The sequence below is a fragment of the Pelecanus crispus genome, chromosome 4, assembly GCF_030463565.1.
Source record: "Pelecanus crispus isolate bPelCri1 chromosome 4, bPelCri1.pri, whole genome shotgun sequence".
NCBI classification, from domain to species: Eukaryota; Metazoa; Chordata; class Aves; order Pelecaniformes; family Pelecanidae; genus Pelecanus; species Pelecanus crispus.
The window spans coordinates 13896985-14140777 of record NC_134646.1 but is presented as its reverse complement, the minus strand read 5'-3'; the positions used below and the strand labels follow the sequence as shown (position 1 = coordinate 14140777).

The window sequence follows — 243793 nt, the reverse complement described above, 5'->3', positions numbered from 1 at the left end:
TGTGTATCCACACGACAGATACTTTGTAACTGAACTCCTGCAGCAAAGAAGGCACTCACTTTGTAAGCTGTAAGTTTATGTTCTGCTCTGTTTTATACGATGAGCCTATAAAAAAAAAACATTTGAGCACTTATCTATATTATTAACACAGTAGACTTGCAGACTGAAGCTTGACTTGGAAAATAAAATTCAACGTAACATTGGTGGAACTCAAAAAGCCAAGTAGTAAAGCATTCTGTGTTATAGGACTTCCCAGACATTCAGTATTTACATATAATGCATTTGCACTTTATACTCAACAACCACCCATCAGCAGTGACATTATTAGCATAACTGGACAGCACAGTAAGCCAACCCTGAGCTGCACTCTAGTGAACCCATTCATTTTCAAAGTACAACAGAGATTGGTTTAAATATTCACACAATTGTTTTTCAAAACATTTTATTGCATTATATTTGGTACCTTATGTTTGACAAAGGAAATTACATCTGTAACTGCAGGAATAAGAAGCTGGTCTGTTATTGAAAAAAAATCTTGGGCCCCTTAAAAGTTACAAAGACTTGGGCTTGCCTGAAACAACTGAGCAAGAAATATATTCTTAGAAATGTAGGGCTTCAAGTATTACAAACCTGTGACACTGTGGAAAAGTTCCAGAGGTATCTAAACTGCAGCACTTTTTTTTTTTTTTTTTTTCTGCATAACGTGAACAAGGCCTGCTGAGGTTTTAAACTATTAGTCTCTTGATCAGTCAAAATGGTAGTCAGGAGTTCTCCTCTTTGCAACTTCAAGCCATAGTATGTTCTCATTTTGTTTTCACTCTATGTGAAAAATGCATGCTATCTTTCTAATTAGTTGGTGCCACATCACAGTGCATAATTTTATTTGGTTCTTGCATTACAGTTTTAGAAAGTTTGGCCAACCTATGCTGATAGGTTCATCTCAAGAACAGCAATGTTGATTCTCCCCACCCCAACCCCCAAGTTTAATTCAAAGAGAGAGATAGTTTTAACTGGTTCCTTCGGTTAAAAACTGTGGTGCAAGAACACCAAACTGATCGTGTACAGTGAATTTCAGAGACACAACAAGCTTATTGAACACACTATGTTTCTTAACTCTGCTTGATATCTGTATGTCCCAGCATCCACAACATAACACGTATGTTGCGGGTTTCTCTGTATATTCTGATTCACATTGCATACTTCCTATGGACAGAATCATCCCCGTATCAAAATCAGTCAGATGCTAAAGCCCCAACAACTCTTTGTGCTCAGTGAAAGAATCCAGTGCTAAAACAGCATTTTTGCTGTCTGAGATAACAGTAATCTCACAAGACAAATTTAAAGTAATATTTCTGCCACACACCTGCTCCGAGGGCTATACGCCTCCAGATCTCATATAAATTAGTTTAAAAACATGGGTGGGTAGGTAGGTAAGGAGAAGGGTTTTTTTTTTCTTCAATTTTAGCAGCTTTTAATTTTTAAGAAACCGAACAACCTATATCCAGTAATATGTTAGATATTTTATATATATACTTTGTCAGCAGGATAAAAAAAAAATAAAACTATTTGAAGGCAACATTTTTTTTTCCTTCTGTTCTCTGCGTAAGTTAGAACAATTCAGCAGGTGCGTGACAAAAATATTATACACCAGATATGGTCCAATGTAATTTTTTTCCAATAAAGTTGTTCATATTTCATTGGCCAGTTCTTCAGGTTCTGCAGAACTATCTCCATTAACTGTGATCTTCATATCCTCTTCATATCCAGGGGGCATGAAAGCCAAAGCATAAGGGAAAAGCTTATGACAATTTGCTCTGTAAGTTTCAGATGCTTCTTTACAGTCTCCAAGGCTACCGTCACATAAAGCTTCTAATACCTCCATACAAGTCTAATTAAAGAGAAAAAGAAAGAAGTGTTATGGTTTCTTGAACATTCATCTGAGCACTCACAAACCAGAAATACAATACTACAAAGAAAACAAACTCCAAGTATTGTTTTCAGGTTTCTATCAATATCAAATGGCATTTTTAAAATCAGACACAGCATGAAATACCAGTGCAGTCTGATTCAAAATAATGCAGTTTAAAAAGAGATTTAAAAAACAGCTAGAAATCTTGACTGAAAATGAACACACTCATTTGTCACCTGTTCCCTATTTTCCTAAAAACCACTATTGATTCTTACTAGTTGGGAACCAAGAACCAGGCTTACTTGCAACTGAATGTGTTTTTTGGGTTTGTAGTGCCCCGCCGCCCCCAAAACCTTGGGATACGCTGGACATTTCAGCAATACATAACATGCATTTGAATTAGTGTTCACAAATAAAAACAGTAAATCCAGAATATATACTATAATTTCCTAATAATTACTTTTGTGAGCATGCTTTCAGATGCATTGGAAGAATTGTGTAATATAATTAAAATGTAAAAATAGCATCAGCTGAATAACCATAGTTAGATGTGAAAACATTTCTCGTAGGGAAAAAAAACCCCAAACATTTTTACATTTAAGGATATGTGACTTACTGAAGTGTTCCTGTAAATAGTGAATCAAATCAAATTACTCAGCTATTATCACATCCTTCAGATATATCTGCAGTTTCATATCTGTTTTTGTTCATGATTTAGAAGAGAAAAAGATTTCTTGGTTTTTTCAACTTGCATTCCAAACATGAGAAACCGACCTACTGAGCTTCACTAAAGCCCAGCAGCGTTTAACATCTGTCCATGTTGCGTATGCTAGTCTTTTTCCACTCCTCTGACATTTACTATCACTTTTATTTGTTCTGTGTATTGAGATTAACTGCTCTGTCCTCCTGCTGTGGGGTTATGAAGTTCTCTTCAACAACCCCTTTTCCTCACATTTGTTCTTTGAGACACTGGCATCCTCAGAAGGTCAAATATATCTAGATTTATGCCTGCAATGTGCCTTGGGACAGCTGGTCTTTACTAAAATGAAATGTAATAAATTTAATCTCTTTGCACACGAGAATGCCTTTCAACGAATGCCTAGACTCCTTCAGATTCTCTTTTTTTTTAAGGCACTTTCAATTTCCCACCTAAAAGTTCAGTAGAACTCCAACTCTTACTCTATGTTGGCACCAAGAATGCTTAAATTGAACTTTTTCAGTTTTATCACAATACTGCGTATATCATCTTTATACACTGCTGAGTCAGTAAATACTTCTTGTAGTCCTACCAAGATAACACCTCGAAAACAACCAAGAGTTTTTGGTTACATTTGAATCTTTCCCCAGTCCAATTCCCAGAATCCCACTCTCGGGCAAAAAAGACAGCTACAAGGCAAAAAGAATGCTGTTGAAGGCAATTTAACTTTTGTTTTCTAAACCTATTCTAATCTATCTTAAGCTCTTTGAGACTGCTCAAACAGTAACACACACACAAAAAAAAAACCAACCAAGAAAACAGTTTATGACAACTGCTACATATGTACTTAGGATATTAAAAGACTTAAGTTTGTGTCCCATAACCAGATCAGCTAGAGAAAGGATCTGAATCTAACATCCTAAACAAGTTTATAAATCATGGCAAATTGTCTTCTCTTGTCTCTTTTTTTCCCCTCTGTTTTGTCCAAAAATTCTATTTTGAACTTAAAGTCCTTCCCAATTAAAGTTCTGTTGAATCCAGTATATTTCCAAATGGATGTTTTTTAGAAAATGCTGATTTTTGCCCACAAAAGAATAATTTTACTAGAAACTTCACCAATTTTACTTGAAATAGATCTAAAAAATTCTTGAGTCCCCAGACATAAAGAGCACAATAAAGAAATAAAGTGCCAGGGGAGCCGAGAGAAACTAAATGTCCTAAAGTTTGCACAGCTTGCCAAGGAATCTCTCTAATACTTAATTAAATGTGCTGGACACTCTTGCAGTGATGCCAAAGGAAACTGTTTGACCGGGATACAGAAATAGTTTAGAAAAGACTAGAAAAAAAGAAAGGACATTTTATTCCTTCTCTGCTTTGTCAGGGAAGGTTCTGCCAGTGTGTGGAGATCGGAAGAAAAAAACCCCATGCTTATTAATTCTTCATAAGAAACATTTGAAGATACTAAAAAAAAAAAGCCAACCTTCTCTTGAATACTTTAAATTGCAAATCAGAACTGGTAGCCTTCCTCCAGATGAAGGTGGGGGAGCGGGGAGAGGGGCATGGTGGGGGTGGCACAGGGAGATTATTCCATGACCACCAGAATGGAGCAGAATTTCAAAACTTGGTAAGCTTTTTAATTAACTACATACTAAGGCCAAAATGTGCATATGCACCTTTTATTAAAGCTAAGATGATTCACACAGCTTGCAGTGGAATGAATATGGAAAGCTTTCACAGAGTCTGAGCCACTCCTAAGTCAATTTTTTTCTTGTGAACAGTCACCTGTGTGACAGCTAAAGCTCGGACAGACTGCAATCTTTTCTTATTGGGGAGCTTTAGCATCTTTTGCCACATGAATTCTCTTGTGTTTAATAAGGTTACCCATTACCTGCGGCAATAACATGGTTTCTGCTGCTAGCTAGCTATTTTCATAGTATGACAAAACTAAATTAATTTAAATGTGCAAAAAGGACATTAAACATTTCAGTTCAGATGAGCCTGATACCCCTTTCTCTCACATGACAACCCAACCTCCTTACCATAAGGTACAGCAATCGTTTCAGCTTCCTCTTACCTCTGTAATTTGCATAAAGCTTCCACATATATACCAGAAGTTGTTTACAATTTATAAATATCTGTTACCTGAAGATTTCTGTTAACGAGGGATTCATCCAGGGTCATTGCCAGCTCCACTGCCCTTTTCTGACTGGAAGGATCTAAATAGTACATCATTTTGGCAGCTACAGGAGGAAAAATAAGCTTCATCACCCAGTGGATGACCAGAAACATCTTATATACAAACATTAAAATAGAGACAACATGACTAAGAGGAGATACTGAACTCTACAGTAGTAGTTCAAAATGGAACCACGGAGCATTAAAGCTTGACACCTGAGCAAGTAGAAGGGTAGCTTTAAGTCTACTATTCAATGCTACACAAAGTATTAAAACAAACAGGCATTGTCTATACGGCACGGTAGGAGCATTTTGCAGCGTACCGTGGAATCCCAGGCAGTGAAGATAACAAATCAGACCTGCTGCAACACACCACAGTTCCCTCCAGCACCGCTGCTCACATCTCCTTCACACAGAAAGCGGGGCACAGAAGAGATGTGCACACAGAGCTCTTGCTATAATATGGTGTCAAGACACAACCAGGACACCGTTCTGAGTCCCACGGCACAGATGAAGTTGAAGGGACTTGATGCCAGAAGAGACACAAGAGTAAACTCACTCCTTTTCGTGGCCCAGTCTGAGCCCAGACTGAGCCACAACAGTAATGCCACTCCCCTGGATGGTTTACATCCCACTTCCCATGCGGTACCCGCTGTAGTATGTGGTCACTATTGACAGACAGCCTTCTGTAACAGGTAACCAGCACCATCTAAACTCCTCCTGTTAGGCACACTAATAGCTCTGGGCGTTACCTGGCTTGCCTGAGCACTCAGCACATTTCTCTTGGCAGTTAACCTCTTCAAATGCATGTATCAAAAAACCCCTTTGCAACTCAGAAATACTACTTCACGTACCATAGCTCATATGAACTATTTCACAGATACATTAAATACAGTTACAGTCTTACGATACATTCAACATGCATCAGAAATGAAAACAGGGCAGAGAGGTCCAAAAATTTGTATTTTAGCAGCATACAGAAAAAATTAAAGAAAACCACAGGCAAGTCACATTGTGGTCACACTGTCACAAAAACACAAACCGAGAAGAAAAGCATTCATCATGGAAAGAGTGATTTTTACATCACTGGTGCTGATACTGAGATGCCACTGCTAGATAAGCACAGAAAATACAGAAGCAAGGCAAAATACCTGATAACCTATGTGGTAGTGAGTCATAGTTCTTTTTAAGAAAAGCTTCATTGAAGTTCTTTGGATTAGTTGCTCCAAAAAGCCGATTCATTTCTTGTTTTAACACCGTTCTAACTGCATCAGGCAGATCCTTACTTTCAGATACTATTGAATTCGAAAAAAAGACATTAATAGAGGTGAGCACAGGTAATCACAGTAAAATCTACTTTACGCATTTGTTTTAATATTTGTCATGTTTACACTACTAATATAATTGAAAAAAAAATCTCAAAGGAAGACGCATGAAATTCAAAAAGATAAAGTAACTGGATCTGGTTGGAAAAAGCTTAACTGTGGTAAGGTTTCCGATGCTTAGAAAAAGCCAAAGCCTTTTTACTCCAATACACTCTCCCCCTTACTGATTAAAATCTATCAGGCTCAAAGATTGAGGTCATACAAATCTGTTCTTAAACACATCTAGTCTGTAGCCATCAACAGGAAGGGTTGCCCCTTTGGGGCAAGGGAAGGGAGAGAATCCTTCCAACCTTCTAACAAAAAGGACATAGTTCTAAGCCTTGTCTTTGCACACTGACACAGGCTGCAAGCAGAAAAGCCAGATTCCTCTGCAGTTTCTGTTTCTTCACTCTCTCTTTCAGGGGTTCACCATGCTACTCAGTCTTAAAAAGACTTACTAGTAGTTGTTGGAATAACTACTAAATCCAGCTGCAGTCATAACAAACATACTTTAGTATGAATCAGTTGTTTAAAAATTAAAATATATTAAATATTTTGAATTAATTGTGCTAACTTTTTAGTCTGTAAACTAAAAATCAACAACTGTACGTGGGTTAGGCATCCCCTAGAAGCATGTGCAGATGAAGTCATATCAAAGAGATACATACCACTGCTGAAGAGATGAATCATACACTCATGAAGCCAAGGGTGACTAGAATCAATAGCAAAGGCTCTCTTCACAGACTGAAGCATCAGAAGGAACTTCTCTGGAAAAGAAAGTGTTGGCATATGTTCAAAAACCTGTGACTGGAACTCACTCCATTATGTTGCAGGGGTTTAGCGTTTGCAATTAGAATGATCAGAAGAAATTAAAGCTGAGTGTACTGAAACAGCCATTTTTTCTAACGTGCTTATTCAATCAGTGAATTAAGCCTGTTAAACTGGTAAGTAAATTCAAACATAATTTTTTAAAGCATAATATTTAAGTGATATAAGAATTCAAAAGTCAAGTGTTTCAAAAGACCAGTTCTCGTTAGCAGCTGCTCACCACTTCTTTACAGTGTGTAGTTCTGTGAACTATAGACATAAACAAATAACTAGGGCAAATGCAAGCCGGGAGAATTAACTGCAGTCTCATTGCTTATAGATTTAAACACAGCAAAGAAAGTGGATAATCACCAAATGTTCAAACTTTGGTTTTTCACAGACTGCTCAGGGCTGGGGTGTTGGTCCAGCGAAAAGCTGTGTGTCTCGACAGGGACTGACTCCTCATCTCTCATCAGTAATTTTTGCTTACATTCTAACATACATCTTTATGAACTGCAAATTGCTTGCTTTCATTAGTTTTCTCACCTACCTTTTCGAAAATAAATCTCAAAGGCAAAAAGATGTGTTTCTATTTTGTTCTTCACTAAGTTCTTCAGGGGTGTTAAAAATTTAACGGCTTCTTCCAAAGGTGCTTCAACCTACAGATTCAAGGAAGTGACGCACAACTAAGTCACACAGTTTAAACCTAGTAACTCTACAACAGAATTAGCTATTTCTGAATCACATCAGAGTGTTACTCTCATAAGGCAACGCATAAGATGCCTAGAATCTCTTCTGTTACAAATTTTGCATCTTTCACTCAATCTTAGTGTCTAAACAGACTGTCAAGTCTAAAAAATTGCTTTGTAAGGCTTAAAAATCTCATTTTCTGATAGGGATACAAGTCTTTGCCTGCTATCACACACCAGTAGTAAACACAGCTGCAGCTGAGCCTGCACTGTAATGGGCAGTATGGCTCCCCATGCCAATCTACACTCATGGGCCTGAGATGTTGGTAAACGACTACTTTATGCCCATGACAGAGTCTGTTCTTGTGAGCTTCAGACAGGTTCCTGAAAGCTGCCAGGTCACGGCAACATTCCCAGCCAAGATACTAACAGCAAGCTTGAAGTAACTAGATATTGATCATGGTCTCCTGGTCTTCACTAGGGTAATCCAGTAAATGGACAGCTTTAATACAAATTAATTCTGTGCAAGGATTCTTTACAGACAGATCTCTTGCATCTAGGGGTAATTCAAACAAGAACTGTCTGTTGTCCTTCATGTTTATGTTTTTATGAACATAAGCTACTCTCTAAGAATCAGATACAAAATTTAATTGTCTGTCAATAACAGATTAGCAACATTGAAGGAATACACGTCATTGCAAATAACTGAAGACAATGGTGGACACCTTATGGAGTTCCTGCTAACCATATACTATAGCAGTTTTCATTAAAAAATTGCATCATTTATATGTGCTGTTATGAGATTGCATACATCAGCCACTACTGTGCACTTAAACTATTTGGAACCTATAATAAAACAGATTACAAAGCAATGCCTTTAATGCCAAAGCTACATATCCAAAGAAGTCTAGGGGCAACTGTTTCAGGAAAACTCTTTGCAAGTGACCAACTATGTCAGAAATGGTCTTCTGCCACTAGGAAGCAACTGAATTTGGAATTGTCTGTATCATGATTCTGACATTAAATGTGGAATAAAATTAGGGAAGATTTGCCAAAGGAATGCATTATACAGCTACAACTATTCCCTATAATCTTATGGGCTGCCTAGATTTTCCTGGAATACCCCATGACATTCCTCTACTCCAGAGCTCAATTCCAATACATGCCATAGCAACCATTCAATCTTAACTAGCGCTGCAATTAGAGTGCTGTTTCTTGCAACCAGTGAGCCAAACAACGGGAATACCGACAATATTCTTAAATGACTAGCCAAGTTTTTTAAGTCACTTGCTTCCTGGCTACAAAGCAAAGTTCAGTGTCTCAGCTTTCAAATATCATCCCCTCAAGAGCCAATAATATTCATGATACATGTAATGCAAAAATACCAAACACTGTATCTATCAGTACTTGGATACTGTTTTACCACAAATTACTATATTACTATAAATTAATTTTTCCAATCTATATGTATTTTTTCATTATCTTTCCCCACATTTTTCAAGTGTTTTCCTGCTCCTTGCAGGTACAACTTTTAGCACAAAAATAGTCTTCTGGGTCACCTCCCCTTTATATCTCTCTACAGTTCTTAATCCAGATCTCAAAATCCATCTCAGTCTAGTCTACTAGTATTTCCAAACAGCTTCTTTATCCTTGCCACCCCCCCCGCCCCTTTTCAAAAAAAATGCAAACAAATGCTGTTACAGCATTCAGTGTTTCAATGTCTCCTCTTTCACAGGTTGTCTATGCTTAATAAATAAAAAAATATTATGGGACATAAAGAGTGAATGATAATCACCTTACATACAGAATACAAAGACTTCCATCCGATCAACTAGAAATAGGGTATAATCAACAAGTTAGTGCAAAACACACATGAAAATAATTCTACCGGTAGCGAACATCTGACTTCAATTGCTGCCTTTTACAACTAGGCATAAAAGCTGTGGTTTCATCACATTACTGACAGTATATCCAACAAACTATTCCTAAAAAAGAATTATTTTTACAATGCCGCCTGTGAAGAGAAGCCATACAAAAAATAAACAAGTTATCTGAATGGCTTTCAAATTGCATGTGTGCTCACTGTAACTTTCCTAGAAATGTCTATTACTTTATTATTACATTAGTAAGCACCTTTGCCAATTTCTCAGGGATAAGTTCTTCTTTCGGTCCTCCGATTTCTTCATCATCATCATCTTTCTTCTTTTTCTGATTCCGCTGTTGCTTCTCTTTCTCAGCATTCTTCTTCTCCTCCTCCAGCTGTGCTTTCTTTTGCGCTCTTCTCTGCTTATTTCGTAGCTTCTTTAGCTCCTTGTCAGACATATTTGCTGTATACACGCAAAGGGCAAAACCAGACAATGTTGATGTCTAATATTAACAGTCTCAATCAGTTGTCAGATACCATCATCTTTTTTAAAACATATCTACTAACTAGTAATGCTGCCATTACATTTGTAAAAGCTTATTTACTATCAACAGATCATTTTTACAGTCTATGCTGCTGCTTCATAATTCACACATTCCTTTTTTGTGAAATCAGGGCAACAGGAATTAGAACAATGGTATAACATGCTGAAGGCAGGACAAAGCAATTACTGTATGACTCCACAAATCCAGTGTCAGGAATAAAAGTGCACACCAATACACACTGATTTATTCCTTAGACATTACAATACATGTTACATTTAATGCAGTAATTAAATGGTCTAATAAGGTGGAATAGTCGCACTTTGACATAGACAGTTCCAGCTTTGCTTTTAATGCCCTACAGACATCTTACATTTGATTCATATTCAGATCCTCTCCACCCTCCAATTAAAGCATGGAGAATTAATTTAAAACACATCAGAAAGTGGCTACAAGAAATTCTATTACACTTCTACTTATCTTAATTTGAACCTGAAGCCACACAAATGAACTGAGATGAGAAATATTAAAACTTGACAAATTCCCCTTGAAGGATTCAATAGCCTCTATTCATACCATTTGAGGTGCCCCAAGCCATAATCACTTAAGTTGCTCTCCAATCAGAGATGAGAGGAAAAAAAAAAAAAAAAAAAAAAGAAGACATCGACGGATAGAAACATTATTTTTATGTCAGAAGCAAGAGATGATAAAATTTAAGTTGCAACCTAGTCAAATTTTTGCATACTGATAAAATGCTTAGAAAGAGCTACCACCAAGCACACCTGCTTCAATCTGTTACTTCATGGACCAGCAACCATGAGAACTCCATGTTTTCTCAGCCACTTCATAACACAAACATGTTTTTACTTAAGAATTACAATTGTCACCACAAAACCCATCAGTGTTTTATAATAACCAAAATAAAACATGCATTAGTTTAACTTGCAGTAGAACATCTACTTTTACATGTAGGCCAAGTTACAATTTGCCTACTTTGAGTTGTGACAAAACTCTTTGGTTATTACATTTGACAACTACAAGAATGCTGGATCTTCATAAAATATCCCATAATTAGTGAAACTGCATATTTAATAAATCCTGAGGGTTGAATACCTGTATCAGCCTCATGTTCTTTATTTTCATCTGTTAAGGGATTATCATGAAGTTTCAAATATATCTCTATGGCAATTCGTGCTGCTTTGAAGTAGAATGGGTGTTGTCGAAGTACATCTTCTAGTTTTAACAAGTCCACATAAGACCTAAGGGTAATCTTCCTCATACAGTAAGTGTGAAAGTCAAACTGGTCATCCGTGATTTCTACAAAATGCTAACACAACAAAGCATAACATTATTTAGCAAGTATTAACGATCAGATACTGACCTTGACTTTTTAATACACTCTCCCTGAAGGAATAATTTAGTAAAAGCCTGCTGTTTGACAAATACACCCTAACTTTTAGAAATGGGAGTTAACAAAACCCTCCAAAAATAAAGTCATGGTGAAAAGAAGAGAAGGCATCTTAGGTCAGAAACAAAATTCACCCATTTCACAACCTCTTAACAGTAACTACCCTCTGACAATTTGTAGTTTGAGGGACAAAGGTTCTACATTCATTGTATTTAAACAACACTTGAAGAATTTTTCTTCTATCAACTCCTCTTTTTCAGTCAGAAGTATAATTTTGACTTCCATTAAATACTGTGGCAATGAATTCCACACTTAAATCACACATGGTTTGAGAAAGTACTTCCTTTTGTTCAGGATGTGCTTTCCTCTGTCACTTGATGTCCCCTTGGTTCTTGTTTGAGAAGCAGTGAAAAGTCATTCCCCTCTTCAACTTCTCCATGTACTTACGAACTCATACAACTTAATCCTAAACTCAGTTGTTGCTTGTCAAAGCTGAGGATAAAATAATGACAAGCTAATTGCAATCTCTTCATGCCGAAGTTACTCCATGGCACGTATCTTACTAGCACATTTTTAAGGAGGTGCGATATTAAGATGTAAACAGTACAACAGATTTATATAATGGAAGAAAAGTCCTACTTCTCTAGTCACTTAATTCCCAATGCTGTCCTTTTGACTGCTGCTCCACACCAACACAGAAGTTTTTTGCAGCACTGTCTATAATGGTTCCAGGATTTCTTTCCTGAGCGGCAATAATTCATGCAAGACCTTTTACTAGTTATGCATAGGCAAAGAATTCTTCTTGTCCCTCCATCACTGACTACACTGTTGAACATTACATTTCATGTGCCATTTTATCATTTAGTATTGAGACACTGCAAGTGCTGTCCTTGCACTATTCACTCCCTTTCTGTGATCATTTATTGGTATATCAAACAATGGAGACCCTAGAGAGATGCCTTAGTAATCTCCATGGTAAATTCCTTTTCTTGTAAAAGCTGATTATTTGCTCCTACTCTGTCTTTATATTTCTAATAGCTTCTTTTAAACTGTACCTTAATATTATTCTTTTTTTTTAAAGGAGAAGATATTAAATATTTTTGATAGGTTTTTTACATTTTACAGTGGCTTAACAACAACCAAGGTGACATCTTTCCCTTACTTTAAGGCTGGGCTTGTCAGCTCAGCCATGTTCTTTTTGGTCTTAAAGTACATATACTCTTCGTTTGTACCCAAATACCTATTTTTATGTACCCTGCCAAAAATAAGATTATTTCGGAGAGTCTTCTGTTCTTTCCTGGATCTTCAAATTACTTAACAGAATCACTTTATAGTACACAGTTTACAATGTCATTTTTAGGACGACAGGTAGTTTAATCAACTCGCCAGTAGCCAACATAAAATGAAATCTCTCCTGAAGCTACCTGAAGTATACTCTTACTGCTCAGAAAGGAAACATACTAGCACAGTAAACTCAAGCTAGTGTTTTCCAACTTAGCAGTTTAACTAGATACGTACTCTCTCGATTTCATGGCATTTCTTAAGTGCTTCTCCAAATTTGTTCATTGCTTTGTAAGCTTGAGCACATTCTGTCTGAAACCACATGCACTGCATTTCATTCAAGTTTTCTACTGCCGAGGTTCCTTCCTAAAAGCAAAAACAGGATTATAAAAAAAAAAAAAGTTTCATTCAATTTGTTAACTGCCATTCCTTTTATCTTGTTCTAATTAAAAGCACAAATAAAGAGGCTACCAAAAGAAAGCTAAATTTCCAAACTGGACTCCTGGAAGTCAAGATGGACTCGCTTTGTTCATTAATTTAAAAAAAATCCTCTAGGTCCTTCCACTTATGGGAATAGTCAGAAATACACAATGAATAGCCAGGTAGTGACCATTTAACTGTGACAGTTCCTCATCTTTAAGATAGGAGAGACATTCATGCAGTGTTTTTAATATTGTGCACACAAATAACATATTGCGGCATGAAGAAAGATGGCAGAAAAGTTCTAGCATGTGGCATGACACTGACACCTGCAGGATTTTTCATTTTTTTTTTTAAACTCAAACTGCCATCTGTGTCTTCCAGAGACCTGCCGATTGAGCTAAGCATAGTAACTGACAGTAGTAATATGTTATTTCTTATGTGATCAGTACTAGAGAGCAGTGGCAAAGCAAGAGGAATACTGGTAGCTTTGACACCTCCTGATTCAGAAAAGGAGATTACAGTCGTCTTTCAGATCTGGTATTTATATATACCTGCACAGATTGGTAGAACTTATCATATGCCTTTCAAGATTAATGTCCAAATCAGCTACTTGGGGTGGATGCAGCCATTCTGACTTTACCCTTATCTTGCTAAAACCAGGCTATTCAAGAATCAGCCAAGAGCCAAAGCTGGGAAAATGACAGATAATATTCAAATGGAAAGGTAAGGAGAACACTCCAAATGAGAGAGAAAGGCAGGCATCAAACAAGACTTAAGCAGCTAAGAATCAGAAAAATGGTTAGTTCCATTTTCATTACGCTTAGTTTAGGTGGTCTTTAATTATTGTTTTTTAAATAAGAAAATTGTATTTGAGCACTAGACAACATCAAAACGAGATGAAAAAGATTACACAGACCAATATCATCACTTCATATTTTTAAAGTTCACTTTTGGGCAACTGGTATGCTTGCTTTTTTGACATCATTTAAAAGCTGCTTAAGGCACTGACAGAGGTCAATTAACCTAGATTCATAGCACTTTTGCATTAAAAACTCCACATAAAGCTACTGAGCTTATATAAAACAGAACTTCCCCCTCCTCCGTGTTTGCCTGCACACAGCCTCCATTTCACAGAAATCCTTCAGCTTTCCCCCTATAAATACTCCCCTGTTCAACCTACCTTACTCCAGGTTTTTCCTGCTCTTCAAGAGAGAAGAGAAAAATGGGACAATAAACAAAAAAGGATTACTTCTGCAGGTAGGTCCCAATAGCTTGTTGCCTGCCTCCCACTGACAACAAATAAATGATGTTGCCAGTATTCTACAACTATCATTTGCCAAATATTCTGGAGAGACTACATTGAGCTGTTTTGACTTTTGGTTATGAAAGAATAACAGCAAGAGAAGTAAATTCAAAAAGTAACTAACCTGTGAGATCATCAAACCTATCAGAATGGGTTACTGCAGGGACAGAAAGCGCTGCATGAATTCAAGCAATCTGCATAATGCAAACTTTTTATGCCAGGTAATTGATCACGGGTAAGCAGCTGCAAAACCAAAAAAATCTAATATGCAGCTTTCCTTCATTAATGTTAAACATGGCCTTAGGGAAGAAAGCTTGTTCACAAAAGGAAGACATCTCAGAAAGACTCTCACCTAGTAGCCACACAGAAATTTTATTACAAGAGAAGTCTGAATTCTCTAACTTACTACCATGGTGGGGGGGCAGGGGAAGGGGAGAGACATAGGCAACTTTATCAGGTCTTTGAAGGATCCTACAGAATCAACATTAAACTCAAAGACTTCTCATAAAGTTATTTTTTTTCAAAGTAGTTATCTCTAAAACGGGCATGCTGTATTTTTCCTGCCTGGCAAAGATGATCAAATCCAAGCTTTAGAGTTTTTACTTAATACTATGGAATGATGCTTATCCAAGATTAATTCAAACCCTGATACTGACTGCCAGTAATGAAGCAAGCAATCATTGTTGCTCTGAAAGAGAACTTAAAGATTATAGTAAAGGTGAGTGGAAAGTTAACACAAAAAGTTATTCCACAAGGGATTAGGCCCACATTAGTCAAAAGAGCTGCAGTTAAATGCAACAAACCCTCGTAAACTTAGAACACATTTCTTCTGCTTCTTTAATGGAGTTTGCTTTCAACATATATTTTGCACATTTGGAGTTGATAAATCTGTCTGCTGTGTCCAAAGCCTGAGCCTCATCCATCCACCTTGCAGCTTCTTTAATATTTCCAGCATGCTTAAAGAGATAGAAATTCAAGTTAGATTCAGTAATTATAAACCATGCATGTTTTACCCACTCACTGTTTAATATAATTAGGGTTTTTTTTTTTTTTTAGATATTTTTTAATAAACAGCTTTCTTCAGGAAAGCAACAGACCTTTAAAGAAAAAAGCAGAAAAATTACTTTCCCTCATTACAGAATTACAGGTCTTTTAGCCCTAGACATTTTTCCTGGAAATGCTTAAAGAACACTTTAGATAATCTCATTCTGACACAATATCACAGTTTAGTTGAGAAATTGTTTTAGAGTCGGGGGCAGGATAAGCACAGATGGAAAACATTTAAAACATCAATGAAATTTATTAGTGTGATTTTTAATATGAAAAATAATTGTAAACTGAGAATTCACATTTTGCGGTATACTTGTCCTTTATTGACTTAAAAATCTTCATAGGGGCTTATTCATATGCACTACAAAACCCAAGTAGCCAAACAATACCCTTATCTAGACACTCACTAAAATTCACCAAGTAATTTTCCATAGATTATCCATGTGTTTTGCTTAACACTTCAATGTTTACATCAAAACCATTACAGGAAAGTACAAGCATATGTAAAAGTCTTCCATCATAACAAACAAATAACCTCTGGTCACTAAGAACAAGCCAAACTTACCTTATAGATTTTTGCCTTCACAAGGAAGAGCTCTATCAAAGTGGGAGTACTTTCTATAGCAGCATTTATATATTCTAGAGCCAGGGATGGCTGTCCAATTTTATCATAATGTTGAGCCAAATAATACTGGACCCAGAGTAAAGTGGTTGGAGGTTCTTCTTTACCATCATCTGGAGGGAGAAAAATGGAGGGAGTTGTTTTGTTCAGTTTATTAAAACAACATGCCAGAAGCAGACTGCTATAAATACAGCCACTGAAGTTGATTCTGACTCTGTATCAGGCTGTCACCAGTCCTGGGAGTGTTTTCAAACACCTGTATCCAAGTAAGTCCATTAACTTTCAAGTCTATGTTTTGACAAGACCTGAACACATACTGTTCCCTTCTCATACTGTGGTTTTAAGGGAACGGAAAAGTGAGCTAGTGGGTCAGAAGGGTGTTGCATTTTGTTCCAACTAGTCCTTTAATGCAGCTTAGTGCATGATGTAGAGTTCTTATTTAAAACTGTTGCAGATGAAGGGTATAGCAAAGAGTCCTGCTAAACACAAGTGTTGCACAGTAACAATGCAAAGGATTTCAGTACCTTCTGCATTTACATGTTTTCAACCCATAGACTTGAATATTTTCAAAGAAAAAAGGCTGGCTGTACCAAGCCCTAGCTTTAAAAAGATTTTCTGTTTCTACCTTTGACACATTTACTATCACTGTTCGCCTAAACATATCCTAAAAAACATTCCTATACATAAGTCCGTTTTGAAAGTTAAGAGAGCTCTGTTTGAAATCCAAAATACTACTGAAGTCTTAAAAGCTCATTTCACTACTTAATTTTGACTATGAAGCACAGCACCTTGCAGGGGGGGGAAAAAAGGGGTGTGGGGGCTCTAGTCCTGCCGAAAGGTTCTGGGTCTTCAGTTTATGGTATAACTTAACCATGCAATTATATGCATTCATTCATTTTAAGGTAGCACAGAATTGTTTATTTGAATGAAATTTAGTATCAAAGCAAATATTGAACTGAAATAACAGTAAGACATTTCCTTAAACCAGAAAAGCACAAACGTGTTTGAAAGGCTTGGAGAAATTCAAACAGGTCTTGAGTGGTTATACTGTAGTCTATAGCATTAAATTCAAGGGAAAAGTATAACAGGCAACTTGGATGAGAATTTCATAACAAAGTATTGCATTAATGTTTCTGCAAAGCAGGGAAATAACTGGTTATAACTTCAGTAAAAACGTCTTCAATAATTAGGACTATCCTGTAAAGTTCTAACTTACATTGTCATTCATGCTATCTTGATTATTACACCATTATAATCCATCTACCAAAATTTCAAGACTATCCTCTGTTGCTATTCTATGCAGAGAAGTTTTTTCTTGGAGATTTTCCGTTACGAAGCAGTTGGGCAAATGACTAAAAAACCATCATACAGCTACCAGAGAGGAAACTATGAAGGCTGGATTCAATACATGTAGAACCATACCTCGCAACAGAACATTTGCCAGTCAAAGTTTTTTAACTCTCAAACAAAACCGCCAAGAAGACAAACCCCAGCCCCCACCGAAAGCTCCAAAATCCCTTCCCCTGAAAATTGTGCTATCAGCACCTATACCTTTCTGTTTGATATTTCTGCAATTAAAGATTTAACATAGCTCTCAAATTTCAGTTTCCTGGACAATGATAAATTCAAGCTTTGGAAATAGAATACTTGAATTCAAAACCGCAAAAAGGTGACCAAATCTGTGGATCCAGCAAAACTTCCAGAATAAGCGACTAGATTTTGAGTAGAGACTTTATATTTGACAGCTTAAATCCGTTCTAAGAATGACTATGGTTCAGTTGTGTGTTGGGGGGTGGGAACCCCATCACCTCAATTTCTTCACTCCCCACTGATTCTCTGCCTCTGAATGGTCACATAATGCTTACACCAGGCACTACTCCCATGAAGCATGCCAGTCTTAGCACTCACCATTTGGGTTAAATAACCTGCAGCTTCTTAGAGAGGTTTCATAACCTATCACGAGCTCTTCTATGATTGCCACCTACACATGCAAGACAAGACAAAAAAAAAAAAAGTCTGTGGGCAAGATGGTATTTTATTTCAACCTGAACTACTTGGTGTTACCCAAACTAGTTATTTTCAGTAAGAGAACTCTGCAATATCGTGAATTACAATACATATGGGAATGCACTCGATCTCACCTCTTTTTAACAAATTAAGACCAAGCCTCCCTTGGTTAACACTTATGCAGCTTATAATTAAGTAAATCTTAGTTTTCTACATTTACCAACTTGGCACAAGGCTATGTATGCTTGTACTTGATTTCTTCTAGATATACTAGGCCATAATATACAACAGTGCTGATGGAGTGAGCACTGAAGAAAAAAGTTTCTTCATCTCTTCAATGCATCACAGCTATGATCATGGAAAAAGGTGGGGCGGGGGACGGACACAACAACATACCTTCTCCTTGTCTTTATACAACGACCTCAAAGTATTGAAGACTGGTGGGCAACCTTTGCTGAAATTCATCCTTAGAAACTTGTCCAGACATTCCTTAAACTTTTCACCTTGAGAGGAAAAAGACCTGTTGATTTTGTTTTACCACACATTACTTGCCAATTGCAGACTGTTTATGCTGTTAAAACATTAGTATTTAAGAAACATGAGTGTTGATCACTACCTGCTCAGCAAAAATGCGCTTACCCGACAAAAAGTTTAATGGTAACCTTCTTGGAACTAGTCCCCTTGGGTATTTAGTCCAGGCCTCTTCATAGATCTTTAGCCTCTCCATCATATTAGCTGGAACAGAATTTTACAGTTTACTTTTTCCTTCCTTTTTGGCAAGAAAGGGAGAGGGGGCGGGGAGCAATTTATATCTGGTTAAAAAAAAGAATCAGAATATACAGCAACTAATAACTATGTACTTCCTAAAGAACACTGATTTCCATTTTACTCTTTTTAAAACTGCTGTACTAAATGATTTCAGGTATTCAGTATCTGTAAATTCCTCTTCCTGCAGTGGAAGACTAACTGCTTATCTCACGTCTTAAAAAGAATTCCTGCTAAAATGCTGAACAAAGAAAACCGTTCAAGAAAATCATGCCTGTTTTTCCAAAACCTGTATTACCTACAACATAAGGTAACAGAGACAGTAAAAGAAAAATTCTAAATCAAAACTGTCTTCTAAGAAACAATTCTCTTCTCTCAACCACACACAAAGACTACTGCATTTTTTTGTTGTTTTGGTTTTAAATAAGACACGGTAACAATAAAAGAAATACTTCCAGAGTTTCTTTAAAAAAAAAAGTATGAAAATATGTACACACTACTTAAATGGGGAGGTTTTTAAGTAATAGTTTCATTATTTAAAGCAAAACAAGTTTTCAATAAAAATATAAATTCCAAATGTGCAGGAACAACTTATTTACTACAACATATCAAATCATTACCTGGTTTAAGTGCCTTTTCTAGGCCTTTGTAGTAGGCCCAGTTTTCAGGATTTCTTTCTTGCAGTCCTTTGTAGACCTCAACTGCTTCTTCAAGTCTGCCAAGCTGAAGCAGGAGTTCTCCTGTGTGAAATCCAAGAAGTTTTAAATTAAGGTAACAAGATACTGAAGCAGTGTAATATTAATCTCTCTACAGTAAAAGATTAGATAATCCTTAACTCCACTCAGATTCTAAATTCTTAGAAAAAAAATGATCACAGTGGCATCACAAACCAGCTGACAGAGATGCTTTTACTTTGACAACAGGTGCAATTACAATAAGATGCTACAACTCAATCAGTAACTCTTGAAACTTACTTGAAAATTTAATGTTTAAGGCAAGGTGCGCATTTTTTTTTTCCTCACTTACTGAAGCGACTGGTTACTTTAAGCGCAGTTTTTACTACAGAAGGCAATTAAAAGCAGTACACGGTATTTCATGTATATAGCATCTTGAATACCAAATTGAAATTGCAGAGCTGCAAATAAAAGAATGGTTCTTCAGTCTGGTATTTCATAAAACTAACTTCAATGTTTTAAATCAAGCCCTTGATCCGATTTAATGAATTATCAAGGTTCTGCAAGCAAGTTTCCTTTTAATAACACTTCATTACAAGATACAACTGTTAAAAGTAAAGTCTAGATCTAACAACTGTATAGGGCATCTTTGCTGGTGCTGGAGTTGGAACAAAAGTCAATTTCCCACTTCACAATGGGAAACCATATTTTACAAAGCTTTGCTATTGGCAAATGTTAGGCACTAAAAGATTACACACCAGAGGTGATAATGTGTCATTCGAGCTTAAGGTAAGATTTTTCTCATCCGGTTCCAAGAGGAAAATGCGAGTCAGCATTACCTCTCGTCTTCCCTATGTCACACAACTGACACATAATTTTGTCAAGAGATGTTGCTTCCCACAGATAGGATAACTTGCGGACTACATGCAATATCTAATGCCAGGGAAAACATCAATAGTTCACTGGCTGAGAATGACAGAATCTGGAAAATAAACCTGAATTCTTTCCCCGAGGGGAAAGTTGTAATTTTTATCTAATGGTGGCAAATGCCAGTACTATTTTCACTGCTTCTCAGCTGTACTTCATCCACAACTGCTTTTGCACATACACTTAAAATTTGTAGACAACACTCATTTATTGGCAGGCTTTTCTGTAGTATGTACAGTAGCTAAGCTAGACCTAACAACACAACAGCAGCTGTGCCCCAAAAAATTAATCAGTTGTACCCTGTTGAAAGCACACAGACTGCAAAGAGTATTTCCATCCTTTTCTTCTGATAACTGTCTAGAAGGTTTTGTGTTTTATTTTAGGGTTCGGGATTTTTTTTTTTTTTTTTTGTGAAGTCCTATCTGAAAATCCTACTTCAGTACCAGCCTCAGACCGTCCACAAAAAAAATACATAGTATGTCAAAAGATCTTTCAGATAAGAGATGTCATAAACCCCCACCCCCACCCCCAAACCCAAAACTCCCGCTACCGTGTCTGAAAAAATGGTCCGTAATAATGTAATCCCTACATCCATTTCCATGTATATGCAAACCAAGTAATGTATTAAGCAACAGTGTAGAGTCTCTTGCAATCATTTTCCTTGAGGAAATTATCACACAACCTCCATAATACTGTCACTACTCAATTCCTAGGTTCTTTTTACAAGACAGTGAGATCACCATTAGCAGGAATAGGGAGCTAGCTACAACTTCTACATGAAAAATAGAGTAAAAATATTTCTTCTCTTTGCTTCAGGCAATCATCCAAACAGATTCCAGTGTGGGCCATGAACAAACAGTACCTTCAATAGATTGGAAGTTTCACAGAAGGACTGTACAAGCATCAAGCAGAAGAGGAACAAAGCATGCTTTGAAAAAGTGCACCTGTTAATAGAGCCGTAAGAATGAAGTACTATCGCTCTGCAATTCCAGCTATGGAATACAAGATACAGTATTATATCGCTCTGTTATAGTATTATACACTAGGATTATAATAATACAGTAACAGAAGCCTGTGCTGGGTTGCTCAGCTAAAGGGCCTGCTTCCACACACTGCAGGAGTGACTGAGTATAATTAAAAGCCGCCTACTTTGCCACAGACGATTCTGCCCTTTCAGCAAGTGGTCTCCCTGTCAGGGCCATTATCAAAGCTATAATAGCATGGGTCTGGGTACACTACCCAAACAGAATTTCAGGACATCAATTCAGGATCACCGGTCTGAAATGCCCGTCTGCTCAAAAGTTTCAGAACAGTATGTCCGTACTCTACTGATGTCTTATCAACCCGGGAGAAGAGTGTGATAGGCACCGAACAGCTGCAAGACAAGCAGTCCTTTACCACAGCAGAATTAAATAAATTAATCTAAAACCAAATCAAAGATGAAGTTCCAAAAGATGGGCAAAGCTGACAGTACAGGCATTCCATTATATACTATGCATTTAAATGTACCTTCAAAAAGTAATTACCTTTTGTTTCTTCAACAGCCAGTTTATCACAGATCTGCTTTTCGTAGGTACAAAGATGCTCCAAGGCTTCTTTATATAGTCCTGCCTCCCGGAGGACTTGATTTTGATACAGCAGCAGTTCGCTGTACTCATAGTCTACTTTGTCAGGTGATGTCTACACAGGAAAGCAAGACACATGAGAAAGTTCAGCCTTTTAGAAAGCATTTGGGATTTAATTCATTTGACTAAAGAAACTGCCTAAAGTTTTCACATCATGAAAGGAAGCAGTGTTTTATTTTTTTGGCTTAAGCAGCAATTCATATAGGAATTTTATATTTTCCTCTTACCTGCTGCGTCTTCCTAAATTCCTCTAAAATTTTTGCTGCCATTTCATAGTCTTCCAGCAGATGGTAAGCAATAGCATAACCAATCCATGATGCTCGCTGCGCAGGTCGGAGCTGAAGCAACTGGTATCTTGTTTCCTGCAAAAAAGTAGCTACTAATTTTCCTGACTTTATTCTGATGCTCTGTAGAATCCATTAGGCAATACACTCTCTTCAGTATTCTAATATTTAAGAAATATCACTAAAAATTAGTTTTCTGTATGCAAATGGGTTTTTTTTGAACCAAAAGAAAGAACAAACTTTAAAACACTACAATGGTCTTGACTGAATGAAAAAAAAAAAAAAACCCACAAAATAACACATCATGTCTAACTGAATACTGATGAGTCAGGCTAACTTTGTTAATGTACGACAGACATGCTTTTCCTGTCTTACCACTTATGAACAGAATACAATTAAGGATACTTTGGTTTGAGATGCAGGAACATTCACTATATACTGGTGTTTCAAATTCACCTTGGAAGTACATATGTATTAAATCATTACAAGTGTTGTTAGGCAAAATAGGTCATGCAAGCGCATCCCTATTCTTTAGTGAGAAGATAATTACAGTTGGAAGATGCAATAGATTTGCTTGGTATTGTGCTGTTTCATTCTGAGGGAAAAGTTATTACTTGTTTTATTACAGACTCCTGAAAGGCATCTTCAAGTAATTTAAAATAAAGGAATAAAGTTACTACCTACTAAAAAAGCCCAAACAGTCAGAAGTAGGGGTTAACAAAGAACTAGAACTAGTTACAGCAGTTTGATTAGAATGAAGGTCACTCGAAATACTATATAGTAGGACAGGGTGGAAGTCAAAGCGAAGGGAAAAAACCACCCCACAACCTTATTCCCGGTTTTGAGAGTAAATTCACATTCTTCAGAAACTAGCATATGATCGGTCATGAATTACTGGCTTCTAAGCACATCAACATTTAATCCTTAATACATTCTATAACCACGTATTCCTTGTATGTTTAGCAATTATGCATTTGTATTCACATTTATCCAGAGGCCAAGAGAACATATATTTGCAAATGAATTTTCACACCCATGCTAAGTTTTGACTATCTTGTCTCAGCCACAGAGGAGTCAAATTTCTAAATTACTAATATGAAAAAACCCCAGCGATTAAGGAATGTCCTAACTCGGAAATAAGTTCACTGAGGACCTATTTTAGCTGATAGTTCCACACGGCTCTGAGAACAAAACTTGTTCTTAGCATACTAACATTACCCTAATTTGAAAAGGAAACAATCTATGAATAGACCAACTAATGTGTTTTAATAACCACAACTTTAAAGGTGCAAAGAAATCCTGAAAAGATAAAAACCTGACATAAAATATTATCCAAAGTCTCTCACGTAAAAATCTCAAAGATTTTTTTTTTTTTCCCCCAGAGAAAAGGAATACCTTATTACACCAGTCTACATCAGCTGAAAACCAGACAAGTTTCGAGGCACAAAAATGTAATTTAGGAGGAACTAAGGGGTTGGGTCTTTTTTTAAATAAATTAATGTTTGAATTACAAATACTTAGGGTGACCATTGTCATCTTTCCCTGGATGGCACAGTAAGAAAGAAACAGATCTTCTATAGTCATTGTTCTGTCTAATCCTAAGTGAGCCACACATTGATCACGGGCAGCAACTATGACTTAGCCTGAATCACAAACATCTCTGCAATATGCACACTAAACAGAAGCTGCTACTTTTTAAAGAAATGAAGGTATTAGCAAGCTAGACATCAGCTCACAATTCAAGACAGGAAAAAAAAAAATCTAACTATATTAGGAATAGCATTTGTAGAGAAGACAATAAAAAGTTTGTATTCCTCTTTACTGAAGTATCACAGCTGAGACACCACCACCTCGTAATGGTTGGTTAGCATGAAACAACATCTCACATGGCAAATACAGGCAACTGATGCAAGGCAGCAAATAACTGGGAGCTGCAGTAACAGGCAGAAAGACAGTTCTAATTTAAGTTACCAAACTGCGTTCAGCTCTACTACAAAATAAACAGAAGAAAACAAGATAGTAATCTAAACATTTTGAGTATTAAATCAAGAAAAAAGAAGAATATTCAAGAGTTCTGATCCACAGTCTTACAGCTCACAGGAAATGTAAGGAAATATTTGGACCCAAAGGAGCTGTCACAAATGCCCAGGTTGGCTGGGAAGCAAAATGTGATGTTTCATGCAGCATACTGCTTGCTTTGTATTGCTACCCACCGCCAAGAGAAAACTGGTGGCCACTGATTTAAAGGAGGAGGGATATATGGTAAAAAGTTGTTAAAAAATAAAAACTCCTTTGCCTGAGTAACAGTTATCTTCTGAACGCATTGCTTTTTACCTACAGGAATCCTTCCAAGAAAGTAATAAAAAGGCCGGGGATTGTCTACAAGCTGGATTATACAGCATTAAAAAAAAAAACCTTAAGAGAAAACAATTCTGCACTGAGCTGAAAAAGAATCATTTAATATGCCATTAAATCTGTATACTTTATAGAATCATAGAATCATTTAGGTTGGAAAAGACCTTTAAGATCATCCAGTCCAACCATTAACCTAACATTACCAAGTCCACCACTAAACCAATTAAGGGTAGAGTAGCAATTTTGTGTTTCCTGGCTTGGTGGCTGGGTTATTTATAATGAAAGTAAAAACTAGGAATCGTTAAGATTGGAAAGGGCCTCGAAGATCATCAGTCCAACCATCAACCCAACACCACCATGCCCACTAAACCATGTCCCAGAGTGCCATGACTACCTGTTTTTTGAACACTTCCAGGGATGGTGACTCCACCACCTCTCTGGGCAGCCTGTTCCAATGCTTGACTACCCTTTCTGTGAAGAAATTTTTCCTAATATCCAATCTAAATCTCCCCTGGCACAGCTTGAGCCCATTTCCTCTCGTCCTATCGCTAACTACTTGGGAGAAGAGACCAACACCCACCTCACTACAACTTCCTTTCAGGTAGTTGTAGAGAGCGATAAGGTCTCCCCTCAGCCTCCTCTTCTCCAGGCTAAACAACCCCAGTTCCCTCAGCCGCTCCTCATAAGGCCTGTGCTCCAGACCCTTCACCAGCTTCGTTGCCCTTCTCTGAACACGCTCCAGCACCTCAATGTCTTTCTTGTATTGAGGGGCCCAAACCTGGACACAGTATTCCAGGTGCGGCCTCACCAGCGCCAAGTACAGGGGTTCAATCACCTCCCTGCTCCTGCTGGCCACACTATTCCTGATACAAGCCAGGATGCTGTTGGCCTTCTTGGCCACCTGGGCACACTGCTGGCTCATGTTCAGCCGGCTGTCAACCAGCACCCCCAGGTCCTTTTCGGCCAGGCAGCTTTCCAGCCACTCCTCCCCAAGCCTGTAGCGTTGCATGGGGTTGTTGTGACCCAAGTGCAGGACCCGGCACTTGGCCTTGTTAAACCTCATACAGTTGGTCTTGGCCCATAGGTCCAGCCTGTCCAGGTCCCTCTGCAGGGCCATCCTACCCTCCAGCAGATCGATACTCCCACCCAGTTTGGTGTCATCTGCAAACTTACTGAGGGTGCACTCAATCCCCTCATCCAGATCATTGATAAAGATATTAAACAAGGCTGGCCCCAAAAGAGAGCCCTGGGGAACACCACTCGTGACCGGCCGCCAACTGGACTTAACTCCATTCACCACTACTCTCTGGGCTCGGCCACCCAACCAGTTTTTTACCCAGCGAAGACTACACCCGTCCAAGCCATGAGCTGCCAACTTCCCAAGGAGAATGCTATGGGAGATGGTGTCAAAGGCTTTGCTGAAGTCCAGGTAAATGACGTCCACAGCCTTTCTTTCATCCACCAGGCGGGTCACCAGGTCACAGGAGACCAGGGTGGTCAAGCAGGACCTGCCTTTCATGAACCCATGTTGGCTGGGCCTGATCCCCTGGTTGACCTGCACATGCCTGTTGAGCGCACTCAATATGAATTGCTCCATAATCTTTCCCGGCACCGAAGTCAGGCTGACAGGCCTGTAGTTCCCCAGGTCCTCCTTCCGGCCCTTCTTGTAGATGGGCGTCACAATTGATGCAACAGAAATTGCTCCATAGTACATATGCTTTTACTTTCATAAAGTATTGAGTAGCACATAGTTTTAACCCTCTGAATCTACCTCTGTATAATTTTTTTTGAAGTGTCATAAAACAATTTGCCACCTTTGCTGTAGTTCCCTAGAAGCTGATAATAAATGCAGAATGTATACTTACCCTGTAACCTTCAAGATCCCTCATTTGAATCTGTAGCAGAGAAAGATCTCTCAAGATTTGAAGATTGTCTTTGTCCCATTTCAGTGCATTTCTATAGCATTTGATAGCTTCGTCATACTTCTTGTCTGACCTCTGAAGAAGGCCATAGACATGCCAACCTGGAAAACTCTGTTAAGGATTCTACTGAATTTGAGCAGGGAGAAAACAGATCCAACATGTCAGTGACAGAACACTTGGTAAAAAGCTCTTAAGCTGTTTCATAAAGGGACAGTAACATTATTAGAATCATTACAATTCCTTTCCTCAGCTGTACAAAGAAACTGCTTGCAAACTGAAGACAGAGAACGGGTTGCCAGTTATATGTATAGGGTCCATATAATATCCTGTAAGCTGTACTTTTGCTTACTGGGGGAGGAAATCAAGTAATAGGATCTCCGAAAAGACTATCAGGCTTACTCAAACACATTTTTGAGTAAGGGCTTATATTAGACACCTGAAGTGCTTGCACTTCCTGCATTCGAAGTATATGACAAGTCCTTATCAATGTAATGGCAACTACTAATGTTTTTAAAGCAAACCATGTGCTTAAATGCCTAGTTCAGCCCACCACATGTTTAGAGTTGCAGCTTAATGATAAAAAAAAAAAAAATATACACTGCAAGCCAGAATAATATTTGAGCTAACTGTGACTGCAAGCATAGCTGCAAAGCATCTGCCCTTTGGACAGCTTAGACAAAATATTCTTATGTCTTGGAAACAAAATTTAAAATTCTGAACTTCCAGTTTGCAGCCTAATGGTACTAGCTTTTGTTGCAATTCTATAAATCAAGTAGTTGTAGAAATAAACCTTTTCCATTCATAAGTGAAAGCCCTACTTCAAAAAGGATACAGACATGACTCTTCAAGTCATTCCTCAGGCCTCTACGCACAAGTTCATAAGCTTCCTCTTTCTTCCCTAGACAGTTTAATGTTAGTCCTTTCATTGCCAAGGTTTCTAAAAGAAAAAAAAAAAAAAAAAATAAGTAGCAGTTATTCATTTTCATAAGTTTTTAAGCTTAATATAGCAATTGCAAATATAGTATAAAGGCAAATTTAGACTGTTATCAGCATCAAGATTTTTGCATTCTTTTTTCACATGGAAAACTATACTGGCAGATTATTCACTTAAGTATATCATACACAACTTTATGCATCATAAAGTTTATGTATTACTTCAAAAAGTGAAGCAGCATTTTATTTTAAAGGCACTAAAAACTGTCTGCTCCACAAATTCTTTGATGAGAGGTATTTTCTTACTGTAAAGGAGCATTATAACTACTCAAGTATTTATTCACAACACAGACTCCCACACATCCACCCATGTCAAACTAGTTAGCAAAGAAAAGAAAAAAAAATTTCTGGACAGTGGGAAGAAACTCTCAACTCAGTAGTAAGAACCAACTGAAAGTACAGCAAGGGACTACTTCTTTTACAATAAGACTATTCCTTCAGAAAAAGTAGCAGACCACAGAGCTGACAGACATACAGTGCTGAACAATATTCAATCTCTTCCTTTCGTCTTGCACTTCTATGTGAGTGAGTAACAATTTCCCCCGAAAGTGATTTAAGCAATGCATAGTTGTATTAGAAAACTTGCACCATACTACAATGAATATTAGACTTGCAGCATAAAGAATGGCAAGCTATGACTACTAACTACTGGTAAGACCAGTCTTTAAAATTACAAATCTTACCAACAATAAGTGCTTAACATGGTGCAGGTTTCTGGATGCTCTTACTACTTTATGGGCAAAAGGTTAACAATAAAGTGCTATAAATACTTATAAGACTTAAAAATTGTTACTCTATCCTAAAGTACGGGGAAAAAAAAGAGAGCACATGCCATTTGAAAACTTACCTCCATGTTCTGCAAACTTTGGATTAGAAAGGATCTGTTTACAGAACTTCAGCCCATTTCTATACTGCTTATGCTCGTAACACCTCTGTTGAAGAAGAACAGAGTACATTTATTTAAAAAAATTAGAGTGAAAGTATTTCTGCACCCCCAAAATTAAGCATCAGTGCTGCTAGAGCTTTTAGAAAATGTACTAATATTTTAATGAACTGTGTTTAGTGAGCTTCCTGTGATTGAAAATTCTTTCCATCACCAGAAAGAATAGTAGTATATGTTAGTAAGAACATGAATTTAAATGTATAACTGAAGACACATTATCATACAGCAATTCCTCAGATCAGATACCACAGGAAGCGTAAGTGCCTACAGAGATTCAACTTTCCTTTAACATAAAAGCAAACCTTATGTCATAACTTATCTTGGTAAGCATTAAACTCAGTTTGGCTCAGTTATCTTTCACAGAAACACCACGAGACAACCTCCAACAACCATACAGGCAGGAAAGAAAATGAAATAATTGGAACTTGGCTTAAACTATCTCTGAAAGCAACCTCTTATAATCAATTTGAATACTGCATGTATCTCATATACATACAAACCTTCAGAACGGGTATACACTATCTTGCCATACTGCAAATTAAAACATTCCTTTGCCGTTTTATTAAATCCAACTAACAATTTCCTTGTGTATGAGTCTCAATTAATTATGCAAGGTGACTGCAATGCAAAATGGCACACAGCATGAACTTCTAAAACCAGTTTCAGTATTTTACTTCTGTCAATCCACTCCCTGTGCTAATCATTAAATAGAAGCCAAAGAAGGAAGAAGTAAATGTTGTAAACACCAACTCACACACTTTAAGTCACTTAAGCAAATGCTAAGAATTTCTTAGGTTTCATTTTACTATAATACCAATGCCCCAACTTGAGTATAAGAGTAAAGAAACACATGTTGCTTGAGCACACACCCAAATCCTATGGTAACTAGCAAGTAATTCATAACAGGATCTCATTGACTCTAGTTGACCAGTTCTGGTGGCCGGATGGCTGACAGGAGTGTAACAGAGGGAAACGCCACCAACAAACTTCAAAGGTATAAAAAACCTGGTATACCACTAAGTGGATGTATTATTTTCTAGGTACTAATGTCATACAACTGAAATATCAAGACTACAGACCAAGAGGCATCACAAACCAAGGATCTTACTCCCTCTATCTTCTTGCCACCCTTTGGAGAAAGCGAATCATGGGAAAGGAAAGAGAAAGAGGTGGAGAAGATGCTCAGATAGAGCATCCAAAGCAAGATGGACTTAAAGAGGAATGTATCAACAAAACAATGATAGAATGGTTTGGATTGGAATGGATCTTCGAAGATCATCTAGTACAATGCCCCTGCCATTGGCAGGGACATCTTTCACTACATCAGGATGCTCAAAGCCCTGTCCAACCTTGACTTTGAACACTCCCAAAAGACAACTCCCTCTATCATTAAGGACAGGAAAAGTTAGCAGGGCAACCACCTAGCAAAGGAAGATTAATGGTTAGGCAAGGGGAAATCTGTATAGGCGTCTTTTTTTTTTAAAAAAAAAAAACTGACTGGTTATTATTTACACCTTTTAGTCATTACCTGCTTTCAAGCAGCTGGCTGAGTCACTTTAATCAGCCACCGGTCAGAGCTGACAGAGAACTTACAGGTGACAACACAACAGAATCAAGCCCCCTTTTTTTTTTTTAAATTGAAATAATCAGTCATAAAAGTTACCGCCCAGGCCTCCTCCCTGAAAGCAGAACTGCCATTTGCTCCCACCTAGGTAGGTGTGAAAGCAGCAAAACCTGTCACAAAAGTGGTGCAGCCACAGGAACTTAAGGCGGCGGCTCCAGTGTAACTAAGGCACTGTCACAAGCAGAAGGGGTACTTTGGGGTTTCACAATTTGCCTTTAAGTACAACTGCTCAGATGCTGGCTATGAACATGAACTCTTATCTCTAAACAGTTCCATTTTACATATTCTAACAACCAGTCTTTCACCTTGAAGTTTAAGGAAAGTCAGCCAAGATGGTATATATGCTAGAGACAGGAAATATTTGCACATAGATTTTTCTCAGAGTAATACAGAGCTTACGGTGCAAGGTACTTTATAACAGAGTAAACTCAAGGAGAATTGTAACAAATTCTCCCTTTAGGCTGCAGGGAGGAAAAATTTACAAGTTTATATCCACTTACGTCTACTGAAAGGTTCCCATCAACCCAGAGAACACTGGGTAGGACCAATAAATTATCAGGAACTGATCATGTGCATGTATCACCTGAAGTACCAAATGAAGAACTAGCCATAGCTGCGTATATCCCCCAGCGAAGTATCATAGGTCTCCGTTTTCAGGTGCTTCTAGATCAAGACAAGTTTGAGTGATTTCCTGTACACAATTTCTCCAACCTTTCAGGTTACTACTTTGAGCCTATTTCATTCTGTTAATGGAAGCATGTCAAACTGTGTCATTTTATGAGTTTCCTTATTCTATGCAGGTATTGTATGTACACGTATGTTTTCAGCACTGGAAGGAAGGGAAAAAATTAAATTGAGCTCATGTTTCATCCTTCTTCAGAAAAGAAGAGGAGATTGTTTCATCAAAGTGGGTCCAACAGCATCACTGAGATTCCACTACTTGAAGCCATCCAAAGGGGTTACGGACTAACAAGCTTAAACAAAGTTATTAATGAGAGAGAAGAAAGTCAGGAATGCAGCAGATGCCACCATGGCTGGTACAAACCTCAGTGAATCTGAAACAGAAACATGAAAGAAAAATCTTTTAAGAAAAAGGAGACAGTAAATATTGAAAAGGGGAAAGGAAGAACAAAAAGAGTAACACAAGGGAAGATGAGCATGAGTAATACACAGCCTGGGAGAGAAAATCCTTAAGGGAGTCAGTAGTTTCTGAGTAAGAGGAGAAAAAAGAACTAGTAATAAAGAAATAATTAAAAAAAAAAAAATCACAGAAGCAGGAATGGTGACATCTCAAGTATTCTTGGGACATAAAGATACAGGCTTGTTGGAAGCAGAAATGGTCTTCATCTGGGTAGTTTGTTTCCTCCCAGATGAACAGCTTGTCGCAGTCACTTCCAGGCCTCCGACCCTTACTTTGGGACAGCTGTTCTGCAAAAGTAACGTATTTCTCTGTTCCAGAGACCGCTAAAAGAGCACATTTACCTCCTCTAAGCTAAGCTCCTGCACATATACACTTCCAAAGCCAGCAGTCAGAACCTGCTTGTGATGCTTGACAGACAAGTGCTCCAGCTATGGTGTGTAACATCATGCAATGAGAAAATATAAAAGCTAAACTTCTAAAAAAGTACAGTTAAGGCTAATGCTTTAGAAGAAAATAATCTGACTCTCCATCAGCCCTGAATCTCTATTACACATTTGCTGCCCTTCAAAGCTTTTCCTTTAATAAGTTACCAGATGTTTTTAAGATATCTAACAAGCTCTTCTATACATGTTGTGGTCAGAATTACAGCCTACTCCAAACACACCAAAATTCTTTTTACACTCTTTAACTCATTTTCTATATTCATAGCAACGAAACAGCACCTGCTTTAATACAATTCTACAAAGAATTAATAAGATGAGGCAGACAGAGCATGACATCTTCAAAATCATGCAAGACCACAGCAGGTAGGAGAGAATTTGCATTTGCACTGCTCCCCCACCACTAAGTACTTATTCAGTGGATTTAATGCGTGGCAATTACTAGACAGACACTGGCAGTGAAATGGTAAGGAACAGAGCTAGCCCATATTCTCTAGAATCCCAAGTCTGAGGTGGAAGGAGTGGCTCATGTCCTGGTGTTCTGATCCCTAAACTGTATTAGGGCACCTGGGCAGAATCAGTGTTTGGCCAGCAGGTGTCTTACACATACACACGCTCAGCATGCCAAGCGTGAATGAATTCCTCTGCACTTCTTCCTTGATTGCTGCCATAAAGAAAGGTGGAAAGACTTCACTATTTACAGCTTACCTACATCTAGACAGCTGACTGCCAGATGGAGTTTGTTTCCACCTCGCCCCAGTTGTCCAGTTTTGAATCTTCCCTCCCCAGTGCATCTACTTTCTAAACCTTGTTATCAACCCTACAGTTAACGAGTAAGACTGACTTGGATTCCTAAGGAACTACTCCAGTTAGTTACCCACAAGGCTATATACAAGGGCCATGCTACTGATTATAGTTGCACTCCTAAGGATTGCTGACAATAGCACAGAGAAGATTTTTATCCAAAACTTAATTCAGCATTGTTTTCTTTATATATTGCATAAACAAATACATTTTCACAACTGCATTTGAGAAATTTTACAGCTCTAGGTTAGAAATGTATAGAAGCAGGCTCTCTAAGTGTTTGATACCCATAAGCAGGCAGCACACTCTGACATATTCCTTCCCTCTCAGACATTTTAATAGTCAAGTACATATGTTTCCAACTAAAAAGCAATGATAATAGTCAAGTGCAGCATTCTGACATGCAGGTATGTATCTCAGCACCAAATACACAGGACATGGCAGACCAGATTCTGCCATTACACATATTCACTTCCAGAAGTGCAAATCCTCTTTATCACAAAGCAGTCTTCATGTCCTACAACCATTTAATAACAAAAGTAAATAATGCAATAGCCATCCCACCTTAACCTTGCTATTTGTAAGACATTTATAATCACTGCACCACAGATTAAACTGTCCCATATGTACAGTAACATCAATAATTAACAAAAGCTCTAACTCAGTATAATGCCAGGAGTTACCACAGGTCTTACTAGAAGCTTCATAGCACAATGAATCTACACTACCACCAGGTATGACTCAACTCAACCTAAGCAAAGAATCACCTAGATCAAAACACAAAAAGCAGAAAACCACCTTTCTAGCAGGGGCACTTGATAAGGTGCTTACGTCCAATCTAGCTGATTCAAGAGCATTTTAAAACCACTTTGCAGTAGCAAAAAAAAAAAAAAAAAAAAAAAGTTTCGTGAGAATCCATCCAAGCTGGATTTTGCAGCTGATTTAACAGATGAGCAGCAGACCCAAAAGTGTCTCCTGAGCAAGCTGAAGATAGTCACAGGAGAACAATGTAAAGGAGAAGCTGCCTTTTGTCTTCTTACCTGGAAGCATGCAAAACTAGAGGTTTTTCCTTAAGAATAAGTACCAAAGCAAAAAAGGTACTGTCTGCTCCCCAAGCTCACAAATGGGAACACTGGGGTGCTATTGACTGCTTTCTTTTTATTCTTACTTGGACCAGCACAGCTGGTTATATGTAAGAGTGGGGTGAGAGTAAAAAGGATATAGCAGACCCAAGCGTGTAGGATGGGTTCACATTCCTAATAGTTATGCCCTTTGAACTGGAACAGTTACCAAAAAAAAAGAGTGTACAATTTCTATTAAAAAGACAGAATTTTGAAAAAAACAGCATGAAGAACTTTTAGCTGTTTTCTCTTCTAAGATCACGTGCTTTCCCAGGTCACGCTTTTAACTCCAACTTAATGCAAATTTTTTAAACTCCAATATCTGCAAATTAATTGAATTAAAACAAATGTAAACTCAAGAAATTTAAAAACAAACAAACAAAACCCAAAACAAAATACACCACCAAAAGCCCCACAGGAAATCACTTCTCACTGATGGTAACTCCATTAAAGCAACTATCCTGATTTAGTCAATGTTATGATGGACTAGCCAAAGGACATGATTTTTGGCACCGAGTACCAAAATTGGATTCAGCCCCAAGAGGCAGTGGAGATGCAAGCTTAACTTCTCATCGCTAGCCCACTGTACTCAGCCTTCTCTTCCTCAGCAGGTGACATAGCCTGTGTCATCATAAGAGGCAATATATTGCAGACTATTCCCCATCATATACAAGAGTTACCAGATAGGACAACTGATCTGCACATGGGCACAGGTAAATTTTTTACTTCTGCATCTGAAAGTCCCCAGGAGAAAGTACGATGGAGAATCATGCTGCTCTGCCAGAACAATACAGGGATTCGACACTCTGCTATCCGCTTCCCTGAGGGTTTGTGAGGCTTGAGCAGAACCAAGGTGGACAAAACCTTTCAATTACAGCAATGTGCTCCTTAGGGGACGCCGCAGTTTCTCCCAGTAGCAGCCACGAACACGTACACTTGCAGCATCACATAGCAATGCTGGCAACTACAATGCCGTTAAGACCTTTGGCAGCAGAAAGTGTTAGCATACTTGGCCTTAGCATTAGCTAAGGTGTGCACTTACAATGCATGATATGCATGTCTGCCACTCAGATGCTATCTATTTCTTCCAGCACAGTTCAGATGCAGCAACTTAAAAGACAGTGAGTCCAGGCACTGCACAGCTCAAGGCTATTTTCCAGCACAGTTACTCTGTCTACAGCTAGACTAGATCAGGTCAAGTCACTAAGGTGCACTAATTCAAGCTAAATGTAGTAAAGAAGATTCTGAAAGCTGGAAGCATTAGGAGCAACTACTCACCACGAATTAGTGGGTCTTTTGAGCACTAACCATATCAAACAGCTCAACAGCTCTAGGCAAAAGCTTCTACCACACTGACTCAGCTGCATGACAAATACAAGATGTATAAACCCAACAACTGAAAAAAACCACACAAACCTTACAGACATGTTAATGCTGAAAAACTCTGGGGCAAACCTGCATAATTTTTTGCTGTCAAATTGAAACCAATCATCCTCTTCCATTGCTCTGTGGTGTTAATAAACAGAACTGTTCTGTATAAGAAACAGGTTCAGCAGTTGCCTCATTTAAGGGGACTAAGAAATCCTCCTCCTGCACAGCTTGCCTTACTTTTTGGAAGTGGCCCATACCTTCATAACTAGCATTGCTTGGTAGAATATAACCAGAAGAACAGAACAAGTTCAAAGTGAAATTAGTTAGGAAGAAGGTAAGAAATAGGTGTACCTTTTCATTTAATACTGAGGCAGGAAAAACAATCTATGCTATGTCTATGCTTTTGAATTGGCCTCATTCCTGTATTTGACAAAAATCTGTCTGGAAACAGCTGCTGACAAATAGTTAACAGCTCTTCTAGAAGTAAAACTAGAAATCGTCACTCACTGGAGCAAGACTCTTGCTGAAAAATCCGTTATTCAACATCAGTTCTGTTGGCCACTACTTCTTTCTTTAATCTCTCCTTCTTGGGGAGAATTACCATGAATTTGGCCATGTCAACTAAGATCAGCTGACTTCTGGCCATTACCCTGGAACCCCTATGTTCAGGCTTCACCTCTGAATTTAGCATGAAACTGACTGTACCTCCCAAAAGATACACAGTATGGATAAAACATATGTGGTTTTTAATGATCATCTGAAACAACTAAGTAAATCAATTAAAATTCCAAGGTATGGCATGAAAAGGACTAAAGGAGCCCACACAATAGGTTGTTCTGGATTTAAATGGACATTTCAACTCAGCTGTATCTCACAATGTAGCCCAAGACACATGATGAGGCTACTGACGTTTTCTACCCATGTCCAAAGTACTCTTCACCCTTAGCTCTGAGGTATGTGAGACGTTGTCTTGTAGCATTGAGCCATTGCGAAATAGTCAAATGTGGTTAGTGAGATAAGAAAGGTTGCTCTTCAACATTACAAGGTTTGCTAACTTGATTGTGTAGTATCACAGAAGCAAACAGAAATCCTTGTAACAATCCTCACTGACCTCAGTTTTAAGGGTGGCGACGAATAATTGTTCGTTTTCTCTAAATCCCCCATCCGCAAAATCAGACAAAACTCCTTATCATCACTCTTGTTGCATTGACACAGTACTGCTGTGGACAGGAGATTTTAACTTGAGATGCCCAGAAAGTGCGATCAGCAAAAATTCATTAAGAATACCTTTGAAAAACAGGAATAAACACAACCTGATCAAATTCTAACCCAAATAAAGGGCAGTACCATATAAGCTGGATCAAGTCCATTGCCCCAAATGAGATTAGTTTCAGATCCGTTACAAAAACCACTGGGGGTTCAGCTAAGAGTATCAGTAGTCACAACAACATAAGACCAACTATGATCTTACAATTGCGAGGAAATTAGAATGCTTTTCTATTAATAAAGTCTTCTATTTTCATAACTGAAACAGGTAAGGAACAAAATTATGCTGCTCCTCAGAAATTTACAGCAGGAATCCTGTTTCTACAATTTCCGACAGCCTCAATGACAATGAATGGCCTAATCTGGTGAACAGGCTTTAGTAACAGTAGCATTACTCAAGTGATTCCTTAATGGTATAATGGTATCCTTGAGTTTCAAACAGTAGTGAATTGCTTTAGCAAGTTTGAGAAATATTTCTGAAAAACAATAACAGCCACTCTGCTTAAAGCGGCAGGTCTGTTCTTTACTTCCATTCCAATGTTTCAACCAAAACATATTTTTTCCTACTACTTCTGGAAAAGCCAAGCAGGGTATTCCTTTTGGCAAAGGAAAAACAAGTGATTGACATCTCAACAGCCAAGATATTGGAAAAGCCTGGTTAGCAATTCCATGTTTCCGATGAGATAGTATGTGGTGACACTCCAGTGGTGAGCATACTTGATTACTGTACAGTCATGCAAATGCAACGATGATTGTGTACAAAATGTGCTAATTTATTTGGTTACTGATAAAAGTGAAATTCTGGAAATCGGTCTTCAATCTTGAATCAAGATCACTTAAGCGGAGATTTCCAAGTCTGCCACCTCAGCAACCTTAAAGTCAGCACCTGAACTTCTATGAGACAGAACATTATTTTTAAAGGACTGTTGCTGGTACAAGTATTAGTGAAGAAGCAGCACAGGTCCGTCTAGTTTGAAAGTGGAGGGACAGGGAGCAGATTCTGGAATGAAGAAACAGGAAGATGGCCCAGCAGGAGGGACTTGGCATATTTACAGCAGAGCCATTGAGGAGACGCTGTTCAACAGGCTTTTTTATCATTAGGAAGTTCCTATATCTTTCAGTAGAACACTTGTCAAAGCCAGCATGGAAAGGAAGAAGACCAGCTCAAAGATAAATACCCTCAAGAACAGCAGCGTTACTGTAGAAATGACCAACTAAAGGTGAAATTCAAACCCTGCTCTCTTGCAGCAGACACCTTGGTTATTGCAATGTCCCACTGGAGGACACAGGTTCTGGCCATGCCTCATCAAGCCTACCTAGCACATAAGGTAACTGATACAGAGACGAAAGATGTATGGCTCTCCAGGCATCATAAAGACCACAGATAATCAACAGTCCCAAACAAACTGAGAAACTCTGGTCCGCATGCAATGTAATAGGCACAAACCCAGATCAGCAGGGCATCTTGCTTCTTCAGTGTGCTACTTCCACAGTATGCACTAGAGTTACAAATCAGTAAAACTATTTAAACAAGGCCTGAACACACTTAGTTCCTCACTTGAATTGTTTGTTTGCATCACAAAATACAACGATGTTTCACTCCTTAAATACTTGGACTTTTTTCTCCCTGCTCAAACCGTATTCAACTAGAAGCTAAGACCACTAGCTGTGGCTGGTGAGAAGTATTTGCACCACCTTACTCTGCCAGAACATCATGACTCCAAGAACTTTATCCTCTGCTGCTTAAAGGAACTGAAAAGCTCTTCCACATAATATATGGCACCTCTAATAGCTTTGTATTTAATATTTCTTCAACACATTTTCAATACATTTAACTTCTACATGCAAACAAAAGTTAATTGAATATTGTCTTCGGGATTTGTGAAATAAAACCAAACATATTTGATGAATTGTACCTGACCAGATACAGTGGCTGAATAATTTGGCAAAATGCCAGGAACATTCATTAGCTATATTTAACAGAAAAATCAGTCAATCCTACTTCCTACAAGTACTAGTTTTATACTTGCTAGTAAGAGGGGGAAAAAAATGGAGTAAACTGCTTTTTCCATTACTTCAGAGTGCATCCAGCCTTCTGGGTACTAAAAAGCCAACTTCTCCATTCCTTTGACTCCTGTGTTTGCTATTCTACCCTTTCCTCTGCCTCCACCTGAATTCTTCTTGAGCAGCTCTGGGCTGCTCAGAGATTATGTGTGTCCACAAGACTGATACGGACTCAATTTATTTTAAATGTTCGAATAAGTCAAAACAAAAAGAGAAAAATGTGGAGATCCACCTTTCCTCAGAACCTTTGAGCTGAAGAACAGGAGTATCTACCTAACAGGGTTAATGGCAAACAGTTAAAACTGTAAGAACAATATAAGCTAGAAACTTTCTTTCTAATGGAAGTGCAAATTTAAGCAGAATGGTGATCGATAATCCTGTGGGTGTTTTTTTTATTCAATCATGCAGATTCCTTTCCCTTTGTACTACAGACACACTAAACTGTAAAATGCCTTTCAAATGGAAAAATGTTTCTATTAGAACCTCCACATACCTGTAAAGTGACTAGAAGATGTTAGTCTAGTTAGTGTGTTGCAACATGCAAAGGCAAAGTGCACACGCTTCTGAACTCAGAATTTGTCAGTTAAGTGGAAATGCCGGCTTGCGAGCAAATCCATAGCAAAGGAAATCTACTGATCATGTAAGATGTTCGCTACAAAACAAACAAACAAAAAACAAACTCTGAAAGCTAATTATTGCCTTTTGCTATGGAAAGCTGGGCAGCTTGGTGTAGTTTTCGCAAGACCTTAACATCTAATGTTTGTGTTACAGGCATACTTCTTAAAAGCGGTGAAGAAATGAGGCCTCAGGAATGTAAAACACACACAAAATCCGTTCGCTTTTTTTCATTTTATGCTTCACTTACAAAAATACAAGGCTGTCACATACTTAACTCCTGTGTTTACCACCTCCATGAAAATCAGAACGTGAATGATTTTATATTTCTGTAAACAGCCTGTGTACCAGTAATTATCTATTTGAAGGGTAATGCATCCCTTCAATACCACTTGGGCTGGTTCCCAAAGCATCTGCCGGAAAAAAGTCTCATCCAGGCGTGCTCAACAGAACAACTCCCAGGCCAGGAGACAGCATGTGCCGACCCAGGGCCAGACAATCAGACCACCCTGTTAGCTGTCCGGGGGCTCAGATGTCCCGTCGGAGAGCCAGCTGCCCAGACAGACTGAAGCTCCTCTTAGAACCACTGAATATCTCAAGTTGGGAGGGACCGATAAGGATCTTCCGAGTCCAACTCCCTGTTCCTTGCAGGACTACCTAAACTAAACCATATGATTAAGAGCATCGTCCAGACGCTCCTTGAACTCTGACAGGCTTGGTGCCATGACCATTTCCCTGGGAAGCCTGTTCCAGTGACCTGCTGTTGAGCCACCCATGGACCAAAGGAAGAGGCAGCAGAGGATACGGCATAATGAAGGGTTACAGTCTCCTGAAAAGAAGGTGTAGACAGGAGAGGCTGCAGGAACAGAGAGGTGGAGTGAAGGCACAGCAATAGGGAAGTAATGCTTCTTTGGACTTGCATTGATAAATGAGACTTTCTAAAAGATATTTCACTAATTCAAGTCAAACACGTAATCAAAACTTCATAAAGCAGGGTCATTATCCATAACAAGGAAGAGAAGCAGCTCATTAGCCAAATTTTCAGTGTGATAAAAACCGACTTCAAGCCTTTTCTATTCACCATGCATTACAAAAACAACTAATCACGGGGCAGTCTTAATACTAGACTACATGTTACAGGCTCATCCCTGCAAGACAAAGGAAGACACCAAAATGCCAGAATAACTTTTAGCCTAGCCAGTACCCGAAACTCTTGTATTTTTATGAAAGATTTTCAGTTATAAAAAGGACAAAATTAAAATTGCTTCAGTCTACAGAAATCTGCTTGGACTGGAGCACACACCTTTCTCTTTTCTGACCTGAATCAAATTGCAAAGCTTTATGCAACTCACATGTGCTGAGCCAGCATTTTCTCCAAAGAAACTCTTATTCTTCCCTTGTTCCTGCCCTCCACACAAATACTCAGACAGCCATGCACTAAGCCCAGGAAAAAAGAAAAAAATAACAAACGAACAACAACAACAACAAAAAAAAAAAAACCCAAACCAAAAACCAAAAGTCAGTTTTAAACACAGACAGGCTCCTTGATTCAGTTTGTCTTGTAACCACACAAGCCATCCTCAATGCAAAGGAAGATGTGAGTGAGCAACAAGGCTACTACTTTCCCAGCTCATAACACATCAAAAATTACACACTGAGAACAAGGCCATCCCAACTCCCAAGCAGGACTGAATCTTTCAAAGTAGAAATAAGCTTTACAGTTCATTGTATCTACTTTCTAACCCTAACTGAAGCCGCATGTCTCATGATGAGATGCCAGTACATAAGCATTTCTAGTTCTACGGATTTATTTCATTTTCACAAAATATTCCGAAAAAAGAAGTGACAGAAGATTACACACATTCCTCCCCCCTCAAGTTTACAGAGCCGTGAGAGTGCTGTTACTGCAAGAGGACTACAGTACTCATCTTACTTGATCTCTGGAAGGATCCAAAATAGTAGTCTAGGCCTCTCTGAAAGAAGACATAAGATTTTTAGACAAAACTGTCTTTTTTGAGAGAAAATAATATAGTGCTTGAACCAGATAACAGAATCTTCTAAATAAATCCCCTGAAGTTGCTCATTAGCGCAATTCTGTCATTTCCAATTCACCCCAAGTCCTTAGAAACACCAGGTTCCTGCAACACCGCATCAAAACTGAAACAAGTTCCTCAAGATGTAACTGAAGTGTGCGCACATCGGTGGTATTTGGATTCTACGCTATCTTAATCTCAATTCTAAAAAACAGGTTTATTGCTTAAATTCCACTGCAGCTTCTTTCACCCATATGCCGGTTGCCGCCCAGCAAAACCGACTGTCGAGCTTTAACAAGAGTTAGCTGTAAGTTAAACTTTGGAAAGACTTCAAAACCTTCATCCTTCTCCACTTCCTCCTTTGAAAGCCATCTTCCCACCGACCAAGCAATCTGGTTACTCTCTACGGCAAAAAACTGAGTTGTTTAAAAAAAATAAAAAAAGGAAAGAAAGGCAAGGGAGAACGGTTCAGCAGAGCGGCTGCGGAGAGCAAGCCCGTGAATGAAGCGGCCACGGTTTTGGCGGAGCCGGCGGAGCGCCTGGCCGCGGCCAGCGCTGGGCCACGGGGCAGCCCCTCGGGCCCGGCCGCGGGCTCGGGTGGGCGAGCGGGGAGGCACGGCTGCCCCCGCCGCTCCTCCGGCCCCGCCGGCGGGACGGGGCGCGGCTGACAGGCGCCCCTCGGCCCGGCCTGCCCCGGCAGGAAGGAGCCGGCGGCCGCGGCACCGCGAGGGCCGGGGCGGTGGCGCCGGGGCTCCGCTCCCCGCCAGCCCGGGGAAGGAGCTGGGGCAGGGGCCGCCGCCACCCCCCCCCCCCGCCGAGGCCCAGCCCGGGCCTCCCGCCCCGCCACTCACCAGGATGCGCTTGAAGAGCGCGTTCTCCTTGGGCGGCAGGCTCACCGACGGCATCCTCCCCGCCGCTCCCGCTCCCGCCGCTGGCTCCGGCGCCGCCGAGGGGCTCCGGGGAGGGGGGTGGGCGGGCGGGCTGCGTCCCGTCCCCGCTGCTCGGTCGCCGCTGCCGGGAGCCTCCTCGCCGGAGCCTAGCTGCTACCGCCGCCGCCGCCTCCCCGCCCCCCCCCCCCCCCGCCCTCAAACCACCGCGCTCTCGCCGGCCGCGGGCCCGGCCCTTCCCGGCCGCCCCTCTGCGCGCCGGGCTGCCCCGCGCCGCGCCGAGCCCCGGGCGGCGGCTCACGTGGTAACTGAGCAGGCCGGAGAGAGGCGCCGCCAAAATGGCCACCGCCGAGGGCTTCCCCAGCCGGGTCACGGCGCCCCGCGCGCATGCGCCGCGACCCCGCGCCGCCGTCGGCCCCGCCCCTCGCCCCCGCCCGCTGCGCCGGGCCCCGCCGGGCCGCGCTGGGAGGGGCGCCCCGGCCCGCCCGCTGAGTCGGGGCCCGGCCTCCCCCGGCGGAGGAGGAGGCCCTGCCCGCCCCTCCCCGCCGCCGGGTGCTTGTACGTCGGGCTGTCGCCGGCGCAGCGCCGCCACCGAGTAGCCCGCAGGGGCGCGGCGCCCTCTTGGCCCGCGTGGGCCGAAGGACGAAGGGGCGGGCGGCGCCTAGCCCGGCCTCGCGGAGCCGGTTCCGGGCGCGGAGGGGACGGGCAGCCCCGCTGCCGCTGCCGGCGGGGCGGGTGGCGCCGCTCCGTACCGTCAGCAAACGCGGGGGGAGGCGGGGGCTGCGCGGCGGGGGCCCGGCCCGCCGGGCCTCGTGCCGGGGAGCGCGTCCGCGCGCGGCGCCCCGGTGGGGGGGGGGGGGGGGGGGAGGCGGGGGGGGGGAGGCGGGGCGGGGCCGCGCGCCCCGCCCCTGTGGGCGGAGCCGCGCCGGGAGGACAAGATGGCGGCGGCGCTGAGGGCGGCCCAGCGCCTGCGGCTGTTGGCGGCGCCGCCGAGCCTCGGTGAGCAGCGGAGCGGGGCCCGGCTCGCCGTGGCTCGGGGTAGCGGCGAGCCCGGTGTGGTTTAGGCGAGCGGGAGTCCTGTGTCCTCTGCCCCCGGAGCGCTGCGCGTTGGCGGGCCGCGGCCGTGCCCCGGGCCTGTCCGCTGGCCCGAGCGCCGTGGGAGCTCGGCGGCGTCACGGTTAGCCGGAGCGCTCCGCGAGTTAAAGCAAGCTGCGGTGGCAGCTTCCCTCTTTTTGTAAATCCAAACCGATCAGCCATATACTATTTTTTTTTTATATATTAAGTTGGTGCAGTTTGCAGGCCGGGGCGAGGGCCCGCTGCTGCTGGCAAGGCCGCGCCGGGGGTGCCCTCGGTGGGGCGGGTGGGGAAGGGCAGGGCAGGGCAGGGAGCGGAGCTCTGCGGGGGACAGCAAGAGGCGGCGCAAGCAGCGGTGCGGTGGGGGTGGGTTTTGTGGCCGGAGGAAAGGGCGGAAAGGCTCTGCTTTGAACTCTTGGCAGTGCCCCGTCCCCCCTCCTTCGGATCGGGGGGGGGGGTGCACGCTGCGGTATGTCTGCAATGGGTGAGCTGCAGCAGTGTTATGGGGACCACTTACGCATGATAATTGCGTTTGTTTGAGGTTTTTTTCCCCACGATTGCATGAGTGTCAGTAATTCTCTTGGTAGTCTAAACCTGAGAAACGTTAACACGTTTGTAATCTTCTGCCTTTTTAGCTTTTACTCGTTCTGCATTTGTTGCAAAAAGACGTAACTATGACCAGCCAAACTGGTTCGGAGTTGGTTTGGCTTTTAGCACCAGTGCTGCCTTGTGGGCTCTTGTAAGTGTTTTAATTTGGTTTTGTTGAACTTAACTATTCTCAAACTGTGACTACAACGTGCTTAGTTGATTGGGGTAATGCATGGTCATAGCAGGTGTCAAGACTGAAGCATGGTATGTTGATCAGTTACGTTTTCCCAAATCTATGCTGCGCTTTTCTTTATAAAAATGAAACAACTTATTAAGCTTCTTTCTATTGCAAACTTAAATCAGCCACAACAGAAGAATTAATTCTTCAGGCCTCTTGGGTTAAGGCTTTAACATTTTCCCCAATGGATCTTAAAAAAAAAAAAAAAACACCCCAAAAAACTGGGAATATGCCTAAATAATGTTGCATTTATCAGACTACTAATGCATTCTCATTTTTCAGCTGTAGGGAATTGATTCAGACCCCCTTTTCCTGAGCAAAATGCAGATGTAAGACATTCCTTGTTTTGGAAAACTCACAGGCTCGATGTTGATATAGCAGGCAGGGTCTAGAAGCTCTCACGAAGAAATGTGCAGGATAAGCACTCTCATGATGACAACACTTTTCAGGGTGGTGTGGATTCCCTTTGGGCTTTTCCCATTTTTGGGGTGATGGTGGATTGATTGACAGTAGGAACCTCGCCCCTTCAATCAGCCAGCAGAAAATGTTTGAGAAAGGTGTGGGAAAAAATGCCTCGCTGGACAATTGATAATTTACTCTGTATTGTCCCAGTTACGTATCGGTTTGCATTCTGATGATAGGAATTTCATATGCTGTAGAAATCTCTTTGTTCTCTGGCTCCAGCTGTGCATTGTATAGCCATTTATCATATACTGCTATTTTATAGCTTGTCAAGCAGCATAATGAAGATGTAATGGAATATGAAAGAAGAAAAGAAGAGAGACAACATAAGTGTACAGGATGTTCATAGTAAGTATGTACATACAGATGTTTTTTAGCTGAACACAAATTCTGCAGATCTTTGACTTCTGTTAGCAGTCAAGATACTGGACTGACTTACCTTCTTCCCTTATTATTTTCCTTAATACTTTACATCTTGGCTTTTGCTATTCTTCTAACTTGTTCCCAGTTTTAAAGCGATAAGGTGAGTGATGTATATTTTCATGTATTCATTTGTGTGCATATTTGCTGCCAGCTTTCCGTCTTGGACATGCAAACTTTTGGAAAATAACACATCTCTTGGAGTGTCTATAACAAATTTGGGTCGCAAAGAGCATGCCTTACAAGTGCTTTAGTGGCAGGGAGTTCAAGGTCACTAAAAATAGCTTATATTTGACTCTTTTTTTTTTTATTATTTTAACAGGTCTACAGTGGGAAACTTTTTTTTCTCAGTTTCACTTGTATTTTACACATAAGAATGGCATAAAGTCAATGCCCATAGATTTGCATTATAGTGCAAGTTGGATGTGGTTGTTGTCCTCTTCAGTGTAAAAAATGATAATTGTGTTTCTGCCAGCTAAAAATTCTGTTGGGGATTATGGCCTCAGAGCAATTAGTATGCCACTTGAAAGAATTACTTAAACTAGGTGTAGAAAAACTTGTAGTGCTGTGGTTATTTTTCCCATAAATATTCTTCTCCAGCTAAAAATACAGTATGTTGTGAGATGTTTCTAATAGTATTCACTGTACCTATTTTCCTTGTTGCTGAGACTTCTTTTTTCCCCTCTTTTTGTAGGTTGATGGTATACTCTGTAATAATTAACATGATGACCAGTTGACCTACAAATAAACGAGCACAGCAGAAGGACAAAGTATCTAAATACTTACATATTCATACATTTCATGTGCAGAATTACAAAATAAATTATAAAGTCTGGAAGAAACCTATGAAGACTTTTCTTGCTGTTTATATTGCATTCTACTGGTCTTGAAATTGTTTTATGTGGCATTTGTGTTTCATAGGTTTATCAATGCTATTTTCAAAACTGTCTTTATTGTTTTGGAAGGTGTATTACAAAATTGGACATCAGTTCAGAGAAAGTTCAGCAAATATTCCAGAAGTTAAGTGTGCCCTTGCCCTGCCATCATTTTCATTGCTAAACTTATAAGTGATAAGCAAACATAAGAATGGGATTTATGGGAAACCTAATAAAACTAATCTGTACAAATGCCGAAATGTGCATCTGCTACTTCACACATCAAAGAAGCAGCTTTCGACTCAGTCTTGACTGGGTAGACTTTCAAGCTTGCACTAGTGACTTAGAGATGCCATAATTAAAGTTACACATCTGTTTGCCAGCTTGATCTAGTTCCTTGAGCGCTGTAGTTCTTCAGTCCTTTGTGGTCTGGATTGATTCCCACCTCCCCAGCAGAAATGAAGCTTTGTCAGAGACAACAACAGTCAGAGGTGGCCAATCTTTAAATCCTGTGTGGGTCTCTGTTGTTTTTCCTTGCCAGGAAGTTTGCTTTGCTTTTGCCACTGCATGCAAAGTTGAAATGTATTCTGTGTTTTCAGAAAGGGAGGATGAAAGGTTATAGTCTTGAATAGTGGAAACTGTTTAACTGACCTGCAGCTCGTTAGTCTGTCCCTTCCTCAGTGGCTATTACAGAGGTTCTCTGGGGCACAGCTGCTGTGCTGTCTGGCAGCCCTCTGAGGCTTGCCGTGGATGGAGCCATACCCTGCTATTCCCCAAGGATCTGTTCCTTGGCAGCGCAGTAGTTGGCAGCTGAGGGGACAGTGCCGGTTCTGCGTTGTTAGGGCAGCAGAGGGGGAGCGTGTGCGGTGCCTTACCCGGGGCTCGTGTGGCTGTCACGGAGGAGACGCTGGCCTTCCCCCGTCTGCATTTTTGGAATTGCTCGCTGCCTGAAAGGTGCCCGCAACCTCAGCGCGGAGGCTGCACGGCCCATGTCGGTCTCGAAGGTGAGCGCTGCCTTCCCGACGCTTGTGCCTTCACCTCCTCTTTGGGCATCAAGGTCAGTCAAGGACAAAGGGCGGAAAACGTCAAAGCTATGTATAGAGAAGGGACGAGTAACTTGACGCTTTGACGTTCCCTCGACGAGTATTTGATGCCATATTCTGCCGATCGTCAGGAGCTGTGATGAGGAAAACTGCCTAACGATGTGGGGAGGGGAAGGACAGCTGCACAGCTCTGAGCCTGAGGCGCCCATGACTTCAGCAGCTGGCATGGTCCCTGTCCTGGTTTCGGCTGGGATAGAGTTAATTTTCTTCCTAGTAGCAGGCGTAGTGCTGTGGTTTGGATTTAGTAGGAGAAGAATGTTGGTAACACGCTGATGTTTTTAGTTGTTGCTGAGTACTGCTTATGCTAGTCAAGGACTTTTTCAGCTTCCCATGCTCTGCCAGGCGCACAAGAAACTGGGAGGGGGCACAGCCAGAATAGTTGATCCAAACTGACCAGAGGGCTATTCACCATCTCATTTATGGGTTCTTCCTCCTCTGGTTCTCGTGATGGCCCTGGTTCATCTTCATCCCTTACTAAACGAACTGATTTCCTCGTGTATTTTTTCAGTATTTTCAGTATATAAACTGGGGGGGGGGGTGGCCAGGGAGCAGCGATAGCTGCTTGGGAACTGGCTGGGTATCGGTTGGCAGGTGGTGAGCAATTGCATTGTGCATCACTTGCTTTGTATATCATTATTATTATTATTATCATTATTATACTGTTACTATTAGCATTACTATTTTACTTTATTTCAATTATTAAACTGTTCTTGTCTCAACCCAGGAGTGTTTCTCACTCTTACTCCTCCGATTCTCTCCCCCATCCCATCGGGGCAGGGGGAGTGAGCAAGCGGCTGCGTGGTGCTGAGCTGCTGGCTGGGGCTAACCCACGACAGTCCCAAAGCCGTGATTTACCTCCTCCGGCGCCGTACGACCGCGCTCGAGCTCCTTCCTCCGAGCGCGTAACCTGCGCGCCCCGTGCCGTGCATTGAGTTGATTTCTCCAGGTCTCTTGCCAGGAATCGCTGGCGAAGGAACGCTCTCGGAGACCTTTAGCAAAGCAGCAGTGCGTGCCTCGCCACCTTGCCTTTTCCCGCTCCCGGGCAGGTGCGATCGCGGTCCCAGCAGCCCCCGCTGCCGCCCAGGTGCGCCGGCACGTGGCCGGGGGCGGGGCTGGCGCCGGCCCCGCCCCCCCCGGTGGCCCCGCCCCCCCCGGTGGCCCCGCCCCGCCGCGCAGGGGGCGGGAGGATCGCTGCTGGCTGTCTGTCTGTCTGCCGCCGCCGCAGCCCCGCGCTGTCAGGCAGCCCGCGGTGCCCGCTCCGCTCCGCTCCCCGGCTCCCGCCGCCATGTATCTCTGCAGGGCCGCCTCGCAGGCGCTGGCCTCTCGCCTGAGCAGGGCTCCCTCTGCCGCGGGCCGCCTCAAGCAGCGTGGTACGCGGGGGCCAGCCCCGGAGCAAGACCCGGGGCCGGGTAGAGGTCAAGGGGACAAGCGGGGCGGGGGGGTCGGGGGGGCGGCGCGCCGCTGCCGCCGCCGCCTGTCCGCGCCGGGGGGGGGGGGGGAACGCGCCAAGGTCGCGAGCCGGGGGCTGCGGCGGGGGGCGCGCGGCGCGGCCGTTGGCGGGGTCCGTTGGAGCCGTTGCCCGCGGCTGCCCGCGGTGTGAGGGGGCGGGCGGGAGCCGCGCAGGCTGCTCGGTCATCCCCGCCGCCGCGGCCGGCTGCCGCGACACCCCCGGCGGGGAGCCCCCGCCTCCGCGGAGCGGGAGGGCGATCGCCCCTGGGAGAAGCGGCTGCGGTGGGGCCGTGCCCCCCCCCCCCCCCCCGCCGCCGCTCCGTGGAAACCGGCTCGGTGGCGGGCAGGTGTAAACCCCCCCCCCCCCCGCCCCCGCAGCGAGCGGGCCGCCGCTGTCTTCGGTTCCACCTCGCAACAACAAAAATAAAGGGGTAAAAAAAATTGTCAAAGCGGTGGTTTCCTCCGTGGTCTCTCAGCACCGGGAGGGAGCGTGAATCAGCCTGGTGTGTTGCAGCCATGGCTTTTGGTGCATCAGGAATTGTGTAACCAGTGGCAAAAAAAATCTTCCGGCTGCATCGGATGATTGCAGGCTCACGGAGCGCCTACCTATAATGTGCAGCTTTTAAGAAGAAGGTGCTCAGGAGAAACCACTACAGAACGTATGCGTAAATGTAAGAAGATCCATTAGGGTGCCTGGTGCTTGAAGAGGAGTCCGAAAAGCCTGTCATGAGACAGATGATGCTAAACATAATCTGGCACACGATGGCAATATTTTGAGATTGAGACTATTTTTGCAGCTCCCGATTGCAGCGCTCAGAGCCATTTTATGTTTAATGAGCACCCTTTCAATGAGGCGTTTCTCGTCTCTGCCACTCGTCTGGGATGAAGTCACAAAATTCAGCTGAAAGCTTTGTTGACGAACAGAATGATGTGTGGGTTTTTGTGGGTCTCCTTCTGAGATGTACCAAAGAATCCAAGGCTGTAGCAAGCATCAGAACTACAGAAACAGTGAGCAAAAATAAACGGCTAACACTGCCATCATAGTGAATACATACTCGATCAGGGATAAAATTGTGTAATCCTGCCTGTCTGCCCTGTTGGCCAATAATTGAAGTTACAAGTTATGATGAAAGAATGTCGATTCCAAGGAAAAGGCTTTTTGTTGAAGTGCTCTGTTATTAAACTGAAGAGGATTTGTTACCTTTGCTGATCATGACTGCAAGGCTAAGGACAGATTCTTTTACGTACCTCAGGCAGGAACTGTTTTATGTTCGTGTCTTGTTTTGTTTTGTTTTGTTTTTTTTTTAAATGTTCCTTGGGTAGTTCCTCAGTCTATGTAGACTGCATCCAGTACTTGGAAGCTGATAGGCAGACAGCATAGTTCGTAGAAAATCTTACGCTCTTAGGAAGAGCTGAGCCATGTAGCTAGTTTAGTTAGGCACCATGCCCTGTGTTACTCAGTCGCGAAGCTGTACCTCTCTGCTTCGTTACATCTTCTTAAATGATCCTTTCCCATAGAAAGTTCAGATTCCGTCATTCTATTTTGTGATCGTATTTTAGCAGCACTTTACATCAATTTCAATAATGGTTTTTATAGCACCTCTTCGCCAGATGTCATCTGGGAGTGTTCCTGGCTCTTCTGGAGAGAGCATGATTTACTATCTCCTTGCTGGTGTTGCTGCTTTTGGTGGTTTATTTTATGTAAGTGTTTGGGAATGGAGCTGCTTGTGCTTTCTGGGTTGGCATGGCGTAAGGTGTGTTCTGGGTTAAATAATATGGTCAAGACGCAAACCGTCAATAGAATGTGGATGTTGTAGCATAGAATTAAATATAGCCTAACTTAAAAATCAGTTCAAGAGAACTGGTGAAACTGAATGCCTGTTGCTTGCCTGTTTCACTGTTACTTTGATATCTAGTGCTGTTGTCATTCTTAGTGGCAAACATGTTTAAAACTGTGGAATCAATGTGTCCAAAGATGGAGTAAGGCATCTGCCTCTAACCCCTTGCCCCTTCTTGTCAAACAAACATTAAGACTATATCAAAGCAGGCAAGACAGATGTGAAGCAAGCTGTCTGAAGCCACACGGGGAAGATTATGAACCTTGTTAATTGGGGCACAATGAAAGATAAGAATATTAATTACTTAGAAAAAGCACATTAAAGTTTTGTAAACATCTGCTTTTGTCAAGCTTTTTGGTAATCGTTCTCTTCCCTGCATCTAAATATATCGGACTGTGTGCTTCACGTCCCTAAAGCCCCCATTTCATAGCTTCCTTTCATCCCCCAAGACTTGAGATAGTGTCTAGCCCATCCCAGAGAGGTGCATGTTTCCCGCTCCCACAAAATAATCCTCTTGAATGGTAAGTAGCTTCTACTTGTTCAAAATATCAAACCTGTGTGACTGCATATCTGGAGGAATAATAAATTCTCTTGCTGTCACCTTTTTACTGTAGTTTTTTTTCTTAAAATAATCTGACTGCAATTGTCTTTTAAAATACTGTGTTCAATTCCTGAAACACCGCAGCACTTTGAAAGCGGTATGGTATATTGTCTTTGCTTTCTAACAATGGAGAAATATGAAATGTATAAAAATGTTAGTATAGCAAGGTAGTTTTTTTTTTTTTAACCTTGCTTAGCATAATTTGATATGTCTTTTAAGATGAGCAGTAGCAGTTGCTTGAAAACCCTTCTCTCCCTCTCCCCTCTTTTTGTTTGGTAACTTTGTAGGGATGTAGCAATAAGTTTGGGTATAATTTCCTTTCAGGCCTACAGAACAGTCAGTTCATCTCGTAGCAACTATATTGAACACATGAATATTCTTCATGAGAGAGCTGAGGCACGGAAAAATAAACCTTGGCCAAGCAAGGGTGAGTTGCGCTCTTCTCTCTTGTTCCCCGGGTACATGAGGATCTGGAACAGATTTCTAGAGTGTCTAATTGGGCCTTAAACCTGTCCAAGTCCTTGCCTGAGCTCTGTGACTGGGAGTAAAGACAAAGGTGGTTGTGCAGTGTTCTGTTACAGAGCTACTTCGGCACAAATTTTGGGAATGGACTTAATGTTTACGCAGTGAATCTGGGCTGTGATCAACCTGCAGGAGTCTCTTTGCATGGAAGGAGTTGATGTGCCAACCATTAATTGTATATTGGGTATTTGCATTTGATTTGCTGGAAGCTTAATGAAACTTGACTAAATGCATAATGCTGTCAAAATCAGTTTTGTTCTTTTGTTTGTTGGGAGGGAAGGAGATAATATCTTTTTCTCAGTCGACAGTTTGGCTCCAGGCCACATGCCATCAGGGAACACAGTTCAATAGGAAAAAAACCCTACATTTTTAAAAAATATTGTAACTGGGACCCATTTCTTGTCCCACAACTTTGATTTTGTTCTTTTTAATTTAGGATTAAATGAAAATCAGACACCACCTAAATGTATGGCAAATCCTTCCTTAGCTCTTCATGCTTAAATAATTAGACCATGTTAGTTCAGATACTTGTAATGGAATGTTGTCTCCGTCTACATCAATTAGTGTTACGGTGGCATTAATATAAAAGATAGAACTTTGGCAAGCATGGCCTTGCTAGGAAGAGCAACTGGAAAAAATGACTTCTTAAGGATCTTTTATATTTTTATTTAGTTGTTATTTAAAAATTAAATAAATTAATGAAGCCATAGCTCTTGAAGCTGTGCCTTATTTTTTCTGATGCTGACATCTAGAGAATTGATTTATTCATATGCACGCAAAGAATAGATTTGAATAAAGTATGCTGAGTTTAAATTTTGCCTTCGCTGTGAGAACATGCTTTGAATTGTCTGCCTCTAAAATTGTTTCTTTTGAAGTTGTTAGTCTTGAGGTTCCACAACACATCCTTTAGTTTTAGAACTTTAAAATTACAGATTTTAAGATTGAAAATGGCAAACCACCTTAATTTCCTTTCTCTTAAGCAGCTGGAAGCAATACAGTTTTTAAACTGAATTCTTTAAATGCTGAGAATTCGGCCACAATTTTAATGCAATCCTTCCTTGTCCCTAAAATAAAAAAAATCTAACCTGGACCAAAGTAGACATTTTCTCCTAGTGACCTAGTCATCTGCTGTTTGGGGAAGAAAGGAGGGTTACACTCGTTACGTTCTGACTAACGTAGTCAGAAGAACATGGTAGGTGTGAAAGCATGAAGCAAACCTTCCAGGGCACTCAAAATGATGTCAGCGTATTCCCTCTTTTTCTCTTAAGGTTCACTTCTGCAAGGTACTGAGTTTTAACCCTAGTCTACCAAAATGTTTGAATGGGATACCTGCCGAGTCAGTGGTGCTGTTGACCCACTGAAGGCTCTGTAACTTACTTAATTCTGAGTTCGGGTGCTCTCCAGACTTCCCATAATCTGATGCTTTGGGGCTGCTTAGTAATTTACAGAAATGTCACAGCCAATGGCAGATGATTGCTGCCTTCCTTATTATCAACAGTAAGAAGTCCAAAACATTGCTGAGGCCATACAGCGAACACAGTTGAAACTTGTTTCTTATATTATTTTCAACATTTGACTTCTGAATAAATGCTCAACCCAGAGTTTTGAATTGGACTTCTGAGTAGCTAATTCCAATTCACGATACAAAACTACTGTTGAATCAGCTCTTTTTAAAATCCTTCTTCATTCCCAACTGTATCCTCCCAAAAGAGGTTTCTGTTCTTACTTTTCCTATGGAATCCTCTGTGTGCTTTCTCAAAAGGATTGATGTTTCTCTTCCCCGCCGCTTTTCCCCTGTTCTCTGCAGTTGTATTTTTGCGTGTATCTTGTCACAGATGTTACCGTAGTATTGCTTTTCCCAGAAGCGCCACTGCAGCTTCTTTCCCCACACATTCTTTAGATTCAGTTAGTCCTTACACTTTTTCACAGTAAGCATTGCTGATAAGAGCAATTAAAAATTCTGTTCTCAAAGTAATCTAATATTTTTTAGGGTTACATAAAATCAAGCTTAAAGTAAGCTATAAAACAGTGCTGGTAGCAATATGAAGCGGTGGATAGAAAAGCAGCATGCCAAACAGCACATTCATGGCATATTTGCTACATGTCCTATGGTAAGAGGAGAACTTTCTAGCTGGAAGAACTTAATACCAGGGAGCAGATGATCAGAGAGAGACTCTCCTGACACAAATTATTTTTGTGGTTTCTCATCCCAAGGAAAATTCTCCCCTTGTGCCCAAACCCCAAATGTCTATTATAAAGCACTGCATGTGCTTTACACATTTGCTTTGACAGCAAACAAGGCTGTCAAAACAAGAGAAACAATCACATGCTATTCTAGGCTTGTTTGTTTCTTAGAGGGTTGAAGTGATATTTAATGGTATTTTAATGATATCAGACATTTAAAAAAAGATCTAATAGAAAATTTTCTGTAGCTCTTCTTAACTGACAGCTACTCTCAAATTTAGGGAGGGAGGGATTTAAAAAAGCCCCTGGCAGAAGCCTGACTCGAAGTAGCAGTAGGAAGTCTGGGGCATCATTTGAACTGTAAAATGATGTTTGCCTTCCAGAACATTCTACTTGCTTATTTAGCAAATACTGAGTTTTGTCTTCCATTTGCATGTGTCTCCTTTAAACTTGTTCCTGATTTCCTTCTTCTTTAGCAATGACTTTTCTTTTTAACTTGATGCAAGCTGATTCAATCTTTCTAATCTATACTCTGCTTTTACACTTTCCAGACTAAAATACAAGGGAAATCTGTTTCCAAACCTGAGGAAGTTAAATACAAAGAAAGGACAGTCGTTCACCATTGCGTACCTTGCAGCCTACCTTGGGATGACTTTATACCTTCTATTGTAAAACTCCATACTTGTGGGACTTGAAAAGAACTACCTATGTTTGCAAGGCCAAACCATATTGAGCTTATTACTGAATCTGCGTTGTAGAAGGCAGTTCTGAGATTGAGAAGCTGGCTGTTCTGAATGAATGCACTCTATATTTGACTGTCCAATAAAATGTACTGAATGCTGAGCTTGGCTGTTAGTCTTTTCTTTGTGTAATCAACTTAGTTTTGTTTTTTTTTTTTAAATCTAGCATTCTCTTAAAGGGACATGATCAGGTTGCATAATACAAAGCTTTGACTTTTACTAAGGAGTGAATAGCCTTGTGTTTAAAGTTGGACACAAAAACATGAGCTTGCGCTAGCATAAGAAAACCAAGAATTAAAATTGATCTGTTTAGCTTTTAAACAGATATAGAAGAATGAAATAAATTCTGACTATGTCTCTTTAAGCTCTTTCCTTTCTATTCTCACTTAGTTTACACTGTGTTACAAACTTGATTTCCAGTTCTATTTTTCACATGGTGAGTTGGTTCTAGTGGTAAACTTGCAATGAACACTTGGTATATAACTTTCTTTTGTTAACTTGATCTTAGCGCATGTTTGCATGGTGATTGTGCATCCTTGTCGCTTTGTGCTGTTAGTTTTTAATGACTTGTCTCAGCTGAGTTTGAAGTAATGCATGATTGGGAAACACTGAGTTTTTCAGATTCTAAAGAGTCCGACCCACAGCAGTGTAGACAAGTATTTAAAAGACAACTGGGGCTTGTAGGAAGAAAATGGTCAGTCATAAGTGGTCATATCTCCAGTAAAATGAGTCTGACCACTTAAAATTACCAAGTTATTTTCTTACTTATATACACATAGTTTCAGTAAGGGTCCCCTGTTTTATTCCGCCCTGCAGACCTTCCCTTTCTTACTTGCGTGCCGTGGCTCTTGCAGTGGTCGCAGTGCATTCAATATGGCTTTGAGGAAGGCAGGGTGAATAGGGATAGCAGAGTACCGGTGGCAGTGTAGAGCTAAGAGGTGGCACAAAACCCATCTGAAAACTAATCACTTGTTGGGCTCGGCGTTATTGGAGCTATTGCCAGCCAAGTTAGCCACCTGGAAAACAGCCCTGTGCAAACTGAAGCCACACCTTGGGTTGCAGTGCTAAGCTGTGAGCCTGATGGATAATAAACTCCGCAAGAGCTTCCAAGTAAGGTAGCAAATGCCTAATTCCCAGTGCGGTAACTCCGCTGCTGGTGCGAACTGGACAAGAATCCGGCTCCCTGTGACGCCCACGAGTGCACTATCACTGGCCCTTTCAGCAGAGTGGGTTTGAAGCAAGGCTTGGTGTGGCCCTTTCTTATCCTTCCCTGCACTCTCACCTCTTGTAGTCACTTGCTGTAAGCCACAGTTTCTTTCTGTATTACACTGAAGCAGTTACGAACCTCAGTAATTAAGAATATGGTTTCTTCATCTTGTAAACGGCTTTTCTGGTGCCACATTAGACAGTACGGGGGCATTAATTATCAATTTCTTGACTTTATAAATTCTGATCCCAAAGCTTAGCTTCCCATTTTAAATTTAAATGAGGATGGTGGTGAAAAGTAGTTGGTGAATTTGTGTTGCATGCATGCGCTTTACTCTCTTTATTGTATTAAATAAATCCTTAAAAGGTGATGAAGACGAGACGGCTGAAGTCACTGAAGCAAAGACAGCCACGGAAGAGGCTGATGCAGTAGCTGCTGCTGGACCTGCAGCACAGGATGAGAGTGCTGGGGTGTCCCCAGAAACTGGAGGGGAGAATGACTTACCGGCTCCAGAGGCACCCCCTGCTGCGGAGGAAGCACAGCAGGAAGCTGCTGCTAATTTGGAAGTTGCTGCTAATTCAGAAGCTGCTGCCGTGCAAGGTTAACTTATGAATGCGGTTCTTGCGTGTGTGTGTGTGGTGTGGGTTCTAAAACTCTGCCTCTTACTACAGAGCATTGCGAACAAACGTCAGTATTCCTAACAGAGTTTGTCCTGCAGTGAAAACTAATTCAGGTGTTACCTTGACATATCATGAACATAAGGTAATGAAGTTTATTAAATCAGTGTCTCTAAAAGCATGCTGCCTGTGGCACCAGAGTTACTGTCCAAAACTAGTAGAATGAAAAGTTTATTTTACTACACCATTCTGTTTCTCTTCTTTAAGGTCATATATTGAGGTGAGCATGTATCTTGGCCTGTTGAACAGTTGTTTCGGTGACCTGGTTCTTAAAGGTTTGTTAAGGAATCTAAACATTTTATTTCACTGGCCATTCCTGAGATACTCACCGAAAGTAATTATAGCTGTTCTGTCAATGTAACTTGAACAGAACTTTGCATAGCAACCAAAATGTTGTCATGATCTCAGTGTTAAGGATATACTAGGCTAAAATTTCAAAATTCAATAAAACATCAAATTGGTATTAGACGCTTAAATCAGTTAGTGGCTACACACTCAGTATGTTGAACGGTCAGGTTGTTTGAAATATTTTGGTTTACTGTAATTTTAAAAAATCACAATAATACAAATGCAAACCTATCCATAAGTTGTACAAAATACAGGATTATAATTGAACTTGATTTTTTTAGCAAACTTTTTTTTTTACTGCTAACCTGTAAGGATAGAGCAATGGCTTATCCTCGTACCTCTTGATGTGTTCAGCTAAAGTCAGAAGGGACACACATAAAGCAATTGCAATTTCTCAGTCAATAGGAAAGCAGCAAATGTTTGTATCTGGTGTCTTCACTTAAAAACCAAACAAACCACCACCACCAACAAAAAAAACTTGCTAGCCTATCATGAAAGAGAAACTTCATTCTAATTCTTGCTTTGGAAGAGAAGGCTTCAGTGTGGCTGTAGCAAATATGAAAACCACTGAAGCAGTTTTCAGCTTCAGTTAAACACGGAATCTTTACTGCACACCTATGTTTGACTGACTTTGAGAAACCAACCTCTACTTGAGAAGATATATCTAAAATGCAGGTCAAACTGAGATTAAAAGTATTTTGACTGCTAGTCCATGGGAGGTTATCATAGTACCTTGAAAGGTATTAGCAGATTCAGAAATTGTTTTCACCTTTTTCCTTGGTGACTCCAGTGAGGAATGGATGCCTCTTAATTGCCTTTTTAACAAATGAACTTGAGAAATGGTGCAGCACTTCAAATGGCTGACTTTTGTGAAGGGTCTAGGTATGAATGGGATTTTAATTCATGTGTGAATAGCTCCTGTGCTTGTCTGCAAACCAGTCCGTTACAAATAACATTTTAAAAGAATACTTGGTCCGATCTGCTAAAAGTAATAGAGCTAATAAAAAGTACAAGTGAGTATATTTGTAGTAACTATTACTGTTTACATAGGAAAAAATATAAGGTAGTAGTTAAAATATCTAAAGCCTTAAAAATTTCCATTTCTATGACAAATTTGGTGGCCTTCTACGAGGGGTTTACAGCATTGGTGGGTAAGGGAAAAGCAACTGACATCACCTACCTGGACTTGTGCAAAGCATTTGACACTGTCCCACACGACATCCTTGTCTCTAAAGTGGAGAGACACGGATTTGACGGATGGACCACTCGCTGGATAAGGAATTGGCTGGATGGTTGCACTCAGAGTTGTGGTCAACGGTTCGATGTCCAAGTGGAGACCAGTGACTAGTGGCTTTCCTCAGGGGCTGGTATTGGGACTGGCACTGTTTAACATCTTTGTCGGCGCTGTGGACAGTGGGACTGAGTGCATCTCAGCAAGTTTGCCGATGACACCAAGCTGAGTGGTGCAGTCGACGCACTGGAGGGAAGGGATGCCGTCAGAGGGGCCTTGGCAGGCTTGAAAGGTGTGCCTGTGCGAACCTCGTGATGTTCAACAACACCAAGTGCCAGGTCCTGCACATGGGTCGGGGCAATCCCAAGCACAAATACAGCCTGCACAGAGAGTGGATTGAGACTGGCTCTGAGGAGAAGGACTTGGGGGTGCTGATGGATGAGCATGACCCGGCAACGTGCGCTTGCAGCCCAGAAAGCCAACCGTGTCCTGGGCTGCATCAAAAGAAGCGTGGCCAGCAGGTTGAGGGAGGTGACTTGCCCCCTCTATTCTGCTCTCGTGAGACCCCACCTGGAGCACTGTGTCCAGCTCCGGGGCCCCGAGCACAAGAAGGACATGGACCTGTTGGAGTGAGTCCAGAGGAGGGCCATGAAGATGATCTGAGGGCTGGAGCACCTCTCCTGTGAAGACAGGCTGAGAGAGTTGGGGTTGCTCAGCCTGGAGAAGAGAAGGCTGCAGGGAGACCTTATTGCAGCCTTTCAGTACCTGAAGGGGGCCTACAAGAAAGCTGGAGGGGGACTTTTTACAAGGGCAGGTAGTGATAGGACAAGGGGTAGCGGCTCTAAACTGAAAGAGGGTAGATAAAGTCTTCACTCTGAGGGTGGTGAGGCACTGGAACCGGTTGCCCAGAGAAGCTGTGGGTGCCCCATCCCTGGAAGCGCTGAAGGCCAGGTTGGACGGGGCTTTGAGCAGCCTGGTCTAGTGGACAGTGTCACTGCCCGTGGCCGGGGGGTTGGAGCTAGACGATCTTTAAGGTCCCTTCCAACCCAACCCATTCTATGATTCTATGAATATTTAGACCATTTAATTTAGCAAGGAAGTAGTCTGGTATATGTTAAAGTTAGTGTATTAGAGCTGTTGAGATATGTTTTAAAATGTCTTGCAGTGTTTACCTCTGTTGCTCTACAGAGCAATTGCAAAATTTCACTTTAAGGAGTGGGCACTTGCTTGTATCTGCAAGTGGTTGAATACTCCTTTCACAATGCTAACCTAGGAATATTTGTTAATTGTTGGATAGCATAAGATCTTCCGTATGGTAAATACTCCTGCCACTCTCTTGAAGAGGAAGCAGCTAGGATCTTCCCGGAGAAATGTTGTGCATAAGTGGATTAAGTCTGAGGATCTAATTTTAGACACAGTGACTTCATGTAGTTAGTGGTCACCATTTTATAAGAGGAAATAAGTCTTGTAACTGTTAGTTGCTGTGCTGCTGGTGTTGACTGGAAGTGGATGTGCCATTTAGAAATTACTGATTTCTTGCATCTATTTTCTCTGGCAACATACTAAAGAAAACAGCACTAGAGCAACGCTTCTGTTACCTTATAAATAATTAAAATTCTGAGGGTTGTTTCAGGTGTCCTCTGTCAAATCTTGCTGCAGTGGCTATTCTTTGCTGTGTGGTGAAGCTGGCGGAAATGAACCTGTGGGAATATAAAATCGTTGAGAAACTTTTGCATGTTGTTTCAGCCATCTTCCTTCCAACCTCTAATCAGGATATCACATATTAGCTAAAGCATTTCATATGAAGCAGCAGAAGCTGTACTTCCCCTCAGTAATTACTAGTTTCTAAAGCAAGGGAGTGTTCTCCCCGGTGTAGCGTTGCCTGATCTTTGCCGTTTCTGGGATGTTAAAACTTGCTTCTGAGAACAGTTCCCTCACGCCACTGGTCACCGGTGAAGGCTATTGTAAATAACTGTGACGGGTGTGCCTACGTCAAGGGTGAACCCTGTGGATCTCACAAGCCGTTCACGTGAGGTTCCCCCACTGGGGCTAAGTCCCGCTGTGACTGCCGTGTGTCCCGAGTCCTGCCCTGGGAGGCTGCAGAGGCTCCTGCCGCCGGGCCGCCCTAGCGTTCCGCTGCTCCTCTCCTCCGGGCCCCGTCTGCAGGGGAGCAGCACGGCGGCTGAAGCGTTCTTCCCTCGGATCTCCGAGGCATTGACGGGGGCCTCTGGCTTTTGACCGTGTGAAGGGTTTAACAAGCAGCGCGTGGTCTTGCATGCACAGGGTTAAACCAGTATCCCTTCCCTTTAAGGTATGTAAAAGCTAGTTGCCATTGGCATAATACTTAAAATATACGAAGATGGTATTTTGATTCAAAAGTTCTCTGCTCTTTATGTAGTACTTCATTTGGCCTGCAGTCAACAGCTATTTGTGTTTTTAAAAAAATAATTTTATAATTAAAATCCTTCTGGAGATACCCTTCAGTTTTGTATTTAACCATCTTCATCATTTGCGTTGTCTCCATTCAGAGGAAGAAAGTGTATCTAAATTTCTAGTGAGGTAGAGAATTATTTTTCTTTCAGAACTGCCAAGGGAAATGCAGGCTTACTTTGAAAAAGAATACTTATTTAAATAACTTTTATTGGTAGCTTGATGTTACTTCTGCAGATGAGGGTGCAAGTGTTTTTATTGTTACCAGTAAACCTCTGCTTTTTCAAACGCAATTGTTTCTTTTAATGTATAAGACTTTCTGTAATCTGTTTGGAAGTGCAAGGTGCCGATGGACATTTGTCCCCAGCTCCAGTATACATACCTATGTATGTATACAGATAACATGAATGTGTGATTATACACAGATGTGCAAAAAAACCCAAACCCAAACCAAACAAAAAAACCCCAGGTTGGAGGTAGGTACGTAATACTTAATCAGGGTAATTTCAATTTTAGAAAGTTAATTACAATTGTACCTGGCTGGAATTTTCTCCTTGCCTCAATTTAAGCAATTTACAACCCACTACTGGTATCTGGAATTCTGTGAAATAGCATTGCCAAAAAAAGTACTGTGCCATGTAACTCTGTTCCCAAGGTTTTAGCTTCCTCTAAATTCTAGTTTTCTGTTCCTTTTTATTACTTGAGCTGTTGCGCTGTCACTCATGTTTACTGCTTGATGCTGGTAAGCTTCCTGCTGTTCTCCTAGTGTACCCTGTGTCTGGGGGCCATAAATTGAGATCAATTTTTCTTCAGATAGAACAAATGCTGTAAAATGCACAGATTGTCAAGCTGCTATTTGGATTAGGCAGTGTTGTTGCATCTGTGACTTTTAGTTCTTGGATTGCCGCTATAAACTTCTTTCCAACTTCAGTATTGAGGCTTGAGGTTTTGGCATTATCAAGTGGAATATCAAAAGCAATTAGTCCAAACCCATGCTTTCTTGGACTCCTGACTTCTGTAGCATAGGTTCTTTTCTAATTTTGTAAGTGTTGGAGGATGTGGTCTCATCTCTATTATTTCAAACACCATTTGAGTGAGTAACTAGGTTTGGGGAGGATTAGTGTCTGAATGTGCCAGTGTTTTCCATGTTGAGCTTTGAATGGCATTACAGTGCCGGTTGTCTGCAGCCTAGAGAAACAAATATAGGGTGCCCTGGACAGGAGTTACTGTTTTCTGGACAGGACTTTTGCTAACCTGATCGCACAGTGATGCCAAGCAGACAAAAACACCCGACATAATCAGTGTGCATTGTTTTTGCTTGGTAAGTTACCAAACTCTGGATGCGTATTCGAATGCTCTGACACTGGGAGTATTTTGAAGAGTGCTGACAAGTCCTCAAAGTAATTTGCAATTGCTCATACTTTTTAAGAGGCTTTCAGAATGACGTTGCTCAGTAGAGCAAACACATCCTTCTAGGCATTTGTGTGAGACGGAGGGTGGAGGAAAAGCTGTGCAACCTGCAGCTCTTTACAGGCTTAGGCGTTGAGGTAAGATGCAGCGTGCATAGGGATGAACAAACCTTATCCCTTATGATTATACCACTTGTTCGCAGTTGGACCTCGTGGAAATAACGACACTTTTTTTTTTTCACTTCTCAACCTTGCTTGTATAGATCAGAAGCATCTCATAACAGGCCTATTATCTGTCGTTTTCATACGTATAACGTCATGGCATGAAATGAGTCTCTAGGCGTAGATTGGTGTAACAGAAGACAGAATCAGGGAAAGTATTCATATCGTTTGACAAAATCTGTGCTTAATTACCAACTGTAATAAAGGTTTTCTATTCTGAATCTCCTTTTAGAGGATTTTTTTCTCTTCATTGATTACGGTGGACTAAGCTAGCTAAATTAGGCTCTAGAAAGTTGAATTAGGTGAATATTATCCTACTGGGGAAGTACCCATATCTGTGGAACCTCTGTTGAGTATTTCTGCTTCACATTTATCACTTTCTTTGTCTGTCCCTTGGCCTGCTGCATTTATCTTGCATCTCTCGGATTGCCAAACACTGGCCACTAGTCTCTTCTCCCTTCCTCCTGTTTTTCCTTCATGAAACTGAGCTTGTAGATGAGTCGTCATAGCATAACTGGAAGATCTCTGTAGGAAGAATGTGAACAATATTTAGAAAAGACTTCTGTGAAAGTTGTGAGCATCTGAAGACACAAGTTGGTAAATGGAGAGACTGTTTGGTTTTGAACACCGTAGCCGAAGAGAGAATTTTACAGCAAGCAGTGTGCTGGGGAGGAAGATTCCAGTAAAATGGAAAAAACCCTAGAACTTCCCAGCTAAAAGTGCAAAAGAGTAAGAGGGGGACAACTATGTAAAGTAACTGTCTTCCCATTTGTCTATTGTAGAACAAGGGGACAAGTAGCTTCTTAAAAAATGATTAAAGCTGGTAAAAGGACATGAAGTGAATAATACCTAAATGACTGGCACTGTAAAGGAGAAAATGGATTTACTGCTTTTTACTAATAAAATATCTATAGCTCATTGTCAAGACTTTAAAAAAAAATTCTAAAATAGCTTTATTTCTTTAACTTGGAAAGCAAAACCAAACTTCGGTCAACAAAAACTGTTAGCATTTACTTTACCTTAAGTAGTATTACCTGTGAAAATTTTCTGTAAATACAGCATGCAGAAGAACATTATTAGTGTCCTACTTTAGAGAAAATGGCAACAGGACTCCTTCCTGTTCTCCTGCGGTGGCAGTTCAAACCAGAATGGTAATGATGGGGGTTTTTATATTAAGTTTTGGGCAGCGTTTCACATTGCAGAGAGAAACATCCTTTTCAAGAAACAACATGTCAAACTTTGGTTGCTCCTTTGAAAACAATGTAAGTGGGTAAAACTTGGTGCATCGCTTTGTATGAAGATTGTTAAAGAAAATGCCTAACTTTTTAATTAAAAGGTTTTTTAGAGCTTCTGAAAGATTTCACACATCAAATTATTAGTGCATTTTCATATATGCCGTTTATGTTAACTTGCACTAGTTTTCTTCGTGATCCATTCCAGTCAGTGGCTAGATGTTTAAAACAACCAATGAAACACAATGTGAATTGCTTCTCATTGCTACAAATCCTTGTTACAGAATATAAAACTATATACCTGAAATTATGTGAGGTGTTATAAACTATTCTGGATTAATGTGGTATGCGCTGTTATGCTTTTATACTGACCATTACAGGCATCTCTGAATCTTTTTTTAATCATCTATTGTAGAATAATCTCCCATTGAAGCGAGTCTTCTGGTCATTAGTATGAACTAATGAGGCTTTTCTTAGGAACTAGTGACCTACATTAGGCACAACCAACCTGTGAAATGTTTGGTTGAATGAAGTTGTTTCTTTTCTTGCTGTATGGAGTGAAGAAAAAAATTTTTTTTTGTAAAAATGTGCTTCGTAACGCCATGGTTTAGGCTTTCAGCTGGACCTCAGGGATTTTTATTTGGATTAATTATAGATGGCTTGCAAAACGAAAAAGCTGTCATATTTTTATAGTGGCAGGATTATTAGAAATCCCAGCCTTTCTTTGTTCATCAGTTTCTCAAAGACCTTGGGCTCTAAGCCTCTGGTTTGGGTTTAACTTACAGAATAGCTGAAATGCCAAGAGAAAACTCCTGACGCCCGTGGGCTCTAGTGGGGTATTACAGGTAGGGAAGGCTGAGGCCACCTTCGTGGGTGGTCGGGACAGGGCAGTTCCGCAAACAATTTCTTGAGAGCAACGTGGGCTTCAGCAGTCGCCAGCCACTACCAGTTCCTGTCCTGTGCATTCAAGGAACTGATCGGACTGAAAAATAATCAGTGCTTTTCTAAACAATTGTTAGTTCCCTGATTCGGTTTAGCTCATAGAGCTGAGAGGTTTATTTTTTCCTGTCTGAAGCTCAAGTGCTGAATTCAAGTGTCAGAGAGAGGCATTGGTATGTGGTTAACCATCCAGTAGATTTTTTTTTTTTTCCATTTTAAGCCAAACGTTTGTTAAGTGTTTTTTCCTTTCGGAAGAGATGGATAACATACTCTAGCTGATTATAATGTTACATGGTCACTGAATACAAGGCCACTGAGCAGAGAGAGAGCATTTCAAGTAGTCCTGAGTGACGTTCCTGGTGCTTGGGATGTTCCCGGTGTGTATTGGCAAGCCTTGCGTGCCGAGCTCCCTGTGTCTTCCTGGCCAATGAAACCTGAAGCACCTGCTCACTTTACCCGGACATATGCATGGTTTTGCCTGTTTTGTCCCAAACTGACTCGGTGATGATTATTTCCCCCTCTTCCTCTTGCTGAGGTGGCTGAGGGTGGTTTGAGCCCCTGTAAGCAGAGGGAGGAGGTGCTGAACCCAAGTCAGCGGTACCTGGGGTGGCAGGGGGCTTCTGATGAAAGGAAGGAAGGGGACCTTAGCTGTCACCACCACCTCAGGATTTAGAACAAAAGCCATTGTTGAAGGAACTTCTTTTCCATTTTCCTTAAAGTTGGTGATGGAATGAAAGTATGTTAAGTTGGTCTTAAAGGGAATGTACTGCTACTGCTGTGTTCTCCCCTGGATTAGATCCGAGGGAGCCAGGTACCCCCACCTCTTGCGCTCTATTTTGCACTCTCTAATACGTTCTTGAATTACTTTTCAAACATGGTAGGATTTGACTTTTTAAAAGTTAATTCTACTCCACTGTTAGTGTTTCATTAGTGGGTCTTTAAACTATGAAAAGGAATGGGGAATTTTTTGCTCTGCCTATCCTAACATTTCAGGGGACATCCCCAGCCCCTCAGTAGACCTCACTGAGGAGAAGCTTTATGTAAGCAAAAGCATCACATGCTAGTATGAGCAGTTCTCTAAAAGACTGTAAATTAAATACCGTTTCTGTTTTCACAATTAAATTTGACTTTTTTTTTTCTCCCCTTTGGAATTAGTGTGTGACATTGGTGATGTTATAGGCAGCTTGAAATATCAAAGCCCTTTTTTGTACTCCAGCTTTGGTTCATGCGCTCCAGGCAGATTCCATTCGTATTATGCTAGCTAACTTGTATTATTTTAGCTTTATAAAGCCAAATTCTTCTGCAAAGAATATTTTTAAAAGTAATCGAACCTGACATTCTGCATTACAGATACCAGCCTCATCTTGACTGCTTAAAAAAAAAAAAAGTCATGATATGAAAAAAGTGTATTTTGAAATATCTTTAAAAATTGCAGGAAACAAGTGCTGTTCATTTTTTGTTGTTGTTGCTTCTAACTGGAAATACCACTTCTAAAATGAATCAAAGGATTAGGATTAGAATCAAAATATGATAGTTTTAAATATATTAGTAGGGAAATGCTAAACTGGGGGAAAAAATATAGGCTGTACTCCCGAGAAGGCTGTTGTTGTCTTGTATGAGCTTATTATGAAACTTCCATCCTGGGGGATGTAGGGGAGGGGGAAGACCCCACCTCTTCCTGAGCAAGGAAAAAAATTGAATGTAGCTTTCATTTTAAAATCTGGAACAGCTGTCTTCTCCATATATATTGTAAATAAGGAAAACATACTTACAAAGCCACTTAAAAATACAAGGTACAAGCTTGAAGTCCAGTGAGATTTAAAAATACAATCTACAAGTTAGTTTAATTATGCCTATGGGCTATTTGTATTCGTAATCTATAAATTGGTATCAACAGATACTAAAAATAATAAAAGTTTCAACACAAAAGCACTCTGAACAAGGAGCATTTGCAGCGGTGCTGAGTTGACTGGCCAAAGGTGGTAGAACTTTTGCTGTAGGAGTGAAATTCTGAATTGCAAGAGTGCCCCCACGCTTTGTTAAAAATTTGGACTTTTCCTTCTTTTAATGCTGCTCTGTGAGAGACAGCTTCTTCTATTCTTACATGTTAAGAGAAAAATTTATTTCTTTCACAACGTAAAGTACTTCACCCACAGGAGGAAGGAGGAAAGCAGTTCTTTCCTTTTTAGAATAGTTTCTTTCTATATGTAAAATAAGTTTTGTTTGTTTGTTTTCTTAACAATTAGTTGCTAACCAGCTGCTACTTCAGTGGAAGTGTGAAGACCTAACCCTCACACTAACATGGCTGAGTTTTTTGAAGGGCTGCTCTAAGCTTTAAAGCAGTAGTTTAAATTTGCACTAAAGAAGCCTCAGTGTTGTACCGAAGGAGGGTGTACCTTGCTCCCAGAATAGTCCAAGCTTGCTTAGGCGGAGGAGCAGAACTTCTCACTCCTGACTTGCCTGCTTACTCCTCTTGGCAATGCTGACACGACTGTAGACGTGTAGAATAAGTCAGGTCAACTATTTGTTTCTTCTCCTGGTTCTCGTATATCCCATTTCTTTCTTCAGGAATTGTGGTCAATGAAACCTGGCATGAAATAATATGTACGTATTGGACAGTTAGTAGTTTGCTTCGTTAGCTTTCACACGTGGCATGTGGTATGAAACACAGCTTGGAAAATCCAGCTTTATGAACACTGAGCGCTAAAGCCTGACAATATATGCCCTGTAGAAATGCTATCAGAAACAGTACCTTCCACAAAAATTCTTGCAAGAACCAAGTTCTTGGCAGATTTCAGATTCCGCTTATCATGATCCGTGCCAACTCAATTTGCTCCATACCAGCCTGTCACCTGCCTCCTTCAAAATCATCCTACAGCGCATTGTTTCCCAGGTGGTAGGACACGACTGCCAGTGTGAGCCCGTTTAATTTCAGACTAGAGTTTTGCATCCCAGACAAAAATCCAGGCTGATCCTGCATAAAAACTCCCTCGGGAAAGTCGGAAAGCTTGTTTTCAATGCTTGAAAGCTTTGGGGGTAGAGGCCATGCAAGCAGTGGGATCTGGGTTCTGAAAGTCAATCCCTGTGCGTGGGGTTTTGTGTTGGTTTTGTGTCAGGTTTTTTTGTTATTAGCAGGAGGAAGTCAATCTGTGTGCGGTGTTTTTTATTTTTTATTATTAGCTGGAGCAAAGATGAGTCAGTCACACTGGGCATGCAAGTCCCTGCTTATCTTGCTTCTCTGTTCTCCTGGGAGAATGCTGAGCTTGCTAATATTCAGGCAATTCAATTGATGATCATGAGGATGCAGAAACGCCCTGGATTTGTTTTCTGTTCTACTGTGAATGCACAGAAATGTGGAGTCCTGTGCTCTCAGTGCTGCAACTTTAGTACTTGTAAGAGTAAAAATTCTGCCTTTGAAGACTGCAGGAATAATTACTTTATACAGGAAGCAGCTTTTTTTTTTTTTTCACTGAAATGATAGGGATCGTTTCCTAAAAATTGTATTTCTAGGTGGAACTAGATGTTGGATATCGTGCTAGTGAGTTACTGGAGCTTCCTAATGCTGCTGCCTTATTAAAAAAACAAAAAGCAAAAAAACAAACAAAAAAACCCCAAAACCCAACTAATTTCCTTTTGTCCGTAAAATCAATTTCCTTTTCTGTATTTACTCAACTCAAACCAGATGTGTTTTCCTAATATAAATGGTTTGGTATTGTGTTTGGTGCATATGTAATGTGCTGCTGGTGCTTGCCCAGTCATGTTCTGTTCCTGCATGTGCAGTTTGGAAGGATGTATTTCTGCTCCAAATGGTTATCTCGTAAAGCAGAGGAGCTAAAGACCACTTGAGAGTGCATATATAGCTATCCTGGGCAGAAGGAGGTGATATCTGTGTTAGGGTCAGCGTTGCACGTAAGCAATGGATAGTACAGGGATGTTGACTTATGTACTGATGGTTGCGTAGTGGAAATATGTCGGGGGTCTAACTAGCCTGAGGACGTTTGTCCTCAAAATCCTCGGTATGTTAAAATCCCTTTGAATGCTTTCAGAACAGCTGTTGATGCAATATGCGGAGCCTAACCACTTGCCTACAGTTAGTAAACGTGATTAGTTTGATTTCTCTGAGGCTTGGACTTCTTTAATATTACCTTTTGTTGAAATCACAAGGAAGTTAAGCTCTTAGTTCAGATCTGTAAATGCAATAGTATGTAGAAATGCCTAGCAAAATTGAAGGAAACTGTAGCCACTGATACTGGGACTTAGCTACTTAGCTACAGGGGAAAACTTAAAATTGACAAATGCCTGGTGGAGAAGCATAAGAAAAATAAATATCATTTTTTTTAAAAAAATAGCTAATATAATACACAAAGGCTGAGATTTTGCTACCAGTGTAATACCTTGTATGAAACTGTAAGGTGTGTAACTTCTGTAGAATAATATATCCTACTAAGATGGGGGGGGGGGGGGGGGGGCACCACACACCAATAACTCAATGAAACAGTAAAATTATGAAACCATTTAACTCCAGTGGTATTGATGAATGATGTGGGTTTTTTTCCCAAACCAACCAACCCCACTTCTGTGAATATAAGAAGAAACTAAAAAAATTGAGAACAGTCAATTGGCAGATTTTAAATTGTATGGGTCAGGGTAAATCATCATATGGCTGAGACCTATTTGACTGGAACGCTGCAAGTGGGTGTTTTGTTAAAGATGTTAAGGAGCTGACGTAGTATTGTATAATATCGATAATAAAGCAGCTGGGCATTCAGTGGAGAACATAATACGAACAGCACTTAAATACCATGTGTCTTCATTGCAGGGAAGCAGTTGCACAATGCAGATGATTTTGTTCAGTTAAAGCCTGTAGAAATTGTAAGAAAGCTGGCATAAATAGACAAAATGGGTTGTAGTCATCGCTGCACAAGGAAATATGGGGACCTCAAAATTTCAAACTGATCATCATTCAGAAAACAACACAGAACCAGTTAAGATTCTGTATCTCCTCTACAACTCTTTTTGGAAAAAGTAAAGCAGCTTAAATTTTTTAGTATTTGAACTAACAAAAGTTAGAAGTTATTTCAATTACATCTATTAATTGCTGTAGAGTTTCACGACAGGCTTATTAACAACTTTGCAATAATTGAACAGACAGAAAAGTAAAATCCTCCTTCCAAGGATTGTGGAAAATGAGTCATCGTTGTACCAGACATAGATTAAAATCTCTTTTATGAAATAGGGTGTTACTGCAGGATTTTACATGGAACAACTGCGAGAGATTAAGCTGGACTGAAAAAATATGAAATGCAAGCAGATTTAAATAAAAAAGGCGGGGGAGGGGGGCAAATAGCACTGAGATTAAATTTAGCATCCAGGGAAACACAAAAAAGAAGTTCCTAAACTTTGTAATGCTTTGTGCTACCAGCTGGCCAGTAGGAGAGGATGGGAGGGACTCGGGCAGTATGCCTGATGTTCCCCACGGAGAAGGGGCCATGTGGTGGTCCCGATTCTGAAAGAGGCACAGGACTCATTCTCAGCTTGCCAGGTCATCATTCATCTGGTGTTGCCCTGGGATCACAGCAATTCCCTAGGACAGGGAAAAACATGTTGCCCTTGTGAGCGGGATACAGAGTGTTTTTTTTCCAAGACCAAGCTGTGTACAAATGACCAAAAAATACACCGAGATTTGTTTCCGTGTGTCAGATTAATGCTCAAAATAGCCTTCATGGTTACAGACTGGTTCTTATTTTCATGGTGCTCAAAGCACCAAAAGACACTTAGATAGCTTGCAGTAGATGCAATAGGCCAAAGGAATGATACCAAAAAGATCTTCGTGGGCCAGCGTGGATCTTTGCTGGAGATAATGCCTCAAGGCATGGATAATGACCCAGTGCAAGCTGCCACGTCTGATGCTGCTGTGAGCAAGGGCACTCGGACCGCCAGCTCTGCCAGCTTTCTCCTCGAAAAGAGCACTTCGCCTGTGGCACCAGGAAGGTGGCTGCTACGAAACTCTAGCCGCGTGTGCTCAAGGAACGGATGTGAAAGCCACTTGAATAAAAGTACCAGCTGGAGTCTTCTGCAGTAAGCAAGGACAATTACTCATATGTACAGACATAGGTTTTAAAAAATGCGGTGCCTGTCGCAATGAGGCCGTTTGTATTTCAGGGAGTGACAGCTACCCTGCAGAGACCTGGATGGACACATTCGGAGGAATCCATATTTTGTTGCAGTAGATTGCCTTTCTGATAGCCATAAAGAATACTTCAGACCAGACACAAATCATTCAGTACAAGTGGTGTAAGTGTTAACATTTGTTTTCAAGGCAGGTATTCCTGTAGGTGACAAATAAACACAATTCCCATTCAAAGGAAATGGGGTTTTATTAAAAAGCAGGAAAGTCCATGTTGCTCCCTCTACTTGTTTACTGATCTACTCTTCTTAGTGCAAAGAAATTAAAACACTAAAACATCACAAGAAATAAACAAAAATTAGCAAGATGAAATACTACAAGCCAGACAGTGAGTTTTTTGTCATATAAACTGAATGTTTGATGTTACAAAGTCAAAACCAGCAGCTCGTTACCATAGCAAATATATTGCATTACGTAAGTGATGCTAGCTATAAAATAGCTCATGTTCTGAATTTCGAATGTACTATTTTTTATTGCATAGCTGTTCCCTATAAAGACAAAGATGGCAATTCCTGATTTTTTTTTTTCTGTTGCTTCTTCAAAATTCAGCCAGTGTTCTGCAAAATAAGTGAAATAATTGATGTTCAGAATATGCTGTATTTAAATAGCTGCAAGCCTGTATTTGGAAAAAGGCATGGGATGCTAGCTCTGCGAAACTCCTCTTTACTGCATTTATTGAACTTCTAATGAGGGTGTTTAGTTAGCTGTATTTAATATACATGTAGCTTAGTAGAGGACACAATTTGTAACAACAAAAAGTCCTTGCAAACCTTATCCTGCCGAGCAGTTAAGGTGTGTGATGTTGAAGGCCTCCAACAGGAAGAAGAACATGGTAAGAGAGAATTTATTCAAGTAAAATATAACATGTAACTGCTGGATGATGTGTTCAGTATCCCTGCAGAGTGTATCTGTATATAGACATATTACCTATTACAAACTTTTTGTACAGATAGATTGCTTTATCCTTAAGCAGTATTGAAAAATGGCTAGTTGGCAATCATGCTACACTGGAATCACAGCCTGAATCTTCAGCCTGATGTTAGGATATTTCTACATTAAAACTACCTGTGACGTCTTTGCAAGGTTATGTGGAGTGTATGTGTAATCCTATGGTGTTGATCAGACGAGGATTATTTCCATGGAAACTTTACCATTATTATCTTGCACATCATTAGTTTGGCAGAAATTGGAAGATAAAACAAGGGTATCTGCAAGAGAATATGCATGTTAGAGAATACTTACCTTCATCTGAAGACATGAAAATAGCTCATGTCTATAGTTTTCTGCCCCAGGGTTGGGAAGAGTCAGACTTTCCCTGGAATTCCACTTGCAAACTTTTATTTGCATGATAAAATTTAATCATCTGATAGATCCTGTTGTCTTCAGTTACTTCAAACATCTTTGTCAGGCAGGTACCTCATGCCTTGTGAGCCTTGACTGCTCGCCCTCATTTGTGCCGGTGAATGGAAAGACAAGACAATTATCTCTCTAATTTGATTCATAGAAACTGTGAGTGAAGTCTTGGATGTTGCAGCTTCTTCTGCCCATGAGGAAAACTTAGACAGTGTCAAGGAAGGAGCAGCCTCAGCAGCTCAAGAGATTTCTGAGACATCCCCAAGGAGCCAGGACGTTGGTGCTGAGGAGTCGGGGCAAACTTCAGAAGGTGCAAGAGTACAGCTGGGTCTGAAATGTTTTGTCTCTGAAAAGCGCTAATGGCTGTTTGCACTGAACTAGCTGCAAGAGCATGCAGAACTCAAGTGACGCAGTGTGGCTGCTAGCGATGACTGTGTTTGGCATCACAGTGTTAGCAGAAAATTTAATTTTGAAATTATATCCCATGCAGTAGAAATAGGTATTGCTAAGTTGGATCGCGGGGGTGTTTTGAGCTCAGTGCCCTGCTCAGTCTAGATGTAAAGTTCATGAAGAACAAGAAATTCTCCCTCGTGCTGCGTATGATGTAACACACTTTTTTAACATCTGACTTAATTTGAAAGATAGAATTTTCTTAAATTACATTGCTGTAAAGAAAAATATAGGCCATGTGATATTTATAAACCTTACAGTGTTTCAGTGAAGCTATAAGCGATCTTATATTGCTATTGAAGTTGAACGATATAATTAAATGCAAAGAAAAATGTGTGTTAAAATCATCACTGCAGAGATTTTCAAAGGAGTTTAGAAGTTTGGCCTCTAAACTCTTTTTACAATTAGAATTCAAAAGCTAAAGGGAAAAATGTCTGTATAGCTGATATGACTTGGTAAATTGTATCCCTTTAGTCCAAAGGATCCTTTGGAATAAAGGAAACAACTTACTCAACTATTTGTCATCGAATAAGTTGTTTCCAAGGTGTCTCATTTGTGCTTTGTCTCCATTTTCAGTTTCCGAGGAGGAGAAGACACCTGAAGAAGTTGCTAAGGAAGAAGTTGCTAAGGAACCCTAAAGGTACACAGCACAATTGCAGCGCATGGTTTCCCGCTCTTCACCTTTCTTTTTTTCTCGGTTAGTGGCAATTGCAGCATGTGGTAAGTTTGGACATGCGCTCTGATGGTGAATTTGTATTTCTGCTCCCAACAAGTACACCACAAAAAAGAACTTAACTGAAGTATTTCTTATTGTTTGGGAACCATTGCTGGCATCTTTTAGAGGCTCGGGAGCAAAACATTTCTATATCAATTGTCATGCTGGGTATTTATTTATGGCTTTAACTTAGCCCCATGCAAATTGGATAAAGACCCAAGAGTTGTAGCTTTCTTCCAGGCAAAAAGTGTTCTTTGGACAGTGGTTTAATATCTGTAGATACCGGACTTCTGGATTATTGCCCTATACGGGTGAATTCTCTTGTTATCTTCAGTGTAAACATGGTGAAGTTGTAACCTTCTGGACTGTTTCTTTTTTTAAAGACATTTTTTCACGATTAGTCTCTCTGCACTTTTAGTTTGTGCTAATGAAAAATACTGAATATAATATTCTTACAGTTTTGCTAGTATCGCATTCAGTTGGCTTTATTATTTTATAGAATAAAAAACTTTGTCCACAATATTTTTACTATGTTGCTATTCCTGTGACTCCCCTTTCCAAAATGGATGGTAGGATGGTGATAGAAAGCTAAGGGAATAAGTTTGGTTGAAATATGAACTAAATCTTGGTAGAAGAGATATTAACTAGAACAGAAACAACTGGAGTTAAGCAGATAAACTTCCCAGGTCAGGAATTCTCAAAATTATTTGCTGCTAGCTAACAATTCATACACTCATTCTTGGAGCAGCTGTGCAAGAGGAGAAGGAAACAGAGCGGAGAAAGTTATTTTTCATTGTATCCTCAAAAGGTATGTTCTAAATACACATATACAACCTTATCATTATGTCCGGAGTCCTTTGCAAATGCATGTTTGCTTATTCCATCATCCAATGCAATATAAAATAACATAATGCCTCTTATCTTCTTGTCATAAAAGGTAAATATTGTTCTTAAACTGCATGGTCTTTTTCCATGTTGTTTTAGCATTTGAAACTAAGAAAAAAAATTAAAGCAAAGCCAATCCCACAATTATACATTATAAATCTATTTTTCTCTGTAAACATCTGGCAACCCTAAAAATTGTTGCATTGTTATTCCAGATTTTGATTTAGACAACTATTTTATTGCATAGCTGTTCCCTATAAAGACAAAGATGGCAACCCAACATATCCAATTCAATTAATGAAGGCAGAGACGGTAACTGAAATGGGTGGGAGTGGGAGGGAAGGACCTTTGAAGGAACAAACTGAAAATAGGTGAAAAATAGATGAATCTGCTACCAGAATACACATCCACTGAATTCTGCTTAAACTGCTTGGGGTCTTTTTGACAAAAAAAGTCTTTTTATGAATATAGCACCACAAGGTTACAAAAATTGTCTCTTACTACATTCCGATTCAATCTTGTTGAGGAAAAAAAAAAAAAATGTTTATCAAACATTTTACTACTTAGGGCTGGAAGGTTGCTGCTGGATTGAAAGCCATGCTCACTTTTTCCAATTTGCAAGTCAAGAGCCACAATGCATTCCCAGTTAGGAAAGAACTAATATATATATTTTTTTTTTTTTTTAGTGTATGCTTTGATTGCAAAGGTACAGACCTTAACTTTCAGTTTGCATTAAAACAAATCATACTTTTGGGGGAATTCAAAGCAAAAAAAAAATCAAAAGAATGTTGATGTAAGAATCAAATTAGTATCCAGTTCACTTTTAAAAAAAATACTAATTATTTGGTGAAGGGATAGAAGTAGTAGTAATGGATGAAATCCTCAGATGAAGCCTTGAATTGATGCTGAGAGCATGCCTGAGTGAGAATATACTATTATTCCCCCTTCTTTTCAGAGCACAGCAATTCTTCTGTGTGTTGCAGTTGGCCCCAAATTCACACTACTACGAAGCTACTTGTATCAGTAATCTCAACAAACACAACTGGTTTGCCTCGTGCTTAAAGTTAAGCAAGTAACTATTTGTAGAAGTAAGGCTTAGTGGAATGCGTCCAGCGTGCAGGGGAGTTCATTTATACCTGACCAACACAACTGAAGTTGAGGGATTCCTTGAAATTGGGCTTTGGTGGTGGTAGCAGAGCAAGTTTTCACACGCCATCAGATAAGCGTGATTTATGCAGCAGTAGTGTTTATATGCTGTAATTCACTTAACTGATAACTTGTAGTCAACTTTACAGTGTGCTTTGAATATTTGCAAAGAAAAAGACCTGATGAATCAAGTCTGTTGCTAAACATAGTGTCTTGTTGCTTCCTCTAAACCAGATTCTTTTTTCTTTTTCCCAGTTAGCAGTGCTGAAGCCTTTGGAAAGTTTAATGGAAATATTTGCGGCAATCAACCAGCTGATTCCTGTGTGAAACCTCATACTCTTCCTTGGAGACATAAAAGAAATTGTGCAGTTTGTCATACCACACACTGCTCATTAGGACCACTATTCATTGCTGCAACAGACAACCTAATTAGGATTTAAGTTGGTTAGAGAGATGCTTCTGTGATTAACATCTCTGCTTTAGTAAGTAGCATCCAGTAGTAACTGTCAAAGCACCACCCAGCATGTAATAAATACACGTGCTAAGAGAAGCAGTAGACTTAACTGAAACCGTGTAAGGTGAGCTCATTCTAGGTCTTTGCTGTCTCGTTATATACATTGATTTCCTACTTTTGGTCCAACCTGTGGCGCATAATAATACCATTGAAACATTCCATGCTAAAATGTAAGTAAAAGGTTTTAACTAAGTTAAAATCTTACAAAAATTACCTGTCGGTATTTTTAGATTGGCTCACGGGGAAAATAACAACCTTATTTGCTCCCAAGTTTGGATTTGCAATTGTAAGCATAGGATATTTGGCTGTACAAGAGCTAATTTTCCCCCTGCGTAAACATTTTAGATGCTACCCTTCCTTGCACAATAACATCCAGGAGTAAACATTTTTAAGGCTCCCGCTTTGAGAACAAAACCTGTTTGCAAATAGTAGCAATAGGTACTTTATAGCATGAAAATCAAAATAACACTGGTTGAAGTTACCATCATCAATTGAAGTGGTGGCTCCTCCCTTGGGGGTGCGGGGCCCCATTTCTATCAAACCTTATTCAGCTCGCTGTAGGCTTTCTGTGTTGTTCTGTCTTAGCAATGACGTGCAGCAGTGGTATAACAACACGGAGGTTTGAGAGAACGCTCTTGTACAAATCACAAGCAATTTGGGCTATGGTAAAGCCCCTCTCCAAGCACTTGCAGGTGGCCAGCAAAATTCGCATGGAAGGCTGTGCCACAGGTGTTCAAATGGACAAGGATTCTTAGGGACTAATAAAGAACAGAATAGCTAAATAATCTTGTCATGTTAGTATTATCTTAATAATAAAAAAAATCTATAATGAATAATGGGTTTGCATGACAGCGTTCTCCTAACCCTCCATTGTGCTACGTGCATGTGCATGAGTGTGCATCTACTACAATTTTTTTACTAGGACCCCCACCAGCTAAAAAGCATTACAGCCATCACAGAATGGCAGTAATTCTAAACCAGGGCCAGATAAGGTATATTATACACAATTTTTATAGAAAGTGTGAATTATAAGGTGTATCTGACTGCTTTCTTTGGAAAAATGTTGAAAGGGAAATTACAGCATTATGACATTCCTACCCATGGCACAAAGCACCACGTGCTCCGTTCCCCATCGTAAAGCAAATCACAATAGCATTCCAATAAAAATACAGCCTATTGCCCCTGTACCTGCTTAGGGATAACTGGAGTAATGCAGAGGCAAAATCAGGCTCCTGAGCTTCAAGAAGCCATACCACAGTCTTCTGCTTAAAGGATAAAGCCACTGTGATTTAAAGCAATTTTTGTAGACAAAGCTACTGGAATAAAAGTCTTAGACTGATATTTTGTTGGATGAGAGTCTATCTTTATTTATCTGGTAGATTAAACATCCTATGATGGTTGCATACTCTGAAATGTTCCATTTCCTCATTTTTACTAATTCCCAGTGAAAGAAACTGTTTCTAATTTCTGCAGCTGGCAGTAGGATTTCTGAAATTGCTGGCTTTGCAGAATGTCCCTTTATCTCTGGAACTGCTCTGGTACATGGCAAAATGTATTAGTCCTTGGGAACAGACGCCTGAAGGATCGAAGCACAACCGATGGTGTGCTTTCCAAAGCTTTAAATCCTTCTGATTTCAAAAAACTTATATAAGAGTCCCAGGATAGCCTGTACATATGCTTCATGTCAGAGAGCCTCTTTTTTTTTTTTTTTTTTTTTAAAAAAAAAAGAAACTACTCTCGAAAGCCAAAGGAACTAGGAATATATTATAAACTCTAGCTGTGATGACATGTAGCACAGTATGGTCTGCTGCAGCACTTGATTATCCTATATTAGCAACAGAGATATTGTGCAATTCACAGAAGGCTGCTCTTCAAAATAAATAGCCAATAACCGCATGCAGAATGCCTTGTTGCTTAATCAGAAATTCTTTGTCTTGCTGATTTAGGGGATCCCTAGCCATCATTGATCACTTTTATCGGTCACGCTAGTATATGGAGTCTGATTACCCCATAGATGAATATTTTTCTGTCCTTCACCTCCAGAAAAGTGAATTTTTGAGTTGCTACACAAAGGCTGTGATGAACCACAGAACACGGTGAAAGAGTATTGGCTCATTAAGGAGAACAAGATCACAGCAGAGAGCAGACATAATGCAAGACTAAAGGAGACGGGGGAAAAGGTTTGTTCTTGACAATACACCTCAAATCTCAGAGTAAAACTTCAGATTCCTGAATTTGTCCAAATTGCAAATTGCTCCTCTGCAGTCTGCAAGTACCTGTGAAACCCGCTTGGCAAAGCGTTTCACCTCCCTCTAGCACAAGTTCATGTGAAGGATGACAGCCTGTTGCTGCTAGCAGCAATCCACTTAGCTGAAATGCTGGAGACAGATGAAGTCCATCTAACAGTTTCAGTTTTACTCTTTGCCCGTGTTGATGTCAATACAGAATTTCAATTTTATTTCCATTTGCTTCTTAAAAACATAAGACAATTACTTAAAAAGATCATTGAAAATGCAGGTTGGTACTCAAAATTTGGAAAATCTGAGAGTGAAATACTTTAACCAAGACTTCCTGTGCCTGTGCAGCAAGTTTTGATGATGTAATAAAGTACTATTTTTTATCTGTTTTTCTGGAAGAAAAACAACCCACAAAAACCCAACAAACCCGAACCAAGCCAAGAACTGAGGCTGTGCTTTTTTTTCCACCTGTTGGCCTCTCTCCTTGCCTCTCCCTCATAAATCTTGAGCTAACTAGCCAACCCCAATTTCTGTTTTACCAGAGAGGTGGGAAGGACACAAAGTTCCTACCAGCTGAGTGATGACTGAGGAGATCAGTAGCTTATTTTGTTGTGTTTGCCAGCAGATGAGCAAATGCCCATATATGATGCAGCTGAGTAGCACTTTGGTGGCCATAATTGGCTACTGCAGATGCTGTTTCCTCTCTGCTGGTGGTTAGGGGGTGAAAGGCTGAGCCAGCAGTGTGGCAGGAGGAGAGCTTGGAGAGCACAGGCATGCATGGGGTGGGGGGAGACAGGCAGGGACGGAAGGCATTTTGTGTGAAAGGACAGAGGAGCTAGTGTTGCTTGGTCTGCTGCCCACAGATTAGCTCATTTCCACAGAGTGGTGCCCCCATTGCCATGCAGATGATTTTGCTCTTAGGAAAGGTATTTCTTGGTTGTATGCTTTGCTCTTGCCCTGCTCACCTGCTGCAGAAGATGGAAGGTGTGGTGTGCAGGGTGATGGGAATAAAGTCTATCCCAGAGTGACAGGCATCAAATGTCATTGTGGGAAACTGGATTCTCTTGTGTTATGGTCTTTACTCCTCTGTTTGGGATGCTGCAGGAGATGTTGCCTCCTCCAGCTTTATTGGGATGGGAAGAAGGGCTAAAACTGGAGGTTTCTGTGTTGGAGTTGTTACTGCTGTTTGCTTGAACTACAGGTAATTAAATAGGTTGTTGAAATGGCATGATTTGCTTAGTGGTTTAGCTATTGCAAATGTCCTCCAGTTCTTCTTGACATGTTACCAGACTCAAATGACGGCTTTAGCAAGCTCTGAAAGGCTGTTTGTGATTGATGTTCACCAGCTCCTGTATAACAAACAAATGGGAAGCTTCCGTGGAACAGAAGACTCTTCTTCATGTGGTCTGTTAATTATTTGTATCGGCTTCATGTGCAGATTCAGGGTCTCTTAATTACCTAAAAATCTTGCTTGTTTAGTGATAAATGGTTTTCCTTATTTTAAACCTTCATGACTTAATGATCTTTCAAAAGATATATATGTGAGCTCTGCTTGTGCCCTAGGAAAAGTGTTATACATTGCTATAGTTTCTGTGCTTCACTTTGGGAAGTTTGGCTGCCTGTACTTTGTCCTCTCAGTTCAGCATTGACTGCAGTATGCAAGCAAATAAAATTAAAGGGGAAAACATATAGAATAAGTGGAAGAGGAGAGACAGTAATATGTATCAAGATCATATTTCCCCTTTCTTTTTTCCTCTCTATAATTAAATTACTGAGGTCTGTGGAGATTCATTGATCACCTTCCCATAATGTGATTTTTTTTTTTTTTTTTCCTGGCTTCTTTCTTCCCACACAAGGCTATTTTCTTTCTCAGTAGTTATTGGGAAATGTTATTCTCCAGTGAGGGCTAATTGAGAATAATTAACCATTGGGCAACATGCAGTCACATTATCAAGCAGAAGAGGGCACTAAATCAAAAGCAGTATGATTACTAAAACCTAGAACAGAGAAAGAATCCCCCATCCCCAAAACCTGGAGCAGAACAATACAGGACAAAATGAATAATGTATGCTTTTTTTCACTGGAGAAAATTGGCTTCATTTTTTTTGAAGTTTAATTGTGGTTTGGAGAAAATCCAAATCATACAGTTCCTTTTCATTCCACTGTTATAGTAAGTGACTAATTTCCAATGCAAAGTATTTGGTGCTGAGGCTGTTATAATATGAGAGGAGCCAAACCTGGAGTAACTGTTCAAGGCTTGACAGTTCTTGCCAATGGAAGCACAATGAGGCTGGATGTGAATGTCTTTGTTTCCATTTAAACGATTAATGAAGTTCTATAAAATCAAAATCACTGCCGTCTTGCCCCTTTTCACTTATTAGTATCAGCAGTAGAAGGGGCTTACACAAAGTACTCAGTCCTGGTTTATAAACAAAGAGAGAAAGACTTTGAAGTGTCTGAATTTGTTACTTTATGAAAAAAAACCTTAATGGCTTGATTTCTATGCCCTGCCTGTTTGCTTTCAGCATGTCTTTTGCAGAATCTTGTCTTCTATAGCAGTTCTGAGATCCTCACTCAGTGCTGTCCACATGAAGACATTTACTAATTGCAGAGCTTGGATGTTTTCATGTTTTCAGTTTCTGATGCTGAAATAATAGGCTATGAAAGATAAATTTGTCTTTGAGGACAATTGTTTTTTTCATTTTTCTTTAAAGCAAAACAGTTGAAAACAAATTAGATAGTCTCTGTAAGAAATTTGTTCTTGGAAAACCACCAGTTTCCAAAGGGTTTTCCTGTATCAGAAGGGTCTGTGTGAGCATTCTGTTTTCTGCTCTAAATTAAGAAAATCAACATGCCGTGTACATCCCATGTATTTTTTGAGTGAAAATGAGGTAAAGTCCTCTTTCATGCTTATTCTTACATTTTTTTCCACTAAAATATTGCAACTGCTATATTCTAAAATATATCTAACATAAGCCACCAACTGCTACAGACTTCCCTCCTTTATATCTGTGTAATTCCTTCTTTCTTGAAAGCAACACAAATTTATTCAAGGGTAAAATCCTGCCCCTGACAGGCTTGTTTCAGCATTGCATTGCTCCCCTGCTCTAATCGCATAACTCCCACGTAATTAGCGGCATTACAACCCCTGCAATGCTGAGGATCAGAAGCTTCTTGTGTTTACCTACTTTACAAGCAAAGTAGCATTGTAGCTTTAAGGAAAGGAGGGTGTGTATTTGGTTTTTTTTTTGGTTTGAGGTTTTGTTTTATTTTATTCTAACTTGTATGCCATTAAGGGGAAATTGTAAAGGAGATAGAATGAATTCAGAAAAGATTAGTATTAGACAAGCAATTTAAAGGACTTTACTGTAAAATACAAGCTGCTTTGGTAGCCTACAGCATGAATAAAATGAAGGGGTAGATAGAAAGCTTAAGTAAGTTTGAGTTAAGCTGACAGTAGCCATGTGTCTTCATAGCACAGAAAGCTTGCATTTGGGGGCAACAAGAAGTCTGAAACTTTGCCTCAAAGCTGTCAGATCTGGAATTCTTCACAGACAGAACCTTTATTTATCTGGTATTTATGCTTGGCAATAGAAATATGTGAATTATCAGATCTATAGACCTCAAATTAGATTCCATATCCCTGCAAAAATAACTCCAAAAGCAGGTGAGTCTTGCTTGTGTGTGCCAAGCTAACCCGATCCCTGGTCTGGGGTCAGGAAGGTGTATTCCCCCCCGCCCTGCAGGCAGGAGCAGCTGAGGGAGATGGGGTGCCTGTGAAGTGTGAATACCAATTTGCTTTCTGACTGGTTGTTGGACCAGCACCTTGCAGTGGCAGGAATTTAAAGCACTGGTGCCATCCTCTGCTACTTGTCTGTCATCTTTTTGTACCTTTTGTACAAAATATTACAGGATTAGGGGAAATACTTGTCTTTTTGTCATATACGAAATAGATATTCAGTGGCCCTTTATGGACTCAGCATTTGAGGTGTTGCTACCTGCAGTTGGCTGGGACTGGTACTAAAGATCTGTTCCAGTTATCAGTAGCGTGTCAAAATAGCCTTCTCCAGTTTGGATGCGTCCAACTTGGTCCACTGCATAAAACTCCATTGGCAGGATAGATGAGGAACTGGTCTCCTGACTTCTGTGTCTGTTCTGCACTGGGGTACAGCGACTCAAGCATATCATGCTGGCCAGACTACTGCTGCCTCTCACCATTCTGAGGGATATTTTCCCACCAGCAATAACCTTTGAGCTCTCAGCTCAGCGTAATACTTTTTTTTTCCTATGAGGTCTTAGTAGGGTCTTAGATGTCACTTTATATAAAAGCAAGACCATTCAAATGTTTCGGAGTTGTGCTAGTGAAGTGATCATTTTTGGGACAAATACATATAACAAAATACCCATCCCAAACAGCCCATTGGGAATTTCCTTCCTGCTGGCAGAGGCAGCTTCAGTAATGTGTAAGGCAGCAGCCAGTAACGTCCCCTGTAGCAGGCTGACAGTGAACACCCTAGAATCCAGCTGTTAGTTTTAGCAAGCATAGGGTTTGGATTTTGGGTTTGATTTCTACAGGCTATCTTTATTTTGGATAATTTTATGCTTAGAGCTTCCTTGAAAATGCTGAGTTTATAGGTTTACAATTAAATGGTAACATGGTGTGTATCCAAGACAAAGCAGGGCTTCCATTAGGATGCCTTTTAAGTGCTTTTAACACATGTCCCACAGCTTCACGTTTCCCATAGCTGTATACAAAGTCAGCTCTACTGTAATGCTTGGTGTACCACAGATTTGTGGTCTATATGGCAGTTCCCTTGTCATCTTTATCTCTGTAATCCCAGCTGTATCCTCTGTGGTCCGTGTGATCCTTTTGCTGCTGTCCCATCAGACCTTCCTCATGTCTTCTAATCCCGCAGTGCCACCAGTTTTCCACTACATCTCCACATACCTCAGATGCCTTCTTTTATAGTGGGGGAGAAAGCAAGTCAGCTAAGAAGTAGCATTGCTGTAGCTGGTACACAGCTGTATGCATATCAATGCATCAACTGGCTGCTGTGGGTCAGCATAAAAAATAGCTCCTTTCTGGTGGGGACACACAGTGGTGTCAGTCTCCTCTGCTCTGATACTTGCATTCTTGAAATTCATAGGAACTTATCTTTGAGATCTCTACCCTTTTATAAAATTGAGCTGAAATTAGCAAATAATGTCAAAGGAAATGGAATGACAGAGAGATGGATGGACACACACATAGCTAGGTCTCAATAAAGCTAATTTCCTTAGGCTAAAATGTAGCTTAGTTTAGTGATGTTGGAATACTGCACAGCAAAAATGGGATACTTTTTCTATGACTCAATAAGCACAATATGGAGTCTATTAAAAGTTCATGTAGAAATAATAATAAAAAAAAAAACACCCACCCACCCCCCAAAATGCTGTCATTTTTATTTTAGAAATTATCAGTAGTTTTTACCATTGCTCTGCCTCTCGATTTTTCACAAAATAGTCTGTATGTTCTGCAAGTCTATCCTAGGAAGGAAAAAAACCTAATTACACCTGTAGAGTTATTGCTACTTCATTAATAATGATTTACAGAATGGACTGACTGACAGAAGGGTCATGGGACCTTCACTCCCTTATTTCTTCTGGGTCATTTCTTGGTCATTTCTCCTGGGTCATACTTCTGGGTCTGCATCAGTGCAACTTCCCCCTTTCATCTGAACAACCGAAGGCAGTAAGCTCAGCATATAGAATTAGCTAGGCTACAGTCTTTTGAGGACTGGCATTTAAAAAGTAATGTGGACTGCAGCTTTCTATATGCAAAAGAGGCAGAGAAGCATCTGTTGAACTGCTGACCCCACATTATCGCACAGCAGTGTCCCAGCAATAACACTTTTGAATTGACTGCAGGTCTACCTTGTGAGTGCATGAAAAGGGCCACTACTACTTTTTCTTTTTTTTTTTTTGATAGCTGCATCACTCATATAACTTCAAAAAATCATCCAGCTGACCTGATCCAAATCCCTTGGTGGCCCTGCTTTTTTTCATTTTGAAGTTTCATATTTTTCAGCATGGTTTTCCAACTAGCTTAAGGTAAACCAAAGAGAGATGTCCCTAAGAGAAATACAATATTCCATATTCTAGTTTCATTAAAAAAAAAAAAAAACAAAAACAAACCATCAAAAAACCCCAACCAAAACAAACAAAAAGAAGCAGCACCAGAGAAAGAACTGAAGATTCCATTGTGATTATCTCAAACCAGTGCTGTTTTTCTCTGCAGAGAAGCACAGGTCTCTATGCTCAGAGAGCACTTGCCATGACGCCCTCTCTCCCAGAGAGGTGCTGCTGAACTTCCACAGCTCAGCTCGTTAGAAGAAAAAGTGAGAAGTGGGAGTCATGTAAATAGATTAAGGGATGCAGAAACATTTGTCCTGTGGCATCCAAACAGAGAGGGGAGAAAAACTGAATAAACAGAGGACTGCATAGGCCAGGTGGCAGGAAAATGAACATCGGCATTACAGAAGGGACCACTTAAAGTCTACATTTAGAGCACCCTGAAGTGGCGGCCGTGTCAACTCATGCCCAGTGTCTCCATGAAGGAGCTACTGAGCTGTACAAAGCAGCTTTGGTGTATACGGCTTTTGCTCAGCTGACAGTGGGCCTATGTTTTGAAAAAAAGCTGTCCGCTCTTCTTATCTGTGAAAAGGATCATGGCAAGAGGTTTTCTTCTTTTTCTGAAATTTAACTTGGACCCATGGAAAGAAGAAGAAGAAGAAAAAAAAAAAGTGAACATGTCAAGTCAGGACTAATTAAGCACTAAAGATAAAGCTGACAGCTCTTGGGTCTGCCAGGCTGCAAAAGAACTAGAATGGAGGGCTAAAACTCCTACCCAGCTAGACTTATTTCCAGTCTATAACAAGGCAATTTTTGCCAGGAACCCTTTAATCTTTTCCTCCCAATATCCTACTGTTGTGGTTTAACCCCAGTTGGCAACCAAGCACCATACAGCTGCTTGCTCACCCTCCCCCTGCCCCGGTGGGAAGGGGGAGAGAATCAGGGGGGGAAAAAAAAAAAAAGTAAAAACTGTGGGTTGAGATAAAGACAGTTTAATAGGACAGCAGAGAAAAATAGTAATAATAATGATAAAAGAATACACAAAGCAAGTGATGCACAATGCAATTGCTTGCCACCCACTGACCAATGCTCAGCCCATCCCCGAGCAGCGATAGCTGCCCCCTGGCCAACTCCCCCCAGTTCCTATACTGAGCATGACATCATATGGTACGGAATAGCCCTCTGGCCAGTTTGGGTCAGCTGTCCCCTCCCAGCTCCTTGTGTGCCTGGCAGAGAGTGGGAAGCTGAAAAGTCCTTGACTAGTGTAAGCACTACTTAGCAACAACTAAACCATCAGTGTGTTATCAACATTATTCTCACGCTAAATCCAAACCGCAGCACTATGCCAGCTACCAGGAAGAAAATTAACTGTCCCAGCTGAAACCAGGATGCCTACCCTTTTCTTGACTTGCTCTTTTCTTTGTTATATGTAGTCTTCATTTATTTTCTGTTGCCAACTGCTATCTCTAATCTAAGCCCAAGGCCTATAAAATGTGAACTTCCATCATCCACTGGCTGTGAGATTTGAACTTTACATCTTTTGATACAATTTGCATGCTTGTATGTTAGAACATTAAAATAATTAGATTTTCTGATATGCAAACACTGAACACTATTCTGTAATTTCCAGCAGCAACATGGATGTCAGCTGTATTGTTAATAAATGATAATTTTTTCCCTGTGTAGTTTGATACTCTCTTTTAAAGATAAACAAAAGATCTAAAAGTGATATCTCCCATCTTTTAAAGAGCAGACAGACAACCGAAATTTCACTTTGCTAAATGTAAACTAGTAGCAAATTCTGTAATTAATGACAGCCACGTGCCATTATTAAATTAAATGTCTGGTAAGCTTAGCGTGTGGCAAGGCCTCAATTTTGCTATGATGTGTGCTTTATTACAAAGCGATGGCTAAGTTTAAGTTTACACCTCAGTAGTGGTGACTTACATAAGAGGCTGCGGGTAGTACCATCTATTATTAATATTGCCTGACACGGTTTTGGAAGGAAAGAATCTCCAATGTTTCCATGCTCCAGGGCACAGGCCTGATACTGTTAGGGCTACCTTTATTGTCAGGGAGGTGTTTGCGCCATCCCTGGGGAAAGTAACTGCCCATGTTACGTATCCTGGAAAACTGCGATTTGTACGTAACCTATAAAAAGCCAGTCAGATTTGAGGGCCCTGAAAGATCTTATTTCCTTAGGAAAGCAAGCTGATGCCCTGAAGATGCAGAGGAAAGAAATATCCAGTTCAAATGTGTAAGGAACAGGAGCCAGACCTGTAGAGCAGCGGGTGGCAACATGCCTAAGGCAGAAACTGAGGCTGGGAAATCAGACTTGGCGGAGAAGGAGATGAACAGGAGTGCCAAGGGAGGAGCAGACACGGATGGTCAGATGGAAACTGAGAGGTAGCAGAGAAGTGCTTTTGCACACTGATAAAGGTGAGGAGCGTGTGCGCATGATTGTGTACCGCTGCTCCGAGGGCTCCTGTTAAAAAGGAGCGTGTCAGACTTTTACAACGTACAGGCACAAGGGGGCCCAAAGCAGTTGGAACCGAAAACCTTCAGCCCCGAGTTCCTTTTGAGCCAGTGTTTGCAGTGTTGAAAGTCTCCTTGGCAATGTGGTGGTTTTTTCCCTGTAATGAAAAATGTAATGCCTCCAATTCAGCTAAAGCTCTTCGGTTTATTACCGTGAAATGCAAAGAAGGGTATAATGGTTAAAGCCCAGTATTTGTGAAGGAGAAGACCAATTCTGTCCTAAACCTCTCAGACCAGGCTAGATGAAGACAGTCTCGATACGTACTTGGTTTGTGAGCAGACTCTGACAACGCTCTATCTCACATTGACAAGGGACTAGCAAATGCTGCATTACGAATCTGGCTGATTTCAAAAACTATGGGCTCTAAAAGAGATGGGTGTGATTGAAGAAAACTTGACACCAGCATTTCAGCGCTGCCCCCGCAAGTCACTGCCCGAAATCAGTTCTGCACGCCCGAGGCTCCACAGCTGCTCAGACACATGGGCAGGTGATTCTCTTAGGTACCAAAATCAGCTGCAGAAAACGATTACGCCTCTGGGGCTGTACGCAAACGCTGGGAGGGATTTTTGAAAGCAGGCAGCTCTTCACCCCTTTCGGACGCAGGGCCGCGGGTCACCGAGACCCCGTTTTCCCCTCAGACTCGCTCTCCGCGCCCTGTACCTTGGCTCCCTCCAGCTCTGAACGGGAAGACCCGAGGCAGCCCCCCGGCGCAGGGTTTGGCAGCCAGCGGCCCGGCCCGGCCCGGCCCGCACCCCCCCGGCCCCGCCGACGGCCGCTGCCTGAGGGGAGCCTCGCGCCCGGCCCCGGCCAACGGCCGCGGCCAACGGCCCCGCCGCGCCCCCTGCGCAGGCGCGGGGCGGCCGCGCATGCCCGCAGCGCCCCCGCGCGCCGGGCAGCGCGAGCATGTGCAGAGGCGGCGGCGCGGCGGCAGCGGCGGCGGGGGGGGGCCCGGGCCGGGGCCGGGCAGGTTGCGCCGCTGCGCCCGCCCCTCCCGCCGCGGGGCGGCCCTGGCCCTGGCTCTGGCTCTGGCTCTGGCTCTGCCCGGGCGGCGCCCACCGCCTCCCGCTCCCGGCCCAGGCGGGCGACGGACGCGGCCTCCGGGGCGCACGGTAAGGGCGCGGCGCCGGCTCCTGCCGCCGCGGCGGGCGGGACGGGCGCTGACAGGCGGCGCTGGGAGGGAGAGAGGGGGCGGGCGGGCGCCCTGCGAAGGGGCCGCGGGGCCGGCCCGCCCCGGGGGCGGCCGCCGAGGTGCGCCGGGCGGCCCCGGGGTGGCGGGGCCGGGGGCTCGCTCGGGCGGCAGCCTCCCACCCCCCTCCGCGGCCGCGCTTTCGGTTTCGCGTGGGGCGCGGGGCTGGCCGCGGCGGAGCGCCCGCTGGGCCGGGGCCTCCCAAATCTCCCCCCCGCCGCCGGCCGCCCCGCGGGGGTCCACGCCCGGGCTGCCGCCCCGCCGGCGGAGGGAGCGGCGGGGGCGGTTGCCGGCGGCTGTCAGCGTAAACACGGCGCCGGGGCGGCCGCGGCCTGCCGGGCCGGGCCCCGCAGCCCCTCCCGGGGCGGGGCGGTGGCGGGAGCGGGGAGGCGGCCGGGGCAGCGCCGCGGGGGCAGCGCCTTGTTTACCCAGGGCGTCGGGAGAACATGGCAGCCCGGGCGCGCTGGCCGCTCGCTGTCATGCGTGCTCGCTCCTCCCGTGCTGGCGGTGGGGCGGCCCCGCCGGGCCTGCAGCCTCCCGCCCCGGCCTCGCCCGCGCAGCCTCCCCTCGCCCCCGGAGCCGCTGCGCGCCCCGCTCGGCCGGCGCCCGGGCTGAGCAGCGGGAGGCTGGCGTATGTTTAATTGTACCCGAGCCTGCCTGCAAAACGCTGCGCTGGGTCTGCTCTGCTCTTCGCGTTTGTCTCTTACCTTTCTGGATGCCTTCTCTCCTGTCTCTTTCCCCCCACTGAAATAATTCAATTCTTCCTGCTGCACATTGCCTCCCTTATGGCCAGTCACTGTCACGTTCCCTGTGACTCCTTTTTTTTTCTTTTTTAACCATTTAACTTCTCTAGCAAAGACAGCTAAACCTCACCGCCTGTCAATTTAAAAACAACCGATTTGTGAGCAGGTTTCTCCGTCTGCTGAGTTCATCTCTCGTCGTGCTTTGAAGGTGTCTTGTCTTCCGTGTGCCGATAATTGCCCACCTTCGTTGCAACTTGGTCATAAAGCTTTTCGGCGCTTTCTGTTTAGTCTACGTATGCATCGAACTTTGAGAGCTTCCTAGTTAGTCAAGATGAATAGCACGGAATGAAGTTGAGCCCGGGGATGTAGGATATAGGAGGCGTTAGAGAATTCTCGAGATTCATAAAAACAACGCTCTAACAGTGAAATTTCAAAGCAATTCAGGTATTTCTGTGGCCTAAACAATGTAGAAATAGCAGGTTTGTGTGTTTTGGGCTATAACTTTGAAATGAGGCAAAAGTGTGAACACTGGTTATTTGGGGGAAGCTCAGAGAATGTAGGAGTTCCGGATCACTTCAGAGAAATGTCTGTTATTAGCGTACGTTGAAAACCCCGTATCATTGTTTGAGAGGGGATGTCGCGAAGCCGTCTGTTATATTGAGTACTGCAGGAGAGATCTGGGTCAGTGACTGTTACCACAAAACTCAACTGTATTTCAAGAATCTTAAAGAAATTAAATACAAGTCTACAAAACTGTATGTAATAGGTCTGATCCAAGATCCTCTTCCTCTCTCTCCCCTCGCTCCATCTCTGATAGAGGACAGGATCAGTTGCTTTAGGAAAGATTGGGGGAACAGGATGGTTATTTTGTGCAGTACCTTCAGCTCTTTCTATCTCTCAGGTTTCAGTAATGCAGACTGTATGTGCATCTTTGTGTTTAATAGTCACACAAGCCATTCAGGGGCTTTACCTCTATAAAGCTGTCTAACTTAAATCTTATAACTTACACTTTTGACCTTTAGAATATCCTATGAAAATTAATTACATAGTTCATGTGCACTACTTCCTTTTGTGTGTGTGTTGAGGTTTTTTGTTTTAGTAGGTTTTTTTTTTTTTTTTTAAACCCACATCCTCACCATTTCATTGCATCCTTCCCTGCTCTTTTGTTATGTAAAATGATGCATAATTGCTCCCTACTCTGGCTTGTGGGGGAGTGGTAATGGATGTTAAGGACCAACAATTGACAGGCTGGAAAGAGAAGTGCTGGTACAAAGTAGGGGTGCATGTATGAGATTTCTGTCAGAGGGAAGAGAAGGTTTCAGGGGATCTTTAAATAGAGAGCCTGCTAATAGGATGAAATACGGGAAGGTCCAGAAGAAGCCTGCTGAAGCTGCAGAGCTTTTTGCAGAACGTTAATAGTTTTTAAGTGATTATAAGCTTATATGTTTTGGGGCTCACCAGCTTTAGCTGTTGAGGTTTCGGAACAAACTTTGGGTGGTCAGATTATCAAGTTAAATATGCATGGAAGGAGTTCCTCTCGTTTCTTACTGGATTTGGTACATCATTAATTTGATCCATTGTAATAATTTCTGTGCATTCAGCAATAAAAGTATTGCCTTGTTGTATGGAAACTTCTGAAGCATGATGTGGCCAGGACTACTTGCTTTTGATGATTCCTCATTTTGATTTCCTTTTCTATAACTTTTAGTGTTTGCTGTAATTTATAAGGTACTATAAATTGCATGGATTGTCTGTTTTGTTCCCCTGACCTTGTGGATGCAAAGATTTACTTTGTATCCTCTTTTTGAGCATACCCCCTGATTCTTTAGCTATTTACAAGTTTAATGTTTTTTTTGCTGTCGGCTTTTGCAGTAACTTAATTTTTCGGTTTTCAGACTTGTTCTGGGCTTCCAAAAAAAAAAAAAAAGTTAATTCACCATTTCTTCTACAAGTGTGAATCAGTTAGCCAGAGCTGTAAAGATTATTTGGGAAAATGTCTTTCAGTCAACACAAAAAATTTTTTACAGTGTGCGCTATGGTTTATATGTATTGGAGCGATAGTGACGTTTACTGTTATATTTGAGGTGCTGCCTGTGAAAGACCACCTTTGTACCCTAGGAAGCCTTGTTACAATTAATGGGATTCTGCAGTGATCCTGGCCGGTGTATTTCTGTACGTATAACTAATTTCATTTTCAAGCCGACTGCTTTCACTTTTTTTTTTTTTTTTTTAATTAAACCAAAGGAAGGCCTTTTTTCAAAAAGTTGTGTGTGATGCTACCACTGGCTGCAGTCTGGCTCTTGCGGTTGCATCTGTGTAGGTATCCGCATAAATCTTTCCTCAGGATTTGGGATGCCAGCTGAATAAAAGGGGGACATTGTTCCAAGTACTCTTATGTTTCTTCTGAGTGCTGCATGAGCAGCTGCCTCTGGTTGCTGCTGCCCAGTCTTCTGCATGTTTGTCTTGTTTTCATGTGTGGGTACGAGTGTGTGCATCTTTTTTTCAAGCATTTTTTTGTTTGTTTGTTTTACAATTTAAATAAAAGTGTACTAAAGCTATTTGCAGATTTATATTTAGAGTTTTGTATTGAAGCCTGTCCAAAGTAACTTTACTTTGAGTCTGGCCTGGTAGAGGTGACACTCTGCCATCCCTTCCACGCTAGTTTTTCAAATTATTATTTTTAATTCTGTTGAGCTGCATGTTTGCTTCTCTATTAACTTGGTAGGTGGCTACGTACAGGGGGATTGACTTAAGATTCTGGTTTTTGTGGGACTGCTATGTGTTCATCACGGTTGTGATTTGAAGTGTTTTTTAAGCTTCTCTGCTAGCTGCTGAAAACATAAGAGGACTGTTCGGATTTCTTGTGGGCAGACATATAGATATAAATATATAATGTAGGCCATATAAATGTACTATTAAATACGTGAATAAACTGGTATTTTGCAGCCATGACAAGTGCCCTGTAGCCTCTGAAGATGTACATGCTGTATTTAATCTTCTTGACCAGTGAAAACGACTTGAGTCTTTGTTGTGTCTTTTGTAGTGGTAAACAGTTAGAAACTTCTTTGCTGTTGAGGCAAAGAGTGTGGCTTCAAGATTTGCGTTTTTGGTTTTGGGTTGGTTTTTTTTTTTTTGAGGGTGGGAGCACCTAGACTTATTTTTGTTTTCCCATGAGATATGTATAAAAATAATGGATGATGCAGTAAAGCTGTTTTCCCTGTTGTAAGGGATATTCGAAATGTTTCAGAACTAGTTTCTCTCTGCATTTTCCATGACCAGGAAGAACAGGAGTGGATGTCAGATCCGTAACAAAATGATTTCATCATCTCTTCTGGAAATGTTAGGGTTTTTTTCTTTTTTTTCCTCTTATGTCATTCCATATTTTGCTTTGTTGTAAGCACCTGTCCAGAGAGGAATTAAATTTGTAGTGTGTGTTTTTTTGTTGTGTGTGGGTTTTTTTTTAATCTTTCTGCATGTTGTTCTGTAATTCAAAAATAGTCATACTTTGAACCAGCTTCTATGCTGGCTAATTGTATCACTGGGGATAACCTGGGTTCTTACAAACCTGAATAATCTTTTACTTTAAGAATCTGAGTCTGATTGTCTTTTGGCCTTTTTGTCTCAGGTGGCCTTGCGAAATGTGAATTTTGGAACAGACTTCTGAAAGCGGCTAGGCAGTCTTTTACAGAAGTCAAATTAGTTGTGACTTGCTAGGGAGAGGATGGGAAATAGATTCAGTATTCTACTGAAACTCGAGGGAGAAGTGAAAAGGCTTCCACAAGGACAAGGGAAGAGGGGAAACGCTTAGCTGGTTCGTTCAAAAAGGGGTGCGTCTGCAGGAATCTGACATACGCTTAGATGTGTGGGGTGTGTTTGTGCATTTGTTTTAACTTGGAACTTCTAAACCAGACTGAACTGAAACTCTTTTAACTTCCCACTTGCTGGCCAGTGGGCTTGCCTTTTTCCCCACCCTGTCAGGTTTTTGGAAAGGTTGCTGAATAGCAAGACTCAGGGTGAAGTTCAAATCCTGTTATATAAAGACTCTGGGTCTTTCATTTATTCCTTGCCTGGACTGTTCTGTGCCATCAGTCTAAAGAAATCATCCTTTTAATGAATACTAAGATTTAGCATCTCACTCATTCTCCTGTGTATTTTCCCCTGTAAGGTTCTTGTTCACTATGAATTTTGGCTGGAACTGGAAAATGAGGGTTATCTTTTACGTTCTTGCATTGCCCTATCTTCATTTCTATAGGTAATTGGTAATTCATGTAGAGATAAATTAGTGCAAAAGTCGTCTAAACTTCTTGTAACCTAGGAGACCAAAATAGCAGTTTTTTGACGTAACCTGATCTAGTACACAGTATTAAGTGTTTTCAGTTGCTACAATTTGGCAGCTGTTTGGCTACCTGTGTGGGATTATAGTACATAAAATATGACTATACAGTGCATGTGGTCTAGTATATGATTGTTTATTTGCATTAATATACTGCATGAGAACCAAATGAGCTTTGTGACATGCTTAAGCTATGCAAAGGTACTACATGAAGCGCTGTGTGTTCTTACGTAGATATGAGTCTGAGTTGCAGGAATAATGCTGGCGTTTGAAATCGGTTAGAGGCTCTGCTTCCAAATTAAAATATAATTTCCATTCTTTGGAATTCTCTTTTGGGTTATGATTGCTTGGCAGTATTTCTAGTGTGGATGTAGATGGAAAAATGCAGAAGAGGAAAAAGTCTTTTTACAGTAGAAGTGATTTTAAAATTTTTCTTCCTGATTGATTATTTTAGTGTATTCATAAACAGCTGCTTTTCTACTATACATATTTCTGAATTTAAACACTTTTTAAATAATGTGGTAATTGATAGGCAGATAAGGAGTTGGCTTTTTGTGCTAAAAGCCTGGGGGGTGACAGGTTGATATGGCTCCGAGGATGCTTGTTAAAGACTTGCCAGCTTGAATCTTGTTTGGGGAGCAGAGGAGGACTTTGCTTTCTTTTTCATCAAGGAAAACATTGACAATCAAAAAGTGGTGCTAGCTTTACAAATGAAAAAATGGAAAATAAGTATTACTGTGTTGGTTTTTTTCATGCTATTACAAGTGAAATATTTTTAGCTATGAATCATGCTTTCTCATGTCAAGTTGGCTGCCTATGTAAGCGAAAAATGCCTTATTTTTTTCTTCTGAATTGCATGTAATTTTTTCCTTTCTTTTGGAGTATATCTTGTGCTTATTCTGCTGCTACTATCACAGTGATTTAAGATGATCTGTTCTTCAGTGTTATTTCACGAGGATTAATTGCCTAGAAAGCCGCTATCAGAATTTATTCTCCTTTTTGTATGTAAGGGTGAAAAATATGAATGTCTTACTCTGTTGTGTCAGGTTTTTTTGTTTGGTGTGTTTTGTTGTTGTTTGTTTGGTGTGTTTTTGTAGTAACCTGGCATCCACTGTGTGGCTACTGACTTTTTGTGCTAAGTTGGTATGGCAACATAAATGATGCCTTTCTGAGCATATTTTTCTGGTGTGCTGAAGGCTCCTTAATACCTTCATACATGAAAGTTTTAAACAGTTTTTGCATAGTACTTTTTGACTTTCTTGCTTAGTTGCCATCCAGTTGGGGAGATCAGTAATTGTAATTTTTACTGGTATACCTAAGCTATTGTGCCTATAAAGATTTCCCTGCCAATAGGAAGCCCAGTTTCTCTGCATGGATCTGAACTAGCTTTTCCCTATATGTGCAAGATCAATTTAGTTTAAGCTGGCTGCCTGCTATTGAAAAACAGGCTTATTGAGTTTGGAGTATTAATTACAAATTTTGTTTCTTTGGTATGTGTTGGAAGATCCTGTTTTCTTGCAGGCCTCAGTGGTTGTGCTAGTTTTCTAAATGGATGGATTTTATTAAAAATGTTGGGCTAAATTCTGGCTTCTGTTATAAAGCATTGATCTCAGTGGAGTTACTCACAAGGGTAATTGATATCAGATTGGGTTCTTAGGTCTCACGTGGAATATGTGCTTTCTGTTATACAACTAAGAAGCCAAACTTCTTAGTTTGCATCTTGAAGTAGTAAACTGCTCCTCACAGCCCAAGGTTTATGAACACAGATTGTTTGTCTCTTCTAAAGACAGGATATGAGTAATAATATTTATTCAGAATAAATAAATAGCAGTTGTTTAGAAACAAAGCACTGCTGTTAATCTAGTTTTAAAGAAATTCACAAAGATGGAGGTTGTATATCTTTAAGTTCAATGACCCAAATTAAAGCATTATGATGTGGAACTACTTTTTTTTTTGACTCATAAGAATTTCTTCTATAGGAAAAAACCAGGAACTGCTGCAATACTTTTTATTTCAAAGAAAACTGTAGATTAGAAATTAGGTATGTATTTGTGAGATGTGTATTATATATGCATTGCTTTAAAAAGGCAGTATGTTTGAAAACTTTATGAAGCTAGGTATGAAACTTTATGAAACTATAGCTTTATGAAATGACTATGAAACTAGTAGAACAAAGAAGAAACTGTAATTAAAAAAAAATAATCTTGTAATTTATTAGGAAAACGGTAACTTCAGAAAAGCCACGCTAGCTTGAATGTACGTATGTCTCAAAAAACTAGTTGATATTTGACCTCAGTGAGAAATTCATCATTTGGGCCAGTGGAAAATATCTAAGGATATTACTTGTTTTTAGAACTGTGTGAAATTTAACAAATTGCAAAGAACCAAACTGAAATTGTATTACCTTAGTATTAAAAGTTAGTGTGAAACTTGTGTGGTATGGCAGTATTCAGTGTTAACTTTACCAAGGTCAGCGCATGTTATCACATCTGTTGTCTTCATTGATGCCCTCTTTTGATGTACACATGTAGCATGCAATAGCTTTCATAAATGTTGGAAGACTATTGAATATAAAGTATGCAAATAACTTAAAATTCTTTTGTGTTTCAGCCACCTCTGCCTAGCTGTTTAACAGAAGTGGATTGTGAATGTAAGCCTTTGATAACCTCAGGCTATCAGCATTACTGTCTTCAGGATAGATAACAGCTCTCAAAGCCTCTTCAGGGGATGCACCATGACATCAGCAGTGATTGACACTGGAGGCCCTGGCCTGGAGTTCGACAGCAATGGAATAAAAAATCAAGAGGTTAGAAAAATAAATAGCATTTATTTACTGACAGACTTTACACCTTTTATCTTAATTTGAAAGAAAAATTCACTGTAAACTTGCTGTGAAAGCAACTGAAATGGATTAGAGATTGTTGTGTGAGGAGGAAGCAAGCAGCCCATTTTTCAAATATCTTTTATTAGGAGATTTTATTCTCACAGAAAAGTGGAAGCAGTAAGTTTTGAAGTCTGCAGTACAACTGTAGACTGGGTTTACAAAAGTTAATTCTATACTAAGCATCTCTTTAGATCTTCAGATCTCAGATGTGTCTTGAGGTGTAGGACAAGATGAGCGGAACAATGCAAGGACCTTTTTCCAAAGTTAGCCAACGTGATGTATTTGCTCATATTTTGCATTCTTACCAACAAATGATAAATATATTCTACTATCCTGTAGCTCATAGTAAATTGAGTCTGGCAGGGTTCCACTTCTGCAACACTTTAACAGATTAGATGTGCTGTTACAGACATTTTGATCCTTAAATAAGTAGAGATAGGCATATGGGCTTTGAAGTAGCCAGTTCTTTTGTGATAGCTTACGTACTTAATCCAAAACATGAGTAACATAAGATACAGGTCAGATGTAGGCATGTTGCAGTACACACGCAAAGCTTTGATTACATTTCATGGAGCACAGGGAGAAGAAACACTTCCCACAGCTGAATGTCTTGATTAGAAAGCTTGCTCTTTTTCAATGTCTTAAAGCTGTCTGATGCTTTAAATTTTAAGTGCTTAAAGCCAGGAAAATATCTTTGAGATTCAGGAAGTTCCCTTTGGTGGATGATTTTTTTTTTTTTAATCTCTTGCTTTAGAAGAATATTTTCTTTAAAAATCTGTAAAATTATTATCATTATTCCATAAAATACGTAAGAACGTAAGAGAAAAATATTGATGTAGAGTTCAACAGTGCAGTATTTAGAGCATGTTTTTTTTCTTTCTTTTTTTTTTTTTTTTCTCCTTTCTATAGGAAAATGAGCCAGTCTCTGAATTCCCAGCAGTGATTGTGGAGCCAGTTCCTAGTGCCAGACTAGAACAGGGTTACGCTGCTCAGGTCCTGGTTTATGATGACGAGACTTACCTGATGCAAGATGTAGCAGAGGAACAAGAAATTGAGACTGAAACTGTGGAAACAGGTAGAATTATTATAGTTTTTTTTTTTTTTTCTCCATGAGATTTTCTTACTTTTGGAAGTCCCTGAGGAACGCGACTTTGTATTTACCCACAGGATGGAGATCCTGACCTGGGTTCACAGCTCTTCGCTCTGAACTTAGTTTTACTTAGCTTCAGTGGTGACAGGATTGAGGCTTGGCAGGTAAAAATACCACCTTAGGTTCAGGGCGCTGCATTGTAACACTGTGTACCCTCATAAGTAGGCGGATCTTCATTTATGTCTTTGTTACCTATTTACGCAGGGGTTTAACTAGACAACTAAACTTGGGAGTTTTTAAAAATCAGCTGAGCCAGGAAGCCAGTTAGTGTTTAGTTTCACATGTGTCTGAGCCAAATAACTGCAGGGCAGCTGGCAATATGGACTGTGCGGCTCTATTTACCCTATCTTCCAACTCCTCCACCTTCCCATAAGCTCTATCCTCTGTCCCTTGCTATCCTGCCTTTTTGGTCCAAGAGCGCTTTTATTGCTGGTTTAGTGGCAGGAGTGCATGGCTGGGGGGAATGGAGTTGGACTGTCCTTTTAGGGGCAAAAGGCCTAATAGAATGAAATTAGTTCAGCTGTGTGGTAAAATAACATGAATGAAGAAAGGAGTAGAGCTTAGGTGTTAAAGCAGCTGAGCTGTTTAGTGGTAAGCATGTATCTTTCTGTACACCTCTCTCCAAAGAGCATGATCAGGAGCTTTGAACTTTCTGAGGGGGACCAAAGTCTATTTAAACTGTCTGAAGAAACAAAAGTTGTGCTCCTATGGGAGCCTGACTACATCTGAGTGCCAGGCTGCTGCTGTGCTGCAGTTCCTGTTGTCCCTCCTGCTTGCTTTCTTGTGCTACTTCTCATACTTGTTGAACCTTTTTTAGCCATTTCAGTATGCTAATTTTGCAAATAAAAATAGCAGGGAAACCCTCAGCTGTTCTGTAGTTTTGTTGGGTTAACTTTCTGCTGGATTAGCATGCCGACATGGCTCAGCCAAGGGCCTGATGAGTGCTGGGGTAGGGAGCACGCAGAACTGCAAGCAAAGGGAGGGCAGGTCCTGGGCACTCCATACTGAACTGGTGAGACGACTTGACTAGAACATGGATAGCATACGTTCCTGTCCTCAAGCTGCCTAATTTAGAGTCGGAGTTTGGATTCACGATGTCAGGCAAGCAAAACGGAGCTGAGAGATTCTTCTCTTAGCTGCTTAACTTTGCAGCCCAGGAAATACATGTGCATTCCCATCAGATTAGGTAGATTTCAGTTCAAATTTCTCCCTGAACAGTGGATGCAATTGCTCATACATCTTTCTGAATCTGGATGTTAATCTCCTGTGGCACTGCATCAAAAATCACATGCATCAACTTTGTAAGATGTGCATGAAGTAATGGTTCAGGTTTGGGAGAATACTTGCAATTCTAGTTTACTCAAATGTGTTTTAAATTAAATATGCTAATTACAGTGTCAACAAATTCATGTAAATAAAGGATATGAAATATGTATTTTTTAATTTTTGACCGTGGTAATAGAACTTTTAAGGTTAAGGTAAGTGAGAAGTGAGGGTGTTCTTCCCAAGAAGCTTGAGTTTTGTAAATTAAACTTGTATTTGAAAACCTTTAAGAGCTTATACTTTGAAGGCGTTTGCATTCAGAAGTGTTGTTTTTTTAAACATTAAATATGCTGTTTCGTGTAAGATTTTGGTAGATTAATGGCTAAAAGAACAGTTCTTTTAGGATAAAGAGCTACTGCAAATGAACTCTGTATGGTTTTTAAGTATAATTTTCTGGCCACAATAAATTGGTGGAAATTACAATTAAAAACTTGTAGCTCTTCCGTAGGAATTGGGGTTTTTTTTAAGCTACTGTTCGAAGAAGGAGACATGTGGCTGCTTCCAAGTCTTGATATTTGAAAGTACAGTCTTAAAATTCATAGGACAGCTGGTATGATAATTTGGTGAGTTTGTGGCTGGAGATGCTAAGGGATGTGTCTTGGCTGCAGATAGTTTGGTGATGGCTTTTTGTGTGGTTTTTTTTAATTTCACAATAACTTCAACATTAATATGTCCTTAAAAATTTAGTATAATATAATAAAATATTAAAATCAGCTCAAATATTTAAAACTTTGTTTTAATAGTTTTGATATAAAAATGAAAGATAATGTGCACTAAAAAGCCAGTAGTGCAGAGGAGAAATTAAAATATAATGAAGAATTTAAAAACTATTAATGAATATTATCATTTGTGATTCCAGAAGGTCTTTGGGGAGAGTTCCCATACTCCCAACCCGTTCCCATACTCCCAACTTCTCATTACTATTTGTATAGCATATTCACCATTAATCCAGTGCAGTTTTCATGGTGTAATTACGCATGGCAGCAAGTAAAGGTTCTTGTACAGAGCTTGTGTCCAGTGTTGATGAAAGACGTGCTTGGTTTAGCCTGTTCTGAGGGAGCCGGTCTTGTGGGGCATGTGTTTGACCGACACATTTTGGTACAGCCAAGAGTCTTTCTGAATTCATTGCTCATACAGAGAGGTAAAATGGGTGGAGAGAAAGTGTAAAGGCTCCAAGGAACATTAATTTTGGTAATGCGCCATAATTAGCGATGAGTTGTAGGAGAGTCAGTTTGAGTGTGTGTTTTAATTTTTATTTTTGTAGGGGAGGGGAACTGATACTGGGCTGTGGATAGGAAGCAGTTTCATGTTGGAGAGGTAGTAAAAGGTGCCATAGTAAATGAGAAAGCAGGCTAAGACAGAAACAAGTAAACAAGGTATAATAATGTTTATTTAAAGAGCATTTTAAGGTGCTAATTTTCTGAAGTACATACCTTTATTATGGCGATGATCCTAATTTACATAGGTGCAACAGTTTGATTCCTGTGCATCTTAGAGGAAAAATCCATTGCTGCTAAATTAGTCTCAATTGATTCTACTTCAAAAATATCAGAATTAATTGCTACAAAAAATTTCACATTGCTTGATAAATGTATAGTTGTTGCACCAAGAATGAGTAGACTTACTACCTTTTGTGGTGCTAGACTCTACAGACAGCATGGTAAATACTAAAACTGCACCTTAAAGAAGTCTTGGTGGTATTTGAAATGATACGTATCCACATAACATAATACACGCCCAGTTGTCAGTATCTCTACTGTTGGCCATGGACCTGATTTCCGTGCCCCCCGCCTTCTTGTGAGAGCCCATTGGCAATTCCAACGACTACCGATTTACATGCTTCACAATGTTACAACATTACATATTCCAAGAGCCTCGAGCTACTTTGCAGTTAATCTAAAGCTGCGTAATTTAGTAAAATGTAGCATTATTGTAGCTCTCAGAGATAGGGATCAGTACACTTTGTGGTAAATGTAGTGGGGTAGCTGATGTGGTAAAACTTACGTAGGACACTTAGAGATGATTTGTGCTGTGCATTGAATGGTTCTATTTGTGCTTTGCTGTTCTGTGGTTGGATTTGAGACTGGGTGGACTGTAAGGACTGTCAGTGCTGATCCAAGGGCGGAATCAGGACCCATAATGTCATTATTTTGTATTAAAAAACTTCTCGCATTTATGAAATCACAATTCAAATAAAATATGCTATATAATCATTATAAATAGCCATATCTATAAATACTCATGAATTATTAGTTAGTTCTAGTGGAGTATGGGTTTTTTTGCTTGTCAGACTCCTTCCAGCGGGTTTCCCGCTAATCTGTCTTGATTCATTAATCAAGGATCATTAATTATAACTAATCCTTTAACTATAAAGTTAATCCATTAACTATAAAAGTAAAACCCAAGAGTCTTTTAACAAACAAGAAAGACTTAATGGTGCAAGTTACTTTTTTGTCCTGTTCCAGAAAAAAATGCCTGCTTAGAATAGAAAAAAATCCTGACACAGGAGTTTTCTAGGAAAAACAAATGTAGGGGTTTTGATCTTTTCAGGTGACCTTATGACATTCTTGGTGAAGTAGTGAGTGCCTTTTGTAATGTTTGAAAGGAAAAGTATAAGCTTTAGACTGACACAGTGTTTAAATTTCTTTTCCTATGTGCATAATATCGTTCTTAGACTATTGGGGACTGAGTTACAGTCTTAAGATTTTGCTTACTGCAACAGTGGAAGTTTGTATCATAAACAATACATCCTTCTTAACTATTTTTTAATAATATCCAAATTTTGTTGGCTTCCATTTCCTGAGTAGCTATCTGTCTTTAATTAACCCTTCAATTTTAGGATTTATTCAGCAAAACCTTTGTCATTTACATAACAGCAGAAGCTGCTGTCTTTAAAGAAGCAGTCAGTCTGAAATTAACAGTTGCTATAGCTCTGTTTGTCTGTCACGGCACAGAACTGGTAAGGTGGATGTGTAGGTGTGTTAATAGGGTAATCTAATCTTTGGATTTGCCATATGTGCAGTGCTGAAGGTACCACAGTCATGATCTGCAGATTTTATACATGGACGATGCCTAGTCTTTTAGTCAAATAAGGCATTAGATGAGTATTTAAGTAGGATAATGCTGTTGTAAAAATGCCAAGTTATCTGGAACATTGCCATTAAAATTGGTTAGTACTTTCTGAACTCCCTTAGTACTGATCTTATGCCTGCACCGGTCCTACTTTTCTTTTGTGTTACCTCACTTATGATGAATTTGCAAAATGACTGTTGTTTGTTTACAAATCTTGTTGAACAGTAGGCAGCTATTAAGCAAATGTTGCTGTAAGTACAGTAAAGCTTGATCCCTATGAGAGATACACCAAAATCATATTGCCAATATAGACCCTGATTTAATTGATTCAGTGAATCTAACTTCTTGTATCAATAGTATTTTTCCCCTTTTTTTATTAATCATCCAAGTGGCAAGTACAGGTTTGGGATTTTTTTTTTTTTCTCACAACTTTAACCTTAAAGAGGACTGGTTTCAAGAAGTTGAGATGTCATTAGACTTGTGAACTGTCACCACATATTTTAATTCGATGTTCCATCAGAAATCCTCCCTGTGGTGCAAGTTGAAAGTCTGTTTTAATTCTAAAAATGTTATTGCCACAGGGGGGTAGAAGATCTGCATGAAAAAATGGGGATCTGAAAATAAGCCCCTCCAGGATTACGATCTGATGGAAAAATATTGAGCTACAAAGACAACAATGATGGTATGTTTGTCTATAATCTCTTAAATCTTTTTTTTTTCCACCAGGAAGTTCACTTGAAACTATCATGTAAATCGATAGCCATCCTTAAGGAGGGAGGAGGTTGAATGAACAGTGAGTTTAGGCTTAACTCCTTCCCTAATTTAAACAAATGCATAAATAAAATATATACTTTAAGGCAAATCTTCTTTTACGGAGGAAATTTCAGTTTACTACTTACACTGTTATCACCATGGGAACCAGCTTTATATATCTGTGTAAAGTCTTTAGTTATTACCTGTTCATCTTTCTGCTTCTATATGTCTTCTCTCATTATGATTAAAAGTGCTTCCTTCTGACTACTTCTATGTGGATTTGAGCCTGTGAACTCTTTTGTTTATCTCAGATAAGTTTTCATCAGTTGTTAAATATCATATACTAAGAACTCAGTATTAGATCTGGTTAGAACCTTACCTTTGATTATGGCATGTGCATATAAGGGATAAACAAAACAATGTTGTTGTTCTTTCTGTCCAGACATTATTTGATTAAACTGCCTCTTACAAAAAATGAGTTAACACGAACATCTGGTGTACATTTTGGTAGTGCTGACATATCCTATTGATTGAACTTAATTTCCTTACACTGACAGCTTGATGAGAATTTTAAAAGTGGAGAGCAGTTTGCTTTAGAAGACTCTGCTGACTACAAACAAGAGTTTGGACATTCTAACAGCTTGGTTAAACTCTCGGCTTAAGTTGGTACCCGCCTTCATCAGAGAACTAAGATGAAGCCTATTAGCTAGATAAAAGCATGATAAAACTTTGCATGCAGCACTTGCTTTACTGCAAGAATTAGACGTGTCTAACGCATTCATGGGTTAAGAATTTATCCTTTGAATGTGAGCTAATTTTATTTTTGACACCATGTTGCTGCTACATCAGTGAATTGTCACTCTGCCAAGAAATCCATTGTGTGTTTGCTAGTTAAATATTGATGACTGAAACGAGATGATTCCCCTCCCATTGCACGTGCTATTGTGTAGCACTTGGAGCAGTTGCGCCAACGGCATATGCATCTGTTCTCAGTAACATTCTTAATTCGGAAACAAAATTCAACTGCAACTTAAATTTTATGTCATCTTTGCCAGTGTTTCCTTTTCTGAGAAATTAATGAAAAGAGCTGTGCAGCTGCTGTATGGATGATAATATTTTTATGTAACAGTAACAGCCTGGTTGCGGTGTCCAGCTCTTTCTAGATTTCAGGTTTCTGCCTTGCTGCATTCAGTGCTCCATTCATACTAAAAGAACACTGCAAGACTAAGTATGTTGTAGTAAAGCCTAATTTAACTACACATTTTGGGCATAATTTTTATTTTCTGAGGCTGATGTGAGGCTAATTGAATGGCTTGCTAGTATGGGGCACTATGGGTTGGACTTCAGATGTACACATGCACTCTCCTCTAAACTCCCAACTCCAGTTGCAACTGGGGAGTGAGAAATTATAGGATGTTACTAACAAGACTCAGCCACAGCATTTTACTAATGTAAGCTGAAAAATTTTGTGGTTTGTATCTTGAAGCTAGAGTGCAATATGGCATGCCAAAACCATCGTGGCGTGAGCGCACAGGAGTGAGTGGTCTTTATTGATCAAAAATACAGCGAGAAACTTGAAAGTAATTAATTTTAAAGGTGATCTGCATATTAAAAGGGAGATTGTAGCTGAGAACAAGTTCTAGGATCGCAGTAAAGCCATATGTGTTTGAGGAGGACATTTAGTTCTTATAAAGATTCAGTGGGCTTATAGAATAGACATTTGTTGTTATCGGAGAAGTCTTAAGGAATTGTAAATGCTAGGTCTTGAACAGAGAAATTGCTCAGTGGTGGCATAGTTCATACGCCAGCCTATTACCAATCTCAAATACTGTAAATTTTGTAAAATCATGTAATGTGCTGTGCAAATACCTGATTTATAATTGTCTGCTAGACTGCCCTGAAATTAAAGAATTTCATTTTAAGGCAGGGAAGTGCTTTTTTTTTTTTGTTTTGTTTTTAGACAGCCAAGTTTTTCTTATTCTGCATTCACAAGTAATAGTGCTGGAATGTAGACACTTGCTATTTTGACTAACTCCTTTTCTGTTTGTCAGAGGTAGTATTGAATCCTGGGAATACATTTGCTTTTCTGTGTGGAATTGCTAATTGCCATATGAATAGTGACACCAGGATCCTGAGTCCACTGAAAGGTGTGGATTGTGGCAGACTCATGGCTTGGGTATTATTAGCCCTTATATGGTGTAGCCAAGAAGATAAGCTTGGCACGGTCACTGGCCCCTTTCCTCGGTATTTCCCTGGTTCCCCCAGGGACACTTTGTGGTTATTTTGCTATTACGTTTTCAATTTTCTACCGTGGAATCCACAGTGGATGGTAATGATTATGCTGATGTACTGATAAAGGAGACTGCTTCATCTTCTTCCATGTTTCTGGAATCTAACTGTTAAAAATGTTTCTTTGTATCGTTACCCTTGCAGCGCAGTAATAATTATCAACAGTTTAATAGCCTGCTGTTGAGGACAGCAGCCACTTTTGTAATTATTGGATGTGAATTTCTTCAGGATCCTGGGCAAAACTGACCTTTCTGTAACTATTTAAAATTTGTAGGCGGTTTTGGCACTCTGGACAGGACATGCTTGGACTTTTGAAGTTATTTGAAGTTTTTTAGCTTGGTTGGCGTTTCAGTATTGTTCCCCTGTTATCATTTGCAATTTCTCATAGACTGCAAATACTACTTTCGGACAGATTGCCATCTACCCTTGACTACTTACTTAAATGAAGTCAAGCAAGTGGCCTCTGTAACAATAAGTAACTGCTTTATGATAATTGCCTTTTCCCAGGGTGGCTTTGTCATACTAGAATACAACTGGAATCCTCTGTGGCTAAAAGTAATTAAATATGCGGGGTTTTTTCCTTTCTGGTTCATCATTTGCTGCCAGTGAAGGAAAAAGGTGCCACTGGAAGGTTGTACTTTTAGCGTTTCAAGTTACAAAGCTTGTGAAAAGGTTTTCCAAGAGATACTACACTCTATTACTGGAGAATGTTTTCAATATATTTGTCAGAATTGTGGGAAAGGCAAATTTGCATAGGAGACCGTGGCAGAGCAGACCAGCAGTTCCTCTATAGCCACTGAGTGCTGTATTAGTTTTGAGGACTGTTCAAGGAGATGCTTAAGCTAATTGATGATCCCACTCCCATCCACTTCTGCAAATCCGCTGAAACCTTCCAGTTTTTCATATTTTGAATTCTACATCCGCTGTCTTGCATGCAACTAATCCCATCCGGCTTCTTCTCTTGAGTTGTCTCTCACTTTTTCATAGTAATCGGGGTGAAGTTTAAGTGGTGTATCTTGCAAAGTAGTAGTGAAGCTTATTTCCTTTAACGTGAACAAAGCTGTCCATATCCCTTAAGAAGAACGCATGAGTTGATAGATATTTTATTCCTTTATTTGTACAAGGAGGGGGATACAATTCACCTGGCTGTTCCTGTTGTCCAAATTCCTTATCTACCAAAGAGTCTGAAGTACACAGGGATGGAGATGCTGTCAGCTAAAAATGCAATTACTTCTTATTGTCTTGAAATTACTTAGGACTTACTACATTCCTCTGTGTCATAAGCATAGTTTTGAATGGTAGCTTTCCTGCATGTTAGAACATGTTGACTTTCTTTTTTTTTTTTTTCTTTTCTGGCAGTTAGATGTAACATGTGATGAGCATGTAGGTCTAGCTGGCTATCTTGACAGCCGAGCTTGTGGTTTAAAAAATTACTGTAAAGCATAGACCCTGTACACTCTAACAGTAACGGTAAAAAAAAAAAAAAAAAATAGACTAATATATTTCTGTCTGACAAAGAATGATGTTTTCTTGGGATCTGTTTCTTTATATTTTTCTACTTTTTTTCATCATGCCAGAGAAACATAAGTTAATCTGCAATTTCATGTGGTCCTGTTACATTACAGGACAAAAATATTTCTTGCCTCATTGGGCCACCCACTGCTCTTTGAGTAGATTTTCCATCCCTCTTTGTTAGCCTTCTGCCTAGAATAGAGGCTTTAAAAGAGATTAAAAAGTTAAGTGCATGTTTACTTTTTTCCCTATTGACTGTCTTTTTTTCCCTGAAATAGTGGGATTTTATCAGCATGACAAATCAGTTGGTGTTCAGCATAAAACACTGGAAATCATACAGTTTAAACAGACAGAACTGCAGAACTTTTGGGGAAACCGCGTTCCTCCTTAAAGACAGTGTTACGCTTTAATACTATACTTGTATAAATAAGTTGGGCACAGGTCCAAATGGTCACTTCATAGATTGAGTGTAGTTGCTTGCATTGTCATATTCAAAGTGCATAGGCTTGGCCTTTTTTCAACCGACTGGAATCCCTTGGCATCCAGTGATGCTTTCTCTATGTACGATCAGAGGGAGCAAAGAATCAGAATAACGCGTGCAGCTGTTCGAGTCCATTTCGTGTGAACTGGCAAACACTGTGCTACGTCTGTGCTCACAGTAGTAAATAAATGCTGCTTAGAAAACTGGTCTTAAACCAAGAGCTTGACATTTTACACTCTTTTTTTCTTTAATTAATTTTGGACATGTGGTGTTTGTCAAAAATTACACATGCAGATTACTTGAATGCACGTATTCAAGGATGCATGTACCTTAGGCAAAACTTCATTCTACCCGTAGGGGGTAGAGAGAACAACTTGGATACAAGTCAAGCACTTCAGTTTGTGACTGCAAGTTGCAATCAGTAAACAATCCTCACTCAGTTACATAGCTAACAGTAATGCAACAAACTGTGAATGCATCTTTTCCAAAGTATGTAAGTGTGAACTCCTGTTGACACAGGTCTGGATCTTCAAAGGTATTTAGTGCACCTCTTGAATTGGATCTAAGCTGACAAACTATTTTTAACTGTATTTTATTGCTGCGGACCTAACTGCTTGAAGAGAAGCGTGGGTAAATTATGATTTTTAACAACAGTAGGTACACAGGACAAAGTAACGTGAGTACACGGTTATTTCAGTACTTGGTATGTAAGCTGAATCTACGGTGTTGCTATAACTACCTTGCGTGAGGTTTCCACTTCGGTCTGAGGATGTTTTTAATGAAGGGCTGTGAAGTTTTATTGCCCATTTAAGTGTGTGCCTACTTACAATGCCTTTACTTGTCCTTGGGCTTGTCTCCACTAGAAAAATTTCTGCTGGAGAACACAGCAGAGTCCCCTAGTGGAAATACGCTGACAGAGGGAATTCTTGTTACCACTGTTATTCCACCTCTCTGAATAACACAAGCTGACAAGAGCGCTCTGCTGTTGGCAAAGCCCTATCTGCGTGAGAGCTTTTTGCCGTCACAGCTGGCTGGAGGGCGCCTTTTTTGTCCATGCGGCTGGCTGGAGAGAGCGCGGCTGGCAGCGCTTAGGCGCAGAGCCTACCCTTAGATATCATGAGAACGAACGATCTCGCTTGCAGGTCTTGCTCTTTATCTGATGAGATAGTGAACAAGTTTAATTCCTTACAGCCAGGAATAGACGAGTGAAGTTACAAAATGCCTGAATTTTTATTGGTGTATATAAACATGGTCAGTAAATGATACTCCTAAAAAGCCTTCAGAATTGTAGTAGGAATATGATCTGTCAAAAGTTTGAGGTACTGAAGTTACCGGTTGGAGGTGATTTATGCTGGATGCTATTTTGTGATTTCTGTCCTGGGGCAATATGCCTCTAAATTCTTGCTTGTGATCTAGATCCTAGGACTACTAGAACTTGAGAGAGAGGGGAAGAGGGATTCCTTATTGTCAGATTGATGCAGCTGGTGCCCTTCGCCTTTTCCTGACGGAGCTGTGAAGCTGTTGTGTACAGGGAAGTCTCTTTGGGCAGTGGGTGGTTGCTTGATCCTTCTAAAACTGGCTTAACAATATAGGCCTAGTCAGGTGCGTGTGGCGTTAACGAAGGAGCTCCTACGTGTAGCTCCAGGTAGGATAGACTTTGCTTTTCGCGGCATAGCTGCTCTTCGCATGCAGCTCTGAAGTTTTACCTTGAGAATAAGCAGCACAGGGCCTCAACTGGGAAGCCTGGGAACACGTTCGTGTGACTGTTCAAAAAACGTGAAAAAAAAACCCGGTGTTCAAAAAACGGGTAGATGTGGCTCTTCGGGACATGGTTTAGTCTAGTCTACCCTTGATTGGTTTAGAGTAGACTTGGTAGTGTAGGTTAATGGTTGGACTGGATGATCTTAAAGGTCTTTCCCAACCTAAACAATTCCATGATTCTATGACTGGTGCTTCTGGCCAGCTGCAGCGCGCCGGGGGCCTGCCAGGGAAGGCTGTGGTGTTACTAAAGCAGGCGGCTGGTTCTTCAGATGGGAGAGGACACGACCCTAAAAAGCGGTGGTGGGTTTTTGGCGTTTTTCTTGGTGGTGTTTTTGTTTGGTTGGTTTTTTGGTTTTTTTTTGTTTTGTTTTTGTTTTTTTGTAAATTAAGAAAGCAGTGCAACTTTTTTTTTTTTTCCACAAGTCTGCTCAGAGGCTGGATCTGATGAGGGATGGGGCCTCTGGCTAATTGGAAAAGGCATCTAAAGTTCCCTTGGAGCCAGCCCTGCTGCTGTCGAGGAGAGGAGGCGGATTGCGTGCAAGAGACTGACGTTTTCCAGCAAAATGTGACCATTTTGTAACATTTGGGTACCTTACCTGCCAGAGTAGGTAGCCCAGGGGTTTGCCAAGGGGAAAGCTCGCTGAAGCGTTAGCGGTGTCAGGCGTATCCCGAGGGAAACGCTGCCCCGAAAAGGGGCCTTACTGCGTGCGGGCTGCCCGGGTGCCGCCGGCGGGGAGCGGCGGCGAAGGCGGCGGTGCCTGCTCGGGGCCGCGCCGGCCGGACGGGGACGGGCGGCGCTCGGGTCTGCCCGCGTCCTTGCCCGCGGCTCCGGCCGCCTTGCCGGGCGGGGAGGCGCTGCCGGCGGCCCCCGCCGCGCCCCCACCTACCTGCGGCCCGGGGCGCGGGCGGCCGGCGGGGCCCCGGCGGCTTCCCCCCGCCCGCGGGCGGCCCCGCGCTGCGGCGGCGGCGAGTGCCGGCGCGGCACTTCCTGTCTGAGGCCGGCGGCGGAAGGATCGCGTGCGCCGCGCCGCGCCGCCCCGCAGGAAGCGCTCCCGCTCCCGCCGCCGCCGCGCCGTGGCGGTGCCCGCGCCGCCCGCCCTGCCCGCCGCGCCGCGGGAGCGCGCCCGCGCCCCCCCTCCCCCCCCCCTCCCCCGCGCGTGCCCGGCGCGCGCCCGCCCGCCGGTCAATGTGAAGCCGTTCCGGCGGCGTAAACATGGCGACGTCCCTGCATGAGGGGCCCACGAACCAGCTCGACCTCCTCATCCGGGCCGGTAAGCTGCACCGCTCCGGCGGGAGCGGCGGAGCGGGGAGGGCGGGGGAGGGGGGGGGGGGGTGTGTGTGTGTGCGGGGCGGGGGAGGGGGGGGGCGGTGGGGGGTGAAGCCGCGGCGCACGCCGCGCTCCGGCGGCGGAGCAATGGAGGGCAATCAGGAAGTGATCACCTTGGTAGCGGCGGGCGGCGGCGCTCCGCGGCACCTGCCCCCGGCGCGGGCGGCCCCGCGGCCGCCGCCACCGCGGCGGAAGTTGCGGCGGGGCGGGCGGAGGAGTTTTTGCGGGGTTTGCGCGGCCGGGGCGAGAACCAGGAAGTGTGCGAGATTGTTGTCCTCCCGCCTCCCCCGGCCCGGCCCGGCCCTCCCCTCCTCTCCTCTCCTCTCCTCCCGCCGCCGCCGCCGCCACGCTGTCTGAGCGCGCAGGCCGAGCGCCGCCGCGCAGGGCCGCGGCCCGGCCTCCCCTGGCGCTGCGCACCCCCGCCCCCCCCCCCCCGGTGCCCTTTTAAACTCTGCGCGGGCGGCGGCGGCGCGGGAGGCGGGGGCCGCGGCCCACGTGTGCGGCGCGGGGGGGGTGGGGTGGGGGGGAGGCGGCGCCCCCTCCCCCACGCGCGCGGCGTAGCGGAAGCGGCGCGTTCCCGCGGGGCCCCCCGAGCGCGAGGGGCGTGGCGGCCGCCGCGCGCCAATGGGAGCGGCCGCCGTTGGGCGCCGGAGGGCGGCGGGGCGGGGCGGGGCGCGGCGGCCGCCAATGGGCGCGCGGCGGAGCGGCGGCTCCCCGCGGCGCTGACGGGGCGCGCACGGAGTTGGAGGGAAGCGGAGTGTAAACACGGAAGCGGGGGCGCCGCCGCCGCCGGGCCGCACGTGGCCGCCACCCCCCCCCCCCCCCCCCCCCGGCGGGCGGGACACGCACAGGGCTTCCGTCCCCGGCGGGGCGGCGGGAGCGCCATCCCGCACCGACCCCCCCGGCAGGGGCCGCGGCGGGGCTCTCCGGGCAGGAGGAGGCGCGGCGCGGGAATGCCGTTCGCTGCCGCCGCTCCTCTGCGCGGTCGGGTCCCGAAGCCCCCGGCCCAGCCCCGGCCACCGCTCCCGAGCGCTGGCTCCTTGTCGGAGACGTGTCCAGAACCGGGCGCGGTTTGGCCTCGTGGTTTTGTTAAATCTGCCGCCTGTAACGAGGAGGACGCTCCCGTGATCCCGGGGTTTCTCTTTAAGTGCGCCGCAGCCCCGGAGAAAACACGAGCGAGGTTACGCTGCTCAAAACCACAAACGCGATGTCAAAACTTCAGTTCTCCACAGAAGTTGCGCCAGCTGCGAGTCGATTTTTGTCTTTACAACGCGGAGCCCAACTTTTTAAAGCAGGCCTTGAAATCGTGCCCAGCGGTGCAGCGCACGGTGTTACAGGTGATGAGGCGTGCGGTTAGCGCCTGGGCACGAACTGATGGAGAGCGTGCCTTGACGCTGGCTTTGCCTTGACGCGGCGGGAGGTTTGTACGAGCCAGGACGTGTGCTAAGGCAATTCTTAGCTAAGGCAGCGTGTGCTAGAGGCAAGCGCTCCGCCATTTACCAGTGCGTTAAGATAGCCTTCTAAAAAAAGGGGGGCAAGTCGCCTAATCTTCATGATGGTTTATTTTATTTCATGTGGAAAAACACCCAGGGTTTTTTGGAGAGGGGGAACAAACCCCAAACACCCACAGAACCTCCACCCCCCAAAAAAAAGAACTGTTCCGTGGGAGAACAGGAAAAGCGGAGCGTGTCAGAAGCGTTCAGATGTTCTGCTGTCTACGATGGAGAAGACAGCTTCACCTTGCCCGTAGAACACATCTCCGGTTTCTGCAGGGCTCGCTACTGCAGGAGATTTCAGTTAGTTGTTTTTTTACTTTTGATTGTTGATGACTAGAGAACGTTTTAAGTAGTTGATTAGCGTGTCAACAGCTTCTTAAGTCACTGTAGTGCGTTCGCTTGTGAGCCAACCCTTAGATAAATAATCAATGACCTTTGTATTGCGCTTTCTGATGTCCTTCACCCGGGCACCTTAATTCTTTTTTTATTGGTATTTTCGTTGCAGTGAGGGATACAGATACCTACGCACGTCTAGTATTCCCATCATCATACTAACAGGATACCACCTCTGTTTACTTATTTATGTAGGTAGATGGTATCACGTGGATTTAAGAGAGAAATCCTTTATCCTAAGGGATTATATTAATTACGCCTTGCCTTTTCCTGTGGCTGCTGGCCTCAGTGTTGACAAAACTTCGGAGTGTTTGATAACTGTGGGAAGACAGGTGGACCAAAATTGTTACTGCTAAAGGTTGTCTTAATTGCTGGTTGTAAGAGCAACTCCTAAATGACTTTACAAAGATATGTTTCGGCTTTGTAGCTAATATTTCTCGCAGTATTGGGCTGATAACTTAGGGCTCACAGGGGAACAAATTTTTGAGATGATTGCTCTCATTTTCATTATTGATTGCCGGTATGCAGTGGGTTATGTATCATCCTTAAATTGTATGCAGCTGACAGTCTTTTGAACAAACAGAGCCAGGCTTAGGGAAATACTAAAAAAACCCACAGTTTCTGAACAAATGTCTGCCATAAAACAAGTAATAAACTGGAAATGCCCTCTCTTCCAGTTAAGTGTTGCATACAGAAAGATTTCTGGGTATTACCTATAAGGGCAATTCAACTGTTTTTAATTAAAATGTGGCTTAAGCACTGTTACTACCATCCACTGCTGTTTACTGTGGTCTTTTAAATGCTGAGATAAAACACGCATGTGAACACTAAGTAAACTTTAATGAGGTCTGGTAGCGTATGTGCGGTCACTCTTGACTGAGTTCCATGCTTGGAATTGTGAATTCTTCATTAAAGTATTGCTCTGGTTGCCTGATAGTATTAAAGGATAAGCTATTGTAAATCAAGTGCTACAGTTAAGTGTTGACCTTGTAAATGCAGACATTGATAGCTCTTCGGATGAAGAGGGGGGAGAGGGGAGAGCTGTATCGCAGTTTCAGAAAGTACCATTTTGAAAATTTCAGTCCATATTTTTTTTTCCTCTCATCACTTACTTCAATTCATTTTGTTACTCTTGTTTTATGTTAAAACTGGGTGCATTGTTGCAAAATGGATATGTTGCCAGTATTCTCTTCTGTAAAGCTGAAGTGCAGCCCTGTCAGACTTAATTACCAAGTTTGGTATTTTATAACAGCTGTTGAGAGCCTTGAATAATCTACTGAACATGCGATTTGTTTAGAAAGTGGAGCTAGAAGACATAGGGTCAACAGTGAAGAGAGAGATCAACTAGCATAGTTAACTGTTTACATTTTAAAAATTGAAATTATTTTCTAAGAGGATTTTTTTTTTCCCCCTCCTGAAAACAGACCAGAAACTTTTTTAATGGAACTATTTTAAAATAACATGCCAAGGAATCAGATTTCTTCATAAAAGCAGTAAGATGAGATTTGGTTTAAAAGAATGAAAGATAAGTGGTGGTGTTAACTCTGATGTGTTCTAGATCTGTAAACAGCAGTTCTCATGTTACTCAGTTCCCAAAGTCTGGAAAATGTACTTTCATCCGCATAAACTACTTTGCTTCATTTGGGCAAGTAATATTCTTCCTGAAATGAGTATAGAAGGTAACAGAGCTACACCTTAAGTTCTTTACTCAAGCGACGCAGTCTGTTTTAGCTTTGGGAGTCTTGTATATGTGCATAGTGGTACCATAGTTGATAGTATAAATATAATAGAAAATTTGTGAATCGGGCATTTTTAAAGAAACGGGTCATACACATCATTCTTTGGTTAGAAATTTGTCTGCCCGCTGTGATACTGTGCTTGTGCGCCAGTGTACTGAGAGAAGATTAAGGTTGCTGTGATGATGTATGTTTGTATGGCACAAGCTATATGAGCCTGAAAGGTACTGCATAGTAAATAACTGCCCGCGATTTTCTGTGGTGATGGCTTTTGACTGAAGTTGGCTTTTTTTTTTTATTGCGGAATCCTACTCCTTTGGTTTGCTTTACACACCCCCCCCCCCCCCCCCCCCCCGGTCTTTATTGTGAGAAGTGCTACCAAGTGTTGCGATACAAGCGTAGTTTAGTTGATCACACTTGATCTAGTCATCTGCAAGAGCAGCTGCCTGGTTTTTCCTTGTCCCATCCCTTCTCTGAGAGAACCTGTTCCCCCACTTCATCTCTTGGGATGCCTTTTCTAGCTGTATTTTTTCATCACTGTCACATCTTCTGCCTGAGCACACTGACTTGCTGTCTTCTATTAGACATTTTCTAGCATGGCAGAAAGACATTTTATGGAAAACTTGTGTCGAGATACAATTTGCACCTATCTCTTCCCAATGTGTTGGCTCAAGAGTGTTGCCTGAGCACAACTGAAAACTCCTTATGTTCACTGGGTGGACAAACACTTCTGAGGCTAAAACCATGGAGTCGCCCGAGGAGAACGTAGCTAGCTGAGAAGACTTCAGACTTGGTAATAGCACTCATTTTAGTAAGTATTTTAATAGATGTCTTTTTGGCAATGTTAGGTTAGTTTGTTAACTGTCATGACAGCCGGCATGTGTGTTGTTCCAGCCAAAGCCAGAAGTGTTACTATTTTTTGCTTGATGTTTTTTAGGTGGCAATTTTAGTGGAGTCCTAAGTGGTTCACATTGGGAAAACATTTGTAAAGTGTGTATTTTCAAATGTCAGAGGCTTTTGAGGAGTAGATAGCGCTATTTTTATTGGAAATGAAAGGGTTACTTAGGGCAAAGGTTGGGTGGCTCCTCTGCTCCTTGCTGTGCTGTTAGGCTATCGCAGCCTTAGGCCCTGATGCCGGGGGGTTGTGTCTCCTTTCCCTCTGCTGCTGTAGCCCCTCAGCAGGATGCCATCGTACTGCAAAAGTACAAAGATGGCTTTCAGCTATCTTTTTTTGCCTTGTTCCTGCTCTCTGCTAAGCACCTCTTGTGGTGCAGCATCTAAACTGTTCCCTATAGGAAATACTTTGGATATAAAAGTAGGAAAATTTTGTATGCTTTAAAGCATTTAGGAGTAGATGACTTCAATAAGCTAATTCAGTACTGCCTTACAATTGAAATTCGGCAACTGTTGTTTGAGTTACTTCATGGAGGTCCTCTATATACTGGAGCCTGATATCTGCACAGAAGCAAACTAACTAGTTGTCCCAAAATGGTAATCAGCAGAAACAGAAATGAAAATTGTACAGCGCTCTGCTGCAGGGGAGGCAGAGGGGTTGGTGGAACAGCTTGACTCACCTGCTTTAGATCTTCTTTCATGCTTTAGAATAATAATATATGAAATGCTGATTTGAACTTTCTGATTTCAGTATTGGTGTAGGATTGATACATATATAATGACTAGCTGAATATTGTTCCTGTATTCTGATGATCAGTTCAAAGTTTTATCCAGTAGATGAGGGGAAACTTAGTCATCAATTTCTGTGGAACCGAAGCTTCTCTTTAGCAAGATAAATGTTTAGGTAGAGGGTTTCCTGCAGGGCCACTCAGTTTCAGTGCAGATGTTCAGCCTCTGACCTGGGACATCCCCAAACTGCTGCTTGGGAAAGGAACAGCACGGCGAGCACCCCGGGACCTGCAGCTGGGGAAAGGGCTCCCGGTGCAAAGCTCTTGCTGGTTGCCGCTGATTATCCAAGGGACAGAGCATGCAATAGAGACCTGTTCCTTCAGTGCGATTTCCCTGTGCTCTTAGGTAGGCTTTTATTGTTCCCAGCCTGGGGTGAATCGGTGCTGGAATTTCAGCTTTATCAGGCATCTGCTATTCCAAAAGATAAAGCCCCCTAAATAGCATCCCAGGAGAGGGCTGTGTGGGAATCCCAGCACCTGGCCAGCGGGTGGGCAGGCGGGCTGGTTCAGCAAGATGTTTCGGTCGCCCAGAATTTTGCATTTGTGTGTCTGCCAGATTTTGTTCACTTTCAGCTTCTGGTTTTTATCTTTAGTTTGCTGGCTAGTAGGGTTTTTTTCAGGTGTTTAATCCTTGCGTTTAAATAAACTGCAGTACGCTGGAAGGTTTTTTCCCCATGTGTGCCTGCATGAATCTGTTTGTATCTAGTGTTTTCTTAAGTCAGAAGCAACGCTAGCAGTATTTTCCCTGCTTTTCATGAAACGAACCTCAAGTTGTTTCTCAGACATTTTCAGTAACAGGATAGGTGCCTTGAAGTTCTCCTAGGGAGTTACTACCGAATCCTCTTTAGTTCTCTGACGCTGGAGATAGGTGACCCTGCTTACGCTAAAGATAGATTTCCTGGGCTGCCGGCTGCCTCGCTGGAGCGGTTCAGCTTTGAGCAGATGGCCATAAATGGAAAGAGCAACTGGAGAGAGCCGGCGTACCTTGGGGAGAGTGTGGATGATGTGCAACAGGTGTTTCTGCTTTTAAAAACCTTTGCAAGGGTGAGGAATACAGAGTCGGCTGGGAACAGGATTGTAGTTTTAATTGCCAAGTTGGGGGTTTTTTCAGTGTTGCTGCTGTGTTCAAGTTGCTGTGATCTGTGCTGTATCAAACTTAAATGTGCTCTCTTCAAGTTACCTTATTTTTGATTAATTACTTAGTTTTCATAAACTTTCAGAACTTGAAAAACAGAGATAGTTTTACCTTCTTCCCTTAGTTATTGCTTAACGCCCCCCCCCCCCATACTGTTTGTTGTGCTTTGAGTTTTGTATTTTAACAACCAAGCCTGCTAAACCCAACTCACAGATACCTTTAATGTCAGAAAATGAAACTGGATATATCTGTTTTGCAAACTAATCTTGTATTTTTTTAAAATATTTATTTATCCAAATAGACTGAAAATCTGAAGAGAGGTGACCTTTAGATTTTAAAGGGAGAGGGTACTACTTCCTTGCTCTGTAATGAGGATGGTTACAAACTAACAAACAGCAATCTGGTTTGCTTTGGTTAACTTGAAGGCAGAAGACAAATCCCAGAAGTCTGCTTCTGTAAGCTCTTGAACACCTCATAGAAATGAGCTTGGTTGTGAGCCAGAAATCTAATCTAAGAAGTGGCAGTGTTGGCTCTGCTTGTCGCATGTCTTCCCTAAACATTTCCATTGACAGAAAAGGGATAAAAGGTGTGAAGACACCTGACAATTTTGGGATTTTCGTGTCCAAGATTGAGTAGCGCAGTTGTACAGCGATACGTGTGGACTTTTATAAGTAATCTGTTCTCATTAATTTTTTTTTTGTCCTTCTGCAGTGGAAGCATCAGTTCACGGAAGCAATGTGCACTGCACGGATAAGACAATTGAAGCTGCAGAGGCCTTGCTTCATATGGAGTCTCCTACCTGCCTGAGAGATGCCAGGAGTCCTGGTATGTCAGCCACAGTTTCTGCTCCATGAGCCGTTTCTCCTTCCACTAATTGATAAAACAAGCAAATTGGGAAACCTATTTCTGTGGAGAACTGTATGCTGTTATAAACATTTGCTTGCTTATTTCAGAACTACTGATTTGTTTGAGTTTTTACGTGATTTCTCCACCCTGTAACAAGCGTACTTGTAGATGAAATCATTTATCTGAGAGAGGTGGCTGAGTAGAGATCCTTGAGTAGCTACGCATTTAAAATTAACTTTTCCATCTGAACAGGAAATACTTTTTCACTGTGCGGGTGACTGAGCCCTGGCACAGGTTGCCCAGAGAGGCCGTGGAGTCTCCATCTCGGAGATACTCAAACCCTGTCCGACACGGTCCTGGGCAGCCGGTTCTAGGTGGCCCTGCTTGAGCAGGGGGTTGGACCAGCTGCCCCCCAGAGGTCACTTCTAGCCTCAGCCATTCTGTGGTACTGTGAATTTGATGTTTTAAGTCGCTAAAATAAAGAGTTATTTTAAGGGAAGAGTATTTTTATCTGTTTTTCTATTTCAGAAAGAATATCTGAATACACTGTGTTGCAAAGTGTTAGCTATTTTAAAATCCAAAACTTAATGATTGCTTTAGCTTGATGTTCCTTCTGAAGTTACTTAATGTATGTTGGATGAAATAATGGTCAAACTGAAACCCAAAAGCTACAAAATAGGAAATGGAGACTGGAATATGGATCAAAGATTAAGCTCTAATTTGTTTCATTTAGATTGAGTTTAATTCTAAAGAATATTGGTGTGATCCAGCCACCAAGCCAGAAACATGAAATTGCTACTATACCCTTAATTGGTTTAGTGGCGGACTTGGTAATCTTAGGTTAATGGTTGGACTGGATGATCTTAAAGGTCTTTTCCAACCTAAACGATTCTATGATTCTGTGGCACTTGACTTACGCCTAACAATACTGGCAAGCATGCTTTTGGGAATTTGATTGATTTTCTAGCTGACAGGTTGTTGGAGCAGAATCTTGCTATACTACTGCATATGCTTTGTTTAAAGTAATTTCATGTAATACACGTTAAAATAATCAGGTAGAAACTTAATCAGATACTCTTTTTTTTTTTTTTTTTTCCCCCCTCCCCCCTCATAGTGGAAGTTTTTGTCCCTCCTTGTGTGTCAACCCCAGAATTTATCCATGCGGCCATGAGACCTGACGTGATCACAGAAACTGTGGTGGAGGTATCAACGGAGGAATCTGAACCAATGGATGCATCTCCTGTTCCAACTTCCCCTGATATCCATGAACCAATGAAAAAGAAAAAAGGTATGCATGGCTCTTCGTAGGAGCAATCTCCAAATGTATTTCTGATGTGCGCTGCCGCAGATGGTGCAGTTGATAGTGGTGGAGATAGGTTAGATGATCTGATTTCTCTGCTCATATAATCAGACTGAATGGAGCCTGAAGTGTGAGTTCTTAGAAAATGAGTCTGCAACAAGAAAAAAGAAAAAAAGTAGCAAGAGAATGGGCTTCACCAAGCCATAAAGGCAGATGATGTCTGTTGTTGTTGTGTTTTTTAAGCACAGTTTATGAAGTGGAGGAACGGTAGAGAAGGATTCAAAGAGGACTTGTGTGGGTAACCATTGGTGTCTGAAATATGGGTATATTTGGAGAGCGGGTAGACTCGGGGTTCTTCCAATGAAATGGCAGGGTAAATACTAACTTATAAACCCATGAATCAGTTCACAAAATCAGTACAAGATCTCCCTTGTGAGAGAAGTATCTTATTTGTCTGATTGGCATGTCTTGGAGGAGAAACTATTCAGAACAGTGTTTGAGTTCTGAGCATTCAGCTACCAAATGAGAGGTTGGCACCTGGTGAGGTTTCTCTCTGGTCTAGCAGTTTTCTTAACAGGCATCAATACAGTTCACATAAATACAGCAATATTGTTTTATTAGAGCTTCCAGACTTGCGAAGATGGAATATTTACTTGTCATTTAGAGGGAAAAAAAAAAAGCAATGTAGTGATAAAGTAATATAAATCTAAGATCAGTGAGGTTTAGATTTAATAAAAAAGCACACACAGATAACTGTAACTCTACTGTAAATTACATAAGCAAGAAAATTATGATTACAGCTTTTCCGTAGCTGTAGTCCTATACTGGTTTAAACTATTTCTTTATGTTCCACTGTCTGTTTGAATGGTCATTACTGGGCAGATTGTGTTACAGGGCTGTGCTCAGGAAGTTCTGAAATTTTATGAAGGTTATTTTGTAAATATTTTTTTCCTATTAGAGAGTCCAAATCCCTGCTCTTAAGTGTGTAAGGTCATTCAGTCATAGTTACAGAGCCGTAACTTTGGTCTTCATAATTAAATTCAGTGTTTAATGAAGAACATTGCTCATCAGCGAAAATTAATGCTCTTGTGCCTAAGGTAGGAGAGTTAATCGTTGCTGCTTGCCTCTAACTGAAGGCAAAAGCACGGACTGTTGACAGCCTGCTGCCGTGGGGTATGTGCCTCTTCCCTGCTTGGGCCTGTTTACCTTGAGTAAAAAGGTCACCGAAGTGTGAAAGGGTGAAGCCGCAGGTCTTGCTGGGAGAGGATTTCCCTGGCACAGGAACGTAGGCAGCTCTAAGCCTGCGAGGAGTCCCCTCCTGAGCCTCCTGGCAGGGGCAGGAGGAGGCGCGGGGGAGCCCGCAGCTGGGGGCTGCGGCGCAGGTGGGCTTCCAGCGCCGCCCAGAGCTGGCCCGCGTCGCTGGGGATGTCCTCTTGGTGCTCTGCCGTGTGCGAATCCGTGCGGCACCGCTCGCACACTGAGTGGAAGCTGTTACCTGTAGCTTTTAATGGACAGGTGCAAGCTGGAAACCAATGTTTACGATTTCATTAGTAAAATTCCTTAGGAAAATCGATGCTTTGATCAACACGCATACTAGAGTACCGAAAACAAAGCAGAAGAAAAAATAATACATTTCAGAGTAAACCAGACACTGGACTAAAAGAATGCAAATAAATTGAAGTTTTACTTTATGCATTCGGTGCTTATCTCACTTGCCATTAACTTGTCTGAAATTGAGTTAAATCTGCCTATGAAATAAGCAACCAAATGATGAATTAAACTGGACATGCAGCAGTAGTAATCTAAAAATTTAAGTTTATCCATACCTGTAGCAAGGAAATGGCAGGGGAAGAAAATGCATGAACTGCTGCTTTCAGCAAAGACAAACTATAAAATGCTTTTATTCTGCATATGATTAATACTTTTTTCCCCCGTGTTTTATGTGCAGCTGGCCGTAAACCGAAGACCCAACAATCATCTATATCTGATGGGTCTCCAGATCTAGGTATAAAGAAGAAACCTAGAGAAGGCAAAGGTATATTTTTCTATTTATCGAGTCTTTAAAATTATGTAGTGTATGTTTATTGTATCTGTCACAGGAAATACACAGATCTTTAAAAGGTTGGTGGATGAGTTTGTACTGACTTCATTAGAGTTTTCATTTTATTCGTCTTCAAATTTGTTTGTACAAGATTTAGCACAAGGATGTGTGGATCTGCTCTAGAAGTGCCCTGTAATACACTACAGTTAATAGGCTTTCTGATTTTTCATTTGCTTTGCTTTGTGTTTATTGACTTGTGCTGTCTTTTGTGTTGTGTGTTAGCTTACTGCTAGACACATAATTTGTTAACCTACTGCTGAAAGGCTTGTTCTCAAGTAGAAGCAGTTTATGGGCATTTGTAGTGGTGATGGTTGAAAATATGTTTTCTTAGTCGATTCACAAACTTCAGTGGGAATATGTTGCTTGACTAATAGATTTGGTTTCGCTTAAGGGGAAAAACAAATGATATGTTTCTTTACTGGTTAAGTGAGGGATTTTGTGCAGGAGAGTTGCACTTTCCTAATATTTCTCCTGATAAAATATTTCTCCTGATAAATAGTGGGTCCTTTCTTGGACTCCAAGCCCTTGCTCTTCACCCAGCAGGGAGACAGACTAGGGCATTTGCTCACAGTTACCTTTGAGTTGGCTCTTCCCCTGGTTTTAGGTGAAAAACGTGGATCTCTTCCCCACTTACTACACTGGAAGTTGTTCGGAGATGTTGCTATGGCTAGGAGAAACAAAGTTTACTGACTTTCAGTATTCAGCAGCATACTAGCTGAAAGAGTGTGCAGTGGTCAGCTCCACTGTTATTTTGGGATGTGTTTGAAAGCAAGATCTCTACAGTTTACGTAATTCCTTATCTGGCTACAGCTCCTGAGTCATCACATTTGTCAGTAGGGCAAGGAAGAACGGGACTGACATTGTGCAGATGTTGGCTCAAGAAAACCAGTGCAGACAGTAATTAAACTTCCCTGCAGTGGCCACTGTCGCTGTCTTTGGATTTGGGTGTAGCAGTGGACCTCAGTGAAGATCACAGATTTTGTATCTGCTGTACTTAAAAGTACATCTTGTTTAATTTTCTTCTTTTTTCTTTTAGTATTCCGAAAGCCTCCGTAGCTTTCCTTCTAATTCTGATTTCATTATTACAGCTTTCCATTATCTGAATAGTACTCGTAAAGTGTCCCAGTTCCTAGTTTGCTGCACAAATAACTTTGAGAAAGGAGGCCTGTGTTTCTGCATCTTCTAGTTTTTGTCTGTACTGGTGATTTCACTCTATAGCTGTTTGTTTTATGAAGTGGGAGATGGTACTGCTTTGGTTTTTGGTTTGGGTTTTTCTTATTATTTCTCTGGCCCCTCATAATGATCTACTTATGTCTCTCGTTCTCACAAGGTATCTCATTCTATATTTTACACTACAACTGGCATAAAATACGTTTATTTTCCTTAATGTAGGCTAACTTGATGTCCTGCAAAATATTTTGTTACTGGATTTATTTTTTTGTTATCTATTTTAAAAAATTACTTGCAAATACAGGCTATTTTACATGCAGCGTGTTTTTGGAAAACCAGAAATTATTCCTAGAGCTCAGTACTGTCAGCAGAGTTAATTCATGGAGGAGGAGGAGAGCTGGTTGTGCACATTTGGAAAGGGGATCGCTTGTTGTCTGTGTAAGAACTCCTTCCTTTGTGCATTCCTGATACTTTCTGGTGCACAGCAAAGCAGCTGTAAAGCTGATTTAATTGTGCCCTGCAGTTTACTATACAGGAGGAACTGTAGACTTCTTAATGTTTTTTCTTAAAGTGAGATAGTGGTATTTTTTTTGTGCTCACATAGTGGATTGGCAGTTTAGGCATGGTTTCTCTTTCCATATTTTGTTTTTCATTTGCATAGATACTTTTTTTTATAGTGTAGGCAGTTGGACAGAGCAAAACTGGCTTTGAGCCTCTCCACATAGATGCTGGTACCTGTGTGACAGTTCCTTGATACACACAATGCCTTGTATCATTCACATAATTTCTGGCCATTAATTCATCTATTTTGAGATGACAGCTAACATTCTTAAGTAGCTGGCAGCTGTAATAATCAGCTAGCTGCAAAAATGTCTTCCGTGGCGCAAAATCTACTCTGTGTTGAAGTTAAGATAGGTAATAATAATGTCTAGCTCAGTGGCCGCTTGCAGTACTGGTTAGTGTGAGACCTTTCAAGAGTGGAGAAGAGAAGCCGTATGCTATTAAATAAGGCTTTTAAATAAGCAAGGTGCAGTACATGTTTGTCTACCAGGCTGGACTTACGGGTGCTTAAGAGTGGCACGAATGTAAACCTGTTCGGATAATACGTTTTCCAGCCATGTCTTTGTCTTCCTCAGGAGTCTGTAAGCTTGGATTCGTAGTATTAGGAAAGTCTGGTTCTAAGGACAAAGGGATTAAAAATGGTTCCATTCAAAAATGGTTCAACATTTCTAAAATAAGCTTTCTGTGTTAAATGCGTAGCAGCTGTAGCTGACACAGCAGCCCACCTGAGGGTATCTCTGGGTGTTACTGGCAATAGTAGATGGCTTCTGAGTAGTATAGGTATTGCATAGCCCTCCTGTGAAAAAAAAGTTGTTATTTATGTCAACACAGAGTATGAGAAAAAAAACCTGCTGAGACAGCAGCACTGTTCCCGCAAAAAAATTAGGCACTTTCAGGAATGATTTCTCTTGAAGTTCCTGTTTACTTCCTAATACTGAAGCCCGCTCACATTTTTGCAAAGAATCTGTTACAGACCTACAGCATTTGGCGGTGGACCCAGAAATTCTGTTTCTAAGGAGCTAAGAAAAGAAAAAGGATTGACTCCCTAAAATCTAGGATGATTTCAGGATTCCTGGGTTCTCTTGTTGACTCTTTCCTCATACAGGTCCTATTCAAATGTCTCTGAAATCCAGTGGAAGCTGGATTTTGGTAGCTCTTGAGTTGGTACTTGCTGTTAATTGGAGCACATGGTAAAATACATTTATTCTCTGTCTATGAGGTGGTCTTCCAGAAGATGGAAACTATAATATTCTCTACCTTTTGGGGTTTTTCAAAGGTAGCTAACAACTTGGAGTCTGCAAGAGTGGTCTTTAACCTGCCTTAATGTATTTTAATTGTCTTCAGCGTGGCATAACAAACACTATGCTGGGCCGCTAAATCTTGGGACTTAATGACCTTTTTTCCACAAAAAAACCCCCTTTAATATATTTTTATTTGGTCCGTGTAACCCCCTGGAAGTGTGATCAAGTGAAGAATTGGGATTAACGTTCTGAGGTTATTATTCTTACAGCTCTGTCTTAGTTCTTCCTTCTCAGATAACTTGAGGAGTCTTCTCCAGCTGTACAAATTGGAATGCAATCTGTTGGTTTTTTTTTTTTCTTCTGCTTCTCTTCCCCTTTTCCTAAATGCAGATGGTATAGTCAGAGTGCAGACAACTCCCATGTTATGTTTTATGCCATCCTGATAGTTACTGTCATAAACCCTGTCTTGGGGCTCCTCCAGTGGAAATGGTAGACCTCTTGAATACCTGGGAAGTAAATTAAATTCTTCTTCTGTAGGCTGACTTCATTCTGTATCCCCCTAATTACAGAAAGGTACATGGGATTTCTGCCATATGAATACTTGTAGCAAGAAGTTGGACTGGCTTTGCACCTAGAAGGACGTTGGTCACTCTGCAACATGTATTTGGGAAGGGTCAGAACATGGGGCTGCCAGCAGTCGGTGTGAGAGCCCCAGATCCTGGACAGGAGGTTATGTTACAAACTTATCACAGCTGAGATGGTTTGTTACTGAAGGTTGTATGCCTTTTAAAAATTACTTACTTAGATCCTTCTGTCCTTCGGTGTCATAAAATGCACTTCCTGTTTAAGCAAATATGAGAAGAGAATTCTGAGCTCTCATCCTGCCTCTGCTGAACAGATGTAGGTTGTCGTGACTTGGAATGCCCTCCCACACTTCTTTTCAAGAACCGAGAATGGGCGCTACATTGAATAGGCTCATGTGGTATATAGCAGATCACTTGGATTAGCTCCTTTCAGAATGTAAATATTTATGGGAGCTTTACTAAACCTAACAGAATGAATGAATATGTGCAGGTTACATTACATACCATCCTCTGCGTTAACATCTGCTTGTAATGCAGGTCGTTCAGAGTTACCTATATATGGAGAACTTTCGGTTCTCTTTAAAAGTGGATTTCTAATATTTAAATGCTTTCTGATTATAGGAAATACAACGTACTTGTGGGAGTTTCTTCTGGACCTTCTCCAGGACAAAAATACTTGTCCTCGATATATTAAATGGACTCAGCGAGAGAAAGGAATCTTTAAACTTGTGGACTCGAAAGCCGTCTCCAAGCTATGGGGAAAACACAAAAACAAACCTGACATGAACTATGAGACTATGGGAAGAGCTCTGAGGTAAAAACCCTTATTATCCTTAAGTTATCTACTATAATTTTAAATCTGATTCTCAGTTTTGCCTATAGAAGTATAACAGTTCTGAAATTTTAAAAGCTTTGCCTTCTTGCTGACTTAGCTGTTTGAAAAGCATCAGTCTTGCAGTTCCTGTTGCTTTTTATGGTACCAGTTAATTTGCAATTTAATTCCTGATGTATTTAAAAGGTCAGATTTTTTTTCAGCCTTCAGCCAGTATGCTCTGCCAGCTTCTTTCCATACCATCTCACATTGTAGATTTAACTGTGGTTCCTTCAGATTTTCTTGTTAGCATAGAACAAGGTTTTCTTTAAAATCTGTCACTATGTTGGTTACTACTTAATTGCACTTTTCTTGCAGATACTACTATCAAAGAGGAATCCTTGCAAAAGTTGAGGGACAGAGGCTTGTATATCAGTTTAAGGAGATGCCAAAAAATATAGTTGTCATAGACGATGACAAAAGCGAGTCCTGCAATGAAGATTTGTCAATGCCTACAGATGAAAAGTCATTGGAAAGAGTGTCTTTATCTGCAGAAAACCTTTTAAAAGCAGCAACCTCTGCTCGTGGAGGAAAAAATACCTCTCAGTTAAGCTGTACCAGAACAGAAAAAGCTGTCACCAGAGTTGTGAATATTGCCTCACCAGCGCATGATACATCGTCATCTCGTCCCTCAACTACCACTACCACTGTCCCAGCCACGGCAGCTCCCAGGTTTGTATTAACATGGCTTGGGCTTGTCATTTGCTAATGACAAGTAATTTTTTGGTTAGGAAGTTGTCTTTTAGTTTCTTATTTTATGTTTTAAATGTTGGAAATCGTTTCTGATTTGCAAGCAGCAATATAACATGATAGAATACTATGAAAGTCTAGTTTAGGAGATCAGAGCCGACTGTCAATGTACTTGCCCTCGTGTGTATTTTAAAATTATGTAGAGAGGGAGGGGAAAAACGAGAGATGAATGCCACTAAATTTCCAAAGTTCTATTGCTAGATGTGCAAAAGGTTTGGGTTTTGTGGTTTTCTGGGGTTTTTTTGTTTTTGTTTTGTTTAAAAAAAACCCCAACAATTAAAAATCTGTAAATCCTCGATTTGTCTATCCCTGTCGTCATCTCTAATGTGCACACACATCTTCCTTTATTTTGCAGGACTGTACGTGTGGCAATGCAAGTGCCTGTTGTAATGACCTCTCTGGGACAGAAAATCTCAACCGTGGCAGTGCAGTCAGTAAACGCAGGGTCACCGTTAATAACCAATCCAAGTCCAACAACAGCAACAACTCCAAAGGTAGTAATCCAGACAATCCCTACTGTGATGCCAACCTCTGCGGAAAACAGAGACAAAATCACAATGCAGCCTGCCAAAATCATCACGATCCCTGCCACGCAACTTACGCAGTGTCAGTTACAAACAAAAACGGGCCTGTCTGGGTCAGGGAGTATTAACATCCTGGGAACCCCGCTGGCTGTTAGAGCACTAACCCCAGTGTCTATAGCTCATGGGACACCAGTAATGAGACTATCGGTGCCTGCTCAGCAGGCGTCTGGCCAGACTCCTCCCAGGGTGATTAGTGCAGTTATAAAAAGCCCAGAAGTTAAATCAGACACAGCGGCTTTAAAACAGGAACGTGAAGTGAAAACGCTGCAGCTGGTAAAAGAAGAGAAGCCGGCAGATGGAAGCAAGACTGTGACCCACGTAGTAGTAGTTAGCACGCCCTCAGCTATTGCCCTTCCTGTAACAATGAAAACAGAAGGAATCATAACGTGCGAGAAATGAAGAATAGGTTGCTTCCAGCATGGACTTCTAGACTGTTACGGTTTTGAATATACTGACATGACTGGGGGAGGGACGTGGATGCGATCACCAAGTCGAACAGGAGAGTTTTTAAATGTTAATAAACATGCATATGTTGAAGACTTACTGGAAAAAAAATTATTTTCCCGTGTTTCAGTGGGAATTGAACCACATTGATACGCTGACAAAACCTGCCTCTTCCAGTTGGGAAACAGCTGAACCTATGGAGAAGGAAAGATAGAGGGACTGAAAAGGGACCAAACAGTTCACTACGTTACCCGTTACCGAGTTACACTAAGACCTGGAACACTAAAAGGGAGTTGTGTGAGAGGTTTGCCTTGGTTTTTAGTTTTCAGGGGGAGAGGAAAGTCTCATTGTTACAAATGGCAAATTTGATGCATTTTATATGCATACCAGCAATTACTACTGTGTGCCCACAGTACTCAACTGGTGCTATGTGAAAAACTCTGCTACTAGGTATTGTAGAATGTGAAATAAAGGAGAAGATTAAAGAGCTTCTAAAAGAAGACAGAGGCCTAGAGGGAATTTTGTATCATACAGCTTAAGCAGATTCAAAATGAAAGCCTTAGACTGATTTTCAGTTATCTTTCTTGAAATAAGCTAATGGCTTGTTTGTGTAAAGCTTTTTTATTAAAACAAATTTTTTAAAAATCTTGTACCTAGCACAGTATTGTTATAGAATTACATGTAACATATTTTGTATGGTAGTTAAAAGTCTGTCTAAATTTCTTAATTGTGGACAAAATAGCAGCAGGCTTTCTGCCTTCTGCTGTAACATGCCTGTGTCTCTCACTTAGCCTTGACATCCGTGCATACATTTCAGTTTCAGCTCTACTCTGTCACTTGAAAGGTCACGCCCAGCATGAGCTTTTGTCAGGTAGTTCTAAACCTGTAAATTTTTTTTAGTTGAAGTTAAGAGGGAAGTACCAGTGTTCAGAATGAACTATAATAGTTTGTATATTCAACATTTGAAGTATATTCTATTTTGTTGTACTCTTGTTTCAAAGTGTATTCAAGTAGGTTTTACTGAAATATAGAAACGAAATTTAATGGTGTTTGGTCTGCTTTTTATTTTTTATTTTTGCCTTTCAACCTATTAACCTTCTTTTCTGCTTATTTGAAATCTTCCAGGCATTCAGCCTAAGATAGCTGATAAAGTGTGGAAGTTTGGAACTCCTCACTACTCTGGTACTCCGAACGGCTGACCAACTCTCCCACACAGTATACTGAAATACTTTTCACTGAAGTATCTGAGAAGCTTGCGGTAGTTGGTGAGGTAACTTCTGACAGGGATCTAGTTCTCTTACGCTTTTTCAGGATGGTGAGCATACGCAGTGTTCTTGCATTGTGGCTAATTACACAAGTGCTTATGGAATAACTTGAGTAGCTTAAGAAGTTATTGTCCTCCAGCTGACAGATGATAACTTTGTGTGTGCTGCCAGTTGTTTTAATGAAGACGGGGTTTGCTTAAATGAGAATCAGTAACTTCTAGAGCTCTGTGAACAACCTAACTGTTTCTCCAGCTACACCTTAAGGCTGCACGGCAAAGGAAAGGTAGAAATGAGCAGACTTGGCTACTCGAGTGTACTAATCTCTCTGACGACCTCATAGAGGCAAGTAGAAAGTACCAGTAGGTAGAAACTGTGAAAAAAGAGAAATATTTATTCTGCTGGTCCTTTTGATGATGTTGCCGTTGACATTCCAACTGTTAATATTTTGGTTTCTGCACAAATACATGACTTCAGGTAGGTTTTTTTTTTCTGAATTAAATAAGTATCTAAATAGGTTTTCCATTTATAATTGCGCTGAAGTTATGGGTATCATGATACATGAGTACAGGGTAAAGCTCAGGTGAGAACACATGGTACACAAATTACTCCATAGTTGCAGTCCACGTGCAAGAGTTTGGCTTAAAATAGATGCAGGGTAGCTTACCCTGTTTTCATGGGGACCACGCTCCTTCACAGGAGGAAATGTAGGAGAAGGAAGAGGATTTGTGTTGCCAAGAAAGAGGTAGGACAGAAAGGGAGGTAAGGGGAAGCTGGGTAATGGGTTGACTAATTTGGTAGTCTGAGGCACTAATGTTCCGGGTAAAGGGAAGTGGAGCAGTGTGAAGAGAGGCAGGTAGAACAATTGGAGCGAGAAGTTGAAGAGAGAAAAGTGATAGCATTTTTAAACCCATGTTTGTAAGTCTTCTGTAAGAAATCCTTTTCTAAATGGCTTACTTGATCGTATATGAAAGAGAGATGCTATCTCTCAGAGCATGAAATGTCTCTCTCTGGAGTATTTGTAGTTAAGACCTTTCTGACACCTAATTTAGATACACTCGAAGTCAAATGGGGACAAATGATCTTCCTGGAAATAGATCGGGTTCCCCAGCTGATGACCTCCTCCTCTTAAGTTAGAGCCAAGACTTCATCATGTAATGGCAAAAATGAAAGGAATGAAGGTGCACATCTCTGCTACTGGTGAGATGGGCAGCTCACAGCCGTGCTCCAAGACGCTGCTGTTACTGTTGGTGCTGCATCTTGCCACAAAACCGGCGATGGTCCTTTGGCTCTCCCCCCTGGCCACCCGGTGAGCGGCACACACGCTACCGGCTGCCAGAGGACATTTATCAGAAGTTCGTTAAGTGTTGCGAGAATCTCAATCTGTGTGAGGATGTGCTGTAACTGAAATGGAAAGGGTACTTAACCCGTCTTCAAACAGTGAAGACCCTTTTTGTTAACCTTCCCATGTATGCCTTTGTACTCGTCACTTTTTTTAATTTAGCTGCTAGCTAGAAGTACAGACGGGCTTTTTGTCACAGGTAGTGATTTCAGTGGATCTGCTTAAGCACAGCTTTTCGGCGTTGCTTTGTCTGCACGTGGTTCCTCTGAGTTGTTCTGAGATCTGTTTGTTCTTTGGAGGTGGTATGTCATCTAGGTAACAAGCCATGCTTCTTACAAGAGGCAGCCTCTCCCTGGGGATTTCTACAGCTAAGTGTCAGAGGGGCAGGATTCCCGCCTGTAACTGAAAGTCTCGGATCATTCTCTAGGTCTGTGCAAGCTTGCTCTTCAACATGCTGCTTTATGCTGACATAATTAATTACTGTGTGGGCAAGAAGTGTTTTTAGTGGTGCTGTTGGAGGACGTGACCTCAGGATGAGGGAGCTTTAGTCAGGTTTGTAACATCTGAAAAGGACAAAGGGACACTAAAACATTGAAGAAGTTAGTATCTGGCTATACTTGTTGACTTCTGTAATCCCATTGAAAACCAGTTATTTTGTCCATGTGTGAAAGAGGAACTAGCTTTTACATCTGAAGCTGATGGCTCATATAGAAGAGTCCAGGTTTAACTCATCTTTGGAAAGTAGTTAACTTTTCTAGATGTGCGAGTAGAATGAAACTAGTGTGAAGTGAGCATGCTTTATACAGAAGGCATCGAGACATACACAGCGATGGTATCACTGATTTTACAGATGTAAATACAAACATTTTGCTTTTTCAAATAGCTACTCTTGTAAGTTACAGGACGGACAGGGTAATGCTGTGTAATTCACAGGAAAAAAAATCTAACTGTGAGCTGCAACTCAGAATAAAGATCTGCATGTCAAAAATTGTGGGTTGTGGCAAGAAAAGTTGAAAGGGGAATCCCATCCCGGAGACCACTGTTATTGTTACTCTCTCTCGGACAAAGCCCGTCTTGCTTAGCGAAGGGTTCTGTGCCTTGACACAACTCAAGTGATCCGGGTAAACATGCAGCAGGGATCTCGGTTACGTGTGAGGATTGTCACAGCCAGAACAAGCTAAATTAAATTTCTGCCTCATAGAGACAGTTCGAATAGCAGGTATTAAGCTTATTAAGTGAAGAAGATCCAAGTGACACTACTTCTGATCTAATTGTTCTCCAAGAGAGATGGTGTTTTAATAAGCTTGCAGCAGCTTCTGCCTTTCAACAGATTAAGTAAGTGGGTCATTTCTTCCTTCAGCCAGCTTGAGGGTGAGGGAAAACTGTCACTGCTAAAGCTAATGCAGCTTTTATTCAAGATTAGAGCAAGGGATCTGTTGAGACTTTTTTAGCCTTGGTGTGCTTATAAGGCAGACAGCCACAAGAGCAGCTTTGAAGACATTTTTACTGTAAGAGTCATACTGCTACATAGGAAAAAAAATGAAAAGCCTTCCTTCTTCCTATGAAAAATATTTACTGTACTGATATTTATAGTAGGCAAAAGCATTTCAGTGCTGCAGGCCTGCCTCTTGCTGAATAAAACAAAGCAAGAGCAATATTTCACTAAAGTTTTCCAAACGAGTCTGTCTGCAAAATATATTTTATAGCAAGTACTGGAATAAAAGGGTGAAGCTGACTGGGAAGTTACCAGTTAATTTCTGTGTCTTGTCTACCTTTTATTAAATACAGCAGAAGGGGTTTGCTGTGGTGCTATAGCAGGGATGTGTGATTTTCCGAGTTTGATAATATTAAGAATTGCCTTGTGATGGGGAGAGTCCCAGCCTTTTCACAGTTATTCTACCCTCCCCTCGCCTTCAAAATTGCCCTTTAAGGACATGAAGCAGTGAACATCTACTGTCACGTGTCCAGGGTGAAATAAGAATCCCAGCCCTTTCCACTTAGAAGAGCTCTGCAGTGATGGCAATATCATACAAATCATGCTGTTTCTCCACAGTTTGGTTTCTTTTGTAGGAGAGTTAGCATTGAAGGCAAAGGTCTGAGTAAAATGGCATAAGAATCATCCAGATACCAAATATCGTCACACTGTGAAAGTGATGGTGGGAGTTTTGTAGTTGCAATAGTTCAGCTCCGGCTGGTAAACAAAGCCTACCATAATCGGTGCTATGGCTCTGTGCCCTGGCAGCGGTGAAACAGTGCCACATTGAGGGACACCCTTGGCTGTCCTTAGGAAAACGGAGCTGCTTATGCAAAAGTAAAATGGAAATTAAGGGCTTTTTTGGTGGTGGTGGATTTTTTTTGTTGTTTTTTTTTTTTTGTTTGGCTTGGGGTTTTTTGGTGGGTTGGTTTTTGTGTGTGTTTTTTTTTTAAATACAGATCTGAGTACAGTATTATCCTAGCTCTCAAGTCAGGGCTTTCTACCACAAGTGTAGTTTATTCTAGAAACTGCTAAAAGGGTCTGAATGGAAACTTCAGCTTCTGGTGTGACTTTCTGTGGTAGATGAGCAAGGAGTTGACCTATTAAAGGTACCATCTTATAGGTCTACATTGTGGTGTTGCTTTTAGAAGCGTTTAGCTACTGCTGACTAGATATATCCATTAATGGGCAACTGTATTATTTCTCCTCCTTGCAAAGACCATTTGAGGGAAGATCCTAAGAGAAGATAACCCTAAAGGAGAAGCACCGCATCTCACCCCTTCAGAGAGCAATTGAGGGCAGCCAGCACCATGAAAAGGAAGCTGTCTCAGTCTAGCCGGTATGAAATGCTTATGGCAGGGATGCTCAGAGGGCTGCCTGTCTGTGGGGTGTTAGGAGTGTCTTATCTCTGGCCCAGAGTCTCCCCCAAAGGAGTCACCCCTTCTAGCTTCCAGGGACACAATTTGCTCTTTCTGAAATTTCAGCTGAAGGAGGCCCTGGCTGGCAGTAGTTGGTAAGTCACATCTGCCTGGTAAGAGTATTCACCAAGGAAGTCGCGCTCCTTGGTTGTAAAATCCTTTCAGTGTGTGGAATTTCAAATCCACACTTGCTAGAGGAGTCCTGCATCCCAGGTTGATTAGAGAGGCCTCTGCTCGGAAGCAGGTCATCACCCTCATCCTGCAAGGGTCAGGAACACATGCAGAGCGTGTTACAGCTGTGCAACACACCACTTCATTTGTTTGCCTGAAAGGGAACATCTTTGTGTGGGAATTTGGGACTACCAGTGCCGGACTCTCTATTTCACTTACCAGCAACACAAGTACAATAATTTATGGGCTGTGTGAAGCACATACCTGTGGCATTTCTTGCTCCTGAAACGGCGTTTTAAAAGGAAGTGACAAATACAGCTGCCTGGTGTGAGGAGCCAGCTGTGCTGGGCATGCTTAGCAGCCTTCAGGGAGGAATACTTGCACCCTGCTTTGCAGTACTGGCCAGGTTCGTAGCTCCACGTGACTGTCGGAGAGAGTCATATTTACAGTAATATAGAGTCTAGGCTTCCTCTAAGGGAATGAAGTGAGGGGAGAGAGCAGCTTAGCATTGCTAAAGGTAACTCCCTTCCCTACAGACTTGCTGTGGAATTTGGGCATTTCAAGTTTGAGAAGAAGCACTTGCCATCAAAGCAAAGCAGCCATGCCGACTTACAAAATTAGGACTGTGGGGTCAGGAGAAAGAGGCCTGGAACGGGTAGCATCACCACTAACTTGAAGCTCAGTTACTAGTTGAGACAGATCACCTACTTATGACAGGGAAAGGAAAAAGATGGCAGCAGAGACGTTAATTTTTTTTTCCAAAGACTTTTATTAATAAACACCTGGAACATTTAAGAGTCACTATGGGCCTTACTTTACATGGAAGTACTGCTTTATTTGTTCTGCCTCATCTTTCCCAACCATCTAAATGACAGCCCAGCCCTAGCTGTTGTCTCTCTTCCCTACCTCGTTTTCCAGCATAGTGGCACATTTACAATCCATATATGCAATACCTATGCCATACCAATGAGCACCGCTCCATGCGCAAGTTACTACACTAACGCAGCTCTGTTGTAGCCGAGGTGCTTAGCCAGAGTTCCCCTGGGCCACGGAAAGGGGCTCCTGAACACTGTTGCTGTATGATTTCACGTCAGATGCAGGATCACCAACTTCTCTCAATAAATAAATTTTATCTTCTAACAGGTTCCAGTGTAGCTTTAGATTCTGAAGATAAATAAAAGAAAGTCTTTCAACATGAAGATTGGCCCTGTACTGAAACAGCAAGATTCACAAGACTACAAATTTAAACCATTTAAGAAAAGTAATACTTGAAGCAGAGGAGGAAATACTCCCTGGTTAGGTGCATCCTCTGATGGGAAGCACAGAAGAGACAAAGGTAATAGTCACTGTCTATACATACCTACAGGCCGTACACATGTAACGCACACATGCACATTCATCTGGAAAAGTGAGGATATGACTATGTGACATAGAGTAGTTAGCCTCTATTTCCTCACCTGCTCTTACTGGAGGGGACTTTCCTCACACTGCGCTATTATCCACTCACTTTTAATGAAACTGTCATCTCAAGTCATGTAAAAATGAGAAGACAACACTAGTATGAGCTTAAGATTTGTTCATGTCTAAACTGCATTAAACTTCCTTTGTATTGCAACAGAAAAAGATGTAAGAGAATCTTGCTGAGTAATTGAGCCTCATTCCCTTTGGTACTTGCACAAGCGTAACATGAAATAAATAAAATTAGCATGCTGTCAGGGCAAGTTGTTTTACAAACACAAGTGTTTTAATTTAAATACTAAGGCCTCCACATTCATTAGAGGATTAAATCCTTAAACACAGGGGTTAGTGAAAGGATAAAGCTCATTTGCCTTCCGGTTTTTAAAACCCTGACATGGCAAGAACACCATGACGAGAACACCGATTCCTTTCTTCCTCCCTTGGAGGCTCCAGCTTAACAAGCGCTGAACAGCAAGTGTAACTCCAAACAAGTGCCTGAAATAATGTTTAGTCAACAGAACTTCCTCACCCTTCAATAGCTTCCAGCTTCAAAAGTTTTCTCTAAAATAAAATAGCGATGAGTTAAGACACTGCAATACCAGGTGGCATTCCAGCACATTACAGCAGTCTGTCAGGGTCTTGATTAAAACTAAAGTCACACACCAGCGACAGGTGATCAGAAGGGTAATTGAACGATGGCAGCCTGTTGGGCCCAATCTGCTCTTCAGTCAGCAAGCCCAGGGCTGAGTTCACTTTCAAGGCGTGCTGGGAATACCAGATATAATCCAGCGTGTGCCGGCACTCTCCTGAGGGCCGGATCTTCCAGGTGGTGTACGGGGGCTCTGACTGCCCATCGGGGCTCAGCAGCTTGTACGCACTGTTTAAGTTGAGGCTGGAGTTGGAAAATTCTCTGTAGACCTCCTCGGTTGGCTCCGCGTTGAAGTCTCCGCAGATGATCAGAGGGATCTTCGCACCTTGGGTGATACTCTTCAGGTTCTGGAGAAGATCGCAGCCTTGCGCGGACCGAAACCTCTCCCAGCCAGTACGGGCTTTCAGGTGAGTGACGGCAATGCAGAACAGTCTCCCAGTTTCATTGCACTTCAGCGTCTGAGCTATGGCCACTTGGTTGGTCTTCAGCTTCATGGCGGTTAGCCGGATGTTAGCACTGTTGATGAGCTCAAAGCGGTCTTTGAGGAAAAACAAGGCGCAGCCATCCGGCCCGTTGTTCTGCTCCACGTCTAGGCACGGGGACCACGGCTTTGGGAAGAAAGTACACTGGTAGCCGAGCCGGCTGAGGAGCGGCTCAAAGGTGTCAAAGTAGTGATCGACTTCTTGCAGGCACAAGATGTCAGGCTTGTATGCAAGGATTTCCTCCAGGATGAGGCACTTCCTCTCTTCCCATTTCAGAGCTTCTATGGGGCACCGAACAAAGTTGTCTTTGCCTTCTCCGAGAGCTGAAATTAGCAGGGAGGGGGATGGGGGGAAAAAAAAAAAAAAGAAGTTACAGATAGCTAAAACGGGCTGTCTTCCCCAGGTTTTGCAGAGGCCAGAGGCAAGGCTCGGCTCTCGGGAGCCACCTGCCACCTTGCAGCAGCCAGTAGCTGCTTGCAGCTCCGCACGAGCGCAGGCGGTCTGTCACAGTGCAAGAGGTTGCAACGGGAAGTGGCACGAGGCTTTCGCAACGCTTTGCTTTCTCTGTAAAACACATGCACATCGGTTTACATGCAGGTGATGGGTTTTTCAGGAGTAGCTGCTGAATTGAAGGGTGCCAGGCTTGCCAAAAGGTGTGAGAACCCCTCCTCAAAACACTGAAGTCTCTCCAGAAAAATTAAGTTCCCTTTACAGATACAAGTTAGATTAAAGACTTCTTCCCCCTCTTCCCAAAAGTCACTACACTGTGGGAAGTGCTTCCACATGTGGCTGCCACAGCTTAAGCCTAAGAAAAAACGCAGTGGGATAGGAGTGACTTAACTGCAGAATGTTAAGGCAGTCCCTACGCGGGGGATTTCCCGCACCAAAAGATTTTAAGATGAGGCTGTTGCATAGGTCAATTTACAGCCTTGATTTTAGGGGTCCGAGAAAAAAAACAGTTAAAATTATTTTGAAGAATTAAGAATTCCTGTAACACATCTGAATCCCTGAATAGTTCACCGATAAACTAATTCGAAAACTTGTACAGAAGCTTTACAAAGAATAAAAATTAGGGAAGGATGAGTCTTTCCTGGGGGTTAACAACTATCTAAAAGCAATGGGTCAGCTTTTTGAATATACTGCGTTCAGTTAAGACAGGCATTCAGAACTACCTTTGGCATCTCAGTTGCAAGGAGAGACCTTTTTTCCTTTCCTATAGAAGGGAAGGCAAGCCACCATTTCAAGTGCTGAAAATCTCCCCCTCCCCAGCCCTCAGTTGCGCCTCACGTAATTCACCTCTCTCCCTTTGTTCTGCCAGTGCCAGGCATGCCTAACTACGTAGACACATCTGCATTTAAAGGTGTTCATTGCTGCGTTTGATCTCAAGGACACACCTTGAGCTTGGAGGCAGCTCCTACCTTGGGCAAGGATGTTCCACTGCATGACCCGAATGGGGCGGTGGTTACTGGCAGTGTTTTGCTTCAGGTCCACAAAGTCCCTCTGAAACCGGGGTGGCCGTTTCTGCAGAACGATCTGACATTCCTCCAGCAAATCCTTGGGGTCTATAGGATCCAGCCGCGTTGAGTCCGGCTGCTCCAGGCAGTCCTGGTGCTGGGACACGGCACTGCTGCTCAGCGTCTTGGCGAGCGCGCTGTAGAGCCGGCTGCTGCTGTTTCCCATGGAACACACTGGAAAGGAAAAAATGGCGTTAGAGATGTCCACCGTGACTCTTCTCACCACCTGGGTGCCTTACAGAAAACCTTGTTACAGTGCCAGCGATTTGTGGTTTGTGCAGGAGCCCATTCCTGAATCTGAGATAAAATAAGAAGGATGCAGAGCTAGGGTTAGTTCTGTCCACAGTCTCCTCGTGTTTTGCTTATTATCAGGGGCTGCTAACCTCTGCAGCATGCAAACAGTCTGGTTTAAGACATTGTGCAGGAGTCTTTCGTCCAGAATAGCAGGGCTAAGATTAACTTCTACATGTGGTGCAGGAAACAGAAGAGAGTGTACTTTTTCCCTCCTCACAGAGGAGAGAGCCCAGCAGGTAGACAAATACTGCTCGCTCCTTATTTCATGGGCAGCATTTGCCTCTAATGGAGACGGCGCTCTGCCCGCCCCGGTACCCTGTGCCTATCTGGGATGCGGGATGCCTCCGGGCTGCGGGCCTCCTGCCTGCAGAGCAGCAAGCAGGGTGACTCACCCCCTCGGGTTAATATTTAATAGCAAGCTCGGATACAGCTTCATTTGCCCCAGAAGCAGCAACGTTTTCAGGAGCACGGAGCGGCCGGATGCTTCTGCTGTGCCCCAGCTCGGCAGCTTCCAGCGCACCCCGCGGTCCTGCGATCCTCCCAGGCCCCAGCGACCTCCCGCTCCTTTGGCCATCTTAAGCACACGTCCTGCAAATAAGCCGCTGTCCCCCAGCCCTGTGTCTCCTGCAGGTCCCCCCATCCCACACAGGGTCACAGCTACCACAGGGGTGGGTGCGTGTCCCGCTCCGTTTTGCTCTTTGGCTTACACGCAGGAGGTGGCCACAGCCACCTTAGCAGGGGTTGAGCAGCAGGGTCACCCCTTTCAGACAGCAGCCCTCAGGACTACCGTGCTCTAAAATACCTCCTCCTCCCACTTCACAGGAGCACAACCAGTACCGCGCTGTGCAGCTCTACGTGCCCTGAGGCTTGCTCGCTGCAAACACACAGGAGACTGTTAGCATTGAGGGCAGCTGTGGAGGAGTTTGCACAGAGTTCATGATATTTCTACGCATCTCTGCAACAAGTCCCTGGCGTGGCCGTGCATGCCCCAAGATCTCCTCCAGCATTTCCTCAGGGGGAGGGGTTTGCTCTGAAGTGCCACCCTTGCCACAGCGCGTGGGGAGTACTCGGAAGGAGGCTGTGTTTGCGCTTTTCCGTGCTTGGCGCTCTGCCCAAGTAGCGTGCCCGGACACTTGGGTTTCCCCTCAGACACAGGCAGGAAGAGCAGCGCTCGTACCACAGCGACTTGGGCAACAGGCAACGCTAACAGAATTTTGCTGTTGTCTCACCTTATTTACTCTGAATGCCTTTTGCAAAGGTAATCTTGAGCAAAAGAACTTCAGTTTTGCAATGCTGTTGGGCCCCAGCAGTTTTTAAGTAAGTTTATTTGTACCTTTGAGTTGCTTAAAAATGGAAGAGACTTGTTATGTCATGCTCATATCTTGCGGTAGATTTGGGGTGCTACCCAACACACTTGCTCGTTCAGCCTTTGCTAGCCTGAACTACAGCATCACCGTATGATAGCGACAGACCTGGCTAGAGGGGAAGGTAGGAAGATGGAAGCCTTAACAGTTCAATAAAGATACTTAGAAGGAGTAAAAGATAAAAGAAAGACCCTGCAGCAGAAGCCTCATGTCCTTGTCTTTAGGAAAATGGGTACTTTTAAAGACACTAAAAAAATACTTGCTTTAACATATGTTTTGTACGTGTAAGCCAGTGGAACAGTGCCTCTGAACAGTTCTAAGAAAGTCGTAAACTGGGAATTTAAATTGGATGTGGGACGTCCCTCCCCATCCCCATCCTTTCAGTTAAAGTTTAAAGTACCAGAGGAGTTCCTCAAACTGAGATGCGAGCTTGGGCTCACAAGCATGAATGTCTTTCTAGGGGGACTGTGTTTAAAGCGTTTCAGTTTCCGCAGTCTGCCTCGGTTTACAATTCTTGTCAAGAAGCCAAGTAGTGCTGAAGTAGAAGAAATGCCATTTAACAGTGAGGGAAGGAGGCCCAAACACGAACTCCCTAAGCAGATCCCCAACACGGCTGCGAGGGGACGGGGAGCCGGAATGAAAGAGTGCTCTGTGCTGCTTACGGAAGGCTCCGGCTTACACACCACCAGAGCTGCCAGGCAGCCATGCAGAAACTCAAAGAAATCAACAGAGCTTTTAATGAAAGCTCCACAGGAGCTCCTCGCCTATTTTTGGGGTAGGTACAGCCCCTAGTTAAGTGCTGCAACTGGAGAGCAGTACACGGTGCTTTCTGTTCCCTCGGGGATGCCGTCGGCATCAGCCCCGCACGCCCTTGCCCTTCCCTCCTGGCACAGCACCAGCCGGGCCGTGGGATGCCCGTGCGGAGGCAGTGCCTTCTGCGCAGCCCCTGCCGGGCCATGGATGAACGTGGCTCGTGCAGGGCTCTCCAAGGGAATAACGGAGAGTTATTCTGCTCCAAGAAGCCATTAGCTAGAGCCTAGGCAGCTCATTGCTTGACCCGAATCAGAGGGAGGATGTTGAAAGGGACCAGCTAGGTGCAACGCATCTGGAGCCAAAAGCCTACCCTAAAGCTCTGAGCAGCTCATGGCTGTTACAGCGGGATGAAGTCTGTGTTCAGTCATGCTGCAGACAGAGCCAGAGTATTGTCTAAATCTCACCGTCCCTGGGGTCATGGGGTGTCCAGCCCTTTATGGGGAGTCAGGCATAGCCTAACCTGCATGGGATGCGCTACAGCCCAGATCTGACAGCTTTTGAAGTCAGCAATGTCTCAGGAAGGAAAAAGAGCTTCTGTCTGCTTTTGAGAGCCCAGGGAAGGCTGGCTGAAAGAGAGCCTGGGCTGTAAATCAAATGCTTTCAGGCCTGTTGTAGGTAGCTTGGGAGTCCTTGGCTGAAGAGGGACTCCAGCGGGAAGACTCCAGCTTAAGATGACTGATGAACCGCGCAAATTCTTTGTCCCCAAAGTGCTGAAACCATCACAGCACAGACTGAATTGTACCGCAGAACAGGGACCAGACCAGCAACCCGAACATTGAAACTCCAAGCACAAAATCCGTTTGTTACTTTTGCAATGCTTAATGTGTCCGTGGCAGCGAGGCAAGTACAAGGGCACCATTCTGAGATCCTTACAGTCAGAGTTAAATGACCTGTAACTTGCTGGCATAAGGTCTGCTGCCGGCGCTGTGACACCGTGGTGCTGGTGTATGCAGAGGAACAAGCGGACTCCTGAGCTTGCACTTTAGCAGTGGGTGGTGAACATGGAAGCGGTTCTCTTGCTGCAATGTTGCAATAGGGAACGTCAGCTCAGCGATTACTATTCAAGGTGCTTAAAATAATAATGATAAAAAAAATCCTTCCTCTCAGCAAGGGTGGTGCCTCAGCACAGTAAGGGCAGGGGAAGAGTTTAAACTGTTCATTAAAATTCAGAAGAACAAGGCACAAAGTTCAGGGTTTCTTGTGTCATCTAGCAATAGCACAGAAGAGATGAACTTCTGGGACCTCAGGCAATGAGCAGTCATGGGCTTTATTTTAAGGACTTTGCTTCAAAGATGAGGGCTGCAGCAGGGTATCAGAGCCAGGGCCCTTCCCTTTTTGGTAAGGTGAACAGCGTTCTGGTTTGCCTTCTTTTCATCTCCTACCTCCCAGCACTGCTTTTGGCTGAGAGCCCCCACCTTGCTCCCTGCAGGGATTTCAGTGCCAGGTGAGCAGCCCCACCACACCTGCAGCCTGGTCCCGTAGCTGCATCAGCCTCCTCAGCCGAGGAGGCCGGCAGCAGCCAGAGGCCCTCCCCGCAGCCCCAATTCTAGGAGAAATTTGGCAGACGCCATCCCCACGTGACAAATCCTACGCTACAGGGTATCACGCTACATGTACAGCCTTGTTTGGGCCAGCAGTGGGATCGCAGCCCTGGGCCACCCGCGCTCAAAGTGGCGGGTGCTGCTGCTTGGAGTTCGGGTCCTGATTTTGGCACCTAGGCCAGTCTTATGTAGAGGGGAGTTGGGATCCTCATATGGGGATTCGGAGAGCTCATCGCAGCAAGGGGGGTGCTGCCTAGGCAACACCAGGAAGGAGAGGGAACCTCACTCACATCCTGCCCCGAGTGATGGACAGAATCAGTACTTGGCACAAGCTCTGGAAACGCTTTTTCTCACGAGCGCTCTAATCATGAGCTCAGCTCCGCCAGCTCGCAGGCACATACGCTCCTCTTCCCTGTAGCTCCGTGAAGCTTCCATCCTGCCATTTGGCATCCTGGCCTGGCTTCAGCAGGAAGAATGGAAGCACCCTACCCCAGCCGGGCTTGTACACCCCTCCTGTAACAGCACCGACAGGGAACGGACACGCTTCACCCCAACCCCAGCTGAGGATGGTAGGGAAAAGCAGATCTCCTGCAGGCCAGGAAAGCAATACAGCCTCAGGTACTGCATAAAGGGTGTCGGACATACAACCTCTCCCACCAGCACGGCCTGCAGCGAAGGTGGCCGCTGCCCCAGCCTCCACCGGCAGCCGCTCCTCCGGGTGCGCATTTTTAGCCACAGCCAGAGGCAAGCTGCTTGTCAGCACATGTGGCGCAAGGCTGTATCCAAACTGCAGAGGCCCGGCGGGTGCGTCACCGCTCCGAGCCTCGCCGCAGGGCAGAGGGGAGGGAGCGTGGCGCGTGCCAAGGCGTCATCCTCACAGGGACTCCAGGCACAGCGTGCACCCGAGGACGTGCGGGACCTCGGACGCTTTCCAAGTCTCATTTTGAGAACGAGGAACGGGGCGTAGTCATTGACACCTAATGGTACAGGCAAACAGGAACCTTGACGGCTTAGCATCACCGCCTTTGCCTGCCGGAGGGTAAGCTGGGCTTTTCCCAGTCTCTAGTAGAAAAAAAAACCCACCGTGAGTCAAGTTTAAGCACATCCTACGCAAGGCGCAACACTGGAAGAGAAGGGAACGGCTCGGCTAGCTGGCAGCACGCTTCTGACAGCGGGACAACGACACCGACCCGTTTGGACACTGGAAGAGCCACCCCACAAGTATTTGGGTTTGTTCCACGCAGCCAGCCTGCCTTTGGGCGCAGAGCGATGAGCCCTTCGCCCAGCCCTCGCTGGAACCCTTCCGCAGCGCCCAGGTGTCGCTTGCCCAGGCTGGGCGAGCAAAAGCCACCGGCCGCCGCTTTAAAATTCAAGGGTCAGCTCCGTTTTTGGGGGTACGACTAGGGCAAGGCGGCTTGCGGAGGAGCGGCACCCACGCCGCTGCGGGGTGATTTGGGGGATGAGAACCCCGACGCTCCCGCCCCGCCTGGGCAACGGGACCCAGCGCCTCCCGCCCGCGGCCCCGCCCGAGCCCTGCAGCCGCTTCCCGGCGGCCCGGGGCGGCCCCAGACACCCCCCCCCCCGCCCCTCCGGTACCCACCTGCGCGGGGCGCTGCCCCCGGGGCGGGCGGGCCGACCACCGCCGCTGCTGCCGGCGGGGGCCCGCGGGGCCGCGGCAGGAGGGAGGCGGAGGCCGGGGCGCAGCAGAGGGCGGGCAGCGCCGAGCACAGGCAGCGCGCAGGGCCCTGGTACATGCTCCCGGCGGGACGGACGGACAGACGGACGGGAACAGGACGGGAGGACACCGGCAGCGGCTCCCGCGCCCGCCCCGCGGCCGCGCTTATAGCGGCGGCGGCGCCCAGCGCGGCCGGGACATCCGGCACCTACCACCCGCACCGGGGCGGGGGGGACGGACACACACACATACGACGACACACGGACGCGGACGCGGACACGGACACACCGCGTGCGCCGCCGCCCGCACCGAGCCCGCCCGCGGGGGTCGGCGTCTCCCGCCGCCGCTCCGCTCCTCCCGGGGGCGGCGCCCGGCGGCCGCGCATTCACACCCCCCCCCCCCCGCCGCCGCCGCGGAGTGGTCTCGCCCAGCGGAGGTTTCCCGCGGGTGACGTCAAAGCGAGGAGCGTCCTGTTCCCACGGCCGTCACGGCGCGGGGCTTGGCGGCCCCGGGGCCTCCTCCTCCCCCCCCCGGGGCCGGTTGGGCCGTGGCTGTCGGCAGGGGGGGAGCGCCCCCCCCCCCCCCCCCCCCCCCCCCCCCCCCAACGCGTGGTGCCGGCCGCCCTGGGCTCGCGCAGGCCGCCGTGCAAGGCGCGCGGGGTTGCGTCACACGGGAGCGGCGCGGCCCCCCCCCCCCCCCCCCCCGCCGGTCCCCAAAACCACGGGCAGGGACGGGCGTGGCATCCCGCCTGGGAGCCTGCGGGGCGCTGGGGGGGGGGGGGGGGTGTTGGGGTCACCCCTCGCAATGGGGGCCTCGCCCCCCACGCGGGGAGCTGGGGGTCCCTTAGCTGCGTGGGGCGGGAGGGCCCGAGGGGAGCCGGGCTCTCCCTCAGCCGAAATTCAGGCAGCGCCCGCGGCCGGTGCGCACGGGCTGGGCGCGCGCTCCGCTTGCGGGAACGTGGCGTTTCCCGCCGCGTTGCGTGTTGCGCGCCTTCGACGCAATAGAGGGGCCGCTGGCGGCAGGTGGGCGCCCTCGGCGAGGGGCGCCGCTACGGGAGCGGGCGGCGTGGCGTCAGGCCCCGCTCTGCTCCAAACCTCCCTGCTTTCCCCCGAGTTTCCCTCCCCGGGAGGGCTGGGAGCGGGGCACGACGCCCGACCCCCGCGGTTCGGTGCCCCGGTACCACCGCGCTCGGGGCGATGGTTCCAGCTGGCTGCCGGCGCGGTCGCAGCCAGGCGCCGGCAGCGAGAGGCAAAAACACCGGGCAGGCTCCACCGCCGAGCCACAAGCCAAGTTTGGGAGAGGATCGTAACTTCGCCCTTCGCGCCGTCAGGGTGAATTACTTGCAGGCTGCCCTTAGGGGTGACGTGCCGCCTCTCTCCGTAGGGGTGACGTGCCGCCTCTCCGTAGGTCTGACGTGCCGCCTCTCTCCATAGGGATGATGTGCCAGCTCTCTCCGTAGGGGTGACGTGCCACCTCTCTCCGTAGGGGTGACGTGCCACCTCTCTCCGTAGGGATGACATGCCAGCTCTCTCCGTAGGGATGACGTGCCAGCTCTCTCCGTAGGGATGACGTGCCGCCTCTCTCCATAGGTCTGACGTGCCAGCTCTCTCCATAGGGATGACATGCCACCTCTCTCCGTAGGTCTGACGTGCCACCCCTCCGTAGGGGTGACGTGCCGCCTCTCTCCATAGGGATGACGTGCCGCCTCTCTCCGTAGGGATGACGTGCCGCCTCTCTCCATAGGGATGACGTGCCAGCTCTCTCCGTAGGGGTGACGTGCCGCCTCTCCGTAGGGGTGACGTGCCACCTCTCTCCATAGGGATGACGTGCCAGCTCTCTCCGTAGGGATGACGTGCCAGCTCTCTCCGTAGGGATGACGTGCCGCCTCTCTCCGTAGGGATGACGTGCCGCCTCTCCGTAGGGGTGACGTGCCGCCTCTCTCCATAGGGATGACGTGCCGCCTCTCCGTAGGGGTGACGTGCCAGCTCTCTCCGTAGGGATGACGTGCCGCCTCTCTCCGTAGGGGTGACGTGCCAGCTCTCTCTGTAGGGATGACGTGCCAGCTCTCTCCGTAGGGATGACGTGCCGCCTCTCTCCGTAGGGATGACGTGCCGCCTCTCTCCGTAGGGATGACGTGCCGCCTCTCCGTAGGGGTGACGTGCCGCCTCTCTCCATAGGGATGACGTGCCAGCTCTCTCCGTAGGGGTGACGTGCCGCCTCTCTCCGAGCCGCCGCCGAAGGAGATTCCGCAGCCCCTCAGAGCTCCCAGAAACCTGCGGCTGCTTTTGTGGCTGGGCACGCGTGCGGGCACGCCTCGGGGTGCACGGGAAGGGGAATTTTCACGTTCCTGGGGACTAAACCGGCCTTCCGGGGCCGGAAGCGAATACCAGGTGTCATCGGAAAGGTGGGACTCCTCTTTTCCTTTTTCTCATCCTCTGATGCGACGAGAGCTCCAACTCTGTAGGGCGGCGTAGGCGCTTGCCTTCCCGAAGCGCGGCAGCCTGCCCCGCGTTCCCCAGCGCGGGAAGGGGATTGCGCCTGGGCTTGGCTCTGGGAGACGCGAAGAGCGGTCGATCGCTGCCCTTGTTCTCGCAGCCTTTTAGCCTACTTGAAGACCCTTCGTCATGGGCCTTCTTGGCCTTTCCCTTTTTTCCCCCCTACTTCCTTCAGTTCATGTCTTCTAAATCGCCTTTTTCTTCGCTGCGCTTCCCCGCTGCGCCCTCCTGGCGCTCATCCCACCGTGAATTTGCCCTCGCCTCTTCTGCGGCCGTGCCGTGTTACTCTCCATTCCAGTCACAGACCTCTGTATTTGCCAGGTCCTTCCCTACGGATGGCACCCGCAGCGCAAGGGCTCCCGCAGGAGCTCTTTCCTCCCCTTTCGAAGGCAGGTGCATCGTTTGTTTTTCTTCCGTCACCTGGGACCGCTCTTCTTGCCCGGATTTTGGAAGGGACTTGCTAGGGCCTCAGAGATGGCTTGGGAGAATTTCTGGAGCTTTCTGGGGTGATGGAGGTATCCGTTCGCTTGCTTTCTGCCCATCCCCTACTTACTTTGCTTCCCCGCTTCAGACTTCTCTGTGTCTTCCTCTCATTTCTAGAGCTGTTTTTAAGGCCTTGTACCATTTTGATGCTTTGAACCCTCTTGACTCTGACTAATTTTGGTGATGAGCCACCCTGATTTCATCCCTGAAGGCTTGTGCTACTCTTCTTATTCTCATCTGTAATTTTTTATATATATATATATGTATATATATAAAAATGTCTGTCTATCTCTCATTTCCTTTTTAATTGTCAAAGCATAGATGGTGGTAGTCTCAGAAGTTCTCTCCTGACAGTGTTTTTCTTTCTCCGCTGCTTTTCTGTTACAGAAGAGAGAAAGTTGGAATACGCATAGAGCCGCTGCGGTTTCAGAGGTGGGTCCTAGAGCTGGGTGCTTAAGCTTAGGCCTGGACGTGGGTAGGCTCATCTACCCCTAGCTAAGCAAAATGTTTGGTACTCTAATGATTAAATGATTTAAAATGAAGATAGCTAAAGAACAAGGAAGATAATTAACAACGTTTTAAGGTAGGTAATCAGTACCCTGCTAACTTCTTCAGTTTTGTTTTCTGTGAAATGAAGCAGTTGTGCTGCCTGCCCTCGGGAGAGATCTGCCAGCGCAGGGAAGAGGTGGCCGGAGAGCTGTGGAGGGAAGGGCTGGAGCTCGGCTTTGTCCGCTTTCAGACACTGGGACCGCTCCTTGCAGATCTCTCGGCTCTGATTCATATCCTCTCCACTTCAGATCTACGTGGCAGAGGTTTGATTGCCATGCGAAAACTCTGAGCCCTGGTTCCTTGCTAACCAGACTCGGTGCCTGACTGGGCTTATCTACTCTCCAGTCTGGGCGCCCTTATCAGAAGGGCAAACTCATGACTAAGAGTTTATTTCCATGCCTGTTGTGTGTAATGATCTGTAACCAGCTTTTTTTTTTTTTCCCCCTTTCTAGAAGGCCAGACGCTTCTGGAAGGAAAGAGTGGTTGGTGGTCCAAGTAATCCATGAGCTAGCCTAATGGCCCCGCCGTTTCTGGCAGGATTTGGCAAAGAAAATATAAAACAGCAGTGGCCTTAGGGATAGGTAACCCAGGTTTTGCTGCATTATCTGCAACAACGCTGCTGACAGATTACAGACTTGGTGACGGGGAAGCTGCTGGCTGACTTTGTGGTCCCGCTCAGGAGAGGAGGCAGCTGGGCCCTTCCCTGAGCTCCGTGTCCTCCGCAGTCAGGCAGTCGCTGACGTTCAGGTGCGTCTTAGCCTGATGGCTCTTCATTCTGCTTCTCCTGCCCCATGGCAAAACCCTTTGCCCCCAGAGCTGGCTGCTCGTCCTCCCTGCCGCCGCTCCCCGCCTCCTGCTCCAGCAGGTTTCACGGAGCTGCTCGCTGCCCAGAGCACTCAGCAGTCGTGACTGGGAGGAATCATATGTTTATTATTCAGTTTATTACTCTGGTGACTCGAATAGCTGGGTTTAGGCCAAACCACCTCCTCATGTGATCTGCGAGGAGGAAGGAGAGAAGGTTTTCCGCTGTACTGAATGTGCTTTTGTCTGCTGGTTTGGGTGTTGGCTTTCCTAAGCCGTGTGTGACCAAGCCAGCGTGACGATAACAAAGGTGGTTTTGAAAGAAACAAAAGTTACTGATGATGCATGAAGCTGTTTTCCATACCTACCGCTTTGTTCCTGGGATTTGGGAAGAATGGTGATTTAGCTCCAAAATACGAATCGGTGTTTGTTTGGCGTCTCTCAGGGTGATGCAAAAGTCCTAATAGCCTGCCACAGAAAATAAAATTCTTCAGAAAATACACAAAAGATGCAATTAATTTTAGGGACATGTGACTTAGAGAAAAGAGAGAAGTTTCTTCAGAAAGCCATCTCAGCTATCACATGCACATCTGGCTGATGTTTCCACTAGCTGGGAACAGTGAGAAGTGATCCAGGACATATAGACGGCGAGAAATGCTTTTTTCTTAACTTTTTGACCAGTTTCTTACCTTGGAGATGCTGATGTTTCAAACATACTGGTTAGCGGACAGACTGTTAATCCTTTTCCAGTGCTGTGGAAATCCCAGGCCCAGTGGAACTATATTACTTATTAAAAGATACGCGTATGACTAAGGTTTTTCCAGCACATAGTAAAACCAGTGATTTCCACAAATGCCGCTTCCTTGGGATTAATAACGAGCTGAGGATAATGATTCTTCCACCTCCTTGGTCTGGCAGCTCTTCCCAACCGGTCGCCCCTATGTCAGGAAAGCGCTTGTGCTGCGCTTGGTACTGCTGCCCTAACACTGCCAGCATTTTCAGCTTGGAAAAAAGCGTGATCTGAAAGGAAGCTATGATCCTGGGGGGGGATGGACAGTAATCACTGAAATATCACGGTGGATTAACAGGAAAAAAAGCTGTGGCAGTTTGCCTCTGCGCAGCACGGATGGCTGCGAGCGCGGTCTTTTCTGCCTTCATGGTGCACACACATCCCAGCACCTTCTTATTTCTCCCACGAGGGAAGCCATCGCCCGGGGTGGCGGCTGCTGGCTGCTTTCCCATGGGATGCCTTGCACCCCCGGGATGCCCCTTTGCCCTGATGCATCCCCAGGAGCCCTTCAGCTCCCCGCCATCTCCCTGCCCTGGGGCATTCTCCCTCCCCAAGCGGTGGGGCTGGAAGTGCTCGCCTGCTCTCCCCTCCATGCCTTGCCTTGGTTTTGGGCACCTGGGAAGAAGCTGGGAGCCAGGACTCGGTGGCAGACGGGATCTCGGTAGGTTTTAGGGAGGCTGCCCTGAAAGAGCTTCACCTGAGGTGGCAGCAGGGCAGAGACTGGATGTTTAAAACAGGCAGCGTTGCCATAGATAGCTGAGATAGCTTTCCAAAGCACTCAGCTCTGATTTCTCAAGCGTTTCAGTGACTAAAGCATCTCAGAAAGTGGAGCTTTGCCACTTTAACCCAATATCTGTCTCCCTGAGAAATGAGTAGCAATAAGCCTGGGCAGCAGTGGTAAAGTCTTCCACGCAGCTAAGGAGGAGAGAGGGAACGATAGTGATGCTTCTGACATTTTGTTAAATAAACATGCATGTCACTTCATCTCAGATATGAGTATACACTGCAGTGCGGGTGATTTAAATAGGGCACGGCATGTTTAGAAGTAGGTGTCTGCCTAAGAGGTGTCTGCCTGTTGAATCAAAATTTCCAAGACTTCTACTGGCGGCAGCCCGCCTTTGGCTTGGCTTGCTCGGTAACTCTCTGAATCTACTTTCTGACACTTAGTAATTTTTTGAATAATTACTTACGCTCGGAAGACCTGCTACCTAGCTTCTTGGGGCAAAGCCGTTTTCATTTCCTTTTGTAATGCTAGCGCTGTTGAAGGGAATTGGTGTGTGGATAGCTCTCCTTAGAGCCACTGCAGCCACTTGTGCCGCCGTACTCGCCTGTGGCTGACGGAGGGAAGGATGATTCATTTCCATTTAGCACATGAGGGAAAATATTTCCATTCAACCCTTAGTCTGTTTTCTGAGAGACAGAAGAGGGCACATCGTCCATTTAGGACGTCAGTGTGACCATCAGCGTTTTGGTGATAGCTTCTTTCAGCAGATTGCAAAACGATGTATTTGATTCCTGCACCAAGAAAACAACCTCCAAGCAGGGGCTGAAATTCCAGCTTGCCGGGACGATGAGCCTGAGCTGGGAGCAGAGGGGAAGAGCGGGAAGGGCCATGCCAGAGAGCTTCAACTCTGGCGTTGTACGGTTTTGAATTATTTTGTTATAGAACCTCACGCTGGCATCGCTAAGGGGTGGTGAAGGAGCTTCCCGTGCTCCTGCCCTTACGCACTGGGCAGCTGCGGTCTGGGGTGGGGAATGTCTGCCTGGTTTTAGGGGTGAGCATCTCTGCCTGCTGACTGCGGTGTGGCCTGCGACAAACCCGGACACCGGCTACCTCAGCGTGTGCGTTGCTTGCGCGGATTGTGGTGCTGGTTAGCAGGCTTGAGACCCAGAGGTGAGGCGTAATGGGGACCACCTGGGCACCCCGCCATCTCCCCAGCTGACTGCCGAAGCCCTTGAGATCACCCCGTGTCCTGTTTCCAGTCCCATTTGAGCAGGCTCAGCTGTTTTTCCAGTGGTAGGGGAGCAATACTTACACCCTGCCTGATCTGAACAGTTTATAAATCAGAGTCCCAGAGTTTTCCTGTCTGAGTAACTGTATTTTGGAAGCTGCTCTGCAAATCACACATGGGATATTTATGTACTAAGCTGCATTGCTGCTGTCTGGGCTCCTCTTGAAAAGCAAAGTGATGGGTACTGACGGAGAACTGTTGTCTTTGATGTGGAAGTGCTGAGGATCCTTGGCTAGGCACCGCGCTCCTCAGGTAAAATGGTGTTAATGTTCATCTTGGGAAATAAATGCAACTTCTGTTTTTCACACTTTATTACCCTGGTTTCACGGTACCTTGGCGTCTCGGTAAATAAGCTTGCCAGTCATCAGTTTCCAGCCAGTAAATTTGTAATTGAAGAGGGGCTGGAGCGGTGGAGCTGGCAGCCAAGCCCGGGGCTGGACTTTCCCCCCCGGGGGTGTGCTCGGCCGCGGCGCGGTGGTTGGGCTGCCCCGGAGGCAGGGTTGCAGGCAGCTCCCGCTGCCCGGCCGGCATCCAGCCCTGGCTGGTGTCCAGCTCTGCCCCACGTCACCGGCCCCGCCGGTTGTGCAAGGGCCGCTGTACCGGCGTGCCCCCACGATGGCTTTCGTAACCCGGCCGGCGGGGCTCTGTGGGTGCTTCGCCCTCCGCCCCGCCCGGCGCCCCGGGTCTCCGCAGCACGGAGGCTTTGCTCAGCTCTGACCGGCCTTGGCAGGAGTGGGGGAGCCCGAAATGTGGGCTGGGAAGCTCTTGGCGCTGCTGCACGCACCAAATCGGAGGCTCCCTTTTGGGCATCTGATGGGGTTTTGGGCTTCGCGCTCTTTCTGCAGCCACCCTGGGCACCGCGTTGCACGTAGCTCAACAGCCCCTGGCCCTGCTGCCCTGGGCCGGGCAGGAGAGCTGGCAAAGCCCGAGGTTTCGCTAATCCCCAGCCATGAAGGCGAGGATCAGTAGCTGGCAGCTTCCCACGCGGCCGGCTGGGCTGCCTCCTCTCACCAGCTGTGTGCCCGAGGGGTTGCTCCGCAGAGGTAATGCAAACAAGTCATGGCAAATGCCACCTGGGCTGTGCCTGCAATAAATTTTGCACCCTGCAAAATTGTACTATGTATTCGATAGCAAATTACTCTGCGAATTGCCTACTTGTAATGCGTCAAACATAGATTTAATTATGAATAGATTTTGTCCTTCCAGGGCAGCTTTATGAGATGTAGAAAGGTGCTCTTCCCTCTGCAGGTACATGCTAGAGTTTGGGTAAAACTGCTGTTGTTTTCCTCGGAGAGTGCTGGGCTTTCTGAATTCATTATATTCTAGTTTCTTTCTTTGAAAGAAATTTGAATTTTACCTCACCTCTGTATCCCAGGGACGTTAGGGGATTGATGTGGGCTCTCAGTGATAGACTTTCAGTAGCTCTAAGTCCAGGAGACAATTTACAGAGAAAGGCGCGGTCAGATGCTGATCCCTGCACCGTGAAAGCATCGCTCTGCCTGGCATGGCTGCCTTCAGGGGAAATACTGAATCCCTCCATTGCTGTACGTCAGTCTCCCCTGACTTCTCTTCAGCCTGCTTGTTTCAGTGCTTTACCTCCCTGGGCTTTGGTGTGTCACCGCAGTTCAGACCTGGCTTCCAGAGCTGATGCCACCTCCATCTCCTGCTCCTGGGGATAAGGCACGGAGCGGGCAGCGTGTGGCTTACGGAGTTGGCTGAAGCCAGAGAGGTGCTCCGAGGCAGCAAGTAGTCTGAAATGATACTGGTTTTATTATCTCTTGTCTGCTTGGTGGAAGTGTTGGTGAGTTGCCCGGGACCCTCCTGAGCTCCTCCTGAAGGTGTGTGTTTATGTGACATTTCAGCCTTGGCTTCTCGATATGAAGTAGTGATGCACTCGGCGGCTGACAAGGCGAGGGCGGGGAAAGGGTCATGCAATACACCTAAGAAGGTGGTATTTAAAAGAAAAAAAAAAAAGACAAGAATTTTGGGACGATTTCAGGATTTCTGTATGTTGGACAGATGAGGGGCAGTTTTGAACTTGCCCTTCATGTGGGAGCAGAGACTCCCCTGTGAAAACCCCTTCACCCTTTCACCAAGAAAATAGGACTTTGTTCAAGGCTAAATCCGTTTCTCCTCCACTGAGCCGTGTCCAGGACAGCAGCAAATTCCCGCTGAGGTGGACAACAAGCCCTGGGCACTGAAGCTGATGGAGGGGAGGACCGGAGGGCAGCTCGGAGGCAGCCCGGTGACCTGGTCCTGCAGCGGGGCGGCACAGAGCAAACCTGCGGACCGAAAAATGTGCTTCGAGTGCAGTGAAGCCGGTGTGGTTGATCATTAGTGGCTCCAGCGAGGCTTGAACACGTATCCTGAGGGGAAAGGCCGGCTCCTTCGTTGTCCGTGACCAAACTGAGCGTCCCTCCTGCGGTGCTATTCAAGATCCAAAGTCTAGCGAAGTAAAGGTCTGATTTTCACTCCAGCTTGGGGTTTTTAGGGCCCTGTCAAAGGGCAGCATCCTGGCCTGAGGTCCGGATTTACCACTCCTGGCAGCACTTGTTATTTGTATAGTATGTGGCAGAGCTATGCAGGAAGAAAAATCCATACATACTGACCGAATCCATACTGACCAAAACCCCGTCCAGCTGCTGGTAGTAGGCGCAGCCAACTTCATGTCGTCCCCAGACCTTCTGCAATTGCAATCACAACTTTTCTGGTAAACGTAGGAAATTACCGTTTGATTGTGCTCATGAAACATCATGGTTGTACTACTCTAGGTTGCAATGGCCTCTCTCCTCTTGAAGGAAACCTTACCACCTGTGCTATCATCTTAATTTAAATGGCTGAGTGCGAACATGAAGGCCAGCTCCGTTTCTAGTTTCTGAGACAAGCGGATAAATGAAACCACCGCATCTTCAGGTGAGGTGTTAGGCAAAGGGCAGAGCTGGCCCGGCTTGTGAAAACTCAGGCAGGCTCTGCACATATTTCCTTGCCTGGAAAACAGTGGGGTTTGACTGAAAAATAAACATAGCCTAAGGCTGTTTTAAAGGGAAAACCCACAAGCTCGTCTGTCTGATGGCTTCAGGTCATGGGATGAGTTTTGCATGTGGTTTTTGTAGCTTTCAGCATGTGAGCATGAGCAGTGCCTTGCTTTAATTGCGTGGTGTTGGGGCCCAAGCTGGCTTGGGTTGCTCAGCACAGCTGGGCCAATTCCACAGCTGCATGTGTAGGCGTATGGCAGAGCAGGGGCTTTTCCAAAACACCTTGGTTAATAAGCACTGTGCCTTTTCCAGCAAATTGTGTCCAAGTCCTTCAGCGCCTTCCACTGAGATAGATGGTGAACTCCACAGCAGCTTATTTTTAATTAAAAAAAAAAAAAAAAGGTAAAATAAACGCTATATATTTATAATAATCAAATACCAGATGATGATTTTGGGTGATGGCACTTTTTATTTGCAATGTCACTTGTTCAGCGTCTGCAGCAGCAGCGCTGCGTGCTGCACGTCTTTGCCCTGCCGACGCGGCAGTGCCCTGCCGAGGCTGCTTGCGGGGAGGGGTGGCCTTGCCTTAGGTGCGGGTGGGGGGGTGCTGGGACCCCGGGGGTCTGGGTGACGGGGCAGGGAGCTGTTTGTTTGTCAAATAGCATTTGCTGCGTTTTCTATTTCATGCAGTTTCCGTTTCATGCGTTTTCCAACTACTGTCCGGCTGTCAGGTTGCTTTGCGACAAGCGCGGTGCTGCCCACAGGTTGTCTCCTGAGTGTGCTTGGGGCTGCCTTCATCTAATGCAGGGATCCTGGGCTCACCCTGGAAAGTGGATGGGCTTCTCCCTGAATCGGAGAGAGAGGTGCCAGCAGCACCTCCCGGCACCTGTGACGCCGGCAGCGCTCACCGGGCTGTTTGCACAGACGTCAGAGATAGCAAGGTACATTTTATCGATTCCCCTCATGATTGCTGTAGTATCCTCTGCTTTATTTTGCGTTGCCACAAGAGCAGCCATGCCTCTTCTCAGAAGCGCTGCTGTTCCTGTCCTTTATCTTGTGTCTTTCTCTTTTGATTTGTCTCCCTCTTCTTTTTAGTTTCTCTCCTTGCAGTAACACCCCCACCCCGTTGCTGGTGTCTTTCTTCCATGGCTGCAAACTTAGCCCCTGTCATTCTCCAAACGCTAAGAGATTACAGGATGTGTAAGAGCACCTCCTCGTGTTGGTGACTGTATTGGATTTGCGTGGCCAGGTTTTAGTAGCGGGGGGGCTACGGGGTTGGCTTCTGTGAGAAGCTGCTAGAAGCTTCCCCTATGTCCGACAGAGCCAACGCCAGCTGGCTCCAAGACAGACCTGCCGCTGGCCAAGGCTGAGCCCATCAGCGATGGTGGCAGCGCCTCTGGGATAACATATTTAAGAAGGAAGAAAACCCACTGGGACACAAAAAACTGCAGCTGGAGAGAGGAGTGAGAATATGTGAGAATATATGCAGATGCCCAGGTCAGTGCAGGAGGAGGGCAGGAGGTGCTCCAGGCGCCGGAGCAGAGATTCCCCCGCAGCCCTGGTGCAGCCCATGGAGGCAGCTGTGCCCCTGCACCCACGGAGGCCCCCGGGGGAGCAGAGATCCCCCTGCACCCGGGGAGGAGCCCACGCCGGAGCAGGGGGATGTGCCCCAAGGAGGCTGTGACCCCGTGGGAAGCCCGCGCTGGAGCAGGCTCCTGGCAGGGCCTGTGGCCCCGTGGGGAGAGGAGCCCAGGCTGGAGCAGGTTTGGTGGCAGGGCTGGGGACCCCGCGGGGGACCCACGCTGGAGCAGGCTGCTCCCGAAGGGCTGCACCCCGGGGGAGGGACCCACGCTGGAGCAGTGCGTGAAGAACTGCAGCCCCTGGGAAGGACCCACGCTGGGGAAGTTCGTGGAGAACTGCAGCCCGTGGGAGGGACCCCACGCTGGAGCAGGGGCAGAGTGTGAGGAGTCCTCCCCTGGGGAGGAAGGAGCGGCAGAGACAACGTGTGATGCACTGACCCCAGCCCCCTTTCCCCGTCCCCCTGTGCCGCTAGAGGGGAGGAGGTAGAGAAAATTGGGAGTGAAGTTGAGCCTGGGAAGAAGGGAGGGGTAGGGGGAAGATGTTTTAAGATTTAGTTTTTATTTCTCATTATCCTATTCTGATTTGACTGGTAATAAATTAAACTGATTTTCGCCAAGTCGAGTCTGTTTTGCCGGTGACAGTAATTGCTGAGCGATCTCTCCCTGTCCTTATCTCGACCCACGAGCTTTTCATTACATTTTCTCTCCCCTGCCCAGCTGAGGAGGGGAGTGATCGAGTAGCTTCGGTGGGCACTTGCCATCCGGCCAGGGCCAAGCCACCGCAGTGACAAACTGGGCATCCGCTGCAGGTGGATTTGCCAACTGTTTGTTTTTTTCTTCTGGTGTCCACCACCCTGGCCATGGTTTGAAGGCAGTGGGCTCCCGGGCAGGCAGCTGGCACGCCATCCGCACCCCAGCCCTCCCTCCAGCTTTGGGAGCCTGCTCTCTCCTCTCCTGCACCTTTACCGCTGCGTGAGGGGGGACCTACAGCAGAGATGGGATCTGTTTCTTGTTTCCATCACAAACTCCTCAGGCTCAGGGGGGAAATCCTTGCGGAGGAGGTAGGGCAGAGCCGTTCTCAGTGTTCAGGCTAATTGCGATGCTGAGCGCTCGAACTCCCCCTGCGAGTCCCTCCGAGCACAGCTGCCTGCTACCCAGCTCACAGCTGAACCGCTCTGCTTAGTCCCAAATGTATACGCCTCTGCTGTCAGAGAAACACTTCTTCCAACATGAGAGAAGACGTGGGGCTCATTAAGAACTGTTTGCACGCCAGGGTTCAAAGCGGGTGCTCGGGAAGACTTGCGTGGCTGCGGGGTGGAGAGGGACGTGGCTTTTTAACAGCAGCAATGAGAAACATTCAGGTTCTCGTCACTCCACGACAGCTGATCAAGTTATCGCAGGCATATTCCCCTGCAAAATTAGCTCCAATAATTGCAGTCGTGGGGACGGAGGTTTCATTTCACTGGCTGGGGTGCGAAGGCCGGGGTTGCTGCCAAGCGTTTTGGCACCACAGCAGCTGCAGCAGTACCTGTTGCAGGTATAATTATAAGGACAGCATCTACCATCGCTTCCTTCCATGCACTGGTGGGCTTCAGTGGGTGCTTGGCAGCCCCTCCGGCAATCAGAAATGTCCTGTGAACTCAGCCTTGCTTTCAATTTTTTTTCTTTTTTCCCCCCAGGCAAGTGAAATGCAGTGCCTTGCAAGCACTCGATTTTTGTTGCTAGGTGAATAAATGAGTTTCTGCTGGGTTGTAATTCAGCCTTGTTTGCAAGTGACCCTTGGTGATCTCCGTTCCAGCATTTCCAAATCCCCGTCTTGACTCTCGCAGGTGCAGCCCTGTGTCTGCACAAATTCGGTTTTCTTTCGCTAGATGTCACTGTCTATACAGAGAATTTCAGAAGCCGGCAGAACAGATGATTAAATTAGGGGGGGGAAAAAAAAATCAAGCTATTTGGAGAGGGTGTGTAAGTGACTGAAAAACATATTTTCAATTACATCCAAAATAAGAAGGTTTTCCTCTTCTTTATTGCCGTACAGTTTGCAAGAGACATTCAACGCTGCTTGGGAAAATGAAATCCCTGAAACCCCTTTCTAAGCAAGGCACGGGAGGCTGGTGGCCATCTCGCTGTCATCTGTCCTCGCCTTTGCAAAGTGCAGGTGGTAGGATTGAGCGTGCTTTAATCTTCTTTCTCTCAGGGCACAGACTGAAAATAATAGTAAATAAGAAAAAAGTCCACTGACTGCAATGAAGGAATGATTTTCATCTAGTTTCTGGTGTTTCTTTTTAAAAAAATCTTTCTTTCTGGGTTGTGGAGAGTTTTAATTAACCCTTTAATTAAGCTGACAGGGTGACTAGACTACAAAGAAACAAGAGTGTGTGCGATGGGCAGTTTTTGCCGGCTACGATAGCCTCCGTGTTTGTCTTGTCTTAGCTGGAAAGAATAAGCATTTCTTGCGTGGTGTAATGCCGTTCTTCCTCCTCCTTTTCCTCCAGGTTTTTAGTCAATTCTAAGAATGCTTCAGCCAGCTCGTTACAGCACTAGTAAATAGTGCTTTAGGCAGAGATGATAACAAGGCAAGTCTGGCTTTTGCTACTTTTTATTTACATTCTGCTGTGCGTTTAGCATCACAGAAGTCCTCGAAATTACAGAATTTGCTTTCTTAAAGATTTTAACTTGGAAGAGAGTGTTGAGAGCTGGGCTTTGCTACACTGGGAATATCGCTTCTTTTCGCTTTGGCAGGCAATGGAGCATATAAACACACTGCCGTGCCAGATCTGCCTTTATTTTGCCGTGTGGCCTTTGTTTTCCCCCCCTAAGGGATGACCGCATGCACCCTTGTGCGTTGCAGTGCTCTCCTCATGCAAAGGTAAGGTGAAAACCCAGGTGTCCGCACTCCATGAGGGAGACTCAGCTTGCCCGGCGGGTCAGGGTGCTGCAGCGCTGACATCCCGGGATGCAGGGGGACCTGCAACAGGGAGAGATGCTCGGGGGAGGGAGGTGAGTGGGCTACTCGGACCCTCTTCTCAGGTCTCACCCGGGCGTTGCATCTCTCCTTACCTGGCTGTGGACTGTTTCTGCCACTCTCCCACTGTGCCATACATCAGCCCTGGGTGCAGAGCAGAGCAGAGAGCGTTTACGGCGTGTTTTTTGTTATTTTCTTGTGACTTTGGACCTGGCTAATATACATAGGAAGGGGGTGAGCTGGTCTTATCGAGCTCCCTTTGATCTCTTGACACTTGAATACTGTGAAATTTGGAAACAGTCAACACTGCCACTTGGATGTAATCTAACAAGTGGTCCTACCCATTCAGTCAGGCCTTGGATGGGACTTGTGTGCTGGAATTACATCCCTTTGCATGTCTGATACAATTGATTTCTTCAGCAGCTCTGCTCCCCCACTGGTGGAGCGGGGGACAGGTACCGAATCCCGCAGTATGACACTTGCAGGCCTAGCCATGAAGTGTGGCGGCTCTGTTATGATTTTTTTATTTACTGGGATGCAAAGAAAATCTTTGATCTAATGCAAACTTTGTGGCTATTTCTGAGGTTCATGCAGGGACACGACGCACTCGTTTTTTTACTACAATTTGTCTCTGTTCTTATATTAGCTACTTAGTAAAATTTTCCTATTCTGCTTTCATTAGCATGAAAGAGCTGCAGGGGGACTTTCCACAGCAGTGCGATGAGCCCTGCAAGCCCTGAACTCGCCTCTCCTCTCCTCTTTAATCTTGGTAAGGGTGCAACAGAGCCCCAGATACCGGCTGCGGGCTGGAAGGACGTGCCCCGCGTGAAGGGGTACTGCAGGGTTTTATGCCTTGTAATGGGGTTCCCTCACACAGGAAAAAGAGACTGAGGGTGTACGAAACAGTGTGATGGCTCAAAATGGTCCTCACCGCGGCCCGTAGGGTTCTGTCAAACTGAAAGAGAAATGGAAAGAGCAGCTCCGTGTCGGATGAATATCAGTAAATGCCTTTATGAAACATGCTTGGAAAGGCCTGGAGTGAAAATAATGTGTAGGGAGGAAGCAAGCAGACACAACTGAAAAATGGCAATTGCTTTTTGTAAAACATTCAAAGGAAATGGAACAATATTCATTTTATTTGGAATTTATAATCAAAGGGAAAGTTGCCATCTTGATTGGAGATGGAAAATTGCCTGATTATCTTCGCTTTTTCTGTGCCTGCATAGGGAAGTGTTTGTCTGCTGCCGAAGCGAAGGAAAATATAAAAAGGAGAGGACGGAGAGGGGAAGAAAAATACTGCCTTTGTTTCTGCTTTATATTCTGCTACCTGCATTAGCAAACAATACTGTTGCTTTTCAAAGCTGTTCTCGTGCATGTGTGAGGCCTCCCCAGGGAACGACAGCAAGGCACAGGCTTCGGCAGCTGCAAATCTGGATGATTTCCTTGCTTTTCCGCAACTTCTTCAGTTCTATCAGGCTCCAATCTGTTGGCTGTTTTTTCAGCTTCCTTATCTGTGAAATGGGACAATTCCTATTTGTTTTGTAGAGGGTGTGGGAAGGTTGAGGATTTTTCTCTTTTTGACATATCCAAAATCAAAAGCATCTCGAAGGTTTTCACTTCTTCAGTTTGGAGAAGGAGGGCTAAAAGGCGCAAGCATCCGGGGTAGTACAAAATGCTACATCCGTGTGAGGATCTTTTCTCAGCTGGCTTCTGCAGATCTGTCTGGCAATCCAGTCAATGAAAAGAAAAATGAGGGGAAAACCCCAAAGCTTGATCATTTGTGGGATATATATATATCTATATATCTATATATCTCTCTAAAAAAATTTACTTGCAGCTTTCTAATGGCAATATTCCCCCACATCCAGTGCCAGCATCTTGAGGCCTTTTGGCAGGAGCTGGTAGATGTCATGGGACTGGCTGCGAACAAGAGGAGAGCAGAAAGGTGCAGAGGGACAAACAGTGTCAACCGGCGAGCACCGGCATGCCCAGCCACGCGAGGCTGCCTGCTGCTCTCTCTGCTGAGCCGGGGTGAGAGACCCCACCAGCACCGTGCTCCTGCTCCAGCACTCCTGTCCTGGCTTTTCATCCACTCCTTTGTACTCTTAAAGCCCACCCGCACGCTCAGCTGGGCTTTGGTAACCAAAATGTGGGCAAGCATTGAGCTCCCTGGTCCCTTGAAGACAGAATAAATGCCTGTGAAGTGAGAAGCTTTAATTTTTTTTTAGAGGAGTCTCCCCCTTGCCCACCAAACTCCCTGGCACTGGGTTGCCTGGAAGGTGAAGGGGTGCAATCACCATACTTGCATGCAACACTGCCAGTCTTGCCGATCACCTTGCGAATCGTGGAGATGACATTTTCCACCAGCCTACATCTGTGTGTAAGGATGACCCAGCAAGGCAAGGCTGTCACCCCTTCCCTGGTGTGTGGAAGGCTGATAAAAGCCATTATTATTCTTTTTTCCCCTCCTCATTGGACTTTCAGGGGCTGTCATGATCCGCGTGAGGCTGGCAGAGCATTGCACCAATGACCCTCGGTCCTCGCAAACCACTGGAGACCGACCGCGCAGGACAGAGGAGGGAAGAAGGTATTTCTTTTTGCAGCCTAAGTACGTGAGCAGAGAACTGCTGAAGCCGCAGGGCTGCAGCAGTAGCCTTGCTCTGACCCAAGTGCAGGCGCTGAGAGCGGAGCTGATGGCGGTGCTTTTGCTGTTGGCTTAAAATACTGTCCCCTGGGTGCAGAGTGCTTAAAACTCCTAGGGTAAAGAAGAGAAATGGTCAATAAATAACGCATATTTGGCACAGCCTTCCTTTAACCAGCGCTTCTCGTGCTTGCCAAGCTGTGGCCCAATATTTGAGCATCCACGCCTCAAATACGCCTGGGGGGTGGCTGGGAGGGGCAGGAGGTGCCTGGGCTGTGCTGGGCAGGGAGCGCTCCGGCAGCGCCCGGAGATGATGGCTCAGCAGGCAGAGGCAGGAGGAAGACAAAGGCAAGCCAGATTTCTCCCAGGCTGTTCACTTTTCAGTATGCGGCCTTTTAAACTGCCCTTATTTTATTTTTCCGAATGCTGCGGCGTGCCTAATAAGAGCAGGTTAGCACGAACCGCTAGATGTTTGAAACCAGAAGGGTTTGCTTTTGTCTCAGCGACGTCTGGAGGACTTGGGAAGCTTTTTAGGGCTTGCTCCTTTTCAGGAGCAAGGACGAGCCTTCTGTGGCTGCCTCCCCCTCTTGACTCCCCTATAACTGCGAGTCACTGAATTTTTAGCATGTCCTTCATGGAAATAGCTCCTTAATATCTGTTGAGCTTTCTGCAGATCTCTTGGTCTCTTGGTGTTTCTCTGTTCCCTTATCTTGTTTACGAAACTGTATTATGTGAGACAAAACTCATTTGTTGGCGAGGAAGGGACATTGTACTCAGTGGGATATTTACTGTGTACCTGAGGTATAATCTATCCTCTGCAGTAATACAGACTCCAAAATGAATGGGTATTTATTTATAATAATATAGCAGACAGTCCATAGGGAGGTGTCATCTTGTTTGTAATCAATCCCGGAGCGATGCTCTGGTTGCAGCACAATAACGCTTTGCATTAAGTGATGAATTGGTTTAGTCTTCTTATTCTGACTGTCATTTTTCTTTGCTGAAGATGCATTGCCTCCATTATGCGACCCTTGTAGCTGAGCATCAAATATCCACGCGCTCGTAAAATGGAGCGGGTGAGAGGATGCGTATTCCCCTGTAGAAAGGGAAGAGAGCAGCCCCCCGAACAGCCGCGCTGCTGATTATAGGGAGTAATGGGTTCCAAATAGGTGACTGGGTGCAGCGTGAGCTGCGCTTGTGGTGAGGTAAGCAATGATTTATTCTGCTGAAGTGGGTCATTACTGAACTAACATTGTATTTCTGGATTGATTTCAACTCAGAACCTGATGACAGAGTGGATATTTTACTGCCAGAGAAATAGACCATCCATGATACCAAACAAGCTAGATATATTTTAAAAGAGATGTTCTTGGTATGCTAGAGAAAACAACAGCAGCAAAACCTCTATTAAAAGAACGGAATTTGGGTGCTACGGAGATGCAATTGATAAGCCTGTATCGTAAATGTAAGGCTGTTACCATCAAAGAGGGAAACCTGCCCCTTGCACAGTAGCTCATGAGTGAGTCGCCAGAAAAATAATAGCCTGCTTTATGAAAGATACTGTAGAAAATGTAGTCAGAGAGTCGTATTTGAAGGCTGTCTTGGCTGGGGTCTGGATGTTTTGCAAGGCGACGCTGCTTGGAGAGGGAGGGTTGGGATTTGTGTGCTAGCAGGGATGGGGGATGGGGAGAGAAAGTGGGACTGGCTAGCTTTTTTGGTCCTGTGTTCTTCCCTCCCATGCTTTTTCAAAGCCCAGGGCCCCCCCTGTGCTGTCACCGTCAGGTCATTTGCCCGCATCACTCGTACAATGGGCCCGTACCTCCACGGCGTCCTTTAATGCGTGGCAGGTTGGGCTGCCTGGGTGCGCCTTGGCTTATCCTGCACGTAAATACGTTTGAGGGCTGAGAGACTCTTAAAAGTAGCAGGAGGAGAAAACAGGTCCATGTTTTTAATCCTTTTTGCTCCCTTGTGATAATTGAGAAAAGCTTGCAAATGTCCTCCTGTCTTTGTAAAATCAGAAATACCAGGGGCATGAAGTCTGCTCTTCACTGTATTTCCCTGGTGGCAACAGAAATGTCTTGGCTCCTGAAGGAGCAGCTGGGGTGTACAGAGACAGCTCTTCTCCTTGTCTCTGGGAGATAGGGGAAGGGGTGAGGAAAATATACAAAACACCTGATACATGCTACATGTTCTCGGTAACAACCACTCAGTTTTCAGTAGGGGTAGCAAAAATAATAATCCTTCCCTTCCGCCGCTTTTCCATAAAACCTTCTAAGAAAAATGGGGTAGGTGAAAATACATTGAAACACTGGGGAGAAATTGGCAGGTTTGAAAGAGGCTGGAGGATATCCTTGGCACCCTCTTACGCAGCACAAAGAAACACAACAGGAAAATTGCTTTTCCTTCCTAGGCTGCCTTTACAGAGTGTTAAAAGTCGGAAAAGCGGCTTAATTCTCCCAGGCTGCACTGTTTTACTGCTGCCCTCCCTCCTGCCACCACCTGTGTGATGCCTGGTCCCCGCCATGGGCACCCCGACCCACCGCAGTGGCACCCCTGTACAGGTGGAGGAGGCAGGCGCTGGGGCAGCCTGCTTTTCCCGCTCTCCCTTCCCTGGCTGCGGAAACCGGTTGCTGAGCTAACATGAGAAAAGGCCTCAAACTCAGTTATTCTTCTGAAGCGGGAGCTCCCACTGGGACCTGAGCTTGCAGCCAGCAGGGGTGGGGATCAGTGGGCCGACAGTGGCAGTCGGCTGTGGAACTGCCTGGCAGACCTCAGGCTCACTTACCGCTTCCCTGGCTTGGGGATGAAGTACAGGCAGGTGGGTATCTGATGCGTGGGGGTACAGTGCCTGCTGCAGACTTCCTCTTGGTCCTCAGGTTGCTCCTAGGCACAGATGCCCATCACTCCCATCTGGGAGGGAGCTTTTGCAGCGCCTCCAAGCTCGGCAGCTCGGGCACTGGGCAGTGCAGATGCGGTGGTGCCAAGCTTGGGGAGGACTTGACGCCTTGAGGGCTTGCCTGCTCCTCGGGCACGCCGCGGCGACATAGAATCATAGAATCATAGAATGCTTTGGGTTGGAAGGGACCTTGAGAGATCATTGAGCCCAACCCCCCTGCAGTAAGCAGGGATTGAACCTGTGAACTTGGCATTGTTAGCACCATGCTCTAACCAACTGAGCTAACCAGCCTGGTCATGCCTGCTTCTTGCTCGCCTTCTTTGCCTGTGGTCGACTTAACTGACGGCTTCCAGAGGGTGAAGAGGGATGGCGATGGCTGGAGTGGTGGGTGCCCAGGCAGAGGTCTCTGCTGGCAGCGCTGTCCTGCCGCCTTGACAAAGGCACATTTTCCTCCTGCTCTTGATGAGCCCCGGAGAGAAGACAGAGTCCTTCGAAAGGCACTCGGGCTTTAGACAAGTGGAAAAACCACCATAAAATCAATATTTAGGGAAATTGCAGATGCTCTGGGGCCAAGCGATCTATGTAACATCAAACTACCTGTCATGAGTGTCACCCTCCACTTCTACCGACACCATTAAAGTCGCTTTCCAAACTGTCAGGTTGGAGCATCCTCTACGTATGGACTGTAACTCATTTGATCATTTCCAGAGTGCATTCAGCTTTCACTGTAATGTCCTGTTTTATACAGCCACCTTGGATATAGGCTGTTAAATCTTCGCTCCCAACCATGGTATACTAGGCTCCGTTATATGCAGCCTTGACATAGTGGCATGCCAAATTCTTCTCTCTCAAATTCAGTCTTTTGAAGAGAGGGAGCTTACAACTGTATGGCCATCTTGAGTCTTCCCTCCTCTTTTTGGAAAGGGAAAACTAAAGCTCAGTGCAAGGTTAATTATCTACTGCAGAGCATCTCCTTTAGCGTCTGGGAGGCGGTGTGGCTCCTGGCCGACAAGTGCTGCTGACTGAGATTGCTTGGGTCCCATTTCAGCTTGGTTACTGACCTGGGAAGTCAAGCACAGGACAAATCACTCCTTGCTTCAAATTTCCCATTTATGAATTGGAATAAATACTGTCGCTTCTGTTGTCTGGTACAGTGACAGTGCCATCTTGAGAAAGACTGTACGAGACAAGTATTGTTTATTAATTTTCATTCTAAATCCATCTGGTTTTGAACTGAACTGTTGCCTTTATAATGGGTTTTAATTTAGATCTGTGGTCATGTGTGAGCTTTTCTCTGGAGATGTCTTTACTGAGTTAGATGTCTGATGTAAACTAGCTGGCTGGGGTTCCATTACAGTCAGTGTAGGAAACATCGCCTACGAAGACAGGTGATAAATTCCAAATCAGCTATGGTGGATCTTGCCCTAACCTTCCTATGTGTAATAAAAGATCCAGGTTGTCTTGCACAGCTCTGTTCCCTTGTGAATCCTGTGCACTTGCACATGATGATGACATTTCCAAATGGTCTCTTTCTGCGTGTAGCTGTGATGCTTTGAAGGCATCTACTGTATTTTATTTGGAAAATTTATTTGGAAAACGTTTGCCAGATGTGTAGAGTTACTGTTGCCAGCAGTTTACAAAATCACCCTTCTTTAAGGGAAAACCCTCTGCTGTAAGGTGAGGTAATAACATGGAGAATTTGAAAATTTTTCCTGTCTCTTGCTCACTGATGGGTGCAGCAATTCTGCTTTTCCCAAGATGAACTTTGCTTTAATGAGCCTTGTTGCTGCTGTACTGCATATATACCATCCGCTCAATCTTGGGCTCATCTTTACAACATCTTGTACTTTGGTTTGTAAACCGCCTTTCTCCATGCTGTTGGCATTTTGCTTCCACCTCTCTCAGCCCTGCCTGAGTACTAACTGGGTGGCTGGACAGCTGCTGGCCTGGGTAAGATAGCTCGCGTCACTTAGCTCCCTTCTGTCTCTTCCTTGCTCCCTTTGATCTTGAAGCAGGTTTTAGTTCTGATGCCTGATTTTCCTTTGTGTCTAGTGCTCTCAGTCTACTAAAACTTCTTAATATGATCACAATCGTGTTTCTTTTCTTTACTGGTCTCTTTGCTCAATACAGCTGCTTGCAAGCTTAACTTCACTCTAATGTGTTTTCCAGCTCTGTCACTCAGCTGCCCTGCCTTCTCTACTAGCAATGTCACGGAGTCAGCAAAATCACCCTAATTCGCAACTTTTAATCAGTCATTCCTGTCTAAATCCAATCTGTGGCTACAGAAACAGTAGCGAGTCACTATTCTTGCTGCTTCTATTTTGAGAAAGGAAAAAGATGTGGAAAAGAAGGAGAGGAGATGCTGCCTGCGTGCAGAACTAGAAGCTAAGGTCCTATCTTTTTCCTGCAAGACATAAATTCCCATTAAAGTACATGGGATTTATATCCTGCAGTGAAGAAAAAGACCTCAGGAGCTTTTGCGCGTCCTTGTGATTACCGTAGCACTAAGGAGGTCATTAAGGCCTCCGTTTCACTTCTAACCAAGCACCTTTGACTTCTCGGAGATGCTGAGGACTTCTACCACCCGCTGACCTTACTAGGAACTAGAAGTATCTGGCAGGTCCTGATGCGCAGGTGTGAATATCTGAGTGTTTGTGTCTGCGTTTGCTCTCTTTCTCCCCAGACTCACTCTCTATTAGTTCATTCGTCTACAAAATTGGGATAGCAGTAATTGCCTGCTGGCCAGGGGTCTTGTGAGGGTTAACGGCCATGCTGTGAAGTGCTCTGATGATCACGAGCACTGTAAGACCTACCTACTTGGTAGGTCTTCAAATGAGACTGAACTCACGGCCGTCTTTAAAACTGCCTTGCCTTGGGCTGAGCTCTGGCTGTGCCTCCGTGCTGGGCTGGGAAAGCCCAGTGTAGGTGCAAGGAGAGGGGTTGCATGCGCTCTTTTCATGAGCATGAAAAGACCTTCAGGATGTGTTGAGTTCATAGTGGTGGGACACAACCCCGTGGACACAGGCATACTCTCTGCCTCCTTATCAGGAAAAATGCTGTTGTGCTAGTGTATCCATAAATATACATACACAAAGCATTTTTTTTCCTAGCATAACTCTTGCCTTGTGTGAGTTAATGTGGGGAACAGATGAGGTCTCCTCTTCCCAGGCATCTGCAAATGTCCACTGTGCATACGCAATTTGACTGTGTAGCATATACATTGTGTTAGATGTGTTTTCCATGCAGCAGGCTTGCATAGCACAAAACGACGAGTGTCATATTTTTGTTTAGGAAACCTGAAAGAGGGACACGAGTCCTTGCACAGGCTCTATCTGTATTCACCAAGGATGAAACCCCTCTACCCTTACCAAATCATTGCCCCGTCAGAAGTCTGTGGAGTGGGCACAGTCATCTCTTTTGTCCCTCTGCGGTTGGACTGTCAGTTCAGGGTCAAGAAATATGTACTTAGCAGTGGCAAAATAACTCCTTTCCACATGTCATAGCAGTGCAGGACGGCTAGTAGGCATCTTTTGATGGCTTAGGGATAAGATGTTTGTGAGTTCTCTCTAAGACCAAAAGTTTGGGCTAATGCAAGGTGATCGAGGGCAGATTTTAAAAAGGAATTAGGCACTTGAAAGCCATTGCAATTCAATACCATGAGTGCAGTGACCTTGCAAAATTTGTTTGCAAACACCAGATCTCCAGAACAGCTGAATATCAGCCAGATTGAAAGTAACCTGACCCAAAAGTGAACAAGCAGAATATGTGAGAGAAAAGCATGTAAGTAATGGAGGCCAGCACCAGAGAAGCAAGGATGTGATTATGTTTAAAGTGGAAGCTAAACACCCAGCATTAGAGCCAAATGTAAGAGCAGAGGAAGGCAAGTGAGAGGTGAATAAACAATCTTTAAGGATGCTGTGGACAGTATGTACACGAATATGTTGGTCACAGGAGTCACTGGTTCTTATTCATAGTTATCAGCACTGGAGAAAATGACTACTCGCAGGACTGGCTTTTGCTACCGGGATTTTCCCTTCTGAATGTTTGTTTTATGGTCTAGAGGCAGCCTTACCTGCAGAACAGGCAAGTCCTTCTCTATGACACTTTGTTGGGCCATTCTGGGAATTGCTAATGGCCAAGCTGTATTTTGAACAGAGATTTATGATCACCTTCCCAGTCAATTAAAATTCTAGATATTGCTGAGGCAGAATTCAATTAAGGTTAATTGGAGCTTCTGAAAACTGCTTTTCCAAAGGGAAACAATGGTGGGATTGCAGATCCTAGAGGGTTTCTATCACTTTTAAATAACTTTCAGTTCTGTTCTTGCCTGCTGCTGCTGCTCTAATCTTCCCTCAAGCCCCACGCTCTTGCTATTATCAAGCAATTCAAATGTTGATTTTTTTTCTGTCATAATTTATCATTTTGACTTATTTGTTCTTTTTTACGTCTTCTTCTAAAGGCGAGAGAAAAAAACCTCAAACCCTGCAGAAGCTTGAAAATGTTTTTGTATCAGTCCCAGTGGCCTGACATGAAAGATATATAGCCACTTCTAAGAATTTGACAACACTTCAGTAACAATTATCCAGACAGGTACAATAACAACTCCCTTTTCTTTTGCTGTTGAGAGGGATGATAAGGCTTTAATGAATTGTCAATAAAGATTAAAAAAGAGTAAAATAAACAAAGAGTAGAGAAAACAGGTGCAAATGAAATGCCATTAAAATGCAACTCAGGTTTCCCATTCCACCCTAAATTTTATTTTCTTGGCATCAAGGACTATTGTGACAGTTCTTCGCACACTTGATTGAACTGGGAAAACACATGGGACTGTATCTTAGTCACAGAATGCAGAACATGTAGCTCTCAGCTCGCAGAGCAATCTCGCGGAGGGATGAATAATCCTTTCAGCAGTTCATTTTGTCAGAATTTGCAACCCATTGTTTACTGTGTGGGGACTAATAACAAAATGCCAACGAGGAATTAAAAAAGTGAGAGAAGGAGCGATACAGAGAGACAGAACGGCGACGGCTTGAGGGTCCCACTCCTTCTCGCCCCCGTAGCGCGTGGTTGTCGCTTGCCGACTGGAAGATTTTTTTGTTCGGTTTTACTTTCTGCGGTTTCGGGAGTAGATTAACATTTCTCTCTGCACATGCCCTGTGTTGTGCTGTTTAAAGGAAACCAGAGCAACCCTCGACACAAGTGTTTTTTAGCGTTTCCCTCTCTTCATGGGAGATAAAGGGAAGCAGAGCCACGGGCAATTATTTTGTAGAAGTTAAAGGGAAAAGTTACTTTGATAAGAGATGATTGTGTAATTATACAATTGCCAAAGGAGAGGAACATGTAGGTGGATGCACTCTCTGATGTGTGATTACTAATGAATTCTCTGTATCCCTTGTGGAAAAGAGCCACAACTGTAAAATTAAATAGTCAATGCCTCTGATGAAAGGGTTTGCAGCCACTGATGTCCTTACCAAAATACAGTGAGCTTTGAAGGAACAGCAATAATAGCAAGCCTCAGCTTCAAGTAAAGCAATCGAAGTGAAGAAACTCTACAGAAGTCTTTCTCTAGGAAATTTGTTTATAGCATTTTCTAGTAACAGAATCCTTTTGCCTGGGAAAATGATGGGTAGGCTATTACCAGGAGGCATGCAGATGCTGCAGTTACGGCCAGTACCATACGGCAGATGGGCAGCAGATACTAGATTCGGTGTCACATCTGGGTGCGTGGGTTAGCAAGGACTGACAGATATAGAGGCTTTAAAAGCATCCTTGCTTAGAAAGGTGAAAAGTGCCATATGACTACTTAGTGAAGCATGCATCCTACTTGACAGTCCAGGGAGTGCTAGCATGCACGTCTCTCTCTCTCCTTTCCTTTCCTTCCCTTCCTTCAGCTCTCCACATAAGCTCATGCATTAACTTTTGAAAGAAGGCTTCTTTTCATGAAGCTTCCTTTTTTTTTTTTTTTTTTGGTATTGCAATTCACACTGTACTCCTAGGATAAGAATTTACTTGTTAAAGTGTAGCACTCACCAGGAAAAGAAACGTTTCTCTTTGGGATAAAATATAACAACATCAGCTTTGACATGAGATTTTGGATGTGGAGTCAGGTGGGATGATGACATGTGGCAATTAAATGCTGTCTGCTGCAACTAAGGGGAAGGGATGCTGTAAGCACTGAGTTATTCCCTGGAAAACAGAAAGAGGAAAATGCCTTTAAGGCAGCGGGTACCAGTCCCTGGGCTGCCCGGTGGCAGAGGATGTTTCGAGTCGTAGCCAAAATGAGGGTGGACAGGAATCCGTGCGTGGTCCTCCTGCCCAGGTGTGGCCAGGTGGACTTTCTCAGCCAGTGTCACTGATGATATTAGCGTTGGCAGAGTTATGTAAATGGTTGTTTATAACACCCCTCGCACGTTCCTCAGCTGGAACTAGTGCGGAGGACTCTGAGATTCCCTGGAGGAGAAAAGTGGTGAGTAGCTGAATATTTGTATTTGCTAAAAAACGGCTGAGAAGACCTCTTAATATGGTGCTCCAGCCATAAAATCAGAAATTATTCTCCCTGCTCTTATCTTCTCAGGAAAGAAATTCCACTGCAAAGCTTTTCCTAGGCCATTTTAAAGCAGTATTGTTAAATACATTAAAGGCTACTTATTTTGAATTCAGATACAGCTGAGAGACATGTTATGACTCTATAACTAAACAGAAGACCTAGTAAAAAAAAAAAAGCATATTTGCTCAGACCGAATACAGCTATTGCTTCCTAGGTAGATTTTTCTAAAGAAAGGATCCATGAGCTGAAAATACTCCATTGCTGTCCATTGGGACATTATGAAGAAGATTTAAGAGGATCTAGGTGATCCCAGCATCCCTGGAAAAATAATGACAGCAAGGTTATCTGGCTCAAGGCTATCTATAGCAATCTCCTCAAACATTAAAAAGAGTGCAAAAGGCTATACAACAACCCTCATAGCTGATATTGTGAAATGAGAGGGAAAGGAATGTTGAAATAATATTTCAACAAACAAGTGGAATAGATGTATGACTAAGTGGACATATATCCCTATAGATACAATATAGGGAATATGCAGATCTGAAGGAAAATGTTATACTGCAGTCTTTGAATGTTATACTGCAGTCTTTGAAGAGGAAAGAGCACAGGCTGGAGCCTGAGATTAGCTACTGCAAGAACTGAGATCAGGAATCTTAAACTCTTCCTCTTTCTCTGCCTTTTGTTTTTCAAGACTGGAAATGCCTTTTCATGGGGGCTTGCACTAGAGAGGCTCAGAAATGCTTCTGTCGTTAGAGCACATTTGTCTTGGATCACTCAGGATGTATTCGTGTGTAGCTCAAATTCCTGCTAGGTACTGAAAATGCAGAGAGATTATTTTATTATCCCTTTACTGCATGGTATATTAAAGGTTTCAACAAAATTCAGCCAATTGATCACAGAGCATGCTGTCCTTGAAAGGTGTGCTAGTCTTTCCGGTACATTTATCAATGAGGCAACTCAAGGCAATTCCATGCTGGCATCAGATTTCACATCTGCAGGTTCATAACCAGTGTTTATACCCACACTTATTTATGTTCATCTCAGCCTCTGTGCTGAGAATTCAGGATGTGTGTGTGCATGCGTGCACATTTGTGTGTATGTGCTTACATCCAGAAATGACTGAATCATTATAGGTGGTTGAAGTAACGCACTTTGTGTTCGTTAGGCTGGCCTGCTCCCTCCAAAAATGAGGGCAACTCTTTCTTGAAAACTGAGAAAATAATATCAGCATTAAAAATGTGGTTCAGTTTTTGATATACTATGTGGTGTGTCATAAAGGTTCCATATTCTTCCTCATCCTAAGCCTTTATTTTTTGTTTCCTTGCTCTGATTTTGTTTCTTTGAAGAGGATGTAATAAATTTCTTCTGTAGCTGCCTATGGCCATCAGTAAGGGAAGCACCCAGAAGAACCTGGGCAAACACGTGTGTGTAAGTGTGAAATTTAAATGAACTAACTTTTATTTGCGCAACTTTACCGTAGGCTTCCTTTTCTAATCATTTCGCCTGAGAAATATGGGTATTTGGGGTTTTATTGGTAGTTATCTCTATAATATTACAAGATATCCTAACAAGAGCTGCTGCATGTTTCATCTGATAGGCCTTAAGAATTCATCCGGTTACTGAACACAAATTGCCCTGAAAGTATTTTAATTGAGAGACAGAACATATTCCAGTGATAAGCACAAAGTGAAATTTCCATGAAAATTTGTTCAAACACAGCTTCTCTTGCAGAACTCTTTGTGAGGGCTGAGTTGTCAGAGAGGCGTAAATATGCTAAAGAGAAATAATTCTCTTAATTCGCCAGCACATTCAGTGATAATATGGGTCACTGATAACTTCTGGACTGAGAAAACGATCACAAAAATTTGCAACACAAGTGGAAATTTGGGTTCTCTGCTGTGCTATGTCAAGGTACCTGCTGTCTAAAAAAATGCTTGGAGATCCTTAGGAGGTGCCATGGATGTGCACCTTACAGAAACATCTTAATTACATACTAATGAACACCACAGTAGCACACAGACAAGGGAAGGACAAAGTACTGCACTCTTATCTATCCTAGAAACAGATACTAGCTGGGACCTGATTTTCGAACCTTCCTTCCATTAGTGATTTTTAATTTTAAAGTGAAATAGTTTAAACTTACCTGTTTCTTTCTTATTTATGTTGATATGTTTATCTGATTATACTGTTCTAGGCTAAATCCTGTCCTCCTTTGTATCTGTGAATCTCCAAACTGGTGGGATTTTACCTGGGAAAAGAATTTAACACTACCTGGACATTTCAAGATGATACTGATGAGGCAGTGATGGCATTTTTTTCCTGAGTTTGGTTAGGTTATTCATTTCAGGTCTTGAAAATGGAAAGAAAATGGTTGTGCGTGCAACATAGTTTCATGTTCCATACGCCTTCTTTTTTCTTTTTTTGAGCATTTACTCGCTCATTCAGGGCCCTTGGGTTCACTTGTGCTCCCCACAATCTTGCCAGCATCACAGATCTTTCCTAGCTAATTGATGGGTTTTTGGTAAGCACTCTTCTCTATAGCTCTTTGCATTTGAGCTTTTATGCAACTTACTGGAGAAACTTCTTGTTACCTTTTTTTTCTTTTCCTTGGAAACATGTATTTAGAAGATAGTTGCTTCAAGACTTTCTGTTACACCAATTTTTCAGTATAGCCACCCTGAAATTACTCTTAACCCAGGTGACATTAAACAAAAAGTGGAGAAGAATGATTATCCAGACAAATCCAAAACAGAAGGTGGTTGCAAAGTTGTGGGGACAGCCAAGCAGGAATGAAGGGGATGTCATTGGGCCCCTCAATACAAGAAAGACATTGAGGTGCTGGAGCGTGTCCAGAGAAGGGCAACGAAGCTGGTGAAGGGTCTGGAGCACAGGCCTTATGAGGAGCGGCTGAGGGAACTGGGGTTGTTTAGCCTGGAGAAGAGGAGGCTGAGGGGAGACCTCATCGCTCTCTACAACTACCTGAAAGGAGGTTGTAGTGAGGTGGGTGTTGGTCTCTTCTCCCACGTAGTTAGCGATAGGATGAGAGGAAATGGGCTTAAGCTGCGCCAGGGGAGGTTTAGGTTGGATATTAGGAAAAATTTCTTTATGGAAAGGGTGGTCAAGCATTGGAAGAGGCTGCCCAGAGAGGTGGTGGAGTCCCCATCCCTGGAAGTGTTTAAAAAACGGGTAGACATGGCACTTTGGGACATGGTTTAGTCTAGTCTACCCTTGATTGGCTTAGAGTAGACTTGGTAGTGTGGGTTAATGGTTGGACTGGATGATCTTAAAGGTCTTTTCCAATCTAAATGATTCTATGATTCTATGATTCATTGCCTAGAGCTGGGTCTAGCATGGAGGGCTTCCCTCCCTGGGCGGATGAGCCACCAAGCTCGCACAGGCTGAGCAGCATCCCGTGCTGCAGCCTGCTTCTCACCCTGCTCCGTGCCTTCGGGCAGCGCTCGTGGGAGATGGTCCTGACCTGTGTTCCTTCATAGTTCAGTCCAGCTTCGCAGCTGCTTTTTTCCTCCATCATTTGCTAGATGCTTAACCAGAGCCAGCCCCTTGCTTCTTGTCCCTGTAGGGGTGGGTGCCCCATCCCGCTGAGGAGGTGCTGCTCCATGCCAGCATGGCCCAGCGCTGCCCGCTGCTCAGGTGGGCAGTCGGTGCCTCCCGTGAGTTGGGCGAGAGGCACAGCTATCTGCTGCTCACCGGGGTTTGTGCTCAGGGCAAAGCCCTTTCAGGTATAAATCTATGGTTTGTGCTTTTTTTTGAACCGTTGCAAAGCGGGGATTAATGCACAGAGCGTATTAAAGAGCTAGTATGAAGGTAGTTAATCACCTTGCAGCAGCTGTGGGTTGAGTGGTGTCCCCGGCTCTGCTTCTGAAGGACACTGGGGCAGTGTGTTAGAAAGGCGCTGCGAATGCCTGATGAGGCTGTGGCACTTCCCAAAGCCCTGCTCAAAACCAGAGCTGTGCTGGCTTTCTCGAAAAGTGCCATTAGATGGCAGTAAAGGCTTTTGCAAAGGGCGTTGTGGGAGGATTTCTTTAACTCAAATTGTTTGTTGCTTAGGGATCCTTGCAGGAGACCTTGATCGTAAATCCCGCATGCAATAAGGGGTTCATAGTGCATCCTACAGAGTACATGTTGTATTGTTCCCCGAGATATAAAGTTTCATTTTCAACAGAGAAGGCCCTTTCCTTTCACCTGTTCTATTTCTTTTTCTTTTCACATCTAGCATGTTCTCACTGTTTAATTTTCCTTGAAAGAAATGGGCAAGCTAAGCCTTTAATGTGCACTGACCAAGACACCTATGTGATGGTTGCAGGGAAATGCAGGGTTAATAGTATGAGTGAGTGAAAATGGATAAGCCACAGTTTTGGCAGACTGGAGAGAGAGGGTTATTCCTTGCCTAAAAATGAACATTACCCTTGTCAAAAATGTATTCGTGCTGATCCACCGAGACAGAGTGGCCAGGCGCAGAAAAGCATTTTGCAGAGATCTGCTTCGTTATGGGAAAATAGTTAAGGAGGAAATTGAAACTTGATTTTGCCTTGTTTTGTCATCATCAGTAGCTATCAAGTAGGAATTTGGATGTAAAAAACGGGTGGGACGAGAAACAGAAATTCTTTTCTGCCACATGGTGACATTATATGCTCCCCTGATAATAATGTGATATGGAAAGAATTACTGATGTTCATGAAAGTGAAGAAAAGCAGACTTATACCTGCCACACACCCACACTTCAGCCTGTTCTTATCACTGGTACTACTTTTAGCACAGTCTTCTCAACAACAGTAAATGAAAAATTGGTGAAAAGCCATTAGCGAGATTTCCTCCTTTCATCTTACAGGGGAATAGTGCTAAAGACAATGTTATACATGATTTGCTTGAAAACAGCCTTTCCAAAAGCATTAGTTATAATTTGGGATTTGGGAGCAGCAGTGCAGGAGTCAATTTTGGATTCTTTAAGCTGGTTCTGTGAGTTGCTGTTGATGAAGTTGGTGAGGGAATATATGCAACGGCAGTCACCGTTTGAATCCTATTAATGGGCAGCCGGGATGACAGAAAGCTGGAAAAGCCTTGGCTTGCACAGCCACCCAGGAGCGTTCTTTGTTACCAGCATGTGCTGCTTTAGGTCTGAAATACAAAGACAGGGATCTCATCAGAACAGGCAGTTTCATGGTGTTGCTCACACCTTCTGCTTTTATTCAGCCCAGCAATGCCAAGTGGCTGGCATCGTGGAGTGTGTTGGTGGCTATGCTCTAGTCCAATGTAAGCCAGCAATGCTTTTCTTGTAGGGTTTGGGTAAGGAGAGAAGATAGGGAGTTATTGGGGAAAATGGATTTGTGATGTGGAAGTGTTCTTCTCCCTTACACTGGGTGCGTGGGAGATACCCTGGGACTTACTGGCCTGCTGTCTTTTAGCACCGAGTGAAAGCTGAGTGTCTGCAGGAGGCTCCAGGAGTGGCTGTTGCTCCTCTAACAGATCGTTCTTGTGACTCTTCAGGTTCTGCCTGGGATGAGATTCTGAGAAGCTGTGGGAAGAGCTTCTCAGTCATCTCTGACCTTTGTGGGCATGCTCAGGCCCAATGTGGCATGGGGCCGCATGTGGCCTCAGGTGCAGCTCTACAAGACAACCGTTTGACCATGGACCAAGGCCAAAATTATCTTCCTGATGGCACTGACTTGGTAGAAGTATTGCCTTTGACTGGAGTAGGGCCATTGCTTTTCCCACTGGAAATTGGATGGCGACTTCAACAGTATGAAGATTTTACTACATCTGGTATTGTCAGTCACATTTATTTTTTGGTCAGCTATAAACCAACTGTATTCAAAAGCTCACTACCTAGAGGTCTTTTTTTTTTTTCTGTGAAAGCTTCTAATTGTCTCCTCACTCGGACCGCTCTGAATTAACGCAAACCTCTTGATTTCAGCTAGGTTGAAAGTATAACTGCATTCCCAGGATTTTGGAGTTTTTTGAAGGCTGGAGTTTATAAGTAGCAATGTTGAGGCTGGGATAATTTTAATTTTATTTCCTTTTCTCCACTTTGTGGGAGTACTTGATTTTCCGTACCTTACAGTTGTATATGTATTCTGAATTTCTCCAGGTTTTTGTAACTCTTGGTGGTGTCTTTTCTGTGAAAGAGTTGTGTGGATGAGAGGTGTATGGAGCAAAACCCGTCCATCTTTTTTTACCAAGAATTTACCAGGGCTTGCTCAAAATGCAGACATTTTAGGATTAAGTATTAGTAGGAAAAGATTCAAGGGAGATTTATGTGTGAGCAATTCTTATTTTATTGATGTACCTTTCCTGAATGTCTTCTCAAGATCCAGTGCCATTTTTTAAGCTGACTTTGGCTAATGATAAGCTCTGGGGCAGGATGTATCTTATGGCCCAGGGAGGTTCTAGTTGTCTGGTTTTGAAATTCTGTGTGGATCTTATTAGGTTTTCTGGCATTGTAACAGCACATGTTCAGAATCTGGGGCTGAGTCCTACACTCAGTTGCTCCCAAACAATGCTGTATCTTGAAGATATGGATAAAACTTAATTTGCCTTTAGAATGTTAATCTTGGAAGCCTTAGCCTTGACTTTGTACTGTCATATTTGCAGACAGAAAGGGAGAGAAATTAAACTTTATATCCTCTTTTCTTTTTTCTTCTCCCATCCTGTGCCTCTTTAGCATTTCTGTGATGCTAATGCAGGGCCGAGGTGATCCCTCAAGGCCACTCTTTTTGTCACATTGACCCAACGGCAGGTTGCCCTCGGGGACTTCCCCGCAGGAGTTTCTGTAGGTTACTCTTGTCATCCCGTCTCAGTCCCTGGCCTGGGCCAGAGCAGCACCTCCCTCCTGAGGGGCAGCAAGCCGTGTGTTTGGGTGGATGGGTAGGAGCAGGGCTGGCAGCTGGGGTGCATGGGAATGGTGGTGCCACCGGGGGTGGTTTCACACTGTAGCCTGGGCATCAGACTCCCAGCTCCCTGGGAGCCTGGGGCTGGCTCAGCCTTTCCTGCAGCCTCCTGTAAGAATGTAAGCCTGAAGTAATGTGTCCACCTCAGAGTCCTTCAGATTTCACCTTCTTTTCCCTCTGTTCCTCGCATGTCTTTTACCCCTTCCTATAATTGCAGATACCGTACTCTGTGGATAACACCTACCCACTCTGCCTGCAGGCCAATAGGTATTGTACAACATTACTTTCCTGCTGCCTGACTTTATGATTGACAGAAGCTTTCACAATTTTTTTTTTTTTTTTGAAATTGACATGCAATTTGTCCCCAAACCATTTGTGATGTTCTGGAAAATAATTTCCCTTCTTTTTTAGACTTTGAAAATCTATTGGTGTGCTGGAAGTGAGAGGGAAGCAAGGGGTGTAGCAATGATCCTTTTCAGAAGCCCGTGGTCAGGTCTTTGACCTTGTAGCAGAAGGCGGTTGGGAAGGGATACATCATGAAAAATTCAGTTGGTAATATTTCAGGGTGCTCTTCACATGGGTGAAAGTGAGGTGCGCACAGCTTCTGTGAATAGCTAGTGCTCTCCAAGTTATATGCCATGGAGCATTACCGGTTGCTCAGGATTTGCATCATTCTTGCATGTTGGTGTCTTTCTTGATCCCCGTTTCACTGATTTCATACTTAGGTACGCAATTCCAGTGCTGTTATTCATTAAAATGTACACACAGAGAACACAAAGCACTTCACAACCCTCTGACTGCCGGGGGAAAAACCTTCACGGTTCCATTTGACTTGGATACATTTTAGTTTTCACAATACTTTATACCGTTGGTGGTTTTTTTTGTATCCAGGGAGACTGAGGAATATAGAAAATATGAGTTTCATGGGGTGGCAGGTTTCACCACAAACACACAGGCATCCTAATTTTGGTAGAAGTCAAATATCTGAGATAGATTAGAAATGTATTTTGCAATTTGAAATTTAATTGGATTTGTGCTCAGAAGAGGAATCCAAGTGAATGAAAGGGATCTCAGGATGTTCTTTTTCAAGCTCAAAAAATAATTGTTTTGACGAAACGCAAATCCTTGAATATTAGCATTTTTTTCTTGGTGAATATTTGCTGTAGCCCTGCTCAGAACTCAGGCAAATCCTGTCAACCCTTTCGGTCCTTTCAGCGTTTACAGTTACCTCTAAACCCACTTAGGGATCTCAACCTAGTTAGCACTTAGTGAATTTGACTGTACTTACTAAACGCAATTTGCAACTACTGAGGAATGGCAATGTTACCATCAGTATATGTACTTCTATCTACCTACCCTTGTGCATGGAGCGGGGTTTTCTCAGTGGTGCTAGGTGGTACTGACCTGTCAAAATGGGGCTGGAGGAAGTCATTTGTTGCATCTGTGGTGATAAATGAGTCATTTGTTTCCCACCTTGGACAGCTGTTTCATCTTCAGTTATGCAAAACAGAAGGAAAATACTGAAGTTATCTTGAAATGAGGCTTGCATTATGTTTTCTGCTACCAGTGGGTAAACTCATCTCTGCAAATTCACACTGAGGCTGCTCAGACCGTATTTTGGGGGCAGTGTCAGCAGATGGAATCCTCGCTTCTGCTTTGCCTCTTCTGTTGCGTGGCAGAGTTGCTTTTGCAGCTGCACAGTGAACTGGATTTAGGAAGCTGGAAAAACTGTATTTTTTTTTTTTTTTCCAGCTGAACCCCATACTCAGCTCTAGTTCACCATGGAGTGGCACCAAATATAAGTGCCACTCTTGAGTGTATCATCTAGAGAGGAGATGGGGAAGGGCAGACAGGGACTGGAAGATTTCAGCTGGTTTAAAGAGTGCAACTTCTGAGTGTCTAAGGCCAGACAGACATAGGCTACTTTTCTAGTTCCTACCCACTAGAGGCTCTCTTTTGCAGTCTGTCCAATTTTCTGTCCTCTGTTCTGCAAAGTTTGTAGGCATTTGCTTGACATCTCAGTAATCCCAATGATGACAACTCCCTGCACCGTGCAGAATCAAGCCTTGCACCTCTGGGTACAGGCTTGTAGTGTGTCCTCGGGCAAAGCTAAAGCATACAGCTGTGGCACAGAGATATGCACAAGAAACAACATAATTATTTACACTGTAAATGCTTGGTTCCCTTTGTGTTATTTCCAATATTCCCAACATACCTTGCTGGTTCCCCTTGTAGTACAAAAAATAACATGGCAGTTATAGCGAACTCCTTCTGTGAATGGCACATAGTTTCACTGAAGTATTTCTTTTTCTTGACTTCATCTAAAACCTAAAACCAAGCAAACAATGTTTCTGTGACACAGTAAGAGAGCTGGTATGAGAGAATTTGTCTCTAGAGACTGCAGTGCATTCTCAGCTATCAACCTGAGGCATTTTGTGCTCTGTGGAAGCTGTTTTTGCAATTCGTCTCCTGTTCATTCCTTGGCTTTTATGTTGTTGTAGGGCCTGATCCTGCAAACAGTGAGGTGGGAAGTGGATTAGCTTGTGAACGGGCTCATGACTGAGCTTGGAGTGGAAGTTATACGCCTAATCAGACATGCATCTATAGCTGCTGGATTGGGTCTCTCCCCTTTCTCCCCCCTGGAATAAAATATTCAGTCTTCATAAATTGACACAGTGAGGTAAACCTCCTGACTTGCACATTTGTAACACAGACTTGTAACAAAACCTGTGTTTTTTCCCCTAAAGGTTTGCATTGGCTAGGACGGAAACCCCCTCACAGCTGAAGCAATCTATATTTTAAACATTTTCCCTTCATGTGCCTCCCAGTTAAAATGTCATCTAAAGTACAGCTGGAAAATCTCTTACAGAAAGAATAATTCCTTTTCCTTTCTACTTTCTGGCTATTTCTGTATGCTTTAACTCAGATCCACCTGTCCTCAGGCCCAGACAATGCTCCTGTAATTTATGGATGCCCTTTGCCTGTGTCAGTTGCACTGGAATCTGCAGAGCTTCTCCTGCCTCCAGAAATGTTCAGAAATGTTTGATGGTATCCTCGTACACAGACGGCGCTGTGATTCCTGCCTGCAGAGGGAAAGGCATAGGAACAGTGATGGGGCTCCATAGACAGGGTGATTAAAAGCAGGCTGGGATGGGAAGAGGGGATTGACAGGAAGACAATGAGAAACAAGCTTGCAACCTTAGAGTTCTTCATTTTACACTTGATCTCTTCTCTTAATATCTATTTCGTGTCTTATTTTTGCCATAGCCATTTCACACACATGAAAACAGAGGCATGAATAAAATGGCCAGGAAGCTTCTCTGTTCTAGGGCTGGACAGAGGAACCCCAAAACCTGTCTCCTGTCCTTCCCTCAAGGTCTGCAGGCCCAGAAGTGGAAGGGAATGGCAGCTGAACGGTGGAGTTAACGTCACTCGATTCTATGGCCCTGTTTCTCCATGGCTGCGTGCCACACTGCCATAACCACCCCAGGACCAGCAGGCCATGTCGGGCTTGCAGTCTGTGTTCCTATTTAATTACTAAAGGACTGACAGGAACTTGCAGGCTTTGCCTGGGACTCTGCTTCTGTCCCACCCCATAGTTCCCTTGTGCGCGTGTGATCACGGCTATACTACCCAGCAAAACGTTGCATCAGGTGTGTGTGTGTTGGTGACAGGCTGGCTGCAGACTAGCCAGAAGGCTATTTTTCATGCAAGAAGGTCAGGAGAAGGAGAAGAAGGAGGTGTGATGGGAGTCATGAATTTTCCTTCTCCCAGGAGCACATAAAACTACGGTTGATGTTAGCAGGCACTGCAGGGAATGAAGTAATCAAAAGTATGACTTCAAGGTAGTGTAGACAGACTCTGGGCTGTCTGTAAACTGAATAGTAGCCTGGGTGATGCTAGCTATGCGGCCACGGCAGTGTAGAGCTTAGCTTGCATGGCTGAAGCGTTTATCCAGCTTGTGGGGAGCTTTTCTGCAGCTGTGCTAAGCTTGGTGGTGCTGTAGCACCGCAGGAGGCTATTCAGCCCCAGACAGGTGTGTCTCCTCAATGCTCTTCCAGCCCCAAGCGTCACTGTGGCGTACTCACCACGGGTAAGGTGTGGTATGCAATGCCCTGTTGATATTGCTTGTATATCTTTGGCGTCTCTAAAATGAAATTTAAAATTCAAGCATTTTTATTGCTGCCCCATCCGTAAATTGACCTAGTAGGTAGCTAACGCAGATGCCAGGCAGAGGCCGGCGTTTGGGACCACCTCGACCAGCTCTCAGAAGAGTTTTCCCGTGTGCTAGCAGAGCAGGAGCTCAGGAGCCTGACCGGCGAGGAGGGTCCACTTCCAGTGCAATAGGAAGATAATCAATCATGCTACTAGCTTTTGTCTTGGCAAAGGTATTTAGCTATCAGCCAGCTGGTTAGCTGCCTCAAGGCCACCTGCTTGACTGAAAAATAGAGAATCAGTTTCTTTCCCTTGCAAAGGGAAGTAGGGAATATTGACTTGTGTGATAATTTTAGGTGGATGATTAAATTTGGCCTCTTAGGCCCCAGCTGAAAATTCAATTCAGATGACTAGTTTTCTTTTCATACACTGCTGAGCAATCTTGTGTTCTGCCACCACTAATGTTCCTGATGTTGATTGTCCTTTCACTTTAACAAAGCACAGAAATGCCCAGCCTGCTCTCTATTTCCCGTGGCTTTGGGCTATCAAAACATAATGAGAAGACTGCTTTTGGCTTAAATTAAGGATACAGAATCTACCCTGAGACAGACTGACTGTCTACCCCCATAAAGTCACATATTGACGTTGTAATGCGTGCAATGAATAGTCAGGTCAGAAGGATCATAACTTTTCTACTGACTTCGGTTGTTTTCAAATATGCCAATTAAAGCTGCCCAGGTCTTGAACACATGTTTCCTGGGGGAAAAGAAAGAAAAACAAAACAAAAAAACAAACTGGCATGAACTTAATGCTGGAACAACCTACATGAACGGTAGGACTGTAGGATAAAACCCTCTGTAAACAGGTGTGAGTGAGGTAGGGAAGACAAGGGTGAGAAAGGGTAAAAAGGAGAAGAATATTCTATTCTGTGGTGTGCTCCTATAGATACACATACGCTGAGGAGTCCAAATACCAATTTGAGAGCAATGCTCCTGAAATACAGTGAAACTGAATGCTGAAGGAGGCAGCTGATTGCCTTAGAGCTAGTTTTGCCATGTGACATATGCTTTCCTTATTGCTTGATGCTGCTGCATAGACTAATAATACACGTGTTTGATACCCAGAGGAAAATCAAATTGCAACTTTAATGGGTAGTGCTATCATGCATATTATTTACAGTGTGACCCTGTTTTCACTAGGATCACCAGACTGCTGCCTTAACTAATGTTAAGTAAATCATTAATGGAGAGTGTATAGATTTGCTGCACCAGATCTTATCTTTTAAGAAGTCTCTTCTTTCAAAAAAACATAGGGATCCACTTAAGAAGGCTCCACTGTTGCAAGCACAACTTATTTCCCTCAGTTAATGAATGCAGGCACTCAGCAAGTGCTTTCAGGTGACAGATTCAAAGAAGAGTGCTCATATCATAAAGGGATCCTGAACAGTAGCAAAGGCTTCTGAAGAGAAGAGTACATAAAGGGCAGTTTGGAGTGCGTTACCCAAAAAGTAGCATTAGGAAGTGAGCTTCTGATTGCTGAAGATACACTGCTGGATGGTTTTAATGGAGCTAGAATACAGCTGAGTTTGGGTTTAACAGATAAAGCGGATATAGATAATAGGATTAGGAAATGAGAGAAAGATAAATTCATATGCTGTAAAGCAAAGGCCTTTGCCCTTAGCAATGCTTTCTTGTTCTGAAAGCAAGAAGTGGATGACATTTCAAATATTGTCTGAAAAGAAGGCAAGGGCTGCGCAGTATTTTTAAGCTGAGCAAGGGTGGGGAGGAGGCAATCTGCATTGCCTTGCAAAAGTCATATTTATTGCCTTTAAATAGGCACATTTGAAAGGTATATTTATGCAGCAAGCAAAGGTGTGATTACAGTACAGGTAGGTATAACGTAGATTTAATTCTGCCAGCCATAACTTCTCTAACGAAATTGTGCAGAGCAGGCTTTAGTATGCAGTGTGCAACTGGAGGATAAGCCCTGCAGCAACCTTGTACACATGCTCCAGTTGCTAGGTGGTGCCACTGCATCTTCATTAGCATTTTTATCTAATGACGGCCAATACCTGTAGCAATCACTTTGCTTGTATCAAACCAGTATTTTGCATCGGCATAAACTACACAAAGAATGGGAACATATAGACTGCATCGCCGTATCTCTAATGAAAGATGAAAACACTTAATTTCCCTCTTCCGGCCCTTGAACTTTGCTGAAAATAAATCTATGTCTGAAAGAAAAAATGCACAAGTGAATAAAATTAATTGTGGGTTATAGCGAACAGGACAGATTATTATAATAGATTACACTAGGTGGCTTTTATGTTACTGGTGGTGCCAGAAAGTTGCATTTAGTATTTTGCCTGATGTATCACATGATATATCACAATCCTCTGACATGCAATATAAGACTTTAGTCATTAGGAGTGAAAACTAATGGATAACAACATACAAGAGGAGACAGTTAGCTGAGTTGTTACCAATTTGTGTAGAAGATTTTGCAGCTGCAATAAATACTCTAATAGGAGTATTTATGACTACTTGTTACAGAATGTGAGCTTACTGTAAATGTTAGTGCAGTTTGTAAGATTTGTAGGTGGTCAGCCAGCCCTCTTCTGTATAATGCCGGAGAACAGTCATCAGGGGGAGGCTATGATTATCATGTTTTTGTAGTGCACAGGCACCTAATGGAAAGGAGCAGAAATCTGGTCATATAGTCTGACAGGCCAGTCTTATTTCCCAGGGAAATAACTAAGCCATTGTTATAGGAACAAATAATAAAACACAAATGGCCAAAGCAATACAATGATATGACTGTACAGTGGAGTGGAAAATGCAAGCCTGGCCTGCTCAGTACTGGCACACAAACATTAACCATTTCCAGTCTAAATCTAGTCTACATTATCAGCAGTTAGAGTGATGACTGTATGTGGGATTATCTTTATGAGTTAGGAATACGTTTCCGACAGCCTTGGTCTGAACCTCCCCTTTGGTGCTGTTACCATGCTTTTTCCCCTGCTAGCGTGTGGAGCCGATGAGCAGCCCTGTGGCCACTGGCTGATGCTGGAGGATGATGGCAGCTCCTCACATCCCTTCAGAAAGGCAACATGTATTTTACAGCACTGGGGTAGAATGGGGAGATTTGGTAATCAGCTTCCCTGGGATTCCCTGAATCATATGTAGGATTTTCAGCTCTGCCTGAAAGATCCAGCTGTTCCAATGAAAGCAATGAGATGATAGGAATGGGGATGATGCTTTTCATTTGGGAGATTACTTGGTTAGTTGAATGCAAGCAGGGAGGCTGTGACAAGAGAGCCTTCTTCTCTAAGCTAAGGGCACAAGAATGCATTTGCTGTTGCTAAAGTTGTCAGGTTATGATTTCTACACGTAGTTTTTCCCTGGCTGCCATTTTACCATTTCTTTCTTAACTTTTGTCAGTTTTTGCATAAGGGCCAGTTGATTTACTCTCCTATTTTCCCTCCTTTTCCTTTTTCAGATGTGTAAATAAACAATAAACATTTTCATTATTTACTTGTGGTGAGTGTTTCCCCCCAGCTCAGATTGTAAGCAGCCTGGCACTGGGGCTTACCTGGACTGCAAGAGAAAGTGAAGTCAAAGTGTATCACATCTTTTCATAAGGGCTGGTCACAACCAGTAACCATGAGGATGGGCAGTCCCTGGTAGACACGCACTTTCTGGCAGTGGGCATGGGAGAAGGCAAGGCAGAGCCCCTTCTGCCATGGCTGAGAGAGTTGTACATTGCCATCAGGTACAGCTATGGAGATGGGAGGCAGCCATTGCTGAAGACACAGCAGAGCTTAGAAACTGAAGACTGGGGAAACCTGTTAGGGATACTTACTATTTCCTGATTGAAATTCCTCAAAAAAAAACTCACGCAGATAAACAAGCCAAGAACCCACCAGACAGGAAAAATATACTCATGTGTACTCACTTCACATATGTCATTAACCACTCGAAAGAAAATCTACTGAGTTTCCTTACAGCAAAAGAGCATACGTCTGGGGCTCAGCGAACTGAAGCCACAGTTCGTGTAACAGGATTGGACAGTAACAAATTTTGGTCAGTAAGGCATTCTTTCTTCCTGAGATAGTTTTTAAAACAAATGGGTTTTGCTTAATATTTTAGGCAAGAAAGTAATTTTTTGGGATTTGTAACCAGCAGCCAGTTGTATTTTATTTTTACTGTCATATGTGCTGGGAGCACAGTGCAAGTGTTTTCTCTCTGCCACCCAATAGGCGTTGCTGGGGTGAGAATGATGGATGCTGCAGTGCCCAGGTCTGAGGAAGACCGTGTGATTCCAATCTCAAGATTGTCATGACGAGACAGGATTAATTCCCTGCCCTCTTCTCATTACAATTTGCAGCACTAGAATGAATCTGTTTCATACCACGAGGTGCTCTTGTTGCAATCTTCATTGCAGGCTCTGGAACAAGCAAGGAGACCAAAAAGAAGACAAAATAGTGACAAATGTTGCAAGGAGTCAGCCAGTCCTTATGACAGATCTAATAAAGTGAGGAAAAAAAGGGCCTGTTTCCGTGTGGGAAGTTTGTGTAAAGCATGCAAATGACATGTTAACCTAATTAGTATAGTAAGAGACATGTCTAAGGTGGTAGATTGCAAATGTAAAGACCCTGATGAGGCTGACTGCTGGGGGATCCTCTGGAAATATCAGGTATTTTTGCTTATCTGAGGGAAATCCAAAATAATGCCATTGGTTTAACGAAGAGCAGAATAAAGACCAGGATCTTGGTGTGTAGAAAAGGAACTTTTGGGTACAGGAGAGAAATACATGTCCTCCATCCTCTGAATATTTTCAGCACGCCTCCTGTCCCAGCCCAGCTCAGTCGGGCTCAGTGTGGAAGCAATGATGAGAGTTTAAGTTTATCCAGACAAGGACTCAGGGTGAAACTCTGAGGATAGAAGAGAGAGATGAGAGCCATGTGGATGGAAATTGAAGGAAAATCTTTGCACAGCATCCCCTGAAGCAGCAGTGTTGCATTTGCACTACTCTGGTGGAAACTTCACCAAATCACTTAGGTACCACGTTTGGGAAGCAGCTTGTGCCAATCCTAGGTACGGACTGAGACAGTGAAGCAAGGTAAGGCAGCTTAGTCTAGGTGGAGGATAATCCTTTTTCTTTTTCTGTTTATGCTGACCTGCAGCTGAGTAATTGTCCATCAATACGCAGTTTGATTCAGCTGGCATTTTGAACCCCCTTTGTATGCTTTTTTGCTTCAAGAAATATTAAAGTCTAGATAAAACTGGAATAGCTGCCTGGTAATGAGATCATTATATATAAATACTGAATTGCTCACAGGGGATATAATGATTCCTCAGTCCAGGTATGCAGCACATAACTATTAACTACTAAGCACAGCCTGCCTTAGAGATATGTTTCCAGTGCTAATACACAAACCCCTTCAGCATGAAGTTCAAGTCACAGAATATGAATGACTGGGAATATGTTATTTACAGCTTGTGTTAGGAGGTGGAATGAGCCAGGGCTGGTTATTTACTTTTCATGTGGAGTTTTAAAGAATTCTGATTGACTGAAAAGACAAAGAAGCAAGAGAGGGAGATGGTAAAGGACGAAAACCATATCAACTCTCTGTGTGAAGTCATCTTCCTTTCAAGAGCCATCCCCTTTGCACAGCATCAGACGTGCTGTAGGGAATTAACAGTTAATAACAGTACTGCCTGAGATGGATCTGTGGTGAAATGTGCTGCGAAGCCTGAGTCCCTCCTGCCTCCGAGCAGCAGAAACGCTTGGCGCTCAGTGCTCGGTGCTCGTGCCTGGCCACGGGCTGGGGCAGAAGCTGCACCTCCTGCGGTAGGGTTTGCACCAGAGCGGGGGGCCGCCCCTGGCTGCTGTGCTAGGCTAGGAAGCGGCTTTGATTCCCTGATCTGCTACAGGTTTCTGAAGTGATTTTGTCTCTAGTTTACAAATGGGGAACTTGAGGCAAAGAGGGGGGAGACCAAGCTTGTGCGCATCCCTTGCCTCGATTTCTCACCTCTGTGATAAAACCACCAAAACTGCCTCAGAGAGCGTGAGGGAAAGTGCATTAAAGATTATGAAGTGTTGAGGTATGAGGATGGGGGGGAGGATGAGTAAATATTGATGACAGATTCATTGCTTCTTATGTCTATATGGAGAGCATAGGGCCGATAAAAGTAACAGGCAGCTCTGGACTTGTTACCATGGCTTATATGCTCTGTCTCCATTGAAACCACCTGAGTTACAGCTACTATACAAGTAACAGATAGTCCTGGTGCTGTTCATAATAATGAGAGAAAATATGCCCTATCAAAAAAAAAAAAAAAAAGTCAACTGCATGCAGAAAAGCTGGAGGAGAGGCATTTTCTGTTGAGATGCTTGCTTTAGTGACCTTATGTATGTCTGTATGTTGAAGCTGAAATCCAAATATGCCTTTGAGCTTCAGAGTTTCTGGTTATCTTTTCGTTGTGCCAAAAGACAAATTTGGGACGTAGTGTTTGCTCTCTGCCGCACAGGCTCTGTTGGATGTCCTGCGTGTGTTTTCCCTCCTGTCTAGGATTGGTTTTTTTCCTGATTTGATAAAACAAACTGTCTTTGTATGTGTTAGAACAAAACCAGTCCTGGAGAAAATGGATAAAATATGCATCTAAGTTGCTTGACTTATGCAAGCCTTGTCATACCAGTAAAATAGACAGCTGCCTAGAATAACAAACTAGCAGAGGTACTTGGATGACTAAAGGCGGGGAAGGGGAAGACATCTGTCTGACTGTCTTGAGCTGCCAAACTCCTTCTCCTAGCCCTAGGGACTAAGATTCTGCTGTCACTGTCAATGTAAAACTCTTTAGCCTGGCATTTAATGTGCCTTAACCTGGAAAGCTCTATTTAAGCTAATAATCCAAATTTTTTGTATGTGTAAACTAAGTGGATTTTAGGATCACTTGCAGCAGCCTGGCATTATGGATGCAGAATGAATTTGTGTCAGCAAACTCAAAGGGTTCATAGGACTCTGCTCCTTGAAGCGAGCTGCTGCAGAAAGAAATATGAAAAAAATGAATTGTAGTGGCCTGTTTCAGGTGGTGTGTCCCACTACAGTGGTGACACAGATACAGCCACCCTGAGCTGCGTGAAGGGAGGGACTGAAGAACATTAAGGGATGCTTTGTAACTTCAGAGAAATCAAAAAGGCCATGGCTTTTTCTTAAAAGGATCTTGAAGGGTTTTCTTCTCTTTTAATTTCCTTCTTATTCCTTTTTATGCTACCTCAGACCTTCTCAATGGTCCCACTTCAAAGTCTGAAAAATGAACTTGACCCCTTCTGGCAAAGGCTGGGCTGGGCCAACAACAAAGCTTCTTCTCTGCTAAAGCTCCGTTAAAATATAAACCCACATCAATGGGTTAATGAGTCATTAAAACACTCTGCTTTTCTTCTTCTGTCTATTCTGGAAAGCTTTGCAGAGTTAATTAGGCTACTGTAAGGATTAGGAAATGACATTTTGTAGCATTCCCCTGGCAAAGTGGCATCCGAGGCCACCGCAGGACATCCTATGCCCTCTCTGCCAAGCCACTACATCCTATACCTTTTCCTCAGCTGCCATCCCATTCACCCATCTTGGAGTAGGGGAGAACTGCTCTGGCTCTGAGGAGCTAACACACCCCATTATACCTGTACACCAGTGCTCAAGTCTTGGTTTTACAATGCAAGAAACTCTGCATTGTGCACTCCGTTATCAGTTTCTCCTTCTTTCCTCCTTGTGGCTTTATATAAGCTTCATAGGCAATTTACTAAAAAATTAGGGTCTCTTACTTTGTTAATCCCTTAATAGCCCTTCCCTTTTGTTCTCCTTTCTGAGAGAGGTTTGCATTGCCACAGAACAGCAGCAGTGGTGCCTGCTTTGTTTTTGTTTGTATGTTTATTTGCCTGACATTGTCCCAAAATTAATTGTAAGGGAGGTAAATGGTGTGAGGGGAGTTCACTGGGATTAAACTGTGGAAGAGATTTCAGAGCCATGTATTTAGCTTCCCTTGCCTGGTGGAGGAACTGAGGTCTTAACATGCAAACAACTGCGTTCCGAGTAAATTAAAAGCCACTATCTGACCTATGCTCATTATAGAGTTAAAACGTGGCCTATCATCACCACAGCACTTTCTGGCCTTCTCTGCAGCCACAGTGTTCTAATGTGTCTATTTGGCTATATAATTTATTATCCTCAGGGCTTCTCAAAAACAATCCATTTGGCTGAGACAGGGTCATGAGACCTAGACCAGTTTTGTGCTATTGCTCTCCTAGTTGGTCAATAACTTTTGAACTGTTGACCATCTAGCAATTGGCAAAGAAAGGTCTCCTGACCCTGTGAATTAAAAATAGATCAAGCTCTCCAGAAGGTAAATCTAAAGCTTGAAGGACATTTAGAGGAAAAGTGCTTTTTAAATTGAGATATTTAGATATATTTTCCACACTTTGTAGCTTCTAGGGCTTGCTTCTTTGCTCTCTGCTTGCTTTATGGGATTGCCAGCCAGATTTCAGAAAAGAGAAATTGTTTAAAAAAAAAAAATCATCATGGAAATGAGAAAGAATAAAAATACTTGCAGATACTTCCAGGGAAGTCCGGTAACATTTTCAAGGCTGTCCTGACTAAAATGAGATTTTAAAGTTGATATGACTGACCATAGCTATATAAAAATAGTTGAGGAGAAATGTCACTTGTATTAATCCAAGATGGAGGCAGGGGCTCTTTCCATTGGTGTTGTGATTGTACATGACAGGGAGAGAGCAGAAAATACTGACATGCAGTATAAAAGTATTTTTTTAAAGTGGCAGATGAAAATGTCTACTACCCGGGCTTTAAATTTCCCAGGGGAAAGTTGTCTCCTTTATCACGGTGGGGACACTAGATGCCAGTCCTGATCCCTGCTATTAAAATTGCTCTCCCTTTTCTGATTTTGCTGTCTTCTGCTGTCTTTTTTTCTGGAAGTGAGTCAAAGTTCTTCTGCCCCAGATGTTCTTGTGTGGTTTGTGTTTGGGTACAGATAGGACCATCTATCACAGCTGCCATTTCCCTTTTTTCCCTCATTTATTGTTTCTTTAGGAGGGATGAGACCCGACCAGTAAGAGAAAAGTTTTGCCTTATTGCTGAATAAGTCTGGCTAAACCAGCATCGCCTCACCTCCTGATCGGAAGGGAGCTTGTGCTGCGTGCACTACCCCTGTCTGGCCTGGTGGGCAGAGTAGGGGCTGTTTGGGGCTCATTTCTGTTCTCCATTTGGGTAATATTCCTCCTTCACCAAATCCTGAGTGTGGCTAGCTTCAAATTAAGAACAAGTGCTTTTTCTTATCAGCAGGACTGCTGGTGAGGGACCGAGATTCTGCTACAAAAAATACATGCTTGGAGAGTAAGAGTTCCTCATGCTATTTCCAGCAAGATCTTTCTTTTATTTAAGGCTTTCAGAAATGAGCAGGGACATCTCTGACCATATCAGGTTGCTCAGAGCCCCGTCCAACCTGACCTGGAATGTTTCCAGGGATGGGGCCTCCACCACCTCTCTGGGCAACCTGTTCCAGTGCTTCACCACCCTCATTGTAAAAAAATTCTTCCTTATATCCAGTCTAAATCTACCCTCCTTTAGTTTAAAACCATTACTCCTTGTCCTGTCACAACAGGCCTTGCTAAAAAGATTGTCCCCATCCTTCCTATGGGCCCCCTTTAAGTACTGAAAGGCTGCAATAAGGTCTCCCCGCAGCCTTCTCTTCTCCAGGCTGAACAACCCCAACTCTCTCAGCCTGTCCTCGTACGAGAGGTGCTCCAGCCCTCCGATTATTTTTGTGGCCCTCCTCTGGACCTGCTCCAACAGGTCCACGTCCTCCTTGTGCTGAGGGCTCCAGAGCTTGTATTTATATTTAGTTGGAATAGTGCTTGGATGGTCAGGACCCTTCTTGGCAGAAACCCCAGTGAAACCTCTGCCACTGACAGCCTAAAAGGTGTATTTTTTTTTTTTTTCCCCTCTCTGGTAAGCATGGCTGACCAGTCACAAAAGCAACCCTCTGAATATTCACCTGTTACATCAGTGTAAGACTCATTGGGATGAGGAGAAGCTTTCTTCTCCTCAGTTCCTGAACGAAAACCCTTGCTGCCTCTGTGAGGGGCAAGAAGTCAGAGCAGGATTTGGCCCCCCGCAGCTGTGCTGGCAGCAGCAGCAGTGACCGAGGCCGCCTCGGAACAGGACGGGACCCCCGTGCGACAGGCGCCCATTTGAATCCGCCCCTCTTTCATTCCTCTCCCCACAGGCTGCCATCAGAGGAATGCTGCGTCGTAGGCAGCAGGCTGTGCGCTATGGCTGGGTGCGGGCTTTTCTCTGAATTCATTTCGGTTTTTATTTCCTGCCTTTGAAATGCCTTTTGCTTGAGATGAAGTAGGTAGTGGTGCTCTGCCGCCTGCTGTAGGGACGAGCGGTGATGGCTGATCTGCGTGCTCAATACGATTCCCTCCTCCCTCTCCCCCCCGGTCCTTTTTTGTCTGCTTTGTATTAGGATCTGAATGTCCTTGTTTTCTCCTAAAGCATCCTAGCAGAGTCGCGGGATGTGTTTTGGCAAATGCAAAAGCCAATAGTCATTGAGCCCCCGATAATCTCCTCTGCTCTGCAGAAGCATGCTTTCACTCATCTGCTTCTCCATGAGGTAAGAAATGAAGCTATTACTTTCTAGGCATAAATTAGCATTTGTAACAATGCACTACAAAAGATGTAATGTAAGTGGCACCGAATATAATGTTGACAGGGCACCCAAGAACCCCCAAACCACCGCTGATCAGGTAACGATCTGGACAAACCATTTATTTTAGCGGTTCAGGCACCTCGTCCGTCTTTGGTCACAGGTTTCCAAACGTACCCGGTGACTGTTTGTTAATTATGCACTTCTCACTTGCTAATTGTCCCATTTGACTACCCATCACCAGCTTGCATGTTAAGGGCAAATCAGACAGTGTATTTTTTTTTTTTTAAAAAAGGAGGCAGCCAGGGTAGGTAGCTTAGGCCTGTGAAGCGCCATTTCATGCACCTGCACAGGTTGTATTGCTAGAGCTGGGCTCCAGTGTTTCACTGGGGCTCCCCTGCCCTGCCCAGGGCCCCATTTCAGCCTGGGCTGGGGCCCTGGGGCCCTGGGGATGCCAGGTCTTGCCCAGCAGGGATGGCTGGGGCTGGAGCCAGAGCGCGGGCCCCTCACCGAGGGCAGCTCCTGGCCCGCCTGCTGCCGGCCGGTGTCTGGTGTGCAGGAGAAGGTTGAAAAAAGTTGGGCTTTTCCTCTGAGAAGATGGCGTCTGGGGGCAGGGGCCTTGTGGCAGGGCCGGTGGAGCGGCCTGGCCTGGCCTGCCCTTCCTCCTCTGGCAGCAGGCAGAGGGACGCCTCTTTTTGGCAAAGAAAATGCAAGGCTGGGGTGCACTGAGGATGTTTCCAGGTGCTTTTCTGTTGGAATGAATTTCAGACAATAAGCTAGCACTGAAATATTCCTAGCCGCAGCCATTCTTGAACAGGCGAGGCCATGGTGGGAGCTGGGGCGTTTGCCTGGTGGAAGGCAGCAGGGCTCGGCTCGGCATCGCAGGCAGATACGCTCACACTTGGCTTGTCTCGGAAACGTGGCAGGAAAGGCCACGTCTCCATAAAAGACTAAGTACGACTGACTTATAAACATCCAAATACTAGACCTGAGCAGCACGAGTTGCCCCCTGATTTTCAAATGCCAGATTAGCTCTTCATTTGACCATCTTTAACTGAAAAACATCCTGCAAGTTATTAATGTTGAATAACATGAAGCTCTTCATACTGATATTTTTTTATGAGTCCCTTGTATCACATGGGGTGTGTGCCTCGGTTTCCCACTGGTTTCAAAGGCTGCGCTTGTCTCTGCAGATTGTCTTGGAGGTCCTTTCCAACCTTGGTGATTCCTGGTTTTACTTTCATTAAAAAATAAGCCAGCTGTCAAGCCAGGAAACATGAAAATAATTATGACTCTACCATTGATTGGTTTAGTGGTGGACTTGGTAGTGTTGGGTTGATGGTTGGACTGGATGATCTTAAAGGTCTTTTCCAACCTAAATTATTCTATGATTCTGTGATTGTCGGGGGGCAGCAATCACAGGGGGCGAGCGTTGCTGAAGGCGGGCACTTAAGTGTGAGCTTACTAAGACAGAGAAAAGTCAGTCTTATTCCACCGTGCAGGGCAATGGCTTTCAGATACATCCTGGCGAATGCATGGAAGACCATACAGTCCCTCCCTGCTTGAAGAAATAATAACATACTGGACTTTGGGCATTTTAGGGAGGAAAGTATTTACTAATGTAGTATTAGGGCAAAGGAATACTGAACAAAGAGGTGTTATAACCTCGGTAGTTTTGAAGCCATGAGTATATATAGAACAACTAGTAGAAGTGCATATGAAATATAACTTACAGGTGGTGTTCTGTCTGTGATACTCTGTACAGACCAGTGCTCATCCCTGCTGTTACTGAGCTGGAAGCAGATGCGTGACAGCAGTGGGTAACTCCAGTCTGCAGGAACCTCTGGTCCTGAAACACTCCATGAGTGCTTGGGTTTCTTCAGGCATCATCTGTGATACCCAGATACGTGTCCTCAAAAAGCAGGTAGGTGGTATGATTAATACCTGCCATTAATGTCCTGGGTGTTAATGTTTGTAAAATAGTCTGTGTTCTCGGGGTAACATTCAAAAGTGTAATATATTAAACCAAAGCTAAATGCAGGCACAGCCTGTACATCCCTACAGTAATTCATAGTATTGGTTTCTTTTTACAATCACTCATCACAACAAAAAGGATTATTCATTATTCTAAAGTGTGCATTTTCTGTCACAAAAAGGTGAGAAATAGAGAAACACAGTATTCCCCCACACTCTTATATAGTCAGAGCTTTATTTTAGGAATGAAGATCTGCAAGTATGTGAATGAGGACAATCAAGGATACTTATCTATTCAAATGGTTTACTTGGCCAAACACTTATCTTTTGTATCTGGAGTAGGAAGAACATCTCTGCACAGAGCAACTGAAGTAATAAGGAATTACGTCAGTTAAATTGTGTGTCACAAACAAGGTGATGAGGTACTTTAATAATGATGGCATATCATATGTTGTTGAAAGACTTTCTCTAACATATATGCCTACTAAAGCAATAGGTACGTATGTAATATTGAAACCATCGATACCAGACCATGTCTGGCATTCCTTGATGTGGCACATTAAATGTCATGACTTTTGGGTGGAAAGGGGTCTTTCTATTAAAATGAAAGGAAATCTTACAATGTACAGTAACTGGCATATGTACCATTTGCATTAAGTGCAACCGACAGCAACTAGTGTAAGCGGCACAAAATGTGTCATTCCAGTTTTACAGCAGTGAGAGGAGGCCGGCTATTCACAAAGCTCTTCAATCAAAGCAGCGAGGACTTGACTCCTCAGCATTAATGGTGCAGCTAGTGTGTTTTTCTGCAATGAAAGGTCATTTTCCCTCTCAGGAGAAAAACATTAAAAGTGTGGGTTTTTTCTTAAAGAAAGTGAACGGGATGGGCATAACCTTTAAGGATGACATTATGCCTTGGACCACATACCTGCAGTAGGAAGCAGTTGCTATGGGGGATTGATTCAAATACACTAGGTGCCTTTCTTCTCCGGAGCGGATGGGTGAGAAATGTAAGAGGATGTTGGAGTGAAGAGGAGAGTAAAGACTCCTTTCCTTACTGGCCACAGAAGGTAGTGTGAGGCAGCAATAAACTACTATCCCTTACTACAAAGTTGAAGTCAAAGAGAAACTGTGCACGAGGGCACATCTGAGGGCAAGGTTACTCCTTCATGTGGTATAAACACATCACACTTGGGTAGCTTAGATGCTGGAAACAGGCTACCTGCAGCAATATGGAGCTCTGAGCCGACTAATTTACTTGCAGAGCTCTGTGTTGCTGTAACTAGGGGGGCTTTCAGTTGAACCATATTTGGCAAGACAGATGATTGCACCTGCTGATTCATCTTGCTAGCAGGGCTTCCAAATCCTGGGGTTAGGTTGTGGCAGGTACAGTTGTAGTTCCCCTGTGTGTTAGTAAGACAGAAGTTGCTGGGTAAGAGGTCAGATTAATCGTTGCTTATGGTGAGAGTTATGAGCACTTTCCTCTCTCTTTTTTTGTAGGTATATAATGACTTTTTCCATTTTCCTATACTTGACATTCCAGCACCTTGGAAACGCATATGGCCAAGTCCTCAAAACTGATCTCTAAACCTAGGGGAACAACCGAGGTTGTTCACGCAGCTGTGTATATCCTTTGGGATGTAACGTGTACATCTCACCATATGAACTCTTAGGTGAAAACTAATCCTAATGAAAATAAACTCTACAGCCTATTGATTTGGATGAAGAATTACAGCTTGTACAAGCATAGGAATCTAAGGATGAGACTATCAGTTTGTGTAAACCAGTATGGGTACACTGAAATCAATCTGCATTCACCAGCTGACACGAGCTGAGGGTCTAGTCCTAGCTTTTTGCAATGATGCGGGTATGAAACCTTTGGCACATAAATTTGGGACATGTAACTTTAAAGTGGTTGAAGTCTTTGAAATGACTGATCCTGATGTCCATCACTGATATCTAGTTCTGAAAGATCAGCCCTTTTGTTTCTTCAGTTCCTCTTAATTAAAGCTCCTTTTGTGATTGCCATATATTCTAAACCAAAATGATTTTCTGCTCTAAATGCTTTTGAATAGCTTTTAGTCTTTGTTTTGATTCTTAATTTCCTAAAAACCACAACAGTACCAACAAAGAACAACTCACATGAATCCAAAGAAAGGTGCTAAATCAGAAGCAAGAGATTTGTGGTACAGTACATCAAATGCCGTGCGAGAGGTTTCCCACAGTGTGTGATCCTGCAGCTGCTCTGTGTAGGCAGAGCTTGTTTTCAATAACAAGCATGCACAGAGCAGTGTGTTTTAAAAAATAAACCCAACAAACCAACAATGGATCAATAATTAAAATCCCATGCACCAGTTTCCAGTTGGAATGAAAATGAGATGAGTTTGTTGCATCATTTCATATGCTTCTGGAAGGCAGTAGGTATTTACAGTGATGAAGGTGTTATTAAAAATAGGGAGAGACTAGAGTATTGACTCTGAGGTTTCCAGTGATGGTAGGATTGGGCCTATATTTGTAAGTCAGATGCAAGCTGGTAATAGTGCAGGCATAACAGTTATGTTTGTCTGTAAAAGACTTAACTACGGAAAGTAGCAATTAGGGCCAATAAAACGTTGCTTTCAGTAGAGGACCAAATAGGCCTGAAATGTACCTCTTGAGGCCAAAGAATGGAAAATAAGTGTGCTAGTGCGAGAGTTTGCTGCTTGTTAATCACAGGCTCTTATCTACATTGTTTGCTTACACCAGATGGGTGAGGTACAGGGTGAAGAGAAGGGCCTCTGGTGCCTCCTGCTCTTGCAGAGCTCTATTCCTTTTGCAAAGCAGAAGGCAGCAGCACCGTCTTTGCATGCCTGGGATTAGTTTTACTGTGATACATGGGTAGTATTTACATTGAAACAAGAACAAGTCATGGAAGGGTACATGTGTGTGCATGCAGCTGCATTAGGTCCCATGCTTATCTCTTTACCTTTAGCTTCCAGGGAGGTGGTGTGGTGTGTGGACCCCGCTGGCTGGTGGAAAGTTTCTGGCTTCTTCTTAACCTGTGTGTGCTCTCAGCCTTTGAATTTTGTTTGACACAAGTCTCTTGCAGAATTGATGGAGTGCATTAAGCTGTTTCCACGATGTCAGAGGGGTCTTTGATAGAGCTGATCTTCCTAATTCTCTAATGACAACACGAATGACAGATGATATTCAGATAAACCCCTTCTTCATCTGCAGCCACAGTGAGCTCCAGCACAGTCACACTGTGCAGAGCCACAGCGCATGGTGGAGGCAGCTGTACTCCTAGCGTGGCCCCAGGCACCTGGCAGTCCTGCGCAGGCAGGCACGAGGTGGACCGTGATGGGACAAGGGGCAGAGCTGGAGCTGCCCTGCTCCTTCAGTCGCTTTGCAGATCTGTTAAGCTGTCACAGAAAAACAGCAGTGTGTAACCTCAAGGCTGCAGCAGCAATCTGGGAGCTGCTCAGAGCGACTGAATTTTATAAACAACACTCCACAAATACACTGCGTCTCACACTTGACATCTATTCTGTTTGTCCTTAAGTATTGGTTAAAATAATACAGAGATGTATTAAATGTTGTTTGCAAGTTTTACATCCCTTTTTTTTTGAAAGCTGCCGTGCTTGGGTGGCTGCTTTTCAGACTTTCTAGGCTGAGCCACTCCTATTTCAAATGTTGTGCTAAAAGCAGAGCAAGTTGGCTGACAGGCAGGTTAAAAGACACTAGAGAAGAAAAAGGCAGTGAGGCCAAAAGAGCAGTTGGCTGCAGAGTTGTCACCCATAGTACTTCTAGATCCAAAACCCCACTTAGACTCACTGTGTACCAAGACTCTGTCTACTTGGAGGCTACCAAGGCTTCTGGCTGCTGCTCTTTCTGGTTACAGCTCCCCCAGCCTATGTGGGTACTGGAGTTTTCTAGGCAGACAGAGAGGACAGCAGGCTGCTCTGCTGTTATGCACCAGCTCTGCAATTAATGGCTGGATAAGTATAGTAATGCGGTGCCACACAGCGCAAATGAATGACATTTAATGAAATGCAAGCTGATGAAAATGAGCATCAGCACGAGGATTCTTTCAGGTTTAATTTCTTTAGGCCTGTGAGTATGAGTGTGTTAGCAACAGCGATTCAAACCCTGATGCTAGCAGCTCAGCAGAACTGCTCAGATGCTGGGGAAGCCATAGTTACTCTTCCATGCATGTCCTCTTGCACAGCCAGTTGCAAAGGTCTGGGTGAGGTAGCTTGTTCCTCCACTGTTCCTGTGTTGCCAAAGTAGCTCTTTCTGCTCCCCTAAATGATACCCCACTTGGTATGGGTGGCACAGAACCAGAGCTGCAGCGCAGCCAGGGCACCAGGATACCTATAGCTGCATCTCCTCCTCATCCTGGCATATTCCCCATTCCTGTTCTTGACCTGGCACCAACTCTCAGGTTTCCTGCCAGGAGCCCTCCTTGCAAAGCCCCAAACCAAGACCTTACATATATTTTGCAGGCATTTAGTACTGGCCAAGGGAGTGTAATAGAGCAATAGTGAATTCTGTCTAAAGCTACTGGAAGAGCTTGTGCTGATGGTGTTGCTGAGCAGATGAAGTCAGGAGCACCAGGTTGATGTTGACATATCAGACCAAATGCTGTTTTGTTACTTCAGTGGTTGCAGTCTGGTGGGTCACATCCAGCTGAGCTAAGGAACATCTATGGTTCCCCAGCTTGTAACACCTGAACCCTTCACAATCTGAACATATTTTCCCCAACACAGATATTATGAAGCAAACAAGTGTTATGTCTCCCATTTTACAAGTCCAAACTGAAGCAGAGAGGTGCTGAAAGTTCTGGTCTTATGAAAGTGGTTGCAATTTTAGCTTTTGTTCTAATTCTCAGTCCATCATAAGACAGGATAAAATGCAGTCTAATCTATAATTTTGTAGGTATTTTTAAATGCAAATTTCTTTTTTTTTTTGTTTGTTCTGCAGTTAATATTTTAATTGGAATTAAACTTCCAATTAACACTAGAGGATCTGAGAGAATGACCCATCCTTCTATGCTCCCTCTGCTGGCTCATCAGCTCATTGCATTGCCAGCTCTCCTGCATCATTAATTTTGAAAAGGATAAAAATGGAAGTGTTGTAGCATGTCCAATATTGAAAATCAGCATTGAAATCATTAAATAATCCAATTGTGTTCAATGGCTTGTTGAGTATAGGCAGAAAGACAAGGAGATAGAGGGCTATAATTTTTGCTTTTAGTGGTTAATAAATATTTTCTACCTTAATGAATGATAGAGGAAACTTTTAGTAATACAACCAATGTAATCATGATGGCGAGGGAACAGTGTTTGGGCCATGTTACTTCCTCCCACCCCCCACTACCCAACATTTCCCACATTTTTTGCTGTCCACGTTGTTAGGTCTGTTTTCTCCCAACATACTTCAAAGTTGCTGTGGTTGCACATCTGTCAATGTTTGGAAGGTGAGTTTCTTCTCAGTTTTTGCATTTTCTTTCCTAAAGACGGGCAGTTTATTTCCTTCACTGCAGCCCTTTGAGGCTGGGCCTGTTCTCAAAGATTTTTAGGAAGTCATTGCCACTAGCTATTCCTTCTACTAGATCTTTAGTGGGATCCTTCTAGCACCTGCTTCCTGATTTTATACAATTTCTTTTTTCTCCTCTCAATCATCTTATCAGGTCTTTGTTTTATGTAAATCGTCTTTAGCCTTTAATTTGCAGTGTTGTCATGTTTCTTATTTTTGTGTATGTTTGTGTGCATACGCATTTAAGATGGAAAATATTAGCTTTTCACTCCCCCTGTTACTTTATTTCCCAGCTTGACTATTTGGGTGCTGGAAATTTCTTGAGAGATGCTGTGCACTGTCAGATCCTATGAGCCTAGCTGCAGCTGAACCCCATTAATGACAGTCAGAGCTGCGATGAACAGCACTTCCCCGGAGACACAGGGTGCCCTAAGTAAAAACTGCTCAGTTTTTAGTGCTCTACCAGACCATGTTTTCTTAGTATACCTTCTTTTTTCCCCTTCTTTGCCTTTTAGCAAGGTCTGCTTCATTCTGCTTCAGTATTTTCCCCTGCTGGATTTTAATGGGAGAATAATAGCTCTGCAAGCAAGGAGCAACAGGAGAAATGCCTTTCTCAGCCAGGGCCTGCTCATCTGCTTTGGCAGTGCTGTCTGCCTTCAAATTCCTGATTATCTTGCTTCATTAGTCAATACATGGACAAAATTGCCTCACCTCTACCTGTTCTTTCTACTCAAAGATGAGATAGTGTTCTCAGTCCGACTCAAAATGTATTGGATTTCTATTTTACTATGGGAATATTCCAGGAAATTTTAGAAAACAGACTTAACCCAACAGTCTTAGGCACAGTGGTCCGTTGTCTTTACTTGTCACCACAGGGTTATATGCTAGTGCGTTGGTCATGGTTTGGTAGCTAAATGCCTCCACCATGCAGCTGTGCTCTCTGGAGCCTTCCCAGCAAAGGGCAAGGTCTGGTGCACAAAATGTGGAGGAGGCTGATGAAAATGGAGGCTGAATGCACTAACAGGAATATCATGAAGTGGCATGTATCTTAAGGACAAGCAGATTCAGGCTTCTCCACAGAAATTTCCTATTATTGCCAGATTTCTATTTTCAACCTTTAGCATTGATGATACATTAGTAAAAAAGAATAATGGAAGTATTTTCCTTGAGTGGCTGAATAAGCTTTGCTCAAATGTAAAAACCAGAAATATCATACTTAGGCACAGGATAGTTCCAGAAAAATCCATAATCTGAAACTTTAGGAGTGCTGAACACAGAAGCATGAATGAGGACATGAATGTAGGTACTTATAGGGGAAAAGTACTTACCTTTAACTGGCCATCTTGGACTTATTGCTAATATTATCTCACTCCCTCAAAATTTGTTTACCCATTTGGTGGAACTGTAACTGGTGTATAAAAAATGTGGCAAGAATGGTCTATAAAGATGTAATTCTTTCAGTAAATGCAGCCTTAGGGAACTTGATTAATGATTAATACAGCTCATTAAATAAAAACTCCAGCTGAGCCAGATTATTGGTGAAAAATGTTTAATAGCAAGCTAATCCTCCAAAAAAAGTGATTTCTAAGAAACTAGGAGCTCAGCAAAAGAGTAAAAGGTCTAAAAAATTAATTTTTGTCCTTAAGAATACGTATGTTTGGCCATGAAGCCTTCAAGATGTGGACCATTGAGAAGATACAGCTGGACACCTGCAGGAAAAGTGACAGTGTCATTGTAAAGAATTTCATATTTTTGAACTATATTTTCAGAAATAAAAATGAGGCTTTGGGTGGGGGGGCATCCCTAATTAATCAGAAAGCCCCACTTTGCGCATTAACTGCTGTAAGGGCTTTTTGTGTCTAGATCATGGAAGAGTAAAGTTTAAGGTAAAATTTCCCTTAAGACTCTTCCTCTGCTGGTAGCCTCCTTTTTTCTGGTCCTTTCTGCTGGTAGCCTGCTGCCTTTTCCTCAGGATTCCCCTTCTCTCTCTCTCTCATCCCCTTCTGCCTCTGATTTTGTGCAAGTTACCTGAAAGTGCATATTTCCTGAAGCCTAAGTTCAAATATCCTTTTAAAGACATATTGCTGAGTTCTGGGTTAGACTTGAAAATACAGTGGTTGAAACAGCCAAATAGTTCTGTGTTTTGGAATGGAAACTAATTTTTTCTCTCCACTAGTGATATTACATGAAAATTACTTTTTTTTTTTTTTTTTTCTCCTCCCATTAGCTTGACTACTTAAGGATTTACTTAGGGCTTCATTGTTTATGGTGTGGAGGTAAAGTACAGTTTTAGGAGGATCAGAGGCACATGAGAGGAAATGTGAAGGCGGAAAAGAAATGCTACAAAATGTATGAAGAAAATACTGAAAAAATTAGGAACAGCTGTCTGCAAGATTTTTTAAATGCCTGAGCAAATATGCACAACTGTTAAATATCAACTTTCTAATCTAGAACTATAATGGGGACCAGGATTGAAGTATATAAAAGCAGAAATAAGTTGAAAGGAAAAGAATTATTAATAGTAACAAAAAAAAGACGACTGCATGCTTTAAAAATGGCATTGAATCAATAAATTAAATATCCTGGGAAAAAGGTAGTGAATTTTCAAGAAGTCCAGGTTGTTTACTGAATGTCAGTGGCTAGAATGCATTTTTGCTTGTTGGAATTGCTGTAATGAAAGCCCATAGCAGGAAAATGTTTTGTCTTTCCTTCCTACATTTAGAGTGTATTTAATGGATTATGTAGAGTTTCAGCATTTGCTGAGTACTGATTAGTAAATTCATGTTCAGTCAGTATTATTTTTTGCTAGAAGACAGTATTATTTAGCTGGTGAGCTCTTTCTCTGAGCTTAATCTCTAGACACTGACTTCATTCAGGCAAAAGGATGTCTGCCTGCCAGATAACCGTAACAGGCACAGGAGTGTACGATCTGGTTTTGTGCTGGCTTTGGTACTGATTTCTTCTGTGATTTTAGTCAAGCCACTTCCATTAAGATTGGGTGTCTAATATGAATGGTGATACTTAGCTCAAAAGTCTGAACATTTTACGTAGGGGTCCATCTAGGATGCTGGAAAGCAGCGAGCTTCATTCACAAATGCGGACAGAATAAAATTAGAAACAGAGATTAACTTTTATAGCCCAGTGCCCCTGATCCCTGCAGCAATTACAGCTCAGCTGATTGTGGGGCAGTGGCTAATGTACCCTTATGGAAAATGGGTATCAGTGCTGATTTCCTTAATATGTGTTAGTGTGCAATATAATATCCTGATCCGTGCCAGCGGCAGGGATGAGCACCCATGAGCTGGGGAGCAGCAAACACAGGAGTCCCTGGAGAAATCCTGGGGCAGGCTGCCCTGCTCACAAGGCTGTGTTCTGCTATTCAGGCACTGCATTTGGAAAAAAAAAATTGGCCTGCCTGTCCTGTATCTTAGTGCACTTACCCATGAAAAAAGGAGAATAATCTCTGTAATGTGTGAAGTGCTTTGAAGTCTTTTCTGAGCTAGAGGGTCAGAGTGTTTAGTACCTTTTCCTGTGATGGGTCTCTGATACTTAAACATGCAGCAGTGAGTTAGAAGAATCAATTTGTTGCTTCTATGGGGGCCATAATTCATCCTCCCTGATTGAAATGATCAAGGATGCAGAGGCGGCTCTCTGCTTCTGAGTAAACACTCCTTTTATGTTCCTTTAGCACAAATACCTGACACTAAGCGGGGATGCATAAAAGGAAGTCAGGCTGCAAGCTTTTCCCGAAGTAGGTGTTTTGTGATGGGTTAATGGCAAATCATGATACATTATTTATCAGATAATAAGTGTGATAATTGTTCTTATTTATCATGAGTCTAGCTCAGCTCATTCTCCTGTCATTCCTTCAGTCAAGCTGCCCCTGGGGATTCACCAGATAAAAAACAGTCCAAAGGTCATTCCAACAATTTTTACTCATAATGGCATGCTGATTACCTCCTAATTGGAAAGTGTAAACTACAGACACTGTAAGTAATGCAAGTGACCCCTGTCCTCACAGCATAATGTGGAGAGTCCCTGTGTGTCTCTCAGCCAGCCACAGAGAACAGCAGCCACTTCCTGTAATACTCAGTTCTCCAGAATTAATTAGGAAGAAAGTTCTGTTATCAAACAGCAAACACTTTCCCCATAGCGAGAACATGATGTTGATGCGTAGATATAACATTACGGAAGCAATGCAGATGTGATTTGGGCTCAATTCTGGGGTGTGTGGTAGTACAGCCTTTTGGATATCAGTGGAAAATCTATCTCTTCTTGTTGAGAAGGTATAAAGATAGTGCTTCCATTTTTGCTACCTCTGTATTTATACTCCTTGTTGTAAAGTATTGCAAAAAGAGCCCATGTGCAGAATAAGCTCATAGTTGAAGGAGTAGAAGAAAAAAGTGGGATCTATGTAAAATTTCTTCAAAAATTAATTTGCCAAAAAAGCACAGACATTACAATGCAGAAAACTCACTGGTTTTATTCTCTTATATCTCTCAGGTACTCTGGCAGTATCATATTGATACAAAACTCTAAAATACTGCCAATGAACAAAGTATGAACGTGGCTCCACAATTTCTCCTTAAAGCCCATACTAACTATGCAGCATCATTTTCGATTAAATCATGTTTTTCCCAAATTCTTATTATGCATTCTACTTCTCACACTTCCCTCTAGTTGTCAGTCCCACAATTCTTTCCTTGGGATTCTTCTGACTAGAGTCTGAAAACATCAAGTTTTTATATTGCAGCTGCATAATCTTTAGCATATAGCTCACACTATTTCCTCCCAACCTCCCAAATAAAATCCATATAAAAAGCAGTATAAAGTACTTGTCTCAGTCTATAATTTCTATCAGTACAAAAGGAATGCCAAATTGAGGAAGGCTTTCCTGAGCAGCAGATAGAGCGGCACATCTGTGATTCACCTTCTGTGGTGTTCCCTTTGGAAATACCATCCAGCTGCTGGCTGGCAGTAACCTTACTGAGCTAATAATTTCACATCCTCACACCAAAATTATTTCCTCCGGATTTACTCTTGGAAGGCTGGGAAATATTCCGAGCATACCGAGACTCAGAAGTACCAGAAGCCATCCAGTGCCAGAACATGATAATCCACAGGGCACCAACCACATGCTGTTCTTGGAAGAAAGTTCCTGAGATCAGCTATTAGGACACTGTATGCTTGTTGTCTTCTCCTTGGGTTATTTATCTAGGCACCTCCCCTCTTCTAAAACATAAGAAGAGCTTCAAAATACCCAGAGTAGGGGGAACAGACGATTTAACGCATAAAACAATGACTCCAGTTTCTGTTTAGAATAGGCCTGAATAACTATTGCGGATAAACAGCATAGAACAGCTGTTCCACACTGTGGGCTTTTTTATTACAGTTTGTAAGCAATGCTTTGTACACCACAGATCATATCTGGGTGGAATTAATTTTATTAGCTTTATGCACGTACAAGGCAATTGCCTGCATTTGAGTTAGTCAGCTTGTCTTTCCCAAGAGAAATAGGTGTTCTTCACTTAACTTTCTTCAGATGCCTGCTTTAGTATGAGATTAATTGTGCCTTAGAAGTGCCACTTTAATTTTCATTGATTATTAAAGGAACCTTGACAACCAAGTCAGATATAGATATTTAAATCTGATCAGATGAATCCCAATTTCTAGTCCAGAGTAAGCACATCCCATAAGGAAACAAGAATGAAATTTAGTCCACTATAAAATTCATACTTTCCTATATTTAAAAAAAAAAGTTCTGTGATAGAAGGAACTCTTATTTTCAGACATATAGGTTGTTCAAGGTAAGCTACACTTCTGTGTTAGTAATGCAGTTTAGCCCTTTTAAACCAACAGTATCACTTTTTTTCAAAGCTTTATATAGATGGTAAGTTAAATAAAAAAGACAAGACTTACTGCAAGGGAAAAAAAATGTTGAAGAGAGCCCAATCTGGGTAACAGCTTCCAGGTGTGGTCACAACCATAAATGATCAGGTCAGGCTTAGCAACCATTTACTCCTGAGAAGCAGTACCTGACCTTGTGTGCTCCTAGTTCATTGCAAAGAGGAAATAAAACAGGTAAGCCTAAAGGTAGAGATTTCCAGCATGATTAAAAAAAAGTAACCTTAGGATTTATTTTAACGTGGTTTCCTGTGTACATTTATGGTGGAAACATGCATGTTGTAAATTGCTGTCTTTTAGTTGAGACTTGTAGCTTCCTGAGAAGGCACAGTAATTTCCTTGAGGTGCATTAATTTAAATCCTTGCAATGGTGTGCTCTACGCTCAGATTCCTAGGAATCTAATGGGATACTTTTTTGACAGGGAGGCACAAACTTGCACTGCTTTGAATTTGCTTATAAGAAGGATGGATGGTATAAACTGAGTCTAAGATTTTTTTTAATGAGCCAGCAAGTTACAGAGGATTTTATCAGTAGGTAGGCTGTGAAGCAGAAAAGAGGAGTTTTGACAAAGCGAGTACAAATTCATGTCTTTTCTGAGCATCTTTCCAGCCTTACTTGTAAAGAAAAGTGATCCTGCAGGTATTTGAGCTAATATCTAATTTGTTTTGGCAATGAAGCTTCTATTTACAACTAAGTCCTTTTGAGAATATGTGGATCTGTCTTTGTCGACTCTTGGTTGAGATTAAGATTAGTGAGCATAACACTTGTTAACTTTAACATGCTTTTGCCTGATCAGTGGCAGTGAAATTACTAAAGAATCTTGCAGGCTTACTTCAGCAGAAATCAAGCTGCAAGATCAATCATTTTTACTTCAGAAAAACAAAGTTTCTGTTTACGTTGTTTATCTCACATAGTTGAAGCAGATACCTAGAAACTTCATACTTGAGGAAGCTCTGAGGAATTGCAGCTGCCTATGTGTCTTTTAAAACTTAATCTATTTCACATTTCAGTATTTTTTTTAAAGCATTTCTTAAGCATGCTGATCAATATATAGAAAAAAGTTTAATTTGTTGTATACATAACTATCATTCAAATCAGCACTTGTTATCTGCATGTGTTATTACTTTAATGTTTTTATATTAATACAACTCATTTACCCTCTTCATTACTAAGCAGTAATGGACCTTTTTAAAAAAAAAAAAAAAAAAGAAAAAGTCTGGGACATAACCCTGCAAGTAGCCCCAGGCCTGTGGGCAGAACCCTGTAAATTGTTATGGCTTCATTGCCTTCAATGGCTAGATGTTCATGCCTCCCACAGCTGAAGGCTATCTGCCTGCTGTGAGATACACCAAGAGCTTTTTTTTTATTTTTTTTTTTCCAGTGGCTTATCCTCTGCAACAAATGTAATAGCAGCCTTAAGGACCACATCCAGCTGACCTAAATTTGCTCATGCCTATTCTGTCATTGCCTGCCTGAGCTTAGGTGACCCACCAGCCCCTTATGGTGAAGGCATGTTAGTGGTTTTTATTGGAAAGCAGGGAATTGCATCCTCTTGTTGCTGGGTTCAGTGGCAGCAGCCAGTAATATGGATCCAGGTCATGACTTGGAATTGCGCTTCAGGAGCTCTTGTAAGACTCTTCCGCTAGTCTGTGTGTTTTCCATGGTAGGTATTACTTTAGTGGTATTGGCTGGTGTAACCAAAATTTGCCTGTACTGGAAAGCTGTAATTTTTAAAAAGAATGTGACTTGGTGGAGAATCACACAGAATATGGAAACTTCGAGGTTTCAGAAAAACCTGGATTATTACTGGATAATGCCTTATATCGCTGAACTGATCCAAGTTCAAAGGCATGCCCTATTTTGTGTCTTTTGAAAAACTAATGATATCTCTCTGTGAAAGAACTATGTGAACTGAACAAGAGACATGTATTAATGCAAGCTGGAAATACAAGGAGCAATGGCCTCTCAAAGGCAGATGTGTTGCTAATGCATTTATTACCCTGCCTCACTTACATATGGTAGCTCATCTCTAGTCTCATAGAGAGAGTGAGCACAAATGTTACAGACTGTGGACAGTTGTAGGCACTCAGAACCTCTGAAACCTTTCTTTTTTTGTCTTGAAAGCATCAAAGTTAATATCAAGGTAATCTTCAAAGCTGGGTCTAACAGGGAAATAATTTCCAAGCTGTTTGGTTTTAAAATTGTCTCTCAGACTGATTTGCCCTTTCTGTTGTTTGTCTTTGGGGGAATGGGGTAGAGGAATTGTGTGGCTGTGCAGAAAAGCCTCTAGATGATGTGTCCAGTGAAGAGGGTTGGCTTCTGCTATATATGGATGGTCTTGGAGAAGAAGGCAAGAGGGAGCTGGAAAAAGGACTTGAAAAGAGCTGATGCAGATATGGGCACAGCTGTACAGAGAGTGTAAGGGGATGCATGGTAATGCTGCTGAAAATCAGCTACCACACTTAGACCTCTGTTTGCAGAAGCATATTCTTCTATAATCTTTCTTAACGGGCAACCTCAGATCCCAGTTACTTGGGTTTTGTGTGTGTTTTCAGAAATGTACTCTCAGAGTACAATTTAGTGTATTTACAATAGGCCATTCAAACTAGAGTAATGTGAATGCATGATGTGAATGCAAGTTACCATACTGTTTATCATGATATGCCTGTGCTTTTAGAAAACCCAGAGGCTAGTAAGCATCAAGCAGATCATTTGGCATTGCGAGCTCTTGTTTTGGATGACTGGGAGATTTTTGAGGATCAGGAGGAATTTCTAAACAAAGTTTGTTTTTGATCACATGCAGTTCTGGGTCTTCAGAGTGTCCTTTTAAGCTTCTCTCGCTCTTATCTCCAAACCCTGCTTGAAGTCCTCAGAGGCCCCCTACCAAAGGGTGGCTGGGATTTTGAGCCAACTTGTTTCATCCCAATGCTAATCAGTCTCACCTCCTCCCAGTGAGTTAGGCAGAGATGCATCTTTGTAAAAAATGTATGTTGTTTGATAACTATGACTTGCAAACACAAATGAGGCTCTCTAAGGCACTATTTTTGTTTTACATATAAGTATCTGTGGCCAAACTATCCTTTGGTATGTCTTTGCATAATACTGGGAAGGCTGGATTGTTGTTTTTCAGCCATTCTCCTGGGTAGGATCATTGCAAGACACAGATTCCTATGCAGGAGCGATGGTTGCTTTGCAAGCATCAGAAGGAGAGGGTTGTCCGTTCCCTGGTGCAGCTTGTGCTTTTTATTTTTCCTTTCCTGTTTGCTGGGAGAGTAGGTGACAGGGGCTGGCTCTTCTCCATATGCTGGTAGGCAGTGCTGCTGACCTGTGCAGAGGTGTGCAGGAGCAGCAGCATGGCCAACACAGAATCATAGAATTGTTTAGGTTGGAAAAGACCTTTAAGATCATCCAGTCCAACCATTAACCTAACACTACCAAGTCCACCACTAAACCAATTAAGGGTAGAGTAGCAATTTTGTGTTTCCTGGCTTGGTGGCTGGGTTATTTATAATGAAAGTAAAAACTAGGAATCGTTAAGATTGGAAAGGACCTCGAAGATCATCAGTCCAACCATCAACCCAACACCCCCATGCCCACTAAACCATGTCCCAGAGTGCTATGTCTACCCGTTTTTTGAACACTTCCAGGGATGGTGACTCCACCACCTCTCTGGGCAGCCTGTTCCAATGCTTGACTACCCTTTCCGTGAAGAAATTTTTCCTAATTTCCAACCCAAACCTCCCCTGGCGCAGCTTGAGCCCATTTCCTCTTGTCCTATCGCTAGCTACTTGGGAGAAGAGACCAACACCTACCTCACTACAACCTCCTTTCAGGTAGTTGTAGAGAGAAATAAGGTCTCCCCTCAGCCTCCTCTTCTCCAGACTAAACAACCCCAGTTCCCTCAGCCGCTCCTCATAAGACCTGTGCTCCAGACCCTTCACCAGCTTCGTTGCCCTTCTCTGGACATGCTCTAGTACCTCAATGTCTTCTACTGAAGGGCCCGAAACTGGACACAGTATTCCAGGTGCAGCCTCACCAGCGCCGAGTACAGTGGGACAATCACCTCCCTGCTCCTGCTGGCCACACTATTCCTGATACAAGCCAGGGTGTTACTTAACCTGCACCTGCCTTTCCCCAGTCTGCCTGAGATGGGGCAAAAAGCCTCACAGAAGTCATATGCTAAAAGGTAGTGTAGTCAGCTGAATGAATGAAGACTTCACTGTGAGAGAGATATTAATCTGATTACCACATGGGCTCTACTTTTTGCCATGAATACCTTTTGGTGTTCTTCAAAAGTACGGTATGGTATCTCACAGATACCTGCGCTTACAAGCAGCATCTTTGTATCAGAGAGCAATTCCCCTTAACAGGTGGGGTAAATCCTGCTGACTCATTTTACTGCATCACCTGGCACTCTCTGTGCTGTACCATGGGCTGCTGCTGTCCTGGATGGGTACTGGTGGCCACACTTCTCACAGCACACAGTTCTCCTAATAGCAGCAATGACTTTAATTCCATTAAAGTCAGTGTGAAAGGATTTGACTAGACTTGCTTCTATTGAATTCAGCAGTCACAGGATTACATCCACGATTGGCACTTGCTTTAAGGTGTTACATCATGCTTAATTTTGTAGGTGTATCAGACAAATTGCTAAGAGCAGGAAGTTTCTTTTGTCTGTTTTAATAGTGCAGTAAGTCAGAAGAAAATGTAAATTTACTGTATTTAATGAGAAGTCTGGCAGTGAGGGAGAACCTTTTGAGATTTCCTCTTGTGCTGTATAGTCTGCTTGTAAGCTGGGAGTATAGATGTTAGACATAGGTTGATGGAGACACTGATAGCAAACAACAGGGGGAAGGCATCCTGATTTGTCAGTAGAGGAATATTGCCAAATAAAGAGAAGCTAAAACAAACTTCCTATCAGCACTTTTCTGCTAGTCTTGGTGAGGAAGGCTTTCTTTCTTTTTGGAAATAACATTGCATGCATACAGGCCAAATAATGAAGATGACAAGCAGTCCTCAGCTGTACAGGGGAAAAAAATATCTCATGCTGAGTTGGATGCAAGTGGATTTGTGCTTTTTGCTGGCACACTCTACCAACCTAACTATTAAAGTAGTATAACCTAAATCCTGGTGAAGTTTGTATCCCTACAGCCATCCTCGTGGAAAGCTGGGTCTTCTTCCTTTGTCATAAGGATCAATCGTTGTACTTGCATTTTTGTTGGTAGAATGGTTGTGTTTGGCTGAAAGACTACTGATTTCTCAGTGGGATCTGTAGAAGTCAGTATACGTTTCTGCGTATAACCTGTTTGTAGAAACAGGTTCCCATGCTTATCACAGAATGACATGACTTCAACCTATGCTCTCTTTTGCAATACATTTATGCTGAAAATCATCTCTGCAAATCTAGTGAGAGATTCAGTCAAGTAGGCAGGGTGGAAACTTAATTGATTCTTTTTGGATGAGCTTAGTAATGACTAGTAGGACAGCAAATGGATCACACTGCCTTCAAGTGCCAGTCAGCTTTAAGTTTTGATAGTGGTGTAAAGTGGGTCTTTTTTCCTAGATTCTACATTGTTTGATTTGAGACACTTGCTTGTTATCTCAGGAAGTTGGTGCATGTGGCAGAAGAACCTCAAAATTGCTGAAAGCCGGTGTCACAGGTTACTGTGTCTTTCAGCACAAACCTCCAACCATTACTAGCATAAAGGGAAGAGAACCAGGGCAAAGAAGTGTACCTGCCTCTCATGAACAGTACACTGATCTGCAGTGAGAAAAATATAAGAAACATAAAGTTCTTTATTCTTCTGCATGAAATGTACACCAAAAAAAGGCAAGATTTAAAGTCTTGGAGGATGTATGTGTTAAATATCCAAATTCAGACGTGTCTGCCTTACAGTATCAAAGTTCCATTATTGCTTTAACAGCTGATGGTGCATGTTTCTCTGCTTTTCTTCACTTTTAAAAGTTTTAAAGACTTCTAACAGTTTGGCCTGTGTTCTTAAAGCCATAATTGCCTACATTAGAGGAAATTTTCTTAATCTTTTCCTGCAAAACCAGAAGCGACTAGCTTACTGAAGATAACACTGAGGGCTTACATTTACGTACTGTGTCCTTTCTTCCAAAGGATGGAGGTCAGTTGGATTGGATTATGGCTACCCGTTGGCCAGAATGGGAACCAATGGCACATAGCAGCCAGTCAGCCACGCTCACTGGTGGGCATTTCTAGTCAGAACTCAATTCTGTATCTTCTAGTTCAGAATGAAAAAGGTTCCTACTGTAGACAAAACAGGATGAAGTTGGGGGGGGGGGAGGGGAACCCCACCTGTGCTGAGATTATGGAAAGAATATATAGGTAAGTAGCATGCAATTGCTTAGCTGGTATTGGGCTGAGTCTTGGCTCTGTAAGTACCAGCATCCCATTGACAGCATAGGCTTTTTTTGAGGCATGCTTGTGTACATGCTCCCCATATAAGCTAAGCCTCTTTTATGCTGTGGTCTTCCCTGCCCCCCCCCGCCACCCCCCCAATCCTCCCATATGTAAACTGCATTGGCTTTGATACTAGCAGCAGCACAGGTTAACCAAATTCCAAGAAGTTTCCCCTCCTGTGTGATGATTCACTTCAGAGAAAGATTTTTGGGGTATGAGACACTCATATGGCATATACACAGTTTCAGGGAACTAATGGGGAAAATCAGGACAGACTGATAAGTGACCCAGCTAACCTCTCTCCCTGTACACAACACTCGCTTTTTTCTTCAATAAAGTCTCTTTCAAAGCAATCTCAATCTTTCATCAAAGAGATTTCCAGTGCACTCCCAATGGGTTTACATAAATCTTGCTGTTCTTGCTCTTTTTCACTCCCCCCCCCCCCCCCCCCCCCCCCCCCAAGTCCTTGTGTTTCCATTTCTTTAAATCTTTTATCCTCAGGTTGGTACCAATGGCAATACGGATTACCTATCAGCAACTCCAAATATTCCACAAAGTCCTTGCCTGTTCTCACCCTGCAGTGCTTACAGTCACAGATGTGATGAAAGAAATTTGAAAGGCACAGCTAGGCAATCCTGAACCAGGCTCAGTGCATTCCCCTTTTTACAGCTTATTGCTTTCTGGATGTTTCTTTTGACCAGTCATCAATCATTGTGGTGGTAACTCTGAAGTGATTCCTGAAATATCTCTTCCTCTGATAAAAGTTAAGAATAGCACATACAGTATGAGAAAAGAAAGGCACTTTGGGCTTCAAGTTAAACAAGTGCTTTGTTCTGATTCTGGTTTTCTTTTTTTTTTTTTTTTAAAGTAAAAGATTTTCCTCAGCAGGACCCCACTAGTTAGCCTAAGAGAGACCTCTGTGTGCATAAGTGGCAATCAGAAGCAGCAGAGAAACAGGATTGAAGACAAATGGAGACACATACAGTCTCAGACAGAAGAGCTCCAGGGAATGGGAGAGGAGAGAAAAGCAGGACACCAGCTCAGTTTCCTTTCAGTCTCAAAATCTTACCTTTCTGAGAAGTTTTTAAAAGAACCCTCAACTTTGAAAGCCTAGCAAGCTCAGCAACAAAGGCAGATTATTGCCTGGCTGATGAAACAGGCCCTCAACCCCTGTATGTAATCTTTAAAAAGTCAAAGAAGTGTAAGGAGCTCCATGCAGCCAGGCTATGCTTTCTAGGGTCTCAGCTGCACAGAGCAAGAGCGTGCTGGTGCCTCTGTGTTACTGCCTGACCTTGCATTGAGGGTTGGTGGGATGGCTGGTACTGCAGCACACTGCAGTAATTTGAGTTACCTTATATTTCTGTCAGGAGGTTCTGCAAGCCTAGGTCTTCATTTAAATGCTTTTCCCTCTGAGTTGCATTCAGTTTTTATGGGGTGGGAGTTAGACATGAGTAAAAACAACTCTTGTCTTTGCCCCGCTTCTTCACTGGTAGGGCTCTTCCAAGAGCTTTGATTTGCTCCTTTCCTTTGCTTGGGTTATTTCCATTTTAAGGCCTTGTACCCTTAGAAGTGAATCACCCTTGTAATTGAGTGGCAAGCTGTGAATCTTTCTCCGTTCTTTGATTAATCCGGTCCATTGATCAGAATCATTTTTGGGAAGCTCTGGAAGCTTCTGAGTCAGACTCTCGGAGTTTAAGATGTTACCATGCTTTTGATTAACTCAAATAAGAGTCCTAGCAGGATTGATGGGTTCTTTTGCTCCAGTAGTGACACTGACAGTTCATTCTTGTCCATCAGCTCTACGCTTTACAGAGAACTTGCAAATGAAGAAGTTTATTTGTGACTAGTGGATAGAAAGGCAATGGAAATGGGTCCAGATTAGTCAGACTTCAGTGGCTATTTTCAGCAAAAGGCAAGGAGTTCAACAACTAGCTCTGAGCTGTGAAGTAAGAAATCTGATTTTTTGGGATGCTGAAGGAACAGTCTATCCATCCTTAACTTCTAGAGTAAAATTGATCTCTGGAGTAAATCCAGGAGTTACACCAGGGATTGAGTTAGCCACAAGTTTAGGAGAGACAACTCTCAGTGGATTGGCATGGCACAAAAATTTCCTGTAGAGCCCAAAATAACTTATCTATGAAGAAGTTGCCTGGTTTTTGTAGTTCTTTAAAAGTTCAGACTACCTCACTTTTTTTTGTTGGAAACAGTTTATTTGGCTTCCTCCATTCTGCTTGTCAGAGTGGTCCTTCAGACCACGTAGATTCTGTTGTGGCAGTATAAAAATATGTGGGTAGAAAGGCTTACTCTGCCAGTGTTTCAGTGTAAAAGAGCTTAAGCTTATAACAGATCTGACATCAAAATGAGCAGAAAAGTAGGTTTGAGTCTGGTTTTGGTTCAAACCTGAAAGTCAGAACTAACACTATCATGGTTTCTTGGACTGCCACTATGCCCTTAGAAAGAGGTCAACCAAGTAAAGCAAGAGATGTGCCTGGACCCTCCATGGTGCAGGAGGGCTGAGTTTGGGCTGACTGGGCTTGTTTGGTCTAGAGAAGAGAAGACTGAGGGCACACAGTGTAACAGCTTCCAAATAGGCAGAAGAGGAAGAAAATTGTTTGCTCATCAAAACCAAGGATAGAACAAAAAGGGGTTAAATTGCAACAGGGCAGATTTGGATAAAATACTTGGAAAGCTTTCCCAGAGGCAATGATGGTAAAGCACTAGAAAATATTGGTTTGGTGTCATGGACTCTTCCTTGCTGGAATCCTCTAGGAAGCATTTTGAGACGCGTCTGTGGGGAATAACACAGGTACAGCGGAGCCCTCCTTGGGGCAGGAGGCTGGAACTGATGAGTCCCTGTGGTCCCTTCCAGCCCTGTGGCTCTGACTGACAAAAACCCCTGCAGCGTGAAAGCAGTGAGCCTGGTGCAGGCTTCCTTTGCTGAAGTGGGATAAAGGAGAAAAGGTGCTGGGGCTTGATTTGTGTTCCCTCTTGTCTGCCTCAGGGTGTTGACAGTATATATTTCCTGTGTTAAGTGGGATGAAGAGGAAGGGACCAATACAAGAGAGTCTTAATTCTGAGTTCTTCATTTAGTTACCTGCCAAAAAAAAAAAAAGTCATTTGAGCTTAATACATGTGCACTGCACCACACACCACATTTTACTAGCTTTAGCTAAATGTAATGCTCTAGGCTGTGTTATGAAAAGTTCATTAGGATAAAATTTAGGTGGTCTATATTTTTGTTTATTTGCACAATCCCAGACACCAACAATTAGACAAGTGTGATTTCTTGCTCAAAAATGATAAGCTGGGGAAGATAACTGCAGGCATTTCTGGGAACTCTTGAATGGCAGTGCCATATGCTGTGCTTATATTGGAACAGAAAATAAACACATTTCCTTGCCACATTTTGCAGGTTATTTTGGGTGATAAGCCATGGGAGATCAGTAAATGACTATCACTGGTTAACTCTATCGAGAGTAGTACAGGAATTATGCTTGCTGCCCTGGGGAGGAAGTGCGCTGGGTGCCCTGCACCAGTGGGTGCCCTGTCCAGTCCTGTTTTCTGTCCTTATCTGATGGTACTAGGTTGTGTTGTAGGTCCAGGCTTACCACTACATCGGCCCTTCGGAGATGAGTTTATGGGGGAGAGTTGGGTAGGCTTATGGGCAGGGTAAAGGCTTAATATCTTCCTCTGCTTCTCTGTGCCACCAGTCTGTGAGGTGTGTAATTCTGTGTCTCCTGATGCAATTGCAGTGCTCTCCCCATCTGTACATCCATCAGCATCTGCTAAATGATAGGTTTTTGTTTAGGATTTGGGCAGAAGAGATGGTGAGATGTGTGTGCATTTGGCCTCATGGGGCAGACCTCCAAAGAATCATTACTCATTTTTCAAGATGTCCAGTGTGAGGACTGGATATGATTTTTGAGGTTGCTAGCACCAACATATTTATGGTTTTGGCTTTAAAAAAACCCCATGTATTAGTCAGTTATTTCTCCTGTTTTTCTGCATTTCTGCTGTTTGCTTATTGCTGGCCAGGCAAGTTCAGTAACTGCATGCAGCATGCTTCCTTCAGTAGTTAAAGACTTAGTGGCTTTAAAGATGACTCTTTTTACAATGTTCTTTTTCTTTAGTAATGCATCCAGGTAATACAGATATAAATATTAATTGATCAATTGCATCTTTAAGGCTGAGAGAACAGAATTATGTTGGATTAATTTGGATCTCTAAATTGTACCATGGACCTCGTACAGTATCTCATCAGCAGGCAAAGCCATTTCTCCTGTGTCTTCCAACTTGAGACATGACAGGCTTTCTACTATTTACACTCCTTTCACTTACAGTCCGAGCACCAAATTTACCACTGCCATAAATAGGGCTTACCCAGTGTCCTCAGTGGAGCTGTGTCTACCAGAGGTTAATCCACTGTTGAACATCCTCTGTACTATGTTCTCAGCAGCACAGATGGTGTTGGTTTCCTCTTTCTTCTGTGTCCCACGCTTAAAATGAGGGGATTTTAAATCTGTGCATAAAATGGAGTCCTTGCTGTGGGCACAGGAGCGGATCATGTAATTTGTGAGACAAAACTGTCCCAGGCTTGTACAGCTTGGGAGCTGCCTACTGGAAAGACAACCCTTCCTATGGGGTGTTGCAACAGTTGTGTCAGCATGGAGGGCTGAACCTGTAAGTCCCCAGGATTTATGAAAGCTTGTTGTTTTTTATAAATGTTTAAACACAAATCTGTTTGAATAGAAGTGGAGTTTTGTATTAGGTTAGGTTTTACCAAGGTCATTGGGTTTTACCAAGTGGTTTGGGGAAGCTCGGCAGAGGGAGGTATTGAAATATACATGAGTAACCGCTAATTTATAGGCTCAGCTTTCTGTGGGTTAGTTTTCTATTTGTGAGATGATTAGAACCAAAGTATATGTTCCTATATTAAATAGGCAAAATAATTAAAAGAAGTTAAAACTACAACTGTACAGATTAGCTTGCCACTGGGTCTTTTGCATTTCCCCTACAAAAATCTCTTGTCAACTGTACTTTCTGTATTGTATTTCTTCCACTATATTTGTCCTACAACAACAGGAGAAGCAGAGCGGTTGCTCTCTGTGCAAGAAATATTCTGTTTTTAAATAGATTTTTTTCAGGAACTGTAACATCTTTTGTAAATGAAGGAGCAGTTGCTTCCTGAAATGAAGCGTCAGTTTTTTTTGTCAGCTCTAGTTTTAGTACCTAGATGTGAGACAACAAAGGAAAGGTCTCTGCAGTATGTTACTCATTACTTTGACATCTCACTTACTGTTAACCAAACTTAGGTGTCTAGTCTACAATAGATATTGTCGCTCCCTTAATGGTAAATGACAAGAGAAAAGCACCTGAAGGAATCGGTCCATCTAAAGACAGGTTTCTAAGAGAAAATGGTTTCTAAGATGCAATATGCTTTTGGAGATGTTTCTTTCCAGTGACTATAGGCAGAGCTCAGGTAGCTGATTAAAAGTAAATGCGTACATTTAAATGGTTAGTATCAGTTGGATAAATCCAACATTATGAAAGTTTTCCCTTCTGGGAAAACAAAAATAAACAAAACTGTTTCATTTAAACTTCTTATGAGAATTGTGAGCTCTGAGGAAAATCAAAGTGGAGGTATTTGTTTGAAATTGTATTTGTTCTGGAATTATTTTGTAATGCCTCCTTTTCCAGTGTAATATAAGCTTTCTGTGGTACAGCATGTGAGAGAGCGCTTGGGAAATCTGAGTCATAATGAGGACAGGAAATAACTAGGTTGGTCTTTTTTAAAGAAAATATTGAAGTGGCATGTAGGGGGGACACAATTCTATGTTTTGGGTTTTATATCTGTTAGTGGTGGAAAACTAAAAGATGCCATGGAAAAAGACTTTTGGTTTAAAAACAAAAACACCCTAGTTTTTGTTCATAGTGGTTCAGACAAATTTTTAAGCCTGCCTTATGGGTGAGACTCTTGTGTCTCGAATATGAGTGCTGTGGTGTGCATTTTGTTTTCAGGTATAAATTCAGGCATGTGTGACTGACTCTTAATTCGAGGAGTATGCAAGGAAAGAGTGTGGTGAGGCAGCAACCATCTGGGTGAAAGATGAGCTCTGTGTGTTGTAGGTCCGAATGTTTTGTTTGTGTCTTTGCTTGGTCTATAGCTTCAGAAGAGCACGATGGCTCTAGAAGGTGATATACATCACCTTGCCAGCTTCCGTTAATGAAGAAACTTGTTTGTGAGCTCATATGGGTCAGTCCTGGTGACACAAGCCAACAAGCAGGGCACTGAGTGGTTCAGACAACCTGCTGGAGGCAAAACAAGAGAGAATACCCAGAGGAGCAATTCACATGCAGGAACCTTTGCTCCCACGTTAGGATTATGGAGAAAACAAGGCTGCTCTGTAATCTGCCATGATTGCAACAAACCAGGCTAGCAGTTCTACCCAGCTTTCATCTTTTTGTGAGATACTTCTTTGGTTAGCAGAGACACCATGTCTGTGACACGTGAAAATAGAAGTGTCATCAGGCTGCTCTGTGGCCATTGTGCATGTGACAGACCCATCAGAATGCTTGTCTACAATAACTGTGAACCGCAGACAACTTAATTAAGGAAATAAAAGAAAAAGAAATGCCAGCATCTGGGCAGTTTGATGCTTGGCCTTAGTGGATGGAGCTGAGGGATGTTGGATCTCCTGTTCCACATAATTGTATAAACAGACTTCATCATCTCCTCCCCAAGCAGGTCCTCTGAAGGTGGTGTAGATGAGTGAAGCATTGAAGGGTGGCGAATATACCTCTTTCCATCTATCTTTTTTTTTTCTTTTTGTAATGAATAGGGGTGTTGTCAGCTGCCTGCATTGTGTTCATCACTGTCAAGGCTGGCAGTGTAACAGATAACTGGATGGATTCAAGGCCACCCAGGGAATGGAGCCTGACAGGACCTCATTCATCACTTCCATTTCAGAGGTCTCTATGGAAGAGCTGGCATCAAAGAAGTAATCAAGGCTCACAGGGCCATGTGGGGGTTTGGGAGGAGTGCTCTGCATTGCAAACAAACAGAGCTGTCAAATCTGTTTTGTAAATGAAGTGTTTTTCTGGAGACAGTGTGTTTATAACTGTCATCCTAAGTGTACTCCCCATAATATACATCTACTGTGGCAGCCTAGGGCCACAACCTGGTCTTTTCCCAGCTTCCAAATAAAAAATTGCAATTGCAGTGAGAAGTTAAAAAGGTGTGTGTGGGGGGCATTTTAAAATGTGATTCATCCTTAATGGGTTGTTTAAGCAGATACCCTCTCTATCTCCAGTTCTGGTCTGGGCATTCAAGCTCCATTCATCTCGTGTAATTGGCCCAGCAAGCATGATGCCTTGCCTTTTGTGGTCTAGACACACGGTGCGGTGTGCCACTGGCTGTGTGGACTTTGTGACAGTAAATGAGTCTGCCCTTAAGATAAAAATATCCCATTAATACGGGACAAAGGAGAAGGCATTTGTCAGCAGTGAGAGCCTAGTATTGATAGCCCTCATATATGAGATCATGCCAAGAGTTTTAGGTTTTTAGAATAAGAATAGGTGAGCAGTCTGCTCAGACTGATGCCTGTCAGTCTCTTGTGACAGGGAAGATATCTAGCTATTTATAAGTAAAGAATTCAAGAAAGGAGGAGTTCACGAAAGGAAGTCAGTCTGTACTAAACTTTAAGGTTACATTTGCCTTGGTAGTTCTTCCTTGATATTTTCTTCTTCAGTTTTGTTCTTAAAGCCTCATGTGCAATGCCTAGCCAGGTATGCTCTGTCCTTTGGCAGCTGAAGCTCTGAAGGGGCACCGTCATCCTCTAACATGTTTATCCTGCCACTTAACCCATATGGGCTGTTCCCTACCATGCTGCAGACCCAGTGATGATAACCGCTTTGTTCAGGAGAACAAATGTACTTAGGCACAACAATCTGAGTGTATCCCTGTCACTGATTTTTGCACACAAGGTCTAGACTTGCCCTTGATCCCTCAGGACACCAGATTCCTATTGAGAATGTGCACAGTTTAATGTGAATTTACCTGCTTTAGACTGGCAGGGTAGAAACTTCCTATTGGATTAACGTTTTTGTTATTAAGTACTTTAAAACACTTGCTGTGATTTATGCTTCTTAGAAATTACATGTATGTGCTAAGAATAGCTTTATATAATATGCTGAGTATTTTCTTCTAAGTTGCCAAGTCTTCTTCCGAGTCCTAAGGTCTCTTGAGGCAGCAAAACCTTAGTAAATCCTGGAAATAATACTGATTAAATGCAACTTTATGTGACAGAGTAAAACAGCCAGAGGTTGTGCAAGGCTTTTCCCTACTTTGGTAGCCTGGGTTACAATTGGCGTTGGCTGCCCAAACAGTTTTGAAAGGCTATCCTGTGGCAAAATGTTTGCCACAGCCCACGAAGAGTTTCCTGAGATGACAATGATCTTCACTGGTATAGCACCATGGCACAGAAATCACCACTGGAAAACAATACCCTCCAGGGTGAACCACCAGCTGCTTAACAGCAGCACTACTGTGTGAATAGAATAATCACAGAATCATTTAGGTTGGAAAAGGCCTTTAAGATCATCCAGTCCAACCATTATAACCTAACATTACCAAGTCCAGACTAATAAAGCTATTTGGAGAGGAGTTAATGGCTGCCATCAAGCGGGTGTCTGATCAACAGGCAGTCATATGTTTTGCTGAAGGTGATGGGAGTCCTGAACCCCTTTGTTTCCAGGAGAGTGGTGGAAGCAATGTAACATCCCTTTCTTCAGCGAGCACTGGAGGGTGCAGGAAGCTCTCCGTGGCAATGGGCCAGGGACCACGGGGTGCCTCAGAAGCTGAGGATGCAGGTTGATTGTTAGGTTAAAGAAAGGGAGTAACACTGCTTTCTAGCAGCAGGGAGGTTTATAGAACATCAAGGTAATATATGCCATTAGATGAGGGATTTCTCTGGGAGTTGTTGCCTGACAAGTCTGGCAACGTGAGCTAGGTTCTCGGGCCAAAGGGTGAACAATAATCTAGCCCAGTAAAGTGGCACAAAGACCATTGGAGCCATGGAGTCTGAGCAGGCTAAATTAATGTGAAAAGTGTTCTGAGGTTACACCTGTCACAGCTACCTGTGACTTCTCCTTTATGTTTCTTCTAGGAGTGGCACCTCTAGGGATAAGTCATCACCTGTTCCTGAGTGGTGGAAGGGTGCTTTGGTGCAGGGAAGGGCACGCTGCTGACCAGACTTCCTCCAGAACCTGACCTGTTTCCTAGAGGTAAAAATCACTCACAGTCATTTAACTTTGATTGTACATAAACTTCAGTAGCCAGCTGGTAAGAACGTAAGATTTAACAACATGTAGAATGGGAGTTTTGATCAACCAAAGAACTACTTGCAAAATTCATGTGCATTTGGGCTTGGCTCTAAAAGTAGAGAGCGTGCAGACCCAATGCCATAATTTAGGACTGTCTTTTGTTTACAGATGTATTTATTACTGGCATGAGAACTTCTTCAGGGATTTTCTTTGGCACAGTGGAATTCTGTCAATGATAATCACTACGTAAAAGTCATGAGTTAAAGTGAGGGGAAAAATGAATGTCAGAGAAATTTGGGGACAAATGAGGGTCTGGCAGGAAAAAAAAATCATGAGTAGATTGAGAAAGAATGTTGGAGATTGATATTGGGTCTCACAGTGAAGGACTCGAATTCCTAGTTAGTAGCTTCTCTGATCACTTTGTTAAATGAACAGTTCTGTCTGGACCAGCTGCTATACAGTGATGGAGCTTTAGACAAGGACACTGAAGACATTAAGACAAATGCTACAGTCATAATAGACTGTTATAATAGATCGATATCCCAGTCAATTAACTTATCAGAAGCAGAGGAAAAAATACTAATTTGCAGTTATGATGCTATAAAAATCTTGTAATCTGTGGGTGCAGCATTCTAACTGCAATATGTACCTTCAGTTCCATTTGCTGCACGAACATATCTTTTTGGTATGAATAATTGGATTCATTGCTACAGAACTATTAAGAAATACCTGTATTTCACTTTATTCAACATGCTTGCCCCTGGAGATGTTCACAGAATGTATCAAGCCATGCAAATCAAGTAAAAATGAATACAGTAGAATCAGATGTCAGAATTTGGCTGTTTAAAAAAAAAAAAAAGGTTCTCACAGAGAGAGATTTGGATGTGCACGTGGGCCTTGCCTTGTGACTTGAAAATGGGTCTGGCTTTGGCGATATCCTGTTGCCTTGGGAGCAAGGTCTGGAATTGAGGGCGCTTCATGGAAAGCGGCTATCCCAACCACACAGTTCCATGGAGAACATGGAAGCAACCTCTTCAGTGTATAGCAAGAGGCAATCTTTGAAGGGCATGGGAACCCCACAACTGGTAAGTGCCTTAGCCTTACAGAGTTCAAAACCAATATGATGTTATGGGTCAGCTAGCATGCTTGTCCCTCAAGTTATGTACCTGAGAAAATAAAAATTTCAGTTGCTTCCCCAGCAATTGGAAATTTTACTCTATAAAGAGTCTGTACTCTATTTTAGAATCCTTATTTCCTCAAATGTGCTCTCTAATGCTGAGATCAGCTTCGCTTAGATAGAGTTTAAACCAAGAGCAAGGTGAGGACAAGGAATTGTAAATCAGGGACAAACTGCTCTGAGGTTAGAGGAGAGGGAGGAAACCAGAATCTTTGCTTCTCTTTATTGCAATAGAGCCTAGAACTAGAAACACAGGCACAAACCAGAAGCAGCAGGCTGTCAGTTGCCAGCACCTTGCTACTGATCTGGATATGATGTTTACGGTATGTGGACTGGAAGGAGGAAAAGGCAGTCTGTTTCTCCAACTACAGAAGGTAGAGCTGATGGTGTTGAAGGTCATGCAACTTTATAGTTTCTTTATAAAGTAATAAGCAAGCAAGTTTTAAAAACAAAACCCAAAAAAACCCCAAACAAAACCCAACAAACCACAAACCAAAAAAAACCCCAAAACCAAACCACCAACCTAACTCATTAAGAACACAAAGTGCAATTTAATTGGCATACCCTGTTTTTAATAAGTATGTAAGATTGGCTATGGTGGTGAAAGGGAAGTGAGAAGGCTGGATAAAAGTTTACTGGGGGTCAACTATGAAAAAATAATTATAATAGAGCAGCCCTTAAAACATAAGTAACTAGAAGCAATTCCTTTTGATAAACAGTATACTAAAGACTTACAAAATGGGAATAAGTGGTATCAGCTGAAGTACACATCATCAAAGGGGTAACAGATTTGCTTACATTTCCTGGGATGTGTAATTTCTGTCTGTCTGAAGCTGAAGAAAGAGCTGTAGATCATAAACAATAGTTGCAAAGATGGTATTTCTGTTGAATTCATTTTTCCGACTATGTGGCTGAAACTCACCACTCCTCAGAAGTATGTCTGATAAAACCAGGCTTAGCTGAAGGAGGCAGCTCTTGTAGGTGGTGACTGTCTTTGTGGCCTTCATAAGAAATTTCCCCTCTCTTACCCCAGTGGTGGTGTGCTTGTGCTTCCCATAGGTGCTGTTGTGCAGCAAAGAGAAAGCAAAGTATTGCTTGTGGAGAGAATGGGGAAGGAAGAGAGGACAGAGGTATAAAAAACCTGATTTATTAAAGAAAAAAATCATCCTTATGGTGGTGGGGGAAACACATTCAGTAGAAGAGGAGAGATGGGAGAAGGCTGAGACAAAGCCTGTTTCAATGCAATGATCTTAGGGTGCTCCATGTGTACAAGGTGATAACCGTATCCTCCACTGTTAAACACCATGGCTCTGAGTTGGATTTTTTTTTTGTCCCTAATGTTGATTATGGCATTATAAAGATGGAGTCCCCTAAATTATTGCCTAAATAAAGACAGTGCAGCTCTCCTGTTTCCTGACATCGTGTTTTAAAGTGCCCATAGCTGGTGATCTGGGATGCTGCAAACATGATGGAAATAAAACTGGACTCAGTGGCCCAGAACATCAACCACTCTAACAATAATCACAAGAAAAAGGAAAATGGGCAAAACACAGAGTCTGGGGAACTATAAGCAGTTGAAAAGAGGCAAAGCAGCTTAAGGAGGTGCTGTTCCGTTGCAGCAAACTGTAAAGACATTGACTGAGGGGTATGGATAGGTTCTGCTCTCTGCAAGGTTCAGAGGGAAGTTTAGGACAGAAAAGAAGAATAAACAAGGGAGGTCTCAGCCATGTTGGCCTAAGCATCTTGTCACTTAGGTACTCCAGGGCTAACTGTCAAGGGCTTCATATGCTGTCAGCAAGACCTTGTATCAATATGCCTTGTATTGGTGTATTGCCAATCCTTTCTGGATAATGTGAAAGTTGAGGTACACAATTTATAAGTGCCAGGAGAGAGACCTTGATTTCCAAGTTATACTTCTCTGCTAAATAAAGCTGGTTTTCCATTAAAATTTGTGGTTGCAACCATGTATTATAGAAACATCAATATGGGAACACAGTGAACTGGACTATCAATACATTTCATGGCAACAGTGACATCATATCCCACGTGAATTTTGCTCTTGTGGTTTATTATGATAGCCCCAGAACCCTGGGAAGTATTTATGGTCTTCATAACTCACCGATTATATTTATAATCACTTGAAAGAGTCATTTGTATCTGGTGAGAAGATGCTTTTTTTTTTTTTTAGATTTGTTTTTCTTTCTCCACACTACACTTTGAGTTTAAAGCTAAAGTTCAGCAATTGCTTTATAACTGTTTTTCTGTTATGCAGCCAAATAGGATTCGCCTTCCTTTGCAGCGAGCTGTCTGTTGGTATCCTGAACAGGTCTGAATGCTCTGACAGTGGCTGTGCTGGGGGGAGGAGGAGTGTTGGCTGGTTTGTTTGATGCAATCAACAGTGTGTGAAAGAAATACTGCATGCTCAAGGTCACACTTGCATCTCTCCATCACATAGCATGAGCAGTGTCATTTGAAATCTTATGTGACAGTTGAAGTTGCCAGAGCTAAAAGGAGAAGAGGTTTCAGAATAGCATTGGTTCAATTTTATTCCTCGATTGTGAAAGACTTCTGTGCTTATGAAACCCTTTGGGCCTCCCCTTCTGCGGCTGGCTCTGTGTTGGTCCCCCAGCAGGCACGTTGGGCTGGTGATAAACCGTGTGCTTTGAGAGCGCTCACTGAGGCATCTTCCAACTGTAATGTAACTTCAAATAATTACGGAAGTGCTCATTTTCCCATGCAGCCATTTAGAGCTGGAGACCAGGGCCAGATGAGGTCTGTGGGATGCTCTCCATCAACTTCAGTGGGTTTTGCATGAAACCCTCACCTGTGTAGGTCCACTTTTCTCTATTTGAATTATCTTCTTTATTCAGAGTACATTCAACTAATTTACCCTTTATTTTTATGTGGGGTCACTGTCAATGTTGGCCAATACTGAACATGATAGCTTGCTACTGTAGTACATGATATAGGAGGAAGTGTAGTACATGAGGAGAAACGTGTTTGCTCTTGCAGAGGAGTCTTCTCACCTGATGTTAGAGTAGCCATTGCTCTACTTACATTCAGTGTGACTTCTGGGAAAGAAATGAATCCCTTCAAGGAGGTTTCCCCCATGAAGTTAACAATAAGGAGTTACTACCTTTGAAGAACAGGCAACAGGAAAGGGGTGTAAATCAAGCATAAATGGGATGTGGGCTCAACCCCTTAGTTTGAAACCCAGATTAGCAGCTGATTCTTCACCAGAGAGGAGATTCTTGGCAATGTACGAGTGGAATCTCCATTTAAAAAAAAAAAAAAAAAATCTAGAAAAAGAGAGAAAAGTGTGTGGTGGTGTGTGTATGTGTTGTGGTTCTTTTTTTTTTTTTTTTTTAAATATATGTATAGCTTTGCCATGTCCTGTTTTCCAGCTGCCCTAGTGCCCACTGTCTCTGAGAGGACAGGTTTTTCAGTTCAGCAGCTGTCCAGTGTCCAGGGAGAGGGATCATGCTTTGTTTCTTCTTATACAGACTTTTTTCTTTCTTTCTCATGCTTTGAGCTTCATGACTGGGTTAGTTGCACTTATGATTGAAAAAAAATAAGTGTATATATATTTGTGTAGATGCAAAAGGTCTTGGCATTGACAAGGTGCATGAGAAGAAAAGTGTCTTTGGGTTTTTGTACTTCTCAAACCAATCTGTTCCTTTGAGCTGGCAGGCAAGAAGCAAGACTGCTCTTCAGAAGCCTGCTTTCCTAAGTAATAATTAAAAATTATTTTCTGCATTGTATTTGCCTAGTAATTTTGCCTTTCTTAATTCTAAGAGCAAACCTCTGCTGGCATTAGAGATCTTGAACATAAGAAAGATTTATACCAAAATCCTACTACTTAATCTTGTGCAGTCTGAAGTGTTTAATGTTTGATGAGGTTTGTTTTCTGAAGTTTGATATCTGTGCCTCTGGGATTTTAAACAGTGGTGTAGTCCCTTCAAAATGTAGTCCCTTCAAAATCAGGAATTTGGAAAATTAGGTCAAAATGCAGTCAGCAAGTTTTGCACAACTCTCTTGTTCGCCTTGCGCTGTCCTATTTAAATCCCTGTAAAGTAGCCATGAAGAGCCTTGTCTTTGCTGCTGAAGAAAGGAATGGGTTTTTTGACTTGTAATATTTAATGTATGTGAAGAATCCCAAAGTGAAAACACGAGGAAGATGAGGCTTGTTTTATCACAAACTAAGCAAAGAAAATTGACCTGTGGCTGGATGAATGGTGCTGATGTCCTCTATTTTTAATGCTTTCAACTTTCTTCTGAGGTAAAACCAGTTTACTTTTGTTCTGTTTTTCTACATGTTTAGTTATCCAGAAATACCACTTCTATAATAGTGAAGAGAAAGTCTTGCATATGGCTGTGACCTCAATTCCCAAAAGACAAAGTTTTCAGCCAAAGTTTTCATGATAAAGGCAACTAATGAATTAAAAACCTTTCTGACACTAGGGACCTCAACTACTGCTGACAAAAGATGCTGGGAACAGGTCTCCAGGAGGTAGTGTAGCAGGTGGATAAATGCTCTACTGAAGGGATTCAACTTCTTTTTGCTGTCCTCTATGGAAAGTGTGATTAGCAAAGTCTAAGCCAGCAGATTGACCTGTAGTGAGTGCATAGTCCTGGTTAACAACTGTTAGAATAGCATTACAGAAGCAATCTTTGCAGAAAACCTTTTTTTGAAACTTGGATCTGGATCTCCTTTGCCCCCTTCATTCTACATAATCTGAAGAAATCTGGTGCAAAGATTGCTGGTCTCATGCTGATCATCGGTCTGCATGTGTCCCAGGAGAGCAGAGAATGGGCTCCTTTATTTCTTTTTCCCTATTCAGGTCTCTCATTCACTAATTAGCCCAAGCATTCTCTTGACCTTTTTGCACTTACACTCTTGATGCCTCTCCTGCAGCCCTCCAACCTGAGCCTAGACATTTCTGCACAATATTTTTCCTTATAGCACAGGCTGACTGCTGTTCCTGGCTGACAGGGCTATTTAGTACGTACGCCTTTGAGGCTGCCTAGAAGGCACTGTGTTTCAGATCAGAAAAGGTCCCAGAGGGTCGTAATTAAACTTTAAGCTAGATGAAGCAAACTATTTCCCTTTAGATATGGAAGAAAGTTTTTGTCAGGAAGATGTTTTTGGCTGCAACAAACAGATTGGTATAAGCCATCAATGGAAATGAGACGAAGATCTGAGATGTTACTTTAAGGATATGTGACTATACAGCTGATGATCTGGGAGGAGGCATCTGCTTTTCTGCTTATGGTAATTTTTTTCAGAGTTACCACAACTTCAGGATATCCAGATCGCTGCTATTGCGGCTCTGACTGAAGCTTTTGGTTTAGTAAATACTGTCAGGTTAAGAGCCTGATAGCCCTTTTCTTTTCTGCAAGTCTGTCGTCTTTGAGGGCTGCAGACCTATGGCTACCCTGTTCTGAGCTGTGATGTTAACTCTGTTAGTGTGTCTGTACACAGTTTTGTTTGTGACTGCTCCTCCAACTTGACTCTCCTGGTCTTTAGGTGATGTAATTATTGCAATAATGTTTGGCTCATGAGGTATGAAAGTTACAAAGAGCTATTTTAAATTTATTGACTATATTTTTTAAAAAAAGTAATAAAAATTGCATTGTCTGTAGAAACACAAGAAAATACCAGCTAAATCTTGTTTCTGTGATGTCTGTTGAGAGACAAGATACCAGTTTCCTTGGTGTCTTGCTGTGTCTCCGGGAAGAAAACAAGAAAGCATTACAATTTAAGTGAAAACCATAAAACCAAACCCAGTAATGGCTAGTACGTGGACTTGAAAGGTGGCAGTTTTGAGTATGAATTTGCAATCAAAGGGGACAAAATATTCCTGCAGCTGTGAACTTTTTTCCTCTTGCCCTGCTTAACTAAACTGTTTCTAAATGGACAAAATAATTTTGAGAATAAAGGCATTCTGTCACATATATTGTGCTAACTCCAGCAGATAAAAGGGACTGATCTTACCCAAGTTGTATGCAACCAAAGAGAGTAGGTTACTCCACAGAAGTTACTCCATTCTAAGACCAGTTTTAAGACTAGTAAATGAACTAATACTAAACATTTTAAATTCTTTAAATTTGTCTGTTCATCCTGTGGATTTATTCTCATTTCCAGGAATACGTAGTGTAAGCTTTATGGTGTTTAGCAGGAGAAGCTGTTATTATCTTAAACTGCAAGGGTAATGTTTTAATATCTGACTAAATGTAATTTTATTCATAATGAGTATAATTACTTGCCTCTGCTCAAGCTAACTTCATTTTGCTGGTGATGATGAAAGAACAGTGCTGAATTCAAAAGCAGCTGCTTCTCAGCTCAGGTTTGTGGCGCTTTGTTCTCTCTGAATGTGGTAATTAGTGGTTTGCTTGTAGAAAGACCAGAAGAAGCGGTGATAAGGTAAGGGATGTGCAAAGAGTCCACTTGCTTGCTCACTCTAGAAAACTTTGGTGGTGTGTTTTCTTTTTTTTTTTTTTCTTTCTTCTGGATATTTAACTAAGAAGGAAGCCATACCTTTGTTAGGGTTTAACAGTATTCAAAAGGTGGTCCTCTGATCTTTCCTTCCTGGAGTGTCTTTGTGCATTTGCCTTGTTAGCTGTCTCGTCTCATGAATAGAAAATAGAAAAAAATATTTGCAAATTTGTCTTCAAGAAATTAAACCACCTTTAAATGTCTAAGGAGCAAATGAAAGTTTTCATGTTTAAACAGAAAAAAACAATGTAGGGGTAATAAAGAACTTCTACAAGTAATTTCTCTGTGTAAATTATGCTCTTTGATATTGGAAGAAGGAAACATTTTAGAATGATTATAAAAGAAATTATTTTTTGTGCAAATTTTATGGGGAATTAAATAAGGCTTTACTGTGAAAAGTGGAGTCACTTTAACTTAATACTTGAATATCAACTCTGGTGAAGTATGGATTTCAACCCAAACACCTCCTTGAAGCGTTCTGAGCGCAATGCAATTTATTTTAAAAACACAAAAGGGCTTTTCTAAAATGTCTGACTAAATTTGTTTTTCAGAAATAAAATTCTATTTATACCAAACTTATTTCAAAACAATCTCTCATCATGCCCTGCTTGTGCATAAGATGATTTTGTTTTTCCTTTGTGTTTTGTCCGAAACAGAATTCTTAGAAAATTTATTTGTCATTTGTGGTAAAAGAGACTTATGTGAAATAGACTTCATAAAATAAACGTTAACATCACCTTTCAGAATACACTAGAACAATAGGTAATACAAAATTCTAACATAAACCAGAAGTTATCATCTGTCTTAAAGTTTGTCTGTACACTGTTTGTTATGGCTGCTAACTCTCACCCTCTGATGTGTGAGGTGATCTTTAAGAGACAAAGGAGAAATCTCCAGGAGTGCCCTTAATTTGCCTGAGCATTTTGTTAAACAAAATATATAACCACAAGCATCAGCAGAAGATTGCACCATCTCTCACCATCTGTGTATAATTGTAGATAACCTATTAAGAGTGCAGTGGTGGTGATTACAGGTGGGACTGGAAGCTTCACTTTTTACTAGGGTTGCCTGACATTTCCCATTATAAGACTATTTTCTGTTCCGTTTGATAACTTTCCAGGATTTGAGCTCATTTTCCATGCTGGGTGACTGCCTCCAGCTCTTGTGTTTTTTCATTTGTTTAGAGGAACTTCCAGTGTTCTGGGGTTTTTTGTTTCTTGTTTTTTGAGGGGAAAAAGGCAGAGAAAATGTTTTTTTCTTAAGGAAATAATCCTAGTGCCCTTTTCTCTTTAGAGGCCTGGCCTTTCCTCTTTCCCCCAGCCCTTCAAGGCAGATCCAATACAACTTTTTGCAGGGGGTCTGCCCTTGTATATGCGAATGAGGGGCTTGGTGTGGGGTTTTTTTTTTGTTTGTTTGTCTTCACCCCAGTGAAAGTCCTGCTTTTTTTTGGGCCATGCTGCAAGCCTTACAAATCTGAGGAGCTCACTGTGGCTTTACAGCCCAAACCTCAGAAGACTTGGGTGCCTGTGGGCTGGCAACAGCCGGCAGACCCCAAGCGAGTGTGTCTCCGTCCTGCGTAGGGGTGACAGAGCTGCAGAGGCAGCTTCCTCGTGTGGATGCTTGGGGATGCTCCCCAGGTCCATGGCTGCAAGGAGGGGGTCCCACTGCCACTGCTTGCATGTCCAGGCTATGTGCTACAGCTGCCTGCAGGATTATCAAGGCGGTCACCTCTCCCTCGGCTACTGGAGCCCTGTGGGTGCTGGGAAGGGAGGGACAAGCCATCGGGTTGGATGCAAAGGGCACAAGTGGCAGGGTGGCAGTGGTACAGGAGTAGCCGTGAAATGCCAGAATGAAGTCTCCCCTTCTCATTTCTTATTAAGAGAAAACAATGTTTTCTTCCTGAAAAACTCTGTCATTTGTGACATGCTTGCCACCTCCTTGGCAAATGCAGCAGGGATTTGACAGATGACCGTCTCTTTGACTCTCCTGCCTGGCTCTCCTGAAGTGACCGTCTATCCCATGCAACAGATGCACAGTACATGTGGTGGCTGAACGAGTTTTGCCAGCAATATTCATTTTGTGTTTCTAAATTTGATACTGACTTTTCTTATATCCCAGCCCTTTACAGAGGACAGCTTGGTTTACATGAGTTGCTAGCCTTGCCCCTTATGGATAAAGAAGGGACACTCAGCTGCAAGGATGAGAAAAGAGAGAATGAGGAGCACCATAAGGTTACTTGCTGTCTCACTGCAATAGTCTTCCAATGAAGCAAGGGGTGCACTTGAATTCTGTTTTCTTTGCTTGTCGTATGTGCCGACTGCCTCCAGTGTGGTGAAATGTCTGGCTAGTTGTGAACTACTCACCTGTCAATGTAATTCAGTAGCATTGCCAAAACTGTTAACTTTTTATGCCTTAAGTTACAGCACCTAGAAAATGCAAGCCTAGTTAATAATCTTACTGCACCCATGACTTCATATTACTCCATGTGAAACAAAATATGCACTTACTAAACCCTGTAATTTTATGTTGGTTTTTTTCCATTGGTAATAGGGAAAACAAATAGTTTAAGTGCAATTACAGAATTGAGAATGCAGCATATATTATTTATGCCTCGCCAGCACTCTCCTCTCCTTCCTTGCTGCACTAATGCAGCCAGTCCATAAGGTGTGATATTTGGCAAACAATCTGTGTGTAGTTTGCCTGGAGCTTTATCATCCATATTATACACTATTTAGCATTTGTAACACAGCCAGGAAAAAAACCCCAAAACACAACAGTTTATCTGTATGTAAAGGAGAATTAGAGAAACACCTCGTTTCTCACGGCGTCGGCTGTACCCCAGAAGCCTATCCAGCTCAATTTTTAAGGAGGAAACCTGGGTCTGGTGCTGTACCCAGCCCAGCTTCCCACTTTGCCAGCTGTTCTACCACTTGCAGCGTGTAACTGGAGAGGACTCCGATGGGTCTCTCTTCCTTGAGTGGCTTCAGCCAGAGCTGCAGCAGCTCAGCACCCTGCAGGATCCGTCCCAGCAAGAGTAGTTCTGCCCTGAGTTACGTTTACTCCTCGCAGCTCATGTTTTTCTAGGTGTGAGAAGGGATTACCGAGGAAAGGACTCAACAGGGGAGTAAATAACAAAGGCAATGACTTGCAGGCCTTGTGTACTGATGTGTACAATTTACCTTGTGTACGGAACATGTGCCAATTTAACTAGGTTCTTGTTGGAATTGATTTAGTTAGCTGGTAACTCGAGTGTGGACGCTCCCTAAGATTAAAGCACAGTTAACACCTTAAATGAATTAAGTTTGCTAAGAGCCAGGGCCATAAGATTAGACCCAAACAGGGATCTCTTCTAGGATGCCAATCTAAGGAAAATAGAGGGAAGCTTATTCCCTATTAGCACACCTTAATTCAGGGCTTTCACACTGCTGGAGCAAATGGTATACAAGGTTTTGAAGTAAAGAAAACAAGTAATAACTGGTGGAGGTGATTACCAGCTTTTCATTATCTATTGATGGCTATATTATCTAAGGCTAGTCCCTGATGGTTTGATAAAAGACTGAGAACTTTGTAAATATTTATTCATAATATCTGCCTGAAATCTAGAGATAATTCAGCAAAAGGAGAGGATTTCTTCATCTGTTTCAGGCTGTGCTGTAACATAGTGTTGTAATGTGGGTGTGCTGGACTGTGGGAAAATACGCTTTTTCTGATTTCTTGGTGGTGCACTGGACTATGTGGAAAATACTTTTTTTTTTTCTTCCCCCTGACTTCTTGTACAGTTCAGAGCCAGTGAGGCTGCATAAGCAATATGTCTGGGGATTGTTCTGAATGAGAATAGACTGGACATTAGCTCTGAGATGCGGTAGTTTAGATATCCGAATAGACATGTATTTAAATAGTCAGGAATGTTATTGTTCAGCAGTTATTTTTGTACCTACGACAGACAAGAACTGAAGAGCTGGTGCACTGTAGCCAGATGGTATGGCATCTTTCCTGCCTAGCGCCGAGTTTTGTTAAGTGGGCAGAAGAGACGATCAGAGATGACCCCTTCTTGCGGAGCAGCAGCGTGGGGTGGCCCTGCCTGCCTCTGCCCTTCTGTCCTCCCGGGCCCCTTTGCTAGTGCCTGCTTTCCGCAAGAGCTCACCCTCCCGCTCTGTGCTCTGAAGAGAGCTGCCTCTGCCTGCGCTAGAAGCTGCATTTCCAGCTGTGCTTTTTCACACTGCAGCCTCCACGGGCTGGATTTCAACCCTTAGCTTCTTGTCTTCAATTTATATGAAAATGCCATGATTTCTGCTTTACCACTTCATTCGCTCATAAGCGAAATAAACTGTGCTTTGTCAGCAAGCGGTTTGTCTGCGTATCCTATGTTTAATTCTTTCACAGACCTCTTACACTGGTGAACTTGCTTGATGATTATCTTTTCAAGTGTGTTGTATCACAGCTGCTTATTTCTAGCCTGTATAGCAGTCAGATGCGGCAGTTTTGGAGAAAGTCACAGAAGGGTTATCGCAAGTACAGGGAGGCAGGGGCAATCGCAGCCCTGAGTGCCCTTTTGGTTACTTGGAGCACTGCATTTCTTCCTCTCTCTTTGGCTTTCTTCCCTAAGAGTAGCAAAGAGTAATTGCTATCTCAGTTAACTGTGCTAACAGCAATCCTCACTACATATTAAATTTGGATTGCTCAATTCCTTTAAAGTGCTATTAAGGTAATGACAGTGAATATGTAAATAGACTTCTTGCTCGGTACAGCTGCTTTCTCACAGAATACTGACTGGGTCATAGCTGCTTATGTGAGGGATAAAAACCAAGTTTTTCCTCTCTTCTTCGGGTTGGTTTTTTTTTTTTTTTTTAGTACTTTGATACTCTGTGAAGCCAGCACAGCTAAGAATGTACTAGGCTGTCTCTTCTGATTTTCTGAAACCTCAGCCAAATTGTTAGCAAGGTTCCACTAAGATAACTTTTATTCCTGCGAAGGTCAGAAACAGAAAGAAGCGAATTTGACTCGTGATACCAGTTCTTGATTGAAAAGAACAGCTTACACTTCAGATTTGTAATCTATTCCCTTTCTATCTGCCCCTTCCATTTGTTTTAACTCAGCTGTTGTGACTTGTATATACAACTGTTTTTGGGGTGTGCTGTTTGCACATGGGGTTCAGACTTGACTGAACTACAGGCAAGAAAAGTGCTAAAGAAGGAACAATTAATTTGATCCTATGTAGTGACTTTGGAACTGGCATCTTTTTGTTTTAAAATCACCTTCTGCTATTACACATTTTGATCTCCTCAGATGTTTTCTCCTAACAAAATCTCTACTCATCCAAAATATGTTCCTGAAAGTATTTCAGGAATCAATGGATGGCAATGAAGGAAGGGTTAATTTTTTAGATGTTTTTGAAAGTCATTTTTCACATGATAGACACATTAAAATCAAAATGGATTAATCATTATGCATCACAACCGTTGCTTCCCTAAAATAAAAATGATTAAATCACCAAAATTAATTACTAGTGGACTGACTTGCCTGGTAATTTAACTAGAGCACAGTTGTGGAGGTATGGGTTAAGTGAGTGGGTTTCCGGAATAATGTTTTTTATTATGTCTTTGTCAGTCAGGGCAATTTATTCTGGAATTGTTGTCAGAGGAGAGAGCATGAATAGGGTCACCCTAGAGTATGAAGCAGTCACTCATATCTATCAATCATGGATCTAAGCACATTTAAACTTGCTTGAGAAGTTAATTCTCCTGCTCAGGATTTATCTGATTCTTAATGCAGAAGCACTTTAAATACCAAATTGTATATAGAGCTCCATCCTGTACCTGATTAATCTTTTATGGTCTCCCATAAGCTGCTGTGCAGGTATTTCCAAGAGATTGCTCTGCAGATGTCTTGGGCTGTGTGGAAGAGCCTTGGAAGGGGGTCTGCGCTTCCCTCAGAGGAAACGGGAGTAGTTTGCCATTACTGGTATTTGGTTAAAAAAAATGGAGGAGGAGGAGTTTGTGTGCATGGGGAAAACAGGAGGAAACATAGCAGAGAAACAAATGCTGCTTTCGTATCACGTCCCAAAACCTAAATGAGAAGACTTGGGGAATTACGGTGCCAGAGATGAGTTGTTGCGGCTCTCCCTCGCAGCTGACTTGACATTGTCCAGCCTCCTTTGCTTTGGTTTATGAGGCTGCTGGTGCTGAACGATAGTTTTATTAATGCTGACTGGGATGTCACCTTGGGTTTCAGCAGTGGTCAGCTATGCACAGTAGGCATAGCCAGCACCCGTGATGGTACGAATGGTCTCCCTCCAGGTATACAAGGGGGGTTTAAGTCCCCTTAGGAGCTTCTGCAGTGGACGAAGCTAATCGTGTCACTACTTTCTTAGCAGTTACAGTCGTGTCCAGCAGTGATTCCTATCCCCAGAGAGACCGAGCCCCTGTGTTTTCTGCTACTGATAGTTTTCTTCCCATCTACTCCTCTGCTGAGCATTGTTTGAGCTGCTGGCTGCCCTGTGCAGGAAGCGGGGTTGGGTGGAGAGGGGACACACTGCCCTTGCACAGGGCATACGCTGATTGCAGGGGACTGGAGATTGAGCCATCTTTTTCTCTTTGAACTTTTCATGGTCCATTCCTTTCGTGGAAAGATGTCCTTTGTTGTTGCCTCCTCCCAATGGCCTACTGTTGCTGCTTCAGGAACATGGCAGATGCATAAACAATGTGACATAGTGCATGATGCCTATGATGCCATTGTAATCTATAGATTGTCACACAGAAAGGTTTTGAACTGTGATGGCCCTTATGTCAGGACAGAGCGTGACATTTTCCATTCGTGAGCCAGTACTCCCTTCTGAAGTGACTGCTGTTTCAAGATGAAGGCAAAGTGTAATAATTTTGTTTGTGACTACATGTAACTATGGCTGGCTGCACAATTACCAGTACTTTAACCATTTAGTGGGAGGGGAGGAGGCAAGTCGGGAAGTAAATGAAAGATCAGCTTGCTTTTAACATATGTGGACTATTTGTATATCCTTGTGCCATTAAGATTTTTATCATTTAAGTGGATTATTTCAAAGGAAATTTGTTTCTGTCTTATCCCACTGGCCCCAGCAGTGTGTGGTCCCTGTTTCCAAGGTGAGGAAGGTCAGCAGCACCGCTGAGTGATGTGGTAATAAATGAGAGACGAGAAGACGAACTGCCCGGTCCTGGTCCTGCCCACTCACCTCTATCCTTTAGATGGAGATTGACTCTAGGACGTGCAAGGGCTGCCAAGTAGTTAACCTGCTGAAAAAAGAGTCCAGCTGCAATGAATGTACTGTCCTTCGGTGAAAGCATCTTAATGCTTCCTTAATTACACCCCTGTAGGGTATGCACATCTTAATAGCCAGCAGTGTCCACATGGAGATGGCAATTCAAACTCAACTCTTGCAAAGTTGCGGAGAGAACAGACAAATAGCCCTTTTACCATAGTTCTTGAAAAGTCATAAGGCAGAAGAAGTTGAAGTGGATTGGAGAACTGGGGTCTAGTCTAAAGTGTTTGATGTTATTCTATTACATTCCCTGTCTGCCCCCATTGAAATATGATGTGCAGTATAAAATTATCTCCTCACTGAACAGATTCTCATTGATTGTCTATTTGAATGGGAAACTTTTACAAGTTATTCCAGCATAGTGGTACTAGAAAATTGCCTTTTGTGAACAATCCTATTCCAGCATAAGCACATCTGTATGAGGAGGCAAATAGAACTAGATTTATTAAAATTGCTGATTTTGGCTATGCTAATATCTGTTCCCCCTTCAGGCAAGACTGAATGTAGCTGACCATATTTTCAGTTGAAATGGACATTGTAAGGAGAGGGTGATCACTGAAGATGTGTACTGATTTTTCCTTTCATATCTCATTATAATTAATAATCAATATAATCTCCTGTCATGTATTCAAGTATGGAAAAATGGAATAATTTTTGTCTGGTTTTAAGCCCTTAAACTATGTTGTTTGACAGTGTTTCAGGTTGCAAATTATTTTAGAAAAATGCTATTGCATAAATCTGTCAAGATTTTGCCTTCAAGTCAGTGGGATGCACCAATCCGAGGTTCTGACATACTGCCTTCTGACAGCTGGCTAGCTGGCTTTTGAACAGGGAACCGCCTGTTTTCTTGCATCTCTGGCAGTTGCATCTTAGGCCTAATGTTTAGGGGTATCTAAGTCTATAATTAGGTGACGTGCTGAGGATTTCTGCTTTTGTGATGCTTATATGAAAGTAGGAGTTATTTAGCCTGGAAGCAAGAGGACATGAAGTTACTGGAACCTAACAGTAAAGCAGATTTTCTTCTTGGACACTTGCAGGCTGTTTATTTGGGCCCTATGCCTTGGGACCCGTGTACTCTTCAGTTTCTCTTGCTTGAGGTGCTGCAATACTGGCTAGCTCTTTATTTGGTCTTTTGCACGCTGCCCTCAATCATATGGGACCTAGCAGTCCAGATGCCTCGGGGCCCGAGGGTTTGTCGCTGTCTCCTCTCTTTCATTTTTCCTAATTCTCCTTCAGATTTCCAGGTGGACGGGTGAAAAATTGACTTTTTGCTGAAGAAAATGAAAAGCCGAAGGGGGGAAGATGTTTTTGGTTTAAATGTTGTCTTTGGGAACTCTTCTATTTCAGAAATGTTTTTGGTTTTAAGTATTTACTTTGCAGTGAGTTTTGAAATGAAATGTTTCCAAGCATTTGGATGATGTCAAAGTGAAAAGTTTTAAACTCAAAACACATTTTCAGCCAAATTTAGTGTTATGATAATCAGTAGTCTCAGTCACCTTAAGCCTGTACTTTTCAGGAGCACAATACATGTGGTTGAAATGCTGCCCGGCGATGTGCACCAGCACCTTCTGCACAGCTTTCTTCAAAGGTCCAGGATGGGACAGTGCACGGCCTTCCAGGAACCTTGTCAGGGAATTAAATCTGCAGTCTGACTAGCTTCAGGCAGCACTACAAGACACTTTTCCTTTGAGCAACTCTCTTCATGACAGGTTCAAACATTACATAGTTTGAACCCTCTTTTTAACCAAATCATTAATTCCCCTCCTTTGTTAAAAACAATATAGGCCTCCTGCCCAAGTCAACAGAGCTTTGACCTCAAAAGGCAGAAAAGCCAGGAACTACATGAGAATTTCTAGGGACTTTGCTGGAAGATATGAGCTTACTAGAGGGGAATATAAGACCTGAACACAAGTAGCACGTATGACACAGTAGTTGACATCTCTGCTAATGTTCTCTGAGAATGAAGAAAAAAGTTCTTCAGAAAGAAGTAGTGAAGATTGGTTGAGACCAGAGCAATGAAATTTACAGTCTAGACACTCCTGGATTTTTGGGTACTGGAAGATGGGTCGTGACTTGGCTCGTTTCTGTTAAAGATGATGAGAATAGGTAGGAACAAAGCTTGCATCAGGCTGCAAGTGGCATGAAAGGCTACCTGCTGGTAACATCTCTTGAAGCATTTGCCAGAGGAAAGGTATTGGTGTCAAAAGTGGTGTGTGTGGTGGGGTTTTTTTCTTGTGGTCCCCCCCTCCCAGGATCTTCAAAAGACAAACTTCAGGTAGGTGCAGTCAGTAAATGATAATCACTGCTGAACTGCAAATTAGATTGGAGCAACTCTGAGTGGGCTTTGTAAATTATATAGCTAAAAGGGAGAGCTGCACTAAACCCTTTGAATTTAATCTGAATGTTGGCAGCCATCAGTGGGTGAAAGATTTCAGGATGCCTGAGCTTTAATCCTTTTAGGGTGGACTGGGTTTTTTTTTTGGTGGTGGTGTGTTTTGTTTTGTGTTTTGTGGTTTGTTGGGTTTTTTTTCTTTTTTTTCTTTTTTTTAGGGAAATGAGGGAGAGGGAAGGAGAAGCTTCCATCACAACAATATAAAACATTGGCCTTTGGTAGGCTATTCAGCACAGTTGACACATTAAAATGAATGTAATATCAATGTTATAATCAAGGCACATAAGCCTCAGAACAGTGCAAGCTCACTTTTTTCCTTTTGACTCATTATTTATACAAATCTGCACTGCCATTCTGTGGTGCTTACTACAGAAATACTCGTTTCCCCTGTAGTGCTGGCTTGCGTCCTTTTGCATGCTAATGCAATATTCTATTTCTAACTTGACGGTAATAGATTAGCGAATACATGAGGCTATCGTTCCTCTGCTAATGTGATTTCAGCCATGCAGAAAACTCGAGGTTTGTCTTAAACAGGCCAGCTTCTGAGCATTCTTCATATAAAATTCAATTTAAATAATTTCTAATTTAAGTGTCTACTTTGTTTTCTGCCTTTCAGCTTTGATGCACTTTTTTCTTTTTCAGAAAAACTTGATGTTTACTGTTAGTGGGGGAGGATGGAAGTTGGTGCTGTTTGCCTTTGTCAGCTAATTGTTTCAACCTTTGTCCTTCTCTCCTTGAATAGGAGGTGTATTTTAATTATTGTATGAAAGATTTGTCTTGATTAGAATAGGAAAGCTTCAGTGCCTTTTCTGGATAGGGAATGGAGACTTCTACATTTGGTTTTGGCTCCTGTTCTTTCTGGCACATCTGCACAGATGGTGGTGCAGTCCAAAAACCTGACAAAGAAATACATGCACCACACCCCAAATATACTGTAACTCCCCTTGTTTCTGAACACCAAGTTGTGGGTGGCATTGTGAAATTCTTCATGTACAGCCTGCTGAGCTCACAAGCGTAATAAGGAAATTGAAGTGATTTTATTCTTGCTTTCAAAGTCAAGGAAGGGGGTAGAAGGCTGTTGTAAGGTCATTTAAGAGATAAAGTAGGCTGTTTTAATGATGTAATCAAGCCAGGTCTACACAACAACTCTTTAACTGCCACAGTGTGGGATGTGCATAGGATATTAATAGTGCCTCCCTCCGGTCCTTAAGCCCTGGATGTGAAAAGCTGTGTACCTGTCTTTCCTTGCCTGGCGACCAGGTACCAAAGTATTCACGTGGCAAGTGCCACCTGACCTTTACCACAGGGAAGAGATGGGAAAAAGGGGAGTTTTTGGAGATGCCCAAGGGTGGGAGATGACCACAGCACAGCGGGTGCCCCGCTGATGGGGCAGGGATGGACCGGGTTGGGTGTGCAGGACATCTCTAGCGCTGGGTGATGCTGGCCCGAGTGACACCCGCTGTCCTGATTCCTCCCATGGTTGGGGATCTGGATGATCTAGTGGCCCCGTCGTGGTGCAGCGCTGCCAGCTGTCGGGGCTAGGCCTAGCACAGGAACCATGTCTATGGTGGTTATTAATTGTTTCTCTGCTGCCCGGTCCAGAGATGCTATGTCACAAGCTCTAATGTCTTCGGGTTGTTTTGGCAGAATAGGATGGAGATATATTGGGTGCTGTTGAAATTTGGGATAGGCTGGGGATGTCAAGGGAAGAATAGCACTTCTGAAAAATCTGAGTTTTTCAGGCAGAGACTGAAAAAAGACAAACTGAAAAAATACATTGCAGTTACAAGTCAGTCATTTAGGGTCCAGCCCTATCCCCACTTACTTTTTATAATTTCTAGACTTTGCATTTTTATGGTTAATTTTTTTCTTCGAGGATTGCTTATGTTGTGAAAAAAAAATGTTTTTGAAGTGTATATCTGTTTGCTTTGGGCTAATCTCAGGATGAGATACAATAGCTTAGGGATCTGGGAAATAAGACATTAGTCAATGTTATCTTTCAGTTCCTTTATATGTTATAAGTAGATTCGCTTCACTCATATCCTCGTACACTTGTATTTTAAAGACGATTCTCCTTTTGTCTATTCTATTATTCACAGTGCTTTGATATCTATGTGTCAATTCCAGAAAAAAATCACCTTACAGCTGAGAGCAAGTGTGGAACATTTTAGCTCAAAAAGAGATTTTTTCTCATTAAGATATAAATAAATAAGAGTATGGATTATATTTGAAGCTAGCTCTTATTTATTCAGCATCTACAGCTATGGTTGTGTTTTACCGAATAATGTAAAACTTATCCCTTTGTTTTATAGAACAGTTTCTCTCTGCCTCTGTGCACTTCAGCGACTAGCGTGAATAACATTAATTTAATCCTGTCCCTTTTCACTTTCATGGGAGCTTTTCCACTGACTACAGTGAAACCAGAATCTCTCTAATATGTTTTAACTTGGGTGTTGGACAGGGTTTAAACCCAGGCAAAGTTGTTTCCTGCCAGTGCTGTATCATTTTATTTTTACTTATGTGTGGTTCTGCAGTGTGTAATGGGATGTTTATCCAGACTTCCAGGTGCCAGCACGAGTGTTAGAAAGAGACGCTGTTTGATCTTACCTTTCCCCTCTTTAGAGGCTTCCTGCCCTACACAAAACATGGTGAGGAAGTTTGCCTTCCTTATGTCGAACTCTAGTCCTGGTGGAACCCCATAAAACCACTCCAGACAAAGCCCTGCTGAAGGTCTGCTCCCCAGCCACCGACCCTGGGCTCCTGGGGAGCACAGCCCGTGGCTTCCCCCATCCCCATCCTCTCTAAGCCTCTGGGGTCTGGCTCAAGCACTTGCCCTCAGGCCCTGGGCTGGGCTATGGCTGGAATAATTTAAAATAAAGTACAGAAATCTGTGCCAAAAGAGGGAAGATGCTGTAGTGAAGCTGTGTGGCTCAATAGGTGCTCAGCTGTAGGTCTCTGCGGCGTTTGTGGAGCTAGAGAGGAAGAGGGCAGCACTGGTGGTCATGAACCGATTTCCAAGCCAAACTGGCATTTTGGACACTACAGCAGAGGGCACATGTGTCATTGCTGGAACAAAAGGCACGTGGTTGTTGGGTGTAGGGATGAGTATGCACGTTTTTAACAGGTAGGCAGAAATCAAATTGTACAAGTAAGACTCAGCTAGATGACTCATTAAAAAAACCATACAGCAATGAGTTAAGGTATAATGGTATTGCAAGACTGAGAACTATGTTAAATAATATTTTCTCATCTATTAGTTCCTTCAATAAGTTTCTTTAACAGTGTGGGTTTTTAACATTAGACTTCTAACTAGGGGATTAATTTCCTATACTGCCAAACTGTGACTGTAAAATGGCATTTGAATGCTGTAGTTTTAAAGTGTGGTGGTAATAAGATTACTTATTGTAATTTGAATTTAAGTACTAGAATTTTTCAGAATGAGTTTGTTTTGCAGTTCCTCTTCCAGGTTACCCATAGCACTGCACTGCTATGGCCAGTCTGGTAGTAACTACTACTTTTTTTCTTTTCACTTCTCTTCTAAAGCTATCTCTGAGTATTGCTGAGTTGTGTTTCTGGTCCAAAGAACACTGTAAAGCACTACAGCTAAATGACTAATGAGCCATGTGGCTCTGTCAACTATTTGAGTTGTGTCTCTTTCACATGATTTAAAATAGAAAAACACTTTTCTTTTTTTTGGTCTGTCCAACACTATATAAAGCATTCCCCACCCCCCCACACCCCCCCCACCAATTTCAATTTGAGTTTTTTATTTTCAGAAATTCAGCTTTACAACTTTGGCCCTTACCACTTGAAAATCTGGAAAGTTAAAAGTGTAATTGGTAGAGAAGAAAGGGGAGAGAAATTAAACATCATTCTTTCTCTTTTCTAAGGGAAATAAAGCAAATGCCAAGGGTTCTTACCTTTTGTTTCTTACATTTCTAACCACCTTTAACTTTTTGTAACTCCTTCAACTTTGTAGAGATTACAGAGTGGAAAAATTAATTTGATTTTTTGACTGGATAGCTGGATACCTCCTTCAATATTGAAACGGTTTTGAAAAGCTAGAGTGAAAGCTGAACAAGCAAAAGATGTATCTGTGTGTTTGTGAAAATAGAAGACATCTTTCAGTTGCATGCAATATCCTGGGAAAATGGGAGTAGTATAAAGATGGTATATCTATTTCTAGAACATGCTGGTCTTTGGGAACCAGTTCAAGATGAAAATTTCCTCTTGAAATAACATAAGTAAAGCCTCTTTAAAACCAACATGCCAAAAAGTAGATTTGAATGACCCATGGAAAAATAGTAGTCTAAAAATTGTCTTTTTTTGTTTTGATTTTTTTCTATGTTAAATGCTGACCAACTCTAGTGAGCAACATCTTACTTGCAGCTGCTGCCATTGGCTAGAAAGGGTTACCAGGGCTGGTGGCTCTGCATCTAAGACTGACCCAAAACCCTGTGTGTTTTTTTTTTTTTTTTTTTTTTTTTTGTTTCAGCTGCTGCAACAAACAGATTGCTGCAGCTGCCCAGAAAAAGAGGTAAAAGGAATCTATCCGTCCTGAGGCTTATATCCACAGGCTTGACCCATGGCCAGTCACCATGCAGCCTAATGGGTCTGTGGAGGAATGTGCTTTGCTGCATGAGCAGGCAGCCTTAACTGTGATGTGGACAAAGAGGATTTTTGTTGTTCAGGTTTGATACAGTGCTGCATGCCATCTGAATGTGCTTGCATGCTTGCTAGGGTGCTTCCAAAACTAGGAGGGTTTTGTCACCCTACCAAAACCGGAACAGCCATGTTGATTATAAGTCTCAACAGCGTATTTCTGTGTTATAGGGGAGGAACTTAAACTTTAGTCATCTTGGTTACTGAAAGACTTCCAATCTCTAAAACGCTAGAGATTTTGAGAATCAAAATAAACTTCCCTGGAGTGCTTACAGGCCTAAGGTCTCATATCTTGTCTCTCAGATGGAGAAGTGGATTGAGGCTTGACTTGAAATGTTAATATCACAACTGAGAAAGCTGCTATATCATTCAGCCTGACTCCAGAGGGAAAAGACCAATCACTTTAGAGTTAAGATGCATGAGTGAGAAAGTGCACATGGGCCAAGAATGATTGACGTTGAGAGAGATTTTTTTTGCTCCATTGGATGATACCTGAGAAGCTCCCTGGGCTTAGAATAAATAAGGGTCACTGAAGAACACTTCTCAAGGCTGCTGCTGCCACATAATCTATGGGTATGATAACGAATTTCCATACTCTGGAGAATGGGAAGCTGTATTTAAACTGTTTAAACCATGAACTGGTTTATACAACGGTGGCTTCCTTTTAGCTAGCGGCAATGTAGAATGTCTTTTGTGAGACTTGCTGGGAAGAGTAGGCTAAACGTCTAGTAGTTTTACAAAAAATAAGACCAGCAGTCTAATCTCCAGAAGCAGCCACCACATAATTTAGGCAATTGAATCTGTCATTCCAGATCCTAATCTGATAGTGCAGTGGGAATCCTGCACTGATACAGCTGTGCATGCAGGGTATGGTCTGGAGAGTCTGGGTTTATTATTGGGTTATGTTCAATAAAACATGTCAGAATGGATTTCTTTTCAGGAGATGATATATAAGCACTAAGTCTGGGTTTTGTAGCTATTCCATGAAATAGTTGTTCAAAAGTATTTTAAAAAGTTAATGCAGTTAAGATTTCACTCAGCCAGTTTATGGCGCCTCCAAAAATAAATGCAGCTTCAATAGAATGACATCTCTCATAAAAGCTGGGTCCATCTTTCTTGAAATTCAGTTTTTGACACGAGAGCTGACAATTGCTTGGACTGTCAAAAGTACATTTGCTGGTTTCGTCTGAGGATAGTTGCTGCATGACTTTTCCTTTTTAGCTGCAGAAGGCAAAGGGTCACAGGGAGGACAGTATTTCTCCTCCGTATCAGAGCTTGCATTAGCTCTCATTAGGAAATTCTCTTTGTATTCACATCTTGGCTTTAGCAATGCCAGCTGTAGGCTCTGTAATGAATCTGTACGGGGGCTACAGGGAGGGGAAGTAACATGGAGGGGAAATGAAAGATAATAGCATTGAAGCCCAGAAGAGTCACCTGGTGCATGAGTATTATCTGTCTGAATGAAATGTCTTTATCTGGTAATTCTATATCTGAATGGTATTTTGGGCTTCAGTTGTATCACCAATGATATAGCAGGTTGCTATTCAGACATCAAATGAAAATCAGAACTTTTACCTAGCTTTGTTTGGTTGACTTGAATCTCTCTTTTAGATGGATGCTTACTACTTTTCCACCATGTTTCTTCTAAAAATTTCTCTACTTATTATTATTTTTTTTAAATTGGAAATAGTCCTATTTACAGGTGTTAATGATTATATGAGACACTCACTTTAGCTACTTTAGCTACTGTGCTGAAGTGATTTTTGAAAAATCTGTGCTCCCAAAGCCTAATTTTGCAGTGTGTTATTAGAGTAATTTGAATCTCAAAAGTTTGAAACTCTGAGGTGACTTCTAGTTTCTAAGAAAAATATAGTATCAAAGTTAAGAGTTGAATCTGTGCTTGTTTCCCAACTTCTTTAGTACTAGTTCCAGAAGAATCCTCTATAACTTCCTATAAAGAGTGAGGTTTTGGAAGGTTTTAATGTTAAGCTCTACAAAGTATACAACTTACAGAATACTGTATTCAGTTTCTATCATAATTTGGTTTCTACATTGGTATTTATGAATTTATTTTCAAAATTATGTGCCTGTAAAGGACTGAATACAAAAGCAAAAAGAGAAAAAGATTTTTCACATTTGTTTTAGCATATGTGAAAGTATGAATTAAGGGATTCCTTTAATATTCATGATGTTTGCTTCTTCACTGCCAATGCCTAAGTATCAAAATACATAGATTCTCTTTCATGCCTGGATTTCTGATCCTGCTGAGAAGCTATTCTACTGCTTGTGCATCAGACACAAACATGCATATGTGCATCCCATGAGACTAGGAAGAAAGGGTTTGTGGGTTTTTTTTAGCACTCCTAATGCTGTTAAACCCCCTCACAGCACCATCCTGTAGATATCATCAGCAGAGGAGGTGGCCACCTTTTAACAGCTATTGATGGGAGGACTTAATAGCTTGAAGTAACCCCAAATTGCATTTGAATTATTTGAAATAATATTTCTTAGTGTTTTTATATATATTGAACTCTTCAGAAAGAATCTCACTGGTCGAGCACATAAAAGCACTTCTAAGATGAACACTGTTGGCCCTCATCTTACTAGGGCAAAACCACAGCACCTTGTGTTGAAGTGCTGTCACAATGTTGTGATAAATATTAGCATTGCTTATAAATTTTAATTTTGCTACCTTTCTGAAGAGCAATCATACTTAGGAGGATAATCCATGCCCAAAGTCTATAATAAATTTCTGTATTTTGATTGAGTTTTGGCACGCTAGTGCTTTCCATGTATATTGTACAAAGCATGCCTTCTCCCCCACTGCCCAAATGCTGGGGTTGGAAGTAATTTGTGCCAGTTGGAAATCAAGCAGGAACAGTATGTGGAGTTAGATCTACAGTCCTGCAAACGGAGTGTGGACAGGCTAAGAATAGCAGTATTGAGACCAATCACTTTTGTGTAACATCCTTTGTTTGTTGAGCATTGCATTACGGTGATACATTCAATATGCTCTTTGCCCGGTATTTGAAG

The 243793-nt window shown here is 43.0% G+C and overlaps 5 protein-coding genes across 13 annotated transcripts; 3 read left to right on the top strand and 2 right to left on the bottom strand.

Annotated features, from left to right (window-relative positions):
* Positions 1-424: 424 nt before the first annotated feature.
* NAA15 (N-alpha-acetyltransferase 15, NatA auxiliary subunit) lies at positions 425-42013 on the bottom strand. Of its 3 annotated transcripts, XM_075708755.1 has the most exons (21): positions 41960-42013; positions 28534-28618; positions 27526-27630; positions 26637-26794; positions 22360-22494; positions 22034-22187; positions 19527-19646; positions 18781-18876; positions 18538-18644; positions 18043-18115; positions 16078-16247; positions 15266-15418; positions 12974-13102; positions 11161-11374; positions 9775-9968; positions 9437-9472; positions 7503-7611; positions 6814-6912; positions 5933-6076; positions 4749-4846; positions 425-1888 (listed from the first exon to the last, which is right to left on the bottom strand). In XM_075708755.1, the coding sequence occupies exons 1-21, from the start codon at positions 42011-42013 to the stop codon at positions 1688-1690; spliced, it is 2634 nt and encodes an 877-aa protein (XP_075564870.1). In that variant the 3' UTR covers positions 425-1687. The 3 variants fall into 3 exon arrangements, with proteins under 3 accessions (XP_075564870.1, XP_075564872.1, XP_075564873.1); XM_075708757.1 differs by lacking the exon at positions 9437-9472; XM_075708758.1 differs by lacking the exons at positions 425-1888; positions 4749-4846; positions 5933-6076; ... (1 more) ...; positions 7503-7611; positions 9437-9472 and adding an exon at positions 10624-10661 and having other exon boundaries at positions 9940-9968.
* A 920-nt stretch (positions 42014-42933) lies between these two features.
* On the top strand, positions 42934-45623 carry NDUFC1 (NADH:ubiquinone oxidoreductase subunit C1). Of its 2 annotated transcripts, XM_075708949.1 has the most exons (4): positions 42934-42994; positions 43705-43808; positions 44623-44709; positions 45472-45623. In XM_075708949.1, the coding sequence occupies exons 1-3, from the start codon at positions 42934-42936 to the stop codon at positions 44704-44706; spliced, it is 249 nt and encodes an 82-aa protein (XP_075565064.1). In that variant the 3' UTR covers positions 44707-44709; positions 45472-45623. The 2 variants fall into 2 exon arrangements, 1 of the variants encoding a protein (XP_075565064.1); XR_012830999.1 differs by lacking the exons at positions 42934-42994; positions 43705-43808 and having other exon boundaries at positions 44673-44705.
* A 2417-nt stretch (positions 45624-48040) lies between these two features.
* Positions 48041-75160, top strand: MGARP (mitochondria localized glutamic acid rich protein). The gene is made up of 7 exons (XM_075709259.1): positions 48041-48125; positions 49802-49905; positions 50968-51070; positions 55663-55896; positions 71476-71652; positions 72351-72414; positions 74776-75160. Exons 1-6 carry the CDS (start codon positions 48041-48043, stop codon positions 72410-72412), a joined length of 765 nt encoding a protein of 254 aa, XP_075565374.1. The 3' UTR covers positions 72413-72414; positions 74776-75160.
* Positions 72398-126590, top strand: ELF2 (E74 like ETS transcription factor 2). Of its 6 annotated transcripts, none has more exons than XM_075709254.1 (9): positions 72398-72414; positions 94791-94986; positions 95974-96139; positions 115886-115999; positions 117135-117308; positions 119269-119355; positions 123599-123791; positions 124167-124520; positions 124954-126590. In XM_075709254.1, exons 2-9 carry the CDS (start codon positions 94915-94917, stop codon positions 125579-125581), a joined length of 1788 nt encoding a protein of 595 aa, XP_075565369.1. In that variant the 5' UTR covers positions 72398-72414; positions 94791-94914; the 3' UTR covers positions 125582-126590. The 6 variants fall into 6 exon arrangements, with proteins under 6 accessions (XP_075565369.1, XP_075565368.1, XP_075565371.1 ...); XM_075709253.1 differs by lacking the exon at positions 72398-72414 and adding an exon at positions 86994-87027; XM_075709256.1 differs by lacking the exons at positions 72398-72414; positions 94791-94986; positions 95974-96139 and adding an exon at positions 108619-108676 and having other exon boundaries at positions 117171-117308.
* Positions 126591-132095: 5505 nt separating this feature from the next.
* NOCT (nocturnin) lies at positions 132096-141162 on the bottom strand. Its single transcript, XM_075709366.1, has 3 exons — positions 141009-141162; positions 135301-135570; positions 132096-134205 (listed from the first exon to the last, which is right to left on the bottom strand). The coding sequence occupies exons 1-3, from the start codon at positions 141160-141162 to the stop codon at positions 133370-133372; spliced, it is 1260 nt and encodes a 419-aa protein (XP_075565481.1). The 3' UTR covers positions 132096-133369.
* Positions 141163-243793: the final 102631 nt, after the last annotated feature.

Coding starts and splice junctions, on each gene's coding strand:
- ELF2 (XM_075709254.1), top strand. CDS start 94,915: ATGACATCAGCAGTGATTGACACTGGAGGCCCTGGCCTGGAGTTCGAC. Junction 94,987..95,973: donor ATGGAATAAAAAATCAAGAG/GTTAGAAAAATA, acceptor TCCTTTCTATAG/GAAAATGAGCCAGTCTCTGA. Junction 124,521..124,953: donor CCAGCCACGGCAGCTCCCAG/GTTTGTATTAAC, acceptor TTTATTTTGCAG/GACTGTACGTGTGGCAATGC.
- MGARP (XM_075709259.1), top strand. CDS start 48,041: ATGTATCTCTGCAGGGCCGCCTCGCAGGCGCTGGCCTCTCGCCTGAGC. Junction 48,126..49,801: donor GGGCCGCCTCAAGCAGCGTG/GTACGCGGGGGC, acceptor TGGTTTTTATAG/CACCTCTTCGCCAGATGTCA. Junction 51,071..55,662: donor TAAACCTTGGCCAAGCAAGG/GTGAGTTGCGCT, acceptor AATCCTTAAAAG/GTGATGAAGACGAGACGGCT.
- NAA15 (XM_075708755.1), bottom strand. CDS start 42,013: ATGCCGTCGGTGAGCCTGCCGCCCAAGGAGAACGCGCTCTTCAAGCGC. Junction 22,495..26,636: donor GGGATCTTGAAGGTTACAGG/GTAAGTATACAT, acceptor ACTTTTTTGCAG/GAAACAAGATACCAGTTGCT. Junction 11,375..12,973: donor AATGCCATGAAATCGAGAGA/GTACGTATCTAG, acceptor TTGTTGTGTTAG/CATTTTGTAGAAATCACGGA.
- NDUFC1 (XM_075708949.1), top strand. CDS start 42,934: ATGGCGGCGGCGCTGAGGGCGGCCCAGCGCCTGCGGCTGTTGGCGGCG. Junction 42,995..43,704: donor GGCGGCGCCGCCGAGCCTCG/GTGAGCAGCGGA, acceptor CTGCCTTTTTAG/CTTTTACTCGTTCTGCATTT. Junction 43,809..44,622: donor GTGCTGCCTTGTGGGCTCTT/GTAAGTGTTTTA, acceptor GCTATTTTATAG/CTTGTCAAGCAGCATAATGA.
- NOCT (XM_075709366.1), bottom strand. CDS start 141,162: ATGTACCAGGGCCCTGCGCGCTGCCTGTGCTCGGCGCTGCCCGCCCTC. Junction 135,571..141,008: donor GGGGGCAGCGCCCCGCGCAG/GTGGGTACCGGA, acceptor TTTCCTTTCCAG/TGTGTTCCATGGGAAACAGC. Junction 134,206..135,300: donor GTGGAACATCCTTGCCCAAG/GTAGGAGCTGCC, acceptor TGCTAATTTCAG/CTCTCGGAGAAGGCAAAGAC.